This window comes from Mesocricetus auratus, unplaced genomic scaffold (assembly GCF_017639785.1).
Source record: "Mesocricetus auratus isolate SY011 unplaced genomic scaffold, BCM_Maur_2.0 Super-Scaffold_4256, whole genome shotgun sequence".
NCBI classification, from domain to species: Eukaryota; Metazoa; Chordata; class Mammalia; order Rodentia; family Cricetidae; genus Mesocricetus; species Mesocricetus auratus.
This window is the reverse complement of record NW_024429182.1, coordinates 33,671,127-33,959,484: the sequence shown is the minus strand read 5'-3', so window position 1 is coordinate 33,959,484 and position 288,358 is coordinate 33,671,127. Positions and strand designations below refer to the sequence as shown.

General features: G+C 43.1%; 1 protein-coding gene and 1 long non-coding RNA gene across 11 annotated transcripts; one reads left to right on the top strand and one right to left on the bottom strand.

Moving 5' to 3' along the window:
* The first annotated feature begins 98,655 nt into the window (after positions 1–98,655).
* On the top strand, positions 98,656–260,857 carry Smarca2 (SWI/SNF related, matrix associated, actin dependent regulator of chromatin, subfamily a, member 2). Of its 10 annotated transcripts, none has more exons than XM_040746062.1 (35): positions 98,701–98,795; positions 102,848–102,947; positions 113,121–113,386; positions 117,496–117,625; positions 122,588–123,022; positions 131,870–132,137; positions 138,593–138,719; positions 140,584–140,757; positions 142,222–142,395; positions 144,360–144,530; positions 155,076–155,129; positions 158,873–159,003; positions 159,238–159,295; positions 161,194–161,294; positions 162,408–162,555; positions 166,121–166,284; positions 167,754–167,820; positions 168,466–168,576; positions 171,956–172,198; positions 173,713–173,826; positions 181,568–181,675; positions 182,739–182,825; positions 185,503–185,549; positions 187,599–187,765; positions 193,868–194,031; positions 198,257–198,484; positions 203,325–203,402; positions 207,767–207,985; positions 236,324–236,541; positions 244,088–244,180; positions 253,372–253,477; positions 253,927–254,028; positions 256,332–256,464; positions 258,660–258,802; positions 259,870–260,857. In XM_040746062.1, exons 3-35 carry the CDS (start codon positions 113,162–113,164, stop codon positions 259,903–259,905), a joined length of 4,824 nt encoding a protein of 1,607 aa, XP_040601996.1. In that variant the 5' UTR covers positions 98,701–98,795; positions 102,848–102,947; positions 113,121–113,161; the 3' UTR covers positions 259,906–260,857. The 10 variants fall into 10 exon arrangements, with proteins under 10 accessions (XP_040602012.1, XP_040601983.1, XP_040602016.1 ...); XM_040746057.1 differs by lacking the exon at positions 98,701–98,795 and adding an exon at positions 100,734–101,079; XM_040746078.1 differs by lacking the exon at positions 102,848–102,947 and having other exon boundaries at positions 98,656–98,795; positions 244,088–244,141.
* On the bottom strand, positions 193,760–195,649 carry LOC121140488. Its single transcript, XR_005877345.1, has 2 exons — positions 194,832–195,649; positions 193,760–194,066 (listed from the first exon to the last, which is right to left on the bottom strand). It is a non-coding gene; the product is annotated as an uncharacterized LOC121140488 (long non-coding RNA).
* Positions 260,858–288,358: the final 27,501 nt, after the last annotated feature.

Here is a 288,358-nt window from a genome sequence, read left to right as displayed (position 1 = left end):
TCATGGGTGGCTGGTGCCCAAACACAGACTGGTGACTGCTGTGGCTACACGCAGAGATGTTACCAGAAGCAGAGAAAGAGGGAGAAATACCCAGAGGGCTCCCTTCCTCACATCCTCCAACCACTTGGCAAAGCCTACATCAATCAATCAATCAGTCAGTCAATCAATCAGTCAATTTTGAGGAAACCCAAGGAGCACACTTGGCAAGGGTCAGTGATCTGGAATGGCATACAAGGTGGGGTTGGCAAAGCTCAGAGAACATAGACAAGAATGGAAAATGACTGGGCCTGATTTCAGCCCTCCAAAGCTAGTTAAGACTCCTCTGAACAACGAATCCCTATCTAGATGAAGATGCCACTGTGTGCACTGCATAAGTACGCAGACTGTCTGCACACAGTAGTTTGTCCATGTGGCTTACATCAGCAGCCTGGCAGTGGTGTTTTTAACTAGAAATTGGTGTGTGGCTTGCTATCTGCAATGAAATGCAAGTGGCATGGATGCATGCTCTGTCTGCATCTAAGCCACACCATGGCTCTCCCTTCTTCTTGCTCCTTCATCTGTGAGATCTGTGATGCCTCACATTAGACAATGTGACTATGTGACTTATTGTGCAGCTGTGATATTGCATATGTGGTACTTTTTTTTTTTACTTACTCACAATGGAACCCATTATCGTAAATGTAGAGGTGCCTCACTGAAAAAGATGCCTAGCATTTGAAAGAAAAATAATGTGTATGTTATTTAACACAAACATGTTACTTAAAATAAGCTTATCATATGTTTCCCAACTTTTCAGATACCTGCTATTCATAGGGAATAGAATGATGACACTCAACTTTACACTGAATTCAAAACAATTAATACCTGAGAACAGAACCCTGTGTTCACCAATGAGCCCCCAGCTTTGAGATGAGTGCATTCTAATGGCACTTGTAGATTCCCAGAAGTGATCTTTAAAAAGAAAAGAAAATTCTCCAGCCATGCCACTCCCTCGCTTAAAACCCTCTGGCTAACTCTCTGCTGTATCTCAGCTCCCTGGCTTCCCAGAAGAAAAAAAAATAACAGACCAATGCCGAGCGTACAATCTAACCCCCATTTATCTGTCCAGCTCTATTTGTGCCCAGAAACCTGACTTCTTACTATTATCAGTAATTGCCTTTGCAGAATTTCCTGCTGCCCAAATGCCTTTTCCTACATGCCAAGAATGTCCTTTCAAACCCACTCTCCCATCTTCCTACTGGCAAAATCTTCCTCATCTTTCCAGTAAGTCCCAGCTCCCATGCCTCCTCCTCTGAGAAGCCCTCCTAAATGGGAACTGGCTGAACTGCTGTTTCAGAAGTCCCTCCCAGAAGTACTGCATCCCTCAGTCCCTCTGCCTGCACCTGACAATGGAACCTCTGCAGAAGCATTGTCTTTACTGTTACCTGCAACATATCTGTGATGGAGGCCAGCCTGTTCTAGCTTACTTTAAAATATCTGCTGGATAAATGAATGGATGAAAGGATGAATGAATGGATGAAGAGTTTCCTTCTGCCTTCCTTTGCTGCTCTGAAATCATGAGATTCTCTAACACTTGTGAAGTATTCCAGCTGTGCATGGAGGCACACACCTGTCATGATTGTGCTCTGGAGGCTGAGGCAGGGGAATAGTGGGTTTGAGGTCATAGGCTACATTGCAAATCCCTTTCAACAAAACCAAGGGATCCCTGATGCCTCCATGTCAAAATTCATTTTGATCACAAAACCTATTCTGATTACAGGCATGCTACTTTATATAGTTAACTTTGGTCTCTTTTAAGGAGAGTAATTTAATTTTAGAACTAGGAAGCATCAGAGTCCACCCCACTCCCTTCAAGTAAAAAAGATATGTGTTGAATAGAGCAGGTAGAATGTAGTTAGAAGACAATGGATCTAGAGGCTCTTACACTGACCCCCTATTTTGTTATTCTGTCATATTTAGTGGACCTAGAGAACCTGTACTTGCCCACTACTCCTTTGTTGTTATTTTTGAGATTGTATTTTAATAACATTTCTCCCTCCCTCTAAAACCTCCCATTTGTTCCTTCCCAGTCTCTTCCAAAGGCATGGCCTCCTCCTCCTCAACTGTTACAAAATGCATACATATATTTGTTTACACATATATATTCCTAAATATAACCTGCTAAGTCAATAGGCTATTTGTATGTATATTTTCAGGGCTAACCATTTGGCAGTGAACAACCAATTGGTGAGCTCTTCCCTGACAAGGGCCACCTCTCCCACTCGCAGCTTTACCCCATTGTCCGTAATTGGTTATGTAGGGTCGAGACCTTGTGGACTTGTCCTTACACAGTTTGGACTGTTCATTGATGGCCTCCTTGTTCAGCTCATGTTGGCTAGACTTGTAAGGTGTAGCTTCTGATGTTACTAGGAGACACAATCTCACAGCAAACTCCCTGCCTTCTTCTCCATCATCACTTGAACGTTTGATGTGGGAGTGTTTTGTTGGTGTATCCACTGGAACTGGGATACACAACTCTGCACATTGGTTGGTTGTGTTTTTTTCTGCAGTAGTCTCCATTTGTTGCAAAGAGAAGTTCCCTTGATGAGGAGTGAAGACTACACTTATCTTTGGGTATAAGGATGAATGTTTATAGATTGTTGTCAGGAATTATGCTGGTTTAGTGAATTAGCAGTTTTAGATTCTATATTAGTCATCATGATTTCACTAGTACTGGTAAGTTAGGTGGGTTTCCCACACCAGACATGGTATCCCTCTTGTAAGTAAGTCTTAAGTCCAGTTAAAGAGAAGTTGGTTACCACCAACATATGTTTGCCACTACTACACCCTTAGGATTATCATGCCATGCTGGTCATTGATGTGGGTCATAGGTGTCAAAGCTGGGTAGGACTGCTGGTTACCTCCCTCATTTGGAAGCTTGCATGGTGCCTTCTGGTACGATGAAATCTAGCCCTTGTGGAAAGGGGCATTCAGGCTAGTTCCAGCTCAGGGGCCTCTGGGCCCTATTTCTGAAGTGCATGATGTCTTCAACTACAGAGAATTATTTTCCATCTCTGCAGGAAGTTAACCAAGGGTAGTAGCAATATGTTCTTTGTCTTGGGAGTCTCTTAGGTATCCCTGACTGACAACTCAAAAGACAGCTTCTCATGTCTGGTATTGGAAATTTTGTTAGATGGTCTTTAACTCTTGGAGAGAGTACCATCAGCTTAGATGAGAAATATTCGCTAAAAAAATATATGTATGGCCGGGCGGTGGTGGTGCACGCCTTTAATCCCAGCACTCAGGAGGCAGAGGCAGGCGGATCTCTGTGAGTTCGAGGCCGGGCTGGACCGACAGCCTCCAAAACAATACAGAGAAACCCTGTCTCGTAAAACCAAAATATATACATAGTTGACATTTTGATTTACAAAATAGAGAGAGAGAGACAGAGAGAGACAGAGACAGAGAGATAGAAGAGGGAGGGAAGGAGGGAGGGAGGAAGGGAGGGAGGGAAGGAGTGGGGACAAGCTAACTGGGAATAGCATAGGTTTTTGAGACCTCAGAGCCTACCCCCAGTGACACACCTTTGTAGGGAGAGAACTTAGATGACTGTGCCGCTGACCACGCCCACTCTGGGCATGGCTAGAGGCTCATACAGATGTGGTAATAAATGGCTGTGCAGGAGAGATGCAAGCTGTCTTTTGGGCTTCCAGTCTGGTCTCAGAAAGCTGCTGACTCACCTGAGTTGCCAGTTTCTCTTATAAGTACAATAAATAGTTACATATACCCTCATCAAGGGTGCGGTTTATTTTGCAGTGACATTTGGTGTCAGAAGTGGGATTCCTATACACCTTCTCTAACAAGGCTACCCCTTTTACTATTTCCCAAATAGTTCTATCAACTGGGAACTGAATATTTCAAACATATGAGCCTATGGGGGTCATTCTCATTCACCATCCCAGACTAAAAGTCAAACAGCAAGGTTGCAGGTAGAAAACCTGTTCCTAGATAAATTTGAAGGCTTCATGACCTGGGGGCTTCCTGAAATATGGTCTTGCTTGCTCTTATTCTCAGAGAAAGCACGGTCTTTGATGCAGGATAGATTGTAAGATTCTCCTCGTCTGTGGCTCTAGTCAGAGTGTTGTGACAACCAAAAATGTCGCCACATTCCCAAACATCCTTTAGGGTAGGAGGAGGCCTCTTCCCTTAGAGACATATTAAGCCACTGATACTTGTCTGCCCACAAATGTTTATCAAGTGCCGTCCCTATGCCAGGCACTTCGCTGGCACATGAGATGTTTTGTGGGGAGGACTGACATTTAAAGTGGTGTTATGAAATGTGACAAAAGTTACCCCAGTCCAATGTGCAGTGAGTACAGAGAGGAAAAGGCACCTGCTGTCTAGAGTGTCCTGGCCAAGCTTGGTGACCTGTCACAAGAAGTGACTCCAAGGAGAAATCCAGCACTGCTGCTCAGGATGTCCATTTTGTCTCATCCCACATCTCCATCTTGTTCTCATTTAAGGCCTTGCTCAACCTCCATATAAGGGAAGTTGATCCCATGATGCCACACTGGTAAAGTGTATCAGTCTTCCCTAGTGCAGAGTTATCTCTTGAGAAAAAAAAACAACAATATGATGTTCTTTCACCGTGAGAAATGTAGCAGAGATTCACATTTGGTCTAATTTGTGTTCTGAGCTGAGGACTAGCCATGTCTGGAAATATCCAATGGCCTGGTGGGTAGGCTGTCTACCAGCATCTATTTTTAAGTTGGTTTCCCTGGATTCTCATCTGAGTCCTGTGGAGAGAAAGATTGTTTGCAGGGGCCAGGGAGCCTGTCATCACTGGGGCTCTGTGATGCAGAAGGACTCAAGCAGTGTGTACCTAGGTAAGAGGGTGAGGCCCCAAAACAAGCACTGAGGAAGAGGATCAGGGCAGGAAATATTCCTTCCCTGTCTGCCACCTTTTGCTTCCTGAACTGCTCTATCCCCTAAGGCACAGACAGGGACCTCACTTCTAGCAGTAAAGTGGGAGAGGCACTTTTTTGAATGGTTTTGAGGGCAGAAAACCATGTCCACACGGCCTGTAGCAAAGTAAAAGAGGCAAATATTTAGTAAACATAGGTGAGGTTACTCCTACTTTCTGAGATTTTTAGATTGGCTCATGGTATGGACCCCTGAAATATGATTTTTATTCCTGTTAATGCGATCTCATTTATTCCCACAAACTGGGAAAGCTTTGGTTTCTGTCATTCCCCACAATAAGAACTCGTGTCAGTATGGCATTAGTGGAGACTATGCTGTCTGAAGGCCAGCTCCCAGCATGCATTGCCTCACCCTCCCATCCCAAGGCTTGAGACTGGCTGTGACAGAAATGCATTAGCACAGAATCCCACTGCCATGGAAACCTGAGTTTGGGATGGCCTGCCTTTCAGTGGACAAAGACAGGAGAGAGCAGTCTCCCCAAAACCACTTTCTTTTTAGAAAAGCCCAGAGTTTACTGAATGTTCTGGAACCTGGAAATGTGACTATATTTGAGTCTTCATTTCTGCAAGGTTCATGAGCTCAGAGAAGGTGGCCCAGCCCCACCCATGCTACCAGCATGGTGTGGGAGTGGAATTTTCACTCCTGAGGCCTCACAGCTTTGAGGAATGAATGCTTCACAGGTGAGCTCTGGGGCTGCTGAAGTGATGGATAAACTTCCAGTTCCCCCCTAGCAACGTGCTTTTCCTATGACAGCCAGTGAGGTGATGATAGCATGTCCAGTCGCACATACACTTCGTACAATGTGACTTTGGTCTTGTACCCCTGAAGTGGTTGGTATATTATCTATCCCTTTGAGCCTGTGTGCACCTTTGTTATAGCTTTCCATATAAAGTGCAAAGTACAGAAGTGACACCAGGTGACTTCTAAGTCTGGAGTATCAAGCGTCACGCTGTTCTATCTTGGGGTCCCTGAACACAAGCTCTGAGAATCTTGTTCTGGTGTCCCCAGTCATGGAAAGGGAGGCTCCCAGCTCCAGGGCAGATGAGCCTTTAGACAGTAACTAGCCACTACCTGTCAGCCCTCTGAGTGGGGAGTCCTATGGGGCTTTCAGGTTTCTGCCCACAGGCCGCAGAGTCTGCCCAATGGTCTAGAAGTTCCATTGTGCTCCGTTGTCATTTTTTTCTCTATCTGAAGAAGGGTTAGTTGCTTTCCGAACCCTACTAGTTTCTACTTCAGAAATATGTAAGCAATTGTTTCATCATACCCCCCATACACACATAAACACACACACACACAACACATGCACACTCATGTACACATGCATGCATGCACATGCACACACATTTGATTCACTGATTTCGTTAATACATTCTGGCTTTTCTTAAAAGACAGCTGGAGAATTTTAGGATCATGCCATGACTTGGTGTCCATATTCTGGGTGAGTGGCTTTCTGAAGTATTAAAGCCCTAAAACAGACTTTTCTCTAAGCACACTGTAGCCTAGGAGTACAAAATGGTCCCCCCTGTGGCCTGATGGTTTAAGCTGCAGGGAGAAGAACAGGAGAGCTGGGAGTGCTGACTGGGCCTCCTAGGGTCCTCTTCCCCCCTCATTAACTGTGGTCCTGAGAAAGATGTGCCCTTGTCTTGGTCTCATTTAAAACAAAGGCCTCTTCTCCCTGATTCCCTCAATTTTAAGTTTGGGAAGCCAAGAAACCAGCACTGGCTGCTGCTACACTAATTTCACTTATTCTCACCTCATTTCAAAACCACGTTGTCTTTCCCACTGCATTCCCACCAGCCATTTTCTTCTGCAACCTGTAGGCTTCCTGCAGAGAGAGGACAATGGGCGAGTTAAGTGAGAGAGATGATTTACAAGGCTTTCTTCTTTTTTTCTCTAATTTACAAGGAAATCATCCTTGCACGGGAAGACAAGGCAAAGCCACACATCACCCAAGGATTCGGAGTGATGGAAAAGAAAATGGAAAAATGGGGTAGAGTTTATATTCGTAATACCAAATAGATCTGAGAGTCATTTCTCACTCTTTCCTCAGATATTAGTATAAATGCCCTTTTGTAACTGAAAAAAATTGCCTTTAGTTCAGACAATACTTTCTTTCTATTCTTTAGTAAAAATTAACTCGTCTATCTGTTTCAGCTAGGATTATGTTCTGCTACATAAAATAGAAAATCCAAAAGAAAAGAAAAGAAAAACCTCTGTTGAGAGGTTTAAAGCCACACCGGTCTGTTCTTTCATGTAAAAGACATCCGGAAATGAGCAGTCCGGGGCGGGGAGGGCAGCACTACAAAGCTGCCAGGAACCAGGACAGCTCACATCTTCTCTGCTTTACCATTCTTAGCACATAGCCTCCACCCTGGCGTAGGTTGCTGGGGCTCCAGCATCTTGTCTCGGGTCCTGGCAACCAGAAGAGGAAAGGGAACAGAAAACACACAGCATCCCGCTGAGGCGGCGCCCCTGAAGAATGCCCCTTGAAACCCTTCGCAAAGGTGCTGCTTACACCTGCCCGGCCAGTGTCTGGTCACCTAGCTGCCTAGGAAGCTAGACAAATTAGCGTCTGCTACGGTTTAGACATGGCCTGAGTGTATTCTTTAAAGATTCAGGTGTCGAAGGCTGATTTCCTGTGTTGTTGAGTTGAGGCCGGTGAACAATTGAAGACAGTGGTTCTCAATCTTCCTAATGCTGCAACCCCCAACCATGAAATTATTCCATAACTACTTCGTAACTGTAATTTTACTACTGTTATGAGTCCTAATGTAAATACCTGATTTGTGACTCCATTGGGGCTGCGACCTCAGGATGAGAATCGCTTATTTAAGAGATGGAGGCCTCATCCTCAGAGGAGATGAAAATTGGCCTCTCCAGAGAGTGGGTTACACTGGGATTAGTTCACAGGAGTAGGCTATCATCAAAGCGAGCATGGACACTACCCAGTCTTCTGTTTGTTGTCATGTGATCGTCTTCTCCTCCCGCTCCCTGGCATCTCTTACATGCGCTTCTGCCATGTGACGTCATCCGCTATGCTGTGACCCAGCAAGATGACTCTCACAGGAAACTGACCAGATAGGGCCTCCTGATCTTGGATTTTTACCCTCCACAGCTATAAGCCTAACAAATTTCTTTTCTTTATAAAGTTATCAGCCTCCAGTGTTTTGTTCCAGCAACACAAAATGGACAGAGCAACATCATAGTTCACAAAGGCCCATTCTCCTATGAGAGCTTAACTACATTACATAATCTAAGATCTACCTAGACTCTCATCTATTATTCTGAGTTCTATGAACAAATACAGCTCTTTACTTGAGATATTAACCCCTTGGGTAATTATTTACCAAATCACTTTTACTGTATCATTTGTAATCTTTAGTATAGGGCTGCAGGACATTGCCATATCCCAAAATGATGATGGTTCTAGTCCTCGTAGAAAAGAGGAGAATTTATGTTAGATATTCCCAATCTGTTTGTATTTTAAAAGCCCCTAGAAATGTCATGGGTTAAAGGCCTATTCCCCAGCTGATGTGTCTATGGCAGCTGGTGGAGCCTTAAGTGAGGTAAATGAGGAAGAATGCTTGCAGTGAAGAGCTCTGTTTTAGATGTGTTCCACAGGCCCAAAAGCAATGGAGCCAGCCTACTTCAATGGACACCTCTGAAACCCTGAGCCAGAACATATCATATCTTTCCTCTTTTTAAGTTATTTATCTGAGACATTTTGTCATGGTATGCAAAACTAACACAGTCTGGCATGTCATTGATACCTGATGGCTCATGCATAATATATGCCTATTTTGTACAAAGAATAAATTTTTTTGAAGTCTTTCCTCTACCCTGATTCCAAAACAAGATCTAACAAGAGTGTGGGACATGACAACCACCCTCAATGAACTTACAATTTTAGCAACCCACTCTGTCTGCTCATGGAACACGAGACAGTGGAAGAGAACCATATTTGGGCTTCAAATTAGTACAGATCTTAGAACTAGAGGGAGCTGAAAGGGGTCTTCTGAGAGCTGGGATCAATGTTTCATAGAGAAAGATAGAACATGTGATGGGTACTGGGAAATATGATATGCCAATTTAATAGATGAGTTTATACGACCACCCAGCAGGCATACAGGGTGCCCAAATAATTTGGTTAAGCATTATTCTGGGTGTGTCCACAGGGTTGTTGCTCTATGACACTAGCTCTACACTGGCTAGGGAAAGTTGACTTGCCTCCTGGGTGTTAGCATGCCCCACTAGAAGAGAAGAGGAAAGCAGCAGAGAGAGATGTGTTCAACTCTTGGATTGGACTTGAGCTAGGAACATGTTCGCTCTCCTCTCCTTCCAAGCTCACCTTTGGGTCTGGGGACATCCAATTCCCCATAACTGTGTAAATTTCTTTCCATAACTTCCTTTTCATGGCTATCACTTCTTTTCCTCTAGAAAAAGCTGACTAATACGGTAAGTATGAGAAAAATTTTGTCATATTGAGCATCTTCTAAACCCCTAGCCCAGTGACAAGCACAGGGATGGAGATGAGAGATGGATCTCCATTTCAAACCTAACATGGGCTACTAAGGGGAAGGAGAGGAAACAACCAAAAATGTCAGCCTGTAGCAGAGCAACCACAAAAGGATGCAACAGAGTTCTAGAGACACAAGGGGGAAATCATGACTCAGCTAGAGGCAAGGACAATTTCATAAGGTTTCTCAAAGGAGAGGCGGTGATAGTGGGGATATGTAGACAAGGCTTAAAGGAAGTATCTGGATATCACTCTTGTTTTTGTTGAAGAGACATTCATGTATTTTAAAGATGAGAATAAAGTACTAACATAAAAATTACTAGAGAAAGGGAGGATGGCAGGAGAAGAAACTTGATTCACATGGGACAAGTTCAGCCTGTGTTCAGAATGGGGATAGGACCCTGGGACAAAGAGCCCATCACTAACAGGGCCTTTCCAGGTCCCTCTCTCTATTCATCAATCCTAGATCCCAAGCATGGGAAAACAGGCTCCAAATATGAAAATTCAACTTCCTAAGGAACAAAGATGTGTGACCAGAGTCTCTGTGCCATGTTCTACAGGCATCTGATCTTGACCTTGAAGAAACTCTCCAGGCATCAGAGGCCAGTGGGAGATCCCACAAGAACCTACCTGGCCACCACTTCCTCCTCACTCTTCCCCACATCCACTGACCACTTGGTGTCCAACTCTTTCCACACCTCCCTCAGACATCTCACTGAAGTCTCACAGAGCCAGAGGTCATCTTTTCATGGACCCATGTGCTGAGTAAGACAATGCCTTCTAGGTCCCAAGACCCTGAGTATAACTACTTGAAAGCTTAATCTCCCAGATAGGGTACCAATGGATTCAGGTGTCTTGTGGATGCCTTGAAGTATAGACTTGGAGGATCCTCCTGACTGTTGGCCAATCACTCATAGCCGTTCTGTCAGAGAGCATAGAAAATAAGAAGGGCCACGAGGAGCAGATAAAAAAGGCCATGAGAAGCCTAAGTGTATTCAAAGGACACATTTCAGACTGAGTAGCTTTGATTTGTATGATTTATAATAAATGCAATAAGAGCACCATTTATCTCCAATTCTCCAGTAAGATTATTAACTTTTTCTTTCAAAGATAAACTTGATTGCATTACTTATTTATACTATGTACATTGCATTAGATGTGAAAAATGCATTGGGGTAAAAATATCATATACAGTTTTTTTAGTTAGTGACTTTTATCCACTGCTATTAAGAGCTTAGATTATTAGAAAGGAAGGGTCTTGACACACAGCTCACCTCAGATCTTAGTACTGTTTGTTTCCCATTGCATATTCTGCTGAACCTGACGGACATTCTAGAAACACCATTTCTGTCCACTTTCAATTCCTCATTTTTGTACCAGAGTTTGAGTTTTTGTGTTGGAATCTATGACATATCAGGAGAAACAGACATGGAATTGCATGTGTTTAAGTACAAGTATGGCTTTTGCAACCATCATTATAGCTTTCAAAAAATTAAAGAGGGATGATAAATAAATTGACTAGATGGTTATTAAGAGGTATTACTATGCTGAACACTTGATGGTATTATTACATTTAGTCTTGACAACAATCCTCTGAAATAGTTATTATTTTCTCCATTTTACAGATGAACAAATTGAGACTTAGATGAACTAAAGTGTCCATGAATAAACAAATATGCTAAAGGCTGACCCTATGGACTTGTTTGTAAAGATTCCCTCTTAACCATCACCCCAAATGGCCTCCATGTAGAACACTAATTCTGGGCCTTGGAAATTCACCTGGAGAGGAGGGACCTGTCCAAATCAAGACAAAGAAACTCATGTTAGGAAAATAGCCCACATTTCAAGAAAGCCAGAAACTTTCAATTGCATAGCCATGTCTTACACTGGTCCCCTTTTCTGACTGTCTTTCCTTTTGTTGTTATTACTGCTGTCGTTTTTGTTTGCTTTTTAAATTTTTGAAAACTTTATTTTTAATTAGCAGATAGTAATTGTACATATTATAAGCTCCTCTTCTAGCTATTTTTGTCTGACATCCGGAAAAGCATACAGATCTGCCCCCACCCCCATCCACACTAGGTCTTTGAAGAACACTGCCCTCTATTGGTGAGCTAGTAGGAGAGGCTCTGCTGCTCCATTTCATTGATGCTTTCTTATAGAAGTCTTTAAAGCGGGCTCACTAAATACAATGGCTTGTCCCTTTACCTTTTCCAATGGGCTATTCACTTGGCCTCTTAAAAGATAGCCCACGGGAAAATAAGGTTCAGAGACTTCAAGAATGGGTGCAATGCAGCAGTCATCAATAGTGTAGAGGGGAGCTGATTATGAGGTTCACCGAGGCTGTGTTATCCACAGTGTTGTCATGGTTCCCCTAAATCAATCTAATCGATATACTGAGTACTCCATGGCATGATTGAAACACAACCAGGCTTGGGCTTGGGAGTCTTTCAGGAATGTCCAGGGTTTTAGGTTAAGGAGACTGATAGTATGGGCTTCACTTTGGTTTTGTATGCCCGCCCAACTGTCCCATCCCAGTCTGTACTCTCTCTGGTCTTAACTTGGGTTTGTTGGTTTTGTGTGTATTGGGTCAGAAGAAGGAAGTAAGCATAGCCTCAAACAGTGTGCAACTTAACCTCACAGGGGGACTCTGGACTCAGAATCATTTATTTAGCACTTTCCTGGAACCCTTCACCCTGCTCTAGCTATGTCCTTTCCATTCAAACCATGCCAGAGCATCTGACACTGTGAAAGAAAGAAAGAAAAGAAAGAAAGAAAGAAAGGGAAAGAAAAGAAAAGGAAAGAGGAAAGGAAAGAAGAAAGGGAAGGGAAGAGAACAGAAGGGAACAGAAGAGAAGAGAAGTTCATCCAGCATCCAGCCTTGGACTCTCATTGGCTGCCTGAGAAGCAGTGACTCCTCTCTCAAGGCCCAGTACAACTGTTAACCTCTGTGACCTCTGTGGTGATCAATGTGACTGGGTCTGGGACCAATTAATAAATGTACCTTTGAGTGAATCTATAACTTTATTTCATACAAGGATCAATGGAAGTTGGAAGACCCTCCCCACAAGGTCTGAGGGAAGTCCTGCCATGTTTTGTCTGCCCACCATCGCTCCTTACAGGTGAAGTCCATTGACTTTGCTGCTTCTACTGAATCCTTTGCTGAGAGTGAAATGTAGATCCTTCAGCCTTCCAATGCAAACTGAAGAGCAGTAGCTCTCAAGGGATCCTCCAGGCCTTCGGCACCAGATTAAGGCTGTGGAAGTATCCAGCCTCATGGACTGAGCTCCAGTGTTCTCAGCCTCTCTGGCACACATACTGCCATTTTGGACTACTCATCTGGTATTGTGTAAGCCAATTTAGAAATCTGCTTTTAATATGTATTCTTTATATCTGTTTCTCTAAAGAACTCTAACTAATATAACTTTTCTGCAAATGTACCCCTAGCTTCTATCCACCAACAGTGTTTATTCAACTTCTTATGAATAATGGCTTAAACATATTGTAATTGCATAATTTTCTTCCCACTAGAATGATCAGCTTTGCAAGAACAGCAGCCACTCCATCCAGTTTAATACTTACCACCGAGCTGCATGTATTTAGGAAAAAGGCTCTACCCTAAGTGGGTGTTGTTACTGCTTTCAGCTAAGTGTGCTGAATGCCAACCATACAACAGGACATTTATCCACCCTATTAGTGTATAGTAACACTCAGTCATAACAATCCTGCCAGGTGGGTTTCATCAGCATCTTCATGCCCCAAATGGAGAAACTGGACTCAGGAGAAAGCACTTCCCTAGTTACAGAGGGTTAGGTAGGAAAAGCAAAGCCAAGACCCATGCCCTTGCTGACTTTGCTGCTGTGACCCTTGTTTGTTAGTTAAATTTGTATTAAAGGATGAACAAACAAACAGAGATGCTCACAGTTAGTTACTTTGAAGTCTTCAGGCAAATGAGGGAGATCAGGGCAACTCCACAGTAAGAAGGCCTGGATTTCAAATTCCATCAAATGCAAAGCTGTTCCTTACCTGCCTCTACTGAAGAACTGCCACACCATCCCACTTCCACTGCCTGTCACAGAGGTTTTGAAAGGAATGGTCTGCCTGCATCATGACCTCACCATAATCTGTGATGGCCTCTGTTCTTATCGGTCATCCGTTTGAAGACCATGGGTGAGATTTATAAAAGGCACAGTGAGATGTAGAACCTTTGGGTGGACTTCACTTTTTCCTGGTTATACTGAAGGTGGTAGTAAGGGGAATGAGAGATGAGCTCTGGCATTCTCAAGGAGGGGGACAAGTAGAAAACCCCAGGAAATTTCCTAAGGTTCTTAGTAAGCTGAGCTCCAAGAGAGGAGCCATTCTCTTATGTATTAATCATAGAATAGGAAAGCCTGGGCTAGCAGGGCATGCCTGTGTTCTGTGCTCTGTACTCTAGAAAAGTCAGCACACAGGAGGCTGAGGCAGAAGGATTGTGAGCTTAAAGCCAGCCTGGGCTATAGAACAACACCCTATCTCAAAAAGCCAAAATGGTATAGGGAGATGACAGATTGATTGATTGATTGATTGATATACACATAGATAGACAGATGATAAAATAAGTAAAAATCAAGAATGTATCTTTGAATTGAGCTGTGAGCCACTGCAAAGCAGAATGGACGGGTGTGACAGACTCTTTTTCACATCCATGAGATGATCTTACTGCAGTCTCTACCCTAGACAAGCAATACCCTGAGCCCCTCAAACACGCTTTTATCATCCGTGGCAGAAACAAAGGTGGGCCCTCCTCAAATATGCTCAACTCATGTGACCCACAGATTATGATGCTATATGTATTTATATTTAAAATAGAAATGTATATTTACATTATGCCTGAAATGGGGATAGAAGCGAAGGGCTGGAATGGATCAGGGCAAGGATAAATTCTCACACAAAAGTGGGAACTACTTGAAGAATAGGAGTCTTTCCAGTCTTCTCTGACCAAAAGGACATGACCTCAATGCTCTTGCCAATCCTCTCAGGCTCTTACTGGAGCTTAGGAGAATCACAGCATCGCATAGGGAAGTGGCAATACTGAAGGAAACAACTCTAGAAAGATGGTAACTGTGGTGCTTGGTGCATGCTCGTAATTTATAAATGTTTTACATCTATGACTTATTTTAATCCCATTGGAATGCTGCAAGGCCAGAACCATTGGCCCATTGAAAAGCTGAAGAAACTACAGTCCAGCAGTATTAAGTGACTTGCCCAAGTTCAAAAACATCATAATTGCCAGTGCGAGGACTAAAAAGTACATCTTGTATGGCCTTGGCTTTTCCTATTTTACCATGCTGCCTTAAAAAAAACATACAAAAGGCAAATGAGTGATTGATGTTGTTCTTCCTTGAGGACATGAAAGGAAAGTGCAAACAGCACAGTCATGTTCCATAAGAAAATCTTTTAATTACAACCCAAAGCGCAGCACTGCGGTGATAAGCTCATTGTGAGCTCACTTGAAGTCAAAGCTCTTCGCAGTGAGTTCACTGGCCACATTCGGGCTCTTTTTATACTAGCAAATAGACAACCCTAGGAAGGTATGCTTTATCCAGCTTAGACTAAAATGTTATACAGTGAGGCATCTTTAAGGATGCCAGCAGGAACCAGGGGAAAAAAAGGCAGAGTTTGCAACTTATTATGTCTGCAACTTCATTTGGGGACCTGCTATTATTAGTGCTCTGAAAATCAGGTACTTTCTTTTGAAGACTCTTTCAGGGAGTCTAGATAGGAATCCTAAAGGTTCTGAGTGAGCAGGCTAGCAGGGTTGCCTATAAGAAAGAGTTCATCTAACTTCATGGCTTCAGATGAATGTCATGTGTCTGCTGATATTGTGATTGGTGATGGGTCACATGGCATAAATAACAAGATAGCACATGTTACTGATTTCCCAAGGTGAGGTTTCTGTCATTGCTTTTAATGAGTGATTTGTCTTCATCACTCTTAATAATTGAAAATTGTTGATACATGTTTATATATTATATACATATCATATATATTTATACACTATATATGTATTATATCTGTACATACATTGTGTTATGGGACTGTAGAGATTGCTCAGCAGATGAGAGCACTTGTTGCTCTTAAGAATGAATTTGGTAAAAGGTGAAAGATTTGTACGGTCTGAAGAAAAACCACTGCCAGAAAGTCTAGGAAACAGAACCTTCATCCAGTGACTGATGAAAGCAGAGGCAGATACCTACAGACAAATACGAACTGAACTCCTGGAATCCAGTGTAAGAAAGAGAGAACTGATGAGCAAAGGAGTTAAGACTAGGCTGACCTGAACAAGGGGGAGCCTTTGGACCTCTGATTGATGGCTGTGTGAAAAGCATGGGACTGACCCAGACCCCCTGAAAGTGGGTGTCAGTGAGAAGGCCTAGGTCATCTATGGGGCCTCAGGTAGTATTTACTCCTGGCATACAAATAGACTTTGAGTGCCCATGCCACAATATGGGAGGCCTTCTCAGCTGGGATTCTTATGGGAGGGCCTAGGCCCTGCCCTGTATGAAATGACAGTCACTGGAGATCCACCATGGGGGGTTAGGCCTGCCTTACACCTCTGTGAACAAGAGATCCTATCTGAAAGAAAGTGAAATATAAGGACCAATACCCAAAGTATGTCTCATCTTTACGCATGGGCTATGGCATGTGTGGGTTCACATTCAACATATATGATCATGTACAAGTATGTACACACACAGGATATGTACACATACCAGTTACAAACACTGAACTGTAGTTGAGCAAGTGCTGCTCCAGATATATTCACAAGTGATGCTGATGTTCTGTGGTAGGTTATAAAGACAATGCTTGAAGGTCCTGAGTTCAAGATCTGCCAGTACTTAGAAGATGGAAGAATGTAGAAAATGTTCTTGGAGGAAAGCATACTGCCAGAAAAGCCAATAAAATGCCATGTTTTAACTAAAGTCACTGTTCCTTCTATGTCTCTCTTGACAATAACACATCCTATCTTGAATCAATTGCTCAGTAGAAAATGGGATAGCCAAATCCTGTACAATATTGGGACAAGAACAGTTCACCAAATTCATGGGTTCATCTATTTATTTCTTTAACATTCTCTCAGAATCTGCTGTTTTTTACTGTGTGTTTATCTTTCCAAGTTTTGAACAATGAATAGAAGTTAAGAAGAGAACAAAACAAACATTAATTGCCAAGGATTGATGGCCACTCTATTGCTTGTGCCTATCTGTAATCAATACTACTACTGCCTCTCTGTGGGAATGAAAATTTAGTCATCTGAAAAGTTTAGTTATTACTGTCCTCTGAGGACCCAAATAATAAGTGTACATAATAAATGCTGGAAAAAAATGAAGATGCGAAAAAAGTCATTTTCATTCAAATCCCAACACGTAGCTGAAGGAAGCTTAGCTTCCTGTTGTCATACTATGGAGAATGGAAGGTATCGAGACTTAGTATGACAAGATGAAAGGACAGGAGTCACAGTGTTAGTAAAGGCTATGCAAACTTGTCCCATAGGAAGTTTAGTGAATGAATCCTCCTGGGTGCTGAGTTCCCACTTAAGCGGCATGTTGACAGTTAATTCATTTGTTCTCTTCATTTGGATAACATAGGGAGCTGTAGAGAAGAGAGCTCCAGTGCCAGTCAGAGCCTTGTGCATCTGAAAGACAGAAGATGAACGGAAAGATAACATGGTTTACATGGACCAGAGCCATGTTACTATAGTCTCATGCCAGCTAAAGGGTATGCTAAACACCGAGCAAGAGTGGAGTGTTGCATAATCCCCTGGTAAAAATGGAACAAAGTTAAACTCTGCTGAAAAGAAGGGCATTGTAGCAGACGCTCTCCTGTGCTGGAGACCAGGAAAACCTGGGGAACCTGGGAAATCTGAGAAAAGAGCAAACACCAAGAGTCTTGGGGCAGTAGATAACAGGGTACCCCTGATACTCTTTTTAAGAAACAGCACATCTTTCTAGATCAGCCCTCTGCAAGAGAGATGATGGCAAATGCCAGCTGAAACTGCACCACGATTTCCTGTTCAGGGAGACTGGCAGCAATGGAGCACAGCAGTTTGAGTTTAGGACGCAGAGGTGACTCCTTGGCAACCACAACCTCAGAGAATAATGTAGGGATTTATAAGAAGCTGGGTGCTAACACTCATCATTTTCATAATTGCAACATTTTTCATCTCCCCCATTTTCATGGGCCAGAGATGGTGTGTGTAGGAAAACGATGCCCATATGCGTTTCTGTTTTAGCATGTGCAGGAAAGTGATGTCCATATGTGTTTCTGTTTACTCAAGTTTACAGCCACCATACAATTCTGATGAATCCTCCCTTTGCCATGATACTGAGGCAATAGTATTCTAATGCCATCTTTATTAGTGTTCGGCAGATCCCATACTACTGCATACAGAAATAGTGTAAATCACCCAACTAGAGTTTGAGGTCCATGAAATGCAAGGTTATGAATATTTCATTACTATGCATTTTATTTTTCTGTCTATTCTACATCTCCCAAAATGTTGTTTGTTTATTTATTGGCTCACTGTTGAGCAGGAATACATAATTCTTAATATCAGGTGTGGACTGGATCACCAACTCCAGTCCTGAGGCCTGGACTATATTGAATAATGATATAAATATGTCCCTCCCCTGTGACACAGACACATCTTTTCCCAATCCTTCAACCCACAAATCCCTGTGAGTAAAGGAAGTTTCACCTTTGTCATCTGAGTGTGTTTGCAAGACCACCAAATCAATTCCCAAACATTTCTCCCACAAACTAGGGCTATGTGTTTAAATGCCTTTCAACGCCTCATTGTATCCATATTTGGCTAAAGGAGGCAGTGAGACTTTTGCTGCGAATCTTGGCAATGAAAGACACACTGTGCAAGTGCAATTAGCTTCACTCCCTGAGCTGGTACAAATGATTTGTATGAATCAGCTGGTCCTGCAAAAGATGCAGCCATTATCACCTGCTTCTGAATTTCTCCTTTAACCACCAAATTCCTATTAGTAAACAGCCAGGGGGATTCAATCCCAGCAAAATCAGACTCGGAGTCCCTTGCTCGAGGTGCTAACTTCTCTCCAGCTACAGGGCATAGTAGATGTTAATACAACTCTTTGATACACCCTGCAAGATATATAAAATGTCATAATTATATCTGCAATTCAGCAATGAAACAATTTTCCCTCTTTCTTCACTGTCATCAGCATAATAGCAGCCTATGGGATTTGTATTTTCTGGCTGTGAGCCCTTTTATGGGCTGTGGAAAAAAAATACAAGCAGGTTAGTTTCACAGCTCTGAGAAGGCTTCGTGACAGAAATATTGCTTTTAATGTTATTGTCTCTTTCTGACTTGTCCCTCACTCTCTTCAGGTGGAGAGGATATGCTGAGACAGCACAGTGGACACTTTTTCTGACAAGCCCCCATGTTCCCTTTACTGGCTTCCACCGCCCATGTGGACAGGGAAATCATTAACCGGCTCTCGGGACCCAAATGTTATCTACAGATAAAAGGGAAATAGGGGCTTGTGGGGAAGGGTCTAGTCTAGGGGCGTGCAATCACTAGGAAGTAAGTCTCCCAGGTTTCTCATGGAAACACAAAAGGGCATGGGAAAGGTATATTTGGAGTGAATCTTCATACCCCATGCATTTTGCTAGCCAAGATAAATATCACAGCTCACATCTAACATTTGAAAAAATGGGGCCAAATAAAATGATGGATTAATAAGTCCAAGGACAGAACAGTAGAAGGAAAATATATTACAGAGAGTGATGCCTGTGTCAATCTGAACAAGGCAAGCAAAAAAAAAAAACTGGAATGGGCATGTGCGGGGGCAGTACTATAGCAACCTTAAATAAAAATCTCTCCTATGGCTATGCTACACATTAATTAAGGCTACCAAACCCCCTATGGTATTGTTGCTTCCAAAGCAGGTACCTTTAGAACATTTGAGAGACTTCCGGTTGTAACCTACCCTATGGGCATCGCGGATTGAACACCAGGCTAAATGGTCCCTCTGTAATTACTGGTAATAATATTCCATGCACATCCGTATCCCCCATCATCATCTGTGATGAGGCTAATCCAGTACTTTCTGCATGAACTGCTATAATACCCAAAGCAGCAGGATGGAATATTATCAAGCATGAGTTTACCAATGGAAAGCCTAATGTGACGGAGTTCATTTCCAGAAAATAGGCTGGGGATGGAATTTGTTAGAATCAGCTATACAGACAGACACCTGTAACGCTCTCCGGAGAGGCTCACTCAAGTGACCATTTCTCATACTGGCTTCATGCCAGTCACAGGGAGCAGTCACAACACGGTCCTGTAAAACTAAAGAAATATTGAGTCGAGAGGCAGATCTTTAATGAGGGGTGAGGTGATCTGGATTCTGTTGGCATCCCAGCCACAGGCACTAGCTTGACAGAATGGGGTGGGGGACACTATGCCATAAAAGGAAGGATATAGAAAGAAAACTCTCTAGGAATAAATACAGTTTAAAACCCTGTTAGCTACCCAGAGGTTCCCTAGAGACAAATCGTTTTGCTATTTTATTTCAAAATCAAGTGAACAGACCAATAGTATTGCAAGCAACAAATGATTATTCAACTATCCTATAAGAAGAAATGGGGAAACTCGATTGTAATGTTTTAAAAGGTCTTTTATAAAATTTGGTCTAAACCTTCATATGGTTAGAACCTCTTGAACGCTTAAGATCATCATGAAGAGATCATAATGGTACTCATGTCCAAGAAAAAAATGCAGAATATGAAAATTCAAATTTACAAACCAGATCAATTAATGGGTGATTATTCACACTGTAAAAGGATTTATCGCTTTACAAATGGATTCCCTGCAGGGTTCCATTTTAATAACTGAGCTCGCTCAGTGTTAGGAGTCACTGCCAATTAAAAGTCAATCAGAAGTGAAGATTAAATATCTCTGAAATTAAAATGTATGTTGACAGAAAATCATCCACAGACTTACAAAAATGCATCATATACAACTTTGTAGGTGCAGAATTTATTTCCCGGCTGTCATTGAGCAACTCCTATATGCTCAGCTAGTCCTAAGTACCTCTGCCAAGTTACCTCAAAAAGTGTAATTAATGGTTCTTGCCTGTCAGCATTCCGGTTGGGATGAGTCCCATGTAGAGGTCAGTCCCCTGTAGTGTCAGTCCCCAGTCCCTAAATGCTATGGGAGGTCCTGTGTCATTTTATCAAATACCAACATGCCTTGCACACATTGCTCAGAGTCCTCTATACCACCCCACCCCCACGCGGCCGAGAGCTGCTGTAACACTAAGAAAGGCTGATGACTTTGGGGTCATTAGTATTTTCCTTCAGATTAAGAGATCTGTTTCCTACAGGTGATGGGAAATTTGACACCAAAAGTCTCCAGTCCCCCAATGTGCACTCCGTGGATTTCTTTACTTACATGAATTTCCTTTTTAATTTACCTAGTATCTTTAACTTTTAAACTTAGCACGATAGTTAGTCTGCGTAACCAGCTAACACAGTAACAGGTTTCCTTGGGCATTTTCATGCATACTTTGCTTTTTCTTTCTTTCTTTTTTTTTGTTTTTTGTTTTGTTTTTGTTTGTTTTTCAAGACAGGGTTTCTCTGTATTGTTTTGTTTTGGAGTCTGTCTGGAACTTGCTCTGTAGACCAGGCTGACCTCGAACTCACAGTGATCTGCCTGCCTCTGCCTCCCGAGTGCTGGGATTAAAGGGGTGTGACACCAACGCCCAGCCACATACTTAGTTCTTGTTTAATATTTTAATGTGTATGTCTTGCTTGTATATATTTATGTGCACCATGTACATGCTTGAGGCCAGACGAGGCCAGGAGAGAGCATTAGATCTCCTAGAACTGGAGTTACATGCAGTTGTGAGCCACCAAGTGGGTGCTAGGAATTGAACCCAAGTCCTCTGCAAAAGTAGCAAGTTCTCTTAAATGCTGACTTCTCTCCAACCTCTCCAACCCCCATATTTTATTCTTATATGTTGCCCTCCCTATCACCCTGGGCCCTCCCTCCCTCAGGACCCCTTCCTCTCCCTGTAGCCTCCTCCCTTCCGCTTTCATGCCACGCATATTCTGTTCCTCTCTTGTTTTCATTTCTTTCTTTAATAGTTTTAACTTTTTCATACATGATCACTGCATCTACCTCACTCCTTTCTTCTCCAACTCCTCCCATGTACCCCCTCTAAAAGTCATGTTCTCATCTTCAATCATTACTGTTGTGTATGTATATGTGCGTGTATATATTCAGACATGTATATATAATCTACTGAGATTTTTTTTAGCTTTGCCTGTGTGTACATGTGTCCAGAACTGACCACTTGAGATTAGACAATCTATACCCTAACTCATCCCTGGAGGACACCGATTGTCCCTCTCTCAGCAGGCATTGACTGCCCTTACGTCTTCATCTGGAGATGAGACCATGTAGAATTTCCCCTGTCCACATTTGCCATGTCAACTGGTGTTGTCATTATGCTGGCCTTGTTCAGGCAACCATACTGCTAAGAGTTCATAGGTATAACTTGCCTGACATACATAGAAGACAGTAATTATCCTATAGCAAACGTCTGGGTCTTCCAGTTCTTGAAATCTTTCCACTGCCTCTTCCAAAATCTCCCCTGAGCCTAATGGGCACCATGTGGTGGCCTCGTCTCTGCATTTGGAGCAGTTGTAGATTTCTGTGATAGTGTCTATCTTTTGTAACAAGACACCGCTTTGATGAGGAGCGAGAGCTACTCTAGTGAGCCTGGCCCACAGCACAGGATGTACGGCCCAGACGGGCATGGAGGTTGGGTATCTTTATTGCTTTCTCTTCCCTTCTCCTCCCTTTAACATCCCCACTCCCGCCTTCATGGTCCCCATTGGAGTTTCATGACTGACACACACGCACCAATACACATACACACACATATAACAGGTAAGTTCTGAATGTGAGAGAAGACACGCAGCATTTTATTCATTTTCTTTAGAGAAATCAGAGCATTTGATGTTTATTTTTGAACTAAACTTTTCCTAAATTGATTTCTCTCTGTGTTTCCTTCACCTCTGTGTTTTTTCCCATCACGGGCCTTAAGCTTTTCCACGATCAGCTTCCCACCTATTCCCTGGAAGCTCTCCTTTGCCTTCGCTTCTTCCAACACTGTGGTTTCAGAAGAGTAAATGGTTCAGTGAAGACAGAGCTCAGTGATCCCATTGGTATTGTAGAAAAAGTCCTCTACTGGACGAGAAACGTCCTATACTACAGCCTTTTGGAACATCTATAGGAGGCTGAGACAATACAAGACGAATAAATGACAGGTTTTCTTAATTGCACTTGAGTTTTCTAGGGTTCAGCTAATATTACACAAAACCTGAACTGGCTGACCTACTCAGCCCATTTTCTCCAGGATCTTTCAGCAGTAGAGGAACATGAGAAGAAAAGAACATGAGACCTCCCTTTGGGAAGTCATCCACAGCTAAGGGATAGTTAAATGTGAAGAGCGCACAGCAGCTGAATATGTGGCAAACACATCACTGAGATTTATGGTTGTGTGGCCAAGTGACATGACAGGTGACCTGGACTATCCACGTTAGAGAGTTTTGAGGATCCACAGGTATTTGCCATGTTAGTACAGGCCTTAGACATGTATCAGTTCTGTATCTCTGTGATGGCTCCGACGAGGTCAGATGGTATAGTTGAGGCCGCTGGAAATGTGATAACCCCGAAGGATGGAACGGAAAGAGAATGTGACAGGTGCCAAAGTCATGTTGTAAGGTAAATGGAGGCACGTTTGAAAAGAATGACTCAAACTTCCTTTAAAATGCCTCTGGGACCAAAGATTACAAGAGAATATGCAACAGTCCTCAACTGCCATTGTATTAGTAGAATGCATTTGGGAACTCTAAAATGGGGCTTCATTTACTCACTGAATTTATACTGACGCCATTATTATTCAGTGGATTTGGTAGGTATTTTGGATACAGGATGTGCACAATGTAAACAGTGTGAGCATCAACCCTGTGCCATACAGTACACTAAGCACTCTAATAGTTGAGCATAAACAGGAGCCCAAACAAGGAGGAAAAAAGATTGTGTCTCCACAGGACCCCTCACAGGCAGAACAACTAACCCAGGCTCCACAGCAACATCTAAGAGGGACAAAAAGAAACAAAGGGATTAAGGAAATGAAAGGTGACTCAGCGTGAGTGTTAGTAGAGGGAACCCTGAAAGCTGACTTGCGCAGAGGAGGGAGGAACAGCACACACGGGAATAAATGAAGGTGTGGTGGGATGACAGGAAGTTAGGCTGGGAGAGAGGAAACGGTGGGCACAAATGAACAAGAACCTCTCATGAGTCACTCCATGGAATTAGCCTCCTTTCCTGGGAGTGTAGGAAACCATTAGGAGGTCTCTACACTGATGGAACGGCATCATCAGATCAGCACCTTAGAAGGCTCATTTTGGGTGCCTTTTAGAGAGTGCATTAGTCTGAAGAGGGCAAGCTGGGTGGGACACATCAAGCCCAGTTACACTAAATTGTCATACCAGGCAGGAAGACGGGTGGCGAAAGACAAAAAAACACCCAGTGATTTCCGACCTAAGCAAATGGAACCGCAATGGCACAAACCCCAGACACCCAAATATCTGGTGCGAGATGGGGGTAGAAGGATGATGGCCTATTTTGTCCTGCATGAATTTAGGGATCTGAGGTCTGCAGGCAGGTCTGTCAGGTGACTGCAGAAAAACGGACTGGTGGGGAGCGAGCATGGAAGTCAAGCAGGAGATGTGGACTGGGCTGGGGATGTAGGCACCCTTCCGTGGAAGGAAGCCCTGGGGAGCTAGAGAGGAGCCAGAGGCAAGGAGAAGGAGGTCAAGGCAGGATTTCTGGTGGAACTTCATGTGCAATGACACCATGGTATTTCAGGCAAATTATCACTCTGGTCTAATGAGCTAAAAGACCTCAGTGGTGAGGGCTGAAAAGATGTAAGTAGGGCTAGCAGACACTAGAGAAGCGATTCTAAGCTCTGCATTTGTGAAGTCCCAAGATGTCTTCAATTACAATAAGTGCTTGGTTGACTCTGGTGCCTTAGAAAATAATCTTATTGTTATTTTTTTCTATTTAAAAGATGATGACAATTCAGGTGTCTCAAAACAGATGCTGCTAGTAATTCCATCAGCCACCACATACTACACAAAGGGCTTTTCTGTCCTACATAGTCATTGAGAGCTTGAGGCTAAAATCTGATAGCATAAGGAAGAGGTGACAGTATATGCTGTAGGTAAATGAAAAATCTGGTGGAAGGTGAATATTTACCCCAAATATCTCCCAGTCTAATTCCCTAATTCCATAATTAGTCCTTCTTTCCTTGTTATTATGTATTCTGGAGTCAGACTCTTTTTTTTTTTTTTTTTTTTTTTTTTTTTGGTTTTTCAAGACAGCATTTCTCTGTGTAGCCCTATCCTAGAACTCACTTTTCAGACCAGGCTGGCCTGGAACTTACAGAGTGCCAGAATTAAAGGTGCATGCCACCACCACCAGGCTCAGATTCAGTTTCTTAAAGCCTATTTATTTTTACTTTATGTGTATTAGTGTGTATGTGCACCACATGAGTGCAGTTCCCACAGAGGCCAGAAGAGGGCATTGGATCTCCTGGAACTGTGGGTGTTGAAAACCAAAACTGCCTCCTCTTCAAGAGCAGTAAGCATTTTTGTATGTTTGTTTGTTTGTTTTTCAAGACAGGGTTTCTCTGTGAAACATCTTTGGTTGTCCTAGAACTCAAGGCTGGCGTAAAACTCACAGAGATATGCCTGCCTCTGCCTACCAAGTACTGACATTAAAGGTATGTGTCACCATCACCTACCTGGCCCTTGGTTACTTCTTGATGGCCTTAAGGGGACAGCCTATGCAATTTAGAAAATCAACTTACAGCTACTCCATCGTTGAGCACAGGCATCCTTCGCAGAACTTCCCAAATTCCAGATAGCTTCTTTAGTGCTCCAACTCTGCCCCAAGCATCAACTGTTAACTCACTGACAACATCCCAAATCACCTATATCTGTATAAACCAGCATGTTAAGGTTTACTTTATGTGGCTGCAGTTTGGGCTCATTGAGGTCTTGGTTTTTCTCATCTTTGAAATGGGGATAATTACATGTTTATTGCAGTATTTAGCTCATGGTTACAGCTTGATAAGTCCTAGCCAGCATCCTCATTATTATTGAAGTTTATGTCCAGCTTTTGTCTTCTCTATCTTAGTAACAAAAGGTTGGTCATTTAGTATCACTTTCTTACTTAAAAAATGTTATTATAATGTCTGCTTGTCTATCAAACCTACAGGTTCCACTAAGAAACAGTAAACAAAAGTAATCTGCATATGAGTGGGATTTATGGAAATGTTGGTTTGGGAATTTTTCTTTTTTTTTAATATATATTTATTATTATTTTAATTTTTTATTTTAATTTTAAATAGCTTGTTTTACATGTCAATCCCAGTTCCCTCTCCCTCCCCTCTTCCCGCACTCCCCTTCCCCCCCTCCCTCCCACCCTATTGCCAAATCCTTCCACATAGGGGATATCTAGAGTCTGTCATTTTACTCTTGGTAGGGTCAAGGCACTCCCCTAAGAGTCCAGGCTGAGAGAGCATCCCTCTTTGTGCTATAGGCACATGAAGACAGTTTGTATACCAGGGATAGACACTGATCCACAGCTCAGGGCCCCATAGGTTGCCCAGGCCTTCTCACTGACACTCACATTTGGGGGGTCCAGATCAGTCCCATGCTGGCCTCCCCACTGTCGGTCTGGGGTCCAAGAGCACTCCCCCTGTTCAGATCAGCTGTCTCTGCTGGTTTTGCCAACAATTGTGTGGCATGATGGCTGTGGCCACAGATGTCTGAATGAGACTGACACCTGACTTGAAATTGTATCACAAAGCCACCTTCAATAAGTGATACTTGGAAGTTATTCAAAGATTGCCTAACTTTCATGTCAAGTTAAATTCTTGAAAAATTACATATGTGAACCACAAACACTTAACTCCAGTAAAGTGTCTTTTTTCATTATTTAGTAATGCAAAACTGTTAGAGCTAAGGCTGAGTCTAAGGACGGCTACAAAACGTGTATTTTGCTCCAAGTAGAAAGCTGAAACTCCCATTGTTCTGTTCTGCACATACATCAAGGGATCTTCACACATCATGAAGAGTGCTTAGAGTAACCTCAGTTTCCCTTGTGTGTGCTTATGAGAGTACCTGAGATGCAGTTCATACTGTGTGCCTAAGATAAGAGTCAGGTGTCAGTCTCATTCAGACATCTGTGGCCACAGCCATCATGCCACACTCTTATCTAGGGTTACTACAGGGATTCCACGTAGTCGGAAGCTGGCAGCTCACCACCTGAGGAGGATGCAGATCAGTTGATGGCCAGCTACTCACTGTCTACCCTTCCAGCCTGGCATGTGTCCTGATCCTCTGCATACTCAAGGTTTCTCTTTAGAACCCACACAGCTCAGGGGCTGCCTCTGGCCTTGTTTGGGCTTTAGCTCCCATCCCCAGATACACTTGGAATCCCTAAAAGTGGAGGCATGATTTGCAAAACCCAGAGAACCTACACATCTGTTTGCTCAGAGTTCCTCCTCCTGCCATCCTGTCATTATCTGCTAGAAAATTCCAGGTGAGCCCCTATGCAGAAGGGACCAGTGCCTAGTCTAGAGAATGCTGCCAGGGTAGTTTTTCCCATATGGAGGTTTGTTCTTTGACTTTTATTTGAAATTTCTCTTGTTTATCTTTTCCTGTTACATGGGAAATGTATAATATCTACCTCTAAGTCTTTTTTATTGCAGTAGAAAGGTTTACAAATTAATATATCAACTGAGAAATCTTTTTGAGTCCTCCTGAAATCAACTTTGCAAAGAAAATGTGCTTTCTTAAAGAAAAAATAAAAATAAGAGTCCAATGAAGAAAGGATTTTAAAAATAATTCTAATGAGGTAAAATGTTACTATAATGGATCATTCTAATGTAACCCACAAGCGGTAGGTGCATATTTGTTTTCCAGGGCTATAGGCCTATTCCTGTAAAGGATATGGCCCATACCCTTCTAGGGTCTACAAGTATATGTCAGTGATTAAATACTTACCAACATACCTCTGGACCAATTTTACACAAATGTAAAGTCAAACTTTAAATTTGCTCAAATATGCAACTGTTTTAGGGCTGGGTAAAGGAAACTTTAAAAAAAGAAGTTGGGAAGCAATGCAGTATCACAAAGTTAGTTTATGTGTCATTCTATTCACTGCATTTGCTCATCAACAGCACAAATGCAGGAACACCCACCCATGTCTCACTTCTTCAGTTAAAAGGGCTTTCTGATGTCTTTCTAGAACATCTCTGAATGTGATTTCAGGAGAAAAGGAGATGGCCTCCAAAACACCAAAGCAAGAATTCTAGACTATTCACTTAATGACCAAATGTAAGCTTTTAGGAACAATTATGAATTCCATTTGAATTCCAATGTTTGACCATCTATCTCATCAGCAACACATATTCTTGAATACAAATGAGCAAGCACACTAACTTTTACTCTACATTTTTCATTCATGATGACCTCATTAACCACCAAACAAATTAATCCTAATTACAACCTTTTGAAACATTACTGCACTATGAAGTATGGAAGAGAATTACTGATTGAAATTCTCATTAATGTATTTTATCACTTAAGACATTGCCAAAATGGTGGTAGAATATTTCAAATACTTTCATAAAATAATGGTCAGGGTGATGGCATGTAGGGGGAAGTATGATGTAATCTCTCCTGGGAATATATGTATGCACTGGGGAATGTGTTCTTGCCAAAGTGGCAAGGTAGGCCTGTCACAGGTCAATTTGTGTGGTGCTGAGCAGATTCTGGGGTAGATATTATCCTAATAGGAAAGAGAACCAAACAAAAGTTGGATCAAGAACAGAGCCATGGGGGTGATTACTAATTCCTCATCTGCCACTTGGGTTAGCCCCCAAACTAGTTATCCAGCCAATGCCTGAGTCCTGAGGAAGTTTGTGTCATCTTTAAGTAGCAATAAGTATCACTGTTTAGGAAGGCCATTTTAGGAGTGCACAGCTCATGTACTGTTGCTCTGGGACCACACAGCATCATAAAAGTGAAGAAAAGCAGGTCCATCATGGCACAGTGGGATTCTGGACAGTTGTGGCATCTCGTGGCTACTTGGACACTCTTGGCCCAGGGGCTGTGAGGGTGCTTACATGCCGAGACAACTGCTGGCCCCATCAGAGGCTACCGTCTCACCAGTAAGGCAGTTAGCGGGTACATAATACCGTAAGAGAGGCAGAAATAGACATCACACAGGGTTTCAACATCAAACATGAGAACCTGTATCAGAAGAATGAACACAAAAATGATTCCTGACATTTCTGAATTAACAGCTGATAGATACTACCTGAGGGCTCTGGGAAACTTTGAGAAGTTGGAAGAACTGCCTGAGAAGTTTTTGTTACAAAAAAAGGCTTCTTTTTTGTACTGTACTGAAAGATTCCTATTGCTTGAGTAAAGCCAAAGAGCAGAGTGTCACCTCAGCTGCCTAACTTCTGATGTCCCAGAAGCCCAGACCGATACCCACGAGCTGTGCTGGTCATTCTTCCCCAAGGAGAAGGAAAGCCACTTCACAACAGCAGGAGCCTCAGAAGGATGCTAAAACACTCACCATTTTGCCCACTTCCAGAGTTGAGGTACCACCATTAAAATCTCTTTTGCTGTAAAATAATGAGTATTGTCTAGTGTACATTTAACGTCACTCTGGCTCTTTTAATGCTAAGTTTCATATGAGATACAAGCTGGAAACAGATGTGGGCACACTCTGTCTTCTCCCTGTGAGATGACGAGACTGTTGGGAAGACAGAGACAATGGAGTTCCTAGGCTACCCATCTCCAGAAAACAGTGAGGAGAAGAAAACAAAGAACTCTTGTCAACATCTATCAGGGTAGCATACAGTGCTATTGCTCAGCCATGGCTAAGTCACAGGGAAACATCTCTTTCAGGCTGATAGCCTCTTCCAAGCAATAAGCAAAACCCAGTCCTTTAACCCATCTGTGAATTGCACAAAAGTCACCACTCCACCCTGCCCTAATGTACTCCAAAAGTGTGACTTTGTGGAATGTATCCCAATACAAGTCAGGAATAAAACATGGAGGGTGAATTCATGGATATGAGGCTGAGTCATGGTTTGAACATAGCATCGAAAATATGAGGCTGAAGCAATAGCCTGAGGCGTTAGCCTTCGTGTCCAGTAAGACAGCATATGTGTAGTATTGCTGTGCAACTCCAGACAACTCCAAACAGTAATAAAAGGGCAAAAGGCTCAGAGAAGAATGAACAGAGCCACAAAGTGTCATGTCCTTGCCTGAAGTGATCACCATAGGCCTGAAGATCCCACAGTTAGTAAAGGTCATATCATGGAAAGACTAAAAGGTCCACTGTCATAGGGAGCTCAGGGACATAAACGAAGGGCAGCCTCACTCAGACCTTGACTCTACCTGTCTGCAGCAGTGACTTGGCAGAGGAACCTGGAGGAGGTACGGGCTTTCAGAGCGCTGACACCGACCTAGGAGACGCTGGTACATGGGATAGCAAATGGAGAGGCAGTGATGTCTAGTATGGAGATCACCCATGCCTGGGTATATAGGGGAGCTAGCAAGTGTGATCCTGTCAAGTCTGCGTTTGAATGGCTCACAAGACAGGGGCCTGTCGGCACGAGAGGAGGCACTTAACATCAAATCTTACAAGTGTTGAGAATACAGGATGCACCTGAGAGCAGCGTGCTGCTCCTCCTGCTGTCTCCTCCTTGGTGGAGTTCCCCACATCCATGTTTGTGTCACAGATTGAGGCAAGGGCAGGATGGCATTGTCACTGGGACCTGCCAGGACTGTCACTGAACTGGAAAATAATTGTCAAAAATAGCCTGGCTACTGAGTTCTTCTACAGGAGATCAACCATAGAAAGCTCATTTCCCACCGTTTTGCAGAAGTCCCTTGCAACTTGAACACCTCGGGGACTCCTAGAGAGACAGGTCTTCCGTGCCCTTCAAAGGTGCTGATGCTGTTCCTGGAGGATGTTCCCAGCAGAGGTGATCACTGTCCTCAGTAATGGGGATACAGTGGGATCCAAAGATGGGGTGCTTCTCAGACAGCTTGGACTGGAAGAATGCATTTATTTATGAGCATGTGTGAGCTACCGTTGGGGCCTCCAGAGATATGGGGGTGGGGGAAGGGGCACTCTGCAGAGGACTGAGATCCAGAATGTGTGTGCTGTGGCAAATACAAGTGATGATATCGTGTTACTTCTGAGGAAACAGATGTTTTCTCTGACAGCTGGGACAATAGGTAAAAGCTAAAATCATGTCCATAATCAGACATGGTGTGTAATATCTTAAAAGTGCTTAATTTTTTTTTGAGCTCACAGACTGCAATCTAAAATCATGCAGACTGCTTCAATAAAATCCCAGCACACCACTCCCATCATGCTTAGGCCTGACTAGCCATGTTTGGTGTCTGAATATACCTGTACCAAGTTGCTCTCACTTGTCACTTAGGGTCTTTGTGCTTGCTTTTCTGTTGTTTGGGGACTGGTCTCCCCAAAAGCTTCACAAAATTGCCTGGATCCTTCCTTGTTGTCACTCAGATCTCAACTTCAGTGCTCCTCCCTCCGAGAGCCTTTTGCTGACTCTCATATTTTTAGCTTATTGTGATATCCACAGACACCTTCATATTATGTAGTTGCATGCTTTTAATGACACTTATCATTAGCTCAGATTGCCCTGTTGGAATTCTTTTCAGCCACTTTCCCGCAACTTAGGGGCATCCAACAATATGTAAACACCAAAGAAAGCAGGGACTTTCTCAGTCTTATTCATGACTATGGTCCCTGACTATTACCATTGGGTGCACGGAAAATGTCCCTTGAGAAATGCTGAATCAATTGTAAAGTGACTGCCAATTTCTCTGCAATTGAGAAAATTATTTGCCATAGGTCAACATAAAAAAAAAAAAAGAAATCACCTCTCATCTTTGTTCCTTTTACTGGTAAATGGGACCAGAGACAACTTCTGCCTCAGAATATGTAATCTTGATTTGTTTACATGTGTTGACATGCCATTTAAAACCCATGTCTCCAGGATGCGTGTACAATGACTTCCTTCACAGGTCAATACTTTAACATTCATTTCGCTGAAATTTCAGCTGTCCGGACTGTCCTGAACTGCCCTTTTCTAACCCAGGGCTCTGAGGCCAGCAAGCATATCACAAATGGGAACCTGCAGCCTCTTGATGAATAGAAATAACCATTTCCTTATACTAGCAACATTGAAACCATCTGTATATTGTATGGAAACTCTGACTTCCATAATGGTACCTGTTCAAGAAATGTTCTGTAACCAGAAACTATTTTAGACAGAATTCAAGTTTCTCTTGTGTATTTCTTTCTACCATCCCCACAGGGACCCTGGCTGATGTTTTCCCACTTATTTTAGATGGTCAGTTTGACACAGAGTGAGCTTCTAAGACACACTGCTGAATCATCTCTATCGGAAAGTTTCAAGAATAGCATAGGTACCTGCACCCCCTGAGGTGTCACAACGCTTGAGTGCTGGCATATAAACTGACTCGCCTCTTGAGAACTGCTCCAAGGGCCTGGGTTACTCTTGGATCATAATTAGTCTTCCCAAACTGTCAGGTTTGCTCTTAACAAACAAAATTATCTCGAGGGGAGAAAAAGCTGTATTAATCAATCCTGAAGGGTTTCTATTTTTTCCCCATTAGGAATACAGCAGAGTGACTTTAATATTAAAAGGACAAAAGGCCAGTGACTTTGGAGGGATAGTTCCTGATGCATTTGGCACATTTAAAATCTCTGCTACTTTGCCTTTAAAAAAATATATATATATATATATAAACCCTCTCCCAGTTTCCAGCAGGGGGGTACTTCTGAAATTCATCTACTGCCTTTTTGCTGTATTGTCCAAAGATTGTTCCTAGTACCTTCTGACATGTGGCAGCTGTGTGTTAACAAGTCCAAGTGTACCATATGAAAGTAATCAAAGATGTTAACAACTTGTGTCTGCATCTCTGGAGGGATTTCCTGCACGTGAAACTGTTAGACCGTGCAAAGTCACAGGTAAATGACTTTGGTTTAGGTTTTTGGATTGGGGGCTTGGGTTTTGCTGTTTACTTGTGCTTAGCATGCTGCAGTGTTCTGTCCATATCTGTGAACTCATCACATGCTCACACTCATGGGTGTATGCTCACACTCATGGGTGTATGTTTCTACAGATGTGGCTATCTACAAAAGGCAAGATGCCATTTTTACAGAGCATGGGCTATATCAAACATTAATCCATGTACAGTGATTGCCCAGTCCCCAAAGGAGTAAACCTTTAAAAGTTCAGTGTTTGCCTATGATATAATGTACCCTGGGTAGAGTAGTAATGGCTAGCTCTGTAATATCCTAATGTAGGCAGTTATTGGGGAATGGTTCAAATACAGTATCTTATTGTTGTAAGATTGCACTGTACTTCAAGAAATAGTCTTGGATTCCCTCCAAATATGGAAGAAGGTAGTCAGGTTAAGGAATCTGCTCACTCAGCAAGTATGTCTTCCAGTAAATTAGGATTTTGAAAAGATAGTTTCTTTGTTTATCACGACAGCTAACAGGTAAGATGAAGAAAACACGCCTCCAAAGTACTTCCTGGGTTTGCTGAACACTGATAATGCTGTGCAGCCCTGAAAGGATAAACAATCACATGCACATTTTATTACCTCACTGGTTGCAAAATTATGGAAATCGTGGAAGCAAGGTGTCCAAGGATGAAGTTTAAAAAGAAAGACCCTGAATGCAACAGATGCTGTCATAAGTCACTCTAAGTTTGTAGGTTAGCTTAAGCAATCAATTTCTGTGTACTTTGTGATAATAGTTTGTTAAAAAAAATGTTAACTGAAATAGTTTTACTACGTAACCCTGAGTTTCAACGACATAGGCAGAGACAGAGGAAAGAGTTAATGCTCCGTTTCATCATGGCAGCTTCGTGTTTCTTGCTGGATGAGGTTTTCCTTCAAAACCTGCTTTAAGTCATGCATTGTCACTGGGCCCCCTGGTAAGCAGCATGGAACCCACATCTATCCCACATTCCACTTGTCCCCCATGACCACTGCTGAGAAAGCCTCAGCACGTCTGCTCTATGCAGAACTTTTACTCTTAATTAAAACAGTGACACCAAAAGCTTTTAATGACTCCTTAGATGCTATTAAAAGGTGCAGGGTAAACGTTAGATCAGGGCCCCATCTTTAGGGAATAGCTGAATGTTGGATGTCACATTTTCCATAATCCTTCAGCCATTGCTTTTCTCTGGCCTCCCATAGGACTTATCTGGGCACTGGGCCACATCTGCCCTTAACTCCTTACTGGAGGAAGCTCTCTGAAGTACCAGACTACTAGAAAGACATAGAATAGATGGGCAGATCTGCAAAAGCTTCTTTGAGAAGGAAGAGTTAAGGATTAGGATACTATGGAATCCTTGCGGTCTACCTCTCTTATTTCCTAGCCTTTACTTCGCCTGCTTTACTCAAGCAAAGAAAATTAGAAACAGTTTCTGAAAGCTTGCCATTTGGATCCACTGCTCTAATTTACTTTACAATTTCTCAGGGAGGGGGCGTATGTACAATGTGCAAGGTACTGGACTAGGCAGGAGGCTTACTCAGAAAGAAGAAATCTAGACTCTCTTATTCCAGGGTCTCACCACCCACTGGGAAGTCTGGGCAGGTAGAGGAAGGGATGTTTGATAACAGAAAGTTAAGCAGAGGCTGTGAAGTGAAAAATTGTGCCTGTGCTTGGAAGTCAAGACGTAGACTGAGTCAACTACAGCTGCATCTACCAGGAAATGGGTGAAAGAAAGGAAAATGGGCTAGAAATGGGGATGGGTGGGTGGAGGACTCTAAGCCAGACCAGAAACTCTGAATGATAGCTGAAGGGTTGACTGGCTTCCTTACTAACAGAGGCACACAGTGTGCTCCCTTTGACTTCCAACTACCGCTGAGTTGTTAAAAACTCAGGAATCATTTAGAAGACCATCAAGAACATTGCCAATGTCATCCAACTTTTTTTAAAATGAGAAACCAGTGGTTCTAAAGGCATCACTCCAGAGAAGGCAGAAATGGCATTTCTAACCTGTTTGTCCACTTCTAGAAGCAGTGTACACCGTCACGGTTGGTTGGTCTTAGCTGTCACAGAGCAGGAAGTGTTTGTCTCTAGTGTGTTCTCCCACCCCCCAAATCCTTTCTCCTAGGTATCCATGTATTCATTTTCTGTCACAGTCCCATGGACTGGGGCCAGGGAACTGCCCCCCAACCCTTACTTAACTACTAATTGCATAACTAATGTCTTTATAAAGGTAATTTGTGTGGTATTATAGAAAGTCTGTGTTAGAATTAGTACATGACTCTCTGGGTGCTATTCACAAGGGGCAGATTTTAATCTTGACCTTTCCTGGATAAGACTCCCACCCAGATGTTTATCTAGGAAATTTATGAGGATACAAATCATTTTATTGTTGTAGTTGGAGCTGAAATTGCAAATAGTCAAGGAAAAGGAAAACTTTGAACTGAATTTACATTAAGATGTGAATGGCCATTCATATAGAATAGTGTGTTGGTTAGGTTCCCAGCAGGAAATAGCTGGCACGCTCAAATTAGGATCCTTCCAGGAGAATTTAATAAAGGGACTATTTACAGAGTTGCGGAGAAGCCACAAGGGTTAGTGCAGCAACCTGGGTAATAAAAGCACAGCTGTTACCAGTCCCAAACCCAAGAGAGGAGTGGGGGGAGGTGACTGCTGCTGGAACCAAAACTGAGAGAAGTGCAAAGACAGTCACCACAACAGGGGCTGGGTCTTTGAGCCAAATGTACCACTGTCCCCAGGTAACCCAGCAGGGAAACATCCAGGAGTGTAAGAGCCTGCTTTGGTTCTTACCTTCCTCTCAGTCATGCTCAGGGCTGGACACTGCTGAACTAGGAAAGTATGGATAAGCAAGGGGGACCACTGGTAAAGTCTGTATGCATTAGCTGTCTTTCCATCCGAGATCCAGGTAGAAGTGAGTGCCAAGGAGATCTTAGTGGGCAGAACACATGCCTTGCACCAAGAAGGAGCTGAGAGAGAACAGAGCCCCCATGCTTGCAGTGGGAGTGGGTGATGATGAATGAAATTTAAGACAAACTTACCGTTCTACTTGTTTCACAAAATTGACCCTATTAGTAAACAGACAGACAGACAGACAGACCCCCCCACACACACCCCTCCTCTAAAAACTCAAGAGATCTCTACCTACACTCAAGCATATAGTGGTGACATTTGTGCTCTTCTAGACTGAATGGAGAATTTTTCAAATACCCTCCTTTTACAGACTATGGCATCTTTGCTCCTTGAGGGAAACTAGCCCATTGAAATCGAGATGTTGAAGAGTCCCAAAAGCACACAGTGAGCACCTGAGCAATACATGGAGGTCTTATCGCACTTGCTGGTTAGAGTGCGCCTGAAGGCCAGCAGACAGAGCAAAAGAATTCTTCTTCCTTTCCTCTGGCAGCCTTCAGGCCACAAGAACCAACCTCAGATGGAAGCTGCTATCCCCTGAGGAGCATGACACTTTTTTTCTCTTTCCCTTCCTTTCCTCAAACCAAAGCATTGGAGACCTTCATTCCTGGTTCTAACTTGAAGAATTGTTTCAAGTTTCTATTCTGTTCAGTTTTCAGTTTCCTTCAGGAGTAAGAATTCTGAGGCCTGAAGCAGCCACATGAGGAAAATTTTTCTTACTATCAACACAATTTTGAGGCATTAGTTAAAAAAAAAATCATCTCAGCAGTCTTTACTGTGTTCCACATTCCCCCTTCGGTCTACACCCTCCCTAAAAGGAGGAAAGGAGATAAATGGCACCTTAAATCTTGTTTACTCATACAAGCTGGGAGTGGGGGTGGTATGTTTGCTGGTTGTGACTGGGTGATGAATTCCTTGACTGGTTACGTGGCGTTCCTAGCATATCTTCATTCTTCATGACTATACCTAAATTTCCCTTTAATTCCTCAACTCTAACCTGTTTATCATGTAAAGATGCTGCACTCTGTGTCCAAATGTTGTGGCTTGAAACAGCGGTACGGTAACTGCCGAAGCTTCATGGAGTGTGTGATGTGCACCGCCCAGCTGGACTTGCCAGGTAGTATGATGCCCTCATGCAGTTGCATCTGGGTGCTGTCCCTTGCTCTGAAAATTTAGCAGGGACTGTTGACAAAGGTGCTGCCCGTGGCCTCTTGGCAACTTTTGTATTCCATAACGTGGCAGGTTGGTTCTGAGACAGAATGTCTCAGGGTGAGCCTTCCCAGAGGCCCAAGTGTGAGCAGCCAGCTTCCCATAGTTTATCAGAAGTCCCAGAGGCTGCTTATCCGGCAAACATGCCACACATCAGCTAGGTTAGAACGAGAAGAAATTAGACTCCCTACCCACTTCATATGAGGAGCAGTATATACCCACAGAGGGACAGAACTAGTAATATGCAAATCAACATGATTTTCTCATCCTCATTTGGCTTTTCCCACTGAAATCATGGCTATTATTTTGTGTTATGATCATGCACCAGCCTGATTAATACAGTGAAAAGGGCATTGAATTCAAAGTGAGGCTACACCGACCATCTCAACTAGGGACAAATCTATGTCAAAGCAGCAGCTTGGCTCTGAGGTGCCCACACATCAATGCCTGGCCTTTGGATTCTGGGAGTGCCCCCCATGCCTTCTAATCTTACCCATGAGGGGAAAGGTATTAAGAACCAAAAATACAGCTATTCACCTCCAGATTTGCATCTCCTGCCTCCTGACTGGTACGGGGAGAGAAGTGAGCTAGCCAATTTAAGAAGTCAAGAGTGAAGGAAAAAGTGGCCAGAAGAAACACTTCCCCTGAACCACCTGAGCTTGAAGCACACAGAGAGCTCCTTACTTCCAGCTGAAGGTTGGCCACTACCTCCCCACACAGGGTGTCATCTGTAGGGTGTAAACATCAAATTGCACCAGTCCGAACCTTGTCACCACCACTGTGGTCTTGAGGTAGTGACTATCAGACATTCACATCTGTGAAATGAGGAGAATTGGTTGTTCAGTGTGTTAGGGGATAACGTAAGAGTGAGGAATGTGAACTATGAAGCCCCAGGTACAGGTAAAGTATTTTCAAGAGAGCGGATGAACACAGGATTTAAAAATCTTTTCTGTAAGGAATACAAAACACTTTCATGTTTGCAAGACCCATGGTTTCTTGATGACACTACTCAAATCCACTATGGTGACACAAAAGAACCGTAGAAAATATCCATGAAATAGTTAGATCTGGTTCTCAGGCCATTGCCAACCCTTAGTCAAGGTTATGAGTTCACTTGGGGAAAGGAACAGAAGGAAAATTCAGGACAAGTAAACTTTTTCCCTTCCTCCTAGAGCAGTGGTTCTCAACCTGTGGGTCAAAACTCCTTTGTCAAACCTTTATCTCCAAAATATTTACATTATGATTCATAGCACTAGCAAAATTATAGTTGTAAAGTAGCAATGAAATAGGTTTATGGCTGGGGCTCACCACAACATGAGGAACTGTATTAAAGGGTCACAGCATTAGGAAGTTTGAGAACAACCATCCTGGAGGGAGGAAGGTGGCTCATGAAGCTGATAACACTTAGAAAGCGAACAAACAAAAGGTTCAGAAAGTAAACAAAGCTTCTGAAGTTTAGGAAGTCCCAGAAACTTAGCAGATTCGCAAGGCTCCTTCCCCGTGGTCGTATTAGTCTTATCAATTCCAGGCGCTCTGGGCAGAGGAGACTGTCTAGCCAGCTGCCTGTGAGTTGTGCAGGGGATTTCAGAGATGTAGCTTTCCTGGGTCATTACCACCCATGCTGGGGTGAGATTTTGAGTGATACAACCACACTGTAGTCACCCATAATCCTCTACGTAGTCACAGTAAAGTCACTAGTTCACTGAGAGGGATGTATGGGGAATTATTCCTTTGGTCTGTCATCAATACCTTATCTGAATTGATATCTGCTGTTCTACCGTCAAGCAACAAACAATAAATTTTTTCTTGTTTTTTTTCAAGAAAGGGTTTCTCTGTGTAGCTTTGGAGCCTGGCCTAGAACTCCATTTGTAGTCCAAGCTCCTGGTCTCCAGCTCACAGAGACCTGCCTGCCTCTGCCTCCCTAGTGCTGGGATTAACCATGGCCAGGCTTCACAGTAAACTCTTAATGATATCTTTTATTTATACTTATACTTCACTGTGGTTCACCTGAGTTCAGATAATGTGACTTTCAAATGGGAAGAAATTGAAACATTCTAGGCATAGCAGTACATGCCAATAATAACTAGTACTCAGAGGCTGGAGCCAGGAGTTCTTGAGTACCTAGGTGGCCAGGGCTACTTAGTTTTCAGAGCATCTCAAGACAACAAGGGCCAGGAGATAGCTCAGCTGCTAGAACTAGGTACTGCTCTTGCAGTACTGGTGGGGTAGTATGCAGCCACCTGGAACTCCAGTTCCAGGGGAGTCTTCTCTTCTGGACTCCACAGGCTCCTGCATGTGGGTGGTGAGCATGAATTTTCTTCATTCAGCTATGCACACATTTACATGATAAGTAAGTAGGTCAGAGAGAGAAAAGGAGAACTTGCTATTTGATACTAGGAGTTGACGGCAGACTGCCTGCTACAGACAGAATATTCTTAAGAAAATATGCCCTTGAAAATGGATGGAAAGAAAGTAAATGCTGGGACATCAAGTTTAGAGATACATTGTCTCAGATAAAGATAGAGCAATGTTCCATTTATTCCACTTGAAACTGAAAAAAAACAAACAGAAATCTCAATATGATTCTACTCGTGAACTTACTAGGTCTCCATAGCATTATTTACAACATGACATGTTTGAGGTGACCTTTGTTTTAGTGGTTGTGGTGGTGGTGGGAGGTAGGGAATGACATGCATGTGTGAAGATGTACATGTGTATCCATTGGAGGCCAGGGGATGATGTTTGGTGTCATCCACAGAAACATTGTCCATCACCTTTGAAACAGAATCTTTCACGAGCCTGGAACCCATCAGCTGGGCACTGGCTAAAGATAAAGAGCCCCAGGGATTTCACATCTCCACCTGCCCATCACCAGGATCACAGGCATGCCTGGCATTTGTATGTTAGTCTGGGGATCAAACTCTGATCTTCATGCTTATGAGGCCAGCACTTTACCAAGTGAGTTATCTTCCAGTCTGAGTTTTGATTTATATTTGGGGTTTTTGTTTGTTGTATTTGAAGCAGACCCTGAGTATCACAACAGAGTCCTAGAGTACAGAGGCAAGGAAAAGCATAAACATGTGAGCTCCAAATACTTAGAGAGGCAGGGCTGTCACTAGCCTTGGACCTTGGATGGTGGAGGACGTGGCTGTTATAGAGACTTTTAAAGCAGATGTCCACAAGGCCAGGGCCCCAGCTGGGCCTTTTGCAGAAACACAGAGTGTGCCTTGATGTAAACAGTGATGATTATAGCAGACTTGTGGAATGTGCCAAAGACTTCCTATGAAATGCTAATTGGAGTTTTTAAAAGGCCACCAGCTATTCAGTTCAATACAAACATAAAGAAAGAGGTTGAGGAAGAAATGTAAGTCACTGACAATTTCTCATGGTTCTCTGGAGTCTCTTTCAAATCACATTGCTTCAAAGTCCATTGCAGTGTGGAATTAGGGAGTTAGACTTGGGCACAACGAGTGAAGGAATGTGTAGTTAAACCTTGTCCATAAACGAATAAATGATTAAATATTACAGTTAACACTGGATACTTGACTGATGTTCATAGTGCCAACACTCTCTGCGTAGCTCTAGAAGGTGGGCACTTAAAGGCATGTACTTGTTCACTTCTCCATGAATGAGCTGGGCTAAAAGCGTCACATTGGTGATACTGGTAGACAGTTGGTACACTGTAGTTAATCTTGGCTTTAGGAGTGTAGGGGGCTGTGTCTGGTGATGGTTATTATTTTATAGGGAAGGAACTATGATATAAGTAACATCTTACTAAGAAATGGGTGGCTTGATTTTTAAGCCTGAATTCTTCAACCTCTTCCTTCCTTATCCAAGATTCTAATGAGATTTCTAAAAGCCTCAATTTCATCCCCTTGAGCATGGTAATAGCACCTCTCCTTCATACATCACCTGTAGGAAGAGCTCCCAGAGAAAAGGTAGGCAGGAAAAGCTTTGCAAATTGATGTAGAAAGAGAAGATGTTGTAAAGTGATGTCTGAGAGGACACTGAAATTGATGGTTAGGTGTTTTAAATGTGCTTTCATGGCTGGCTTAATAGGATCCAAGTATGAATTGTCTGAACATATGCATATCATCAATGTATCAATAGTACAGCAAGCCTAATATTCTATGTATCATTTCTTTTCCCAGTATCTCTCTGAAAACTGAAATGAACTCAGTGATCAAAATCAGTTTATACATAGTGACATCTTCCAAGGCCATGGCTACATCCTTCTTTCCTCGTTAACAGAATCAAAGTTTTATTCATATATATGTATTCATGCATATATGTATATATAAAACCTTCATCTTAAAGATGTATTTTGTGTGTAAGAGTGTTTTGCCTGCATGAATGTACATGTACTATGTACATGTCTGTTGTTCCTGGAGTTCAGCAAAGGGCTTCAGACCCCTAAAAACTGCCATTAGGGGTGTTTGTAAAGCATTATGTGACTGCTAGAGACCAAACCCCAGTATACTGCAAGAATAGCAAGTGCTTTTAACTACACAGCTATCTCTCCAGTACTCAGATCATCCTCTCTGTGCATTACTTCATTGATGAATATTGATTATTCAATCCAATCATAGTAATACCATTAACTTTGCTGATTAAGGGGTGGGTATGTATTCAACTAGAACTACTATACTGCAAGCAGAGTGGTAACAAACATTTACTGAACACTTGGTGCATATGCCAGGAACTTCCCCCAAGCATTTGGGTAGACTGATGTTTATCCTGGGACATGGGTTCACTGGCTTCCAAACACCATAGCTAAGGGCACTGAAATTTAGAGAGACTGAAATATTTGCTAAAGGAAGTAGGTAGAGTCAGAATACAAACCCAGACAGCACAGCCTCAGTGTCCACAAGTTCATCGCCACAATTTAATACTACACTTAAGGGGGGAAGCTCCTGGGGGTTTCTGAGAAAGGTCTTTTCACTGATTACAAAGATAGAGAGAGAGGATGGAGAAAAGGGAGGGAGGGGGAAAGAAAGAGAGAAAAGAAAAGAAAGGAGGGAGGGAAGAGGGAAAGAAAGAGAGAGGAAGGAAGGAAGGAAGGAAGGAAGGAAGGAAGGAAGGAAGGAAGGAATAGAGGGAGGGAGGGAGGAAGGAGGGAGGGAGGAAAGGAGGGAGGAAAGGAGGGAGGAAGTAACAAATTATAAGGCCTGTTTCCTTCTATGCCTCTGATGAGTATGTGTAATGACTAGAGTAATGGTAGTGAGTTCTAGACAATGAGGAGAGCTGAACTCATAGGCTGAGGATCGCAGGGTAAAAAGTCCCAAGTCCTTGATATAGTGCTAAAACACTGATTTTATGGATGGTTCATGGGTAAAGCACTTTACTGCCAACCCCAATGATCCTAGTTCAATACCCAGAACCTACATGGTGAAAGGAAAAAACAAACAAAACCAGACTCCCACACGTTGTTCATTCTTTGACCTCCATCAACACACACACACACACACACACACACACACCACACACACACACACACACACACACACACACACACACCAGCTCTCCCAACTTCCAGCCTACTGTTATGACTTCCTCTTATTCAGCTTCTTGAAACCCATGGTCAATCAATGTCCAAAACTAAATTTACTACTTTTCTCTAAAAATCAATTTCCCTTGGCCCTTCTGCCTTGTTTCCCACTCCTCCATCTCACCCCACCTCTGCATCTCTTACAACCATTCTCAGCTTATCCCTCAAACGTGACCACCTTTGTCCTTGCGCCATTTCTCCTGCCCAACCTCCCTCTCTCTGGCAAGCTCTTCAGATATCTGCCCCATATTCCCTGTGATCAGTAGTTGAGCCAAGCCGAGCACTGCGCCCCCTAGAGATGCTTCTTCATTCTCGACCTTTGTTGCTTAACTTGGAATAGTACCCCCAGATGCCCTTTCCATCTCTGGTGGGTACCTCTGTGCCTTATGCTTCACCTGTAGGAATCCACCCACCCTTACCTGAGTTGTGCATTCTTGACATGGCCAACTCAGTCATTAAAGCCCTTGCTTCCAGGCATGAGAACCTAGCATCCAATAAGAAATTGGGCATGTTAGTGCACACTTCTAATCCTAGTCTTGGAAATCTGTGACAGGAGGAACTCTGAAGCTATTGGCCAGCCTTTCTGAAGAAAGTGATCTCCATATATAGTGGAAAAAGCAAAAACAATATCTCAAATAGAGGCATGGAGTCCCATAAAATTTCTCAGTGGGCAAAGTTTCCTGCCACCAATCTGATTCCAACTCTTGGGACCCACATGGGAAAGGAAAGAGCTGACTCTCAAAGCTGTCCTCTGGCTTCACTCCATAGGCACATGTATACACACACACACACACACACACACACACACACACACGAAGAATAAATACATAAATACATGGTGGGAAAATGTAATTTAAATTATTTTTCAAAGGTGTAGAGTGACAAAGAAGACATTCATTATTGACCTCTGGGCCTTATGCATGTTACCTATCATACTATAGGATAATCAAACTATCATACACATGTATACATGCCCACCCAAACATGTACATATGTCATTCACATATATATGCAACTATTATAATTGATTAGAAAATATAACTGAGACAAAATAGCAGTTATGACACTCTGAGATATAATAGATAATTCCTAACAAATGAGTGTTTCCCCCCAAAGCCAAGATAATTCTAAATAAAGGAAGATAGATTTGTAGAAATAGGAAGCACTGAAATATATACACACATGTAATATACATATATACACAGAGACAAATGTGTGTGTATATATGTATACACACATATAGGAGAAGTACTTCCTATAAATTGTAAACATGTACTGAGAAGCATGGTAGCTATGATAAGCATAGACAGAGCAACATGAAGATTTTGGCATTGATGAGATCTAAGCATCTCCTCAAATACTTTTCAAACTTTATGAATGAAGTCCAGTCTACTTCAATACATTTTTTCCCTGAGATGTGATGTTTACTTAAGGCTTACACATAATCAAAAGGAACAACAAATATACATTTATTTTCAAATATCCATGTGATAAAAGTGGTTTGCATAAAAAATATGCCAAATACATTGCTAAAATAGGATAATCAAAGTAATGTGCCACTAATACAATTGCTCAGTCTTCACTTTTCTGTCTTTCTCAGCCCACTGTAATTCTTATCCTTTTTGTGTGATACTTGCTCAGACCACCCAATGGGGCAGTTACATCCCATATAATGTTTGCTCTTTGTTGAGTCCTTAATTGGCTATATACCATGTCCATCTTGCCACTGAGTTTACATTACCAGAATTTCATCATCTTTGCTTTAATGTGCCAATTCTATGTTAAAAATCAGCAGTGGTTTGGAAATCAGTATGGAGATTCCTCAAGAAAGCAGGAATCAGTCTACCACAAGATCAGCAATTCTACTCTTAGGCATATACCCAAAAGATGCACATCCATATAACAAGGACGTCTGTTCCACTATGTTCATAGCATTATTTGTAATAGCCAGAACCTGGAAGCAACCTAGATTCCCCTCAACTGAAGAGTGGATAGAGAAAAGTGGTACATTTACACAATGGAGTACTACTCAGTGGAAAAAAAAAACAATGGAATCTTGAAATTGGCAGGCAAATGGATGGCACTAGAAGAAACCATCCTGAGTGAGGTAACCCAGTAACAAAAAGACAAATATGGTATGTAATCACTCATATATGGATTTTAGACATGGAGCAGGGGTTTGCCAGCCTACAATCCACACCACCAGAGAGGTTGGGAAACAGTGAGGACCCTAAGAGAGACATGCATGGTACCCCGGAGAAGGGGATTGGGAGCATGGGGGAAGAGGAGAGGAAGCTGGGAGAAAGAGAGGGGGAGAAGAGGAGGGGAGAGGAGAAAATGAGGGAGCAGGAAGTTTGAGTCAGGGGAAGAATAGAGGAGAATAGGATGAGAGATATCATAATGGAGGAAGCCATTATAGGCTTGGGGAGAGATCTGGCAGATATTAGGGAGATTTCCAGAGATCTACAAGGATGACATCAACTGGCAACCTAAGTAATAGTGGAAAGGCTACCTTAAATGCCCTTCCCCTATAATGAGATTGATGACTATCTTGTATGCCATCTTAGAGCCTTCATCCAGTGGCTGATAGGAGCAAAGGCAGACACATCAAAACACTGAACTGAACTCCTGGAACCCAGTTGCAGAAAGGGAAGAGTGATGAGCAAAGGGGTCAGGACCAGGCTGCTGAAACCCACAGAAACAGCTGAACTGACAAAGGGGAGCTCATGGACCACAGAATGATGGCTGGGGGGCCAGCATGGGAGTGATCCTGATCCCCGGAATGTGGATGACAGTGAGGAGGCCTCCGCAATCTATGGAGCCCATGAGTCTTCATCCAGTAGCTAATTGAAGCAGAAACAGGCACTCATAGCTAAACACTGAGCCATACTCCTGGAATCCAGTTTCAGAGAGGGAGGAGGGATAAGCAAAAGAGCCAAGATGGTGCTGGAGAAACCAGCAGAAACAGTTGACCTGGCCTACTAAGAACACAGAGACCCTAGTGGTAAAGCTGGGGAACCAGCATTGGACCAAACCAAGCCCTCTGAATGTGGGAGCCAGCTAGGAGGCCAGGAGAGTTTATGGGACTTCTAACAGTGGAACCAGTGTTTATCCCTAGTGCACAAATGGACTTTGGGATTCCATTCCCTATGGAGGGCTACTATTGCAGCCCAGATACGGGAAGGAGGGCGTGGGACCCCTGCAAATGATATGATGGACTTTGATGATCCCACATAGAGGGCCTTACTACCCCTGGGGAGTGGGAGGGAGGTGGACTGGGGGGATCCGTGGGGAGCATGGGAGGGTGAGGAAATGAGGGGATTAATATGTAAATAAGAGTGCTTCTAAAATAAAGAAACTTTTTTAAAAAATCAGCACTGTCAGAAGACCTTAAGGATTTAATAATATAATGCCCCAAAGCAGTCAAAGTTAGGTCCTAGGCTGTAGCAACAGCAGTCTTGGAAGAAAGTCAGAGTTGATGTTGATTTAGTATGTCCCAGACGATTCAAATTAGAAGAGACACTGACTCAGAAGCTGTGCCTCATGTGGGCCTCCTACAATCTGTAAGTCTATTCAACTTGAGCAGTACAACCCCTCAGAATTTTGTAGGATGGAAATATCTCACAGCTCTCCTGAGGCAGTTGCACATAGTTTGATATCTTCCCTAGGAGAAAAAAATAAAATTATTCAAATATTGTTTCCTTGATAAGCAACAGTTAGTGACCAAAAGGCACAGCTAAAGAATGTAGTTTTGAGAAAAAGAAATGAAGGTTCAGGTGATGGGATAATCCTAGTGAGAAAGGGCTGGAGGCCACGTAAGTGGGGATGGTGGGGGGAAGATTTGATACCTCATTTACATCTCCCATAGCAGAAGAAATTTTAATTTCTCTTCCCAGCACTAATCTCCACTAAGACATCATTCTTAGCAACCTGTCTAATCTACATTTTCACCTGGGTCACTGTCTTCTGGGAAAGACTACTTCTTCCGTCCAAGTACACTATCCCTATAGGTGGAGGCCCCAATGCCAGGTCCTCCCTGGTAGCACATAGGGAGGCTGGCTGGGTCCCTGCTGCCTCTGTGGGGACTGGAACAGCACCAGGTCTATGGAGTGTGGCAACCAAGTGCATCCTCAACAAGTGTGCTTGAGCATAACCTCCTTTTCCAGGTCCTTCCACCCACCTGCAGCTGACCATGCCTTCTTAAGGAAGCACTTCTTTACCCGGGGAGTTCCTTACATTCCCTTGGATTGTGTCACCAGTGTCTCTGGGACCACGTCATGCTCACTCCATCACATTGAAAGCTGACACACTCTCACTGTCTCCTTTTGTTGGAGCTCTACCTTACATCCAAGTAACCTGTACAGGCTGCTGTTGTTCTGGGTATTTGCTGAATCTTTCATTCTCGAACCCAGCTCTTAAGAGTCCAAGCAACGGTCTGTGCTTCAAGACGTTCACACAGGAGTCTTTCCTTTTAGCCAACATGATTCACTTGTCTTTACTCTTCATGCCCTGCTAGAACTTACTACCTCAGTGTAAAATTCCCTTCCTCATCAGAGCTGCCCATCAAATCTCCAAGCTTTGCTTTGTCCTACTTCTCCAATGAAACATGATCCTTACCCATTTGAGTAAAACCTGATCTAATCCATCATCAGCTTGTCCTGGTAAGATGATGTCATTAGTCCTATCTACTTGTCTCTGATAACTGTCTTGTATGTAAGATTATTATTATTATTATTGTTATTATGCATGTGCACATGCACCCGTATAGAATCACAGAAAAACTTCCAAGGGTAGGTTCTCTTCTTCTACTTTTATGTGAGTTCCAGGGATAGTACCCAGGTCAATGGGCTTGCATGGCAGTCACCTTTACCTGCTGAGCATCTTGCCCACCCTCTGGTAATGTCTTGTTAGAGTGTTGTTCTTTCCATTGCAAAGAAACTTCACTGTGCAACCATGGATAAGTAGCTTAGCTTTCCTCAATCTGTCTCTTCATTTAACAGTAAGATGAGACCAAATGACCTGTGTTGTCCCTTGGAAGGTGACAAGAAAATACTTACTTTGCTGCATAATACCAAGCTGGAATTATCTCAATTCTTTTTTATCTTTTGTGGATGTTGCAGTGCTAAGAAATAGTCCCCCACTAAGTAACAAATGGATAAAAGATTTATTTTAAGTTGTAGAAGACTAACTGTCCCTATTGTCAGGTGTCAAAATATAAATTCAATTATTATCAAACTCTAAAATGTGTATGGTACTTCTGAAAAGGTATGAGGGCCTATATTTTACTAGCAGATGGTAATGTTTACTAGCTCTTTATTTTGGAAAAAGGTATATCACAATACAGAGATTGATTGACTCTTTTAAAAATGAACTATTATTTTATTAAAGATAGCCCATGAGTTTATGTTGCTTGCTATTACTAATTGCTGTATATGCCCCTTGAGGCATTAGACTTATATTTTAGTAGGACAGCTGGTGACTATGGCAAAGTGCTGCCACTTTTTATTCGCTAACACATAAAATATTTGCTATTAGATCTCATTCATGCCCTGATTTGAAGGGTGATTTGTTGTTTGAGACATGCACATATACACACATATACATATACACACATATACATACACACATACACATGCACACATACATGCACACATATGTGTGCATGTATACACATCTGGTAAACCATGAGCTGTGCTCTGGGTGACACAAGATGTGAACACAGGTCTATAGTTGTCTGCTGACAGATTTGTTGGGGGGTGTGCACGTGATACTACATTGATTTTTTTTCATTTCAGTGTCAACTTAAAGCGACTCTTACTATGACTGTGACTTTGTCTGTGCAGTGCCTTGCAGGCTGGTTGCTACAGACTTTCCCCAAACCATAGCAAAAAATGCTGAACAAACATCATAGGCTATGCAGGCCTTCAGACAAGTCTATGCCCCAAGCTAAGTTATCATGGATATGAGGATTGGACAGTCTGTCTTCCCAAAACACTGGGGACTCATGCCTCGCTCTTCTCGGTAGAGGTTGGGTGACCCTTTCCCATTCACCTGTGTTTATGTAGAAGACGTCAGATGTGGCTTCCCACTGGAGCTAATGGTGGTTACCCTCTGCTGAGTAAGATTTCCAGTCCCAGCCTACCCCAACTTCACATGCATTGATAGCCCTGATACTCTTGCTCTAGAACACAGAGGATCTCCTGTGTCACAAAACCACAGGTGCACCTATGATGACTGTGAGAGGTAGGTTAGCCCTGCATTGAGAGCCACCCAAACTCCACCTCTCTGCAAGCCTTGGATTGGGTTACACATGGTCTCAGGAAGTCACTGCTCAGTGATGGGTGAGACCATGACCACAGCTACCCTCCTATTGGCTAGTCTTCCTGCAGGACAAGTCAGGACAGGAGTTGTCCTTTCAATTGCAGCAAAGGCCCCTACTGTCGTAGAGAGAATCTCCCAGCCTCTGGGCCACCTGTGGTTTCCTTTTACAGATTCACTGTTCCATCTGATTTGGGCCTATACCACCCAAGAGCAATCTGCAGCAAGAAACTTAAAGACACCCCCCTCCTCATCTGCCAGACACAGGCCTCTGGATAGGGCATAATTTTTTCCCTTTAAAGTGGTTCACAAATCAAGGAAAGGACCACACCCTGTTTTTGCTTGCTTTTTTTGTACAGTTTTTTTTTTTGAGAACCTTACTGAAGGAGACCAGCAAACATAAGCATTTGACCTTGGTCCACAGGCCCTCAACCTTAATGACAGCAGTGACTTGGTTAGCATCCCTATGTTCTGTGGACCCTTTTTTATTAGGGCATAAATCTATCTTAAAACCAACCAGAATAATTTTGGGATGGACAAGAAAGACCTATCTGTTCTTAAAGATTCCTGGATCAAAACGCAGGCGGGCGGGGAGGTGGGATACTCATTTTGGTCCCTCTGCAGAGAAGGAGCAGATCATCCACTTGCTTGAGGGACACAATGACTTGGCAAACTTCTCTGTCCTCTCTTTCCAAGTGCTGGGCATAGGGGCAAGCTATACATGAGGAATGGGGCTGACTGGCACTCCATCACAGATGTTGAGTCTGCCCTCTCTCTCCCTTGCCTTCTGTCTGATCTGACACGTGGGACCAGTAGGGCACAGAGCTATGCCTGACCATTCCTTGGGCTGGACACTGTCGTCTGTCTGATAACCCAACAGGCTAGTAAATCCAACCAGGGCTGGCTGTCCTTTGCCCATGGTCTGTTCCAGCATATGGTGCATTCAGTGGTGGAAAGGAGTGGGGGGGGCAGAACTGTCTCACTCGACAGGGATTGTCTGATGCCCCCATCCACACATCACACATACTGTCACGCATTGATGAGCACAGGCTCAGCTTGGTTAGAATTCATGGATTTCATAAGGAAGATTAAAGCTGGAATTGAATCCTGCTGGTCCCAGGATGGCAGAGCTGGCTGGCAACATTTGGAGACATACTCCTTAATTGGCCTCATTATTTTTCACAGGAAAAAAATGGATGCAAAAAAGATTAAATAACTCCCTCCAAGGACTGGCGCAGTCAGTTAATATTAGAATGAGGGCTAGAACCCTTGCCCCTGACTTCCATCCTGGTGCCTTTTCCAGCTCAGGCTTTCTGCATGTTTGGTTTCATTTCACATGCCAAATGTGGACCCTTCCAACCTCTCCTGGTATTGGACTTAGCCTAAAGTGGCTCAGTGCTCACTTTGGGGAAGGGAGAACATGGAGTCTCCAAGTGGTTTGATCAAGTTTGCCAATATTTACACTCTAGGATAATCTATATAAACATCACAAGAAATGAAAATCCCCGCACCGTGAGTTAACTATAGGCTACATGGTCTTCCAAAAAGCTGGTGTTCTGTAATCACCCTGACAAAGTTAACAAAAAACAGAAAACTGAAGGTAACCACGGACTACGCTCGCTGCTATTGACCGTTTTAAGTGGGACTATTTTTAAAATACTGTATGCCTCATTAAGCTGTGTTCTGAAAATGAGAAATTTGCTTTAACTGCATTGTTTTGAATCGCTGAGAGAAGAATCCATCAACCACAAGGTGCCCTGCTGCTGAACTCAGCCAAAAAGCTGTTAATAACTCCAGCAGATGTTTCAGCTTTTTAGGCCAATAGACTCCCTCCCGCCTGCCCACCCCTTTCCAGAATCCTGTGCCAATATGACTGAACTCCAGTTCCCGTGGTTGCCCCATGGGTTGCTGCTGCAGCCGCCAGGCTAGTGTTACTAGGGCTGCCGGTGAATGATTCTTTAAATGACTCCTGGCAACAGAACCTCCGGCCTCTAAGGTCAGAGCATTATTGCTTTTACTATCAGAAGTTTAAATCTTCAGAGGGGCCGTGGAGGTGAGGCCAGAGTCCACGCTTCTGTGATGTTTTTTGGCCTTAGTAGCTAGTCATTTTGTCTCGCTTTCTGTGATCTCTCCCAATGCTAAAAGCCCATTTCTCAGACTCATCGGAGTGCTACCACGTCCAGGGTCATGAACACACTGGTGGCCCGGCAGGCCTAGGGAAGAGTTGGTGGATTAGGGGTCTTACAAAGTGGGCTCTGTGTGGCGCAGGTTTGTGTGTTTATTTGCTGATACCGTGTGCTGACGGTGCCCTGACCTCAGCAGCCCTGCAATATTAGATGTGTGTCTTAGAAAAGCAGCCGCGTCCCCGGGAGACAGGTAGAGTATGAGGGCGTAGAGGGTCGCTGCAGCTCCACCTAGGGATTCACAAGATGTGGATAATCCTAACACCTCCGCCTGAAATCAAACCTATGTTCTGAAGTTTTCCAAATGAGAAGAAATTAAAGAGTAGGGAATGAGGGGAAAACAGCCACCCTCCACCCCCTGCCTCTTACTTAAAGCAAAGGCTTTAAGATACCCCAGTGACAGCAGGGTGACCAAGAAAACCCAGGTACACCACCTATTTGTCTCCTAGTAGGCTGGGAACACATCTGAACTGCACATCTATACCTGTTGTCATGTAGGAGACTGCCTCTTAAAGGACGGAAGAACAGAGAGGCAGAATCAAGCTCATGAATATTTTAATTCCTTATTTTGATGCAACCCATAAGCCAGAACCTCTGAGGTTCTATGGACCTCCTTTGTCAGCTTCAACATTCACCAGTCATAGTCACTCCACCTAAAAATCTCCACTCTATGCTACACTGGCTGTAAAAGTAAGTATCCTTTCCCCAGCAGCTGACTACTATACTGTCTGCATACTCACACTGTATATATTTCCTATTCTTGCTTTGAGTGTAAGAGGATGACAGAGTCCCTACCCCTTAGGCTCAGTAGGGCGATAGATTCCGTCCTGACTTGATCGACATTCTCTTCCATACAGGGGCAGAGTGCCCATTAATGCTGATGGAATTTACACATATGTACAAAAGGGAAAATACAGTTGTCAATTCCTGTGTATTTTCCATTTTCGTAGATCAAGAGTGGTATTATACACTCGAGAGCCCCCATGGTATCTTTTAATTCTGGGACATGGGAAACTCAGATTAAAAATTGTGCCACTCTTGCTGAAATACATTTCCACTCGCAAATGAAAAAGGTATTTCTTTTTTGATCAGTGTGATTTCAAGAAGTCACTATCAGATAAAAATTCTTTAGTAAAAATAATCCACCAATGTTGTAATAATAAAATAGGCTTTCACCAAAAAAAAAGCAACAACAGAAACTCCCTACTGAATCAGTACAGAATACTTCTCATTATTAAAAATTCCATATTAAATTACACATATGCATCTCCAGGGGAGTGAGCGCACAAGATAAGGAGAGAGAATCGAAAATAATCATGGGTAAGTCGAGATTCCAGGCCTGCCAGCAGTGAACAGTGGGACTAGACATGAATAAACGATGTGGAGACAGAGGAGGCCCGTGTAAATCCACACCACATACTTCATTAGGGCTTGAACTCTGCCTGGAACCCTATGCTGGGAGTGATGATTCCCCAACTATTTTGTCCTTGATTATTTCCAGTCCAGGTAAACCAGACAACAAAGGAGAGATGCTGCCATACTATTTCCATGATGGATGTTCAAGACCAAAATAGCTTCACCATCTGATGTATTTCACAGTTTTAAGTTAAAACAGACATACTGGAATATGCTTGTACATCTGGCTCAGGTGCTTCATTTGCCATATGTTTGTGAAATAATCCAAGGAGATGTTACAATTGTATATTCCCCTTGGGACCTGAATCAAATGTGCCCACAAAGAGTTACCTAATTATTCATTCCTGCAACAACATCCTCACCTAATAATAAGGCGGTGCTTCAAATGAGACAATAGCGCTTTCAGTCTTGAGAGATGTCAGTGCCACTTATTGTTTCAAAAACAGAAAGTCTTTTGCATGTTGAAAATCAGGAAAAGATCCTTGGCCTTTAAAGCAAATAAAATCTCTGCAGGTGGCATGATTTTGGTATTCTTATGGGGACAACTTATGCAGTGCCCATCAAAATCTGATGTTTCCTGAAACCTATTGCATGACAGCCCACGGAACCACAGGAGAAATTAGTGATTCCAAATCTAACCTTCTAAGAAATCGGTGTTCTGACAATATTACATATTTTGGAGATAGTGACAGTGGGGGCATATATGGTATGTGCCTATATGGGTGGCTGTGCTCCTGCACATATGAAAACAGAGGAAGATATCGGGTACCCTACATTGTCACTCTCTGCCTTATTCCCTTGAGGCAAGGTCTCTCAATGAACCTGGACCTAGGCTGGCACCCAAAAACCCCAATGATCCTTCCTCCCATCTCCCAAACATTTGATGGGACAACATGCCTGCGACTATGCCCAGCTTCTTACATGGTGTTAAGATCCTAACTCAGGTTTTCATCCTTGGGCCCAAGTGGAGTCTTCTCTCCAGCCCCTAGGAAGAGCTTCATAACTGGCAAAAAGCAATCATATTGGTACCACACTTCATCCCTGGGATAACCTTGCCAAGCAGATAAGAGGGAGTGACATGATTAGCCTGGCCTGATATGTTCTGACTCTTTATGGCGCTTCTTAGTGAGAAGGTGATCATTTAAAAATGTTTAGGTACTTTTGGTCTTGACCAACTAGTACCACTTGCTGTAGAATACTGTTCTCACATAAAATGATGTTAGCATTCGGCCTTTTCCATCTTTTCTTGCAATTTGACTTCTTCTATCCTCTATTTTTTCATTCAAAATTTTATTTATCGTGTGTGTGTGTATGTGTGTGTGTGCATTTGCATGCTCATACCTTACATGTACATACATTTGAATCAGGGCATGTATGTAGAGATCATAGGACAACTTTCTGGAATCCATTCTCTCCTTCTTCCTTTAGGTGGTTTTTAAGGGATCCAACTCATGGCATTGGGCTTTTTTCAAGTGCTTTTCCACTACTGAACTGTCTTACTAACGCTAACTTCCATTTTTTTAATGTTTATCTTGATTTAGAATTAGTAACTTGGTGTTCTTTGGAGGGTTTAAAAGGGAAGTTAAATGAATGTAATAATTAAAATACAGGTTGAGCATTAAAATTCAAATTTTAATAAAACTCTATGCCAGGTCAAAATTCCAATGAATGAAGCAAGATCTAGGCTCAGATTCATCCATCATAAAATCAAGTTAATATTGTTGCAAAGATGAAGGTGTCAGCCAACACACCTCTAATAGTTTGCTAGTTGTATATTCACTGCAGTAACAAATGATTTGGGGATTGAAAGCCCACAGAGACTAGACTTCAAGAGTCCAAATAGGAAGATTATATTAGAGTCTCATTTTTCCCTATGATAAAAATCTTAGAGTCAAACAGGAGGCAGAGCCTTAGTTATGAATGTAAGAAGTTTACCCCAGATATCTGGTTTTAAAATGGGTGTCCATAACAAGTCACTTGCCTCCAAGGTGTTCCTGAAGCAATGGGGAACTGTTCATTATTTTTTATCTCTGCTTCCTGGTAAATCTTATCACTTCTCATAACTCTGTATATAATCTTAAAAGTCTATTCAGAGACCTCCCTTGGGAGGGAGAGTGAGCCACTAAGAAGTAATTGAATATTGGTCTCTTGTTGGGATGGTAGGAATTAAAGAGGAAGTTCACAGGATTAGAAGAGTGAAAAAACATTACATTGGAGACAAAACTCTGCAGGTCTTCCCCATCACTGCACATGGAGACTGAGTGAAAAGGAATGCCATCCCAGAGAGAGGCCTGGAATCTTTGACCTTGGCATCTGGTGGGGCTCAGATTAGTGTTTAAATTTATCTGATAGGAGCTAAGGGAACTGTTGGAAGAAATCCCAAAAGCCATCTCCACAAAGGGAAATGTCTTGGCAAAACAGGTTGTATGCTTCCTTACCTCATCCCTTTCCCAGCATCCACTAATTTGCTGCAAAAGCTGGACTCTCCTGGTCAAGGGCATTAAGCACAATCATCACCATGATATAGAACTCTTTATAAGCAAATGCATGTCCCAGTAGTGATTTGGAAAACACATTCTGACTGCAGCACAAATTGTGGTCAGGATATATCCCTAAGTGTGTCTCAAGGGTTATGCATATAATCAAGAAGACATTCCTGATTTTAATTTTAGCAGGATATGCTTTGTGATTCCCTGGATAAATTTTGTATTTATCCACACACATCTTCATTCACTCAATGTTTATTGAGTAGCTACTAGTCTACTCAAAGTTAAGGAAAGCAAGGAAGGGTGTCCTGTAAAGGTGTTTAAACAAGTGAAGGATCAGACGGACTTGCAAACAGACAAAACAATGAGATACACTAAGTTGAATGATGCACAAAGCTGAGTGACAGATTAGAACAATGCACCTAATCTGTACTAGAAATCCTCACAGAGGAAGAAGAAACATGACTGAATAGGTATGTCCTGGGAAGACAGAAGATTTTAAACTACATGCTATCAGTCATGGAATACTCTTGTGTCAGCTTTTCCTAGGGAGATATGAACAAGTATCTAGCCACCCAGGTAGAACAATACAGACCATGTAACAATTCTAACAAAGGCCAACTTGAAGAGCCAATAAGGTTATTGGCTTACTACAGGCATGGGCACTTATACATTTACAGGAGTAGGGATGATGCCCAGGCAGTTGCATCACAATAAAGTCCCTCTCATGAGAATCTCATGGAAGCTCCATCATGTAGTTCCCCCTTGAGTTAACTATTCACTTTCAGGCCATAGTAATGGATGGACTACAAGTAAAGATTTTATAAGCAACCCTTCATCCATCTACTAGGAACTATCAATAGATCCATTACTATTGCCATACATCAAGCTACCTCTGAATAGTACTGCATAGTTAGTTGCCATGGCTACCTGGACAAAATAGTATCTACTATAAGATGGTGGTGGAGTGCACATATTATATTGTATTCAGAGAGAAAAAGCCATACCTCAACCAGTAAGGAAGAAACATGATAGAGTTTTAGTATTTTAACACCAAGGCCAAGGAAAAGGAGATTAGAGATGGGAATCCCTGGAGACCAGGTAAAGATTACGGACTATACTACAGAAATTAAGGGAGTTTATGAGCTTAGTCATAGCCATTTCACTATGCAAGGAGACTAATAAATAGAGTGTGTTGTTTAGATAAGAGCTAGGAGTAAAAATCTCTCTAGCCTACAGCTTGGGGAAGGGAAAGAAGTCCCCCAGACTTTCATAATATAAATAGGAGAGAGAATAGGTTTTGTGGCACCCAGGCACAGATGAACAGCGTGCAGTCTCACTGCCACTTGACTTTTCACGGCCACGGGACATCTTCATAGAATGATTTAGAAAACTCTTAGAGATGAAAGAGATTCAGGATAGATTTAGATGTGAAGCATCGACAAGGACAACATTTCTCAAAGGTGAATAAGGTGAGGACACTAACTTCGGGGGAGAGCAGAGGAAAGAAACCAACAAGGCACATCCCGTGAATAAGCAGAGCGGGAGACAATGAAGAGATGGGCAGCACGGAAGCCAGTGTTCTAAGAGCAGAAGAGGAAGAAAACACAGGGCGTGGGGTTCGGAGGTGAAGAAGGCAAAGCAGCCTGTGCAATGAAATGGGGAGAACCAGGGTGGAGTGGATCAAATGGTGAATGGATGATGTGGAATCACAGATGGTAAGCTCATGTAGCATTTCCTAAAATAATGGTTATTAAATGAAAGAGAGAAGACTAAAATCAGCACAGGGTTTTCATCTGCTTGTTCTTTGCTTCCCTTAAAAAGGAACATCCTTGAGGATTAAGAATAACTAAAGGAATATTGCAGTTAAAAGAACGCTGATGAAGCAAATTCCCCGAGGATATCCATATGGTGGAAAAAATGTCCTTAGCCCCATGGGTGGAGTTGCTAGAGATGATTATAAGAGGAGAATAGAGCAGGTAATGATGGGCTTTGGGCAAATGAATGGTGAAATGAAAGAAGCCACTCCTGATTGCCACTAGTCCCTCAATTCAAATCAAGGTCATCCCGGAGACAGAAGATTGAGCACTCTGACAAGAAGGAAAGGCTTGGAGTAGTAGCTGAGGGACATGGGAAAGGCACGTGTAATAGGGCTGACGAGTAGCATTAAAGGCACAGCTGAGATTAGTTTCAATCCAGATTTATGGTCTCCAGTCTGCATGGTTGTGATTTTTCTTTTTCCCCCAGCGGAGCAGCGCTTGTGGAATGTTTACAGCTAAGGAGGGTCCACAGAGGATTGCTGAAGGGCATGAAGTCCATCCATCTCTTCAGATAGTTTAGATTACATCTCAAGATCAAGGTAAGCCATCCAAACTAAACGCCTGAGCCATTTTATTTTGATCTTTTTAACTGTTACTCACTTTTACTAAATTGTGTGTTGGCATTGGGCCTTGGTTTACACTGGGGAACCCACTAAGCAGCAAACAGCCCTGGATGTCTTAGTTCCTTTAGCATCTCAGAAGGGTGTTCAGAAAGACATACTCAACTCCCTGTACCATTTGTGTTCCTCTCATGAGGACCCCAAGAGCATTTCTCTTAGACCTAAATGCCAGGAGACAATTGGTTGCTCATAAGCAATACAAGCAAGTCCGTGTGTTTCCTTGGTACAGAGATAGAGATGGTAAACAGCACAGTCTCTAAGTCAGAATGTATCCATGCATCCATTATTAGCAACTTAACCTTAATGCTGTTAACTTCTCTGGGTTTCCATGTTTCTCATCTGTACAACAGCAAAACTCATAGTGTCTACTTCCTAGAGGATTCGACTTAGCTTTGAGTCAATATTTGCTTACATATTTTTAATTGTAGATAAATATTACAACACTATAATTGCAGGGTAGGGTAGACTATCAGCTCAAGAAAAGGCTAAACTTTAGCAATGGGATGTGGTCTGCAATGGGTGTCAGTTGGCCTCAGTTTACACAGAAACTCTACTCTGGGACTCTCTGTCTGTGTGTTGTTAAAAGATATCATCCTTATGAAATCTCTTGTTTTCAGAACATCAGCTTGGCCTTCAATGTCACAGAGAACTATAAGTTTATATTCCCTGCTTTTAATTAAATTAAGGATCTAGAAAAAAATCCCTAAATGCAAATAAAACTGCTTTATCTCCTGGCAGATGACAACTGAGCTTTGGTTTGGGGTTTGGAGTTCCTTCTTGTGTAACTGTTGCTGCTTCTGCTGCTGCATTGGTCTGTACGATCAGGTAGGGGAAGGGCAGCTTTTGTTTGGTTTAGTTTTAACTGGAGATGTGTGGACATTGGATGGCTTATCGCAGTTGTTGCTATCAAAAGGATAGCAAAGGCTTTAGGCCAATTCTTTTAAGGAAATGGAAAGACTTATTTTCCTAGGCCCTTCCCAACTTTCAAGACCAAAGTTGAAACCCAGAGGGCATTGTGTTGGTGAGCCACTCCCGTCCCACAGAACACCCCCGAGAAATCAGTGGCACACAGCATAGAAAGAGGCCAGCTACAATGGCCCGGCTTCAAAGGGGCTCATTTATTATATTGCTCAGTGTCCCACAGAGTTGCTCCAAGCTCATAACTGCCACTGATTTCAAAGAGAGCTCTGAACTCACACGTGCCCCACAAGGCATGGTGCGGGATGAGAAATAGGCTGAGTGGCTCTAAGCCATGTTCAGACATTTTTTAATGTTCATAAATGTCTTTGGCACCATCACTTTCACATAGAAACCCACTTACCTCCTGCCGCAAAGTGTGAAATAAAGCCATTTTCAAGCCTGGGTAGGAGATGGTCTGGAAATTGGGCTAAATCTTCAAACTGCATGAAGAGTGAGAATAGGAGTCACAAGCTCGGCTCTCACCAAACCATTTCCAAGGTCAGGTCATTATGACACTCTACCCTGTCAGACGCCATCAGTGACACCCTTAAAGGGTTAAGATAGTGAGCCAAGCCCACATCAGTAGCTTCCTCAGTGATCCTAGCGTTAAACTGACCCTTACTTCGAAGGCATCCGAAGGTAGGAAGGAACGCAGGGTCTCAACAGGAGTGCAATTAGGAACCGACTGTCAGGATCCTGGAAAACTGACATAGATGTACATTACCTGCCACTCTGCCTGCCTTGGGACATACTGGATGGAATGCTAGGAGGAGGCACAGTGGGGTCCTTCAGAAGTTTCTCCTGCCAGAAATTAGCTATTTTCCCTCCTGTTCCTGTGGTTCCTGAGGACAAAAGGTACATCAATCTGCAGGTCTGCAGAAGTTACTTTGTGTTCTGTGGATGTTTTAAAGGAGGTAATTCTGTCCCCATGTTCCATGAGCACATGTCTTTGGAAGGCTCCAGAAAAAAAATGTGTCCTGTTGGCTGCATTCACCCCTCAGCTAAACCTCTGTAGATCCCGGGCAGTGGATTACATTAGGTATCATCATTAATGAGAAATCCATCTCCCTAAGGAGAAGGAACTAACTGAGGTATTAGATGAGGCCTCTACTGGGATGAGACAGGTAGGTCCTCTTTTTCAGTCCCTCTCCACTTTGGGGAGGGTGGGGTGTTGTTTGTTTTATTGATTTTGAGATACAAATGTCTCACTGTGTAGCCCAGGTTATGCTCAGTTTTGCAGCTCTGAACTCACATGTGCTCCCTGAGCCTCCCAAGTGTTACTCACCATCTTTTCTATCTAAGGAAATGTTGCTAAGCATTTATCTGCTATAAACCTTCACTATGTATTCCCTCAAAAAAAAAAAAAACCACCCAGTCACTGAGCATCTTCTGTGCACACATGTCAAGGTTGGTGCACTGCAGAAGGATAGAAGATAAAGACCTCAGCTCATGAGATTGTGTCTAAGTGTATGAGACAGGTGATCACAAAGTAGGCCAAATGTCTGATGTAGTGACAGCATTAATGGAGGAAATGAGCAAGAGCGATGATGCGGAGTGACAAGGTCTGTGTGTGGTGGGAGAATCTGAGATTGGATGATATAGTGAGGTGGCATTTTGGGTGAAGAATCCTTGGGAGCTTTTCCTTCTTCTGTCATTGTTAGTCCACATCTTACTAGAAAGAAACTCCTAATCCTCCTTAAGTTCTTCTCAGAACTTCAAAGGCTACCTTGCCAATGAGCAGGCAGATCAACCATGAGCCACAAAGCCCGGGGGAAAGGAATTACAGCTGGTGTCATGTTGTCAGCACAGGGAGGGCCCAATAAACATTCTTGGCTTGCAGGTCAAATCCACAGTATCCTATCAGTATCAGATCTTACAAATATTTGTGACTAAAGTAACTTCCCTGTGCTTTTGTCACTCCCAGGGAGTTCTGAGTAGGTATTTCTGTTCAGAATGATGAAACATCAGAGGTAGTTTCTGGAACTCTATCAAGCTATAGCTGTTCTGAGCAGCATCCTTAACTTCATCATCATCAATGCAAATGCGTTTAATATCTGCCTTCTGTTTCTCGTGCCTTCCACTCCACCATCCACCTTGTTGTTACTGTCAGCATTCTATCATGGCTGCCTGTCTCCAAGAGAACGTACCCATTACTCTTCATGAGCACAGCACATTTCTCACCTTTCTCCTTGGCTTCTTTTCCTTAGCCTTCCTTTTCTTCTTGCCAGTGTCCGTATTATGTAAGATATACATTATTGACCCTGTTTTTTCAGACTTAAAAAATGGCTGTGGAGACAGGTACCATCTGAAGCACTGAAAAGTGAGGCAAAGGCATGCATACATCCGAAGTGTTACTTAGAAAAAACCTAAATAGGACATATAAATACTGCTATACCCAATGGCGTCACCTTCCTCCTATTGTACCCTTGCATTTCCAGGTCCTTGCTACATTAGAATAGTAGACTGGCAACTGGTATCTGATATGTAGTACTGGATAAAAATTTCAGGCTCCACCTCCTTTACTGACTCTGCATTTTAACAAGATCTCTCAAGAAGATATAGCATACACACAGAGAAGCATGAGAATCTCAGCTTTAAATACTTTGGTGATGTCAACAAAAATGTCCTTCTCTATTTTGCTGATTAAAAAGAAAATTGAGGCATTTTGGGTAATGGCCCAGTCAGTAGGTAAGAGGACCTGAGTTCGCAGCCAAGCACATATGGAAACGTGAGGTGTGACAGTACTGGGGAGGTAGAGACAGGAAGGTGGTTGGGACTCTGGCCAGTGAGTCTAGCTAAATCATAAAGTTCCAAATTCAGTGAGAGACCCCCATCCCAAAAATTATAGCACTATAGCTTCTTTTTTTTTTTTTTTTGGTTTTTTTTTCCGAGACAGGGTTTCTCTGTGGCTTTGGAGGCTGTCCTGGAACTCACTTTGTAGACCAGGCTGGCCTCAAACTCACAGAGATCCGCCTGCCTCTGCCTCCCGAGTGCTGGGATTAAAGGCGTGCGCCACCAATGCCCGGCTAGCACTATAGCTTCTACACTCATACTATTATACTCATGTGCACCCAAACAACGACTGCATTTCAGAGATATACAAGTGGTCAATAGACTGTCAGATTTGGAGTCAAAGGTCAATATTCTAACCACATGTGTACAATACATTCCTGTAATCTCAGTATAAGAGAAGCAGAGCCAAGAAGATTGTAGATTTGTGGCCAATTTGAGCTCTGCAGCGAACAAACAACAAAACAAAACCCAGTGTTCTCTCCATTTTACCATTACCCTGTGTGGATGCTCTTAGAAGGATATGAAACATACTTATTTTTAATTGTGTGAGCATATCTGTGTGTGGTATAGATGTGTGCCCATGTGTGTGCAGACATGCGTGGAAATCAGGTTGGTGTTCAGGGCATTCTTCCACTCTCCATCTTATTTTTTTGAAACAGGGTCTCTCACTGAACTTGAAGCTTGTTGGCCAGAGAGCCTACCTAATTATGGTAGTCCCTTTGATAATGTCATGTTTCTGGAAGAGATTGGAAAGTTTGCATCCTTAAGTGCCACGCCAGCAAAACAGTTGCGGCATATATTAAACTCTGAGTAATTACAATATTCTATCAAATTCGTTAGGAGCAGGAGAAAGGTTTTGGCATAAACTATCTTCAGATCCTCAGAGAGCAGCATAGGAGAGCATTTCTATGCAATGTTTACGAGACAGGGCCAGGTAGAGAAAGTACAACCTAGAGGTGACAGAGAGGTGCCACCATACTCAGCATTAACTTGGAAGTTAGGGATCCAAACTCATGTCTTCACTCTTGCTTAGCAAGTACTTTACCTCTGAGCCGTGCCCCTAACCCCCATACCTCGTTTTGGGTTTGATCTATTTGTGTTCACTCTCCTTCCCCCACCTCCCTCTCTCTCTTCAGTGGTAAAGATTGAACCCAGGGTCTTGCTCAACTCGCTGTTTCTTAAGGAGCATCTGTCGAGATCCCAACCTGATGTTATCCCTGATAGTGAGTAAGCAACTGGTAATCTCTTGCTCAATCACATGTCCCTTGTGCTGGATGTTTCTACTGCCTCTTGCCTGAGAGAGCAAAGGTTCCCTACATGAAACAAGTTTCATAGTTTGAATTTTCTCTATCCTTTCCCAATTGCTCACATGAACACATTAAACTGTATTAGTAATCCTGAAGTATCTGTTGACTTTTTGCTTTCCTAAGTAGGCTCTTCACTGCCTGGCTGCAAATGTGAAATGCAGTTCCAGCCTACCAATCAACCTTTGGTGCCAAGCTCAGTCTACCTCAGGTAGAGAGTTGCTCCTCACATCTCATTTGCAAGATGTTGACACTGAGTTCAAAGGTCATGTGTGCCTATGCAGGCCAGCCATCTGGATTCTGTCCTACCAAACTGGCATCTTCCTAGAAGTAAGCCTCACCTGAATTAGCATAGCCTGTGCTTCTATGTGTAGTGGGCACCTTCTTAGCTTATTTTGTAATCCCCGCTGATAATAAGGCAGGAATTTCTCACTCTAGTTTACAAAGGAGGAAGATGGTTGCCAAACCATCTTCTATTTTTCAGGGTAAGGTTACATACAGAGTACAATGAAAACAGAGGGGAACCAACTAGAAAGATACAAGTAAAGGCACAGGATCTCCCAGAGAAGATTCAAAATCTGCAAGGAGGGATCCTGGGGAATGTGTTTTGAGAAGTCCACGGAAACTAGGTATACACAGGCTACAATAGAAGCATATGATCCTAGCAGGGCCTTCTAAACCAGTGGATTTTTGATTCTTCATGTTTACCAAAGAAGCGGGGAAAGGTCACCTTATTCTTTAAGAAAGGAGAGAGATGAATAATTCCTCAAGCAGGCAGAGCTGAGAAAGGCATCTTCTAGGCTCCTCTCAGGGTTCCTTTCAATATACAAGCTCTAAGCCACAGCTTTCTCTACCCGGCCCTGTCTTGTAAACATTGCATAGAAATGCTCTCCTGCGCTGCTCTCTGAGAATCTGAAGATAGTTCATGCCAAAGCCTCTCTCCTGCTCCTAACGAATTTGATAGAATATTGTAATTACTCAGAGTTTAATATATGCCGCAACTGTTTTGCTGGCGTGGCACTTAAGGATGCAAACTTTCCCATCTCTTCCAGAAACATGACATTATCAAAGGGACTACCATAATTAGAAATAAAACTGTATGGCCCTCATTAACCAGAAAAGCAGTTTTTTAAACCCAGGGAGGCTCTACTTTTATTCCAAGAAAAGTAAAAATGATGGGGATGCCAGGGATGGCATTCACTTGGTAGAGTGCTTGGCTAGCATAAGGCACTGGCTTTGATCTACCCCTAAATTGGCCATGGGGGTGCATGACTGTAACCCCAGTATGCTGGAGGTAGAGGCAGAAGGATCAGAAGTATGAGGCAATCCTCAGTTACATAGGGATTTTTCCCATTGAAAATGGTGGGGTGGGGGTGAAGAGGTGGGAGATGTTGAGAAGATGGACTCACAACAGCCCAAAAAATATTTGGGGCTCACTGAAATTGACTAGGGTCAATAAGAAAAGACACAGGACACAGGCCAGAGGGATGACTCAACCAGCAAGCCGCTTGCTGCCATGCCTGATGCCAAGAGTTCAGTCCTGAGAACATACATAATGGCAGGAGAGAACCTACTCCCTCAGTTATCATCCAACTTCTCCACACCCATCATACATATGCACACCAAAATATAATCATACATAAATATAGAATAATTAAGGACAGGGGATAACAACTGCTTCTAACAGAAGAAATCCAAGCAGAGAAAAAGTTGAAGTAGCCCATTAAGCTCAACATTGTCTAATGCCTCACTATGAACTACATCTTAGCACCCAAGTTCATGCAGCTTTTGAATGCAGTGTGCAAATGCCAGCCCTATTAGCCAAGAACGTCATGGTACCTGGCTCTAAGGCTATTGTGTTCCTGCTTACGACATGTAACCAGAAGAATGCTTTTCGAAAGAAATAAGACCTAAAGTGCTAAATCCCTGGTGCCTGCAAGCAGCAGAAGCATGTGTAATAGCCAAGACAAGCTACTTCAGTGAGGGTTGCAGGATTCCCTTTGGTTTCCAGCTTCCATGTCTGTCTCTGTCCTTCTGGAATGTCTTCTCAGGGGCCTCACTATGGAATTAGTGCCGGGAAGAGTTGTGTGTATAAGCCCATGCCTTTTTAGACCTCTCAAAGAGAATTTGGTCACTCAAATCATGAATGAACATTAGTACATAAAGCTTAGAATCACAGCAGCTGACATTGCACAGGAGCCTAAAGTCAACCCATCGCTTTGAAAGGTTCTGTCTGAATATTTTTGTTGTGGAACTCAGAGGTTCACCATTGAGCACTTAGAAAGCATAACCAAGAGACAGCAAACTTAACACGTTCAAAACTTAATTTGTGAAGTAGTTACATGAGTTACTTTATAATTATTCAGGGAGCTGGGCTGGCCAAAGGGAAGTGGGCACTAATGAAAGTAGCATTATCCCATCAATAATTAAATGTTGATTGCACTCAGACATCCATTTTTTTCCCATTATGAAGGCCAAAGGAAGAGGTCAGTAAAAATTGTTGTTCTGTTCCTTGGGATTTTAGAAGTTCACCTTGTCAGAGCGGAGGGCTCCCTTTCTGTTGGGTCTCTCAAGGTTCCAAGAACAAACTGGTTGTTCAATGGATGGGAGGCATGTTAATAGAGGATCTTCTACACAGCTGAAGTCAAGGATTCAAGGAAATGACAACATGTGCTAAGATATCCCCAGAGGGGTAACAATGGAGAATCGTGGGGACCTGAAGGCCTGGGGAGGGTGGGGTAAGAATCTTCGAAAGCAACCACAGAGGAAAGTACCCCTGTTCCAAAGCAAAACCATGGACAAAGATGCAAGTCTGCTTCCAGACCCAGGTTCAGCCAGGAGAATGGATACCTCATGCTCACTATCTTCCCAGAGGCACCCAGTCTCCACTACTGCTAACTGGAAGAAAGAGGACCAAGTTGTAGTTAAAGAGGTTTAGACTCCTTCCAACATAGAGCAAGGCACAGAAGAGCAGAGCATGCAAAGGAACCCAGGGAAGATTTAAGCTCTCTGCTGTTCCTGTTGCCATGGCCACCTGGCTTAGCTTTCCCTCTCAGGCCTCCCTCCTTACTTATCCCATCCTAGGCTCTCACTCTCATCTACTATATTAGCAACTGGAAGGCGAGCTAGTTGCAAAGTAGCCTGCCACAGAGGGAATTTATAATCCCTCAGCTCTGCAGTACTTTCCATGAAAAAAAAAAGGCTAGTATATAATTTGTATAGTGTGTAAATTCTGGGCAAGTGATGATGGCACATGCCATTAATCCCAATACTTGAGAGGCAGAGGCAGGCAGATCTTTGTGAGTTCAAGGCCAGCCTGGTCTACAGAGTGAGTTCCAGGACAGCCAGAGCCATATGGAGAAACCCTGTCTCAAAAAAAATGGAGTGTACAAATTCTGATATATGTTATATATATTAGAATATATAACTTGTATATTATATAAATTTGACTTTTCTCTGATTTTAAAAATCAAAATTAGCAAGCAAAGCCAGCTAAGATATGTACAGATTTCATACACATTTAGAGACTATTTATATTTCACACATCCAATAAACTTTTTCTCTGTTTTCTAAGATTTCAGTTATTCTTGGTAAGCTTCAAACAGTGGTAATGTATGTCCTACTCTCTGGATAACCCAATATGCAGGAATTCTTTTTTTTTTGTGTGTGATTTTTTAAATTTAAATTAGAAACAAGCTTACTTCAAATGTCAATCCCAGCTCCCTCTTCCTCCCATCCCAGCCCCTCCCCAGGCCCCTCAGCCCCCCACCCAATCACCACTCTATTCCCCAGGAAGGTTGAGGCCCTCCATGGGGGATCTCTAGATCTAGAACAGAGTCCTTCATTTTGTTCGGGGCAGGTTCTAGGCCCACCCGCCCCCCTCATTGTGGGATGGGCACCCAAAGTCCATTTGTATGCCAGGGATAAATACTGATCTACTACCCAAGGCCCCATAGGTTGCCTAGGCCTCTGACACCCACTGACACTCACATTCAGGGGGTCTGGATCAGTCCCAAGCTGGCCTCCCAGCCATCAGTCTGGGGTCCAAGAGCTCCCCTTTGTTCAGGTCAGCTGTTTCTGTGGGTTAAACCAGCCTAGTCTTGACCCCTTTGCTCATCTCTCTTCCCTCTCTGTCATTGGATTCCAGGAGTTCAGTTCAGTGTTTAGCTGTGGGTATCTGCCTCTGCTTCCATCAGTCACTGGATGAAGGTTCTGTTTCCCAACTCTCTGGCAGTGGGATTGTAGGCTGGCACTCTCCTGATCCATATATGAGTGAGTACATACCATGTTTGTCTTTTTGTGACTGGGTTACCTCACTCAGGATGGCTTCTTCTAGTGCTACCATTTGCCTGCAAATTTCAAGATTCCTTTGTTTTTTTTTCCCCTGAATAGTACCTCATTGTGTATATGTACCACATTTTCTCTATCCACTCTTTAGTTGAGGGGCATCTAGGTTGCTTCCAGCTTCTAGCTATTACAAATAAAGCTGCTATGAACATAGTGGAACAGACATCCTTGTTGTATGGATGGGCATCTGTTAGGCATATGCCTAAGAGTGGAATTTCTGTATCTTGCGGTAGACTGATTCCCATTCCTGAGGAATCTCCATACTGATTTCCAAAGTGGGTGTACAAGTTGACACTCCCACCAGCAGTAGAGGAGTGTACCCCTTTCTCCACATCCTCTCCAGCATAAACTGTCATTGGTGTTTTTGATTTTAGCCATTCTGACAGGAGTAAGATGGTATCTCAGAGTTGTTTTGATTTGCATTTCCCTGATGGCTAAGGATATTGAGTACTTTCTTAAGTGTCTCCCAGCTATTTTAGACTCTTCTATTGAAAATTCTCTATTTAGTTCTGAACCCCACTTTTTAATTGGTTCCTCTGATGGTTTGGAGACTGCTCCTTGAGTTCTTTATAAATTTTGGAGATCAGCCTTCTGTCAGATGTGGGGTTAGTGAATATTTTTTCCCATTCTGTGGGCTGCCTTTTTGTCTTATTGACTGTGTCCTTTGCCTTACAGAAGCTTCTCAGTTTCAGGAGGTTCCATTTATTAATTGTTGATATCAGTGTCTGTGCTACTGTAGTTACAGTCAGGAAGCGGTCTCCTGTACCAATTTTTTCAAAGGTGCCTCCCACTTTTTCTTCTAAGAGGTTCAGTGTGGCTGGATTTATGTTGAGGTCTTTGATCCATTTGGACTTAAGTTTAGTGTTTGCAGGAATTCTTACAGCCCAGGAATTATGACCTTATAATTAGGGAAGTTGATAGTGGTGAATGTGGTTAAAATGTCATGTGCATGTATGAAAATGTCCTGTTGAGGATGGAAATGTGGCTCAGTGAATAAAATGTTTGCTGCATAAAAAGTATGCAGACCTGAGTTTGTATCCCCAGACCTTACGTAAAAGCCTGACAGTAAGGCACCCATCTGTGATCCTCCCACTTCTTCAATGAGATGAGAGACAAAGACAAAGGCCCTACATCCTGTGGTCAAGCTTTCCTGGCATACACAGTGACAAACAAGAAACCCTTACTCAAACAAGATGGAAGTCAGAACAGACATCAGAAGTTGTCCTCTGACCTTCACACGCATGCCATGGCATGTATGTGACCACAGATATATGTATGCACATCACAGAAGATATTCACAAATATACAATGATTTTAAAAAATAAAAAATGTCACAGTGGAACTTAATACTTATACAATTAGTGTATTCAAATGAAAACATTGAATTCACATACTCAACTGAGATTTTCTGAATAAAAGGTTTCTGAGCCAGATTTTCCAATTGTTTATGTCATTAAAGATAAGACAGTAGATGACAGTTCTGTCTAGCAACCTCACAGCACCTGCTGACACCATGAGAGCTAACCAGCAAGGAGGAGTCTCCCAGCCCAAGTTCATAGGTGGTTTATCTTTACTCTTGCACAGAATAGCATGTTTTTCTTCATGACATTCACCTCAGAGTGTGGGTAGTTGATAACTTGATTAATGTGTGTTGTCATCTGACAAGGAAGTTCCATGAGTAATGGATAGATAGCCTCCGTGCTTGTCCATCATTGAGTTCCTGACTGAGCCCAGAACTTGTCCCACAATAGGAGCTCTCTAAACATGCAGAAAAAACTGTTTCCCCAATATATCCTCCTAGAATCTTGCTCAGTTTCCTCCTTTGGAAGGCTGTGATGTCATTATCACACTATCACCCAAGATGACATGTTCCCCTAGCAGCTGTATGAATGTTCGGGAACATCCTAGCACTCTGCAATATTTGAGTTGTCAGCTTCTTGAGAACCACAGAGCCCAGAGAAAGCAGTAATATCTCAATCAATTTCACACCCGCTGTGTCTGACACATTGACAGAGACTAATATTCTATAAGATTTTCAGGTAAAATTCAAGTAAAAGTCATTTAACATGAAATTTGTAATTCATTGGCATTACATCAAGAACAGTGCACATTTATTAGTAACTACTTAGTCTAAGAACATTTTCATCACCTTCAAAGGAAATCCCATCCTTAATAAGCAGTCACTCCTACTCTTCTCTCATGCCAAATGATTTTCGCTGAGTATTTATGGATTTCTTTATGCTAGATGTTTTGTGTAAATGGAACCTTAAAATGAGCAGCCTTTGCAGACTTTGTTGACTCCTCATGGGAGCCCTCACCCATTGGCAGGAATGGGGGATGAGGGGAGGCAGGGGAGTGGGTGGAGGGGTGGGAGGGAAACTATGGTTGGAATGCAAAATGAAATTTAAAAAATAAATTAACTAAATAAAAAAAAAAAAGACGAGTGGCCCATGTGTCTTGCTTCTTTCCTTTATATAACATTTGCAAGATTTGTAAACATGATAGCACGAACTTGTACTCCTTTGTAAGGACCGAATACTTTATCATTGGATGGCTATATGTTACATTTGACTCATTCATTCACCTGTTGTTGGATATTTAAATTGCTCCCACTTTGAACTGCTATGAATATTGAATGTTCACATGCAAATTTCTGTTTGAGCATTTTCAATTCATTTCGGACTATACCTAGAAATAGAATTCTGGGTGACTCTATTCTTAGCTGAATAAGAAACTACCATCACACTGTTTTTCTCAGTGGTTGCACTATTTGTGTTTCCACCAATGATCTATGGGTTCTAATGTGGGGACACCAGACCTTGAGCAGAGACCCACTTCCCCTTAGGCCTGGGAGTAGGCAGCTGTAAGACAATGTTTACTAAAAACAATACAATGCCTGGGGCAATACGTTCCTGGAAAAGGCTTTCCTGGAAAAGGCCTGCCCATGGAAACCGCCCTGACCTCGACCTTGTCCAAAGACTAACCGCCTCTTCTGACACGCCCAGATCAGTTTTTGGTGTCAGAGCAGAACCAGCCAGGGTAGAGGAGAGAGCAGAAGCTTTTCTGGAGGGAGCCTTTCTTAGGAAGTTTTCTTGAACCTCTTTGGGGCCTGCTTAAAGTTTTCTTTACATCGTTGAACGAGTCTCTGTGTTGTCAATCCCCGACACCCTCTGCACGTTCTCGGACACAGGCCGCGCAGCTGACGCGACATTCTAATGTTTCTCTAAACCTTTGCCTACACTTGGAATTTTCTATTTTAAGAAATCTATTATTTTAGTCATACTAGAAAGTTTGAAGTCATATCTTACTGTGGCTTGACTTTGCCCTTTTGCATTTACTAGTGATGTTAAGTTTCTCTTCATGTAAGTGATGGTCATTTACATACCTCTCTAAAGAAATGTCTATTCATATGTTTTGCTTACTTTTAATTGGGTCATTCTTGCTATCTAGTTGTAAGGGGTCTTTGTATCTTCAGAGTGGTGGTTCACAAATATTTTCTCACAGTCTTTGGACTGGATTTTCATTTTCTTGATAAAGTCCATTGAAGCATAACAGTTTTAACTTTGATGAGGTTCAGCTTATTTATTACTGATGGGTTTTTAATTTTGAGTTCTAATATTTTATAATATTAAATATTATTGGGAGTCTGTTAGATGGAAAGAACTGCTAGGATATTAGGGAAAACTGTCTACTGTCGTTCAGATGACCCAGTCATCTCAAAGGACTCTACAGAAGACATTATTTTAGTTTCAGAGATGTCAAGGTGGAACTGAATTATATAGGAACTGAGAGATTTAGGACAGAAACCTTGAAATATACATTTCAAATAAAATTAGAGGACTTCTAATTAAAACAGTTAAATTAAAGGAAAACTGACAAACTATATGAAGCCTAATCACAGTGTGAGGAAACTTAACAATCGGAGAAATTTCAAGCCCACACCTGCACTATTGAATACAGTGGTGTTTGTGTAGACGATAAATAGAAGAAATGCTACTAACAATTGTAGAATGACTTTGGGCATGGATCTGGGTAGTGAGGAGGAAGGAGAAAAAGTTAGTGTCTAATTGAACTCTCATATGGTAAATTGCCCTATGCATGGTAAATATTCAGTAAAGAGTTTTGTTGACACCGAATAAAACTCCTGGAAGAACAAATGAGTACTCTGCATGGAGTAAATGCTTAGTAACTTGTGTATTAAGTAAAAGAGGAAACTTCTAAAAAGTAAATACATTTGATGTGAGCAAAATAAATGTACCTCCATTGAGAAATAGTATTTCAAAGTTGAATAGTGTTTGAGCAGAAGGGAGGACATTCCGTGGAGTTTCATCTCCAGAAAAAGAAAAAAGAGTGAGGTAGCAATTAAGTTCCCTACTTGCAAGTCTGCAGGCCCAGGCCCAATTTCAGGACTAGTACTGTAAGGGAAAGATCAGTTTTCAGATCCCAGGGACTCAGCCATTCAGCACACAGATGGAGGACCCCACCTTTCAGATGGTAACAGCTGTCTTGCTTTTGTTTCCTGTTGTGATGAAGTATCCCAACAGAAAGAGCTTGGGGAGAATGTGTTTGTTTTAGTTCACAGGTCCATGTGACAGATCATCATCTAGAAACCAAGACAGAAGGTATTTGAGGGAGCTGGGCACATCAGGTCTACAATCAGGAAGACCAAGGATCACATGTATTTTGGGGGCTCAGTTCCCTCTCCTTTTCATTCAGTCGGGGCTTCACCCATGAAATGGTGCCACCCACATTCAAGGTGGACCTTCCTACTTCAATTAAACAGATGAAGAAAATGCTATGGGCCAGCAAGATTTAGACAGTCCCTCACCAAGATTCCTTTCCCAAATAATTCTAGATTGTGTCACACTGACCCTTAAAACCAATCATAACAGCATAGTGTTTTACCTAATATGGACATTTAGGATACATTTACTCTTTCCTCTCCTATCAATGTCTCTCCAAATGGTCCATCTCCCTAATATGTATGGTATCTTTTGGGTGTGTAGATGTTCTCAAGGATATTGCACGTGCTAGTGTAAGTACACTTGCATAACTATACATGTGGGTGTGGGTATCAAAGGACAAAAGATATCTTCCTCAATCCCTTTCTACTATAATTTTTTGGAGACATGGTGTCTCACTGAACCTGGAACTCACTGATGGGCTAGACAAACTTATTAATAAGCTCCATGGATCCACTTGTTTTGTCTTCCCCAAGACTGGGATTAAGCCTTCTTTTTCTGTGGGTGTTTGGGGATCCAAACTCAGGTCCTCAAGCTTGAAAAGCAGGCACTTCATCTACTAAGCCATCTCCCAAGCCTCCTGTCTCCTTTTTTGTCTTCAAGAGAATGTTCTACCAATAGTAAACCAAGCTGAATTTTAGGTAGTAAGCATAAAAATATGGGAGTGACTGTTAACAAGAGTGCACACAGCCTAGGGTTTTATTGAGTTAACATAGAGTTCAAATTGGGGCCTCTTAACATGTTCTATGTCATAACTGTACTAACTATTTCACTATAAGGCAGATTTGTTGAACTCACTATATTTTACATTGAAGTTTTAAAATTACACAAGGAAGAACTGATGAAAAAGGAAGCCAGAAGATCATCAGGCTAATTGTAGTGCCTCTTTAGAAGTAGCCAATTGCCCTTTGGCTGCAGAAAGCTGTTTCTCAGACCTGGATGGTCAGGTAGAATAACTTTACCAAGGGAAAAAAGTAAATCATTACTAGAAAGCATACTAAAGAATTTAAGTGGATTTTGTAATCTCTAGTCTGGCCTTGGAAACAAAAACCTGTGCTTGTACTTTTGGACAAAAAAAATGATTTGGTGATAATCCATATGTCAGGAGATTGTGGAAAATGGAATTGAGTTGGTACATGGTAGAAATGAAATGCTCTTAGATTTTTGTTTAAGCATGTACAAAGCACTGACACAAACAGTAATGAGTGTTAGTACACCATTCCCATTAGGATGATGTGATGATTCGTTTTGTCACCTTGAAAGAAATCAAGGTCATATGTGGGAAACCTCAAGTGATTCTTGATTGTTAAATTGATGTAGAAGGGCACATCCTACTTTAGATGGTGCCATTCTAGGGCAGGTGGTCTTGGTTGTATAAAATGGCAAACTAAATAAGCCTTGGGGAACAAGTCAGTGAGCAGCATTCCTACAGGACTTCTGCTTCAGTTTTCACTCCAGGTTTGTTCCTGTCTTGAATTCTTGTCTTAATAATGGACTCAATAATGGAATAATGGACTTCCCTCAGTACTGGACTTCCCTCAATAATGGACTCTGATTCTCAAGAGTAAGCCAAGTTGATTTCATCAGTATTTTATCACAGCAATAGAAAAGCAAATTCGGACAAGTGAATTCTATTTTTAAAAGGAAGGGAAAAAGAAAAGGGAGAAGAGAGAAAGGAAGGAAACAGAAAAGAAAGAAAGAGAGAGGAAGAGAGAAAAGGGGGAAAGAAAGAGAGAGAGAAGGAAGGAAGGAGAGAAAGAAAGGAAAGAATAAATGAAAGAAAGACAGAAGGAAGGGAAAAGACAGGGAGGGAAGGAAGGAAGGAAGGAAGGAAGGAAGGAAGGAAGGAAGGAAGGGAGAAATAGAGAAAGAAAGGAGAAACAGTGGTGCTGGTGATAGTGTGGAGAATTTCGAAACAATAATGCTTGTTACTGTACTCCAACAGGGATTCTATCAGAAGTCGTTGCGCCTGCCAAGGGGGATGCAAAGTAGCCCTGCCATTGTGGAAAATATTATGGCGGCTCCTTGAACATTAGCAATAGAGGACTGGAGAGATGGTTCAGTGGGTAAAGGCCCTTTCCTCCGAGCTAACGACATGAGTCCCATCCCTGAGACCCACATGGTAGAAGGGGAGAACTAAAACCTGTGAATTGTTCTTCTACTTTCACATATACAACAGCTCCCTACACACACATACATACAAATCAATAAACGCAAAAATTAAAATTATAAAAGATTTAAAAATAAAGTTACTGTGCTATTTTCCCAGAGGCCTGAAAGTGAGAGAGCAGAAATCTGTACACACATGTCCTTCACAGCATTGTAACATGAATAATATAAACCTAGTGACAGATATTGGGGTTCAGGAAAGAGATCAGAGAAGCAAAGCAGCCAGCCACTCGCTCTTACCGCTACCTCAGACTAAAATGGGTGAGCCTGTCTCCAGGAATCCTCAGAGAACGATGCTCTCCATCAAACTTCAGATTGCAATCCTCTCAGTTCCTGTCTCCTCCCAACTTTTACTCCTCTCTCTACCCAGCCGTGTCACTCCTGTCTCCTCCTTCCTAGTGCTGGGATTAAAGGTGTGTGACACCAAGTGCTGAGATCACCTTTCCATGAGCTGTTTCTCTTTTTGACTGAATCGATTTTGTGTAGCTCACTGTGGCCTTGAACTCACAGAGATCCAGCTGCCTCTGTCTCCCGAGTTCTGGAATTGAAGGTGTGTATCACCATGGTCTGGCTATGTGGCTGTGGCTAGCTTTGTGTTTTGATCTCCAGTGGCTTTATTAAATCATAAACAATTTATCATCACACAACATTATCCATGGTAGCCAAAAAGTGGAAGTCTTCTTTGTAAACTGATGGATAAATGAATAAATAAGATGATGTGTTCAGGCAATACTATAGAATTCAGCTGTCAAAGGGAAGCTCATCTGCCCCATGCTATAACATGCAAGAAACATCAAGTCATCACACTAACAGCAACAAGCCAGTCACAAACACATACTGGGTGGTTCCATTTATATCTAGGACAGTCAAAGTCACTAAATAAGAAAACAGAAGGATGGTCCCCAGGATTCCGGGCAAGGGGTGGCAACAACAGGCAAATTATGGGGAGACTTTTCTTTTTTTATTTAAATTAGAAACAAGCTTGCTTCACATTTCAATCCCAGCTCCCTCTCCCTGCCCTCCTCCCCAGCCCCCTACCAACTCCCTCCAACCCCCCACCTAATCCCTACTCCGATGCTTCCCACGGAGGGTGAGACTCTCCATGGGGAAATCTCCAAAGTGTGTCATACCATCAGGGCAGAGCCTAAGCCCTCCCCAATGTGTCCAGGCTGAGACAGCATCCCTCCATGTGAAATGGGTTCCCAAAGTCCATTCGAATGCCAAGGAAAATACTGATCTACTACCCAAGGCCCCATAGGTTATCAAGGCCTCCTCATGACACCCAAATTTAGGGGGTCTGGAACAGTCCCATGCAGCCTCTCCGTCATCAGTCTGGAGTCCATGAGCTCCCCCTTGTTCAAGTCAGCTGTTTCTGTGGGTTTCACCAGTCCTGTCTTGACCCCTTTGCTTATCACTCCTCCCTTTCTGCAACTGGGTTCGAGGAGTTCAGTTCAGTGTTTAGCTGTGGGTGTCTGCTTCTGCTTCTATCAGTCACTGGATGAAGGCTCTAGGATGGCATATAAGGTAATCATCAATCTCATTATCGGGGAAGGGCATTTAAGGTAGTCTCTCCACTATTGCTTAGATTGCCAGTTGGTGTCATCCTTGTAGATCTCTGTAAATCTCACTAGTGCCAAATCTCTCCTCAAACCTATAATGACTCCCTCTATTATGGTATCTCTCATCCTGTTCTCCTCTTTTCTTCCCCTGTCTCAACCTTCCTGCTCCCCCATGTCTACCTCTCATGGAGAGACATTACTACGTTCTCTAACTGTAGAGAATTTGAGCAGACACTTTCATATGATAGCAGTCTTGGCTTCTCACCACCTCCCGCATTTTGTCAACAGTAAAGTTCATAATCTGACATTTCCCTGACATCTAAGGATGACAGTGAAGTATGGTATTCGGGAGAGAAGTAACAAATTATGTCATAGGAGCAGGAGGAAATGGACAACTCAGGACGTGGCTGAGAAGAGACTAAAAATCACTCAGGCAAAATGATGACCCATATATGAGTGGGAGAAGCGAAGATGGACTGGGAAAGGTGTAGGAGGAAGGCCGCACAGAACAGGTAAGGAAGAAAGGGCAACGTGTTCCGCAGAAAATGAGCAAGTCTTGGGTGCCCGGTGATGAATAGATCTGTCAGCTGGCCAAGTTTTGGCTTAAAGATCAAAAACGGCCATGTTTTTTACAGGTAGCAAATATTTATCACATAACTATTAGTTTGGATGCAGCAGCCAGTAAATGATATTCGTAAGCAGATATTTTATGCGTGGAGTCATGGAAATACCCATAGGAATCAAAAGGCAGAAAGTCATACTGCTCGCAGTAATATATATGGGGATTCTTTTTAATAAAAATTCTTATTTATTTTGTGTCAGGAAGAATATCAGGGAGTAAAATTATTTTGAAATAAGACTTGGTGGAATACAATTCATATTGCCTTTCAAAATGGGCACTGTGTTATCATACCCAAAGAAATTTCCACAGCTAGTTGAATTAGTACTTAAGCATTTCTTAAAATGGTTATTCAGGAAAAATTATTCATTTGGGATTATCCATATTTTTATAAACCCTTTTCTTTCCTGGTATGTGGCTTTAAGCCAGTCTTCTGATTCTTAGAATGCTCCAAAAAAAGATGAATTAAGGAAAAGGAAAGGAAATCAAGTAAGTCAATGGGGCTGCTTGGCAGTCGTGAACATAAAGCATGCGATTAAGAGGAGGCTGGCATGAGCTAAATTCAAGGCAACTGCTTTTTTGCAATATACTATTTCAATCCCCCATTTCCATAGAAGAGGGCATACTAAATGGTAAGCCCAAAATAGCTAATATTCATCAAACCAAGTGCATAGTATGCCAGAGTGAGTTCTAGGTGTTTCATATGCATTGATTGATTTCACCTTCATAAGGGCCCTGTTAGTGAGGTACCTGTAGAAGCCAACTGCTAGCTTTCCAGGAATTTTGTGAGCCTGGTAAAGTTTGAAATCAGTTATTCTAGGAATACTGACATCATAGGAATGAACATATGCTACAAGGCAGGCTTGCTTGCACACACCTTTGGTTCCAGCACTTGGGAGGAAGGGACAGGAACTTGAGGTCAGCCTGTTTTACCCAGTGAGTTCAAGGCCAGCCAAGGCTACACAGTGAGACCTCTCAAAACCAAACAAACAGAAACACTTACACTACAAGTCAGAGATTGTGAGGAAGAGAGATGCTTGTCAATTGTGTTCTAAGATTCCCGAGACAGTCACTCTTGCAGAACAGGAGAAAATAAAGCACAGAAGAGTTGAGTAACTTGACCATGGTCAAGCAAGCAGTCCTTTGCAGAGTAAAGTTGCATCCCAGGCAACAGCAGTTGGGAGCCCAAGCTTTGGGTATTCTTCATGCGTTGGGTTTCTGAGACATCAAAGTGCCCTGGCAAAGCCTGGGGTTGTATTTCAGGACCTTTTTCCTTTTAGGAGCTGAGAACTAAAACTATCACGTGACAGAGATCTTTTAGCTTTATAATGCTTCGCAATTTATCTCTGCTATGGTACGGTGAAATACAGTGTGTGAGGATGCATGATGAGCAGTGCTTCTTTACTTTCTCCATTCTCTTTTTCTTCTCCTCCTTCCTCCTCCCTTCTCTCTTCCTTGCTTTTCCCCTCCCTCCCTCTCTTCCTTCCTCCTTTTCTCCTTACTTCTATTGACTATGTCTGTACCAGTCAAGTAAACTATGTATAAATCTCTTGGGACTTTCAACTGCACTTTAGGAGACCTGTAGTGACTTTTCTCCCTGATCTTCTCATATAGCTTCCTGTTTGTCACAGAAGGGAGTACAGCTGTGTTGACAGTGGGACTCTCTGCCATTGTCTTCATTAAAAAGTATGTATTTGTGGGGACACCAAACCTTGAGCAGAGACCCACTTCCCCTTCGGCCTGGGAGTAGGCAGCTGTAAGACAATGTTTACTAAAAACAATACAATGCCCGGGGCAATACGTTCCTGGAAAAGGCCTGCCCACAGAAACCACCCTGACCTCGACCTTGTCCAAAGACTAACCGCCTCTTCTGACATGCCCAGATCAGTTTTTGGTGTCAGAGCAGAACCAGCCAGGGTAGAGGAGAGAACAGAAGCTTCTCTGGAGGGAGCCTTTCTTAGGAAGTTTTCTTGAACCTTTTTGGGGCCTGCTTAAAGTTTTCTTTACATCGTTGAACGAGTCTCTGTGTTGTCAATCCCCAACACCCTCCGCACGTTCTCGGACACAGGCTGCGCGGCTGACGAGACATGTATTGAGGATACCCTTTGTGCCGAGCTTTGAGGATGCCCTGAGGTACAAGATATAAAGGTTGTTAAATGAGTGCTTCCATCTGGAAATCATTAAAAAGACACCAGAGGGCCTGTGAGATGGCCCAATAGATAAAAGGTCTTGCTGCCAAGCCTGATGACCTGAGTTCAATCCCTGAAACCCATATAGTATAAGAGAACGAGAACTTTATCAGCAAATTGTTCTTTGGTTTCTACATGCGTGTGTGCACATGTGGGCATGTGCATGCCATCACAAGAGAACTAAACAAGTAAATGCAAATAAATAAATTATGCACATACATATGCTTACAATGTAGATAGATGTGTGTGTGTGTGAGAGAGAAAGAGAGAGAGAGAGAGAGAGAGAGAGAGAGAGAGAGAGAGAGAAGCCACAATGTGTAGAAGAAGTAGGCATTAGAGGCAGGTAGGCTGTTGTGAAGAAAAATACTGAGGAAATTGTCTGATTTTCTGTGGGAGTTATTAGTAATATAATATGTTTTGCATTAAAAAAAGTTTCTGAGCCAGGCGCACGCCTTTAGTCTCAGTACTAGGGAAGCAGAGGCATGTGGATCTCTGTGAGTTCGAGGTCAGCCTGGTCTACAGAGCGAGTTCCAGGACAGGCTTCAAAGCTACACAGAGAAATTCCATCTCAAAAAACAAATTTTCTGACATAAGAGAGGAGGTGGGAAAGAATGAACTCCTGCTTGAAAATGGCCTCTGGTGCTTAGTAAGAAATTCTGGACTTCATTTTCAGAGCATGAAGAATTACCCAGTGCATACATTGCCTGTGGAAGACAGAAGAGGGTGTTGGATCCCTTGGAACTCGAGGTAAAGACCGTTGTAAGCCATTAGGTAGGTGCTAGAACTGGAACATTGTGAACACATTGTGAAAGATGTGTAAGTCAGCTCTGAGAATGACTGAAGTCAGTTTAGAGTGCCAAGTGAACTGGATGGTACTTACTGGAAACAAAATGGTAACACAATAATCTGCTGTGAAGGCTTTCCACATGGAAAATCCACCTGGATTAGTCAGGACCACAAGCAAGATCCCATTACGATTGGAAACAGTGATCGCATTGGTATGTAACACATGTAGTGAGAAAAGTTGGAGAGAAAACAAATAATCATAGTAATGGGCGGGGCTGGTGGAATTACATGTGACATTTCCCACTAAACAGATTGTTTTGTAAAGTAGTCATAGATTGTCAGCACAAAAGTGCTGTGCAAATGAAAAAATGATTGACAGAAGATGAGATGCTTGACGGAGGCATCAATTTTAGATAAAATGTTGGATTGTGCTCTAGATATGATCAAATGATAGCAAACCACTTGAATATTCTGGCTCTGGAGCTATTGCCCATGCTGTGAGACATGGCATTTTAGAGAGGAGTAACGCTTTTACAGGATGTATTGTGATCCCTGGAATAGCTAAGGATTCTGAAAGGGTATACAAAGCAAGAAGGCCTCCATTCTGCGCCTGGAGAGATGACTCAGCAGTTAGGATCACCTGTTGCTCTTGCAGAGGACCCAGGTTCAAGTCCTAGCAGCTACCTAGTAGCTCACAGTGGTCTGTATCTCTAGTTCCAGTAATCCAGTACCCTCTTCTGTCCTCCACAGGCAATACACACATGTGCTACACAAACACATATGCAAGCAAAACACTCATCACAGAAAGTCAAAGCAAATCTTAACAAGAGAAGGTTTGAATCTTGAGGTTTTCTCCCAGAAGATAAACAAGAGGGGAATAGCTAGGTCTGTGAAAGAGACAATGTAATTTGTCTGAAAAAAAAAAAAAAAAGAAGTGTTATAACTCATTAAGAGAAAGGGCCAGTGCCAGTTAGTATTTATAAAGTAGTAGAATTCTGAGATATAGAAAAAAGTTAATGTGAGGAAAATTCCCTGTTTCTAACTTCTTAATGAGTTGGAAAAGTTAATTGGTTGATTTGTTGACTACATTCATTGACTGAGTGTTTTATCTGCATTAGCACTGTGATGTATGCCTGACACCTATCTGTTTATGTAAAACCATGATGTCTTGTTTTGGGTGCCATTAGAACATTGTCATCAATCTGTAGATGATTCCTGGCAGGAATCTTAAAGATCATTTAGCCCACCACCTTTTAAGTGAAGCTAAATAGCACCTGGGTGGTTTGACTTGAACAAAATCACTTGTCTTCCCTAGGAAGAACCATACCAGAAGAGGACAGAGACAGGCTGGCAGGAGGTGATGTGCCCAGATCCTCTGGTGATGGGAAGTTTATCTTGCTATCTTCGATTCCTGCCATCATCAGGGTCAAAGATTTCTTGGGATTGTCAAACTGATATGAAGTGGACTTGTCCATATTTACTCAAAATGTAAATTAACTAAATGTGCAAATGGTGATGCTTATATCATTTATTAATGTGATGTTTTTGCGTTTCCGAGTTTCTTCCTATTACATAATTAGTGGCATTGTATTATCTAAGATATACAGCAAAGCATTGTGTGTGGGGAGCAGGGTCAGAGAACAATGTTGATGCTGTTCCTCAGTACTGTTCACTTTCTGCTGATGTTGTTTGAAACACAGTCTCTCATTAGCTTGGAACTCATCAAGTTGCCTTGGCTAGTTGGCCAGCAAACTTCAAAGATCTACCTGTCCCTGCCCTGGCCCCAGAACTGGTATTGAAGTAAACACCACAAAGACCAGCTTTTTACATGGGCTCTAGGGACCAAACCCAGGTTCTCAAGCTTTCGAGGCAAATGCATTGTTGTTAAACTATCTCCCAAGCCCCATAGCAAAGCTTTTTAAATCCTGGAGTGTAACTATCACAAGAATGGAGGAGGGCATGGCAGACATTGTCCAGGAAAGAAGGGAAAGCTGTGACAATTTAGAAGAACACTGTTTGCAAATTTAAAGCCTGCAGAATGCAGTAAGATATAATAAAACTAAATAGAAGGTGTACAGATTGAGACAGTTTAAGACATGATCCCATGTAAAGAACCATAAATAATTACCAAAAATACCTGTAGAATCTACACAATTAAGTAAGGTCACAGGAAACAAGATTAATATACAAAAGTCAGTCCACTTTGTATATACTTGGAAAGAAGTGGAATTTGGTATTAAAATAATTGTATCATTTATGTTACTACTACAAAAATATGAATAATTATGTGTAAATCTAATAAAGTACAAAGATTTTAAGGGGAGTTATAAAACTCAGAAAGAAATTAAGAACTAAATAGAGAGACTATTCAAGACAGGAAGACTTCACATTTTCAAGACAGTAGTCCTTCCAACTTGATCTATAAATTCAATGTAATTCCCAGGAACATTAGTTTGTAGGTAGTGATGAGGAAACACTAAAAATTTATATGGAGATGCAAAAGACTTGAAATAGCCGATAAAAAATGAAAGAGAAACCTGAAGACTCCCTGCAAAGCTACAATAATGAAAACAGTGTAGTATTGGCAACACAAAATGCAGGCATAGAGATCAAAGGAACAGAAAAGAAAGGCAAGAATGAACTCACATAATCAACTGACCTTTGACAAAAGGAGCAAAGATAGTATCAATACATGGTCTTTTTTTTAAAATAAAAAGTGTTTTGGAGCTGGAAGGATGGTTCAGTGTACCATGAATTCTAATTGGCAGTAATAAAAAAAAGAAAGAAAAAAATGGGAGTCAGATATTGGGGTTAATGCTGAAAGATCAGAGAAGCAAAGAGGCCAGCCACTAGAGAGTTCTTACTTCTACTAATGCTCAGACTAATGTTCAGTTCTCAGACTGACTGCCTAGACTGCATCTGTCTCTATGAAACCTCAGACTGCATTGAACTCCTATCATCTCCCACCTTATGTTCCTCTCTAGTGCTGGAATTAAAGGCATGGGATCCCAAGTGCTACATAATCATTGCGTGAGTTCTGTTTCTCTTTTAGACTGGATCATTTTTGTGTAGCTCTTGGTGGCCTTGAACTCACAAAGATATGCCTGCCTCTGTCTCCTGAGTGCTGGGAGTAAAGATGTGTGACACTACTTCCTGGCCTCTATGCTTAACTGGTGTGGCTAGCTTTGAATTCTGATCTTCGGGCAAGCTTTATTTGTTAGATCATAGACAAAATATCACCAATTAAGTATTAGCTACATTCACAAAAAGAGTTGAGTTTGATGCCCAGCACCCATGGAAAAGGGTGGGAATGGTGGCAGATGCTTGTCACCTCAGCACTGGGGAGACACAGACTGTAGTAGCCAGCAAATCTAGTCACAAGCACCCAGCCCTCAGTAAGAAACTCTTCTGGAAAGAAACACAGCTGGCAGCTCCAGAAGAATATCTAAGATTGACCTCTGACCTTCACACATAGACACACACACACACACACACACACACACACACACACACACACAATACCTCCCTCCCTCACACACAGTGTTTTCAACAAATCATGCTGGGTTAATTGGATAGCAACATGGAAGAAGGAAAAAAGAACAGAAGAATGAAGGCAGGGAGGGAGGCTGACAGGGAGGGATCTAAATACAAAACATTCACTCTCTGCAAAAATTAACTCAAAAATGTGTAACAGACCTAAACGTAAACACAAAACCATAAAATCCCTATAAGACAACATGACCTTTTAGAGACAACATGAAAGGCACAACCCATGAAAGAAGCAATTGGTGAGCTAGATTGCATTTAAATTAGAAATGTCTCTTTTAGAAGGGAACAGCGTCAAGAGAAGGAAAAGATAGTCACAAACTGCAAGGCACACTTGATGAGGAGCTAGCATTTTAGCTGGAGAGTTCACTCAGTTAGGCTCAGTTAGACTGGAGTTCGGTCACCGCAACCCACATGAGGGAAGGAGAGAACCAACTCCCACAAGATGTCCACTGACCTCTGCATAGGGTGTGACACGCACACAAGGAAGGAAAGGAGGGAGGGAGGGAGGGAGGGAGGGAGAGAGAGAGGGAGAGAGGAAGGGAAGAAGCTAGCTTTTTAAAAAGAGCCATTATTCAACTAGCCAGGCATGCTTGATACATGCCTGTGTCCCACTATTCAGGAGGCACAGGCAGGAGAATCAGTACAAGTTCAACTTGGTCTCTATAGAGAGCTCTGTGCCATCCAGAGCAACATAGTGAGGCTCTGCCTTATGACATCAGAAAAAAAAGGACTATTACTCAAAGTATGTCAAGAGTTCAAATGTCAACAATAAGGAAAACCTGTAGTCAGGCATGGTGGCTCTTGCTTGTAATCCCAGAAGCAGACTGGGCAAAAGTTCTGAATGAAAATCAGTGTGGCCTACATGGTAAGTTTCAGGCCAGTCAGGCTTACAGAATGATATTCTGTCTCAAAAAAAAATCAATCAAATAAAAAATAATAACCCAGATCCGTCTGTTGTTCATTGCTATAATGAAATAGCCAAGACAGGATAAATTATAAAGAAAAGTTTATTTAGCTCCCAGATAGCATGGCCTTGGTATCCGCTCAGTTCTGATGAGTGTCCTCTTGGCTATCTCACATCTTGGAAGATGGCAGTGGTAGGAACATTCATGGAGAAAAGAAATCACATTGCCAAATGAGAAGCAAGAAGCTTCAGGGGACAGGCTCGGGTATTTACAATACACTGTCAGGACTGGAAGAGATCAGTATTCCCCTCTAAGGCCAGTATCTTCTGTGACCTAAGGAACTCACCAGACCCACCTTTAAAAGAGCTCACAACTCCTGACAGTGCTGATAGCCAGACCTCCACTCCTGCAGCTGTGTGGGGTGGAACACGTTCAAGCTGTAGCATACCTCATTTAAACATGAGCACTTACTCAAATGACATAAAACCCCTGCTCACATAAGAACCTGAATACAGAAGTTGATAATCGTCTTTCATAATTGCCCGAACTTGGAAGAAACTATGCTGACCTTTGATACATAAACCATGATACATCTGGACTGTTTGGTGCTGAAAAAGGAGCTTACCAAGGCATGAGAAACAAAGAGGAGATCTGTTCTTATATTACTAAGTAAAAGAAGAAAATCTTGAAATGTCACATAGTATATGGTTCTATTGTGTGATATTCCAGGATCAGCAAACTATGAAGACAGAAAAAGTCAAGGAAGGGTTGGCAGTAGTGGGAGTCAGGAGAAGGATGAACTGGCAGAATATAACAGATTGTTAGGACAGTGAAAATACTTGTTCTAATACTGTATTGGTACATCTATGCCATTGCCCATATAAAATAAACCCACAAGAGTGAACCCCAGTAAATTCTAAAGACAGGATTGTATGAAGTATCAAAGCAGGTATACCAAAGCTAACAAATTCATAACTTAGATAAAGAATTATAGTGATTTAGATGGATTCTTAGATGGAAACATTTTCTAGATATTTTTATCTCATATTTGAAAGTGTCTGAATACTATCTTCATTCTATTCTTGGCCATGCCCAACAACCACAAATCCATCATGAATCCACTAAACTCTTGTCCCTGGAAGTGTTTACCTGCAAATAATAGTCTAAATTCTCACCAGTGCAGAGGATAGTGGTGGCACTTTTTTTTTGTTTGTTTGTTTGTTTGTTTTCGAGACAGGGTTTCTCTGTGGCTTTGGAGGCTGTCCTGGAACTCGCTCGGTAGACCAGGCTGGTCTCGAACTCACAGTGATCCGCCTGCCTCTGCCTCCCGAGTGCTGGGATTAAAGGCGTGCGCCACCAACGCCCGGCAGTGGTGGCATTTTATAGTCTACCATTAGTATAATATATGACATAATGCTTGCACTAAAGTATAATGAAGGGAGCTGGAGAGATAGCTCACTTGGTAAAGTATTTAGCATACAAGCATGAAAACACGAATTTGATCTTAGCACCCTCACATTATATAAAGTCAGGTAAGGTGGCATTCACTTATAATTAAATTATAGCTTTGAGGGAGCAACATTGACCTCTATGTTGCCAAGCTCCTTGTCTGTGAACAAACAAACTCAAACATACCATACACTAGAAGAGTTAAGTTTGATTTTAATATTTTATTGTCAGACATTGCTATTAATTTACATTCCATATGTCAAACAATGAGAGTAAATACTTGCAAACTTCTATTGTATATAGATTGATACAATATAATACATAAACTCCTAATCACAAGATCCACATTTTAATAATATGTTTTGATAGTAAATCTCAATATCCAGCATAATGAGATGCAGAATTACCTATGAAATGAGCCCCTGGGCATGCCTGTGGGAGATGACCTTGATTAGGTTAATTCATGTGGAAGAGCCTAGTCTACCATGAGTGGCACCATTCTCTGGGCTAGGATCCTAGACTATATATATAAAAAAGAAAGTAACCTGAGCACAAGCATTCATCACTCTCTGCTTTCTTAGTACAGAAGCACTGTGATGAGCAGCCTTCTGTTCTGCCACCATGCCTTCCCTGCCTGCTGCTGTGTTTTCCTGCCATGATGGACTGTTTCTCTCTGGACCTGTGAGCATAAAATAAACTCTCCCTTAAATTGCTTTGGTCAAAGTATTTTATTATAGCAATGAGAAAGTAACTAAGACACCTATCCTAAAAGCAAAATATTTAGCTGAAAGTAAAAAGTCCTTGAAATGTGTGTCCTTTGGTATTTTTTCACTCATTGTGAACATTGTGAATTATGAGGTGTTATGGTGACATGTATTGAGGCCAAAGTTAAAGGAAGGAAGGGAGGAAGAAGGAAGGAAGGAAGGAAGGAAGGAAGGAAGGAAGGAAGGAAGGAAGATAGACAGACAACAGAAAATACTAATTTCAGAGGGCCATAGAGCATTGCACTTAGGAAGGGCAAGTGCTGTTTTAGGAAACTGCTCATAGTTACTACATCTCTCAGAGGCAAGCCTCATTTCCCAGCTCAGCTCTGTAAAGCCAGTGGAGGCTGGCCATCTTGGGCTGTGCTCCCAGGTTCCTGCATCAACTGCAGTCAGTCCTTGTCAAGCTGGCTTGTTAGAGTCACAGGCCAGAGATAGGACTACAGGAGGGCAGGAAGAAGGCAGAAGACAGGAGGAACCACTTGCTCACACTCACACAAGGAGTGTGTGTGTGTGTGTGTGTGTGTGTGTGTGTGTGTGTGTATCATTGAAGCTGAGAACAGAATAATAGTTATTAAAGGTTGGAGAATTAGATGGTAGGGAAAGGCTGGTCAAGGCATGAAGTTTCAGTTTGATAAGAAAGTAAGTAAGTTCTGGTGTGAAGTACAGTGACTAAAGATAATTCTAAGGATAATAATAAGGATCTTTGAATGTTTTTACTACAAAGAATGACAACTTGAGGAGATGTGTTTATCCTTATTTAAACATTGCACACTATATATATACATATATATATATATCAAAACAGTACATGGTATTCTTAAATATATAAAAGTTTACATCAAGTAAAAATTTAAGGAAAAGAGATGTTATTTCCTCCTTTGCCCCTGCCATTCTGGAAACAGTCATGTCTCCAACATCATTCTGAGGATCACTACGGTTTCACATTCTCCCAGAGGAGTACTGATGGCTGTCACTGAGCTAAAGAACATTATTCTGGGAACTAAGTTTTTCCCTTCCTTCCTTCCTTCCCTCTTTTCTTCCTCCCTTCCTTCTCTTCCTCCCTCCTTCCTTCCTTCCTTTTTTCTTCCTTTCTTCCATTCTCTCTTTCTTTCTTCTCTGTCCCCTTTCCACTTTCTTTCAAAGAACAATGTGGTATGAGTAGAAATGTGGTATACTGATGGAGACCGAGCAAACCAAGATTGTATATAACCTTGGTGGTAGCTATGGGTAATCCATTCAACCATGTGTCCTAGTATATTGTGCTTATTTAATTCATGAAACTAGAAGTCCTAAAGCTTACATATATTTTTAAAGCCACTGACTGCTGTAAGAAGTTATAATGTTATTATTCAAAGTAAGATTCTAACATATGCTCTGTGATAGCCTGGATATTCACAATAATAGGTTGTTTGGAAGCATAAATAATCATTTATCAGATCATTAAATTATATGTTGTTATAAGGAGAAATGTTCCCCGTAGGCTCAGGTATTTGAATACTTGCTCTCGATGGAGGAAAATCATTTGGCAGAGGTTATAGAACAGTAATGGGGCCTTGCTGGGTGAAATAAGTCACTAAGAGAGGGCCTTGAGAGACTGTAGCTTCACACGACTTATTTGCTCTCTCTGCTCTGTTCTTCTGGTTAAAGATGTGATCATTGTTTTCTGTGGCCACCTGCTGCTACATCTCCCCTGTACTATGGACTTTCCCTCTGGAACCACAAGCTCAAATAAACAAAATATTGAGGTGGGAGGGAATTATCTCAGCAATAGAGCCCTTGCCTAACAAATGCAAGACCCTGGGTTCAGTCCTCAGCTCTGGAAAAAAAAAGACAAAAAAAAAATGAGGTTACAAATAAGAAAATGTCCCTGGCATGGGATATATTTTAAGCATAATTTAATAAAATATTGACAGTATATAAATATTGACTTCTTTAGCTTTAGACATATCTTGAAACTGAGTTCTGAATATGATATTCTTTTATCAGAGGGTCCCATTTCTCCATATATTCATGGAAAGTCTTTTACCCCAAAGTCCTAAATAATCTTTGTAATCATAAAACTTCAACACGAATCACAATGTTTCTAGTGGGATAAATAACTGGATATGGACATGTCCACACAAACTGTTATCTTTTTTTTAAGTTCAACACTTACTGAAGTCAGTATCTGTTCAGCTAAGTTTTTCTGAAAGGGAGATAGAAGTTTCCAACCCAGTGCAGAATCCAGATGCTTTTAAACCTATTCCAAACATCTTATACTTGTTTTCTGCTCATCACTCTTTGGTTAAAAACAGTACTGAAAGCTAAAATGAAGCCATATTGCTGTGGAATGTGCTTTTGTGAGGAGTGGAGGAAGCCCTGAGCGAGTGAAGTCCTTATTTAATGTGTGTTGTTGCCATGACTATGGCCAAGGCAAGGACCCTACCTGTGGGATAACCGCAAAGTCTTCTTTTGGTTCCAGGTCTCCCTATTGATTGTGTTGATAGTGTGTACAGAAAAAAAAACCACAATATCTTCTTCCCCGTGGATGTTTATGATCTGACGACTGCCACGCACAGAGACTGCTCTTTGGAGAGTAGCTAAACCTGCCTCCTTGACCCAGCTGTATACCATAAACACTGACTCCTTGTTTATCTGCCAGTGATAACCCCACTTCCTTCTTCAGCTGTATGCAGCAGCCCTGCCTCTCTGTTCGGTTGTATATAATGAACATGCTAAGCTTCTACAATGCTGTGGTTTCTCCATCAGAGAACCCAATCCAGCCAACCCTAGCTTTACGCATCTCTCTCTTTTCTTCATTCCCATGTTGCCCCAGTCAAGTCTGTCCCTGGAGTAATATTGGACAAAACAGTATTTTAGCCCTGCCTGGAAACAGACAAACTCCACCTGGCCCCCAAGACATTCAAAACAGTTTACTCATCTCATAGTCTTTATGCAGTTGTCTATTGTTGGAGAAGTCCTGTGTATATGTTAATAAATTACTGCTGGCCAATAGGAATCTAGATAGGTGGGGCTATGAGTCCAGGAGGATTCTGGGAAGGAGAAACACAAGAGAGTTCGAGATGTAACGCCATTGGGGTAGGAAGCCCGGATACCTCTCCGGTAAGAGACATACTTAGATTAACAATTATGGGGTAATTACTTAAAGCAGAGCTAGCCAGTAAGAAACAAGCAAAGGCCAACAGCTTTATAATTAATACAGCGTCTTGTGTGTTTATTTGGGGACTACAAAGCGGCAGAGCCCAGGCAACTGGCGGGAGAAAAACCAAAGCGGCTAGCAAGGAAAAAGCTTCTCTTAGCTTCTCTTAACAAAATGGTGATCAGGAGTGGGATGATGAATTTCCACGTAGAATGATAAAAGCTTTAAAGGAATTTTAGGAACGGAGAGAAGCACAGATTTTTGGTAGCAGCATTTTTCTCAGGTGTGCTCTGTTTTGCTAGCAACAAGCCGAGATTCACGTGGCTCGCTTACTGGAGTCTTCCTGACTCGGCATAAAAAAAAAAAAAACAGCAACAAAAAGAAAACAGCAAGGTTGTTTTAAGAGACTCTGCTAATGATTAAAAGGTGTGTACGTACAGCTGGAAGTGGCAGCTTTTGCTGGATGTCAGCATGGACTGAGGCGGTAAGCTGGAGTCACACTTACGCCCGCCATCTTAAAACGGCAGTTTAAAACAGCCGCGGTTTTACAGATAAGACACGTGGCCAGAAAAACATAAAGATTCACAGTAAAGTCAGACTTGGGTAAAGAAAAACCTCTAAAGGTTTACAGTGTGTTTTAAAATGTACGTGAGATTGAGAGAGAAAATGAAACGACAAAGTGGTAAATAAATACAAAAGCTGGCTGTGGTGGCGCATGCCGGTAGGAATTGCTCCAGAGGCAGAGGCAGGCAGGTTTCCAAAGAGAAACCCTGTCTCAGAGAAAAATAAATAAAAGTGAAAGAAATAAAGTAATAATAGATAAATAAATAAGCCACATAAAGATGGAAAATACACAGAGAGTCTGGATACTGTACACTATTGTGTTTTTCAGTTTTTTGATTGCTAAGGAAGGAACAGCTACTAAAGTACACTTGATTATAAATGTTGCTGAATTAATCCAACTTCTATCTTTTGAAAATGCCTTGACTTCAAAATTTAAGTATAAGGATATGTTACTCGGAAAAGGAGTTTTTGCTTATGTTTCTACAGAAAATGAAAAGCTGAGGATTCCTTCCAGGCTTCTGTGGTTCGACGAACCAAGACCCCCGGAAGCAATGGACAAGGTGTTCCAAAAATTGAGACAGTTAAGATGATGCAGCTTTACAGACCCCGAAAATATGGACTTATACAGGTTTCTGAGTTTTGTCATGATCCCATGGTAAAAAGAGCGCCCCCTTCCAGCAGGAAGCAGTTTGGAATGAGCGACGTCCTAATTCCCATCTTGTTTATAAATCTTTGTTTTCATTTAAATGGGATTGTTTATAATTGGTTAATGATCACAACCAATGTCCTTTTAATGGTAAAAAGGGGAATTATGGTATAGGTATTGTTTTTCATTTATTGATACAAATTCAAGGTCAATTTTGTGATATGTATATTTCTCCTCTTGATTAAGTATTGTGCTTATACTGATCTTTTAAAACGTAATGCATAATTGAATACAGACTATAGATAGTTACTTATAATAGTCAGAATTTATAGTTAGGTAAGTTATGTTTTCTAGATATATAGAGATGTATTTGAGACAGATAGATAGTCTTCAAACCTTTCAAACACCTTCAGAAAATGGCATTTAAAATGGTTTAGGGTTTTTCTTGACAATGAGAAATGTCTACTCCTGGCAGCACCAATTATGTCTGAGAGGAAGATGGGCATCGAAGAAACTTGTTATGGAGTTTGCTTTCAACATGGCAAGATTAGCCATTTGGGCAAGAAACTGCTCTTGCCTAGACTGTTTGACTGTTGTTGTATAATCTGGACATGCAGGACCCACAGGAAAGTGACTGTTGAACTCAGTCTTACAGGGTTCCTGCTTCATGGAAGAGTCTAAGAGACTTTCTGCAGGACACAGAAAAATGACTGACAGACTGCTGATGCAGATGGACAGTTTTGAAATTTCCTGCCTTGCTGAGAAGTGTTCCAGACACATTGTGGCCTATGGGCTGAAGATGGATGCCCCAACATTACAGAGGAACTTCGGGTGACTGTCCAGGCAGTAAGATGTCTCTGTCATTTCTAGTGTTTATATATTATCCTTCTGTGGTCTTTGATGGAGTTGAAGACAGATAGTTATAATTATAGTTTTCCTTAGTGATGATAAAAGATAAGCTACACATAGGACTTTGGACTCACAAGGATGGGATGGATGATATTTTCTTTAGATCTTGCTAAATGTTAATAGACAAAATGTTGTAATTGTGTTCTTACTTGATAACTGTTCTGTTATATATAATTTGACTATGTTAAAGTTAAGACCTTTCTTTTTGTTTAAACAGAAAAGAGGAGATGTTGGGGAAGTCCTGTGTATATGTTAATAAATTACTGCTGGCCAATAGGAATCTAGATAGGTGGGGCTATGAGTCCAGGAGGATTCTGGGAAGGAGAAACACAAGAGAGTTCGAGATGTAACGCCATTGGGGTAGGAAGCCCGGATACCTCTCCGGTAAGAGACATACTTAGATTAACAATTATGGGGTAATTACTTAAAGCAGAGCTAGCCAGTAAGAAACAAGCAAAGGCCAACAGCTTCATAATTAATACAGCGTCTTGTGTGTTTATTTGGGGACTACAAAGCGGCAGAGCCCAGGCAACTGGCGGGAGAAAAACCAAAGCGGCTAGCAAGGAAAAAGCTTCTCTTAGCTTCTCTTAACAGTCTATGGTAATTTTAGTAATTATATATGTGTTTATATATTGCTAGCTTATTTTTGAGTTGGATGCATAAAATATGCACAGTTTCTTTAAGTCATGGGGAGGATTGATTTCTTATCAGAAAATCTTCATGGATCATTTAGGCTGCTAATGCTTCTTAGAAATTCTTACCATCTTTTGAGGGAAGAGCTCCTTGAGAGCGTAACGAAGCATAGAGATTCATTGAAGAAAATGCATATTGAGCTTCCTAAAGTATACACATATGCATATATAATAGTGTTTTACAGTGAGGTGGCCTACATAATCTATGGGGCCTTGGGTAGTATTTATCCCTGGCATACAAATGGACTTTGGCTGCCCATCTCACAATGAGGGATGCTCTTTTGGTTTGGACTATTGGGGGGAGGGCCTAGGCCCTGCCCTGGATGAAATGACAGACTCTGGAGATCCTCTATGGGGAGCCTCACCCTCCCTAGGGATCTGAGTGGAGACAGGGTGGGGGGCTGGGGACCTGGTGGGGGGGGGAGGGAGGGATTGACATGAGAAGCAAGCTTATTTCTAATTTAAATTAAAAACAACTAGAGTTTTAATGGAATTAACCTACACTGGGAGAAGAATACCCCAACCAGACACCATATGCTAGCAAATAAAACCCTATTTCTTGAAATGAGTTGCCCCTTTTCGGGTCTATGGGCATTACAAGCTCCAGAACATGACAATAAAAGCCTATTGCTGAAGATACCATATACTTGAATCATATAACATGGAAAAATCAAGCTGGCACAGACCTGGAAGCTTCAACTCTACTAGCTAGATTTCATAGTGCTGGAAGGTGCTATACACATTACCAGAGAAGGAAAATAGTCATAAATTTCATCCAGCACTGAACTCTAGAGGGCATAATAATGACTGGCTTGACAAGCTGTGCCCACTGTTGGTGCAACTGTAGCACACGTGTGAATAACCAACCAGTTTCTAATTGAATTAAGGTCCCCTCCATGAATAGAACTTTTGCCTGGGACTGTTAATGCTACCACGAATCTGTGGCTAGGTAAGTCATATATCCTAGGGGAAGATATAATACCATTATTCTGCTAAATGGACAAAGTAGGCTTATTTCTATACTCATAAAACATTTCATCTCTCAACCCTCATCAGAGAAACTTCTTAGAGTAGACAGCAACTAACACAAAGACCCTTAACTGGTCCACATGCAAAGACTCAGGAGACAGTGGAGTGTGCTGGCAATTAATGTCCCTATCACACCTCTCCCCCCAAGGCTCCAGAATCTGTGTGGAAGAAGGAACAAAATATTGTAAAAATCATAGGTGGTTTATCACTTCAAGGAAACAGTATTTTCAGACAACAATGAAACAGTTGGACATACATTGATTGTGCTAGATTACACCAGACCCTTGTAAGCTCAAGCCAGACCAATCCCAGTATGGAGGGGATGGGGGAAGATGGGTACCAAATATCACCACCAGTTGAGGAGCTAGTAGCATTTGATTTGATAGCTGCTACAAGAGTCAGGGTTTTAGATGATGCCATCCCTAGTAGGTTAAACACACTCCAGGGCAGGCCCCACTACCAAGAGAAGTTGGGCAGCACAAAATGGCCTCCTTGGGAAAGCAAAAAGGAGAGGAGCAGAACTCATAGTAGAGGGATTAAGACGGAGAGGGTGGGCATGGGAGGAGTTGGGAGAGGGAACAGATATTGTCAAAATACATTGTAAGATAGTCTCGTAGTATTAATTCAATATTATTAAAATCAGAATCCATGTTAACATGATCACATAATTTGGAACAGTAAATGCTGAGAAAATGGTTTATATTATATCCCCATCAGTGTTTCAGCATGGATCAAGAATCTTTTACTGATGACAAATAATTGCACAGATTTTACATGCGAACACACATTGCTTGAGTCTGAAGAGCTGCCAAGGTGAGGTCAAAACTCTGACTTCATCTTTTAGTCATCTCCAAGCTGTTTGATCACATTTGCTTCGAACCTAAAAAGAAAGTAAGATATGCATATTTCCTTATTAATCTCCATGTTCAGTATTAGTGATATATCAAGCATAATATGAAGCACAAAGCAGAAATGATGAAGGCATGAGGTGAAGATGAGAGAAAATGTTAATTATCTTGCTAATTATGATTACATCATATTATCAGTAATGAATGCCTCAACACAAACTGAATGCTTAAGTCAGAATTCATCATGAGTGATAGTTAATATCAATCTATATCTCAAGCAGTCTTGGGTAATTGTGGATATTTTTGACCTATTTCTTGTGAGATCTAATTAGACCCTCACTGTTTTTTTTCTTAACATGGCTGGAAAGAATTCTTAGGGGCTAAAGTAGCAATTTGGAGCCTGATTTTCACCTGTGCGTGCCTTATTGCCATCTCAATCTTTGATTTCTTTTCAGAAATCTTTCTACGTCAGTTGATTCATAAATAAGAGGACTGATTGGCTAAAATTAGAGACAGTAATGTCATCTGTGAATCCATTTAAGGTAGAACCTACTAACCTGAGGTACTGTCAATGCCAAAGAAGGAACTTAAGGGTGCCAGCATCACTCCTGCCTGTATCATCCTTTTTGGTTGTTATGCATGGCTTAAGACTAGTTTGTTTTGGAAGCACCTACAGACTCAACAGTTAGTGATGAAAATAAGTATTTATAATACCCCCCTTTTTGGAGTGTAGTGGAAGAAATATTTTAAGGCCATGAAGCAAAAACAGTTTCTAGTAGTCTTCTCATATTACCATGGATTGCCTTGCTTTCTCCACTTCGGAGAGCACTGTTTAAGTACTTTACTTATCCCCTCTCAGCATAGGCAACTAGAAAATGGGGTTGGTGTCACATTTCTCATCTGGTTAAAGGGATGAAAGGACACATGTGAAGATCTTGGCCCAACTTCTGGTATGTGATGTAAAGGAGAAATAAACAAAAGTTGCTGTCAGTACTGACTGATTCTATTTGTGCCCACAGCTGCCATGTCTGCGCCACCATTCCTTTCGGATTGGTTTAAACATAAATAAAACTTGTCAATACTCTTTATACAAGGTATAGCTTCTTCTCATTTTTGAAGCTCCCAAACAAAAATACAATAAAACCCCAACATTTTCAAGTCTTTCCAGCTTGAAAAATATCGTAAAGATTGTGAACATTGCGTAATTTAGTTCATTATTATGACAATTGCTTGTGGCAAAGACCTGCTGAATTCTATATGTTGGACAAATTTATTATCTATTTCTCATCCTTTCATTCAACAAAGTGGTGGGGTTTGTTTTTTTGTTTATTAGTTTTATTTTTTTAAAAATACACTGTGCGAAGCATCTAGCTAATTGCTGGAGTTTCCACGATGAATTGAACTTATTCTATACCCTCTAGGCACTAGTGGAGGATACCAAAGAAATAATTGCATCAAAGTGATAAGTGCTCTAATGGAGGTACACATCGGTTGCTATGGAAGCAGAGTAGGTACCTGCAGTTTTTCTGTCTACAAAGGCACAAGGACCACTAGAAAGATGTTGGGTCACAGGTGAGTTTTAGAGGATCTGAAGTTAAGACACAAATATCGGAGAGGAAAATATGAACAGTAGAGCTCCATAGGAACTGGCAGGTAGACCAGATCTCCCACAGGACAGCATTTTAGGAAAGACCACAAGGAGGGTAGAGACCTGTCCCTTAGGACCTTGAATGCTATGCTAAGAAGTTTCATGTTTATCTCAAGATGGATTGGGAATATATATGACTTTTAAAGTAGAGAGTTATATGCTCACCAAGAAAATTAGGGTGGCATTTTGGAGAAATGATTATGGAGAGGCCGGATTTTTCTTATAGATTGTTTATTGGGGTGAGGGAGAAGAGTGGGTGTTTCTGTAATCAATTTTCTTGCTAATTCTAAACTCTTCACTAAATGTCAGCTGCTTTAATTTGTCAAAGTTCAGTTTATATTACTCCAGATGAAATACTCACTCCCTAAATGGCCTTACCTGCTCTGGCCTGAAGCTATGTAACATTTCAGTATACAGTAATACTCTGTTGGGACTAGAAGTTTCCAAATTTTGTGCATGCAGTTTTTCTTCTTGAGGCTGTTGCAACCAGATACCAGTGTTTAAACCCAGTATCTACTCTATGGAGACAATCTCATCTGCCAAAGCAGACTTACATAACAAGTAGATGTGGCCAAGCAGACATGAAAAAGCAACTTCCACCCCTTGATACTAGGCTAGAAAGAGAAAAGCAACTTCAGAGAACACATTATGACTCATCAAAGTCCCCAAAGAAAAGCTTCCTGGGAATATAGCATCCTGTGCAGCATCCCTGAGTCCTCTCAGCCTCTCAGCATAGCTGCTTTCCTATGATTTTCTACAAAACAAAGGCGTCTCTCATTTTCTTCCTTAGCATCACCAATTGTTACATTTTCCTTTACCTCAGAGATGAAGTCCATGCTATATACTATCCACTCTCTTTTTCATATGGAGCAAATGCTGCCGCCTTTTCATTTCTCACGAGTTTAAGAATTCTTTGATAAAATTCTTACTTGAGGCAGTGCAAGCTACAAACAAGACAATTCTTCAGAGGAGAGACCCCAAGGGAGAAGGTGAGGCATCCTTAGGTCAATGTGGGGGGAAAGAGAGCCAAGTATCTATATTTAATCTGCACTCACAACCACAGATTGTGTTCTTTTATTCCTGTAGTTGTGGATATAATGTACGGGTAGCAACCCCTCCAAGTACGGCATCAAAATTTTATGTAAGCTGGAGAACACACACATATAACAAAGGGAAGTCTTTCTCCTTACTTTCTGACGAAATGCCAGGAGGAATGGCTGCTGGCTTTAGTGTCAAAAAAATGATAGCTGATCTTACTAAGGTTTGTCATGGCAAGTGGAGGTAAGATTTTATTCACAAGGTAGAGCCATGCTGGGAATGATTTGGTACACCTGGGTCAGGAGGCTGTGAATGCCAGGACACTTTGGGCTAGCTAGCCCCTACAAAACACACACACACACACACACACACACACACACACACACACACACACACACACACACACACACGCACACACACGACAGAGAGAAAGAGAGGCAGGCAGGCAGACAGACAGACAAAGTTAGATATATATATATATATATATGCATATACATATATATACACAGAGGCAAATGGAAAATGGGTAGGAAGAAATACATACACACACATATAGTGTGACATCATCAAATTCTTAAAATATTTTTCAAGATAGTGTTGCTGTCCTGGAACTCACTCTGTAGACCAGTCTGGCCTGGAACTCACAGAGATCTGCCTGATTCTGCCTCTGCTGGAATTAAAGGGACCATAACCACCTGGCCTTCAAGTTGTTAACCTTGGACTGTGAAGGTGGCATGTGAAGGAAACAAATTGGACCCATAAAGTTTAAAACCTACCGTTGTTAATGGGTAAAGATAAGAATTGTCATTAGGTTAAAGCCTAATTCAGCTAGGTTTCTGACTGTATTTCTGTACTACTGAAACATTAGACAGTTAGAAATTAGTATTTAGATTACATATTTACTATACTATTAATTGTGTTTAGTGTTTCATGGTCTATATTTCCAGTTTCTATTATACTGGTCTATCCTCAGAAGAGAAACAATTTCTTATAACCTTCCAGGCACACTATATTCTAGTCCCTTAGTGTTTTTTGTTTGTTGTTTGTTTTTCTTTGCTTAGAAGTTCACTTTGGGATACACAAAAAAACAAGGAAGACAAATATAACAAGCAAGTAATAGCATTTTGGAAAACTATAAAACTATAGGGTGTGTGATCATTTGCTCTCCTTGCTAGGCGAAAGTGGAGACTTGGTAGTGTTTCCTCTCAGGCCTGGACCATCGATATAAACCCTTCTTGAAACACAATGAGCACATACCGAATCTGACATTTGTTCCCATTGTTCCTTGTCATCAACACACCCAGTACTGAAGCTTGAGCATCCTTAGAATGGCACTTTCAGACCCTGTTGCCCACACAGTCAATTCTGTAAAATTATAAACCGTCCTAAAATGGGACTTTACTCTAGGGCGGGAGGGTCCTCAACCTAACAGTCACAGTGCACATTGAACAATTAATTTAAGCCATTTCATTGCAAAATAAGGGATAAACCATACTTTTCATAACGTGACCACATAGGAGCAGTTTTAATTTTAAGAGTCAAGCACCTACATTAATCTGAGTCTAATATAATATGCCCCTGATTTAAAATCTCCTAACATTCTTTCACACTTCATAAAACTAAAAATAAAACTGCCTCACCAAAGAGTGACCTAGGGTCCAGCTGACGTACTGTATTTCAAGGGAAACTGAAGCACTTGCTCTCGAAACCGCTACGTGCAGGCAAATTGCAGTTCGTAGCCTTAATTGGTCTTAAATGTGGGGTGGAAGAGAGAGGAGACTCTGGTCTGTAGAGAATAAGATTTATTTCCCTTTCTAAATCAAAAGCAGAATCCATGGTTCAGCTGCCCCCTGACTCTTCCGCCCCACTCCCAGGGGGTTGTACCCCCATATTTTTGTGTATATTTTGCTCGAAGATGACAGGTGAGGGGAGGTGACAGTGCTTAGTGTTTTTCAGAAGTAAACAGAGGGGTTAGGCGGGTTTATTTGTTTACTAGGCGTCCAGCCTCTCAGCTGTTTCTCGTTGCTGGCATTTGGAAGCTTGTAGTCCTTTACGGATGAGACAGATTTGGCAGACTCGTTCTTTGTGCCGCCTCCCTTTTCACTGGGGGTTGGGGATGGCTAAGAAGAACGCAGATTTATGACAGCCTTGAGGGAAGGGGGTCGAAAAAGTTTCAGCTGGTATGATAATGCCCATTTCCCGTCCCCCCACCATGGTTAACACTGTGCCACAAACAGCTTTGGTGCCACTCGGAGCCCTGCCCCCGCCGTCCCCTCCCTTTCTCTCTGCAGGCTCGAGCTGGCGGCGCAGGCACACTTAAATTCCAGCACGGTATCCACATTCCCCCGAACTACTACGGTCTATTACTACGACTGTCCTCCCCTTCGCTTCGGGGGCTTCCCCAGCCTCCCCCGAGGAGCTCGGAAGACTACAGCCAGTTAAGAGACACGCGGCGCCCTAGTCCAGTAGGGCTTGCGGGCTGGCTGCGTGTCCTGCGCAGTTTCTCTGCTCCAGGCACAAACACAGCGGAGAGCCGGCGCCTCGCAGACACACACGGATCCACGCATACAGTAGAGCTGTCTGGATCCACATTCTTGCACACCGCCCCCTGCTCCCCCCCGCGCGCCCGGAGTCGCTGAGCAGGGCGAGTGACAGGAGCGTCCCGCCAACCCGCGCCGGGCCGGGCAGGGAGGAGCGGCGCGCGGGGCCAACTGCGGCGCGTCTTCCGGCGCCCGTGGAGGCGGCGAGGGTGGGACGCGGGGCGGAGCCGGAGTTTAGGAAGAGGAGGGGACGGCTGTCATCAATGAAGTCATATTCATAATCTAGTCCTCGCTCCCTCTGTTTCTGTACTCTGGGTGACTCAGAGAGGGAAGATTCAGCCAGCACATTGCTCGCGAGCAAGGTAAATATAACTTACAACTCCTTTCTCTTCTCTCCCCGGCTCCGGCCTCCCGGCTGCATTCGCAGCCGAACCCCTCCTGCACCGCGCCGCCTTCGCCGCGGATTATGCATCCTTATCCTAATCATTATTTATTGTACATGCTCGAAGACCAAAACAAACAGGCGGGCCAACCGCTACAACAACAAAAAAGCCCGCCTCTTCCTCGCGGGCCTCAGGTGGAATGCTCTAAAGACAGCTCCCGGGCGGCGATAGAAGAAACCAGAAAGTTTCCACCGAACCTCGCCATTCTAATAATAACAGCAGTAATAATTACTACTTCAAGGGGGCAAGGGGAAGAAATCCCAACAAGCCATAGCCTTGACCCGGGGCGGGCTGACAGCGATGTGCTGCCAACTCAGGGTTGCAAAACACTCTCGGCCAGGTTGCATCCCCCATCCCCTTAAAAAGAAGGGGAGGGGGTGGCGGTAAGAGAAGGAGAGAGTCTGGGGGAACCGGAGCGGGGAAGCTGGAAGGAAACGTGACAGTTCACCCCGAGCCATCCTCTCCATTAGAGTTGGAAGGAAACGAGAAAGGAGGGCGAAGAGCCCGGGCTGGCGGCAGGGCGCCAACCAACACGGCTGCTACTCGTCTCCCAGAGACTTGTTTAAAGGGCTCCGGGCAGCGGGGACGCGAGCAGACCGTGGCGGCGGGAGTAGTCCGGACTGGCATACAGAGCAGGCGGCGGCCGAGTCGGTGCCTGCGGGCTCGGAGGTGTCACCTCCACTCCTCCGGTCCCCTCCGGCCGGCAGGGAAGGGGATGTCGACTGGTGACAGGCCTTCAGGCGAAGGGGTTGCTGCGGGAGCTGTGGCTGTGGCGCCGCGGACCTCCTTCTCTGGTACCTGAAGGCAGCGCGGGTTGGGGTATTGAAGTTCAGGGTGTCCAACCAGGGTCCCACTGCCGGGGGTGAAAGGAAGCCCCAAGGAAAGAAGTCCGAGGTGCCCGCAGGGCTGTTAGCCTGGCCCCCCCCCCCCCCACCTCGGGTTTGTTTTCTTTTGCTTGGTGTCTTTCCTTGGCTTGCGCCGAGGAAGCCGCGGCTGCGGGGCGCCTGGGATGGTCTGGGTGTCAGGGGCGCACAGGGGCCCGGGAGAGCCGCGGCGGCTGAGGGCTAGGGAGGCCATGATCCGGATAATCCTCTCTGCCTGACTGTCACAACAGGACCCGCGCACACTCGGGTAGCGGCCGTGGCATTCGCCGGGGAAGGGAAAGGGCTGCAGTAGGGAGGGAATGGGGGGGGGGCGAAGGAGGGAGGCGGGGAGAGCCGGTGGGAGCCTCCTCCCAGCTATGACACTCACCCCTTCCTTCTCGCTGCCTGCTTTGAGTTTGCTTTATTCCCATCCCAACCTAGTTCACCCCTTCCCTTGCCTCCCCCCCAAAGCCGGGATGCCTCCGCTCCGGTTAGCGTTGCAAAACAGGGCCACGCCATCTGCAAAGGTGTCGCGATGCACTTCCCCAAATCACCGGTCCAGCGCGCCAGCCCCTGGGCGCCCTGCAGCTACCAAACGCACACCATCACAGTTCCCTCGGGTGCCCCGCACCAGGCCGCGCAGCCTGGACACAGTGACACCGCGCCGGGCGGGGCGCAGCGGTGCAGACTCCAGGAGACACCCCGCGCTCCGGTCCGGGCGCTCACGCCGGTTTCCGGTACCCGGAGGAGATCGCCGGGTGCGGGTGTCTGCGTTCGCCCCCGCTGCCTGGATTACATTATTATTTTTATCCGGGTTGCTGTTCGCTGCGGATGGTGGTGAGCGCGGGGTTGACGGGGCGGCCTGGGGGAGGGGGGCGGAGGGAAGTTGGACACCAATCAACCCGGAAAAAAAAAAAGTTTGGCAGGGCCACAAGTCGGGTGGAGGGGCAGGAGGGGGCGGCGGATTAGCGCGAGTGTGCAGTGCGCTAGGGACCAGTGCGTGGAGAGCTGTGCGAGCTGCGCCTCCGGCCCGAGCTCTCCCGGGAGCCGGACGCAGACCCGGCGGGGTCTGGCGGCCAGAGGGCGGGAGGCGGTGGCGGTGCGTGCGGCGGCGGCGAGGGGGAGTGCGTGGCGCGCGCGAGCGAGCGGCGGAGAATCAGGAAGTCACCGTGGCGAAGCGCACAGACATGTTTGATCGCCGTGACATGACGCGCGCGAGGGAGGAAGAGGAGGCGGCGGGGGCAGGGCCGCGGGCACCGGCCTAAGCAGTGGTGTGCACTCCGCTCCTCCCTGCCCCAGGCGCCACCCGCCTGAGCCCGGGGCCATTCCGAGTCGCCCAGGTAAGGAGCCTGCTCCTCTGGCCGCCGCCACCGCCCGCCGAGCTTTCTAGGTCTTTCTCTGCTGGGGCCCCCTCCGATCTCTGGCTCGCCTTCCTTGCAAAGTCAGGCAGGCAATCGATCGCAGGGAAAACTTTCCAGCGGGAGGCACCGCGCAGGGGAGAAGGAGGCCTCGCGGGTGGCTGGTGTTGTCAGTCCTTTCTGCTCCAGGTCCGGAGAGAGTCTCGGATCCCTGTAGCTGTTGCACGTTCAAACTTCGGGGCCTAAACATGCCTCCAACTCTCCAAGGATTCACTCCATTAAGAAAAGAAATATCCCAAGCGGTCCACTCTCTCTCGTGGGGCATTGGGGTGTTTAAAGCGAAGGAAGAAGGTGTAGGAGTGGAGAGAGCGGGGGTGTCGTGCAGAATCATTCCTCATTCAGTGTCTGCACCGGGTGTTATGTAATTTTAGTAGCACATGGGTGCGAAGCCCACACTGGGCTTGTCCCTCCTTTGTTTATATAACTTTTGGGGAGTTTTGCCAGGCTGTGTTCTTTTTTCCCCCTACCCCCCCCCCCCCCGTGCAGTGGAGGGAGGTTGGTGCTTTTGAAAAAGCAGAGTGACCCGAGTTAGCAATGCTTTGGAGAGGTGTCATCATTGTGTCCTTTCTAGTCAACATGTTGGCACGTATTCATTTGTATGTATAACAATGGAGCATAAGGAAAGACTTTAAGGACCCACGTTTGTTTATTGCTCATCGTGGTAATGTTAAAGGTTTCAGTTAATTTTCAAACTATTTTTTTTTTTTTTGGTTGTATGTCTTGCTTGTGGGAACACCTACTTTGGTTTGAGAGGTGGTTGGGTTTGGTTGCACAAAAGTTCTAGCCAAACTACCCAAGACTCAGAAAACAGTGAGAACTCCTCTAATTAACATAAAAGCCACTTTTGATGTTACACGTGCACATAGTTACAAATTCCCGTTCCAGTGTTTTCGGCAACATTTCCCTGCAGTATTGAGGCCCTACCTGAAGTTGTTACTCACTAGGGACTTGTCAGGCCTCTGGACTGCTTCTAAGCACAGCTGGTGAAGGGTTAGGAGGTGTGGCTGGGTTGATGCTTAGGTGGCATTATTATGCAAATAGAGACACACTTTGTCTTTTCAGAATCGAATTGCCCTTTTATTCCTCTAGGCTTGCTGATTTGCTTTTAAAACACTGCCTTTGGATAGTAGAGGAGGGGGACCCAAAAGTGTGGGTGGGGGACCAGGGACCAAGGACAAGAGAGGGTAATTGGGTTAAGGTACAACTATAAAGATGTATGAAAATGCCATAATGAAACTCATTATTTTGTACAGTTAATATACATTAAGAAAATTTTTAAGGAAAAAAACACTTCAGAATATAAAAAAAAACCAAAAGGACAATGCTCCCTTTCACCTCAGATGTTTACTACTGAAAAAAAGGGAGATTTAGATACACCTTATGTTTATAAGGTGATTATTAAAGTAGGTTGAGGGGGTAAATAATCCACAGGTGGAGGTCCATCAGTTTGTTTGGGCCTTTGAAAAGAGTGGCCACATTGGTAGAGAATGCTTTTAAATGAGTTAGGATTTGGGGTGTCAGAACCTTTGGCAGGGAGGGAAGTGGGGGGCTCATGCAGCCTTACTCCCAGGACTTACTTGTATCACTCGGAGCCCAGTTTTGGCTCTGGTTGCTGTGGTGTCTCACAGAAAACATTCACCACACAGCCTGTTCCAAGCCCTCTGAGATCTTTCCTTTTGTTCTTTTGTAGAGTGGTTTGTTTGAGCATTTCTCATCAAGTTTCTTGAAAAGTTCTCTGGCCAACACCTGAGGCTTAGAATTGACCGCAGTAAAAGTGTGCTTCTTGTCTGGTTAGTGCTTGAGTTCTTTCTTGTAAGTATTCCTGACACAGTATACCTAGAAAGTAACCCCCTTGCAGGTAATTATTTAAAGCTCTATTTCTTTGATTAAGTTTAAAATAAACCATTCTGCAGGCAGGGGGTGTTGCCGGTGGGGGGGTAAAAGCACAACTTTCTCTTCTAGAAAGCGGCTGTGATACTCTGAAGTACTCTTAATATTTTGATGTCTCTTTGTAAAGGCTCATTGTGTTTTGGAGGAGGACCGTAAACAGAGAAGTTTCATAAATTATGAAAGTGGCGCTGTCCTCCAGCGTTTCCAGTTTTCTCCCTCCCTTAGTTTTCCTTTGTAAACAAGGCCTTTGTCAAACTCTCCTAGGTCAGCAGCTTTTTGCTACTCTAGAGAAATAATAAATCACTATTTATGACATTTTGACATGCTGCCACGAGGACGCCTGACTTATCTCAGGCACCATGCTCAGGACCATTTCCCTGTCTCAGCATTGTGAAGGCACGCCAGCCAGCCTGAACCACCAGAAGTTTTGATTCATACTGTTTCTACTTAAGATGTTGTAGGATGTGGATAGTGTGTCCCTTTGCACCCGTGACCTCCTGTGGTAATTTCTAATGAGAAAATGCCCTTCGTGAAAAACCATATTTGGAGATTATTTCTAATTTTTTCCTGTCATCTATGAGAAGAAGAATTTTGTATGCGTGGAACTTTTAATATCTAGCCAGTTGATAAGATGATGAGTCACTATATAGTAGTTGGGTATAGACAATTCAGATGTTAGTAATTCATTTGGTATAGTGTTTAGGAAGTTATAGGTGTTGTTTGTTTGTTTACTTCTCTATGCAGAAAATTGTCAACACTACATCCTGCCAGAGTTTATGGAAGAGCATATTTGTTTGCCTTTAATATGCTTATTATGAAAGGGCATATTTATCACCAAGTTAAATGGGATCTTGCAGCTAGGGTTTGAAAGACTTTATATCTGTGTTACTGTATTATTATAACTATAATTTGTCCACATTAATTTAACCCTTTCCTTGAAAGTGTTCAGGGTCTAGCAGCACTTTCAAGTACTAAAGTTTTTTGACTGTAGTTTAAATACCTGAATAATTAGACCTCAGCAAGCCGTATAATGGATCTGATGAAGTCCAGTAGCTAAATGGTGACTTTTTTGAACACTGACTAGAAACACCTCATTCATTCTCTCACATGATCATCTAGAATGATACTGGATAGTGATACAGATTTTGACTGTTGTTGTTTTTTTAATTTGTCGATCTTCCTGCTCTGATATCCCAACTGCTGGAATTACAGATGTGTAGAACACACCCTGTGCTAAGAATAGAACCCAGGGGTTTGTGCATGCTGAGCAAATACTCTACCAACTGAGCAGCAGCCCTAGATCACAATTTATTTCTGGACTTCTGGGAAACTTGGTGTGAATTGTGGTATTTTACCAGTTCTATGAGGCTGGTGGGACATTCTGACAGGTATACTCAGGCTATAATTCTGGGCGATTTAAAGCATCTAAGAATACTGCATTTTTATGCGGTAAGCATCAGTCTTCTACCAGTATATGATCTACATTTGTGCAAACACTACTGTACTAGAAACTCTTTTAAAAAATGTTATTCAATCTAAGTGTGGTCCTGGAGTTTGTAACTGATAAATGGAATCCTCAGAAGTTCAGGCTGAAATAGAACACAATTTAAAAGCCATTAAGGTGTAATTATAATTCCCTCTTTTTAAAAACTGGATTTGACATTTGGGAGTTAAAATTATGTAAAAAAAATAAAGAAGAAAGGAAGGAAGGGAGGAAGGGAGGGAGGAAGAGCCAAGAAGAGAGGCAGTGTGTTGGCACCCAGGTTGCCTGAGAGGGATTCTCTGTGACTTTGCATTCCAGTTGTGCTTTTCTTGTTTGGGATGCTAGTACATTCCTTTCCTGTTGGACGTGGTACTGCAGTTTCTGCTATCCCACTGGGAGATGAGCCATCCCTATGGAAATTATTGTCTGGGAGGAAAGCCTCCTCTGCCCCCAGGCTTTTTAACAACTGGACACATAATAGCTTGGCAAATATTTGCAGCTATGCAGCTATTCTGTGGTTTGCTGTTCTGTTCTGAAATGCCATTAAGCAAAGTCCAAAATTCTATTTAAAAAAAAAATCAGTGGTGAGTAAGAAGTGATGTGTTTCCAGAATGTACCTGAGTGTCTAAGCACAGGAAAAACAAGTGACCTGCTGAGTCCTGTGACAGAGGGAGATCACGACCAGCTCTCTGGACTTCCTAGATAAGATAGGACAGATAAAATCTAGGAGAGGAGTTAGGGTGCTGGAAGAGCAAAGCAGAGATGGGAGTGGTGGTACAGGTCATCTGGGATCAAAAGAAAACCCTAGGTCACAGGGACTCAGTTTGAACAAGCCTTGGGAAGACAACTGTACCTGTTTGGACTGGTTTGCCTGGACCAAGAGGTCCCAGTAGGAGAGAGTTCTTACAAGATAAAGTTGGAAGTTGTAGAAAGCCATGACATATAGACTAGAGCATGAATCTTTTACCCAGTATGTGTTGGAGGTTTGTCTCTCAGAATTAAATGTCTCTATATTATGTGTTTTGTGTGTATACGTTTTGTCTGCATGTATGTCTGTGTACTGTGTGCATGCCTGGTGCTCAGAGAGGTTGCAAACAGTCATCAGTCACCTATGTGGCTCTTCCACAGGAAGAGCAGCCAGTGCTCTTAACCACTGGGCCACCTCTCCAGCCTCTATCAGAAAGTTGGAGCCAAGGGTACCGATTCATGAGTACAGCAGTATTTTAGCCTCATCTCGTAACATGTATATTCAAGTTCATGATGAGAATTGAAGATCTTATAAGGATCCTGACAATAATGAACCTTTGCCTGCGATAAGCTAACAAGGTGTCTGAATACCCTATATTTTACTTAGTGTCTCTGGAAACTAAATGTGCTGCTGACTTTCCAGTGTGCCTCTGTGGTAGGAAAGGAGCTTGAAATTCAAAGAGGTTCAGTGGACCTGTTGATGACTGTCAGTTTCATCAATGGCTACTGTTGATTTTTACTGCCATGGATTTGAAGGGATAGTTGTTGAATTCTGATTGTGACTTTGTCAATCAAGGAATGATGTTGGGAGTATTAAAGATCAACTGGCCTAGGGGTGTCCTTTAGTGGTAGAGGGATTGCCTAATTTATACATGTTAGGCTCATTTTCTTGGTTCAATTCCCACTGCCATCGTATGTATAACACTGGTTCACTCCGAATATAAGTCTAAATCTTGAGTTTGTTCCTAAGGAAAAGTGTGCCTGCCAACCAGATTTTAAGGCATGCATTTCATACTTAAAGAAATTATTTAGTGGATAGATGACATTTCCATTGATGGTTGTCAGCACCCTAAAATGAAGTTGCTGTGGGGGAAAGGCCTATGCATGTCTGGGAAGGGCAGTTATGTACACAACATGTACAAGTAGTTTGTTACACTTCAGGATGCCCACTTTGAAGCTAGCTTTTGACGGTTTGATTTGCTGGTTTCTTTTATGGCCAACAGCCTAGCAGTGTGAGCTCACATGGATTTCAGAAATGAGTTAACCTTTGCTTGTCCCTATTCCTTGAGTCCCAGATTAGAGAGGTATGTTGCTTCTGTAGTGAAGGGACCTCTTACAATTTGTATTTTCTGATAAATACTCTTCATAAGACATTTTTTCCTGTGTGGGAATGTCATTGGTCCTCACTAGAATGATATAAAATGCATCACAGGTGGGCGACTCCTGGAGGGTGGTAACTCAGGTATCCAGGGAGGTGATAAGGTGGAGCCAGGCCCAAGCAGTGCTGGAGCCCTCAGGAGAGTGTGTGTGTGTGTGTGTGTGTGTTTGTGTGTGTGTGTGTGTGTGTGTACACACTAATTAGTGCTGCAGTGTTTGTTATTGTCTTCCCTGTGCACCCAGCTTCCTCCCAGCCTTTGCCAGGTCTGACTCTGGGCAAGGGCATTCCCAAGGCAGTTTATTTAAAGGCAGGGCAGCAGCTACGGCATGTCCTAAATTTGTTTCCCTGATTGAAAGATGAAAGAAAGTTCACAGAAGCCCAGTGAACAGAAAAGTTCTCATCCAAGCACTTCTTAAACCATATATGACTTTGAAATGAATGGCAAGTCAACATGAATAACCATGAGAACGTGTTTTCAATGCTTTTCTAGGGTTCGGGTAGAACAACTTTCGTTAGCTTTAGGCACAGTATGATTTTTATCACCATCACAAATTATATTGGGAACTGTTTACAGTTGTCCTTCTCAGGCCAAGCAGCAGTATGGCCTTCATGATGTTTAACTCTGAGGCAGGCAAGCTTGGCTTCTGAACAAGAGGGTCTTCCTGCACTTATTTCCTATGTCTTCACTATTGTCCTGCTCACTGACCACCTATCAACATTAATGGTGTGTGCTCTCTCCAGTTGTAGGCAAGTGGCTTCCTCTTGTGAAGGAGTTCAGTTCCTCTGTAGAGAAGATATGTAGGAAAAAGGCAAGCGGTCCTTCTGACCAGAGACTTCTGACTCAGCAGACAGACACAAAAGGACTCCTATCTGGACTTATCTCCCAAGCCTTATCGCTCTCCTGTAACAGCCAGAATGCTGGCAAAGGCTAAGTTATTCTTAGGCTTTGGACTAAGTTCTTATTTATGATGGTCCACCTTTAGCCTGGTCCTCCAAGTCTTCCTATGAAGTGAGCTGTGGGAAAGTTTGGCTGGAGTCCTGGGCTGTCTCCAAGCTTTTCTAGGAGCTCTGGTGAAGGGCAGTTTAGGGGGGTATTGTCCAAGTTAGTGAGCACTCCCCAACTCTTCTTGTTTCTAGAAAGTTTTCTGTTTTTATATCTCCAGTAACCCATCTCTGAGTCCTTTACTCCTTTCTGAGTGTCATCCCTCCTTCCTGCCCTATTACCTTGGAGACATTTAGCTGTGCCCATACTCCTTTTGGAAGATCATCTATCTTTTTCTCTTGGTGCCATTTGTGCATAAGTTTCCTATTAGGGATGTGTGTGTGTGTGTGTGTGTGTGTGTGTGTCCCTGTTCTACTGAGACACTCAGTAGAATTGAGAATATATACATAAAAAACAGATGCTTTGGTGTTGGATTAAGCATCAGGATCCTTTTGGGCAATGATGTTTCCACATCAGGATCTCTTTAGGGCTTGGCTTCTCTTTACTTCATTCCTTGATAAATAAATATATTGTCCCAGCCAAATCATGGCCATTGCAAAACACCTGTGCCATTGTTTCCATCTTTGTTCTTTGTCTCCCATTTTCTAACTCTGCCTGGCCCAGCAGTGGAACACATTACAGAGGTACCAGGCTCAAGTCAAGGCATGCTATCCCTAAATCAGTATGGTCAAGACTGGTGATTGGCCAGCTGAGCTTCTCCTGGTTGTGTCCTTAGGAATACCCATCCCTTTCTTTTGTCTCCAAAGCAGTAAAGAGAAGACGGAAATGATGGTTGTGGTGGTGGGCATGGGAGTTCAGGTGATCCATCTTTGTTCGGCTCCCTGGGATTTGGACCCAAATGGGGCAGCCATCGAATGAAGAGATGAGAAACACATTCATAGAGTAAGCTGGGATGAAGTGGGCTGGGCTCTCTTCCAGAGAAAAACCAAGGCACCCAGGACAGCAAGCATGTTTATTATATAGAATTGCACAGAGAGGCAATTGAATCTCCCTGGACAATGAGGTGGGGTCATTGCATACAGATAAACAAGGAGGCAGGGTTTAGGGTATACAGCTGGGTCAAGGAGACAGGTTCAGTTAATCTCAGAAGAAGCAGTCTCTGTGGGGAAGTAGTCTGTAGTCTTAAGGCTAGAAGCATCAGGGACTGGGACAGGGGTGGGCGGGATGGGGGAGCTAAGGTGACCATTTCTGCACACTGTCAGGGTTTGCACTAGATCACAACCCCTGTCCTCCCCCCCCCTCCCCAAAGGCTTTGGCATCCCTTTGAGCCTGAGACTATTAGCATGACCATGCCTATGTGAACAACACACATTCACTCAGGACTCCACTTGTTTGCGATCTCTCAATCTGCAGGAAAGTAGAGGGCTCAGCTAGCCTTGATTGGGTGGCCAAAGGCCTGCCCTGGTAGATGTCCTGCTTGGCTGGTGCACTGAGAGTCAAAGGATAAAGCGCTCTGTAAGAAGTTCTGCTCCTGGGACCCATGTGACTTTGGACAAGCCAGGTTCTTCTTTCCTGGCTTCGGGCCTTCACCTTTTCAATGGGCGCCTGACACCCGGCCTCCTTAATTCAAGGGATTAGCATGGTTATGAAGCACTTTGGGTCTGTTTAAATCCTACCTACCCATATGGAGGTCCTCGGAGTTTCCTGGATTGCAATTAGACAGAAGTGTTGGTTGCCCTAGTTGGAGTGGTGACCCTTAAAATTCTGTGAGGTTGAACTCCTTTTGCTATGCAGATGGGGGTACCCAGCCTTTCAACAGGAGAGGGGGAAGGGAGAAGGAGGCTTGGGCTGGTGGTTGTGGGATTTGGAGTTGTGGGAAGCGCAGCCATGGCCTTTTAAAAGCACACACTCCCCAGTTGTAAAGGCAAGAATGTCTGGGTGAAGAAGACAGGGTGTACTGCTGAAGAACCCTTGCCAAGAACACAGTGGCCTGGCCCTCAGGGAGTCCTAGTCTGAGGCAGAGGGTAACATGGCAGGGAGGGGAGGGGGCTGCATTGCCTGTGTATGGGCTGCAGCTGTACTTTCCCCCAGGCGTATTTCCTTCTGTGTGATAGCCACATCATTGTGGAATAGGTTGTTCCCTTATGAGACGATGCAAAACTCTGTTCCCAACAGAAAATGAAAATAGATTGTCAGTTTCATCACTTGGTCAAACTGTCACCTAGACTGAACTTTGCTCCTCTCCCACTGTGCTCCTGTGACCTCCCCCTTATCTCCACCATCTAGTGCTCCAGGAAGGATGAAGGGACAAAGATTTGAATGGACACAATGAGAAAGATGGGTTGACCAACCTAGACTTGAAGCTCTCATTGCTCACTCAGTGATAATTTGCTCTCTGCCTTGAGATTTGTACCTCTGTAATTTGTAGCCCTGTCTTTATAATATTATACAATTGTGCCATTGTGCATTTGAACTAAAGAATAAAGTTGCCACCAGAGATGTAGAAGAATAAGTCTAGGACTCCTGGCCTTAACTTTGTGAGGTCTCTTCCTGTCGGTACTTGAGTGATGGACAGTCTTGGTTTGGGGCACAGGATCAGATGAGGACTTTGAGTTCCTCTGGATGATGGTCGATAGATGGAAGGGTTATTTGAGATATTCCCATCCTAAGCCTAGAGAGAGCCAGGGGACCCCAGGGGGAAAGTACCTTTCCAGTGCTCCAGGGTAGCAGACTTAAGACAGAACTCAGATCTCTGGATTCTTGGTTGAGGTGGAGGCCAGCTATTATCACCTTAGAGTTCTGAGAGTCTAGATCTTTATCATTCCCTGGTCACATGACCCAGGGTTAAACTATGCTGCTTCTTGCAGACCTGTACTCATTGCATCCGTGAGTCTAGAAAATCCCTTATTATGTAGTTTCCATGTAACATATTCCTATATTAACATTCCATTTATGTGCTCCAAAGCATCCCATTTCCCTCTAAATATATTTTTCCTCATAAGAAGTTTTAGTTTCTGTAAAAAAAAAAAAAGAGAGAGAGAGAAATATTTGTTTGGATTTGTATGTATTTACATCTCAGAGATTCCAGATGAAAGTAGTAATACATGAACAATGCAGTCATAGATTTATATATGTGTGTATGTGTGTGTGTGTGATGTAAAACATAATAAGCAGTAGGAATATCAGGCTAACATATATATATATATGTGTGTGTGTGTATATATATGTAATATAAAACATAATAAACAGTAGGAATATCAGGCCGACTTGAGTGTTTGTGTCTTCATTGTTCAAACTTGTGCTATATTACCAAAATACCTATTGAAGCCGATTTCACAACAAACCATAACAGGAACTAAGTAATTTCCTTTAATTCACTAAAAAATGAAGGGGTGTATCAGTTTGTTGATATACATGGCAGAGCACTATAACTTGCCGGTGAATTGACGTCAGCTTCCTAAGTTTAAAACGCTGATCCAATATGTTTGTGTTTATGTGAGAGGTAGGTGGAAGGCAGACACAAAAGTTATTTCCACCTGCTTTGTTAATCACAAAAAAACAAATAACATTTGGTTCTTAGGGTACTTAAGGTTATAATTCATCCCAGACCCTTCTGCGTTTGAGGAAGCACTTGTATTAAGTTCTCATCTTAACCTCAGTTTGTTCCCCAGAGTGGCCTATGTTTCCTCCTGATCCTTAAAATTTTTTCTTTATTTGCACACCTCAAACACTGGTTACATTTTAGTTTTTATTTCCAAAATAAAGTGAATCTATGTGCCCTTGAAATTTTGCCTGCTGTTTATTCACCGAGTTTTTGTCTGTCTGTTTTGTGACACGGTCTCACTCTATAGCCCAGGCTGGCCTAGATTTCCTAGCGATCCAATCCCAGTATCCCACGTGCTGGTATTGCAGGTGTGCCCGACTATTACCAGGTGTTTTCTGAGCCCATAATGCGTGCAGATTGAAGGTGCCAGGGACACAGGATTGAAGAGCAAGTCTCTGCCTTCATGCGCCTTGCTCTCTAGAGAGTCGGTAAGGGAACAGGAATGCAGCTGATGGGGCTCTTTGTACTTTCTTCACATCCTCTCCACGGTGAAGGAGCTCTGTTCTGGATAACTAGGCTGCTAGTCTAATTGCGCCTGTGCCATTACGTGGTATGTAAGGGAGTCATTTCGGGGGGTGCCATTCTGTGTTTTGTGAGGCCATTTTTTGCTGACAACAAAAATCTTTTTCCCATGTACATGTCTGCCTATGGCATAGTTCCTAAACATGGAAGAAGTGTTATCATGGTGGCATTCAGCTGGGTTGCTAGGATCGTTGATCCTCTACAGGAATTTGGAAAATATCTTATTTACTCATTTTGGCTGTTAGTTATCCAAGGTGTGGTGACTCAGTCACTCATTTCATAATGGGGAATGCCAGGATGCCTTGGAGTTTGGGTGACAGAGTAGTGTTCAGTTAAGCCTGGAGAAAGAAAACGTTCATCCCTAAACACAGACAGCTACTCTCTGGCATCTTTGGCCAGAGGCCTAGCACAAATTATGAACCATATTAGTCCAAGTGGTTTTAGTTCTGTTACTTGTCTGGGAGGAGAGTAAGTCGTCTTCGTCCATTTTTGATTACTTCCAGTTGGGTAGATGTGGTGGGCAGACAAGGCATACAGACTGTGGTAGTTTTGGATTTTGTTGTCATTTTTTTGTTTTTGCATGTACTGTCTCATCTGACTCCAAGAAGTATCAAGATAAGAACTTACCTTAGTAATTGTGTCTGAGCATATTTGAACCTACACTTGTGTGATCCCTGTAGCTTCTTTCTTCTTTTTCTTTTCTATTTTTGTTTTTTCACCACAGGGTTTCTCTGTATAGCCCTGCCTATCCTGGAACATGGCTCTGTAGACCAGGCTGGCCTCAAACTCACAGAGACCATTCTGTCTTTCTTTCCCTCCCAGGCACTGGGGCTAAAGGTGTGCCACTCACAGCTGGCTACCTTTCTTCTTTTTCTATAATCGGGACTTCTCTTTTTATTATAATTGATGGCTTTGTGTTTCTCCCCCCCTTTAGCCATATAGAATTATTTGTGAAGTTTATATTGCCTATTTGCTTATGAAAATTTGTTAAGAATTTTCTATTCCAGTGGTTTGGGGAGGGGAGGCAGTGGCTTCTAAGGTGTCTAAGCCAGTCTATAATGGAGAGGGTCTGCTGTGTTTAGTCATATATTTCAGACTTGTTTAGATTCTGCTTATGTGTTAAATCTCAGTTGCTCCAGTGTGTCTCTCTGTATCCTGGATGATTTATGTTTCTGGGGAATCACTTAGAGTATGTGTTTTTTTAAAAACAAGTGGTCTTCATAAAGACTGGGGCCCAGGGATATATATCACATTCATTCAAACATCTGGAAGAGACAGGGTAGTTCTGTTTGATGTTAGTTATAGAAATGGCACCATCAAATTCGAACAACTGTTTTATTTGGATCTTAACATCATGTTTAAAACATTCCTTTCTTTTCTTTTTCCTCCTCTCCAGCTTAGTGTTACTCTGCTGACTGGCAGAGCCAGAAGAAGTAGATGTCCACACCCACAGACCCAGCTGCAATGCCCCATCCTGGGCCCTCCCCAGGGCCTGGACCCTCTCCTGGACCAATTCTGGGGCCTAGTCCAGGACCAGGACCATCCCCAGGTTCAGTCCACAGCATGATGGGGCCCAGTCCTGGACCCCCCAGTGTCTCACATCCTATGCCAACAATGGGCTCTGCAGACTTCCCACAGGAAGGCATGCACCAGATGCATAAGGTAAGATTTTGTGCACTCTCACCCACTTGACTGGTCTTCCCAGGCATGGCTTGGTAGTGCCCTGATGACTCTTTCTCCTGTTGTTAACATGAGGCCCGGGCATTGGTGGTGCACGCCTTTAATCACAGCACTTGGGAGGCAGAGGCAGGCAGATCTCTGTGAGTTCGAGACCAGCCTGGTCTATAAGAGCTAGTTCCAGGACAGCCTCTAGAGCCACAGAGAAACCCTGTCTCGAAAAACAAAACAAAACAAAACAAACAAAAAAAGAGGTTCTAGCTAGAAATCTATGTTAATTTGCATGTTTTTTAAAACTACTGTAATCCCAGTACTTGAGAGATTGAAGCCATAGGATCATGTTTTCTGAGGCCAACCAGGACTACGTAAGGAGATTCTGTCTTAATAAGCAAAAACAACCATTTTCCAAACTAATGTAAAGCACACTGCCATTGCTGTACTCTCACTGTTACAGATAGACAAGTAAAAAAGATGTTGTCTATGTAAGATACAAAGGAAAGTCTACCATATGATGTGAGCAAGTTTGGGCATTAGTGGGCTAAAGGTATTTTGACTTAGTGAATAAGTATTTAATTAATGAGACCTCCCCATCTCTCATATAATTTAATCATCCATAAATCAATATATTGAAAATTATTCTTCCTTAAAAATGTTGAAATTTATTTGATGGCATTAAATCTTTAAGAGTGAAAGGTAAAAGTCTTTTTTTTTCCCCCTAAAGATATTTCAGCCCCTGGAGAAATGGATCAGCAGTTAAGATTACTTGCTGTTCTTACAGTCAGTACACACACACACACACACACACACACACACACACACACACACACACACACATTAAATAAGAAATAAGTAAGAAACTATATTTTCAAAAGATACTATTAAAATTAAATAGTTTCTGGGTAATTCTTCCTTTATTGGTTTGTTGAGATTTGTAGATAGCTCAGGTTGGCTCCAAAATCTCAGTAGTCCTAGTCAGTCTCCAGTGTGGTGAGTGAGCTGCGTTGGGGAATCTTGGGAATTCTCTGTCCCTGTGAAGCAGCCTTACTCTCATTCAGAAGAGCTATCTGTTCATTTCTACAATAGTTTCTAGTGATCCTCTCTTTATGAGATATTTGCTGTGAGGATGATCACATTGTTACCATTTGGCTTTTATAGGAGATATCAAAGACAACCTTTTGGAGAAAGTAAGTTCCTCTTTGACTATTTGCTTTGACGGTTAACAAATCAAAGAAAACCAATAAGGGCATCATATGTTACCTGAAGGTCTTGCCTCATGAGACAAGTGCAGGCTTTACACCCCTGTAGATGGTATCACATGTGTGCCTGCCCTTTGTATGTGCAGCATACACAGGTTCTCTGGAGAAACAGAACCAATGGCTTATAAGAGATTTCTCCTTAGGAATTGGCCTCTGGAGAGGTCACACAGTTTTTAGTCAGCAGGCTGGAGACCCAGAGGGGCCACTGGGAATCAGGAAGGTCAATCCTGTGGACTCTGGTAGAAAGTCAGGAGACCAACTCCTAGCCTCGGTCAAGACCAACAGACCTGCTTCCACCTGCACACGCTGTTGTCTTCAGGCTCTGAGTGAATCCGGAATGACAACTGTTGCCTAGGCCAGTATGCTTTCTTCGGTTTACGTTCACACGCTGACCTCATCTGGAAGCCCCTTGAAGACACACCCAGATACAGTGCTTACCAAGTATCTGGATACCAGTGGTCTAGTTGAGGTGGCACATACCATTAACCATCCCAGTAGACAAGTACTAGAAGACACTTAATTAAAACAAAAGCATCTTCAGGGAAACAAGTGGGTCTTCCCCACTTTGTAGGACTTCAGGTCATTTTCCAGGTAGGGCATTGGACCCCAAAGGGACGGTTTCCAAATCAGAAAAGTAGTATGTGCTTATTGTGAAAAGTGGAACAGTACCAAGAGAAAAGAGCTAATTACCTAAGGAAACAGGTGTACATGCATCCCATACCTTACTTTGTCCAAATTCAGTAAAAGTACAGTACCAGCATGGACAGGTATGGGTTTTTTCCCTAATCACAGAACCATCCTGTTTCGATTTATTACTCAAAACATCCTCTTTTTATTAAGGACGTTTTTCTGCAGGATCCCAAGTTTGTGTGCCCCTTTTTCTTGTTTGTTTGTGATAGAATCCCATGTACCTCATGATGGTCTTGACATAACTATGTAACCCAGAATGGTGTGGACTCCTGTTCTCCTTCATCCCTGGCCTGTTGGCATTACAAGTCTGTGTCACCATGCCTGGCTGCCCTCCTTAAAAAAAAAAAAGTCCATGTTTTCTTGTGAAACATTTAAGAACTAAAGCCTCTTATTTTCCGTGGCATATTCTGGGGGTGACATCTTGATGTACTGATGTCATCACATCATCTCATGTTAACTTTGAGATGTAATCCAGATATGCTCTGCCTTTGTAGACTCTGTCCCTGTCTTAAGGAACCTTGGGATGACCTGAAGATGAAGGCCTCACCTTTCAAATGAAGGAAACATGTGGAGGATATGTTTAGTTAACCTTTGTGATTGAAGCATTTAAAAATTAAATGTGTGGGTGAAGATCATCATCTCTTCTGTCCTATGGCCTTTATCCCACGACCTGTACTCTTTCTCATATTCTCTACACTCCTGGGTACTCTGTGTGTGTGTGTGTGTGTGTGTGTGTGTGTGTGTGTTTGTCTTGCCTGTGAGCTCTGCAATTTTTCCTTCTGAGTCTTGCAGTTTTGCCATTCTGCTCTGCCTCCCTTGCCGCTCCTCAGATAGCTCTCTGTGTGTGGACCTGGGTGAACCCGTGGAGCTCACACCTGCTGGCCAGATGCCTTCACTTTCTTCCTTCTTTTTCAGGAGGTTGTGTTCCTTGTCTTCCTCCTCCATCTCCCTCTGAGCTTCAGCTTTTCGCTTTTCAACATCACTGAAAATAAGTAAACAAGTGGTCTAAATACATCTGCTGCATGGCTTTGATTTCCTCTCTATTATCACTACTTAACAGACTCAGTGACACTCTTTATACCAGATTCTTCCCATTTTTCTTCTGAGCATCCTCTTTATGGTAAAATTTCCCTCTTTTCAAGTGCATGCTTTTGACTCTGCAGAAATTAACTTTCTTTTCTCCAAAACTGCAAACACTCATACTTTCTTGCTTGAAGTCATTTGGTTTTTATAAACTCTTGGAAATGTTCCTTTCAGGCTGTTTTGAAAATTGCTATTACAGTTTGGGGAAGAATAGACCTTTCCTTTTCCAAACACATGCTCCATTGCCTGATTCTGGATTGGATTAACATCAGTTCAATAGCTATTTATTGTATGCCTATCATGTTCTGGGCCTCAGGTCTAATGTCCAGCCCCTGTGTTTGGTGTTTATTTTCAGCTTGTGCCTTTAGCCTCTTCTGTTTCCCTCCCTCTACAGCATATCTTCCTCTCTCTCTCTCTCTCTCTCTCTCTCTCTCTCTCTCTCTCTCTCTCTCTCTCTCTCTCTCTCTCTCTCTCTCCCTCCCTCCCTCTCCCCCCTCTCTCTCTGCTTTCACTTACTCCCTCCTGGTTCAGTACTCACCCCCCTTTTTTTCTCTGCCCTGTATGTTCTTCTCCTTCCCAACTGCCATGGAACCTTCTGGTTCAACTTTTTAACTTTCCTTAGTTCATTCATCCAGTGAAGAAAAATTTCCAGGAAAATAGGTCACCTCAGACATTTAACATAGCCTTCATTTGGACTCCAGAATAAGTTCAACATGTAAGGGGTTTCAAGGCTATTTACAGAGGTATGAGAGAGTAATATTTGTCTATCCTAGGAACGGTACTTTATTTCTTTTTAATTGGCAAGTTAAAAACAGATTGTAACATTGACCAAAGAATGAAATTCAACAGTTTTTAAAGCCTTGTTTTTTGTTAGAGATCATTTTGCTGATCCTATTGGTATAATCTTTCTTACTATTGTTTTTACTTATGAGGTATATAAATATAGGACTATGGGATAGATAGTAAATGGTTGTGTCATATCTTTAAACACTGGAGATATCGCTTGGTAGTCTTTTTAGAAATACCTTAAAGAGGTGTCTAATGGATGCCCTTTACATGTTTCAGCCCATGGACGGGATACATGACAAGGGGATTATAGACGATGCCCACTGTGGATCCATGAAGGGCACCAGCATGCGCCCACCACACCCAGGAATGGGCCCTCCACAGAGCCCAATGGATCAGCACAGCCAAGGTTTGTGTCCTCTGCACATTGGATTTTGTCTTCATACCATACTGTTTCAGTCTTTCCAGGTGGTAGTTTAATTACAGCTTTAACCTATGTGTCTAAAGATGGTAAATCCAGTTAGCTTTCTTTCTCTGGAGAAATCTGCCACCATGTTCACCCAACAAAAAAATTATCATTCATCTGGGTAATTTTATTTCCAAAGTTGTACTTATTTTATCAACCCAGTTCATCCAAGTATGCTATAGGGAGCTTCATGTCAGTTATTGAGAATCTTTATTGTGATCTTGTAGGGTAAATGATGTCACTACCAACTCATAATTGGGGAAGCTAAAGCTCAGGGAATTTCCTTATTTCTCTGAGTATGCATAGCCAGTATTGATAAGGACAAAAAGGAATCTAGATCTCTCTGTCAACAACAGCATAGATGGAAAAGTAAGATGAATCAAACCCCTGTGTCCCCTGAGTTGACACTTACACACTAGGTCAAAGGTGATGTTTGCTGTCAGCAAAACCATCTGCCAACCCTGTTCAGTGACTGTGTAAGTCTCCTAAGCTTTCTGTAGCAAATAACCGTGAACCTCGTGGCCCAAAACAAATCTATCCTCTTGTAGATCTAGGGGCTAAAAGTTCATGGCTGAGGTGCGTAAGGCCTCGGAGATAAATCCTCTCCTGGTCCTGCTGATTACCAATGAACCTTGGCATCCACAGACTTATACACAAAACACTCCAGTCTCCACCTTTGTCACCATAAGACATTTCCAGTGTTTGACTCTGTATCCAGCCTTTTCTCTTTGATATTTGGGTCAAGATGGACCTGAATCTAGTATAAATTCATCTTAATTTGGTGACATCCACATTGACACTTTTTCCAGATAAGGTAGCATTCTCAGGTACAGAGGGTAGGATGTCAGTGTGTATTTCTTTGTGGGCAGCATCACACATATTTCAACCCCTGACCTTAGCTAATCGATATGTGAATTTCTTTTCTCCTTCATATCATTCATGTCATGTCTCCTTCCTTCTCCATTGAAGGGATATTAAAATACTTCCAAGTCATTAAAATATACCATAGGCTAATTTCAGCATCATCACTTGGTCAATTTTACACACAAAAGCCATGCATTAATCTAGTGCCAGTTGGCACTGGTATGTGTGTTTTCTTCCGGGATACCTGTGGTTTATATCTCATACATATTTGCTTGTAATTAAGAGTTTAAGTTTTCCTCCATTTACAATTAGACTTGGCTGTGAGGATTCAGAAAAACATGTTCACAGTTATTTTCTTTCTGAAATATAAATAAGTGGTCATGGAGGCCAACATTAGAGTGTCCCTCTGCTATTACCTGCAGTCTTGACCATCCCAGGGCACACAAACGCAGTTATCATGGATGACTCATGAAGTATCGACCTTGTAGAAAAATAGTCTGAAGGACTGAGGCCTTTTACAGGACAGGAAGAAGTTTGTTCCATGAATGCTGAGAATGAATTGTGATGATGCCCCTAGGTTCATGATTTAAATTCTAAGGGGCCATATGTGAGACCTCTGTTTTAATCCCTGGAAGGTATAGATGAATTCCATGCAATAACTCCTACATCCAGATGCTTCAGCTTTTTCTGCTGTTGGTGTTGTCCTACATCTAGACGTGAAAGCTCCTGAACAAACAAATGAAGACACCTGAATGCCACAATTGAGAACAGTTTCACATGTATTTTCCCCTAAACATTCTCTGGTAGCATGACTCCTTTTCTCACCTTAACAATATCTTATTTACCTCTGGATTTCCAGTGCTTGGCAGGAGAGCCAGTAAACACTCAGTATACTGTTCCATGAGATACAGAAACAAAGCATACACTCGACAAGTAACACTTTTAAATGGAGATCAATTTTTATGTGAGTTACATCAGTTATTGGGAGGACCTTCAGTCAGGGGAGTCAGAACTAGCATGTAATAATATTCCATAAAACAGTAAAGTCTACTGTTGACTGGGAAGTAAATCACTTAAAGGTGTGTGTGTGTGTTTAAATAAAGCAGTATTGGTATAAAGCGTTTCGATTCTAAGTAATGATGTGAAAAGAATTTTGACTTGGTAGTAGTGTGCATCTTAAAAAATCCCATTGGGGAAACTTTTTTCTAAACCCACAGGTATAGAGAGGTACAGCATTGATCAGAAGGCTGCCAACTTTAACCAGCCCAGGACATACTAAGTGACTTTAGAGTGTTGCTTGGAAGGCAAAACTGTTTCCCTCAGTAAATGCTTAGTTGTCTACCTGATGGTCCCTGTGATCACATTGTTTATTTTTAGTGCAGTAGATTGAGAAGGCCTTTATAGGTGTGTGTGTATACACATATGTACATATATGTATATATATATATAGTACATATAAAGTTGGTATTTTAAAATTTGAGATTAATAGAAGAGAGCTTATTGCTTATCTCTAAGACAAGGTGAAACTGGAGGTATAGTAATGCTTGAAGACTAGTGAAGGAAAACTGCCATTATTTTGTGACACTTTTGGATGACTAAATCAAATAAAACTTCCAAAAAGAATGACATTGGCATCCGTAGTGTCCTCTTCACATGAATGTCTCTTCACTCCGAGGCACTTTCTTCCCTCTGTTTTCTCAACAAAGGATAATTACAAAATATGTTCTGCCAATGCATCGTTTAGATTCTGTTCTTCCTCAAGTTTATGGGATGCTGCTTGTGTATAAAAAAAAAAATCCCTCTCTGTAGCAGAGCCACTATCAAATTTTTAATGTCACAGTAACAGAACGATTCTATTCACATCTTCTGTAAATTCTGGAAAATAATTTCTTTCCATCCCTGTTCTTGTTACAAATAGCAACATGTTGGAATATTCCTTCTTGTCTAACAGGCTGGCTTCAGAGAGATTTCTGTGATTCACTTACATAGACAACTAACCAGAACCCCAGTCCTGGTGTTGTATGCTCCCTCCTGAAGTAGGGATTTGGGTATGGAGACCTAGCAGTCTGGTAGGAATTCCCTACATGGCAATCCAGTTCTTAGCGATCAATAGAAGAACACTAGTTCCTATTGGGAGATCATGTTAAATTTGATCACTCTCCAAATGGCAAAACCACAGATAAAAGTAACTATCATTCATTTTCTCTGGGATTCAGAAGGGGGCTGGTGTGTGAGGGTCACCCACCTGTGGACCTTCGTGGCTGTGTAGCTGTTTTATTCAGACCGGACCTGGGTTCAAGCACATGGCCTTTATCTTGGAGCCAGGCCTGTGGTGATCTTTATGATAACTGTAAAATGCACACATTCATCAAAGGATGAAGTCTTTTCATGTATGTCTGTCCTGTTCTGCCTGGGGACTCCTTTTACTTTATTAAAATTGGTACTTTGTTTCAACTCGAGGCAGCTGTTTGATAACAGTAGCCCCTTGGTTTCTTTCTCCATCTTGAATCTCCTTCCCACAACACCCAGTCATATGTCATGGGTATTGTTAGACTCAGCTACTCACACCACCTTCTTAAATAACCCCACTGAAATGGATGTGTGTTTTCATTTTTCTTCCTTAAGAAAAGTATTCTTCATTTCCTCAGTTTGGTATTTTAAAACCCAAACTGGTGGCTTCCATTTATATGTGATATCCTACGTGTTACGCCTGGAGATTTTTGAAACTTAAAATGCTTGACTTATTTTGACATAATAAAATGTAGATTAGATTACTGAGTGTGTGCATTAGAGCCAGACAGGCTTGGTTTAAACCTTAGCTGTGAGCATTTACTTGTGTGACATTGAGTAACTTGCTCTCTGAGCCTTTGCGGCCTTACCTTAGAATATGAGGTAACAGTATTTGCCTTCAGAGGGACGTGCTGAAGACTGATGTAGCAGTCTAAGCTCTTCTTTATTTGCTTTGGGTCTTATGCCATTTCTGTGCCTACGCCTGCCTGATGTCCATTGGCTGGTATCGTCATCTTGATTCTCCTCTGCCTGGTGACACCTGCCTTACCTATAGTGGAATAGTCCTCTGAACACGCATGGCCCCCAGAGCATTAGTGATAACTAGTGATTTAACCAGTGTCTGATACTGTAGGAGTTTAAATACCCTGGCTTCTTCACTCCTTCCCTGAAATAATTGTAGGTAGTTTATTTATCTTGTGTCCCAAAGCTTCGGCAGTGGATTAATCTTCAAGGCCTGCTGCAACAGCTGGCTTGGTAATGCATTTTTTATTGGCTACCTTCCCTCCCATATATCACCTCTCCATACTCCTCGAAGTGTCCCTGCACCTCCCATATAAATTACCTGCATTCAGTCCTTGGCTCAGACTGTTTTTGGACAAAACTCAGTTGAGATGCTGTATACAGTCATGGCACAGTAACTGCAGCGCTAGACCCTTGGTAATTGCCTGTTAGTCACAGCTTGCATGATAATCAAGCAAATAATATTTGATTTCTTCATAAGACACTGTTTATTCTGCACGGAGGCACTTTAGACCTCTTCATGTTTTGTTGAGGAGCTTGGAGCTACCTCTGATGTAGATACTGCCCTTCATCATCGTACCTGCAGGTGTACAATCACCAAGAACAGTTTGCCTTCTAGGGTACAAGTGGCTATTGATCATCTGAAATGTGGCTAGAGAAACCAAGATGTTCTGTGAGCATGGAATGCTGGATTTCAAAGGCCTATTATGAAAAAAGAATACAAAATCGCTCTTTTTGAAGTGTTAATCTTGTGGGTGTTAAATAAACTGTTATGAAATTACCATTACCTGTTTCTTTGACCTTTTCAATGTGCTTACAAGATAATTTTAAATTACAGATAAGCTATACTATATAGATTAAACTTCTAAGCTATGTGCAGTTGTTAACTTATCCATACCTTAAATTTCTATCATGTAGCATTGCACTAGTAAACTATTAAGAGTATTCAAGACTACCTCTGTCTCTCTCAGGGTCATCTGCTGCAGCCTGTGATCTTGTGTTTTATTTTAGGTTATATGTCACCACATCCGTCTCCTTTGGGAGCCCCAGAGCACGTCTCCAGCCCTATATCTGGAGGAGGCCCAACCCCACCCCAGATGCCACCGAGCCAGCCAGGGCCACTCATCCCAGGAGATCTGCAGGCCATGAACCAGCCTAACAGAGGTCCTTCGCCTTTCAGTCCTGTCCAGCTGCATCAGCTTCGAGCTCAGATTTTAGCTTACAAAATGTTGGCCAGGGGCCAGCCCCTCCCTGAAACACTGCAGCTTGCAGTCCAGGGGAAAAGGACCTTGCCTGGCATGCAGCAGCAACAGCAGCAGCAGCAACAGCAACAGCAGCCTCAGCAGCAACAGCAGCAGCCCCAGCAGCCTCAGCAGCAGGTGCAGCCACAGCAGCAACAGCAGCAGCAGCAGCAGCCAGCCCTTGTTAACTACAACAGACCATCTGGTAGGTTAATACACAACCAAATGAGTATCACTGCAGTCCAGCTCGGATAAGCAGCCTCTAGCACACAGATGCACTAGGTTGGTAGAAGACTAGGGTTGACCGAACCATTTTCTAGACCTCTTCCTGTTCCGCTGAGATTGGCTGACATTCTTGGTTCCTGATAAATAATCCTAGAGCAGCATTTCTTAATCAGGGACCCGCCTGCAAGCTGGGAATCTAGGGAGAAAGCACAAAAACACTTTCTCCCATGATCTTGCATTCTCTTTTAAGAGTTACAAGGTTGCCTTGAACTTGAAACCCATCAGTGTACTCCAGGTTAGGAACCTCTGTTTCCTCTGCATCCATCTGTAGAACTCCCCCACTCAAATTGGCCTCCAACTGAGTCTTTCCATATTTGTTGATTTATTTATTTCTTACCCTTTTTGTTGGGAAAAAAACCATTTGTGCATTTGATGAGACCTGTTGCAAAAAAAATTATCAAATAAAGAAGCAGAAACATGGGACATTTCTTTAAAGGAGCAAGAATCCAGGTCAGGAATGGGGAACCCATAAGAGCCCCCCCCCCCCCAGTTGCTATGGCTGAGCTTCGAAGATGACTTGAGTTTTCTAACAGAGCCACCAGGAGATGGGGTCATGTATCTAATTCTCACCATTCAGAAAGAAGTTGCTTCCCAATTTCTCAGAGGACACAAAGCCGTTTCTGGCATGAGAATATAGAGTAGATCTCCCAGGTGTGATTATCCTTCAAATTACAATCATTCCTTGTGCCTGAAGCAGATTGCTTCTAGGACCCCAGCAGATACCAAGATCTGTTACGTTCAAGTCCCTCATAGGAAATGCACGGCAGCATTTGCATTTAAGCTATGCATATCCTTTGGTGTGCTTCATCATCTGCAGCTTATTTATGAGAAATCTTGACTATAACATGAATGCCATCTGAATGGTTGACACACTGTATTGTTTAGGGAATAAATGTGTCAGTACAGATACATTTTTTCCCCTAGTGTTTTCTTTCTGTGATTAGTTGAATTCACAGAATTGGGACTAATAGATATGGAAACCTGACCATCATTGTATCTTCATTATTATTATTGTAAAAGGCTTTGCATGAGGGAAGAATTAGTAACATTTATTCATGGCAAGGTAACAGATCCACATGACCTGTTTCTTAGACTCTCTGGGGGTAGGAATGAGAAGCTCTGATTACACAGCAGGTGAGGATGATGTAGTCCCTTGCGTGGCCTTTTCGAGACATGACCTTTTCTGGTTGATAGAACTTGGAGATACAAGGGGCTTTAGACTGTTCCTCTATGAAGGTTGCATCAAGATAGCTTTCTATAAAGGGGCTTACCCCACAATCCTGATGGACCACGAGTCCTTTCCCAGAATCTACTTAAAGGTAGAAGGGCAAAACTGATGCCATAAAGTTGTCCCTTGACCTGAACATACATGCTGTTGCATACATGACCCCCTTCTCTAGCCAAGCAATCAATTAATTAAATCTTTTGAAAGAACTGGATAAATAACTATGGTTTAGCTCTGAGCGCTTTGAATTATGGGGAGTGTAATGCTCCCGTGACACTGATGCCATCTCTCATGAATGGCTTTCAGTAATTTGGGCAAACTGACAGGCTAATCGCTATGAGAACAGTGAATTTGGGCTATTTGTCCTAGGTTTAGGAACTCAGGTGAGGAACTGATTGGTATCTTTTGTTTTGTCTTATTGTGTCCTAAATGTTCTAATTTTTGAGTTTGTGTTTCTTTTCTGATAGATTTAGTTTGAAGCAGAGATATAAGGAAGATGAACTCTTGTTGTAGTTGCAGATGTAGCATTAGCATTAAGAATGAGTCTCTTGGCTGAGGGCAATGGGAAAGAGTGCTTGCTGTGCAAGCAGGAAAACCAGAGTTCAAGTCCCTAGAACCCCTGTAAAGATCAGCTGTGGTTGTGTGCTCCTGTAATCTGGGTACTGTAGATGAGGGATTGATAGGGAGACAGGAAGATTGTCAGCTGCCACCCGAGCTCTGTATTTAGTTGGAGATCTCAGGGGAATGAGACAGAGAATGATAGAAGGACATGCATTCCTCTACATGCCCTGACACACACATGGTTAAATATTTCACATATACACACAAAAAATAAATAATTTTAACGTGTGTTTTAAGCCAGCTGTGCCATATATGTATGTGATCCCAGCACTTGGGAGGTAGATGTAGGAGGGTCAAAAGGCCTCTGTCATCCTCAGTTATATGGTGAGTTTGAATTCCAGCTTGGGATGCATGAGACCCTATCAGAAAACAAAAACCAAAAACAAAACCAGCAGAAATTTGTGTTTCATAGTTCTGAAGACTGGAACCTCCAGCCTTAGGATGTCAGCAGATTTAGCATGTGGAGGGTCCCTGCTTTCTGGGTCTTAGGTGGCACCTGTGCTGTACCATCCCACTGTGTACAGGGTGAGAGAGCATTCTGTGGCCTCTCACACAGTGCTGGTCTCATTCATGAGAGCTTTGTCTCGTGGCTTAATTTCTTCCACCTCCTAATACCATCTATTTGAGGATTTGGATTCCAGCATAGGAATTTTGGGGAGACACAAGCATTTGGCATATAGCAATGTGTTTGTTTTTTGTTGTTGTTTGTGTTTGTGTGTATATGTATTTGTGTTATTTTTAAGACATGTTCTTCCTTTGAAGCCCTGGCTGGCCTTGGTATCTTTAGAAGTCTTTCTTTCTCTGTCTGAGCTCTGGGGTTACAGGCATACACCAGCACTATCATTTTAGTAGTTGAGTTTTTAAAGAAAAAATATTTTTTCATACCCAGATTTCTGTGTGACTAGCAGAGAGTCTTTTGATAAATGGAGGATAATATGGGACCAAACCCTATGACTGGAAAGGGCTCCTCAAACTCCATGCAGGGAAACAGTTTGAACCCTCAGTAGACTTTTAAACTGTAAAACCAAAGCTCTATGGAATTTGACAAAAAAGAAGGAAAACCTTTGTGTGTATATAGCTTAGTCTCACCGAAAACCTGCTTGCTTACCCATGCTCTGAAGCATCCTGGGCTCATACTATCTCTGCTGCATGGAGGGCATCTAGGTCCAGATCCTAGCAGTTGTGACTTGCAAGCTCATGTTCTTGACTACTTCTCCCAAAGGGTGACTTCTTGACCCCAGTTCTCAAGCCCAGAGAAAGTATCTGCAAAGTGTGGGTGTCTCACCTTTTTACTGTTGTGCACGAAGAGTAAAGATTGCAGTGATCTTACTCTGAGCACACTCTTAACAGAATTGGTCATCTTTGTTTCCCACATCTTAGTGCATGAGTGGTTTTAGCCACTGCGTTTTTAACGCAGAGGCCAGCTGCTTACAGCAAGATAGTTGGCAGCTGGGCAGAGAGGAGGGAACAAAGTGACGTTCCCAAGAGGTAACATTATGGGATTTTGTCATATGAACATAATCCATGGTACTTGAAGCCTGTCTTTGGGGTATCACCTGCCATGTCATAGGCCTCCAAAGGCATTAGTAGCTTTTTCAATGACCTCCACTCAGCAGGATAGCATTCCACAGAAGGTTGGATGCTGAATTCTTCATCTGAGAAGCCTTTCCATCCAAGGGTCTAATAATGTAGATGAATGAAGTAGTGAAAAAAATTTTTTTGAGACAGGGTTTCTCTGTATTGTTTTGGAGGCTGTCCTGGAACTTGCTCTGTAGACCAGGCTGGCCTCGAACTCACAGAGATCTGCCTGCCTCTGCCTCCTGAGTGCTGCGATTAAAGGCATGTGCCACCAATGCCGGGCTTGAAGTAGTGAAATTTAAAGGGTGAAGTTTATATTATATGAGTGTATCCATATAACAATACTTCATGTCTACTGAATTTAACTGTGCATATATTTTGGACAATTTCCAGAGGAGGAGTACTTTCTTAATTATCTACCCCTTCTTCCCTGTCTGTCTTGTCACATCCTTATCAACAAAGAGACTTGATGTTATTACCCACTGCTCATGTCTTTTGGTTTTCCAGCTGTCATGCTTAGTGAGAGGTGGAAATGTTTGGTAGATGTTATGTTGTTTTCTGGCCAAGTGGGCAAGGAGGCCATGGATGAAAGGGGAAGAAGGACTCTCTTCCCTGTAGACTGACACATCCCTGTCGCTATTGGGAGTGTCCATTCTGCAAAACTCACGCAGAAAACTGATATAGGCCAGACAAACCTTATTGGATGAAGGCATTTGTGCTTACTGGCATTTACGATAAGCCTAAATAATACAAGGATTTTAAGTCAATATTAAATTTGACTGATGTTTTATACCCCTCCCCTGTTTAAAAAAAGTACATTTTCTCATAAACACCCTGTTAATCTTTCAGGAAGAAAAGGCATTTTAGTACATGCACTCCTCAGGAGGTTCTTAAGTTTCCACCCCATTTCCTCGTGTATTGAATTCAAGAAGAGAATGTGTGACAGTGCTGGGTTGGTCTTCCCCAAATCTACCTCAGAGCAAAACTCACAGGAAGTGACATTGTTCCTTAGCAGGATGCCCTGACACCAAGCAAGTGTGCTGGAGAAGGCTCCCACCATGGGGAGGGAGGGGGGTGCGGCTGGCCACTTCTTAAGCAGAGCCTTGTCCTTGTTCTTGTGGGCAGTACTCCAGACCCAGGCACATTTCTCTTTTCGTTTCGATTCTCCTTTCCTTTTAGGGATTAAAGCAGAATAAAAAGGAGAACTGAGAAAGTTGTGGTTTGGAGAAGTGAGGGAACAATCTTATGGTGGTAAAAGAAGAAAGTGCCTCCCCATCTTGAATGCTTGCCCCTCCACCCCCCTTGGCATCTGAAACTTTTTGATATGCTCCATTTAAATATTCTTTCCTTCATTTATTTTTTCCCCCAACCTGTAGAAATCACTCACATACCTATTTAGTGCAGAGCGGTGATTTGCATAATTATCCCATGTGCTGAGTGGCCTCTGAAGGCATAGAGATGCTGTGCAGGTGAGCCGTAGGTATTCCAGTGAGTGGGTTGCCCTATTACTTCATATCAGGTGTGATGGGTTGGGACCCACCCCCAGCACTGTTGGGACCACATTTGGAGAGCCAGGCAATACAGCCACCATTTTGATTCCTTAAGACAAGGGCTGAGGTAGAAGGCATTTTGAATACTGACCATAAGCCTAAATTGTTCATACTGGAAAGAGGGGAAGTGATAAGCTAAAAACTAATTTGTGTTCAGTTTGAAGGTGTGGCAAAAGGCCTTAGGTAGCCAACCACAGGTTGTCTGGTGCACAGTAGGTGGTTTTTGTGGCCGGAGTCCTGTGCTGTCTGTAAATCTCCTGTACAACAGACACGGAACCTACTAGAGAGGGCTCACATCCTGAGGAAGCTACACTGAGTTCCCTGGTCTCTGTCAATGAGAGTATTTATACAGTCAGTCAGGGAGAGGAGAAAGCAGACCCACACAGTAGACAGATTTCTGTTTAGCTAGGAAATGGTTTGCTTGTAAGTGGCTCTGATAGCAGCTGGGCAGGGTGCACGTGACAACTCCACTGCCCTCAAGAGCATCTGGGCTGAGTTGTAGGAAACGGCAGAAATGTTTTGAAATGTGGCCCACAAAAGAATGCTCTGCAAGTTGCCGGCTAATATGGTACCCAAATTCTGGAAGTGTTTTCTTATGTCATGGGGTCCTCTGTTGTGTGGCGCACAGTAATTAAGTTAGACTTTTCTTTTCCTGGCCTTGATCAGTAAGGATGAAAGTTGAACATACAGTCAGGCAATCTCACTGAATCCTCGTGACCACTGCATGAGAGGTTATTATTATTGTTCCCATTCTGCAGATGAGGAAGCAGACATAGGGCTTGGTGACTTGGTCAGCTTCACATGGCCAGTGGGTGATAGAGCTAAGACAGTATTTTTTATTTTTGGTAACCGGTATTTTTAGGGTTATTTTATGTGTAGGAGTGTTTGGCCTGTGTGTATTGCATGTTAATTATATACATGCCTGGTGCCTGAAGAGGTCAGAAGAGGCATCAGATCCTTTGTAACTGGAGTTACAGAGAGTTGTGAGATGCCATGTGTGTACTGGGAATCAAACCTGTGTCCTCTGCAGGAGCAAGTGCTGTCTAGCTCCTCCTAGTGCTCTTAAGTTAGACATTGGGATACACAAGTCCTGGTTGGGTGTCTCTTTCTCAATATTAAAGATTACATTGTCATTATATGTAGTAATTGCATAAGGCTGGCCAGGTATACACCAGACCTATCTTGGAGATATACAGACTAAAATGGCCTGGTGTTATCAACCTTTCTTGAATTAAATACAGTTTTAAAAACTGTGGCTTAAATGTACTTCCAGGTCACTTAGATTTCTGCATTTTGCCTCTGAATTTCCAGGTAGTCATGCTATGGAAGGGGCTTGGGCTTGGTGGCGGTGGTGAGGATTGGAACGTGTGAGTGTTGGCTGTTGCTGTACCCTTTGGATATTTCAATTTATTTGAACTTAGAGAAGAGGGAAAAGACTTTGACAGTGGACTTTAAAGTAGTTATCGTGATACTATTTTACTAATAAAAACCAAATTCTCTTCTCATGAAAAAAATTGTATTGTGAGAATCTAAAAGTAGTAAACTTATCATTAGTATACCTAGACCCTGGAATTTTAATAGATTTAATTCTACTCGCACAATGGATAAGAGCTCTTGCCACCAAGTCCGAAGACCGGTTTGATTCTCAGAACAGACTTGGTGGAAGGAGGGGACTGACTCCGCAAGTTGTCTTCTAACCTCCACATGTGCACTGTTGGATGCATGTCGCCCCTCCATAAATAATTACAACTAAAAGGTAAAGAGCCATGTCAGAGATCTAAATCTTTCATCATTTGACTAGTCATATATAAAACAATGCAATGGAAAAACATCCCTTAATTTAGGGACCTCTAAGGAAAGGTATTCCAACCCCTGTCCCCCACCCTACAAAGCTCATTCTAGTACTTAACAACCCTGGGCTTTGAAGTTTAGAAATAAGTTTCTTAAATATGGATGAAAAAAAGTTCTAAATGAAACACGTAATGAAGATGTATGCATTTTGTAAAAGATCTTCCACTCAGAAAACAAAGCCTCAAGAATTTAGTTTAAAAAAAAAAAAAAACACTTTATAGGATGGTATACCCTGAACATAAAATAAAGAGCCATACATTTCACCCCAGAACTGCTTTTTAATCTACCCCCCAGAAGACCAAGACTGCAAATTAGCATAAGAAAAAAACGTAGAGCTTTTTATTGTTTGGGAAATTTTACCTAATTGTTGGTGGTGAAGGAAAACAATTTATACCAGCTGTTGGGATAGAGGTACCTGAACCCCCCCCCCCCCCCACACTCAGGCATACAAACACACACACTAACACTTCCCTGAGAAGTTTGTACTAATTCTTCACATTCCTTATGTCACAATGTTTGCTTATGGCTTTCTCTGGATGGTGATTTAAGTCCTTTTCTAAATGGCATTTGTCAGAAACTGAAGAAATGCATTCCATTTACCATAATGCATGCCTTTGTATGGTTAATTGTTGTGCCTCTCTGAAGTTTTAGACTGATTTTTGTGTTTAATGGTGTATTTTTTTTTTCGTTAGGAAGGATATAGAAAATACTTGGATGAATGCCTGTTTGTAGTTTTAGCATCTGCTGAGAGTCTTCACTTTTATTATTTATTTATTTATTTATTTTTAAATTCGCTAACTCATCCGGTAGCTTCAGCAATCTTATTTAATTGCAAGGAAATTGAGAAATTACCTGGAGAAGAGTTGTAGCTTTTCTTATTTTAGATCTGTATCTAGCAGGTAATTGAAATTCCTAAAGCTTAATGCAGAAAAATAGCTGAAACTGAATTCAATAATACCTAAAGATTTGTTTTGTTTTTTTGGGACAAGCTCTACTGTAGCCCAGGTTGACCACCAACTTCTGGTTCTCCTGCCTCTGCCTCTCAAGTTCTGGAATTACATGTCTGTGCCACTACACTAAGCTTCCAAGATAGGTTAAAAATTGCATGCCATTGTCTTATAATACAAGGGGGGAAAAGGCCTTCTTTAATATTTGCTAATTTTAATTAGGAGGAATGACCATATATTATCCCAAATGTTGAATAGTTTTAGAAATACTTTGATACTCTGTAATTTAATTCAGATTTAGTTCCTGGGATTCATTATCAGTAAGCCTGAAGTAAGCTTTCAGAGCCACTAAGGGAAAGTGTGAGTCTTTCAGTTCCCAGTAGACCAGTGAGCACTGTAACCCTAGCCGGCACTGGATCCCATAATCAGCACCAGTTCCTATAACCAGCACTGGATCCTGTAGCCAGCACTAGATCTTGGATCCTGTAACCAGCACTGGATCCCATGTCCAGCACCCGCAGTTGGAACAAAGGCCTGCCTTGCAGGGATTTACTAGCAGTTTTGCAAAGTGAGACTTTCGGTCCATACCCATCGCATCTGATTATTGTAGAACTCTCTTTCTTTTCTGAAGTTTGTATCCACCTGTAATTCTTTAAAAACAAACAGCAACAACAAATCACTGCAGAATGTGGCATTAGGAACCAGCTTGTCATTTCCTTGATTTATTACAACTAGGAGTCATTTTTTGGATGTTTTTGACAATATTCATTAGTGCATGCCCTTTCCCTGTGGGGTACACGCTAGATTGCTTTTTCTCTTTCACCCCTGCCCCTCATCCCTTTTCCTCCTTTGTACCCTCCATTAGTCAGCTCTCTGGTGTTTAAGACATTGGTAGGTTCCATTCCTAGGCAGTGGGTGAGGGATGGAGGAGCTGGGCATGGTCAGCAGGTGTCCTTCCTCGGTCATGTCCTGCCCATGCCCCTCTTGTCTCACAGGCCCTGGGCAGGAGCTGCTGCTGAGTGGTCAGAACACCCCACAGAAGCTGTCAGCACCGGCACCCAGCGGCCGGCCATCGCCAGCACCCCCAGCCGCTGCCCAACCCACCGCCGTAGCTGTGCCTGGGCCCTCGGTGCAGGTACAGCAGCCTGCCCCAGGGCAACCGTCTCCGGTCCTGCAGCTGCAACAGAAGCAGAGCCGCATCAGCCCCATCCAGAAACCGCAAGGTCTCGACCCCGTGGAGATCCTGCAGGAGCGCGAGTACAGGTACTGCTGGTGATCAAGCCATGTAATCACCAGGGCCAGGGGCTGACTGACGTGCTCCATGGGGCAGTGTCCTAGTAGTACTGGACACCAGGAGGGCTGAAGAGAGACCAGAGAGGACTCATGCTGTGACAGTGACTTCAGGACAATTGTAAAGAAAGTTCACATGTTGGTTGGGTGGGTCCTTACGAGATGCTGACTAGGAGAAACTGTGACTTCTCTCCCATTCAATCAGAAACCTTTATCCTTCCCATCTACTTGCCAGGTGCTGGGAATTCAGAGATCAAAAGTCCAGTCTAGAGTTCCTTAATTTCAGGATGGACTATCTCAGGCTTGAATTATGAAATAGGTTGTCCTTGATTGTCAGTGTGTTCTTGAACAACTGATGACCAAGATAGTCATGTTAAGTATATTGTCTGGGTCCATCCCTCAGAATACTGGCCCAGCTCATGGTATTAAAAAGTGTACTGTATAGATTGGTATAATGTGTTCTGTGTTTTAATTCACTCATGTTTTAGCCCAGAGGTTGGTCCAGCTTTAGGAAGTCCTAGGTTTCTGTCTTCAAATGGGATCCTTGGTTAAACGTCTAATTCAGACACTTGTCACCTGATTTGACACAGTTGTGTCTAAATTAGGGATTGGCAAACTTTTCCTGTAAAAGGACCAGATGGAAAACATCTAATGTTTTGCAGGGCCATATGCCTTAGACACAGATAGTCAGCTCTGCCCTTTTTGTGGGAAAACACCCATAGACTGTGGTGTCTTGGCTTTGTTCCAATAAAACTTTATTTAGAAAAGCAACTGTAGACAAGATTTGGCCCACAGCCTTTATATAACAGACCACTCAAGCAAATGGCTAACAACCATGGAAAACTGAGTCCAGTAAGTATTAAGCTGAAACAAACCTAAGATTTTGGGTTCTGCAGTCTGCCTGGAAGCACACTCGTCAGAAACATCTCTCTTGTTTCGTCAGGTTACATTACTTTTCTGTGACTTAACATGTCAAAAATACTGTAGTATTTTTCATAGAGTCAGAAAAGGTAATATATTTTAGAAGCTTTCAGTAATATTGGTGTCAATTGTTTTCCTAGAATTACTTGGATTAAAAGAAAATTAGATGTTAAAAATTATAGAACATTAACCAGTAAGCAGTGTTTGTGTTCTCTTTAAGGGCACTATCTTTATCTTTATTAAATGGAATATAGCCTGGTATGAAATTAAATAAAATATAACTGGTTTGGAGAGTTCTTTTGGAGACATCCCAGGAACTAGGTATTAGATATGGGTCTCCTTTTGGAGTGAGACTATGAGTTTATTTTCTCACTTCTCTTACTTGTCATCATTGGGAGCAATTCTGTTGTCATTCCCAGCTTGTCATCTGCACCTGAGTATCAGGGCCAGGCAGGGTAAATGCTTGTATATCATAAATTCAAACATAATGACACCCAGAGCAGGAAAGCTCCTCAGGTGCCGTATCTTCTTATGTTGTTGAGTAAAGAAAGTCATAGATAATTGTTAGGGGATGGTCAGTTATAAGAAAGATCAGAGTTATGTGGATACCCAGAAATTCTACCTTACCTGAAATCTGCCATGCTTTTGCCCTGCCCAGAAGTTGCAAAGATGCTGGGAGATTTGTTGACTTATAACATGTACCCTCAGAAGACATTCTCTGTACCTAGACATTTTTTGTAACACCTGACTTTTCTCTTACTCATTCTTTGTGTGTGTGTGTGTGTGTGTGTGTGTGTGTGTGTGCATGCTTGTGCATATGTATGCATGTAAACTGCCTTGTGGACTCCTAATTTTTTTGTCATTATTGCCAGAATTTAAATTACAGGGCTTTCCTATAATCTCATTTTAGAGCCATTTGTAGAAGTGTGAGTTTAATGGATTATCTTCCAAGGTATTAAGTAGCGCTTTTTTTTTTTTAGCCCATTTCAATGTATTAAAATGTTTGTAACCTATATCAGCTTCCTATAATAAATTTTATTATAATTATTCACTATTTGTTTATTTATTTATTTATTTATTTATTTATTTATTTATTTATTTATTTATTTATGGCGCATCTGTGCCAACTTCACAAATATGATCCTGTGAGAGTTGGTTCTTTTCCTTCCCACTATGTGTTTTCTGGATATTAAGCTCACGGTCAAGTGCCTTTCCGCCTCTGAGCTATCATCTCACCTACCCCATTCTCCTGTGTTAGTAAAAATTATAGCTACCAGCTTCTTTTAAACTGTAGTACATGGTGCTGTGTGCCTAGGATCTCAGCACATGGAACGCTCTGGCAGGGGAATCATGAGAGCAAGGTCAGCCTAGAGTATGTAGTGAAACCCTATCTCTAAGTAAGTAAATAAATAAATCAAACAATTAAAAATCATGTGCATTTCAGAATGTGGTCGAATTTTTCATGTTGCTATTATTTGATAGACACATCCACTTTTGTAAAACTGGAGCTGCAAGGTATTGGGATTGCCAAAAGCCTGGTGGGACCTTTGGCCTGAGTGTCCCCATGGTCATCTGGGGAGGAATGAGCTTGTACTGGCAGCATAACAGGGACATGCCTTATCTTGTTTAGTCATGGAACGATGACTGACTTTATAAAGACATTGTTCAACCGCAGAGATTAAGGTTATCATCAAAGGGGTTACATTAAGTCTCTCACACACTTATACCAGACAGGTATTAGATTCTTTTCTCTCCTGCCCAGTGAGATGGGCTTACCTACTCCTTGCTATGGACTAGCTCAGCAGACTTCCCCGGGTCACTAGACTCTACCTGGTTAGTGTTCCTTTGTCACCTGGGCAAAGATTTAAGTAAGGTCCTGACAGATCTCTTTTGGGATTTCATAGGCTTTGACAGAACAAAATATGCAACATAAATCTTGTAACATGTTCATTTCTTTGACTGTGGTCCTTATCTACAAAAATGGAAAGAAATTATTAGGGTGACATATTTCTTTAAGCCAGTTGACTGCTCTTCCTGATTTGTCATAAACTCATAATTTTAACACATCAACCTTTTTTGGGGGAGGAGGGGTTGTAGCTTAAGTGAGTCTGCCTGTGTACTCGCTGGCCTCAGATCTTCAGCCCTGGGATTCACCTCCTTTTAGACTGGGTGCTCTCCTTTTTTTTTTTTTTTAATGGAAATGTAGTCTTTCTCTGGTGTCAGTTTTGCATGCTGCACTCATCCCTCACCCCCGATCCCCCATCTTTGGGTATCAGTTCTTGACTCTTCTATTCCCAACATCATTTCCTTCCATGTTCAATCAAAGAGCACTTGAGGGGCTTACATACTGACAGAGAAACTAGTCCCATGTAAACAAATTCTTGCGTGGAAGGTGCATTTCACACTTAGAAGGGTTTATTTGAGAAAGGCATCTTTGGATTATATCAGACCTCTGGTCTCAAACCAGAATTGAGTGTGAAAATGGGTTTAAGCAACATGTATGTATAGTTTACCTGTATGTGTGTGTGTGTGAGTGTGTGTTTCCTTGTCTTGCCCTTGTCGCCATCACAACCCTAGAAATTCCTTCTCAAAAATTACCGATAGCCACTCTGCCAGAAGAGTCACCAAAGTTATACATGCTCCCTTTCTCTCTTTCCCTGCTCTTTTAAGTGTCACTCAGCTCCTTGAAGGAACAAAATGTACCAGTGTCATTTTCTGTTCAAATAACTCTCCTACAGGAATCATAAACTTCTCCCCTGGACCTGAACAAATATCTGTTGCCTTTAATGGAACTCTTTGCCTTGCCAGAACAGTAACCTCTCTTGATTTACTCTTCAGTCTGTATGAAAAACTAGAGTGACCTAATTCTGCTTCAATTTTCTGTGCTTGTGAGGACACTAAATGAGTCTCCTGCAGTCAGGCAGGATTAGATCTTGCTGCTGTTTGGGAAGTTTAGGATTCTGACTCTCTTTATCGGACTTCCTGCTGAATCCCATTGATGGGAAGATGAAATTGTCTAGAGAGGAACATTATTTAAAATGAAGATTTCTATTAAGCACAAAAACAACAGAGATAGAGTTTTCTGTTAACCCTCTCCCAATCCTCCTGCCCCCACCCCATAACTTTGTCACCCACCCTGTGTACCACATCAAGTACATATCATTTCCCCATAAAATCTCCTCCTTCTCTTTCCTTGACTTATACTTTGTACTTCCTGCCTCTCTTCCATTAAAAAAAGAGGTTCTTCTGTGTTGGGAACTCTTGGGATGCACTAATAAATCACTTCTGTTTGGAGTCATGACAGGGAGAAGTGCAGCCTTGGCTCCTTCCTGCTGCAGTGGCCCAGGTACCCAAACTCCATTACCACCAGCCCCTCTCCTGGCCCCTCACTTCTTACCTCCAACTTCCCACCCAGGTCAGTGTGGGTTAGTCCCAGCACTGTCAACCCAGATGTTCTATAGTCATTTTTTTCATCCTAGAACCTGTCTTTTGGAAGGTGGAATCAGAAGCCACCATTCCTAGAGTTTAGTACCCGACTCTCTGCGTCACACTGAACCAAAATACACAGAGGGAGTTTAGATTCTAGGATATCCAAATAAGAAAAGGACACATGGTGCCTAGAACCAAGGATGTAACGTAATGAAATTGTGGGTGACACCATCTTCCACCACTGTAATAGCTAAGTCCCTTTAGTGTGATCTTGATAAGATTACAAAACAAAGTGGTTTTAAAGGTAAAATCTTCTTTCAGTTTCACATTTTTTCTCTAGCATGCATATGTGTGTGTTTCTTTTTCTTTTTCTTTTCTCTTTATACATTCCATTCTTCTTTTGCCTATTTGGACGTTTGGAACTACATAGATAGATGAAAGAAAACCAGTTGGATAATAATCTGTATAAAGTAGGTTTTGATTTTGGATTCCTCCATTTCTAGCTCTGTGGTGTTGTCTTAGTTGGGGTATCTATTGCTGCGATGAAACACTATGTCCAAAGTGAAAGTTGGGGAAGAAAGGGTTTATTTGGCTTATATACTTCAGTCTGGCTGCTCATGCCTGAAGAAAGTCAGGACAGGAACTCACACAGGGCAGCATCCTGGAGGCAGGAACTAAGAACTAGGGAAGAGGCCATGGAGGGGTGTTGCTTACTGGCTTGCTTCCCCGGCCTGCTTAGCTACTTTCTTATAGAACCCAGGACCACCTGCCCAGGGATGTCACTACCCACCATGAGCTGAGCCCTCCCAATTGATCACTAAATGAGACAATGCCTTACAGCTGGATCTCATGGAGGCATTTCCTCAACTTAGGCTCCTTCCTCTCTGATGACTCTAGCTTGTGTCCAGTTGACACACAAAACCAGCCAGTACAGATGTCCACATGTTTCTTCAGTTTTCTCATTAGTAAGACAGGGACATTCCAGCATGTACTTATGTGTGCCTCTGTGTGTGTGTGTGTGTGTGTGTGTGTGTGTGTGTGTGTGTGTGTGTGTGTGTATTTAGAATCTTTAGATGCATTTAGTGAAGTGAGTATTTACTGGGTTAACTCATTACTAACCTGTCATTTCTTTCTTTTCGATTCTATTCTCAAACCAGTTTATATGTGTCAGAGCCATAGCACCCAGGGGCTAGAGGGAGATGTCTTTTATTCTCTAGTCTGCCTGCATTAGGAGGAAGTACTTACAATTATATTTTTGATGGTGTCTAAAATGAGACCCCCCCAGCATCCTTTTCAGGAAATGCTATTCACTGCTGCCCCTGATTTTTGCAGATGCCCAGTTTGCTGTCTTTTGTCAAACAAGTGCTGCACACAGGAAGTGGATGTGGTTGGCAGGGCTCTCTCAGAATGTCTGTAACTGGCGTGTTCTTGCGGTCTCTGCTCCTAAAGCTGCACTTGCCTCTCTGCTTTAGCTACTATAGTCACTGTCACCTCAGAACAGAAGGCAGAACTGTGGTTGCAGATTCGCATGCCACGGCAGGCTGGGAGTTGGGCAGCTGGCCAGACTGTCTCTGTGTTCTCTCTGTGTTAAGAGTAAGCAAGGACTCCTAATCACTTCCTGTCCCCTCGATGTAGCATGAAGTTCCTTTCCAGGCCTTAGAGAGAAGCTACATAGAAGTTCAGTGTTGAGAGTATGAAGTATCTGTCTTCAGGAATTCAAAGGTAGTTTTTTTGTGGTTAACATTAGAAAATCCTGTTGGGGCCCCAGTAAGATTGCTGAGCAGGTAAAGACATCTATTGCCTTGACAGCCAGAATGTACATGAGAAAGTGACATTCACAAGTTGCCCTCTTATGTCCATACATGCACTACGGCATGCACATCCCCTGCCTCCCATAAGTAAATAAAGGCAAACTTAAAAAAAAAAGAAGGGAAGAAAACCTAATTGGATGTCAGAAATTGAGTGTCATCGTGTGGAATATGTGTACCCAAACCTGAAGCTGTTGTTGATCATTGAAGACTAAATCATGGTGTAGATCTCTGCCCGCTCCCATCCACCTCTCCCTTCTTTCCTTCTAGACTGCAGGCTCGCATAGCTCATAGGATACAGGAGCTGGAAAGTCTGCCTGGCTCCTTGCCACCAGATTTACGAACCAAAGCAACTGTGGAACTGAAAGCACTTCGGTTACTCAATTTCCAACGTCAGGTAATGCCTTTTCCCCAGTGACTCCGTGATGTAGGAAATCAATGTAATTGTTCCTAAAGTGTGATCTGTGAGCTTCCTCAAGTCTGCTCGATATTGTTAGGAAGCTAGGAACTTAGTAAAATAGCATGTCTTTAGACTGACAGCTCATAGTTGAAAGTAATGAGTATGAACTACTTATTATTCTTTCTCCCTATGTGTATATCAGAAACATTTTCCCTCCTGTACTATAGTGTACAAAATCAGTTATTGCATTTTGGTACTGTGGATGAAAACCATGACAACAGATTGTGGAGAGCTGTAACTTGCCTTCATGGCTCCAAGGAAAACCAAGGTAAATTCCTGGTAAACCCAAATGTGCAAAGCAAGCCATGGCCCTAGAAACAGAAGATACAATAGTCTCTTTCCTAATCACTAGCCCATGTTTGTAGAAACACACACACACACACACACACACACACACACACACACACACACACACACCAGTGTCATGTACCTTACTCAATTATTCATCAAAACCTATCTTGGGGGCACTTGGTCGCATCAGACTCATTCACACATTGACTAATTAGTGAGATACTGTCTCTTAGAACTCATTATTGAGATCTGTATAATGATCCATTTTCTGATTTCTAAATTGCTAGGCATGTAGTGGAATGAAGAACTAATTTTCCCTTGACCGAGTTTTGTCAAAGTGGACTGGTTCCCCATGCACAGATTGTCTGTCTAAACCAAAGGGGACAAGGAGCACCTTCTGTCAGTCAGATGGGTCGTACTAAAGTGTGGGGCATGCAGAATGAATTTTTAACAAGTATGCATAGGCTGGAAGTGTTCAATTTTGTCTGTTGGACAATCTGACTGAAATCACAAGGCTGCCGTCAATGAACTTGAGGACACATTTGACTTACTGGGTGGCATGTGACAGGAAAGACATCTGGTATCTGGATGCTGCTTGTTTAGAGGTTCCAGAGAACAGATTCCAGGTTAAATTTAAAGCAAGAAGAAATAGAATGGTTCCATTACAGCTTGATTAGAGGAAACGTCATCATAGAAATGAACAAAGTGTTTGACACAGACTTGTCAGATGCATGTTAGAGGCATGTGTTGTCTAGTATGAGATGTGATTCCCTGTCCTGGAGTCCTGCTGCTCCCGGATTTTTGTTTGATGTTACTGTAAAATCTGTTTTCTATGAAGTTTCCTGGGTAGATGGGATGGATGCCAATTTCAGGTTCAACTGAATGATTATTGTAATGTGGACCCCCAAGTTCCCACCTACTGCCATATGATATGTAATATGTTTATATTGATTATGACGAGAATCTAAAACAAGTCCATGCCATAAAATAAGGTTTAAATACTAAAGAAACTCATCGGAGAGGGAGGAAACCTGGAATGGTATGTTCCATCATTTATCTGAAGTTATGAATTTACATTGCTGGAGTTACTGCTTCCTGTTACTTGGAACATGAATAGACAGTAACCTTTGTGTTCTTCTTGTAGATCAGCAGGAGAATGATACTATGACAGTTAAAAAAGTTTAAAAGGCTTATTGACTAAGTAACATCATTACTATAATTAAGTGAAATGAATAACTTTGTTTCAAACCCAGCATCCTCATTTCTTTTCCACTGTTACAGTACCAAAATTGTTTTTGATGTGAATTATGAGTAAAGAAGATTTATACTGTCTTTAAAATTACCATGGAAACTTGCCACAATTGCAGCCCTTGCATTTAGTGATAGCCAACTGCAATTGGATTGAGAAAAGCACATTCATTGAGCCACCTTTCTGTTCCATTGAGTTGAGTTCGGGCCCCAGGACCTGGCTTCTGTTGCGGGGATTCGCTAACTGCCCTTCTCCTGCCAGCTGAGACAGGAGGTGGTGGCCTGCATGCGGAGGGATACCACCCTGGAGACGGCCCTCAACTCCAAAGCATACAAGCGGAGCAAGCGCCAGACCCTGCGAGAGGCACGCATGACGGAGAAACTGGAGAAGCAGCAGAAGATAGAACAGGAGAGGAAACGGCGCCAGAAGCACCAGGTCCTTAGACCTTTGCGTACCCTTCCTGGTCAGAGGTGGCCCGTGGGGTCAGTGGTCAGGGTCAGGACGGAGGAGGTGGGGGTCATAGGACAGAAACGTAATGTGGAATTTCTATAGTACAGAGCCATCGTTTTAGAGATAGGAGAATGCCCTGCTTTGCTTTGAGTTGCTGTGATAAACACTGACCTAACAACTTGGGTTTCAGAAAAGGATTTATTTGACTTGCAGGTTACAGGCCATCATTAAGGGAAGCCAAGGTAGGAACTCAAGGCAGGAACTGAGGCAGACATCACAGAGGAACACTGCTCACCAGCCCTCTCCCTCCCTGTGTATATGGTTATGTGCCTTGTGCATGCCCGATACCCACAGAGGCCAGAAGGCTGCTCTGGATTCCCCTGCAACTGGAGTTACAGATGGTTTTGAGCAACAGCATGGGTGCCAGGAATCGAACCTGTACCTTCTATAAAATGAACAAGGACCCTTTATTGCTGAGACATCGCTCCAACCCGTAGCAGGAAGTTATTTTTCTATAGTATTCTGGCCTCTTTGAAGGGCCGGCCCAGTTGGAAGACTCACGCAGGCAGATCTTCAAAAGCTTTCCTTTCTAGAGGGTTGGAAATATTGATGTAAGGTTTGATTTTGTCTCATGATTGTCTTATTGTGCTTAATCTAGTGCCTTAGTTTCCGTTTGCAAAAAAAAAAAAATGACAGAAAGAAAGAAAGAAGGAAGGAAGGGAGGAAGGAAGGAAGGAAGAGGAAAAGGGTGGGGAGGAAGGGGGAATTGGGGTTGGTATGTAAAATAAAAAATAATTTTTTAAATTAAAAAAGAAAAAAATTAAAGATTTGAGTGTAAGTAGGGTACATATTTCCCCTCCTTCTAAAAAGTGAATTAGGATTACATTTGGCGATTTCAGCTTTGTATAAACGTATTTTGCATCACGGTTCTAAATTTAAGTTGGAACAGAAGAAATGTGGTTTTCGCTGGAAATACCCAGCACCCTCTGGCTTATTTCAGGGTGATGGAGCAATGTGCTGTAGATCTTTTCATTGATGCTTTATAGGTCAGCCTTTGTCCTTTGCTTGTTCCATTTCAGATGACCATACCCTTGAGGTGAAGGCAGTATCTCTTCCCTAGGCTTACCACATACAGATGAAGGAAGTCTTTCTTCCCACTCGTCCAGGGCCCAGTTAGTCTTTGCTTTTCTTTTGGATGTCCACACCTGGGAGTGAGTGAAGGCAGCCACTCTTTCCTAGGCTTACAATCACACTAGCCCATAGCCCATAGCCCATAGCCCATAGCCCATAGCCCATAGCCTGTACTACAGAGGCTCCAGGGAGGCCCCCATCATCAACAGATTTCAGACTTGGAGTGAAGTCAATGTGTGCCACAGCATCTTCCGTTGAGCTGACACTTTACTGGGGAGTGTACCCAAAGCATCACTTTCCCTCCTGTGTGTCCTTTAGGAATACCTGAACAGTATTTTGCAACATGCGAAAGATTTTAAGGAATATCACCGGTCTGTGGCTGGGAAGATCCAGAAGCTGTCCAAAGCAGTGGCGACTTGGCACGCTAACACTGAAAGGGAGCAAAAGAAGGAGACGGAGCGGATAGAGAAGGAGAGAATGCGGAGACTGATGGTAAGGGCCATGCGAGACTGGGAAGGTGCTCTGCTTGCACCTGTCTGCATTGAGAATGTGACACGAGGCATCAATAGAACGCACACACGCACACGCACACGCACACGCACACGCACACGCACACACACACACACACACACACACACACACACACACACCACACACGTGCCTGCACTTCTGGAGGGTAGAGTAAGAACTTTCTGTCTTTTCTACACAGTGTACCTAATAATCCAGGGTTTCACTTGAGGAGTCATACTAGTTTTGTGCCCTAGGGTACCATCATCATCCACCTATATAGCTTCTCAAAGAGAGGCAAGTGCTGTGTTGCACAGGAGTTTGGCAGTCATATCAGGAGGAATGGCAAATGCGGCCCTTTAAATACACAATATTTTTGAGATGAACAGCTAAGATTTTTTTTTGGAATAAATAGCTTACAAGGGTATTATCTTTGAACCCAAGATTCATATTCATTCTCTCCCATCCCCTGCTTGGCATTCATAACTTTACTAATTATATAAATGTACTGAGTCATACTCAAATGTAATAACTCACTTTTAAGTTAATTCGAAAGGTGTTTGTGGAAGCTCGGTTGTCTCCAAAGTTGGTTTGCATCTTTACTTCTGCAGTTAGGTTTGAATTGATTTACAGATACAGACAGGTTTAGATCATTGGCCTGAGGGTTGGATGTTACTGACCATTTGTATCTGCACTTGGACAAAGCACACCATGAAATTTAGAAAAGTAACAAAACTGTGCAGGTGATAAGAGACCCAAAGCTGTGTGTGGGACAGAATTGCTGAGTGGGTCAGAATAAGCCTCACCTCATACATTCAGTCCCACAGGTCCTCATGACACTGTCTTCCATACTACGGTCCCAGTTGGTGTTTTATTTTTATTAATCTGGGGCCGGAGGGTCCTGACGATAAACACCATTTAAATTCTAAATCTCTAAAATCTCACTGCCTTCTGCCCCTAATCCCATTTCCGGGATTGAGAATGTTGCCAGAAGTCTTTGCCCTAGTTAGGGAGACCATTGTGTAGTAAGCAGACCAATCAACAGACAAATCTGCCTGATTCAACTGAAGGAAAACTGTATCAGAACTCCAGCAACGGATTGGTTTGACACTAATGATTAAGCATTTGCAAATCATTAATTTTTGCAATTAAATGATGGGATATACAGATAATAGAGAAACTGAAGGGGTTTTTTTTTTTATCACTCTTTCTTCAAGTGAGATCAACCATAGCCAAAAGCAATTAGAGTTATAATAGCATTGGAGTTCATGCTCATTCACGGGGCAGACAGCAGACTGAGTGATGAAGCTGCCTTCACTCCGGCATGTGCTGGAGTGACACCCTACTGCTGAGTCCCCGAGCTCTTCTGGGATACAGCCGCCTCTTAGAGATTGTATGGTGTTCTCCTTTTATTCAGGTGCCATAGAAAAACATTGTAGAGTGCTCTTTCAATTGGGACATCTAAAAGACATTTCTCTCTAAATGGCTCAGAGGACATCAAGAGTTTTCTTCTGCTTGATCTCATCGTGTTGCCTAATGGGAGGTAGAGGTGGAAATTATGGGGTTTGTTTTATTACTCAGTAGAACCTAGTGGAGCTAAATGGCTTGTCTCCAGTCACCTAAGCTTGTAACTTAGTGTACCAGATTTTGCATTAATTTTGAGCAGTTCAAGAAGCACAGAACATGAAAGAGCTGACCTATAGTGCTTGATCATATCCCACGCCCAGTGGGACTTTGTGCGATAATTTTGCTGCTGACTTTAGAGTCATGGGCCCAAGGTGTTGCAGGTCTCTAAATTTCCCAAGTCGCAGACTCCACCGGTAGCTTATGCAGCCTAGCTGATCCTGTTGGCCCCAGGCGCCACCAGATTCAGGCTGTGAACAGTAGTGAAGTGGACCTGTGAGTGTTCCTGTGGTCAATGCTGTCATCCTTCTCTCCTTCCTGAACAGGCTGAAGACGAGGAGGGCTACAGGAAACTCATCGACCAAAAGAAAGACAGACGCTTAGCATACCTTTTGCAGCAGACTGATGAGTATGTGGCCAATCTGACCAACCTGGTTTGGGAGCACAAGCAGGCCCAAGCTGCCAAAGAGAAGAAGAAGAGGAGGAGGAGGAGAAAGGTGAGCTCTTCCTCCAGATAGGTTTAGTCTGTGATACATGCCTATGGCTGGTCTTAGATGAGTATTGCTCTCTAATAAGAATCGCTTCTGCCATGGGAGGTTTAGATTACTGTTTTGCAGCAGTCACATAGATTAGTATGGTGTAAACGTAGATGATCTATTAGAGACAAGGGTATTAAAATATAGATTGCAGTGGAGTTGTTCATAGTCTGTATTCCTACTGTTTAATACAGTGTAACATTTCAAATCAAGTATACACAGTCATTAGGAGAAAAAAATCTAGACACAAATGAGCATTGTATAGTTTTAATGACAGTGTGGCAGGGACTTCTAAGTTGGGAGAATTGAGAATTGAGTATAAAATTAAGAAGAAAATGTAGAGACAGTAGCAAGCCAAAGGAAGTCTTTGGGATGCCCTGGACACACACATTTCAGTCTGTTTGGACAGATGAAAACGATGGCAATTTTAATTCAGTTCTCCTATCCTGGTGTCACAGTACGATAAGGATATTGATGTCAGTTTGACGAGTTATAAAGAAAAGGACAATCTTTTGTTAAATAGCCTAATTGTTATAAGAGGTGAAGGACAAAATTTAGTACTCTGTTCTGTAGATATACGCCTCAATTCAGTAAGTTGCAGAGTGTGGACCAGAAAAATCTAGATCTTCTTGGATGTTGAAGTGTCCCATCAGCATCCTACAGATAGTGGGCTCAGCATCCTAAAATGAAAATACATCCTCTGTACTGAAAATGTGCAGGCACTTCCCTGGCACTGTGTTCCGGACAGCCTTACATGGCATTTTGGTAACATAAGTAGTCACAAGATGATTAAAGTATGCAGAAGGATGCAGGTAAGTGACATGGGAACACTGTGACATTTACCCAAGAAACGTGGGCATCTTCAGATTTTGGTCTCCACAGACTTTGGTCCCTGGGAACCATTGCCTGGTGGATACGGAGGCACAAACAGCTGGCTTTTGTTTCCGTAATAACTTCTGATTAGGCCAGGTACACACACCAACAGAAAATGTTCATTAGAGCTGTGAAAATGGAGAGTTGGTAGCATTTAATCATTTACTTTCTACGCTGAATAATTGAACAGAATGTTTTTCAAAAATATAATTAATTTCATGGCTCCTGAATTCTCATGCCTGTTTTGTAATTAAGAAGGAGGAATAGATGATCGGGAAGGCACCTTCTTGTACCTGGTTCTCTTTGTCCACGATAGCTCACCTTATTGAGAAGATGGGGGAGGGATCACTCCCCACTTGGATTTAGACATTGTATCTCTAAGGAGTACCTAATTTTCTTGTCAGGGTAGCCTTACAGACATCACAGAATTTTTCAGAGCCAGTGAAAGGGCACAGAGGCAAACAGATACAATGCTGGAATATTCTGTAAGCCGACCCCATTCAAGGACAGTTCCAGTTTTTCCTGTTCTGCAGGGGTTGTCTCTGTTAGTGTTTGTAGCATTAAAGTTCTTTATATTTCCTTGTGATTAAGAGCAAATGGTCCAGATTTGAGCTTCTAGTTTATAATTAATAGATTCCTGCTGTGGAATTAGATAGTCACATCACCACAGGCAAAGAAAGAAATGATTGAGTGTTGACGATTGTGCCTATAGTTTTACATTGTTTTGTGCCGAGCTGGGGGATCTGTTGCGGTTTTCCTCACGGCTCTGCTTATTCTGTCAGATCTATATAGATCAGCAGGTGTGCTCCTTCCAGATAGTCCTTCTGTTTTATGCTTTCATTTCCCAGCACTCAGATAGGAACCTAGGGAGTGTGCTAGAGAAAAAAGAAGTGATACAGCCATTAATTAAGCATGTACCCCAAGTTAATATCTTTACCTGGGATGATATTGAAAACTGCAAGTCAGATTGGAGGTAAGGCCCGATTACCTAGCAAAGAAATAACAGACACCGAGGCAACAGCTGTCCACTGAGAGCTCTCAGCCCCTCCTGATGATTGTTCCTCTTGATCAGTGTGAAGAATGTTTATTTCCAGCCACCTTCTTGTAGGCTTCCAAGATGGTCTGAACCTGTATGTCCTTTGCTTTTAGCAGGACTAAGGAGGAGGCAGGGCTCTCTTACCTTCCTGGACTCTCTCTCCAGGGAAAGTGAGATGAGGAAGGGGAGGGGAAGGATGCAAAGAAACTGACTCTTCCTAGTCCTTCCTGGACTCCGTTTCCTACGCTGAAAGCTTTAAGACTACTCAGAGTAAAGCAGACACTTGCAGATGTTTCTTTATTGGGCAGCAAAGGAAGGGGATGCTTTTAAAAGCTGATTACCTGACCCTTAGTGCTATCTGTAGTTTTCCCCTGACAGAGTGAAGGACTGGGAGTCACCTGTTCCAACTTCTCTGTGGGGAGGGAACATCCATGTGTAGCTATGGCCTGTGGCCAACCCTCACTCAGCATCTCCCCATTGTCAGCTGCAGGCTTTTGCCCCTCACCCCCCCCCCCGCAATGTCTGTCTCCCTACTGTAAGCTGCAGACTGTGCCCCCCAGCATTTCCCCACTGGAAGGTGCAGACTCTGCCCCATGGAGTCTCCCCAAAGCTTTAGATAATATGCTGTCCCTATTTATAATCTTGACAATTAAACAAGGCATCAGTGCACTTTTTATTTCGAGAAAACCTGCATTACTCAGTGAAATAATAGCCCAGAGCTAGTTGCCGTAAAGATTCAGGCAACTAAGATACTGAGACTGAAGAGGAGTATGGCTGGCCTTGAAGTCTGATTGGATAAGGATTGCTTTGTACTTTCAGTGTTAAACTAGTATATAGTTGGGTTTTTCTTTTTCCTTTCTGTTTAATCACCCAGCATAAGCGAGAACCTTTCCTTTTCTTGGAGAATTTGTAGTTCAGTGTTGCTCATGAATAATAGGCCTGGCTCCCTGTAACATGTCTTGACCTTGTTAATTCAATTCTCTTTCCCACTTGGGGCCTGTCTATGCACTGTATGTTTATAAATTACTTAGAATCTTCTCATTCTCAGCCTTGTCTTTCTTTAGTGGCCTTGAAATGGAAGAGAAGAGAAGTCAATGCTATGTCTGTACTTGACGGTCAGAGGAGAAATACGCTTTAAATGTGGAGCTAGTGTATTATGTGAAAGCAGGCTCTGCGTTTTGGAGGGAACACTGCTGTGAGCCTTCAGCACGGCCTTGAGGGCTCTGCTTGACCAGTGTTGGAATAGCTACAGGTGGCTCCAAGGAAGAAAAAGAAAATGAAAGGGTGGTAAAGCCACCACGCTTATCCAAACAGGGTTGCACATGGGACCACCCTCCACATCATGCTAGCATACAGCCTTTAAAATTCAGAGCTGCATAAGAAGATATTTGCATAGTAGTTTGCTTTTAGTCCCTTGTAGGGTATATCATTAAAAGGTGTATTATGGAGTGCTCTGTCTATTACACACCAAAAGTGTTGGTTCTAGGGTTCTAATTTGGTTTCTGCTGCTGTGACAAACACCTTGACCAAAAGCAGTGTAGGGGAGGGGAGGGTTATTTCAGCTGACACATCCAGGTGACACTCCACCACTGAGGGAAAACAAAGCAGAGATTCAAAGCAAGAACCTGGAGGTACAGACTGGAGGAACACTGCTCACTGGCTCACTTATGCTCAGCTAGCTTCCTTATACAGACAGCTCTGTCCCACCTGTTTAGGGATGGTACCGCCTATCATGGCTGGTCATTCCCACATCAATCAAGAAAAGTCTCTCACAGATGTGGCCACAGACTGAACTGGACAGTCCCTCAGTCGAGACTCCCTTTTCCCAGCTGACTCTAAGTAGACAATAAAAGCTAAGCAGAGCTGGGCGGTGGTGGCACACGCCTTTAATCCCAACACTCGGGAGGCAGAGGCAAGCGGATCTCTGTGAGTTTGAGGCCAGGCTGGACCGACAGCCTCCAAAACAATACAGAGAAACCCTGTCTCGTAAAAACAAAACAACAACAACAAAAAACAAAAAACAAAAAAAAAAGCTAAGCAGGACAAGGGGATGTAAATACTTTTTATCTCCCAGCTCTGTTGTGAAGCTTACATAGCAACTTTATCTAAAGCATTTGGCACACTTGCTGGAACACAGTAATGCACACAGCAAATATTGGTTGCTACATCAAACAATTTTATGACAAATGGATGGAATGATGTTGAAATACACTTGGTTTTTCCATATGTTTGCTTCTTTTCCTGGTCTGGGCAGGTGGTGCATCGGGTTAAGGCATTTGTCTCCAAGCCTGACTACTGACCTAATACACCATGGAAGGACAGAACCGATTACTGCATTGTCCTCCGGCCTGCATGTGTGCTCTGTGGCACATGGACACACACACACACACACACACACACACACACACACACACACACACACACGATTTTTTAATATAATAAATGAAAAATTAAAAACCATTATTTTTTTTTACCTGCATTTAGACTGCATACTTTGTGATGTTGGATAAATAAACTACTCATTTATTTTTCTGTTCATATGTTTTTAAATGACAAGGTCATTTGTAGCCAGGCTGACCTTGAACCTGTTACATAACCAGAGATGTCCTTGACCTCTAACTCCTAAGTGCTAGGATTGCTGGCAGGGACCAGCATGGCCAGCTAATTCTTTCTAATTGAGGATCAGTTGTATATAAGTAGAGGATGTCTTCTAGGACAGTGACAGATACTTTGGCTATTGGGGCCTGTAGAAAGGGCGTGAGGATTTATTATTTTGACAGACTCTGATTGCTACAAGGCTCACCAGCAGCTCCTTTGAAGAGAATTTTCTGACTTGCATGGCTTCTACTTTGGAGTGCTTTCTGGTGATAACAAAGTATTTCTCATAGAGCTTTAGGCACAATTTTTGCATAAGCCATGTCTGGGAGCTCTTGCCAGAAGTACCCCACTGACTACTTAGTTCAGTTGTCTTGGTGCAGCTTCTTGAACTATTTGACGCCTAGCAAAAATTAAATACAGAGTTCTCCCTTCAGCCTCTTCCATGAGGTGTGTACCAGTGGAAATAACATCCTTGTTACATGTTTTTGATGTGTCTTGAGAACCCATGATATTAATGGACAAGAGCTTTTGCCTGTGGACACCACTGCCAGGTTGTTGGCAGAGATTTCCATCCCTCCAGTCAGCTCTGTCCTGCCAGCTGGCTCCCCAAATAACCACACAGAGACTTATTACTAATTATAAATGCTTGGTTGGTAGCTTAGGCTTGTTCCTAACTAGCTCTTACAACTTTAATTAACCCATATTTCTTATCTAAGTTCCATCTTGTGGCTCATGGCTTGTTATCTCATTTTCTGCAGGTCCTACTTTCTCTGCAGCTGGCTGGCAACTCCTGAGTCTCTACCTTTCTTCTTCCCAGTGTCCTCTATTCTGGCTCCTGCCCAGCTACAGGCCAGGCAGCTCTTTATTAACCAATGAGAGTAATACACATTTGCAGTGTACAGAGATTGTTCCCTGTTGTTCTCCTATCATCCTTCTCTTCCTTGTGCCCGCCCACTCCTTGCAGAGCCTCCTTTCTGTTTTTATGTGATGTATGCTCCTTTGCACTCTGTATCCTGTCCTGAATGCTTTTGGGTCTCTTCTCTTGGTCTGTAAGTTTCATAACCTAGACCCACTCTCATACCCTGTATTTATATTATCTTCTTTTTTTTTTTAATGTTAGAAGGTAGGATCCCAACATGAGCGAAAACATGCCAAATTTCATCTTTCTGCATGTCTTCAATATTATCAATTTTAAAGTCCCTTTATTCATCCTTCTCTATCCGATACCCAGCTCCCGCCCACTTTTATAAGTACAGCTCAAGGCTCTTATATATTGAAGGGGAGAACTTCTTGACATGGTACTTTATTCAAAACAGCAGTTGGAAATGTGATTTTTTTTTTTCAGGGCAAGTGTGTTTCGAGACAGGGTTTCTCTGTATAGCCTTGACTGTCCTGGAACTCACTCTGTAGACCAGGTTGACCTTGAACTCAAAGAGATCCACCTGCCTCTGCCTCTAAGTGCTGGGATTAAAGGTATTCACCACCACTGCCTGGTGGAAATGTGATATTTAACCTTCTTAGCTACTAAACACAACCATCAAAGCCTGCTGGTATGATTGTCAGTGAAAGAACGTTGAGATGTTCCCTGCACATTCAAGTTACTCCCAGCTTCTTTCGACTAGTTTATCTCTACTGTTTTCCCAAAGATCCTCTGGTTGATTGCAGCTTTTCCTTCCAAGGCTCCATAGGTGGACAAAAGCTGCTTAGTCAGTGCCGCATGTGTGGGTGTGAGGACCGTATGGCGAGCAGCGAGCACACTGCCAACTCGATAAGATTCATTTGATCAGTTCAGTGTCAAAAATGGGTGAAACCAGTTTGAATCAAAGCCCTGTTTAACTGGCTTGACCAGTTACCGGAGTCAAATGTTCAAATTGGCTTTCTCTGTACGACACGACCCAGGCAATGTGCAAATGCCTGCTAATTTGATATTCCTGGGCATTTTTTATTGCCGGAGCACCTGTCGCGGTGCACAGAGGCCCACTTAAGTGACAGTAAAAATAAACCAAGTGGTTCCTGAAAGCTTCATTTCCAGAAAAGCAGAATGAGCCCTTAAGGTGCCCTCACACTTGACGTTGCTCCAGCATGCTATGGCAATGCCTGCTGGGGGGAGAAAATGGGTTCTTTCATAATGCAGGCTGTGAAATATTTGACAGAGTACTGTTTCCTTACAAAATGAGGCTGTTTGCAGCCTCCGTGTTGTAATCTAAACAGGGTGCCCCACTGAAGCTGATGAGGATTTTCCTATTTCCGGATGCCCTTCCTCCAGTAGCCCTACTGTGCATGCCTCCCCCATGAAAGTGCACCCTCTGCTTTCTTTGTGGATATTCGAAAGTGGAGAATGGAAATTGACATTGACTTTTGAACTTGTGAACCCAAATCCGCTTGAATTTTAGTAATTTTTACTAATGAGTAATCTTTAGTTAGGAGTAATTTGTATCACACATATCCTCTGACAGGAGGAGGTTTATGCTTCTGTCCCCACATAAGCATAATTAGTTCACAATATTTTATTAGATAAGAAGAAGCCGGTACAGGGTTTCTTCGGTCTTGATTAATGAAAGGACAGCAGTGTTTTAGTTTGGTTTGTTTGGTGGGGGAAGGATGTTTCGACACAGGATTTCTCTGTGTAGCCTTAGCTGTCCTAGAACTCACTCTGTCAATCAGGCTGCTCTCAAACTCCCTGAGATCTGCCTGCCTCAGCCTCCGCCAGCTGTCCCTGCTGGAATTAAAGGTGTGTGCCACCCACTGGACTAGTTAGGTTTCTTGCTTAAATCAGTGGGGTGAAGTGTAGGCACCAGCCAGCAGGGTTAGAGCATGTGTCTGTGATCCATGACACCGACCACTGCATGAGAAAATTTCTCAGGTAGTGGAAATACTGTCACTTGTGCCCACATTGGCACCAAGCTGTCTCACCTGGGCCCAGAGACTGTCCAAAGTCAGCTCCAACAGAAGCACTAGTCACAGTCTCTCGGGTACTTAGTGAAAAGGGCAAGGGATTTTGGTTTTGTTGTCTGTGTGAACGTTAAGACATGAGTTTGGTTTGAGGACATGGATTCCTGAAAGTGTACCAACTAGACATTAAAAGCCCACCCAGAACATGATGGGAGGGCCTGGCGTTTCTCTCTGTAGAGTAGACTGCCACCTGGCTTCCATGTCTCAAAATCATGTGGCAGGATTGGGTCTAAGGACAGGGTGGGAGTGAGAGAGGTGACACAGGACCCTAGTTCAGTGGTGAATCCGTGTGTGTGTGTGTGTGTGTGTGTGTGTGTGTGTGTGTGTGTGTGTGTGTTCCTAACTATTTTATGACTTGCAAAATATTTTGGATCCTAATTGCAATGATGCTAGCAATAATAATAATAATACAGCAACAATAATAAACAACAATACTATGAATTATTCATCGAATAGATCCTAAGCGAAGCACATTGCTCACAGTGGTGATTGGTTCACATTTTGTTTGCTAAACGCTCATTTAGTGATTTCTAAGTGCTAGGCACCCTGTAGGCATGACTTCTCCTTGAACAAACAGATGCTCCAGACCTTGTAGCCTGAGGAGGCAGTTTTCAGACACTGCCATAGCCAGTGTTAATTATAGGCATAGCAACAGCTCCTAACCTACCATTCACGATCCTATACTATGGAAGTGTTTTTGTTACGGACCCCGTGAGTTCTGGAATGAGCAGGATGAAACAGTGGTCCAGTCCTACAGCAAAAGCTATGGCAAAGAGAAATTTATTTGCTCTAGGTTACATAGCTAAGGTCAGAGATGTGATTGACATGCTACTCATTCCATTCCAGAACCCAGGGTGGATGGACTTCTAATAGTGCTTTGCTTCTTGATTAAGAATAGATAGTTTGGGGAACTTTAAGCAATGAAAGACTCTGATTATGAGGCAGTTTTTAGATAACGCTCTGGCTAGCTCATAGTATATTCATAAGAGAATATGCTGTGGAATAGTTTTGATTCTATTCATTTCTGGTGCTTCAAGCTTTTCAATGTGCTATTTATTGAAATGGTGATCCAGTTCCACTTGCTAGCTATTTCAAATTGGCTTTTTCATTGTCTCGTTTGATTTTCTTTGTTGGCCAAATTTGTAGCTTATTTCTGGTTTGTATGGAAAGAATGGTGGGATTAATTGACTTTCTCTCATTAATTAAAACCATCTCTGGAGTATAGTGCTTGAGAGTTCCAAAAATGGAACCTTTAGTGGCGGGTAGCAGGCTGGTTTCTCTTCTGAACACAAGGTTTCTGCCATTGTTGGAGTGCCTCGCTAGGCTAGCTGGGGAGCCCAGACATGTGATTCCTGGTGTCAGTTCTCTGAGCCTGCACATACTTCTTCCTCTAGTCCGCACAATGGAAAAGACAAGTCTTGGGCAAGTCTAGTGTGGGAGTCTTTCTTTTCCTAATCTTTGGTAGTAACTCTGTTGTTTATGCTTTATCGCCATCCCCTGCTGTCTGTCTGTCTGTCTCTGTTCTCTGTCTCTCTCTGTCAGGGTGTCTGTGTGTGTGTGTGTGTGTGTGTGTGTGAGAGAGAGACAGAGACAGACAGAGACAGAGACAGACAGAGACAGAGACAGACAGAGACAGAGACAGACAGAGACAGAGACAGAGACAGACAGAGACAGACAGAGACAGAGACAGAGACAGAGAGACAGAGAAGGAGGGAGGGAGGGAGAGACAGAGAGACAGAGCGAGAAGGACACAGACAGAGAGTGTATCTGGTAAAAAAATATAAATTACATTGAAAAGAATTTTAAAAAGTCATACATTTATGAGACTTCTTCAGTGTGGAAAAACATCTTCAGTAAAGTTGTTTTGTTAAGAGACTAATTATTAGGCCAGGTGTTGGTGGTGCAAGCCTTTAATCCCAGCACTCAGGAAGCAGAGGCACGCGGATTTCTGTGAGCCAGCCTGCTCTACAGAGCGAGTTCCAGGGCAGGCTCAAAAGAAATACAGAGAAACCCTACCCTGTCTTGAAAAACCTAAAAAAGAGAGAGACTAATTATTTTCATAGAAGATAAAGGTATTAATGGAATGAGTGTCTTAAGTAATCTAGGAGAGTTAATTTTGATTTCATATTATCCTATGTATTTCTCAATTAACCAAAAGAGTTATAGAATAGAAAGCTTGTTTTCCTAAGTATGCTGTGCTAAGTATCCTTAGTAAAATACATGACTGTAGATTTTCTCTCCCATATTTCATTACATAGAATTAGTAATTATTTTAAAATAGAGAATCTGTATATAAAATATTTTACCTGTCCAGTGTTGTAATGGAAGACATTTTTGACCATTTTGTGTATATCACATGAGACTTGGGTCTGTGTGTAATGTGACATCATCCTAATTTCTCATTTCCTTGTCTTTGAGGTTAATGGACTAAGGCACTGGAATATTTAAACAATGGGAGATGATGGAATTTTTCATGAAAACACAGAACATGCACATCGATTTCCCCACATTCACACTGGAAATACTATATATTATGAAAGCCAATTAGGTAGACTGGAAACCACCCAGGGAACTCACAGAATTTTGTTTTCTTTTGCATTTTTATGACTGAGGAGCAGTTCTGAGCTTATTGTTGATGGACATTTTTAGAATGCTGCTCCTCATTGCTCATGAAAACTTGCTTAGGGAATAGGAAAGTCGAACTAATTATGTCAGGATTTGTCTTCAGTGCCAAACACGAGAAAATGTTTCTGATTCTGCCTTCTGTTTTGATGGTGCCATGTCTTAGGCTCTGGATCTCTAAAGATATTATCAACAGATTTCTAGTGGGCCGGCCTTGAATCACATCTGGCTCTAAATGACTTTACAAGTTGCTAATACAGTACCTGTTTTTTCTCAGCAAAGAGAAACAAAAACAAAAGACATTTGCATTTGTGCTTTTTGAGAGGATGGAACGTGGCAATGAAATGGTTACATCTGGGAGTTGCTGTAAATTGCTGTCCTGTATTCTTGATGTGTACATAACACTTGACATTGTTGTTTTGCAGAAGGCTGAGGAGAATGCAGAGGGAGGGGAATCTGCCCTGGGACCAGATGGAGAGGTAAGGGGAGTGGTACCCATTGGCTCTTATATCCTGCTAAGTTAGTCAGACACCATTCTTTGTGTACTCTGAATACTTTGTGTATTCATTTTTATATAAAAAGTTATATTCTGCCTATTTGTCCTTTTGAATGTGTGTGGTGGGGGTGGCTGGGGATGCCCATAGAAGCCAGAGGAAGGTGTCTGTTCCCTGGATCTGGAGTTACAGAAACTTGGGTCTTTTGCAAGAGCAGCAAGTGCTTTGAACTGCTGGACCATCTCCTCAGTCCCTTACTTATCCTCTAAAAGCAAAAACAGTATACTCGTGGCTGCGGAGATGGCATGGTGGGTAGAGCTCTTGCTGAGCAAGTGTGAGGACAAGTTAGAATCCATGGAACCCATGTAAAGCTGCATGTGGTAGCCTGTGTCCGTAGCCACAGTGTTTCTCCAGTGAGATGGGAGTCAAAGGCAGGGGAACCCTGGAGGCTTGAGGATCAGCTAGCCCAAAACTCTTAGCGGCAAACAACATGAGGCCTTTTCTCAAGCAAGGAGACAGAAGAGATCTGACACCCAAGAGTGTCATTTGTCCTCCACACATAGGTCTGCACTCATACACATAAATAAGCACATGCTTGTACACACACATACACACACACACACACACACACACACACGGAGAAACAGAGAGATTAAAAGCATCTTCCTTCAAACCACGGGCCATTAACATGGTAGAAAGTTAGAATAACACTGTCTCAAGATTCCTGATCAACTGATAGTTTCTTGTATACCATTTTATATACAAATAAACATGTATCATGACTGTGTAGAAGGTGTAAGAGGCTAAAGTGATTTGGTGATTGCATTTAGCAAGTAAAAACTACATAATCATAAAATACAGTCCAATCTCTAGTTTATTACTAATTTGAAATCATAAATATACACAAGCCAAACAGTTCACATACTCTGGATTTTTCTTGGGTATTTCTGTAGGCTTATAATATAGATAGTATGTGGAGCCACCCAGGCATTGTCCTTAATTGTATAGCCTAGAATTTCTGATATTCTCCTGAGCTCTGAAGTGTCTGTCAAGTAATACAATGAAGAGGTACTAGCCCAGAGGGTTTGTTTTAAACAACCTTCACTCGTGGACACTGAGAAGGCTGCTTAGAGCATCGGGTGATGGGGGGATTGTCCATTTCATTCTGGGATCACTGGGCACATGGGTTCCATGTGAGTTCCTATGGCCAGATGCAGGAAGAAAGATTAAACTACTGATATGCAGAAACCTCTTAAAACTGAGTGTTGACCTAGCCACTCTAAACCATCACAGGGAAGGAAGAGACTGGGGTAAATGTTACTGTGTGAGAAACTCTCCACAGTATGTTACCAGGGTGGCTGCTGTCTCACAGCACTTAGAAGCAACAACGGCTTACAGGACCCCAGCCTTCTCTGAAAAGGCTGCATGTCATCTGCAGTTTCCAGGCACCCAGGGTGACTGAACACCTTGTCCTCTCAGCTCTTAATCTTGTGTGGAGATTAACTTCTGATCTTGGACCTGTGACATAAGTCTTTTTTTTGATCCTTAATTTTTAACATGCGTGAGTTCCGTTGGCTGAAGTTTGCAAAGTGGGCATCTTGCTCAGTTTGTTCTAAAATAATGCTCTTCCTTCTCTTCTGGGCTCATTCTGTGCTTTTGCCCGGGTTCTAATTCCACAGTGATTTCCAATTTTCTCCGAGGTGCGGCATTAGCGATACGGCACACTGTTTTATAATAGCCCACGATAACAAGATATGGTTTTTCCCAGGGAAATAGTAGCAAATGCTGGATTGCCCTTTTTTCTCTCAAGTGTATAGATGACCTTTTACATTAATGAGGAAGAATCGTGTTGCCATGCAAAGCACTGCTACCCAGAACGATTGCTTTAGCCAATGTGGGAGCGAAGAAAGCTGACAGGCCAGGGCAAGCCTTTTCTTTTAAAGTTATCTTTGTGAATAGTCACTTGTATTTGTTCTGATTCTGATGGTGCTTTGTTGAGGGACTAGGAGGAAACAACTACTGGGGTTTGGGTTTCTTTGGGGGTATTTTTCTCTAAGATACAGAAAGTAACATCAACTCACTGCTTTTCCTTATCAGTTTTTTGCTTAACTAGAATAAATTATATGACAATCTTAATTGCACCAATAGTGTTGCATGTATCTATTTGACCGCAAAGCTAATTAAGGGTAATTTAGGGAAAATTCCCTAAATAGTCCATTTCACTACTACTCTTCAGGAAATAGATAGAAGAATTCACGCACAAATGAAGCGTTTCCAAATGTGTTACCCAGGGCCCTGCTCCTAGAAGTCGGTCATCCTACAATTAGTAGCATCCATTTGCATAGGGTTGCTCTATTTCCAGCCCCTTTAAGACAGTCTGTTCCCTGGGGCATGTTTTCTATAACCTCTGCAGTTTCATATAACTTAATTTTCTGAGCAAGCCATTTTATTTTGCAGAGTCTAATAATGGACTTCATCTTCCTCTTTGTCAGTTCTTCAGATTTCAGATAGGCAGGGTTTGTTTTTTTCTCATTTGTTTATCATACATACAATTCCAGTGGTTGACTTAGACCCCATTCTGGGGGCTTGGTTTCAGATAAAGAACATTGTTGTGTAGTAGATGACACGGGCTACCCTTCGTTGTTCTATCCAAAACCACAGCCTACAGCAGTTGTTCCCTGGGGAGTGGTAGGTGAAGGATTGGGCAACTATTAGCTCTAAATGACCCGAATCAGCTTTGCTTGCCTGAAATAAGAATGGAATTTGTTCCAGGGCAAGTATCCCTTGGCCTAAATGCTTGCCGCTAGAAGTGTCTCAGGTAATGGGTTTTGGGCTTGGACCTTGGGATACTTAGATATACATGAGATATCTTGGGGATAGAACCTAGGTCTAAGCATATGCTGCATTTATGTTTCATATGTATCCTATTTTTTCTTTTCATGTAGGCCTTAATGCATAGTCTGAAGGTGACTTTATCTATTACTTTAGTGTGCTTGTATTTTGACTAACTGGATGGCCCTTCCCATGATGGCAGTTATAGAATTTTCCACTTATGACATCATGTCTGCGCTCAGGAAGTTTTAAATTTTGCATTTTGGGGTTAGGAGTGTTCAGTATATAACAGGATAAGGGCTACCTGGAGAATCTATCTTAATGCTCTAGTCTAACTTTATATTACCCTGGTCTAGTAAAGACAAGGCTGCTGCTTGGAGCTTGGCACAGCCAATGTCCCTTCACTGCCCCCTTGGCCTTCTGTCAGTATTCCTGCACCCCAGTTTCCTTGAATTTCTATATCTTCTAACTCAGAGTCTTGATAAGTACAGCCAATTAGAAAAGCCGGGGCTTTGTACCTGTGCCTTGGGTACCAGAGAGGCCAGATTTTTGTTGAATATCCAACTCACACGTTAGACAAGTGTACTTTTTAGCCACAGCCAAAGCCCAGGATTTTTTTGAGACAGGGTCTCAGTGGGTAGCCTTTAACTTATGACCCTTCTACCTCAGCTTCCAGGGTGCTAGTATCACAGGCACGCCATTATGTCTACCTCTTCAGGGTCTTCAGTGAGTGGTGGTCTCTCCCTGCCCACCAAGACACGTTAGGTCCTGAAATGATGAAACACAGAGAGACATTTCAGATACGGGACAACCAAAAGCCTGAGAAATATACATCACAGACCTGAGAGAGCCTCCTAACATTCCTGACTGACTTGACTTCTTTTTGCTCTTTCTAGCCCATAGATGAAAGCAGCCAGATGAGTGACCTGCCTGTCAAAGTGACACATACAGAAACTGGCAAGGTCCTCTTTGGACCGGAAGCACCCAAAGCAAGTCAGCTGGATGCCTGGCTGGAGATGAACCCTGGGTATGATGTAGAAACAGATACGGGGATTCTTGGGGTTTCTTTGACAAAGGGTGTTATGGCATTCCTTATAAAATTCCTAAACATCCCAAACAAAGCCCGTGTAGCCTTTGCTGAGAGATGGTGAAGTTTTGTATCTTCATTGGTCATTTGTAAGTAGGGTGTTGGAGTTAAGTCACGAATGCCTGTGTTTATAACTCAAAGATCAGCCCCCTCCTCTCCTCTGCTTGTCTCTAGTTATGAAGTTGCCCCCAGATCTGACAGCGAAGAGAGTGACTCTGATTACGAGGAAGAGGTATGTGGGTATCTATCTCTCTTTGGGGTTCACTGGCCTGAAACCTAACGGACGAAAAAGTGTCTCCTCGCGAATGTGGGCTCAGCCCCCAAAGCCTCCGGCCCCTACGTCCTGAGTTTGTTTTCAGGTCATGACTGGGCCTAAGCATCTGGATAGGCTCTGATGGTGTGTGCCTAGTGACCATAGTGATCGCTTGAGGGTCCCTGGCTGGTGAGACATCTTAACAAATCCTAAATTCATTTGGAACCAAGGAGAGCAGTTATTGTCAGACTAGAGGTGGTACAAAGGTTTTGGGGGGAAAATTTTGAAGATGGATTGCTTTGGGAAAGGCAGTTCCTTATCCCAAGTGGTCTGAACTTGGCAAAGAACTTCTGAAGTCTTCCAAACCTTGGATCTCATTGGAAGCTATGAACCTGGGGCCTGAAATGGAAAAGGCAAGATAGGCAAGCATAAAGACTTTCATGTCCATCTGGACTTCTCTTTGACATGACTCTTAATTTTGAATCCTTGGATATACTGGATACTCAAAAGGAAATGTATTTTTCTGTTTCTTGGGAGGAATACTTAGCATGTTTAGAATGAAATGAAAATTTTGGATACTTTAGCTTGAGATTAAGAAATAGTAAGGGTATTTGCTGACATGACTGATTAGTACAAATAAAAAGATCAAGTGATTTTATATCCTTTGCTTGAATCTGGCTGGCACAATCATTAAGTCTGGTTTGGCCCAGCATTCAGAAGACTCATGAAGCATGCCACAGATGGATGCCAGGCAGCTGCTGACACAGCCTTACCTAATAACAAGGGTTTTAAGGCAATGGTCATTTTCCTTCTGTAGTTTGGATCTTTGCTTTCTAAATTAATAGACTATGAACATTTACTGCTTTTGGAAAACAATAAAAATTTCATTTGGAAAAACATAACCATTAAAAAGCAAATACTTTTGTGGCATGATAATATCTCCTAGCTACTCTCCTTCTCTCTCTCTTACTCTTGCTTGCTTGAGTGAACGGGTCCATAAATGATCTGTTAGAAGGTTTTCCTTTTTGAGGAAGAGCCTGGAAGTATAAAGATAAGATACAGTGGACAGTTTGGGTAGCCACTGCTGCCCAGATGTTGACAGCTGCAGACACCACCTGACAGCTGGGAAGGGATGCACTCTGACCAAGTGACAGGAGCCCCAGGCCATCAGCCAGTGGATGACTTGTAGCACTTCATTTCTAGGAGTGATCTGATGTCATTGGCTTGATGTCACCATTGATACTTGTCATGTGTGTACATTTTCCAGTCATTTGCTAGGAAACACGTGTTTACCTTTAAACTGGCTTTGAATGTCAGGTTAGTAGTGGCATAATGAATATTTAGTGATGTTTCCAACAGAAAGGGAGGTGACCACATCCTTTGCCAAGGGAATGATGCTTTTGTCTGAACACTCAGGGATGATGTGTAATGCGAAGCAGCCTCAGAAAGCGGCGTGCTTAGCCAATCAGATCCTCTGCAGTCACGGGCACCACAGAATCCTGCATCATCACCAGAAAGGGCATCCTTGGGAGGATGCTAACTAAGTCTTTGATATCTGCCTTTGGGGAGAGGAATATAGAACTATAAAACAGCAGATGTGATTTGTATATCTGCTTCAGTTGACCAAATAGTTCCATGTCTTTCTGGTATGATTTTAACACACTTTTCTTGGGAGTGTGGGTCCTGGGGGTCCCTGGAGTATCACCTATTCTCTCTCATTTGGTTTAAACAGTTGTTAAATTTACTTCCTCCCTTAATTGGATTTACTTGCTTCCTTTGTGAAGTGAAATACTATTTAATCTCTTTATAAAAAGCAGAAATCATGGAAATGTTCTTGTTAAAATATAGGCCTTGCTGTATCTCTGTTCTTCCTCCAGGATGAAGAAGAAGAGTCCAGTAGGCAGGAAACGGAGGAGAAGATACTGCTGGATCCTAACAGTGAAGAAGTTTCCGAAAAGGATGCCAAGCAGATCATTGAGTATGTGGCCCTCAGAGATTTTATTACAAACACTGTGTTGAAGGTTCATGTGGTGTGAGTTTTCTCTTTGCAAGTCCTGTTTAAAGACAGCAACAGACTTCATACTCACTTCTCACAGTCACTTCTGAGCTCAGGATCCCTCTGCTCAAGGGCTTTGTGCTGCTCACCTTCCTCTCTCCCTCCTCTCCCCCCACTCCCCCTCCTCTCCCCCCACTCTCCCTCCTTTCCCTCCCTCCTTTCCCTCCCTCCTTTCCCTCCCTCCTTTCCCTCCCTCCCTCCCTCCCTCCCTCCCTCCCTCCCTCCCTCCCTCCCTCCCTCCCTCCCTCCCTCCCTCCCTCCTTCCCTCGACTCCAGCATCCTATCTCCTGCTCAGATTCTTTTCTTGACTTCATGCCTGTCATTTGTACTTCTGTTCCAGATTAGACTAAGGAAACCTCTGATAACAATCCACACACCTCATTGCTTGTGAGACTATTAATGTAGGATCATTGTTCTGAAATAGCAGACAAAAGAGGACATTCAAATGAGACTTTTCAACAGGAAGAAACGGACGTTCTGATACGTTTTTCCCTTCCCAGGTTGGATGCCACACTTGAGGGGCCTTTTCTTGCCACTGTACCCCTGGTTTTTCAGTGACACTTTTAAGAATGGGCAGTGGCTCTTCCATGTGCATTGGGTAAAAGACCCGCATGAGGCATCGTGGAAGAAAGAACCCCTTTATCCTCTCCTTCCCCTCCAATATCCTCTTCAGTCTCTCCCACTTGTCCTCCAAGCTTTCCTAGTGTCCTATGGAAGGGATTTATCCTTGCATCCAAAGGACACTCAGGATGGCTTCATTGGCAAAAGGTCGATCTCCAGCTGTGCAGGTTGGTTTCTGAAGGTCAACGCCCCTTTTTGGAACCCTCAAAGTAAACTCTGTGAGGTGCAAGTTCTTCACATGTATGATGTGGAGCTGATATGATGATGACCCTGCTCAGTTTCTGTGAACTTTACAAAGCATGATTTTAACCGCGGGTAATACCCGCAGCAGCACTTTTAGACTCTCAAGTCTTTTCTTGTGACAGAACTCACAGAGTCAATAGCTCCATGGACTTTCTACTTTGTCTCCTTCAGGACTGCGAAACAGGATGTGGACGATGAGTACAGCATGCAGTACAGTGCCAGAGGGTCACAGTCCTACTACACAGTGGCCCATGCCATCTCTGAGAGGGTAGAGAAACAATCCGCCCTCCTCATTAATGGGACCCTAAAGCATTACCAGGTAACCGGCGTGTTTGCCGCCCCAGAGCAAACCTTGGTCGGACATTCATGTCATCCCCAAGTGTGCATACGGCTAAGGAGCCATTGTCAACTTAGGAGGAGGTTCTAAAGACAGGAAGACATTCTGGGTTGAGTACCCTGCCATTTGGAAGGTGCCTCCTCCCACCTCCAGCCCGACCCTTCACAGGGCTTCCTTCAGAGCATTGTGCTCAACATTGCAGCTACGCCGGGTTTGTATTTGTCACCCTGGTATGGATTTTGAAAGAAATGCTGGCTTAACGTTTGGACCAGTTTCACTGTGGTTCTTTGCAAAAAGAGAAAAAAAGCAGCTTGATTCCATTAGGCAGGGAACCTGAAGTAAATGCAGTATTATCTCAGCTTTAGTTGTGGTGATAGTGGGGTTGTAACAAGGGGTTTGGAGTGTAATCTCCTGCGCGTATACCTCTTTCTTAACAATTAAGTTGTTGACCCCCGTGCTTTGGGTTAAAAAAACAAGCTGTAAATGTGCCAGGTGCTTCCTTTGACCTGTTCAATTCCAGGGCATCTCTTGTCTTCTGGCCTTAATCTGGTTACCTGGAGTGTGTTCCTTGAAGCATTTGTTCCATGAGTTACTTCCTCAAAACTTAAAAACTAAAATAAAATAGTAACTTTTATATTATAGCTTACTAATATAAAAAATGTCATCTAGAATGCATTTACAGAAGTACCTATGCACAGTCATCTCAAAGTTCTTGAGGTCAGCCACTGCCTCCCATCATTACTTGGGCCCTGTCTGGACTGCTGGCAGCACTGGAAAAATGACAAGCAATGCCTGGGTAGCATTTCTAAAACCATTTTCATCTCTTGGATTGTCTTGGGAAAGTCTTAGGATTTCCCTGGAGCTCCTGAAACATAGTTTGAAAATCACTACCCTGTAAGGTCACGCCCCCTTTATGAGGTCAGGATATTCTTTTTAATCTCATTTGACCTACTTGATGTCAGTGGGCTCTTTGCTGTATTTAGTATGGCAGATCCATTTCTGAACTATTTATAAAAAAAACTTTTACTACTTTACATATTTGTGTGTGTGTGTGTGTGTGTGTGTGTGTGTGTGTGTGTGTGTGTGTGTATGCATGTATCTGTCTGTCACATCCTGCCATGGAGGTCAGAGGGCAACCTGCAGCAGTTGCTTCTCTCCTTTTACCATGTGGGTTCCAGGAACTGAATTCAGTCTTGGCAGGAAGCACCCAGATGGCCCTCATAAATAAATGTAAATGCCACACTGGTTTCCTCCTGCCATTCTGCACCTCTGTTAGTACTCTTCATCACTCCCTTTTCAAATCTAGCTCCTCCTACTTCCAGATGTGAATTCCTGAGCTTACCCCACCCCGTCGCTGGTCTCTGGACTCTGTCCACTCCTCAGGATGAAGTGCACCCTTCTTTCCTCCTGGGCTGTTGACAGCAAAGCTCCTTTCCTGCATTCTGACCACCCCTGCCTGCTTTATGATTTCTGTTTCCCACAATAAGTTAATAGGTGGTCACAGGCAAGCTTCCTGTGCCTCCTTGACAAGTTTCACCTTGGCAGGCAGAGCTAGCTCCAGCCTCCCTGCTGCCTTCCTGAGAACCCTGCTCTGATTCATCTCCTTCCCACATTCCACAGCCCAGGAAAGCACAAGTCTCTTTCCACATGTTTTGTGAGATTCTAAGCTCCTACCCTGCCTCTGGTTTTGCTTCTCTTTTATCTGGGATCTCCCTCTCCCTTCCTCCTCCTTCTACCCCTCTCTCGTTCCCCCTCTCCTCTATCAATCTATCCATCTCTTTCCCTTCTCATCTCCTTCCCTCTCCTCTCCCTTCCTCCCTCCTGCCCCCTCCTTTCCCCCCTCTCTCCCCCTTCTCCCACTGCCTCTCCCCCTCCCTTCCCCCTTTCCCTGTCTTCTCCCCTCCCTTTCCCCTCCTCCATCCCTCCCTCTCTCCTCCCCTTCTCTTCCCCTTCTCTCTCCCAACCCCCTCTCTTCCCCCCAATGTTTCTGGCATTTAACTGACTTCCCCAAAGCTGGTGGTCAGATAGCAAACAGTTCTCTTCCCTACCACTGTGGTTTTCATCCAGTCCCCTTTACCTCTCTCTCTTTTAACCTGACTTTTAGATCTAGCCTGCAGAATCATAGTTACACAATGACATCTTTATACACACATTGCTCTTCTGTTTTGTTTTTAAGACAGGTTCTCAAACAGCCCAGGTTTGACAGAACTTACTGCATAGTCAAGGATAATCTTCTGAACTCCTGATTCTCCTGCCTCTGCTCCCAAGTGCTGGGCCGGGCCTTGGCCATCACCTGGCCTCCTACCTTGTTGTGGTTGAATCTCTTCTCTCACTTGGCCTTTTGTCCCCTTCCTCTCCCTGTTAACCCATTCTCTCTCTGGGCTTTTCTGTTTCTCTCCTTATCTCTTTGTGTTGCTGCCCTGCACACACTTTTAAGATGACGTAGGTCTTGTACAAGACCCTGTTTGCCTTAGGAAAGTCTTCAGATGGCCACAGCAGATGGCCTCAGGAAAACTGCCACCAGTACAAGTTTACACCCCTCCACCATACCGGGCTACTTGATGCATGAGAGAGTTCACTGCTCCCTCCCTGACACAAGCTTCTGAAGGGACTGTGAGTTTACCTTGGCGTCCATCTGCTGTAGCTCTTTGTGTGATCCTGTGTGAAGAAGAGTTGTTTCATGAACATTTGAAGTGCAAGGTCACAATATTTTCTCAGCATAACTTAATTAGCAAGTTAACTTGACTATACTGTGTGTATGTGTATGTGTATATGCACATATGTATGCATGTTACATATAATTGATGCTATCCTTTAAACCCAGCATTGCATCACTCTTCTTTTGTGCTTAAATGAGAATCTAAAGTTGGGACTTGCGCGCATTGCTTCCACGATTAGAAAATGTGTTGTCCGTCTTCCAGGCAGCTAGCTTCCAGAGAGCCATCTTCCCAAAGTGCCCACAGTGCAAAGTTTCTGTGTGCTGCCTAGGGCCTTTCTTTGCCAAGAAGAGAAATGTCCTTCTGGAAGCCAGCTGAGTGGCCTTGGCTTCCTGGTCACAGGCTTCCTGCTGCAGGGATGGTACCCTGGGGCAGGCTGTTCGTGATCCAGAAAGTAGTTTCTGATGATCAGTGGTCTATGCGCCAGCTCAGCCTTCTGGTTTGTCTTTAATCCTCAAATTGGCTTTTTGTTCTTGGAGTGGTTGGAATAGATTTTGGTTGGGGTTTTCTTCATTTATAGTAATTCTAGAATGTCATGTACTGTGAAATGTTAAGTATGGATGAGCAACAAAACTGCTTCAAATCCCACCAGCGCTCTCTAGCCCATCCTTTCTAAATCTGATTAACACTGAGCACCTGCCAAGCAGCAGGGGCGATCACAGGCTCATCTTTTAAATTCCTTTCGTGTTGATGCCTCCCCCACTTTGCTACTGTGGGAAACTCAGCATACAGCACCAAGAAGTTAAGAAGTCACAGCCTCACTTGAGTTGTATTAGTATTAATTACCTGTGCAGATCTTGGATAATTGAAACAATTACTCTTCATTTCAGCTCCAGGGCCTGGAATGGATGGTTTCCCTGTATAATAACAATCTGAATGGAATCTTAGCTGATGAAATGGGGCTAGGCAAGACCATCCAGACCATTGCACTCATCACGTATCTGATGGAGCACAAGAGACTCAATGGCCCCTATCTCATCATTGTTCCCCTCTCGTAAGTACAGTCATTTATCCCACAGCCATCGTGCTGTATGTTGGAGATTGCCCTTGTTTACCACTTCAGACAGAGGAGTAGCATGGTGTTGGAAGACCAGGAATACACAATCTGAATGTTGGTTTTAATTTTCCACCTCAGCCCACCCACCCCACTGCAGCCCTTTGACTGGCTAGTAAAGTATGTAGTCATTCTTATTGGCCATTAACATTTTACACCCTATAGAGCAGTCTCAACCTTCCTTGTGCTAAGACCGTTTAATACAGTTCCTCATGCTGTGATGACCCCCCCCATCATAAAGTTATTTCATTGCCTCTTTGGAACTGTAATTTTGCAACTGTTAGGAATGGTAGTATAGATATCTGATATGCTGGATATCTGATTATGTGACCCCCCCACCGAAGGGGTCACGACCCACAGGTTGAGAACCTCTGCATAGACTGCGTTCAAGTAAGTAACTTTTTAAATGGAAAGGTGAGAGCATTTTTAGAACTATTTTCCTTGTGGTACTCACATTTACACACACACACACACACACACACACACACACACACACACACAGGCACACCTCCCATACACAATAGCTTTGTGCATCTTCCTTATTGTATCTTTGAAATCACTGCTGTGGCCTCTGCATTAAAGTAACTTTGTGTGTACGCTTGGCGTTCCAATGGCTTGCTGCTCTGGAAGGGCTGTCTTTGCTGTTTCTAGCACAGCCCCAGTTACTCACCCACTGGTGGCTTCCCCTGGTCTTTACCCAACACCTTTTGAGCCACCCTCCCTGGGACTGCAGTGCTTTTATGTATATGTATACACGTCAGGTTGGCACTGTAGTCACTGAGATCTTGTCACAGATTGCAGTCCTGAGACAACTCAGACCTGCAGGAAGAACAAGGCTATTGGTTTTGTATTTCCTTCCATTCTTTTTTCAAAACAAGGCTCTGACTTATCTGCCTCTGTAATATTTACATGCCCTTTGCTTTGGATCTATATTTGCATGGTCTGACTTGGATATTTTGGTTACACTTTTGGGGTTTTAAAAAAATCATTCAGTATCTCTTGCTTCCTTTTGATAGACCTATTTACTGCTTTCTTGTGGTTTTGTCATTTCTCTTCCCCATATGAATTTACACGGAGCTTACGTGGATAGTTGTTAACAAATCCAGATTATCAGTGATGGCTGGTTTTCAGAAGCATAGGAAAACTCTGGTATTTTGTACCATGTAATTCTACAGTTTTGAATTGTTTCTTATGAGGTTTTTGTTTTGAAGTGCAGAATTGACACACTTTGTGGCAGTTTGTTTCCAACTTACCTCCTGTCTCCACATCTTTAACATAAATATGTATGTGGGGTATTTTATATTCTTTAGCCCATTTTAAGGCAAGGGCTAAAAATAAGTAAAAGTTTTCTATTAGCTGAATTTATATAAATGTGTATGTTTAGTATGTTTTTTGTCATTATTTTGTAGGACTCTGTCTAACTGGACATATGAATTTGACAAATGGGCTCCTTCTGTGGTGAAAATTTCTTACAAGGTTTGGAGCTTTACATTTATATAAATGTGGAAAAGCAAAAAAAAAATGGCCCTATTTTCTTCATTGCATATGCACATCTGTGAACTGTATTTGGTTGTAAAGTTTTGTCATGTACATCATGTACTAAACAGTGAGAGTTAATCATCCCAAGAAGATTACTGTAATAAACCATAATTACTTTCAGATAGTGAAATGCAGAAGAAAATTGTTAATTATCATATTGCGAGGTTTCTGATGAGAGTAATACAAATGACAAATATCGCACTTTCTGTGTGCTACTGACTGCCTCACTGTGGGCTGCTACTGTGCCGAATGTTCCTGTAAAGTCAGGCAATTACCGGGGCGCTGGGGCTCCCCACAGAAAGGGAGCTTTTCAGCCAAGCAGCGGGTTCCCACTGCAAGCTTGCAGCAATTTCCTTCTCTCTTCTCCTTGCTCAGCCTTAAGTGGGAAGCCTTCCTGAAAGGATCTGGAAAGGGTCAAGATATGTGTGGTTTAGCTACCACTTTCTTCATGGATAATAGAGCAGTATATGGTAATACATTTATGTGCATGTCACCTGTCTAGGTTCCATTAAGCCCTGAACAGTGAGAAATAGCACCTATGTACTTCCAGTGGGTAATCGATGTATTTTTCTTTCCATTCAGGGTACCCCTGCCATGCGACGCTCCCTTGTTCCCCAGCTACGGAGTGGCAAATTCAATGTCCTCCTGACTACTTATGAATACATTATAAAAGACAAGCACATTCTTGCAAAGGTATGATTTTTTTTTAAAAAATTCTTTTATCTCTAATTGTGGATCATCTTACCAGACTGTAAAGTATCCCTCAATTATACTCAATAGTATAATTTGATCATTGATGGCTGGTTTCTTCATTTTTTTTTTTTGCTTGAAATTTTGGTCATGGGATTTAATACTTTATATAACACTGTAAGAGAGAGGGAGAGAGACAGACAGAGAAACAGAGAGAGAGAGATGGAGGAGGGAAGGGAGGGAGAGAGGGAGGAGTTTGATTGATTGATTTATCCTGGGCTCCTCCCTGCCCATTTGTAGTGAGTTCACGTTCTTTCTTTTTTAATTTCCTTTTTTTAAAATTTTATGTGTGTGAGTGTTTTACCCAAAAGACACATGTGTGCAGTGCCGGTGGAGGCCAAAAGGGGGCATTGGGTTACCTGGGATTGGATTTACAGAAGGCTGTGAGGCTCTGTGTGAATGCTGGGACTAGGAATGGGTCCCCTAAAACAGCAGCCATCTCTACAGCCCCAGTTCCACATCTATTAAGAAAATTCACCTGGGCTCCTTCTGCGATTTTTCTCTCCAGCGGCCCTGAATGTGTTTGGGAAGAAATAATTGTTTTTGTTGCCCTGGGTTATTGTCAGCACACCTTCATTCCTCTTGTGCCGAAGGCAGGCAGGCAAGTAGGCACCCCTGCAGATGGTGTCCTCTTGTGCCTCTCTCTCCGAAGGCAGGCAGGCAGGCACCCCTGCAGATGGTGTCCTCCATCTGAGCGTTTATCCAAGCTGAAGCCGGTGTGCTTTATCTGTTTTCAGTCTTTTCCTGGTAAAATAACGGACAATTATTGTTTAAATTACTCGGGGCTGTTCCTGGGGCTTTTTATTTGGCGTTGAGAAAGAGTTGCGTCTGTGACCTACCTGGCTCCTCATTTGTATGTCTCAAGTTGTCCTTTAGCCACAAATGGGAAGGTTTTCTTGCATTTATCTCATGTTGTCTCCTAATATGATCGTGCAGAAGGATGACCATACCATCTTTCCAGGAACAAATCACGAAAACTTAATCACCCGCCCCAACCCCGTGGTAATTTCCTTTACCCTGTGGTGTTTGGAAACCTCTAATCTGAAACTAAGTTATGGTCAGAATTGAGCAGAAACCCTATTTCTGGGGTATGTTCCATCTCTGCATTAAACCTTTGTTCTGGGAACTTCGTGGTATCATAGGAAATAACATAAAGGAAATAACATAAAGGAAACTCATGCCCAGGGGAGGTTTAATAATTGAGATGACACTGACAGCAATGCCATCTTCCAGTTCCTCATGCTCCGAGATGAATTTGGCAGTGTCAAAAAATGACGTGTCTCTAGATATTATTGTGGGAATGTGTTTGTGCCTTTGAGATAAAAAAAAATCATCTAGTATCTTGTGCATGTGTATTTCAAAAGTCATTGGAGATGCCTGGTAACCAGAAGCTGTGATTTTATTTGTTACTGGAGAAAGGGCTTTCCAGAAAGGGGTAGTGCTTTTTCTAAACAGAAGACCTAATTAGTACATACTCAGTGGCAGAATCAAAGGTCTCTGGTTCCTTCTGCTTCGTAAGACCAACTGAGGAAAAAGTCGATTTAGAATATCTACTCAGATGCATTTTTATCTGTGGACCTCTTTTCACTGCTGTTGGCTATAGAACTTTGGTCATTCTTACACACTTGGCAGTGGTAGAGATACAGGGCATGGGATGCTCATAATTTCTTTTATCTGGATATCCCAGCTTGGCCAGTGGTTTTCTTTCTTTTCTCTGACTTTACTGGTCCTCATCACTGGTCCTTCTAATGAGGAGGTTGGAATTATGCCATACAAGCTTGTCTCCTCCCTCTGACTCTCGCCCCAGAACCAGAAACATCTGAGCAGCAGACTTTTTTCTCTTAAACCAGTCCGCCTTGGTGTAGGTCAGAGGTTTTCCATCTGTGGTTCATAACCCCTTTCACAGGGAACGACCCTTTCACAGCGGTTACCTAGGACCATCGGAAATATCAGATGTTTACATTACGATTCATAGCAGCAGCAAAATTACAGTTAAAAGGTAGCAACGAAAATCATTTTATGGTCGGGGTCACCACAACATGAGGTTTCATACAGTCATTAAAGGGTCACAGCATTAGGAAGGTTGAAAACCACTGGTGTAGGCAAAGGGTAGGCATAGTGGTAGTATCCTCCTAGTTCTCCCTTTGAGCAGTAAACTTGAAGAGGCTGAGACGTGTAGGGTGTGAGAGAGGAAAGGACCGTTAGTTAGCCTTTGGGAATATTATGCCACGCTCACTCTTGCCTTTTTAAGTATTAGTTGTGTTGAGGAGTTGGCTTTGTTTAGTTCGCAGTTTGGCCCAGGTGGAGGATGGTAGTTTTGCACTGCATTTCTGCCAGTGAACCTTTGATCATTTTGAGTAGAAGAGGGTTCCTAAACCTGGCAGGTGAGGGACATGCATGATGTGAGGGGACCTGTTAATTTGATTTTTCTTTTAAGAAACTGAATGTGTGGATTTCTGTGTGTAATATTCCAGCTTTCCAGTGTTAGCAACCCAACACTGAGCCATCCCTAGAGGTAGCAGAACACTGGTCCATTAGGAAAGAAGGCAGGTAGGCAAGAGGGCCTAGGAGATAGTGCCCTTGTTGCTGCTGGTTGGTGCAGCTACAGGCAATGAAACAGGAACCACAACACTCAACAAAACCCATGGGAAGTTTATTGGCAAAGGGATCGAAGGGAGGGGTAGGTGTTGGCCGACTGGGAGCAGATATAGAAAAAGAGAGAACAGGTGGGAGGCTCTTGCTTAAGAGGGAAAACTTGACATGCGTAGAGTCCTTATGCAACCACATAACGTACGACAGAGCCATGCAATACATGGCCCTTTGAGCTGTCTAAGTATCTGCCTGAATGCCTGTGTGCGTGCCCTGCCAGTTGTTGGGGGACCGGGTCAGCATAATGCCAGAATGTCAACACCCGCATCTTCCAGAAACCAGTCATTAATGCCTGCTGCAAGAGGCTGCAAGTTCATGCTGTACGCAGAGGTATCATGATCACAAAAGTCTGGAAGATCTGTCATGACACAGTAACAAGAAGACAGTTGGGTGGAAAGAGGCCAGGCCTAACGTTAGGAGTGCCCATTGCACTCTGGGCCTGATTTCTGAAGGTGAATTGGGAATCACTTGTTCTGGGAGGAGCACTGTTGTTTTAACATTCTGCAAGGCATGGGCAAGGCTCCATTGGTTGGGATTCCTTTCTCTTAAGGAGTACCATTCTGTATTCGCGTGTCAAATTGGATTCTTTGTTTCTCTACACACATACCCCTCCATGTGGAAGCCACTGTATTTCTGTTTACCTGTAACAGTGGGTTTTCCTCTTGTGTTGCAGATTCGGTGGAAATACATGATCGTGGATGAAGGCCACCGAATGAAGAATCACCACTGCAAGCTGACTCAGGTCTTGAACACACACTACGTCGCCCCCAGAAGGATCCTTTTGACTGGGACCCCGCTACAGAATAAGCTCCCTGAACTCTGGGCCCTTCTCAACTTCCTTCTCCCTACAATCTTCAAGAGTTGCAGCACATTCGAGCAGTGGTTTAATGCTCCGTTTGCCATGACTGGCGAAAGGGTACTGGTCAAATTGTGTGTGTGTGTGTGTGTGTGTGTGTGTGTGTGTGTGTGTGTGTAGAGAGAGAGAGAGAGAGAGAGAGAGAGAGAGAGAGAGAGAGAGAGAGAGAGGAGAAATAGTCTGTATATGTGTGAGTCTCTGTGTGTGTGTTTGTGTATATTTTCCACTGTGTGGTAGTAAAATGAGAGCAGAGGGCATGAAACTTGGGATATAAGAGCCACAGAAACCTTACAAGGTGGTTTACTGTGTTTTTTGGTCAGTGGATGGGATCTGGTCTCGTTTGGGATTACGTTTTCTCCTCTGAATCAAGATTCAAATGGGGCATCCCAGCCTCTTTGCCCTCTGCCAGCTTTTCCCTGACTGATGGAGTGTTCAAGCACAGCATGCCACAGGGAGGGTGAGAATGGAGATGTTGGCATGATCATTGTAACCAGACCAACTCAACCAATCCAATACGAATCCAGAAATCTTCCTTTGTTGTAAACGCAGGACTCCCCTTTGACATACTTCTGCATAGAGTTTGAGTGTAACATATTAATTTTCCACACGCTTTTTTCAGGTTTTAGTGTAAGCCTCCATTTTTATCTGTACATAAATACTCCTTAAATCCTGGAGTAGCTATTTTCAGATGTTGTCATCATCTCCTTCTTCTCCTTCTCCTTCTTCTCCTTCTCCTTCTTCTCCTTCTCCTTCTTCTCCTCCTCCTCTTCCTCCTCCTCCTTCTTCCTTTAACCATCTTCTCTTTGAGCCCATGAAAGGCAAGCTTGGGCTTTTGTAAGAAAAAAAAATCCCTGGAAGAGACAGATGCCCTTTTGATTACCATTTTCTTGACTATAGGAATGAAAAGCCATTAAAATACTTTAAAGAAACCATGTTTGAACTCTCAGCCCTTTCGTCTTGAGGTACCTTGTAGGTAGGTACATTTGCTCCTCATTAACTCACTTGTCCACTTAGAGAAAGCAGTGCCAATTAATTCTGCCCCCTAAAGGCTAACAGAGGAAGGTGAACAAAGATTTGGGCCAGGAAAGGGAAAGGAGCGATGATGGAGGTGCCAGGAGCCCTTCCAGCTTAAAGAGCACTCGCTCTTGTTCTTCCTGTTTTCATTTTTAAGCACCCATCCTTTTGTATATTTCTGCACTGGACAAACTAAAGTCAAGGGCTTCCACTGAAGTAGGAGCACACAAACTGTTGCCCCCCTTTCCCATTCTGTCAGTCTTAAGTTAGTCCTTATTGTTGTCCATAGTCTGTGTTTGGGGCTGTTCATACTACTAATGTGAAACTTGGTTCCAGGGCCCATTCCCACAGAACTAGACTCTAAGGCGAAGACACCTATTTGGAGGTCTTTTTATTCCCATGGGGTAGGCAGGTGGGAAGAGGTTTTGGAGGTGTAGACAGCTCACAAAAGCCTGGCTTTATAGCATGTGAAATCTCAGTAGGCATTGAAACACATAGTGTGCCTGACAGTTTCTCTGTGTGAAACTTGCTTCGTGAACTCATCGAAGACTGTTTTGTAGGTGGACTTGAATGAAGAGGAAACTATCTTGATCATCAGGCGTCTGCACAAGGTGTTGAGACCCTTTTTACTGAGGAGGCTGAAGAAAGAGGTTGAATCTCAGCTTCCAGAAAAGGTCAGTTGCAATTTTTTCCCACCTGTGCATTCATTTTCAGCACTTGCCTCTGAGGTTTCTGTAAAGCAACAGGCCTAGAGTTCAGGTGCAAAGCATCTGGAAAATATCCCCCGAGGACTCTCTGTGTTTGATAGAGCTGGGTGGGGCGGGGTCACAACATTTTCAGTCTGGTTTCCATAACTTTGGAGTGGGTTTAATAGAATAATCAAATTCATAGAGTCTTATTACATTTTTGTTGTTTTGTTTAAGTTACTGAGCTTGTGTAGTAGCACCTAGAGGAACTTCAGAATTTTCCTGCTTTCAGGCAAATAACGATTGGCATTTGGTACTTGTGTCATCACTGAAGGGAAGTTGAAGGGATAAATAGGCATCTGACAGATTTCCTGAACGTTCATTCGGTGTTCACTATTTGCGATGTTATTGTTTTGATGGAGAAAGAGAGTTGCTTTATATGGCAGACTGGGATGTGCATTTGTGTGGTGTAACTAAGTTCCTATAGACTTGACTTACCTTGGAACTTCTAGGCAAGTAGTTTTCACATTGCTCTTTCAAAATAGTTTTTAGTTCTGTTGAGTTTCTTTGGGCCTGGGTTGGTATTGGACTTGGATTTCAATTACTGTATCACTGGTCCTATTCTGGTACCATCTACATCTGAAGTTCCAGCCTCTAAAAGGTGGCTTGCTTGGGGTTTGATACTGGTTTGGGATTTTGTTGTTGTTGTTGTTTGTTTGCTTGTTTTTGAATGACATCTTTTATTTGCATTTCTCTTGATGGGTTAAATCTAAGCTGTCCTGTTATTTTTATGGTTGTGGATTTTGGGGGGTAAAAGTGATGGACAGATTGGTACATCCTGTCTTTTGTAAAGCAGGAGTTGGCAGATGGCTTGGCAGAGTTGATCACTTTGCTATGAGGTAATTTTATACCTTAACTCTTATTCGTTAATAGTCACAAAAAATGAAAATAAAAATCTTATGCTGTGCTTATCCTAGTAAAAGTCTAAGCATGTATTTTTATTTTGTTAGTGAATACATCTAGGGGATCAAGTGCTGTTATTATTCCCTTCTCCTTCCTGTGGTCTTGACTTCTTGGTAATAACAATGGTCTGAGTGTGGTACTGTCTGTGGATGTCTTTCTGGGTATCCAGGTCTTTAAAGGCAACCACTTTCCCTTGTCCTGGAGGCAGCTTGATGGAGGTGAAACTGTTGACTCTTCCCATCGGTGAATGTGGGACCCCCTGCATTCTCCATTGCTTATGATGTGAGTGTTGGCAAGTCATTTAGACCAGGATAGCCTATTGGTCTCATTAGTGAGCATGAAAATATGGAACATCTGCCTCACAGGACTACTGTGAGTTCTAAGTGCTAGCACATGAGCACAAACCTGGTACAGTTTCTGCTGTCCTAGTGTTTTGATTTTGTTTTGTCCTTGAGTGTCTGTTCTGCTCCAGGTTTCTGTTGTTGATGGAAGCTCTACTCTCTTGTCCATCTGAAGTTTTTCCTCACCATTCTCTGTCTTTACTGTGTTTTCTGTGACCTGCTTTCATCTTTACCTGTAAACCACCTAGAGCATGTACATGACTGTTGTTGACCCAATTCAGTTGCTATCCACTCTCTCCTTTCATTACATTGTTAGTACTTTTTTTAAAGCTGGGGAAAGTTGGAACGTTAACTGTCATGCTTGGGAATGAGGAGTTTTTCTACTACCTCTGGCTTTCACTACAGCAGAGTGTGTATGTCTTACATGGCCTGAGCTGAAAAAAAGCTAAATCCATCTATAGTATTTTTTTTTTTTTTTTGGTTTTACGAGACAGGGTTTCTCTGCATTGTTTTGGAGGCTGTCGGTCCAGCCTGGCCTCGAACTCACAGAGGTCCGCCTGCCTCTGCCTCCCGAGTGCTGGGATTAAAGGCGTGCGCCACTACTGCCCGGCTCATCTATAGTATTTTATTCTCAAATGTTTTCATGAAGAAGGGTCAGGTCAGGAAAGTGCATTTTTACCCTAATTTTAGTTTAAAGCTAGTAAAATTTCTGTATAGAAGTATATTCCTTTTAGTTCACAGCTCTGTGGTCTAAGCAAATGTCTATTTCACCGTATTCAGAACCAAACTACACAACTGTTCCCTCACCTAACCTGCTTTCTTTTGCATAGCTATGCCAGTACTGTTTTGTAGCCAGATTACAGTATTCCCATGCCCTATGCTTAGCCTCATGTGTCCCCTGAGCTGTTCTCCGTCCCTAAAGAATGCCAGTTGAGTCAAAGCAGAGTGAGTCGTTGCTTGCAGCTGGGTTCTTCCAGACTGTGCAATGTGTCTGAAAGTCATCCAAGTTGGTGTGCTTACCCACAGTGGGTTGTTTAAGGTGTGTGTGTGAGTGGGTGGGTGTGAATGCCCCTACTTGAGTTTATATGTACCTCATGATACAGGTACTTATGAAGACCAGAAGAACAGTCCAGATTTTCTTGAACTGGTGTTTGTGGGTTGCTGCCCAGTGTGGGTGCTGGGAATAAACCTGTGCCCTCTATGGGAGCAGCAAATGTTCTAACTGCCGAGCCATCTCTGCAGCCCCTGACGATCTGAGTAGAACTGCTTACACATCTGTATTCACAGGCTTTTGTGTGACACAGTTTTGTCTCACTTGAGTAAACACCCAGAAGCATGATTACTGGGTTACTTGGTTAATGAGTGGTTTGTAATGGTCTTATAAAACCATGTGTTCTCTGTACCTTTCTGAACTGCTTGGTAGTCCCACCATGAGGAAGCATTCCAGTTCTTTCTCATGCTCATCAGTGCTCGGCGTTGCCAGATGTATTTTTATTGTCATTATTGTTGGTTTTACTATTTCAGTAGGCATGAAGTTGTATCTTTAATTCCATTTCTTTGATATTAAGCGGTGTTGAATTGAGTATCTTTACATATACACTTGAGTGACACTAAAAGCATCTCAGCTGCAGAGGAAAGTCAGCTCTCACAATGGGCTAACAGAACACCTCATGAGCAGGGGATACACTGTGTCCCCTGCCTATGGCAAAGTCCCCTTCTCATATTCAGGAAAGAGTGCCAGTTCAAAGAAAAGGGATTATATACGGCGACTTAAACTAAATGACAGTGTAATTCTTCTGTTGAGCTCCCATTGAGGTTGTCTGTGCTGATTCCTTTTCTTTGTGAATTCATAGTCTTAAGAACTAGTGATGCAGTTGGCTGTGTGTACAGTGGCATCCTGGGTGTGTGTGCATGCTTGCATACACGTGTGCATGGCCAGTGTCTGAGGTTAAAAAGAACTTGGACCAGCTAGTATCAATCCTATTTTATTAATACATAATTTGTGTAGAGTATAGAAAAAAGCTTTGTGTAGATAGAAAACTTGTGTATTCATTATATACAAGCTGGGAATGCTTCATAGGATTGGTCATTACCATCCTTCCTCTCTCATGTCATGGATTCCAGGACCTGAGACCTTCATTAGCTTAATTGTTTGCCGAAAACTCTCAGTTTGCCACATGGGACTATGTCACACACTGGCCCAGGTTCATTGTTCTAATGGTCTGTCTTTTTGGAATGAAAATTTTGAATGAGGAGCGATCCACAGGCAGGACTTCTGAGGAAAGCTCTGGGTCTACTGAACTGAATGGGGGCGGGAATTAAACAGGTGTTGGGGGACTCTTAGACAACATAATCAGTAGATTCACCTACTCCTGGGAACTGATTGGACCCTTTACTGACACACAATTCTTGAAGTCAGTGTCTCAGTCGTCCTTAGAACTTCAATTATCGTAGTCCCAATAGCTGTCAGACTCTCTCTTGGCAAGGGACATCCCTTTTCAGAAGTTACCAGCTTCACTTTTTGAACCTGTGTGCTTAGAGGAACAATCACAGACTGCTTTACTTGAGTGCCATTGCATCTGGGGAGAGTGAGCTTAGACCAAACCCAGTTGAAATGGTCACCACTATTGAGGTTCTTCAGTTTGTCCATTTTTTTCTGTCTGTAGTTATCAGTTGGTTCCTCTACACAGTTCCTTGCACTCAGAATAATAGACTGTTTTACCCTGGAAATGGAAAGTGTGATGTGATCGGTCGACATGAGATATGTTCATACCGAGTACTGGTGTGGCAGTGGGAGGCAGCCCCACCCAACCAGCAGAGTGAATGACTCTGCCTTTCAGCTACTTTAAGGAAGGGGTCGCCAGTGCCCATATATGGGAGTAGTAGCAGGGTATACAGAGGGTGCTCAGTTATAACCCACTGGAGTGTAGAATGATGTTAGGGCGGCCATGCATATTTATGCTTCTCTTGGAATAAAAACTTGCAGCTCTGTAGATCTGTAGTATGCACGGTGACACTGATACCAGGCAGTATGTATGTCTGCCACAAGGTTAGTCCTGGACTTGGGTGGTCATAGGGGAGGTCATAGATGACTAGAACATCTCAATGTCTGGTCATTCTTCTTGCCAGTGGGTTCAGGCTCAGAAGCTTGTTGTGATGGCTTCTGGGTCTCCATTTCTGTGATCCAATTTTTTTGCTTCAAAGTGTTGGGGATTGTAAATCAGGACCTCACACATGCTAGGCACCTGCTATAACACAACGCTGGTCTGGTTTTTAACTGGGCTAGTATCTTTGGCCCCTAGAGGATTGACGAGAATCTTCCAAGGAGTAGAGGTGGAAATGTGGAACGCTGTGAGAACAGAACAGGGAGAAGAAAGCCGTGATGCCTCGTCTGTACTCCTCGTGAGGTTCTCATTAGCTGCTCATAGGGTGATCAGGTTGGAACTGATAAAAAACATTAGCTATCATCATACCGGCATCATTACATAAGAATGCAAAACATCTAACTTTGTCCCACTGTCCTATGGGCCTCAACTCTTATGTTGAGATGTTAGTAGTAGTACATATGTATAATAATTCTTAACCAAATCTGCAGCCATATATTGCAAAGCCGAGTTTTGTCATCAGACAAGGTCCAGGACCATTTTCTTTGGGGACATGGAGGAGGAAATTGTTTGTGATTGAAATGGCTCTTGGAGGAACTTTTCAAAAATTACATTTATTTATTTGGTACACAAGTGTATACACTCATGTACTTATGACATGATGGAACTGTGTCCACACATGTCATGGTGCCTGTGGATATCAAAATATAACTTTCAGGAGTTGGTTCTCTCCTTGTACTATGCGGATCTCAGGGACTGCCTTCAAATCATCAGGCTTGGAGGCAAGCGCCTTTCCCCACTATGCCATCTCATTGGCCCTGGGGGGAAGATCTTGGGTACAATAGAATTTAGAAAGGATCCCTAACATTAAGAACACCTAGCCTTAGAGAAAAGAACAGTAGCAAATAAAATCAGCTATAATTGGCAAGATGATACTCCAGGAGTGAAGGTAGAACGTGTGTGTGTGTGTGTGTATGTGTGTGTGTGTGTGTGTGTGTGTGTGTGTGTGTGTGTGTGTGTGTGTGTGTGTGATATCTTGCTTGTACAAATAAAGCCTACCTGATGGTCAGAGAATGGAGCTTGCCACTGGCTAACCATAGGGGTCTGGACATCTGCATAGATAGACAGGAAGTAAGCTAGCTGGGCAGAAACAGGATATAAGCAGGGAGAAACAGGAACTAGCTCTCTTGTCTGCTGAGTCGATAAGGAAGTAAGGTGTGGCAGTGGCTTGTTCCTTCTTCTCTCTGATCTCAGTATTTTCTTCTGTATCCGACTCCAGGTTTTTATTACTTAGACCAGTTAAGAACTTCATTTACACATGTGGAGCTTGTAACAACAGATTTGGTCCTTGGATCTCACTAGCTTCTCCTACCCTCTTGATGTAAGGGAGGAGGCCTTGGGTGTCTTCTTTCCTGTGTAGCTAGGTAGTCCTCTAGAGCAGTGGTTGTCAAACTGTGGGCCACAACCCCTTTGGGAGTCTCATATCAGATATACTGCTTACTTATCCATTAACATAGCAGAATTACAATCATGAAGCAGTAACGAAATAATTTTATGGTTGGGGTGAAAATCACCCCAGCATGAAGAGCTGTATTAAAGGGTCTCAGCATTAGGGAAGTTGAGAACCACTGCTCTAGAGGTCTTATCTCTGTTTGGATGCTTGGCATCCTGTCTCCATGGTATCAGCAGGCTGCTTCCCTCTGCCTGAGTGGCAGCTGATAGGTAGAACTGTCCTTGACTCTGGGTCTTCCATCTCCTGGAACACTTTTAAGAAACACCATCTGTGTCCTCTTTACTCGGGAAAGTGTGAATGAGGCAGCAGAGAGGTGACACCAGACAAATGTGAACACCAGACCACACCTATGAACCAATCTCATTGCTCATGCTCAGTGTGAGTCTGAAAGAGCAGATATATTTTAAGCTTGAAGCGTCACCTCCTGGATAGTTGGGGTTTTTTTTGTCTATGAGACGAGCTGACTAAAAGTGACCACCCCATGCAGAGTGTATAGGGATTAATTGAGAAAAGGTGCAGCAAACACTTGACATAGACCTCAATATTGATGCCATCATTGTTAGACCGCTTAAAGTCTGAACTTAACAGTTTTTTCTTCCCCACAATCAAAATTTTGTTGCGAGTTGAGAGCTCTTGAAAAGATAGGATAGTGGTAATTCCTTCACAGTGAATGTGTGGAGGAAAAGATCCCACTATTCCATTAAATATGTGTAGTTTATGTCAGTTATACCTCAGGAAAACTACACAGCATAAGAAAATGCTTAAAGAAAAGGAGAATAAAGAGAAGACGTGATCAGATAGGCAAAGGACAAAGTTAAGTGTGTACTTACTTGTTACATTTAAAGATTTGTGTTTCCGCTCTTACCTAGAAAGTTATTAACTGGCTTGATGGGTTACCCCATTTAGCTAACTCTAACTTTCATGCAAAAAAGCAAGCCTTCCTTCCTATAGTTACCTCATGTAAAGAAACAGCCAGTTGTGCCTCCCAGACCTCGGGCTCCTTTTTAACTTACAGCTGAATGAATTTTCAGTCCCTCTTCACCTGTGACCTTGTCTCGCTGGCCCTCCCAGCTGAAGACAGCCTGATCATGTGTACGTAGTTGATTAGACGCCAGGTAGTTGGCTGGCTTCCTTTAATCATGTTCTTCGGTATCCAGGTAGTCATCTGGCATTTGCTTTGACACGTGTGCATTTGTATTCCTGCGACTAAGGGAGAACGGCAAAATAAATACGTCTTGTCTGCACTTGGAGGATGCTAAAGACTTGCAAGTGTGATAGACCGTGGGCGTGTAAATCCTTTTAAGTTGTGTTTTGTTTTATCACAACTGGACACACAGGAGACCCTGTCCCGCTTTAGACAGCCGTGAGATTGTGCAAGTTGTGTCCTGTTGTGAGTTAATTGTTCTTAAGCTCTTCTCTTCACAAAGGAGTATCCTATCATTTCCCCAGAATCGAGTAATGACAGTCAACCTAGGTCTGTTATAGATCTTACTGTGCAGGGGTGGCAGGTAGCCATCTAAAGATGTTTTACAAAGAAAATCGTAGGATCTGGGGACAGTCACTTGTTTTCTCTTCAGCTCATATGGAAGTTACAGGACCAAGAAGCAGTAGTAATATTAAAATAACCATAATGAACATTTTTATATAGCACAGTTGGCAAGCCACTCCCTGTCTCAAATATGAGATCAAGAAATTCTAGGAATCGGGACCTTACATTTTTTACGTGCAGCCTTATAAAGGTCTTTACATTGTCATGGCAATTTGACCTTGGAGACTCTGATCTGCAATATATCCTTCTCTGTCCTCAGGTTGAATATGTGATCAAGTGTGACATGTCAGCTCTGCAGAAGATTCTGTATCGTCATATGCAGGCAAAGGGGATCCTCCTCACAGATGGTTCTGAGAAAGATAAGAAGGTATGTGGCAAAGGCTGGGAGACTCCAGTGCTACACAATGTCTTCTCGTCTTCTCGTGGCTATGGCTTTAAGCATTTCCAGGAAGCCTTCCTGGAACACTGGCCTATTTCTGGAAACCACTGGGTCTTTGGGATGGCAGCAGTAGCTGCCAGTGCCATCATTACCCTGTTAACTACATTGGGGTGGGATAAAAGAGGGTCTGTGCCCTGCTAGTGTTTCTGTTATCAAAGACTTAACTGCTCATGATAGCTCAGCAGAAAACCCAAGGTGCCCAGTTTTGGGTGGTATTTTAAGATGTTTTAAAGTCCAGTTTCTCTCCTTAGCATCCTTTGTGTAATCTATGAGTCTTACTCTGTCCTGCCAGCCAGTTCCCAAATAATGACGCAGAGACTTATTAATTCTGAGCGCTTGGCCTTTTGTCTAGGCTTGTTTTCAACTACTTCTTACAACTTAAATTAGCCCATGGTTTTGTTAATCTACATTTTATCACATGACTTTTACCTCTAACCCATTCTGTGTGTCCAACTCATTCTGCATCTGGCTCGTGTCTCCCCTGTGCCTAGATTCATCTCAAGTTTCCTCTTTGCCCAGAAGTCCTGCCTGTCTCTCCTGCTTAGCTATTGGCCATTTAGCACTCTATTAAACCAATCAGAAGGCACATTAGCCAGAGACACATCTTTACAGGGCAAACAAATGCACTGCAACTCCTATGGACAGACCTAACACAAAGCCATTGACTTGAATTAATTTTGTAAGATTTACTTTTCTGTAGGATAAATTAATCACAGGGGCAATACTATGTCTGATCCAGAGATATTTAAATAACATCCTGAACTCTGGGTTCAAGGTGTGTAGGTACTAAGATGAGGTAGGTAGGGCACTGTGTTCTTTCTATAAGCTATCTAGTCAGTCTGTCAGTCCTTTCCTCCACCCCCCCCTTCTTCACTGCTGGACTTGTACCCAGACCGTTCATAAGCTGGGCACAGGCTCCACCAGTGAGCTATACCCTTGGTTTTGAAGCCTAGTTTCTAATTCCATTCTTTTCATTGTACATTTTGCTCAGGGGAAAGGAGGTGCTAAAACGCTTATGAACACTATCATGCAGCTGAGGAAGATCTGCAACCACCCATATATGTTTCAGCACATTGAGGTGAGTCTGCATCTTGTATTTAGTTAGAAAGGCAAATCCCCAAGTATGTGTACTGCATATGTGGGGATGTCCAGTGGACATGGTCCTGGCTTTTATGGCAGAATTAATAGACCTGTTTCCTGGGTGTGGTTTCACTTTGGCATTGCTTTTCTGAGCAGCTGAAATTTTATAACTAAGAGTTTAAAGTAGTGAGGCAGTGTTGGGAGCGTCGACTCATTATGTGGATTTGGGTAAATGCTGTGAATTACCTTGTTACTGTTGGAGTTCTGAAATTGAAGATAATGACAGATGCAGCCAGCTTCCTCTGAGGGGTGCTGAGAAAAATACTTAAATAATGTGTTTATAGATATTGAAGAGAAAGATGTTCTTGAAATATTATCCTTATGAGAGATGCTGGCTTTAGCCTATGGAATAGATTGATTTTTATTTATTTTTTCCTGCCTGGAAAAGTTTCCATTATGATGATGCAGTTTGTTACTTCGCTCTGATGCTAAGGTCTCTAGAACACTATTTTTAGATCATAGGACATTTTCTTCTCTGTTTGCTCCTTGTGAATGAGATTCCTTCATTGACAAATTTCAATCTAGTGGAGCAGTTGGCTTGAGCAGAAGTTTGAAGAAGCCACCTTCACCATCTGCAGAACCACATGGGCCTAAGACAGTTAGCACCACAAGGGCCACTGCTTACTACAAACTGAACAGTAGAAATGGCTGAGAGGAGAAGCACTGTAGGACTGTGCTTTAAATAATTGACAGAACCTTCCAGAAAATTAAAGCTGAATTACAGGACAAAATGAGTTGAAATATTCTTAGCTTTGAGTATTCCTTCCCAAATGGCCCAATATGAAGGAAGGGGAATTTCTTTGGGTATCTGGAGCTCCGAGAAGAAGAGTGGTGTGGGGAGGTTCTGGGCAGGTGCTCTCCAGTGCTGCTTGTTTGCACTCTAAATGGCTGTCTGTGGGTAGACAGACACACAGCATGGCTGCTTGTTTATACAACAGCTTCGAGACTGCTCCTAAAAACCAGAGCCAGCACTACTGTGAAGAGACACTATGACCACAGCAACTCTTATAAAGGAATATGAAACATTTAATTGGAATGGATCGCTTACAGTTTCAGAAGTTCAGTCCATTATCATCATGATGGGAACATGGCAGCATGAAGACTGTGCTGGCTACATCTTGACTAGAAATTAGCAAGAAGTCAACTGTCACACTGAGGGAAGCTTGAGTTTAAAAAAGAAACCTCAAAGCCCACCCCAACCATGACACACTTCCTCCAACAAGGCCACACCTCCCAATAGTGCTACTCCCTTTGGGGGCCATTTTCTTTCAAACCACCACATTCCACTCCCTGGCCCCCAAGCTATATCTTAATGCAAAAAAATAAAAAATAAAAATGCATTCAGTCTAACTTCGAAAGTCCCCATAGTCTGTAACAGTCGCAAACTTGTTTTGAAGTCCAAAGTCTCTTCTGAGATGCATGGCAATTCCTTTATTGTAATCCCCCTGTAAAAATCAAAAAACAGATCACATGCTTCCGATATATAATATACATTGCCATGCCAAAATGCTGGGAAGGGAGCATAGTGAGGGAATACTGGACCAAAGCAAGACCGAAAAACCAGCTGGGCGAACTCCAAACTCTGCATCTCCATGTGTGATGGCAAGAAGCTCTTCAGATCTCCAACTCTTTTCCAACTTTGTTGGCAGCAACGCACTTCTTTCTCTTGGGCTGGTTCCACGCCCTCTTAGCAGGTGTTCCACAGCTCTTCAACACCACGGCTTCACACAGTGGCCTCTCTACTAGGCCTCCATTCCCTGACACATGCCTGGCCACAGAAGCATCCCTTTGGCATGGAGGCAATTTCCATAGCCTATTTCTTCTGTCCTTAGCTCTAAAGCCAGAACCACGCAGCTGAAGCTGCCAAGTTCTGCTGTTTTCTGGGGTTGGAACGTGTCCACCTTGTTGAATTACATCTTCCCCAGCTTTCTGTTTTCCACCTTTGCTGCCAGGTTATGAGGGCCAATTACATTGAAACTACCACAGACTCTGGCTAGTATGGGCTCAAGATGCTGTGCATGTTTGCCAATTTTCTGTTTTGTGTTCCAGATAATTCCACAACCCCCAGTTTTGAGACTGGAGAAACCTTCAAACCTGAGAAATGAAAGTTGTGTTTTATTTTGAGCAGAGGTCTCTCTGTGTGGCCTACAGTGGTCTAAAACGCCCAGCCTATGTGTGGAACTGTATTAAAGTGTTTCAGTGTTAGGAAGGTTGAGAACCACTGGTCTAGTATGGCTAGGGTTTTATTTGTAAAGAGAAAAAGGGAGGCCAGAGAGGGAGTCCGTGAGTGTTATACAATGGCTATTATTTCTATTGCTTACTGTTACTGTGTTATGTTTATGCTTACATGATAGTTGTGACGGGCTTGTATTAAATTGTGCCTTTATCTTGGACTGTGAGCTTGTGGGTGGATCCCCAGAAAGAGCTCCAGGTTCAGCTCCTAGCCAACGCATGCTCAGGCGCTCTCTGATGGGACATAGAGGGACCTTAGAGACCTGAGTCTCTGATTTGCTCTCGGGGATCGTTTGATTTGCTTTGACTGAACTTGAGACATACTAGAGAAACCAAGAAGTTAACGGTTGCATATTGAAGTCACGCTCTTCTCTCTTTTCAAGGAATCCTTTGCTGAACACCTGGGCTATTCAAATGGGGTCATCAATGGGTAAATCCTCTTTTTTTTCTCCTTTCAACATGCAATGCCTTACCTAACCTCTTTCTGCAGCTTCCAGCCTCCTTAGCCCTCCTTGCTCCCCTGAAGAGGGACAGAAGTTGCTAGGCAAAATGAGAGCAGCATTCCCTTGTAGTTGACTAGCATCAGTTTTAGCTTGCGCTAAGCAAGTGTCTACTCAAAGGACATAGATCTCATTTAAGAGACTTACCGCTGCTTTCACATTCTGAAAACATTGTTTCAGTCTCTGAGTGCAGTGACCACTAACCTAAAGTGTGACTTGGGCTTGAAGAGAATTTTTCCCCTACTAATTTCCTGTGGATGTTTAGCATTCACATGCGTGAAAGAAAATGCCTCATCTGCCACAAGTAGATCATCAATTTTAAGTCAATTTTTGGAGTCTGATCTAAGAAGGATTTTTGTTGTTGTTGTTAGCATGGACATAGGACAGAGCCACACCTTGCAGCAGAGAAACAATGAAGCACACCCTACACAAAATGTGTTGTGTTATCCCAGGAGAAATGAATTATTAGAATGTACGTGTCCTTGTTGAATCCCAGGTCAGGCAGGGTCAGCAGGAACTGGGTTCCACCGGCGTGAGAGCCAGTTAGTGCTTCTCTGTCCTTGCTTCAATTGTCCTCTGGGTCTTGAGGCCGCTCCTGCTTCCGCCAGCATGGCCAGGGTTACAGGGGAACATGGCTATCAAAGGACAGACTCAGAGTAAGTGATGGGCAGACAGGGAGATAAGTGTGAAAATGGATCCAATAGGAACCAAATGTACCATGGCATAAATTCTGCCACCTAGTGTTACATTTTCAGTATTGTTGCCTGGATGTACACGGGGGACTGCTTCAAACAGTTTCAACCCGCAGAGTAAATTTCAGTATTACACAACACAGTCCTGTTGACTTAGCAACAAAAGGAAGGTCCTGCTTCAGCCTTCCTCCTCACCATAGCATCGTCTCTCTTCTCCCATCTCTTTTTGCCTTGCACGCCTGCAGTAAGCCAGGACCTTAGCCCAGTCCTCCATACAGGTGCCCATGGCAACCCTGTGAAGCAGGTTACTCAAGGTCATACTCCTGTTGACAACAGTCATTGCCCATTGCATTGAAAACCAGAGGAGTCTGCAGAGGACTCGCCAGTACCTGCTCCATTCCCACCTCCCAGACCTGTCCTCAAGTCCCCCTGTCCTCGCCTCACTCATGCCATAAGCTACACTCACCGTTGCTTGGTCCCAGTGTGTGAGGCACACCAGGCTCCTGCACTCCCTGGGGTCTATGCACATGCGCACTCCTTCCCCTGCAGTCTCCTCTCTATGTGCGTGCCCTCACTTCTCTCTTAGATGTCTTTTCACTCATTATTTCAGGGTTTAGCGAAAGTGTTCTCTCTCCAGGGAGGTCACTGACCTCACGCACTCCAATTGGCAAGCTGTATCGGTAGAGTCAGATAGGAAATATTTTCACCTTTGTGGACCATAAAGTCTGCCATACCTGTTGACATGGTTAGTGTGGCATGGAATCAGACAGAGATGAATGAGCGTGGTTGTGCTTTGGTAAGACTTCATTTCCAGAAGGACTTGCCAGGGCTTAGCACACACTGACTCTTGTTATCACTTGCTGCTTGTCTTTATAGTCCTGACCCCAATATATGGTGACACAGTTCATCACTACATGCCTGCCCACACAGTGTTGGTACCCAGCGGTACTCAATAAGTATTTAAATGAACCATAACTGCTTTAAATTAACTTGATGGCACACCAGGAAGAATCTTAGAGCTATGGAAACTTCCCTTTTCTTTCTGACCCATGTCACGTATGTACCATGCACGTCATACCCTTCATGGGTTTCGTATGGATGGCCTTTTTCCCTCTAAAGGCGTGCATGATTTGGAGCTGATATCTGTGTGTTCACTCACCCTTCTGTCCACAATTGCTTATTGAATGTTTGCGGTGTGCAAAGCTCTATCTGCAAAGCTAGGCACTTGTGGATCTCTCAAGAAGACAGCAGTAATACTGCCTTCTTGTTTTGCGTTTTTGGGTTCAGGGCTGAGCTGTATCGGGCCTCGGGGAAGTTTGAGCTACTTGACCGTATTCTGCCCAAACTGAGAGCGACTAACCACCGCGTGCTGCTTTTCTGCCAGATGACATCTCTCATGACCATCATGGAGGATTACTTTGCTTTTCGGAACTTCCTTTACCTGCGCCTTGATGGTAAGTGCGGGAGGCGTCAGACTCAAACCACGGTCTTGAAAACCAAGGGGCCATGGGCCCTAAGCTATGGTCTCAGCTAAAAAGGAGGGCTAACCCCACGAAGTGGGCCTGAGGGCTGGTTGTGAGTCTGCTAGATGCAAAGTTTATGTCTTCTGAGGCCCTTCACATCATGACATGATTGGCACACTAGATTATCTCGTGTGCACACACACACCAACACAGAGTCAGAATCCTGTCTAAGTACCACAAGCGGAAGAGCTTAATTCCTTAGTCCCCACTGTATGAGCCATGAAGTACGCTGACAAATCTTTGACATATGTTAAGGGATACACTATATGTCTCCTCTATTCAGTAACAGTGTAATGGTTCATTTATGAGTTTGCCATTGAGGCCTCTGTCTCTAATAGGCCATAGGTACAAGCCACATTATTAAGAGATAAAACTTCATTGCTACCTGGATTTTGCAAACTGTCCTTGTTAGGGTTTCCGTTGCTGTGACAAATCACCATGACCAAAAGCAACTTGGAAAGGAAAGGGTCTACTTCATCGTATAGCTCCCAGGTCACACATGGAGGAACGTTCCTCAAAGGCTTGCTTGGTTTGCTTTCTTACGCATCTCAGGATCGCTTACTCAGGTTGGCTCTGCCCACAGTGAGCCGGGCCCCTCCCACATGACTCTTCATCAATCAAGAAAATGCCTCTCAGGCTTACCACAGGCCAGTCTGGAGGGGGCGTTTTCTCAGTTGAGGTTCCCTCTTCCCAAATACCTCTAGCTTGTGTCAAGTCAACATAAACTAACAAGCACACAAGCTATTTAAAGCAGTTACCTAAATTCAAGTGTGAAATTTGACTGGTCCTAGTGGTGTACACCTTTGATACCAGCTCTCAGGAGACAGAGACAGATGGGTCTCTGTGAGTTCAAGGCCTACCTGTTCAACATAGTGATTTCTAGACCAGCCAGGCCTACATAGTGAAACCCTATCTCCAAAAGAAGAAGGGGAAACAATGGATGAAATATAAATATCACATTAATAAGCAAATTTTTAGGGATATTCCCTAAATTACATGGTTAAATTGGATACTGACCAGAAAGGGCAATTTCAAAGTCCAGCAATTGATAATGTGTAGTCTAGGTGGCGCATGCCTTTCATCCCAGCACTCGGGAGGCAGAAACAAGTGGATCTCTGTAAGTTCAAGGCCACCCTGGGTTACAAAGAGAGTACCAGAAAGGCTAGAGCTGTTACACAGAGAAACCCTGTCTTGAAATAAAACAAAACAAAAAACAAGCCAAACAAGTGGTATGTAGGTAGTAGAGCAGGACTGTGTGCAGGGTGCCCATGACTCTGGTTGTAGAATAGAGCGGGGATGTGCGCAGGATGCCCGTGACTCTGGGTACAGAGTAGAGCAGGATTGTGTGCAGGGTGCCCATGACTCTGGGTACAGAGTAGAGTGGGGTTGTGTGCAGGGTGCCCGTGACTCTGGTTGTAGAATAGAGCCGGGTTGTGGGCAGGATGCCCATGACTCTGGGTACAGAGTAGAGCGGGGTTGTGTGCAGGGTGCCCGTGACTCTGGTTGTAAAATAGAGCAGGGTTGTGTGCAGGATACCTGTGACTCTGGGTACAGAGAGCTCAGCCTCCTAATAACCATTTTTATCTGATGAAGTGTAATGTCATTGTTAAGCAAGTAGGAAATAAAAATTTATATTCCATTAGAAGGTTTTGGGCTATTTTTTTCTGATGTACCCCCTCCCCCATACATGATTAATTGGAAATAAATCAAGCACACTTGGCAAATGTTTTCTAACTTGAGTTTTTAGGTTCATTCTCTGTATGGCCTACCTCTTGGAGTCTTACTAAGTTAACTTAAACTTTTTAGTCTTATTTAAAGTTAGTTGTCCCATCAGACGCTGGATGATCTAAAGTCCCTTTACCTTTCATCTCCAAAGTTGCCATGAAGTCAACATGAACGTGTGTCTCTAGATACGCTTCTCATCTGGTCTCTATCTCTCTTTCATCAAATCTGAGTGGATTTCTTTTTCCACTTGGAGTGGAGCCCTCTCTCCCACTGTGGGTGCCTCCTATAATTGCTCAGGTAAAGCAGACAGGTTTAACCTCCCACCGCTCCCCCAGCTGTAAGTTGCTGGCTACCCTGAGGTGTCTGCCTAACAATGTTGCTACTTCCTTTTGAACCTCCATGTGAGGACTGTACCCTGGAAAGGTTTGATTCTATAAAACTGAAGAAGGGCCAGAAAGATGCCCCAACAATTATAAGCGCTTGCTGGATTGAGTTCCCGGCTCCCATACGGCAGTTTACAACCAACTGTAACTCTATTGCCAAGGATTTCAGTGCCCTCTTCTGGCCTCCATTAGCCACACACACACACACACACACACACACACACACACACACACACACACACACACACACACACACACACACAGGCAAAGTGCACAATACAACATTTAACAGCAACAAAAACATCTTTTTAAAGAAAACTTGTAAGTAGTGATTTCCAGTCTCTGTTTGCTTGCCTCTTCAACGATTTGGTGGTGGTTCTTATTGTTATGTATAATAATAACCTTAACGGTTAACATAAGGTGGCATGCAGGACAAAAGGGGAAACACTTCATGGGCATTGTTAATTTTCTCAACAAGTGTCTTTTGTGCCTTTCAGTACAATCTCTGTTTAGAAGAATCAAACACAAAGCTGAGCTGTGAAACCAGCTTCTAACTTGGATTATCTAGTTCCAAAAATGCTTGGTTTGAGCACATCCAGGGAAGCGCCACCACCTTTGAAGGACAGTTAGCTTCTCCGTCAGCAACATCCTAAGAATTCTGAACTTGGCCCCACAGCTGGGAGTGAGGGAAACGTGGCACCTAGGCAGCTTGCTTTCTGTTTTCAGGAGAGATGAACTTGAGCAAAAGGGTCACACAGGGGCCATGGTGCCTAGACAGGCTTTCCCCACTCCAGACAGCAATCCCTCACTGTGGAAGTGGAGAGCGTTGTACACATGGCTATGTTACTATTTATCCTTCTACCTGCTCCCCACACCGCCCTATCATCCAGGTCATAAAAGGTCTTTAGATTTTCATTACCGAATTTGACATCTCAACTTTGGCTTCAGGAGGAAAAATCTCTTGCTAAAAGCTAAGCAAATATTTTTCTTCAAAGACTGTGCTTGCACAGATCGATTTAGCTACTGTCCTATTGTTTAGTTGTCACAGGAAATGATTTTTCTTTTCTTTTGTGAGTGCAAATGGTGAAGTTTCATCCGGAAGACAGAGCTTCCTAAGACAGCCAAAACACAGTGAGAAATTAGCAGTCACGGCGGTATGGCAACGTGTTCCATGTGTTCCTTCCAGCAAATTCTGTAGTTGTCAACACAGCTGCCCCTTGCTATTAATTGTGTTCCTGTAATGGGTCATGTCCCATACACCTTGAAATAGGTGCTGGGGCCAAGCACTTTAAATCCCAAGCGCCTGCAGTGGGCGAGGAGCGCTTGCCTTTGGATGAACCCTTGCAGGGCAGTTTGAGACTCCCCTAGCATTACTGAAGAGGTTGCCGGTGAGCAGCAGTGACCTTGTGCTGTTGTCTACGGATGGAGGTGACAAGCCAGGAATTCTGAGTCTCCTCATAGGAAGTACTGTGGCTCTACATGGAAAGAGATTGAATGTTTTTTTTTTTTTTATAGTATGTCAAATCTCCAGCTTTTTTTTTTTTTGTTTGTTTGTTTATTTTTTGCAGTTTAAGCACTTGGGAGACACATACTTGGGTCTGTTTGCCTGAGCTCTCTGGTGGAGAGCACAAGGACTGCTTTGACTAAAGCATTTTGACACTGTTATTTTTCGGTGCTCTGTTTTACAGTCGAGGTTATTTCATCCTAGGTAGGCATGTTTCCCAGCTGGTTCTATTCATATCTTAAGACTTAATCTTTACCAGATCATTTTTCAGTGATTAAAAATGTTGAAGGTTGTAACCTCAGAGTATCCAAGTGCCAGTTTCTGTTCCTGGCTACTACGGAACCGATGCCATTATTTCTCCTTTCCCCAGTTTAGAAGTATTTTTGTTTGTTTGGCGTTTCTTTTAATTTAAGGCAGAGGACAAACATGTGGGTGATGATTTCTTGGGTGTAATCTAATGCTGTAACTGGCATTACTTACATGCAAGTGTATTTCAAAACAGAAAACATACATGGAACAAGCTTACAAATTATGCCCTTCTCAAAATGAACCCTGTGTAGGAGATTAAGTATAGGGTTAGGGAGTTCTTTGGGACTTGTCATAGGTTAGAAATAGAGTGCTTATCTACCATGTGCAAGGTCCTAGGTTCAATCCTCCCATCCCTAATAAATGGGTTGGTGTAGTTTTCATAAAGAATTCTCCATTTATGGAGGGAAAAGAGCTCTAGTTTAGAGTTTCAACCCCTCCCCCATTCCTTTGTGTTAAATGTTTGCTCCCCAGAATGTCTTTACTGGGATGTGGTTGAGCCTATAAGGGTAGGGCCTACTGGGAAGTTTCTGGGTCCATGGGGACACGCCTTTCAAAGAGATGATGGGTCCCAGTCCCTCCCGTAGGCTTTTTTGCGTCCTAGTCACTACTAGGTAGCCAGCTTTGCTATACACACACTTTGGTCATGATGCTGCTTTGTTAAGGGACAGTTAATAATAACCAGGGACCTCTGAAACTGTAGATGGGCATCAAAGATTTTCTTTCTGTGTAGAAGACTGTAACTGGAAAGGCAGTGTATGGAAAGTCTTCAAGGCAAAACTGTCTTCCCTTCATTAGCGTCGTGGACAAATAGTTTGTTCTAATCTCAGCAAGCAAGTTGTGAAAAAAGGAAAAAAAAAAGATTTGCAAATTTTAGACCCTATTCAATAAACCATCCCTCCCCCAAGTCTAGATTCCTGCAGTTTTCCCTTGGAAGATCTGAGTAGTTCACCAAACCAAAAAAAAAAAAAAAAAAAAAAAAAAAAGTCTAATTTAGAAAGTAAGACTAGTCTGAAGAACATTGCTTTGTTACAGGAGGAAAGCACCCCCCCATCCCCACTTGCTGTATTTGGGGGACTGATTCCCCCACCCCCCCAGAATGCTCATTATTTCTACAAAATGTGGAAACCAGATCCTCCGTGTTTGGGAACTTGGCCCTAGTGAGTAACTTGATTCCTTTGGCTGGCGTCAGTTACATGTTTTAATCCTCTGACATAAATCGTGGTATATTTTCATCCTAAAAAAAGAACAACTCGGAGGGGCAACATTTATCCAGTGGCCAGCCAGGGAGTATCATGTAACATGCTTAGCTTTCCCCATCAGCCTGTTCAGAACCCAGCACCACCACTTCCCTAGTGAAATACATTCAGGTGGGATACTGGTGAAGTTTTATACTGTCCCTTCCATGGTGCATTTTATGAAGAGGCTGGATAAATATGTTCCAGATGGAGAGAGTGGAGCCCAGGTGTGCCCACAAATGAGCACCACACTCGGGGACTGGTGATCTCTGCTGAAGCCTGTACTCTTCAACACTCCCTACTATGGCCACCTTGGTATCTAACAGTCTGCTCCGTTAAGTTGGTGTTTGTTTAGCATATTTTTTTGCAGTGCTGGGGATCTTTTTTTTAATATTATTTTTTTATATTTCCAATCCCCATTCTCCCTCCCTCCTCTCCTCCCGCCCCCCCCCACTTTCCCCCACCCAGCCCACCTCCCATCTGCTCCTAGGAGAGGGTAACCCCTAGTTTTAGCATTTTTTAACCCAAAGAGCAGCGAGTTGGCTTCAGAAGCACAGAGGTTCACTTTTAGAGATTGTGGCTTCAAGTCTTCAGAAGGGAAACAGTCTCTTTACTTGGATGATTTTACCATCCTGTCCTTAGTACCAACCCAAATGCTCAAGCAGTAGACAGCAAATTCCCTTCCTTTCTTCTTCTTCTTTTCCTAATTGCAGAATGTTTCAAGTTCCTTCCAAAACTACAGAAACCCCAACAATTACCTCACCAGTGCTTAAGAGGACCATGGATGTATTTCTCAAGGAAGCAGGCATTTTTGTCTAGATCTCTCCCTGTTCCGGACAGGAGTTAATTGGCAAATTTATTTTTCTTATCCCCTCAGGCACCACCAAGTCTGAAGATCGGGCGGCTTTGCTGAAGAAATTCAATGAACCAGGGTCCCAGTATTTCATTTTCTTGCTGAGCACACGAGCTGGGGGCCTGGGTTTAAATCTTCAGGCCGCGGACACGGTGGTCATCTTTGACAGCGACTGGAATCCTCATCAGGTGTGCATATCTACTTGGGCGCCAAGGCTTTCCCTCTGGAGAGGAAGGGAAAGATTATCAGTTTCATCACTCACATTTATAGGACAGAGCACATTTCTAAATGACCGGGCAATTTCTCCAAAGGAGAAATAGCCCAGCCAATTATTATGGCTGTTTTCTTATCTCCCTTGGAGCGTAGCTATTTCCATGTTATACCCAAGCCTGCCAAGAGCCCAAGAGTGGGCTGGAAAACTCACTTTCTTCTGTCTTAATCCCATCTCTTGGGATTGCCATTGAGCAAATTGCATCTGGTGAAGGATAAATCAAAAATGTTCCAGGGGCTGAGAGTAGAGCTCAGAGTTTTCATGAGACTCTGCCTTCAACCTCCAGCACCAGCCCCCAGTGAGCACTCTTTCTGCACTGGCATCCTGGTGTCTCTGGCTTCACACAGTTTTCACAATCACCCTGAAAGGACGTGGATGTTACTGTCTACATTTTTGCCATTAAGGAGACTGAATCCCACGTGAGTTAGATAACTTCTTCAAGGATAGTTCGTATAAGATAGTTAACCTATTTTGTATGTCATTTAAAATCAAAGGAAAAGAATATTCTATCGAGAGTATTTGTTGGCCAGTAAGTTGGCTAGATCTTCTATGCCACAGGTTTCCTAAAAACCCTAGGACATGGGGCATTTGCCTGTAGGATACTGGGTAGATTAATGCCAACAGGGTTTCATTCATGGTGTAACCACCCCCGGATTCCAACTGCTGAAAGGGGGGACTGCATTTCTGACATGTGAACAAGAACCATGTCCATCTCACCCGGGCTCCTCAGCAACTGGCCATCTTCAGCTATACATTCCCATCGCTGCATGGTGATTGGGAAGGTCCAGTGGTAGGGACTTCCAGAAAGTGCCTCTGGCTGGAAGCCAGTGCAGGGGTACATGAAAATTCAAAGACAGCTCTTAAAGAAGCACAGACCTGCCTCCTGCTGGCTGCTGCCCCACCCTCAAGTGTTTCATTCAATGAGCCTGGGTACTTGTGCATGGAACTTGATCCCAGTCATTCTCTGAGGACGAGAAGATTGAAACAGAACTAAGGGTGGGAGCCGCCAGCAGAGTCTGCTTGCTTCAAGTTCAGAAACACTTTTGATGTGTTTGTTTCAGTATCCCTGGTTGCATTCTGCAGTTCAGGCAGGGTTCCTGTCATGGTGACGGCTCTGTTATTTTCTTCCTGCTTCTTTGCCTTCACTGTCTGACCTAGCTGGAAGTAAAGGGAAAATGCATAAATTTGGAATTACCAATGAAATCCTGCACTTGGGTTTGGGCTTCCATTTTTCACTGGAAGTTCCATGGCTGTATAACAAAACGATCATAAAGGCTCCAGGAGGCCCTCTTCTTAGCTGGACTCTTGAATTGAGGTACCATGTCTAGGTGTGCTATTGACCACTTTTAAAGGAAAACACTTAATTGGGGTCACTTACAGTTCAGAGGTTCATTCCATTATCATCATGGAGGGAAGCATGGAGGGGAGCATGGCAGAAGCTAAGAGTTCTACATCCGGATCTGAAGGCAGTAGGGAAAGCAAGCCACACTGGGCCTGACTTGAGCTTCTGAAATATCAGGACCAGGCCCCAGTGACACACTTCCTCCAACAAGGTCATACCTCCTAATAGCGTCACTCCCTATGGGGCCTCTGCCCCAAACAAATGAACAAACAACAATAGAAACTCAAAGTAAAATAAAAATGTATGGAGAAATCTCAGCTATATTAGCCCACCTAATAATAATAACCCACTTAGTTCTTGCTTATGCCATGGAGCCCCCTTTTTTTTTCTTTTTCTTTTCTTTTTTTTTTTTTTTTTTTTTTTTTTTTTGCCTAGGAACTCACATTCTCTAAACCTCCATCCTAGAAATTAGAAACGGCATCTGTGGCTGCTTTCCACATAGACAGGTGATGTGGCCACACAAACACAAACCCAAAGTGCTGGCTCAGCCACCAAAACTGTTCAAGAAGTTCCCAAGGACTCTTGGACTTTCCACCCTGTCTCTGTTGTCCTTGTCATTTGCTGACACCTGCGTTTTAGTGTTGCGGTTTTATGGGCCTCTTTTACACGAAGGGCAGAATATTACCTCTTCTGGGTAAGCCTGGTCTAAGATTACCCCTTCAGGGCAAGCCTGGTCTGCTACGAGCTGAAAGAGGAGACTAGTTTTCATGTCTGGAGCAGAAATACGAAGCTGGCGGTTGGTGAAGGGACTAGTCCCTTTAGAGAGAACAGTTTCTGCTTCTAGCTCTGAGAGCCCAGGTCTCTACTAGGATCCCTGTGACAGAGATGACTGGCTCACCTTAGTTCTAATGGAAAGTTGATGACACAGCCAGCCTGTTATTGGCTGCCGCTAAAGTGTACTAGTGAAGATGTGTTGGAAGTGATGATTGGTTCAAGCCCTCCACAGGGAAGCATTTTAATTACCTATTTTACACTGTCCTCTTTAGACAAATAATCTGATGATCTAATCCCCACTGTGCTCATGGTTCAGTGCAAGATATTTACATGAATATGTTCACATAGCTTCTGAGGACAAACTTCTGCCTAATTAATTGCCCAGTTTCAAAGGTCCATGCACCATGAACAAATCTCCTGGGCACACTGTCGTCCACTGTCCCCTTGTGTTGCACAGATGGCAGGAACCTGGGCTGATTATAGCTGAATGTCAGCCATGTTCCAAGGGTAATGCTGGGAATGCAAGAAACAGTACATAGACCTTTGTCCTAAAAACATGCCCAGAATAATGGCATGTTTGTAAACAACTGATTAATAACAGACCTGGTCCCTTGCCTCGACCATGTGATTAAAGGGTCCATTTATTTGGGTGCTGTAGTTAGGTTGATGGCTTCAGAAGTTTACAAAAGTTTGTACTTTAAGATTTTATTAAAACCTTTTTCATATTATAAGATAATGTTTAAAGTAGAGGAAAGTTAAAATATGTCTAAAAATGCAAACTATTAAAAACAAAGCCTCTAGTGGGCAGTGTGAACATTGTTGGCACACCGGTGTTTGATGCTCTCACCTATTTTGTGGCACAGGTGGGTGTGCACACATGGGGCCAAATATACACACTCATTCACAACTTCTAGTCCCCACTTACAGCTGTGTGTCACTGAGTCTTGTGGTAATTTGTGTCTCTGCTGGTGCATACTACAATCTGCAGTTATCTGGAACTGTTGATTGTTTGCTTCTTCATTTGAAAAAATACAGGAATAGGTATTAGTAAAAAAGAAAAAAACTTGCCGGGCGATGGTGGCGCATGCCAAAATCCCAGCACTCGGGAGGCAGAGGCAGGCGGATCTTCGTGAGTTCGAGGCCGGGCTGGACTGATAGCCTTCGAAACAATACAGAGAAACCCTGTCTCATAAAAACCAAAAAAAAAAAAAAAAAAAAAAAAAAAAGAAAGAAAAAAACTTGCCCATTCCTATTTATAAGTATTTTTTTGTGCCCATGGTAGTTTCTTCGGGATAAACTTGCAAAAAGGAATTCTGAGACAGAACCATACCCAATATTTACATCTTGGCATCTGTGCCAATTTCCCCCCACTTCCTTCTCCTCCAGTTCTCCACTTTATTATCCTACTAGCAATCGCTTGCATTTCCAGATATACTAGGATGTGCTTGTAAGATGAAATACTGACCCTTTGATAGGGCTAGGTCTGGGAATTGGGTAGCCAGTCAGTCACTATCTGTATGATGTATTTATGAATGTATATAGGTGTATATGTATAATAAAATGTATATGTAATACATGAAAATACAATTCAGTGAAGTAATAGTGCATTTCACACATTGCAGTGAAGAGTCTGTGTGTCTTCCTGCTTGAAAATTTTTTTGTAGGTCATAATGTAGATCTCAACTCTGGCATCAGTCGGTACTGGTTTCAGTGAAGGACTAATTGTCATGGCAAAGCTACAGGTAGATAAACTGTTCCTAGAGCTAGGTTTCAAATGCTGAGATATTATTTCACATGATTAATTTAAGGCCAGACGGCCTCAATAGGAAATGACCTTGAACTTTTCCAAAGACAGTAGCGTGTGTGTTGGGTTTTGTTTGTTTGTTTGTTTTGTTTACATGTAAGCAAAACCTAGCCTTTGTAAAGGCTGGTTATGGAACCTGCCCATATCTCCCTCTTAGGTAGCCTTGTTTTCTGGGTTAATCCAGGTACCTGGATCCTCATAGCATATTGTTCTCAAAAACAGGATCTGCAGGCCCAAGACCGAGCTCACCGCATTGGCCAGCAAAACGAGGTCCGGGTGCTGAGGCTCTGCACCGTCAACAGTGTGGAGGAAAAGATTCTCGCAGCTGCAAAGTACAAGCTGAATGTGGATCAGAAGGTTATCCAGGCCGGCATGTTTGATCAGAAGTCATCCAGCCACGAGCGGAGAGCATTCCTGCAGGCCATATTGGAACATGAAGAGGAGAACGAGGTATTACAGAGAGCCGAGTTTCTGAAATCTAACAGTGACCTTTTGTCTCAAAAAGATTAAAAATAACATCTTTGTTCCTTTGTTTTCTGGGCTGGTGTTAATTAAAATGACTAAATTAGCTGCTATCTTCTACCCCAAACACAGAAAACCTCTGAAAGTTATTCATAGGATTGTCTTAAGAAGTCCTCTTTGGGGTTGGGTAAGCCAAGTATATTTTGTTGTATTGTGAGTGCTGACTCCTATGGACAGCCTGTGGAACTGCAAGAATTATACTTAGAACTCCGATTGCAGTCTAGGTCCTACCTTGGTTTTTCTTCCTCTGATACTCCAAAGCCCCTGACTCTGTTGCTTTTTAAGCAGGGAAGGGACTACGTCAGCACACTTATAGTATGGTCCTTCACAACGTCTTTGGATCATGAGCTTGGAAAGCTTGACCTTAGCCTCCACAAAAAGGGTCTTTTAAGAACTGAGCCAGGGGGAGAAAAATAACCTGAGTCCTAAAGTCTGTATTTACAAAAATTGCCAAAGTTGTGCAAATGATGTTTAGATTGTATGTCTTTTATCGAGTCATTTAGCTCTTTTAGATAACCAGTTTCAGTCATTTTATGCTAAATATAGCTAAGTATAGCTCTTGTGCTAGAATACTTGGCTTGCTTGTGTGAGGCCCTGGGGCCACTCTGTATGTACACGAACACACAGAGATGCAAATTATCAGCCTAAAATGAACCTGAAGTACATCTAAGAACATATCTTATCGTGAAGCTGTCCAGGGATGAACACATTTGCTTTTGTGTACCCGTGCTCAAAAGTTAGAGCGTAAGTTTATTTTACATACTTACACAGAATACTATTCTCATTGCATATATGCAGTGTGGTTTTGTATTTTTGAAGTCCTCTATAAATTAAACATTACATTTTTTAAAGGTATTTTTTGTTTTCTTTTTTCTTTTCATTAAAAATAGATTTTTAAATGTATTCTAATTATGGCCCCTCCTCCAACTCCCCCTAGATCATCCCCAGCTGCCCACCCACCCAAATCCACATTGATTCTTGCTCTCTTTCTCTCTTATTTGTGAGTGGTTGTCAGGTAGAGACAGCTTCTGGGTTAGTGATGTGGGGCTTGGTCCACTTCCTCTCTCAGAACTGGAATCCCCTCAGGCCCAGACCCCTACAGGCCCTGTTCATGCTGCTGTGTTCTCTGTGAGTTCACCACATGTGCCATTCCTGCCTTGTTTCCACAGAGTCCTCCTTTCCCTCTGCCTCTCAGTCTTTCTGGCTCCTCTTCTACAGGGTTCCCTGAACCTTGAGGGAAGGGAATTGATGGAGATATCCCGTTTAGGACCCAGTCTTTCAAGATCTCTCACCCTCTGCACATTGTTTGTGGGTCTCTGTATTTATTTCTGTCTATGTAGCAGTGTCTGAGCAAGACACTGGTCTATAAGTGTATATAGTAGGATGTCATTGGAGTTGTTCTGTTGCTCTATTCTTTTAGTAGAACAGTAAGTAGTACTTGCTTTTCCCCTAAGGTCCCTGGCTTGTTTGTCTCAGATTCTTGACCACCCAATGAGATGGGGATAGGTCCCATCTCATGGAGTGGGCCTTAAATTCAGTCAGATGATGGTTGGTTAGTCCCACAGGCTTTGTGACATCTTGCATACATGTCACCATTGTGGATGGAAGGATTTATAGCTGGGTTGGTGTTTACCTTCTGCTTTAGTATAGCGTGCAGAGTACCTTCCAGGATTCTGAACACTTATCAGTAAAGGAGAAGGCTCTAATAGGTGTCCTCAGCTTGACTTCTCCATGTTCAATGAATTGTGTAGGTATTGTCTTCAGTAATAGGGCTTTACCATCAGTTTGTAGTCTTGGAAATATTCTGGGTGTTTGGAGGTTCCCATGGGTCCCCTTTGGCCAACACCTCAATTAGATGTAACCCATTCTCAGAACTGGAGTCTTCATTTGGTAACTAGAGATGTCCACATAGGGATTCCTTCTCCCCCTGTTACTTAGCGATTCCATTTAGATCACCTTCATATATGTATACACCTTAGAGTTTCCATATAATCCCTCAAATGGCCCTTAGTTTCAGCTGTTCCTCCCTAAATTCCCTCCCTAACCCCTTTTCTCTGTCCATATCTATCTGATCCTGGTATCTGCCCCCATTGATCCATAACTATTTTATTTCTCCTTCCTAGGAAGATACATCCCTTCCCACTAGTCCCTTGCTTCTATACCTACCATCTATGGTTGTATGGATTATGGCATGCCTATCAAAGTCTTAAAAGCTATCATCCACATAGAAGGGAATACATGTTTGTCTTTTGGGGTCTGGGTTGCTTCACTGAGGATGATTTTTTTCCTAACTCTATCCATTTACCTGGTTCCCTGGCCAATCAGCAGGTTTCTAGGAAGAGACTGCCTTGGTTGTTGGCTGATGAGGCAAAGATTTAAAATCTTTCTTATATAGTCTTCATTTCTGAAATGAGCCTACATATGAAGTAGATACTGATATGTAAAAAAAAACTAAAATGAATCTTTTTGCAAAGTGAAGAGTGTTTTGCTATTGTGCCTCCTAACTTATCTTATACATAGATGTAGATGATGAGTTGCCTGTTGAATTTCACGAAATGATGAGAAATAAAATGGTTCATATGCACTCAAACATCCTCACACATCAAAGCCTTTTTGAATCTCAAATAAGTCACTAGGTCTAGCTTTTTTAAGTTGAAGATTTGATACAGACTTAGGAGTCAGATTGTCAGGTGCCTTTTTCTTTTGTTTATACATTTGGTCATTTCCTAAAACACTATGAGCTAGTGAGATATGGCTCAGCAGGTAAAGGTGTTTGCCGCCAAGCTTGCCAAACTGAGCTTGGGCCTCAAGACCCACATATTGAAAGGAGACAACTGACTCCCACAAGTTGTCTTTTGATGTCCTCACATACACCATAGCACATGGATTCCCATAATTAATAAATACTGAGTAAATAATATGATAAATATTAGATATATCTCAAATAATAATAATATGATAAAACTGTTTAACCCACTATGTTAAATGACATATACAGTGACAAAGCATGATGTGGGGAGAGCAGGTTCTCATTCTTGGGTACTTTTTGTTGGTTGGTTGGTTGATTGGTTGGTTGGTTGGTTTTGGTTTTTTGAGACAGGCTTTCTCTGTGTAGCTTTGGAACCTATCCTGGCACTCGCTCTGTAGCCCAGGCTGACCTCAAACTCTCTTGTGTACTTTTTTAAAAACCTTGTTAAAATGTTACCTGACCAGGTGAGATGGTGGTGATGAAGCCTGCAGTTTTCCAGACTCCCTAAACCACCAGGAGAGCCTGATCTCACTCAGGCCTGCAGATCATCATGTAGGGCCTACAGGGGAGTTCCTTGCCAACTGTTCCTCACTGTTAGCAGTCTACTGGGACTCCATGTCCCTTCCTAACTATGACTGTGTCAGGCAACTGTTACCAGGCTCTGGTGGTTCATGCCCTGATGTGAAGTCAACTGGGGACCTTTGCAGACTGCAGTATATGACTTCTGTCCCAACAGTCCAGGGCAGCACAGGGTGCCATGATCACAGCTGGCATAAAGTATGAGTACAAAGAGCATAGCAAGAGTTCTTATAAACTTCCCAGACAATTTGTGCTCTAGGAACAGGTGTCCTGGAAATTTCTAGGAGAATCTGCATCTTGCCTGGGGACACCTATGGCCTCATTGGGGTCGAGGGGGAGCAAGACACAGGTGCCTCTAGGGACAGTGAAGGCAAATGAAAACCTCCGTTCCCAGTCAGGTACATGATCTTGTAAGGGCTGAGCCCCCTCTCTAATTAGTCTGCCTGCTTCCTCATCATGTGAAATGTAATATTTAGACAAATTAACTTAAATCAACTTGGGGGTGAATTAAATGAGAAGGGTTTTCAATAGTCATTATTGTCTTGAATCATATAGTTTATTGAATTGAATTCATTTATTAAGTCCCCACATTGTGCAAGGTGTCTTGGCAGCTGACATCATCTAACTTAGGCTGCTGGAATTCTTTTAAAACCGGGGAAGCCAGGGCATAGTGTTAGTTCCTAAAATCTTGAGAACTGTTGGTTTCTGAGAAATTAACAAATAATGTGCCTTTGTTTAACTGACTATAAAAATTTAGAAACTTTTATGCATTATATAATCGCTTTTTGTACTTCATTAGGTTGCTTTAATTGGGTAGAGTTTTGTGGTATTTTTGTGTTGATAGCTTTTAATTGTGTCTTAACTGTAGTTTTAACCACCAACAATAATAGCACCTACTAAAAACCATTGATTCAACATATCTCTAAGGTTCTATATTTCATACCTATGTATATTTTTCCCTTGTCCTGGTATTTAGTGACCAAAACTCATTGTTTTGGATAACCTTTGAAAATGAAAACATCCACATTTGCAGTGTCATCAGTGGAATTAGGAATTAACGTTAAGTAGTTGTTCGCTGTGGATTTCTGTAGTTAAGGCTGGCATCCTCCTGTGAAGTAGATGTCACGCCTATGTTGCCAATGAGGTCATGGAGGCGGGGAGACATTTAGTAGCTGACTTTAAAAGTTGCAGAAAGATCCACACCCAGGAGAGCTGGTGTTTTCTTAGAGAGCAGATTTCCCTCCCTAGACAGATTTCCTGCCCAGAAGAGTTTGAAAAGCCCACAACATACGAATGGCAGGTACTAAACTGAGAGGCCCTTCCCTTTCCTTCCCTTTCTGTCTAGAAAAACAGGACCGAATACCTCCCTTAACACACACACACACACACACTCCAGTCTCTATTCTTAAAGCCTGTTCAATCATTCTGTTTTTAACCCAGGAAGAAGATGAAGTACCAGACGACGAGACCCTGAACCAGATGATTGCTCGCCGGGAAGAAGAGTTTGATCTTTTTATGGTAATGTTGCAGTAATCATGGGAAACAATTGCCTTCCTCTTTTCCCTCTTTTCTAGAGCCCAGGATGCCTGCAGCGTGCATCCCGGGTAGAATCTTGGTGCTGAAGCCTATGCTTTGAGTCAGAGTCTGCATGCAAACTGGCTGGATTTAGCCTGCAGACATATTGTGTTTGGCCGACATAGCAGTTCTTAAGATTTTGCATTTGTTGCCAGCATGAAAAGAATCCTGATTTCTGGCTTCCTTTGGAAAATGAGATGGGGCAGTGTTAGGCCTACAGCTCTGTATGGAAGCAGTTGGCCAGAGCTGAGTCACAGAGTCACCCTCTGGACAGGCTATATGGTCCACAGTTCCCAGAGACTCACTTCTAATCCCAGCCAAGCAGCAGACTGGACAACACCCTGTTCTCAGAGCGTTCGGCTTGCAACTGTACCCTAGTCAGCTTCTTCCCAATAGGAGCAACAACCCTTAAAACTGTCCCAGGGAATATACATAAGCAAGTTCAACCTTGGAGGTATGTGCATAGGAAGATACCGCCATGGTTCAGAGAGCAAAACCTGCTTCCCGTTAAGCAACCTTGGTATTTCAGAATCTATTGTCCATGACTTTCACCTTGAAGTTCTGTGATATATATCATCAATTTGATTTACATGCCGCAGCGGTTGGGGAACAAGCCCCATCTGTGGGGGGAGGCTGCTCAACGGCTGCAGAATGGTGGGTCCTGTCTTCTTCAGGCTCTTACACTCTGTCTTGATGGCCTGATCGGTCCTGGGCACACAGTCGTTACATAATAGATCATTGACTGAGTGGTGAATTTTGCCGTTTCAGGCTCTGTTGGGATGGCCGGATAGATCCAGATGGTAAAGTGTAAGGTTCCCTCCAATACTTGCCGTCATTCTGATCTCCATCTCCGGCATGCAGCCTGATTGTGGAGGGATGGAATGAGGGTGCCCCATAGCTGAGGTGTAGGAACACTGGAGAACCCTGATCAGAGGCACCAGTTGGAAAGCCCTGAGGTCTCGGATACTGCAGCCTTCTTGAGTAAGACACAATGAGGAAGGGTGTGTTAGAGATTCTGTTACTGGTGCTGGGGCTATAAGGTGGAGATATGAGACCCATTTAGCCAGAAATCACAAGTTTTGAAGAGAAGCTAGGAATCCACACTGTTAGACTCAACCTCAGCATTAAAGCGTGCAACTAAATCCAGGACTTTTACTAATATTATTCTGTAGCATTGCAGGCCAAAGACAACAGAACTAAGCCAAATATGACCCAATGGGTTTGCAATCTCTGCCTTTTTAGCTCAGGAGGGCTGGAGAACAGAGCTATGGCTGAGTAGATTCTTGTGTCATTTTTTGTGGGGGTTTTTATTTGTTTGTTTGTTTGTTTGGATGACTTTTGTCTAGAGAACACAGATTGTGCCCACACATAATGACTCCCAATAAAAGACCATTAACTCACAGAAAAATGCAGGCAGCCACGGCAATAACTTCTGGCTGAGGAAGTGGATTTCTTCTCTGTGCAGGTGAAGCCGTTTTAGAGAGACAGGGCAGATGCATGGGGTTCTGCTGCCACTGTTCACATTTACAGATTAAACTTTAAAATGGAGAGGTCAGGGTACCCATCAGGAATGACCATCTATCTTAGAAGAACATACTAAGATGTACGTGACTGGGGAACCCTGAGGCAGAGACTTCCCTGGCAGTGACCCAGCACTGCCGTGGCCTCAGATACTCCCAAATTAGATTTGGCTCAGAGATAGACAGTCCCTAGTGGTGCTGAGATCAGGGAGAAAAAGTGCCTTTCCTTCCTTCTCTGAGGCTGGACTTTTGCAGAAACTGAAAACCTCAGATGAAAATGCCCAGTGTGGCCAAGGCTGGGTCTTCCTTTGACTAGAGAATGAGTACGTGTCCCAGGAAGAACAGGCTTGTAACAGGCCACACTGGATAAGGGACGGATGTTCTTTAGTAGACGCCTTAGCTTTGTGAGCTCTCACACCTGTTTCTTTAGTGTTAGCATCTATTTGGGGGAGGGGAGCCACACAGGTTTTTGTTTGGTTCAATTTTGAAACTTTAGCTCTCTGGCTACCTTTGGCCACTTTGCTGTTCGTGAGCACCTCCACCAGGGGGCAGGAAATAGGATCTGAGTCCACGCCAGCTTCTCTGATGAAAGAGTTTAGTGAGAAACAAGAATGCAATGTGAGCTAACCCAGTCTGTCTCTGGATCTCAGATATGTCTTTATGTCTTTATCTGTTTTTAAGAATTATTTCTGGGCCTCACATTCATATAGACTTATTTTAATGTGTAAATACTATAAACAAATAGTGTCTTTAAAATAACAGTCTTTTAAACAGTGGTATTGCTTCCTCCTTATAAAACCAAGACATCAAATAACTCACCTTTTATACTGATAACCTGTGAGTTTTACCTAAAAATTTTATGATATAGAAACATGCTTCCAACATGTATCTTGAGCCAATATGTAAACCAGAGGCTTTTCGAGGCCATATTTACCACAAAGGCTAAAATAATTGTCAATGTTAAAGTTTATAATAATGCCTTAAGGCAAATATATCCAGATTAGTAGTTCAATCAAAAGTTAGTCTTTTTATCCAATACTGATTTAAAATGCTATAGAGGCATTGTGGGAGTAGAATCTCTAGAGAGAGAAAAACAGTCATTAGGATTTGCACCTTATCATATTTAATTGAATCTACCTTTCTTTCTTAAAAAAAAAGTCACATACATGACTTATTTTTACTAAAATAAAAAAAGATGACTTACTCTCCAGTTGTCAACCTACTGTGGTCATTTTACAAACTCTAGTCTAGAAATCGGGAATGGTCTAGCTAGAACTTTAAGTGGCAACGTTTTGTCACAGGGCAGGGAGATTTTGTTCTTACTAGTTACCTGATAGCTTTTAGGAGGTTGCCTCATACAACCTCTGTCTAGGTCCTGCCTTAAAGAAAGCCTCCTCTGGCTCGATGCCAAGCTTCCATGGCTAGATCTGTTCCTGAGCCAGGCATTAGATGGCTAGATTAAGTCTAGCATCACAAGCTAAGTATAGTGATAGAGAACAAGGTAGCCATATTTATCCACCAATGGGATGCCTCCATGCCCCAAGCTTACCCCGTCCTGCAGACAGATTGATTTCCAGAAATGTTGAGGCATAGCTTAAAGAGTTTTGACCCTTAATTTTTAAGTCACATTTTGGTTCAAGTAGCAAATATTTCTTTCACATTCTATCAATTTCAGCTTTTAAGGGAAAAAATGTTTTATTGACTCCTTGTTTCTGTATGGTAGAACCAGAGGAAGAAGGAGCAGGTAAATAATGAACAATTGATGACTTGTTTCATTGTGGGGATGGTCTTTATCTATGTATAGAGACGGAAAGTGGTTTCTTTTACACATACCCGATTGTTTTGGTGGGGGTGGAGGGGTGTCATTTACTTAGCATAAGACGGAATTTCTAAGGAGACAGGGAGAGGTGGAGGCACAGGCTTCCAAAGGCCACAAGGGAAAGCCATTTCACATGTATCTTGGCCAGTTGAGAAGAGACTGACTTGGAGGTGACATCTGTTGTATTGTAATATTTTCCTAAGAATGAATGTATAAAAAGTGAAGAATTGAGGAATATGTTCCTTTCCCCCCCACCCCCACTGTTGATGCATTGGTGACAGCTGACCAGAATAAACAGCTACATCACCTCCACATGTAACAGTGGGTGGTACCCAGGTCCCTAATACCTTCTCCCTGTTCCATTAAGATCTCAAAACCCTCTTGCTCAAGGTTTATAACTTTAATAGACTTTCTATTTGTACATGCTCCAAGAATTCACTTGTTTTGGGGAAGCAATGAATTATACAGGCAAGGCTTGCACTTCATTTTTATTCCCCATGTATTTATTTTGAGTGTCATAGCACATGTGTGGAGGTCAAAGGAATTGATTCTTTCCTTCCATCGTGTAGATCTCAGAGACCGAACTCGTATTGTCAGGCTTGGCCGCAAGCACCTTCACTCACTGAGGCAGGGCTCACAGTTCTAAAATGCGTTCTCCTCTTGGGTTTTCCCACTGTTACTTGAGGTGGACTTTTGCACACACACAGGCTACGAAGATGAATCCTTAAATAGTGTAGTCTCTATAATGCAAAAGTAAATTCAAATGGTGGGCATAGAGGAAGGAAGAGATTGTGCATGTTGAAATTGTTCATATAGACAGTGTGCTTTAAGAATGAGCTAGAGCAAGTGGACTGAAATAAGAGGTACGGAAAGGGATCCACCTGCAATGGAAGACAACTTCTGAAGATTTCCAGTTCTGTCCCACACAGCCCTCTTCCCTCTGCTGACACTGTTATCCCTGTCCCCAGCGCATGGACATGGACCGGCGGAGGGAGGATGCCAGGAATCCAAAGCGCAAGCCTCGCCTGATGGAGGAAGATGAGCTGCCCTCCTGGATTATTAAGGATGATGCTGAGGTGGAAAGGCTTACCTGTGAAGAAGAGGAGGAGAAAATATTTGGTAGGGGTTCACGCCAGCGCCGGGATGTGGACTACAGCGACGCCCTCACCGAGAAGCAGTGGCTCAGGGTAGGTGTGGCTTTTTAAACTCACTCGATGGCTGGAGTGTTTTCTATGACTTGGCTGCTATTCTTTGCTGTGGTCGAGTTGCTGGTGGCAAGGCCTAGGCCCCTGAACATTGAAGGTCATCTTAGTGGTGCTGTGGTCATTCTGTGTTTCCAGACCATGCTTAGGGAAAAAAAAAATAGAGTGAAGCTTTTTTTTTTTTTTTTGGCTAGAGGAGAATTGGCCATAAGAAGTAAGGATTGGATTATTAGGGCTGTGAGACACATTAATGTTTTATGGTCAATTGTCTGGCCATGCCTCACTTTCTCAAAATGGATGAGGGGGCCTTAGAGATCTTTTTAATTGTTCCCCTTTATTTCATGGTCTTTAATCATGGATTTAATTCTTTGTGGCCTGCACACAGAGTTCAGGGGCGGCATTGTTTTCTCGCTGTGTGATTTCATTGTTATAGCACATTTAGATATGGAAGGTCCTTTGTAGTATTTGGTTTTGATGAAGAAATTGAAGGCCAGAGAGTGTGGGTGACAATTGGAGTAGAAATATAAACTCAGTGGCTACCTGATACGTATGCATGTCTGGCATGGCATGCAGGCCTAGCATGACTTATCTGTTTTAAACACCAGTGATACCTAGACTAGAATCAATGATGGTTGGAGTAAAATATGTTATTCTAAGGTGTGTCTCTTCAGAAAGTGGTAATTTCTCATTTTGACTAGGGACTAAAATCACACAATGTTCCTTTGGGACCCCCAAAATATCAGCATGCTCATAGCAGCCATGTGTGGGAATGTCACAGCCAGTGGGTTCTTTCTTTCAAGGGTTTAGCTTCCATTTTCCTTTTTTTTAATGTAGGTTAGAAACAGTCATGTTTCACATGTCGGTTTCCCATTCTTTTGAGCTGAACAGCCTGGGACATGCCTTCCAGACAGGGCCAGCAAGCAAGTGCTGGAAATAGTGTGTGCATTTGGGTAAAAATCAAACTGAACAGAAGCCAGTATTGGGAATCATCCATTTTCTCAAAGGGAGTATAATTCCCAGGCTTTGTGAGCCAAGGATTTCAAGGCTTGGGTCATGAGTGGGTAAAGAGGAACTGGGAAGGGTTGTGAGATTGGATATCTAAGGCAGATGGTCTTGGTATCACTTGAGAGATGATTCTCTCAGGGTGATGTGTCATGACAGAGATGTGACCTGAATTTCAAAAAGGTGGTGTCTGTGGGACTCTGCAATGTGAATCTAAGAAGGGATCACTCATATTTATGGTTGAACAATTGCAGATGAAATATAACTTGTGTGTGGGCCCAGTCAAGGATTAGGATAGCCTCAGAATACAGCTCTGTGAATTCCCTTTGTTTGGCTGATAAGGTTGAAGTTGTATAATTAAGAGTCATTCTATGATGTAAGCTTTTGTTTAATATTCATTTCTGAGCTTGGGAATAATCAGATTTCTTTTCTCTTTATTTAAGCAATATATTAATTACCTGGAGTGTTATTACAGGAGATGAAAGAATCATAATTTAGGCCCATGTTTTCAAATTGATTTTTTGATAGGAGTAATCTCCAGATGTGATAGGCAAAATAACCCTGTTTATTGGTCAAGATTAGCCGAACTTATCTTTTGTTTTATAATCAGAGTGAGTTAATATTAAAAAGAGTGACAGCATGAATCTTGGGAAGCCTTCGTGTTAGGATAGCGCCTTGTCATTTACTCTATCCCTCAATACCCCCACGTGTAAAGTGACTTAGTGAATGCTTGTGGAAATGAACTATAGTCTTAGAACAGTGAAAGTCACTGCTTTCCCAGCAGTGCTTGAAAAGCATCTGTAGAGTGTGCGGCAGTCTCCTGTTTTATCCACCATAGGCACATTTCAGAACCGGAAACGAGTCTGTTCTAAAGAGCTGATTCCTCTGTGGAAGCTGATATTTATGACTTTGATCCCTAAGGTGCCTGGCAGTGTATCAGGTCATCCAAGAGGGCTGGGGCTGTTCTCCCTATAGCTTTAGTGGAATGTACCTTATTGACAGTCTTTTTGGAAAATGTATTTCATATTCTGTATGGTCTACTTGCTATTAAATAAAGACACCTGACCCCTTGACCTAAATCCCTGGAAAAAATATGGACATTTGTTGTCCTTTGATGTTACGGACTCAGGAGCAATCCTCTTTAATATAAGTCTAGTAAGTATTTGCTGTTATCAAATGAAATTGAGGGGCTCTTAGGGGCTTGGATAAATAGAGATGCTCTGTGCTGCTGGCAATTGGCATGTTGGGTACTCCCAGCCAGTGTAGCCTTGAGAGGGGCACTGGCAAGTACTGCAGAGTAAGCTATGCTCCAGCAAGGCTGAAACCATTTCCTTTCCTGGCAACACTGTATAAAGCTTACTTGGCTAAGGCCTGGAAGATGTACAGAATCCCAGAGTCAGAAGGCGGCTGAATGGAGCTGTGACAATCCATGCTCAGCCCACATTCCCTCCCTCGTGCTCATGCCAAAACACTGTCTCCCAAAGGTAGCAAAACATCTTGTTGTCTTCAGTGCCCCTGAAGTTCAAGGTCAGCCTTGATAATTGGTTCTTCCTACCTTTGGACAGAAATCTCTTTCCCTCTAGTTCCTCCCTGGCCTTGATTCTGTGCCCTGGAAAGGACAGAACAATATGTTTTCTGTCTTCACATCACAGCCGCGTGGGTAAAATGTTAGAGGACTCAGGTTTAGTCTGGCACCAGCTTCCCAGCCCTCCTCTTTTGAACTTTCCTCATCCTTTGAGGCTCAGTTCATTGGTCGTTTCAGAAGGTAAATACTAATTGCACATCCCAGCGAGCTTTCACTTCCTTTGTTTGTTCTCCATCCCAGCTCCATCCCAGCCTCCCAGCATCCCCCGGCACTGTCTGGTTTCCTGGCTGGTTGGTAAGCTGGGTCTGGAGCTGTACCTTGTTAGAATTTAGCACTTGCCTGTGCAGCTATTAAATACTACTGGTTGCCACACTGAAACAGACTATACAGTAGAGTGTAGATACGGGTTCTAGGCCCAAAACGGAAGTCAGGGTTATTTCTCAGCTTTAAAAAGCCCAAGGTGATGGACAGTTCCTGGGTGAGAGCCCTTGTTCCCCATGGCATTCTTCAGGTAGCCTATACTCCCAGTTTTCTTTACTCCCAGGCCCGGATGCTGCTTCAGCTCTAAATAAACATGTGGACGCTATATTAATTATAAGACTGTTGGCCAATAGCTAGGACTTCTTATTGGTTAGCTCTATCTTAATTATTAAACTATAGCTACTAATCTATATATTTTCACGTGGTCTTATCTTACCAGAGAATACCCAGGCCTGTTAGTCCTTTGGCAGCCTACATGGCGTCTCTTTCAGGCACCTCTCTGCCTACCTTTCAGAGAATTCTTCTTGCCTCCTGGTCCTGCCTGTCTTCCTGCCTCTATTGCCTATTGGCCACCAGTGTTTTATCATCAACCAATAAAAGACACATGTATACAGAAGGACATCCCCCATCAGTAGCCAGACGGTAGAGCCCCTGCCAGCTTGGACAGCCTCCATCCACATGAGCAGTAAGAGATGGGGAAACAGCATAATGCACAGGTATAGGAACCCATGGTTGTATCTCAACTGTTCCACACACCTCCACTTACATCCTGATGTGCGAGCCTCCTTTATGTGGCCACCCTAGAGGACAGAGAAACATTTGGGGCTGTGAGCCCAGGAGAGCAAGCGAAGTTTTCATGAATACCTAGCAGCCTCCACCTCGGCATACGTGGGATAAATGTAAATGATACTGCTGCTTTCCTGACAAGCATAGCTTCATCGCAAACAGGTTTTATTCTATAATTGGAATATGCCAAAAATTCCCACAGAATCCTGGAGAGAGTCTGTTTAGTTGGAAGATTAAAAAAAGGTTTTTTCTTGATTCATAATGTTTTAAATGAGGAGAATCACAATTTCAAACACAGCTTGTTTTTTTTAATAAAGTATTTTAAGTTGATTTAAAATCCATTTCCATTGAAACTTAAATGCTTTCAGTGGTAGGCAGTTTCCCAGTCTTAGATTAACTTCATCTTTGGTAGTGGTCAGTATAATGTCCCCTTACCCAAAGGACCACCCGGGGGCATTCATCATATCGTCTTTCCCAAGAATGTGTCTGGGTAAGTGTAGAAGCTGTTGGTTAAGAATGATCTTGGTGGCATGCATCTTGGTTGTTTCTACCAATGAGTCTCTGTGAGAGTTGGTGCAAGGCTGATGGCTGCTGTTATCCTGGGAGGTCTTGATGTACACCTGGTCCCTTTTTATACTCTTGGAGACTTTGATGACCAGTACTCCTGATGTTTGGGGTCCTCTTCCACCAGCTCTAGCCAGAAGCTGTTCTGTATTCTGATCATTACCCTTCTGGTTTTTGTTTTGTTTTGTTTTGTTTTGTGTGTTTTGTGTGTTTTGTTTTTCAAGACAGAATTTCTCTGTGTTGCTTTGGAGCCTATCCTGGCACTCACTCTGTAGACCAGGCTACCCTCAAACTCACTGAGTTTGCCTTTGCCTCCCAAGTGCACCACCAACGCCTGTGCATGCCTCTGGTTCCTGTAGTTTCAAAGGATTCTTAGCTCTTTTGTGTCTTGGCTGCTTCTTGAACAGTGTGTTGGAATATGTGGGACACATCGAAACTGGTTCCTTCCTTAACAGTTGCCAAGTTGCCTCCAAGGGACTTCTAGCCTCCAATTTCTAGGATCTGATGGTTGGGCAGACCCAGGAGCTTTTTAAAACAAATGGTATAGAATGGCTGACATTTACAGATAAGTGTATGACCATATGAAAGATATAGTAAGAGACTGTCCTAAAAGATGCTGAAGGCCAAGCCTCATTAGCTTCCTGGTGAACGTAACTCTGACCATGCCTTCCTACCTCCAACACCTAGAGGGATTTTATTATCTTCTGGAGACATCTATTTATGTGTGTTTGTACTTGTGTGAGTGTATGTGTACACATGTGTGTGGATATATATCCATATGTACACGTGGATACATCCCATGGCAGTCCGGAAGCAGAGAGCTCCAGCACAGCAAAGAGATGGGATAGCCTTGAAACTTGAGCCTCTGGCAGCCTATGTTAGCCACCGAGGCTCTATGTCTCAAAGTTTCCAAATCCTATCAACTGTGGACCAAGGGTTCAAACACATGTCCCCACATAGGGGAAATTTACAATCAGGCAGTATCAGTCTTAGCTAAAGTAAAAAAGCAATGCTGCTTTAGAGGCATGTCTTTGAAAAGGCCAGCAGCTGGCACTAGCTATTTCTCAGCCCTTGGATGGCCTGCCTCATTTGATGGCCAAGAGCTTCTTGTTCCTGGAGAAGCCTGGTTGACATTAGTGTCTGCTGATGGACTCCTACTGCTGGTTCGCAAAGCGAAGGCATTGTTTGTCCCTGTGCACTGACCTTATCCTCATCGTTATTTAAGACAATGGATCTTATTCTTGTCCAGGGAATGGTTCATCTAGAATGTATGGAAAGACATATTAATGTGACTTAAAAATATTCTAACAGTATTTGGTAACTTCTTTTGGGTATACCCAAGGTGTTAGCAGTGCTGCATTAGATAATAAACTTGCATGTGTCTATTTGCATTCATGATATAATTGAAGTCTTGCTAACTTCTTGAAAAAAATAAAACAACAACAACAAAAAACATGGATCCTATGTGTGATTGCAGGCATTCCATTTACTCTATTGGCAGAGACTGAGGCAGTGGGTAGACCAGGACTTTTCATTTAACTTCAGCCCAGTGTGTTCTACCTGAGAGGTTTCCAGCTTATAATGCAGACATCGTTCTTGAGGACAGGGACTTTGTCCGGTTGGGTACGGCAAACCTAAAGGGTGAGCTAACAGTGGTTTCTGGAAGGCCTTGCTCTGCTCTTCCTGTCCCTTTGGTCTTTCTGCCAACTTTAGAACACTTCCCTTCTTTAAAACGCTTAGTGATAACCTGGAATTTCTTTAATTGCCGAGTTGAGTGATTTTTGCCCCGCAGCACTTGGAGATAATTGGAATGCAATGTAGATTATGTGCTGTGTGTAATATGTAATTACAGCTGGGTGGAGACAACAAATTTGGAGAGCATACCTTTGTCACACAGTGGATCTGATTAATGTCTTGAAAATATGGTTTTGAAAAGTCTCACTTTTACCTGATGCCAAAATGCACCCCCTTTCCAGACTCTCCCCCTTCATTTCCCCACCTGCCCTGGCACAAGGGAATCATCCAGGAATCGACAAGCATGACCCCAGCTAAGACTCCTAGTGATAACAGATATGTAGCCTGATTCTCCTGTGCTTAGCCCAATTGTTATCAGAGAGGCTTCATCCAGCAACTGATGGAACAGATGCAGACCCACAGCCAGACATTAGGCAGAGTTTGGGGAATCATACAGAAGAGGGAGAAAAAAGGTTATAGGAGCCAGAGTGGTCAAGGACACCACAAAAAAAAAAAAACCCACAGAATCAGCTAACCTGGCCTCATAGGGGCTCACAGATACTGAACCGACAACCAGGGACCCTGCTTGGGATTGACCTAGACACTCTGCATATACAACTTGGTCCTCTTGTGGAACTCCTAACAGTGGGAACAGGGGTTGTCTTTGACTCTTTCACTGACTTTTGGGACCTCATACTGTGGACGCCCTGCCCAGTCTTAATACATGGAGAGGTGCTTAGTCTTAGCGCAACTTGATATGCCATGCTTTGTTGATACTCATGAGAGACCTGCCCTTTCCTAAACAGAAACAGAGTAGGAGTGGATTGGAGTATGGGAACAGATGGTGGGGGGAGGGCGGGGGGGGGGGGACAGGACTGGGAGGAGAGGAGGGAGGGGGAAAATGTCCCACTCAACAGGTTGGAGGTTTAGCTCAGTGGCAGATCTCTTGCCCAACAAGTGCTAGGCCCTGGGTTTGGTCCTCAACTGGGGGATAAGGTGGGGTATGTGGCGGGAGGTGGGGGCATGAGTGGGGAGGAACACAAAAATTTGATGGGAAATCTACAAAGAATCAATAAAAAGTTAAATTGGAGGGGGGACGCCAAAGAAAAGTCCCACTTAACTTGCTAGGTATCTCTGTGCATTCCTCGCCTGTGGAGTATTTTTACACAGTGTGCCTGAGGTTTCCTTCCCAGCACTGAAGGAAAACGCCTTCATCTTGTAATGATGCCCTGAGCAGTTAGACCCCAGTGAGTACTTTGAAATGTGATGGGGTGAGGCCAGTCCGTATCGCAGGTATTATCAGAAGGCAGAAAGTTTCAAAAGGAACCTCTGAGAGCAAAGAAGGCACATCTATATCTTTCCTCTTTGCTGACAAATATGGGATCAGATGAGAGTATGGATTTCTTACGATGTTTATACCCAGATGGAGTCCCCAAGATCACATCTGCTGTCCATGAAGAGTACTTTGAGAGTTTTCTTTCCCCAAGGCCTGATATAAATGAAAGAAAAGGAAGGACTCTTGAGATAGGTAACAGTGGGGAGTAACCAGTAAATCAGGTGTGAACCTCTCCATGGAATTTATTTTTGACATTTTAAAAGCCGTGTGATGTTGGCATGCACATACAGACAGGATAGATCCCTGTACTTGGCCATTCCAACACAAGGTGCTGAACTCAAGAAGGGAGAAGGTGGATGGATCCCTGATGATTTCAATCATAAAATGCTTCCCCCAAAAATACATACACAAAGCAGGGTGGGTGGTGAAGCGTGCCTTCTATCCCAGCACTCCAGAGGCAGAGGCCAGCAGAACCCTGAGTTCAAGGCCAATCTGATGTACAGAGCAAGTTCCAGGACAGCCAGGGCTACAGCGAGAAAGCCTGTCTTGAAAAACATACACAAGAAAAAGCTAAGAGGTTGGGGGTTTTGAATTACATATTTGTAATTATGCTGAAATACATCAGAAATAATAAGATCTCCCAGGTATGAAGAAGTAGGCTATGGGCTCTCCTCTCTGGAAGAGTTTGAAGCAAGATAACATCTCTGTTTGGGCTGGATGAAGTGTGATCAGTCCCAAATCAGAGACAGGCTGGGATCTCTCAGCTATATTTTGGCTGAGAACATCTGTGATTCTGGGAAATGTAATTTTTCTCTAAAAATATTTTATTTTACACCAGTAAGATATCTTGGATACTTTACCTAAATCATAACATATATAACACTTTTTATATTTCCCTACTTTTTGTTTGTTATTTTAAATCTCCTCTGTTTTGTTTGTAAGATGCAAGACTTAAAAGATTTGACCCTTTATTTTTTTAATGGCATTTAAGTTTTAAAATTAGGTCATCCGATTTTACTGGGGCAGAATTTTCTAGCAAGCTGCATTTCCGTTTTTATACACAAGGGAGAGCTAAGGCCCTAGAAAATAGATTTTGGCTTCACCACATTCCAGGTTCTGCTTTAGGATGGAAGTCCTGAACTAATTAATGGTGCTAAAGAACAAGAATTGGTTGGGGGAAATATTTGACAGCAGTAAAGGAATTTTAATAACTTCCAACCGCTTTTATTTTATATCCACTGGCCAGATTGCTCTAACCAGCCATTCAACCCCAGTATGTTCCCTTTTGTTAGGAAACAGAAGGAATAGTCCTCAAGGGCCGCCTGAAATAAAGAGTAAAGGTTGCGAGACAGGAGAAACTGTGCTGAATAGTTGACTTTTTCTTTTTCAAGATGTTAATGTCTAGAATTTCTTGTCTTGAATTGTTAGAAATCAGGATTTGGCTCCCAAATCAAACTCAGTCATCAGAAATAACGGTGGAAAATTGCCCTGGCCCTACTGATACAAAGGAGACCCTTTAAGTTCATACTCTCTTGAGATGGAGAAAAAAATGTCATTTATTCCTGTAGAGAAAGAAAAAACTGGAAGTGTGTCCTTTTTTTGTTCAAATTAAGATTTAGTGTTGGTGGGACATTTATTTATTTATTTAAAATCAATAAGGTGAGATTACTGAAGTCTTTTCCTATGAGACAGGCACATGTCTGAGTTTGAGGCCAGCCTCATCTATATAGCAAGTTCCAGAACAGTCAAGGCAGCATAGTAAGTCTCTCTCTCTCAAACAAAACAAACACATAAAACCCCATACAACCCAAACAAACCAATAAATAGCCTCCATCCTTGGTAAGGGTTGGGGCTAGCACTCTCAAGGGAGAGTAAATCAGGGTAGGGTGACTCCATTTTCCGTGTCTAAGTATCTGGATGGGTTGAGAAGAGTGTCACTTAATGCCACTTTCTCTGGGGAGCTGAGAATATGAGCCGTGAGATCTTCCAGGGGTTCAGTTCCTCCTCGTGACCCTTTGGACCTCTAGGAACCTTCTCTGATTTTTTTATAACATAGTCTGTGAGGAGGCCATGTGTGTTTGAATATGTGTTACACAGAACCAGGATCCTAAAATAGGAGAGTTAGCTTCTAAGAAAAATATTTAAATGTCTCAGAGAAAGCCCTAACAGGCAATAGAAGAAAGCAGTTCTGTTGTGTGTCCTGAAGACAAAGTTGAGGGTGACAGAAAGGCAAGGGATTCCTCACTGATGGGATGAAACGGAATGGCAATGGCATGTCTGCTCTCTGAAGGTGTGACAGCATCTGGCTCTGTGCTTATCCAACTCAAGCCAGCAAACCTACATTCCCCCAGCAGGTCACTGGCTCAATCTAGTTTTCTCCCAACTGCTTGCCAACCTAGACTCCCTCAGCCAGTGATGGTCTTTACTAATGTTTTCTCCCTAGCCCACGCTTACAGAAAGCGTATGGGGGCTAGCAGCCGTAGAGTGTGGGCCCTGACCTGATCTTTGACAGGCCTTTCCCAAGCGTGAGGATGGCAAGAAAAAAGTTGCCTGCTGGCAGGAAACGGCAGAAGAGCCAGAACCCTGCCTGTGTTGCAGACAGTTCTCAGACTTCAAACACACAGAACCGTGAAAAGTGAAAAGTACGTGTGTGTGGTTTGTGAGGAAGGAAGGGAGGGAGGGAGGGAGGGAGGGAGGGAGGGAGGGAGGGAGGGAGGAAGGAAGGAAGGAAGGAAGGAAGGAAGGAAGGAAGGAAGGAAGGAAGGAAAGTAGGTAGGTAGGTAGGTAGGTAGGTAGGTAGGTAGGTAGGTAGGTTCAATACTGAGACAGTGACTGAGTGTAGGCACCTGCTTAAGATTGTAGAAGCTGAGCCGGGTGGTGGTGGCGCACACCTTTAATCCCAGCACTCTGGAGGCAAAGGCAGGCAGATCTCTGTGAGTTCGAGGCCGGGCTGGACTGATAGCCTCCAAAACAATAGAGAAACCCTGTCTCGTAAAAAAAAAAAAAAAAAAGATTGTGGAAGCTGAAACTCCTGTAAGGTGCCTGCTCTCTACTAGGGCATAGGACAGTCAGTGATGTGGCTTAGTCCAAATCTGACACTCTAAGCCCCAGGGTAGGAACATTGCTGCTTTAAGGCCTGGACTCCAGAGGCCTGAGAATTGGAAAACTGGACAGAATATGAATTACATGGCTGGAAAAGAGAGTCCTCATTTTCTCTTGCCTCCTTGTCTTCCCTGGCCCTCAGGGCAGAGAGAGAGTCACATTGGTGGCTTTACTGATTGAAAACCTCATTTCTTGTTTTCAGAAACACCCTGATAAACACTGTCCTGGATAGTTATCAGCAACCACATGAGCATCCCTCTGCGCTGTCATACCAGCACATTAGTGTCACCCCTCCCTGCTACTTTGTTACTGCAACTCAAACCAAGGTGTGGCTCATCTGCAGCTTCATTGTCTAAAGGAAACCTCCAAAGTCGCAGGAAGCCGTGTTGATTTGCTGTTTGTTGTGATTTTTTAAAATAATGATCCCCTCCTCCTTTGTCACCTGTGAGCACATGAACAGGAACTGTATAAAAGCTGATTCCATTTAATGATCACATATCGAACGTTGAGCTATAGATGTATTTGGATGTGGGCAGTGTATTAAGCTGTTAGCCTGCACACATTCACAGCTGGCCAAATTTATTAATGCAATTAAGAGCCGGACTTGAGAGGCGCTCTTAGCGATGACATTGCGAGTTAGCCACCTGCAAGGGTTGGTAAAGAGTGGATCTCCAAGCATACATACAGCAAGTTAGAATTTAGTAGAGACGAAAAGATGGGTTTGTAACTGTTCAGGAAATGAGCCGGCTTTAAACAACATATATTGTGCATAATGCTACCATGTCAGTTTCAGCCCTCTGGGAATGGTATCTTAGTATCCCACCTTCCGACTGGTAGATGAGGAGGGAGCTACTGTCTCTGCGGTCTGGATTTGTCTTCCTGCTGCTGTCGGGAAACTCCTGCTTTCTAACAGCAACAGCTGGTTGGGTGTTACCTGTCTGCTCTGTGTGGCCTTGAGGGAAGGAGAAATGCAGCCCACACATTCCCTGACAAAAGAAACAGGGGTTTGAGTGCAAAGTAATGAAGGTTGGGACATGTGACATGTTCAGATTCCTGGCATGTTCGAGGGCGAGTCTCTCTTTGTTCAAGTTGCCCAGGGGATTCAGAAGAAGCCTTTTGGAAAGAACGTGTACTCTAATCACCTTGATCACCCTGCCTTCATTCCCTGCACCCCACTGTGGCTAGCCATTGGGGAGTGGAACCCAAATACTTGCATGTGGTCCATAAAGCCATGACTTTCTACTCCCTCACTCTTTTTTCTTTTTCTTTTTTTGTTTTTGTTTTTTTGTTTTTTTGGGGTTTTTTTGTTTTTACGAGACAGGGTTTCTCTGTATTGTTTTTTTGGAGGCTATCGGTCCAGCCCGGCCTCGAACTCACAGAGATCCGCCTGCCTCTGCCTCCCGAGTGCTGGGATTAAAGGCGTGCGCCACCACCGCCCGGCTACTCCCTCACTCTTAAGCAGCTGGCCCACAGGACTGCCCTGGCCCTCCACATCCTGGATGAGCTCCGCAAAGACCCTTCCTGCACACCCCCCAATGGTGTTTGTTACTATCTCATGGGATACATTGTTTTCATGACACTGACACTGCCTAACAGATACTTTACTGAACTCCTGGGACAACCTGGTGCATCCCAGAAAATGGAGCAGCACCCCCCTTATTGCAAGCAGTTAATAAGTGTGCAAATAAATGGACATGGTGCAGGCAGCAGGGAGAACTCTAGGAGAGGAAGTTTGGCTGCAGCCCTTATTCTTTTGGCAAAGCCAGTAGAATGATGTGGTTTTGTTGTTGTTGTTGTTTTGTTTTCTGCTAATGCAAGTCAAGGTAGGTAGGCATTGCTAGCATCTCTCCAATGGGATCCTAGTGATCCATGCCTTCATAAAGATTTCCTGCCCAAAAGAATCCTAACGGTGTGTTGCTTGGAACCGGAAGTTTCCTTGCCCTTTTCAAAACAGTGAAGGCTCTAGCATCCTTCCAGAAAGCATGGATGGGAATTATTTCAAAAACATGAGAGAGTACAAGCATTGCTTCCACCTAGCCTACTTCCCAGAAATCCTGCTAGGCTCTCCACCGCTGCCTTCTGACTTGAACTCCTTCTCCGCAAAATTCGGATTAATCTCAGCTACCTTAAAATTAGAAACACTGAGTGGTAAAGGAACTGGATGCTCCTCTTTTCTTTTTGTGCAGGTGTCAGGAGTGAGTGGATTTAAAAGGTAGCACCGTGGTACTTTCTATGTGGCTGCCGCCCTCCTTCCCGTTAGAGAGAGGACTGTCAGAATCAAGGAAATCTATGGACAGGACCACGACACCTTGCTTTTGTACTGCTGTTCCTGTTAAAATGTAATATCGGAGGTCACCATGCTGCTCATAGCCCATCACAGAAATCACATTCCTAACGTGTGTGCTGATGGTTCTTTTAAAAATTATCCTGCATTTGAACCTTGTAGAATCGTTTTACAAAGATGTTTTAAGAATTAAAGCCATGCCGGGCATTGGTGGCGCATGCCTTTAATCCCAGCACTCGGGAGGCAGAGGCAGGCGGATCTCGTGAGTTCGAGGCCAGCCTGGTCTACAGAGCGAGTTCCAGGACAGCCTCCAAAACAATACAGAGAAACCCCGTCTTGAAAAAAACCAAAAAAAAAAAAAAAGCATTGAAGCCATGGGGATTGCCAAGGACTCTTCCTCTATGCCACTGTGGCTTCTGATGGCATAGTGAGAGAATGTGGGTCAGACAGCTGTGTTACCACCTAGTGACTCAGTTTCTCTTGTCTGCACTGTGGAGTCATGAAATGGGAGTAGGGGTAGACAGAGCCCCTCCATCCTACCTAGTCACTCTTCAGCATTGCCTTTGGTGACCACAGGAGGGTTGATTCCGACTGGCCTGGGCTATCTCCAATTCTGTAAGACGCAGTTCTCAGAGATAAGGGCTCAGAGATGTTTCTTTGTTGTTCTTCTTCTCGACTGTCTAGAGTTGACAAGGCTGCTCTGTTGTGACTGTGGACTTAATAACTGATCCCTGTGTAAACTTCAGGGACATCCTGGTCTTGAAATGCATGGCATTTGAAGAACTGAGACCAGTCAGTCCTGTGTTGCAATGGGCCATGATAGGTAAGGTGCCAATGTGGTAGAACGCGGTAAAGGGGCAGTTGCTGCCACAGCACAGCTCCTCACAGGGACTTGGAACTTCATCAGTTCTGTACAAACCAAGAACTGGGACTCTCTAGCCTACCTAGCTGCCTTTTGATCCCTTGCCAGCCACTGCCTAGGAGACTATATATATCAGACGTTCAAGATGTTAAATAGATCCTATTGTATTCATCAAAAACATCAAGTTTTGCATTCACTTACAAAAAGAATCAGTGCCTTAGTGTCATGGTATAGACAAACATGTCGTTCATGGATTCCACATCCTCAGAATCAAGCAATCACAGATGAAAATGCTTTTCTTAAAAAAATGTATCTGTATTGAACATAGATGTTTGTCATTATTCCCTATGATCATTTACATAGTATTTGTATCATATTAGAGAATGTAAGTGAGTAATTTGACCCTAGAGGTGATTTTAGGCTCTGAGAGAGTATGCCTAGGTTATGTACGAATACGGTGTTGTTTATGTAAGAGACTTGAGCATGACCCCATCAATAAAAACAAAACAAACAAGAGTAAAATACAGAGGAGTGGAAGAAAGACAATAGAATTTCACTGACCTTTGTGTATATTGGAAAAATCCCATTGAAAAGCCATTTGGGTGGCATTGCGTCCTGGGTGGTTCTCAATCTCTGGTGAGGCTCCACACTTGGCAATAGCCCTGGTCAGCTCCACCTGGGATGCCCATCAAACCTCAGCCTGTTGGTGGCATTTACCAGGAGAAAGCCTGTTTTACAGGCACTCGGTGCCAACAGAGTATTTAGTGCCACTGAAGGATTGTAACGGCATGCCGTCCTAAGTTGGAAAATGACTTTTCTTTCTGCCTATCAATAGGCTTCAGTGTCTCAAAGGATGTTTGTCTTCCCTTCAAAATGCCTTTTGCCTCTCTTGTGTTTTACAGTTGGTGAGTTTGTTCTAGTCTGTTTCTAATTGTTAAAAAGTGGGCAAAATATATCCTCTTCTCCCCAAGACAAAATTCTTAACTAAAACTTATTCCCATAGTTTTTTTTTAACTTTTGTTGTAGTCTTATTTGTTTGTTGAAATGGGGTCTCTCTATGTAGTCTTGGCTGTCTAGGAGCTCCTTATGTAGACCAAGCTGTTCTTCTGCCTCCAGAGTGCTGGGATTAAAGGTGTTGTGTGCATTTTTTTAAATGCTCAATCGCTGAGCCGCACCCCTAACCCACAGGCCTGCTTTTGAGACAAACCAGGTTTGTTCTCTGGGTTCTTTTCCTTCCTGTCTTTCTCTGTGTCAAACAGTGCCAGACTAGATGCTGTAAATCCATGTCACTGTTTAGTCACCAAAAGACTTGGAATCGCTATAATTTCTCCCATTTTACAGATGAGGACCCACATCTCACAAGCCTAGAAAGGGTTTGGGTTTTCCCATCCTCTTCATGACAGGTTTATCTGCTGAGTTAATGTTCAATGTTGAATCTGCTGCCTTTTTAATTTTGATAATGCAAAACATCTAAGTTTTGTAAGAGAGCAGTGATTCCCACCACTGTTGATGACCACCTGGCCAATGTGTTCTGCCCTCCTGTTGGAAAAGCAGAGCTTGAAGCAGATGGGAAATACGTGGTTGTGAAAACCTTGGGGGGATCAGCCTAGAACATAGAGAGAGCCTCCTGGGTGAGTGTGAGACTTCTCCGACTGTTAGCTCAGTCGTGACTACAGAAAGTCTCCTTTGTGGGTTTCTCTCTGCTAAGCAGCAAGACTCTGGGCTTTTTATACCTGGAGGTCAGTGTCTCTGCTGTGGTTTTGTTTCATTTCTGGGAAGCTCAGCCCTTCCCTGCCCTCCACTGTGCCTTGTTCAGTCATGATACAGACACTACTCTGCCTTTGAACCAAGGGCTTTATTACTTCTCAGCTCAGAGATAGCAGCATTGCCTTTGGTCTGGATTTTCTTTTTATGCCGTTCAACTCTTAAGGCTAAAGCAGGGCAGAATATTGTATGGGTACCTGTTAAAATAACCAGAATAAAGCAGGATAGGAGGCAGCAGGGTAAACTAAAACCATGGGTATAACAAATCTGTTGGGAAATATTGTTTACACTGTGAAGATGTGTCTCTGCCGAAGCTGCCTTCTGATTGGTTTACTAAAGAGCTAAATGGCCAGTAGCTAGGTAGGACAGAAAAGGCGACTTCCAGGCAGAGAAAGAAACTGAGGAGGAATTTAGTTGCATGATTTCGCTAGCAGACTCAGAACAAGTCAGATGCTCTATACTAAGAAGAAGGAAGCAAGCCACATAACAGAACATAGATTTTAAAATATGGGTTAATTAAGTTATCAGAGCTAGTTGGGGAAAAGTCTAAGCTAAGGCCAACCTTTCATAATTAATAAGAAGTCCCCACATCATTATTTGTGGACTGGCAGTCCAAAGATAGTCGGACAAGAAAGCTTGCTATACGGGTCTTTCTTTGGATTACCAGCTACTGAATAATGATGTGGAGACTTCTTACTAAGTATGAAAGCTTGGCCTTAGCTTAGGCTTGCCCCCTACTAGCTTGTAACACTTAAATTAACCAGTTTATATTAATCTACGTTCTGCCATGTGGCTCGTTATCTCTCCTCAATACCTAATATGCCTGACTTTCTCCGCCTCTTGCTGGAAAATCCCCACGTCTTAGATTCTTCACAGAGTTCTTCTCTCTGCCTGGAAGTCCCAACTGTCCTCTCCTGCCTAGCTATTGGCCATTAAGCCAGCTCTTTATTAAACCAATCAGAAGGTGCCATAGGCAGGTGAGATTAAACAGACACATCTTTCCAGTGAAAAAAAAGATTATCCCACAATGTCTGGGTCCTCTTTTGTCCAGACCATCTGGCTTGTTTTAGTTCTTCATGCATTGTGAGGTCTTTGAATTAATCATTGAAGCCTGGTGTTAAAATGTCTTTCCTTGGAAAGTCCTTGTTGCAAGAAAGAAAAGGAGTAAATAGTTACTTTATTTCAGCAAGATAGTGACCTGTTTGCAACGTCTGTGCATTTATTAAGATGAGGGAAGTGAGAATGACCCACTCACTCGAAACAGAGGTCCTCTTCCAAGGCAAAGATGCCACAGAGAAACAGTCTGTGCGTCATTTCAGAAGTAACCTATAGGATGGTTGATAGGATGCTCTCCTGGATGAGTCAGAAAGATACACAGAGACAAATACTTGCTTGACTGATGGGAAAGTGATAAAATAATTCATTTTGGGTGCTGGGTAGGATGTAGAAATCAGTGGGTAGCTCCAAAAAGAAATACAGGTGACACAGATTTTGGGCAAACTAGATCTCCTCAGGAGATTTATTCTATCTATCTATCTATCTATCTATCTATCTATCTATCTATCTATCTATCTATCTGTCTATCTATCCATCCATCCAAAGAATTGGGAGACATACCCTCCAATAGTTGTTAGAGTTAGTGGTTGCTTAAAAGACACTCACATATTGAAGATTATGGATGTATTTCTAAGCTACTCGGGAGCCTCCTATACAGGAGCAGCCAGATTGACAGCCTTCCCCGTAGGTTGATGTATATAGTTTGTACTCCACTATGTATATAGTTTGTACTCCACCAGGGCCCTTCTTTGTGTACTTCTTTGACAGCAAACTCTCCAAGGGTCAGTAAGAGCCTCCCTGAGGACCGATGAAGGATGACATGATCTTTAAGACACTGGCCACATATGCCTGAACATTTACAGTCCATGGGGGGAGAGAGCCAGAGAAAAGTGTATAGAAATGGGGGGAGAGAGCCAGAGAAAAAGTGGGAGAATTTGCACATAAGGGTAGAAAACTATGGTTAGATAAAGAGGGAAACACAAGACTGGCAGGCAGTACAGGAAGGGAAGTTGTGAAGGGACAGTGGGGAGGGGGAGCAAATTAAGAAAAGGCCAGAGCAGACAGGTATGGGACTCGGAAATGTTTGGGAAAAAATATCTGTGGCTTCCTGAGTACACCGTGTCTTTAGAAAGTGGGCTCATTAGTGTGGTAATGGTGATAGCTCAGCATTGTATGTGAGAAGATGGAAACCTTGTGTTTCTGGCTTAGCATTTGAAATAGCTACAGAAAATATGCTGCATACATATTTGCTGTATGCATTATGTGCACAGGTACAGGGGGTTAGGACAGGCATCTCAGGTGAGAGGGGGAATCTCAAAGTTGGGAGTGAATGCAGCTGCTGTGGGAAGACATTGGATTTTGAGTTCCTGTTGCTTGGAGAATATTCACGTTGCTGGCATCTTACTACAGACTCCGGTAACAGATCACCTCGAGCTGTGTTTGCTGTAAACGATAGCAATCTATTTCTCATAGCTCTGCAGGCTGAAAGAACCTTCTGAAAGTCCCACAAGATGCTGTGTGGTGGGTTCTGCCTCGTGTTCATAGACATCCTCTTATGGTTGAAGGGACCAGAGAGCCCACTGGAGTCTCTGCCTACATGAACTAATAACCTCCCAGTTTTTACACAGGCTGGTGCTATTGGCTTGAGGGATAGGATTTCAACACAGGACTTCTGAGGGTGCAAGCCACGGAGGGAATGATGACACATGACACTGGGTAATATCACCTCTTTGGCTTGGAGACACATGAACTTAGACTTGCTAAGCTGAGCAAAGAAGAATGGAAGAAGTAGGGCAGAAGAAGGTGAAAATTTAGGACCTCGAAAATGGAATATGTCCCATACCTTTTTAGAAGGCGGGGGGGGGGGGGGCTTGGGAATGTAGCTCAGTGGTAAGGGACTTAGTGTGAGACTCTAAATTTAATCCTTAGGGGTTCAGCAGACATGGTATCCAGGTGTTAAGTCTTATGATAGCATTATAAAAAGACAAAAAGGGCAAACTAGCAAAGGGCAGGGTAATGTGACTCCTTTATTCCTAAAGGAACAAAAGGATCTTCATGCCTGCTCAGTCAGAGCCAGTGGTTACTGGTCAGAGCAAGCACCTGGCCAGGAAGGCGAGTAAAGAAAAATGACTTAGACTCCATCCTGTTGCCGTGTTCTGAGGGAGGCTGAGGTTCCCTTCTGGTCTCCTGACTAGAATACTCTGCAGTCTTTCCTGAAGAAATAATAGCCATAATGTGTGTTGCTTAGGATTTCCAGCTTGGCTGTTTTTAGGGAAAGTGAGAAACTAACAAAGCATACTGAGTACAGATGCTTCCCAAATTCCAAGTCAAGCCTCGTCTGATCTAATGCCCACATTGCTTTGAAAGAAATACACCTCTTTTGGACTCTTTGAGTGTGTGCTCACCCTTCTAGGAATAAGAATCTTATAATTTTTTATTCACTACTGTTATGTGTGTGTATGATGTAAGGGGGAATGCAGGTGTGCCCTGACATGTGTGCAGAGGTCAGACAACAAGTTTGTAGAGTTAGTTCTCTCCTATTTTCACGTGGGATCCTGAGTAGACCTTAGGTCATCAGACTTTGAGGCAAACAGTTTTACCGTCTTGCCATCCCAGGAACCTTATTGCTTTCCACAAATGCATCTCATTAATTTATGTGACACCAAAAGAAATTCTGAGGTTCAGGTATCAGCGCATTCGGGGAGACTCTAGCAAGATGATCTCTGCTGGGACGGGCTCCTCAGAGGTCAATGCTGCAGGCCCTTGTCTTCGGAATTACTGATGGGCAGGTGTGCACCTTCTAAAAGCTCTACATGCCCCATTTCTAAATGTGTTTTAGGGGCCATTTTCTTTATACATGTGTCACGACCACTAGAGTCAGTCCCTGCGCTTGTCTGTCTTTGTCAGTCTCTTGAGTATGCTTTAGCAGACTTTCTTTGGGCGTCTCATCTGCTAACTCATTCTTCCCATCTTGACGTCAGCTATAGATTCAGAACAAACCTACCAGCCCTGCTATGGGTTGGAGTACCAACAGGAGGTCATGCAAGGCTCCTCAAGGGTTGTGTGTGTCTTAGCAAGACCTAGTCATATTTAATTTAAACTCTTATTTCTTTGTACTGCAGAATTATAGACTAATTTTCAACTTCACTAGAGAGCAAGTTTGTTTGCAATGTATGTATGGCTCTCCAGGACCCAAAATTTATGGCTTTATTAAGAAAGTCATACTTTTATATTATCTCAGTTAATGAGTAGTTGATTGTCTCAATGTACTGAGTAGGAAGTATGGGACCTCATAGTTTTCCTTGCCCTGGTGCCCCAGTAATATATGAACAGGTGTGTGTGTGTGTGTGTGTGTGTGTGTGTGTGTGTGTGTGTGTGTGTGTGTGTGTGTGTGTGCGCGCGCGCGCGCGCGCGCTTATCTAGTCACAGCCTAAATAAATGCATGTCTTGTATGTAAGGAATTCCAGTTCCCCTGGGACCAGCTCGTCTCTGTGCTCTAAACCAGTATCCTCTATTTATTCATGTTTCCAACTCAAGACATCTCTGGCCTAGGTGCCACCTCATTCAGCTTCTCCTCCCATGGATATATTCTTTAACACCTGTAGCAATCCAGTCTCTTTCACGTACATTATTGAGAAACCCCCAGGATACCCTGAAAACAAGAGATCTTTTAGGCGAGACAAGTACAGGGAGAAGCTGCCCAACTTCGGACATGGCTGCCCAGGCAGCAGGTGTAGAGTATGGAACAGTTTCCCTTAAAGAATGGCCTGGAAGACAAAGACCTTCATCATTTACTCAAAAGGATGTGCACACACACACGTGTGACTTCCTTTCCGCCAGTAGGTGTACATTTCCATCACTGTGCTACAGTTAAGCACTAATTCCCAACAGTACATTTCAGTTGCCATATTGCATGAGTTAGCTATGACAATATAACACAGCCTATAATTTAAACAGCCATAGGAATTTCTCACAGCTCTGGGGACAGACCATGTCACATCACGATGTGACATCTTTGGTTTCTTCTGAGCCCCTCTCTGTCTTGGAGATGCCCATCTGTTTTTCACATGACTGTCCCATGCATACCTGTGTACAACAGTCATATAGGATCAGAGCCCACTTACACGACCTCATTTTACTCATTTTATTTTAATTACCCCTCCAAAGGCCCTATCTTCAAAAGCAGTCATATTCTGCAGTATTGGGGATTAGGATCCCACTGGATGGATTTTAGACCATAACACCATGGGTGTAGCAGTTATGAATTGTTGTGTATAAAGTACAGATGTTGTGCCGGGCGGTGGTGGCACATGTCTTTAATCCCAGCACTTGGGAGGCAGAGGCAGGTGGAGCTCTGTGAGTTCTACCGAGTGAGTTCCAGGACAGGCTCCAAAACAATACAGAGAAACCCTGTCTTGAAAAAGCAAGAGTACAGATGTTGCTAACCTTTCAGGTGTAATTCATGGAGGTGAATAGGAGTTGAGCCTCTGCTTCGGTGATGAGGTTCATTCCTCCTTTCAACGCCTGCAGCTGGTTTGTCAGTGTCTAAATGGCCATTGGCACATGGCAAGGCATGCAAGTATTTAGCCTCCTTGTCTCCCAGTCATAAACGCGTGTGATATTTTATCACTGTAGATCATCAACAGAGAGGTTTCGATACTAATGGTGGAAGTGAGGAGAAATAAGGAATGACTCAGAGAGTGAAAGTGGTTGTGTTAGGAGATTGGAAAGGGCCACTGCAGAGTGAAGTGAAGCTCACGGGAGTCCTGGGCCAGTGTGGACGTACCACTCACCTCATTGCTGTAAAATTACAGTAAAGACATCTGAATGATATTTTTTTTCCATTTAAGTGGCACTCGGAACAGGAGGCTACTTATGCCTGAAATTGAGCGTGCTACTTTAGATTGAAGACCACAGTGATGATAATTCCTGGAAATTTTGGTATTTGGGCAAAAGTAGAGAAGTTGGTTGATTTACAGAAGGAAAACTGTAATGACATAAAGGTTAAGGGACTGAATATGGTCAAAACACACTGAATAAATTCCTCAAAGAACTACTACAAATCTAAAAATAAAAATATAAAGAGCCTCAATGGCCCAGCCCTGTGTATCTTAAGATTTATTGGGGTTGAGGCTGGGGATTTCCTTTCTCAGAGAGCCTCAAACTACTGCACTTTGATGTTGTTTTATGAGTGTGTTCTCCTCTCTCCTTATCGTGCCATACGTGAGCATCCTTTGCATCTGATGCAAGTAGAACAAATGCCGCATTCTTAACATGGGGCTCATTACTTCAATGCTTTCCATCTACAATGGGCAAGGGCAGAGACCAGAGAATTTGTCATGTGGTGGTGGCATGTGACCCTGGATCAAGGCTCAGGACCAGCCCAGCCCAGAGAAGCCTGAGAGAGATGGTTTGGCTCGAGCCTTGCATTCATGAAGGAGTCTTGGTGTACCTTGCCCATGTAATCTCCAAGTGTGGTTACAATCTTAATCATTGCAGTTTTCCTGTTGGTGTTCATATTGTTAACATTACCCCCAGTAAGAAATGACTTTGTGCCAAAAACCCACTGTTCCCTCTTGGCATTTCCTTGAAGGAGAAATGACCTAGGCCTTCCTGGAGAGTTCAAGGGAAAAATGGGTAGAGAGAGGTCTCTGCAATGTGTGCCTTGGTGGTGGCTGGACAGGTGGTCATGGGATACAAAAGTTCAACTGCATTTCTTGTTGGCCAAGGATCTCTCAGGGTGACAATTTTCTTATATTCTTCTGCCATATAAGTTGGAGTGCTGCATGTGCCTGGCTATAATTCAGAATCTCAATGGTCTTATGTATTTGGTAGGGTCCTGGGGACCAGGTGTTTTGGAAAGTTCTATCTACCAAAAGTTATTCCTGAGTAGAGTGTTGAGCTTCAACCTGCTCAAGAGTGGGGCTGGATAAAGGGGTGTTTGAAATGGGCCATGGTGTGTAGCACAGGGTGGCCTTGAACTTGTGATCAGTTTCTCAGATTCTAAGATTACAAGTGTGTATCACCATACTGTGCCTGTGAAGAGCTTCTTAGTGGATTTCATGACTTAAAGTACTTTGCCTCTCCATATACTGATTTTTCTGTTTTAAATGCCACCCAAAAATGATGTACTTATATATGTCAGCTCTCTTTGTCACCTCACACCCACCCTAGCTCTTTAAATGCCCCCTAATTCTACTAAAGCCAAGGAAACACCTTGTTTTGTTTTCTCTAATAGTGACCCGAGGTTGTTGAGCAGAAACTAGAAAACTCAACTATACCAGAAATTCAGTAAGCCAAGGCTGCTTGCTTCCCATGTAGGTCTAGGGTCAGCACTGAACATTTAAACTCAGTTCAGGGAGAACTGCAAGTTCAGTTGAGTTTCAAGCCTGAAGTAAGTGAAAGGTTGCATTCTTTTAATCCCAGCACTCTGGAGCCTGGGGCAGGAGGATTGCTAGTTCAAGACCAGCATGGGCTACATGTCCATCTTTATCTTCAAATGGGGGTCTGCCTATTGAGTGAATGTGTCATCAGTCCATTGTACCATCTTGTGGGTAGGAATGCTATTTTGTGAGCTCCTTGGGCTTCAGATTAACCCATCTCTTGACTATGTTAGGCATTTTTTTTAGCAAACAGACCATTTGAGACCAGGTATGCTCTCTGTGTGGGTATTTTCTTACACCAGTAGGCATTTCCTCAATAACAATGGATGGGGAGGGATAAGTAGGTTTTCTTGAGAGAGTTTATAGTCATTGGGCAGGACAAGACTGAACGTGCCACCTGTTGGAATCCTGAGAGATTTGAGTTCCAATGGAATGCTGCCAAAATGTTCCAGTAGTATGCTCTTTGTGCAGAGGCTGTGGTTACATGTGTGAACCTGCAGTGGTTGGGATGCTTTCCCTCAATATGTAGAGGATGCAGCTTTTTTATGACCACTTCTTTTAGTAGAAACACATATAGAATGTTTGATTCACATCATTTTAAGTGCACACATCAGTAAAATGAAGAACATTCAAAATCTTCTGCAGCTGTTAACACCAGGGCTCCTTTATGGTCCTCGACCCTGCAGCCCAGGTGACCACTGAGCGCTACTGTCCTGGGAGTGGCTCCTTACAGTATTTGTCACTTCATGTCTGGAGGATTTCCCTGGAGGGTATTTGGTTTTATGTATACTTTTCTCAAGTCTTAAACCTTAGACGTTGGTCTAAGTCCTGGGTCTGGAGTTCTGCCACCCGCTCTTACCACCATGTAGCGGAAAGGCACAGCAGCACTTTTGTTAGTAAATGGAACCCTAAATTCTCTTTAAATTCTGCATCTTGGTTGTTAGCATAACTCTTCAGGTTTGGGGACTGTGTCAGTGTTCTTAGTGCTCAGGGTCTTGGGGCTGAGGGAGCCTAACTTAGCCATTCAGGATTTTATCCTCAGCTTTGGAGATGAGTTGTCCCCAGAAAACACGGCTGTGTAGTTTTTCATAGGTTTTCTTCGCATCTTTTCTTTAATGCAGAGCCTGGGCTCTCTAGCTCTCTGTCTCCCTCTTGTCCTTCACCCTCTCCCTCTCCCTCTCCCTCTCCCTCTCCCTCTCCCTCTCCCTCTCCCTCTCCCTCTCCCTCTCTCTCCTAGAGTCCTTAAAGGAAGAGCCTCCCCCACCACCACCCAGAGTAAAAAAAGAAATCCCTATCAGGAAGGGGTACAACAAATATCAGACTTAGTGTCAGAACACTCTTTTTGTTTCGTTTTTGTTTATTTCCATTTACCATCTATAGTTTAATAATCTCTGGACTTGCTGCTGCTTTATATGCATCTAGAGATGGTTTGGGTCATGGTGAGGGGGCCCTGCCACTCTGCCTGGTGCATTTGGAGAGGCAAGGGTGGGAACAATGGGCAGAGCAGAGTGCCTTTTTGTTCACATGCCCCTGTTTACCTATTCACAATCGCAGCCGCTTTGCTGTGATGGGAGGGGGGTCACGTGTAACTCCACCTCATCCTCCCTCCCCCCTCCCGGGTTGGGGGGGAGCTGAGAAGGAGCATAATGCCTGCCTTCTAGACCTTCCGTCATTCAGCGGAAGATGTAGTTGGCGTGTGTCGGGATGACAGAGGGCCGCGATGGAAGCTAGCACGTGTGGCTGATTACCGGGGCTGCCATGTGCAAGCCTCCTGTGTCTGCTCCAGAGCAGCGGCTGTTCCTGCATGGCCGCCTCCCGCCCGTCCTCGTCAGAACCGCTGCTTCTTAAGAATCATTGGAGAGCAAGCCTGTCCCTCCCTTGCTTGTGCATGCACATCCTGTTTCGTGAAAACGTATTTTTCTTTTGAGCAAAATTGAAAGAAAGAAAGGAGAGCGAGAGAGGAAGGGGGTGGGGGAAGAAGGTTGCCATCCAGTGGAGGAAGGAGTAATTTCCAGCTTCATTCAGGGGAAAAAAAAAGAAACGAGCTTACACACACACACACACACACACACTCACACACACACTCACACACACACACACACACACGCAGGCTAAAGTATGGTTAACTCTTTTAACTTGGCTGGGCCCTTTTAGCACCATATGGAGTTCTTTGTGACATCCGGAGCCAAATGAGTGCAGTGTGCCTTTAAGGAAAGAGGTACCTCACCAAACTTCCCCGTAGTTGTGCCTCACCATTTAGGTAGGGAAGGAAAGCGTTAATTTCTTATTTGTACACTTTTTTTCCCCCGACTTCCTTCCTATTCACTTCATTAAATCTAGAGGCAGTTCAGCATGGGAGCCGTCTGTATGTTGAATTAGGGCTCGCACTCTTGCGCAACACGTCACCAGTCGGAAACTGGGGGTTTGCTCCTGAGATTTATTTCATTATTGTGCTGGTAAAAGGTTTGGAAGGGAATTCTTTCTGGGGGTGATACTTTTAGCATTGTGTAGCAAGTTTTTTGTTTTTGTTTTTGTTTGGTTTCTTTTCTTCTTTTTTTTTTTGTACCCACCCCCTGCCCAGCTAAGTTGTCCGTTGAGCTAGCGTAAATAATATTTTTTAAGTCAGAGAAGCCCCCGTAATTTCCCTTACATGCAGGAGAAATCTTAAGTCTAACTCTTGAAGTACGAAAAGCATTGGGAAATATGGAGGGAATTGATTTCCATTAGAAAAAGCCCCTTAGAAACCACAGAACCTGAAACCCTGCATATAGATGTGTTCCGGGTCTTTGGGGAGGAGGGAAGATTTTTGTAGCTCTCTGCATTCCTGCATAAAAGCCTTAATTTAAGGGGAATAATGGTCAGTACTTTGTGTGATCTCCTGTAACCCCAGAACCTAAATTTAATAAGAATCTGCAGTATTAGCAGTCGTAATAAAAATTTGTTTGACTAGTTCTGTTTGCAATTTAATTTGTTTTCCCTTTCTTAGGTACTCAAAGACATAGGAATTTAAAACTCCAAATATCACAAGCTTAAGCTTTGTTCCCCTTTTTCCAGAATTAAGGGAGGGGGGTTGGTTGGCTAGAGCAGAAATACTCTTTTCACAAACTTCCCCCTCCTCACGGATCCCACTGAAAAGAAAAACAATGAAAAATTTTGCAGTATGAAAACCGAAAGTGAAGTGTCACAGTTATTCGGGATTTTTCTTTACAGAGAAAAATAACACTGTATTAAAATACAGGAACCTGAGAACATGCACAATGCTTTTACTTACATGCATCTAGTGGGGGGAGAATGTTTTTTCTCCTGTGTTAGAAATCGTTTTAGACTGCTCCAAAGCCATGCAGCATATCTTTTCTGAAAAAAAAAAAAAAAAGACGACTAAGATGAAGCATAAAATACAACAAAAAGCATATCTTGCTTTAATCTCTTAAAATACATTTGAATATTCATTTGTTTTCTTATTGGCTTAATTGTTAAAATGCAAGCAAGAATCAGAAACCACCTGAGCTAAAAATCTCTAATTCTGCCGCCTGGAATAATAAGGGGGGAACAATATGATAAGTAGTTGTCAATATTAAAACAGGCTGGAGGAGGAAGGCTTGGGGCCTGGTCGTAGGTAGAATGAAACAGCAGATTTGAGTATCCACAATCCTTTCAGTATTAAATTTTCAGTAAAATAAAATTACTTGTATATGAAAACATAGCCTTTCCCAGCTCTCTTTTTTTTCCTGATCAGCTGATGAAGAGACTAGCAGCTCGCTGCTTTGCTGGCTTGTTAATTTTATCCCCACTAACTGTGATTTCCGATAGCCGGCCTGCTGATAGTGGTAAGGTAAATATCCTTTTTCGTTGCCGTCTTGAAGATTCAGTAGAAACTACATCCCAGGCATGTGTAGGTGTGTAACACATCAAAAGCCGGTGTTCTCCGTATTTCTGTGTGCAACGGGGTGCTGGAGGAGAGCAGTACCATTAACTGTTGACAGGCTTGCATGCTGTATTTATGATTAGCATGTTCAGCCTCCAGGAGACGGGGGACAATTTCTTTCTCTTCTCTTTGCTTAGCTGTAGTGTGTTGAGCTGTATAGTGGGTGTCCTGCTTTTAGGCAAATGAATATTAATGAAATAATGGGAAGCTTTTTTTTTTTCCTTTCTCCTTTTTCTTCATAACTCATCAGGTCTCGCCTCCTTCATAGTGGTTATCTGAACACTGTAGGATGGTGACAGAAATTGTCTTTTGATTATTAAGGCCTGGGCTCAGGTTGTCCCTTAGGATTCTGTCTGTGTGCATGTTGCTTCTGTGGATTAGCACATTGGAGAGTGCATTGGAAACATTTTTTTTTAAATCCCACTGGCGTTTTTAACATGCCAGGTTGTTTTGTGTTCTGTACCAGGTTTTCTTCACAAAACCTTTCTTTTTCAGGAGGCATTGTACATAAGTGAAAGAAATTACGTCTGAGCTGTAATCACTCTTTATATTGATTGTTATACTCACATGATCATAAATATTAGCCATGTTTGGTGCTGTGGAGAAATGAAGGTAATTGCCTTATGATTAGAGCTCTTTCAGCTAGCAGAGGATTGATTAGCATTTATACAGTGGAGGCAGGATAGAGAGGCCGGAGGAACAAATAGCAGCAGCAGTTATTTATGTGAGAAAGCAATCTCAAAATGTCATTTTAAGATTTTTTTTAAAGAAAATTTCTTTTCCATGGTCAGATTTTCTTTTGTCTGTTTTTTCCTTTTTTTTTTTTCTTTTTGTTCCCTTAATTTTTCTTATAAGTTTCGAGACTTACCAGGAAAAAAAAAAGAAAAGTTTGAACTTGTGGGTCCTGTCACGTGGATCTCTTAGCCTTTTCTGAACAGGTCCCCTTCACACCTGGCTGTTTTTATAGCTATTTTATTATCTTTCTGTATTAGTGCTGCTGGCTCTGGCTTAAAGCAAGCGTTTGCAGGTAATTGGGGAAAAAAGTGTTTTTGCTGTTTGTGAGTGTGTGTTCTCTCTGGGTGCTTTCATTGCGTCTACCAAGGAATGTGGCTTCCCACTTCCCTCCTGCTTCCTGGTTTACTCATTTCTGCGTTAGACCTAAAATCTGGACGGAATTGTTGATTTCTGTTGTGAATCATGAATCAATTGATGTAAAACCTTTAAAGGTCGGGGCTCTTGTGACTGCATAAATACCTTCTTTGGGGGATTATTTTGTTTTCTTCACTCGTCCCTGGTTTTTGCTTATTGTTACTGTCCTTACCAATAATGGCACCTTTAGAATATTTTGCTTATATTGAGATAAATTTCCTGTGGATTCAGTCATTTTCAAGCACTTGAATATATATATATAGATGGCTTTAATATCTGCCACGCTAATAATTAGGCCTTACAATATAGACTTAGATTAAAGATGTATTTTATCCAACGTGGTAGTGACTTTTTCTTCTTTTTTCTTCATTGATGACTGTTAACGTTTAGTTTTACTTTGTTGGTTTCATTTTATTCTTATTATTCAAGATATGTATATCTGTGCCCTTATTATGAAGGTATAGGTATGTTTGTTTTGGTTATTATTTTCCTTACTTGAATTGTTTTCCTCCTTGGTTCCTGGTTTACAGGCCATCGAAGACGGCAATTTGGAAGAAATGGAAGAGGAAGTACGGCTCAAAAAGAGAAAAAGACGAAGAAACGTGGATAAGGATCCCGTGAAGGAGGATGTGGAGAAGGCGAAGAAAAGGAGAGGCCGCCCTCCAGCTGAGAAACTGTCACCCAATCCCCCTAAACTAACGAAGCAGATGAATGCCATCATCGATACTGTGATAAACTACAAAGACAGGTGAGTGTGTGGCTCCTTACCTTCTACCAAGCCCATGAGTGGTAAGAACAGAAGATGTGCACTTGGGTTATTGGGCTCTTTCTAACTTGCATTTTATGGCTGGGTCCTGGAAGGTATGAGTTGCCTTGCACCTTGCCAATGGCCACTGATGGGATTTTTGAATGATGTTTCCCTGTGGTATTGTTTAAGATGGTGGGGAATGAGATTAGACGACTTGTTAAAGAACTCTAAGCTGGAAAAGGAGTGTTCGGGAGCTCTGCTGAGGGAGGCATTGGGATGATGGGCTGGGAAAAAAAATTTCAAAGTTGACTCCACAGGGGAAAAAAATTGCAGAAGTATTTAAGGTAAATCTTTTATGTTAATAAAGGCTCTATTTCCAGAGAGAGAGAGAGAGAGAGAGAGAGAGAGAGAGAGAGAGAGAGAGAGAGAGAGAGAGAGAGAGAGAGAGAGAGAGAGGACCTCTGAAAACCTGTTGTACTTCTCGTCTTCTAATGCTATAGTTTTTGAGCATTTCTGTGAGCCATTGTCTCTCTTGTATTACCGCTGTGTGCATTGAGAGGGGTAGTTCAGCAAATTCACTCATTCTCCATGGACTTTTTAGGTATGCCCAATAAGAAGGGGGTGCTGGACACAGGCAAGACCACTTTAAACAATGAATTTAGCTATTTGGAAATGGAGGCAAAGACACTTCCGTACGTCAGTCAACCCTAAACTAGCTAACTAGTTAGGCCCCATTGGAGTTAGTTGATTTTGGTTACTTGCTCTGATTTTCCTTCGAAGCAATGGTATGTTCGTTCCTCTGAAAGCTGACTCTGGTTTCCACCAGAAGCAGTCATTTCTGCTCTCTCAATAGTGTGATGGGAGAAGTCTGCTGTGAGAGACCATAAGTTTCCACCAGGAAAACCTGTTGTTCTTTTCACCTGCTGAGTGGCCCACCAACTGCTACATTGTGCTTTGGGTTTTTCCTCGTTTTTTCCTCGTAGCTTTGATATATAGCATGGCAGGCAGGAAGAAGTGGCCAGAAAGATTAAGTAGCATGAGAAGTAGAAGACTTTCCAGCAGGAGTTTTGCTCTTAAGCCTTCCTGACCCATGTGGCATTTTCCAGCAGTGATGGGGACAGGAGGAGAAAGGTCCATTAAAGAACCAGAATTTCTTGTCCCTCTCAACCCATCAAGTCTCGTAGCTCCTGTACTTCTAGTTTCACTATTTTCTTTCTGGAAAGAGGGTACATCCTTTTACCTATTCTAAAGTGGCCACAAAGGGCAGCCCCCATCATCTTGGTTTGAATTAACTGCTCATTGACAATCCAGGAGGGAAACTTGACCCCAGGTCCACTCTTGACCTGGAGTAAACACAATTTTTTTTTGGTCCAAATCGAGAATTAGTAACCTTTAAGTTTCTGTTCACCCCCAGTTTATACCTCATGTCAACTTCTGCTGTGAGGAAATTGCAACAAAGTAGGGAGTGTCGCTCCACAGACCTCACTTTTTTTGCCATGCTGTCAGGAGAGTATAACATCTGTTTCTCCCACCAGATGTGCTTGGGCCTTTGACAGGCCTTTGATGATCACATTGTTGCTGATTCAGCCTGGGTCTGCTGGATCACTGAGAGGGGCTGAGGAAGTCTGTGGAGGTTTAAATGCTGGGCTTTTGAGTAGTGGCTGTTGATTCCCTGGGCTTTAAGCATCTACTGGGTCATCACCTAGTGGGGCTCATGTATCCAGTAGATTGTTTTGTTTGGCTCCATGTTGTTGGGGAGGCAAATTTATGAAGCTTCTGCTTCTTGACATTCCTCACCCCCTTTGGAAAAACTTAAAAATCTGACAGCATTCTGCCCTGCTTTCAGGGTACTCAGAAGAAGAGAAGAAATGGCTGTTCTCTTCACCTGGTGGTCACAGCTGGTCTCAGCTGTCGCCATCCCTACCACCAATATGGAGTCTTACGTTGCCTGTTGATAACAGGCTTTGCATAGTTCATTTACATTGCCTGCTAGCTGCATTTGTGACATCCTGGTATACATGACCACAACAGACTCCCCCAGAGCCCATTCCTAAATACAGACCTATGTGAACAGAACTCATTTTTTTTTCTGGGAAAAACAGAGCCCAGGGCTCACAGCACATGCTCCTTGAGCCTCAGTTGCCTCCATTTAAATCTTGACTCTGCTGTCACTTAGCTGGGGGACACTTTAGCTCCCCTGATCCCCAGTTTCCCGGGGCACACAGTAGAACAAAATTCCTCCTCCCCCAGCCTGTAGCATTTATTATTGTCCTGGGTGGTTAATATAACCCCAGATTCCTTGAATAGTTTAGCGATTAATAGTCAAACTTTCAGACTGTGTACAGTTCATCAGGCAGGTGAAGGGACCTCTGAGCACTGTGAAAAAAGTGTCCTTGCTGATAGCGGTTTCCATGGTTTTAGTTCCAGAAACGGAAAATGCAGTTTCACTGGAACTGACTATCAAACATGTCTTTAGCCGTACTGTAGGCAAAGGGTATCTAAATGTTTAGGCATGTGGATAGTCTGTGGTCCTTTCTCTTTTCCTGGCTCGATTTATTTATTTGCTTATTTAGTTCTTCCAAAGTGCCAACCTAAGATTCATTTCGTTGGCTCCTGCATTTGTAGGTGCTTTCTGGAGATCATGGGCTACATTTCCCACCACTGCATGTCCCATGTATATTTCATGTTGGCTAGCCTCTAGAAAAAGCAATCAATGCTATTTATATTTTGTATTTCTCTTACCAAACTTGGTTCTCAAGTAGGAGGTGCTCAAATTAGGAGGGCCCTAATTAGATACAGTGTAGTATTTTTGGTTCCTTTTAGAAAAAATGCTACTGGAAAAAATGTAATCCTTGTTGTGTTGGGGTTTCTCTAGCATTAGAGTCAGTTACTAATACAGTAACTCAGCCCACCTCAAGGAGAAATGCCACCTGTACTAAACTCCGGCTAATGCCCCCCCATTCAGTGTTAAGGTTCTACTTAAGAAATACAGAAGAAGAATTAATTAGGTCTCAAGAGCAGTTGTTTAAAAGTCCTTGTATGATTCTGGGACTGACGTGGCTTGTTATTTCTGTAAAGACTTAAGATAATTTAGTTGTCTATTTATTGCTTTGTATTCTAAAGCACGACTGTTTAAAAATGTGACCCCGAAGAGCCATCAGCTTTGTGTGATTCACAAATGGACGACTGTTGGGTAGCGCAAGGCTGTGGCTAATAGTTCCTATCGTGTTATTTCTCCCAAATAGAAAACGTTTATCTCAAGTCATACTGAAGGTTTTGTTTTGACTTGGTGAGCATACTTTGTCTTCTGCTTGTTTTGAAACCCTCTAACTCCCATCTCACCTCCTATGATACTTAACTGTTTCTTCGGAAAGAATTCCTCCTCCGTTGCACCTGTACATTTAAAATGGCCAAGAGATGCCATGGAGAATAGGTGGAGCTCTTCCAAGTCTCAGGAAACAGCCTCCAGTTAGCGGGATGATGGGTTGATTCCTAGGGACAGCCTTGGAGTTCTGGGCTTTGACTCTGCCTGGTCTAGTCTCCAATGACTCAGATGCAGCAGCACTGGTGACAGAAAGTCCTCCAGCCTGCATATACAGATCCCCATGGGACACAGTTGGGGGGGGGGTTCTTGATGCTTCCTGTAGGACTGCCTTAGATACAGTGCTCCTTTTCCATGTTAAAATCCTGCCCGCTGAGTTTTATTTATTTATTCTACAAACTCTTCAGAGATAATCCCTGTCTCCTTTCAAGAGTTGTCCTTTTAAAATGATTATAAATTGGCCTACCCAGCCCAGGTTCCTATCCTTCAGGTGGAAACACCCCCCCCCTTTACTTCCTGAGTGACACTTAGACCCCTCCTTAGACATGTTTGAGACATGCACCCAAGAGTTCCTCCTGTACTCTGAGAGGATGGGGTAGCTTGCTTGCTTATTCTGGATACCAGAGTCTGTACACATGGCTCCAGAGTGACTTTGTCTTTTTCAGCATCCTTGACATAGAGCCAGCTGATGTGGACAGGCAACACACACACCATACATGTCTTTTCTCTAAAACTGCTAAGTTTAGCCCTGAGCTAAGTAAAGGTTACTATTCAACCGTTATATACTGAGTTTCCTAGCTCAGTGAGCTTTATCTTAAAGTGTTTGTTCTCGTCATTAGTGTGTTACTATTTTTTATTCTTCAAACAAGTATTTCCTTGTCTTACTGAGGTTTTTGTTTGTTTGTTTGTTTGTTTTTGGCCTAACATGTGACATAAACTATTGCTGAAATGTTTGTAAAGGAACCAGGACAGGGCTCTGTGACATGCCCTTGCCAGCAGTGCAGGTTGATATGAATATATTGACCAGTAGTCTTTGAAGCTGGTCAAGTGTCATTGAACTCACGTAGCTAAACTTTCATGTCACCCACATTCATCTGTCCCTTCTCAAGGTTATCAAGAAAGACTAAAACCAAATACACCATGTTGGTGGCCTTTCCCATCTATCAACCTAGAAACCCTGCTGAAAAGTGAAATGAGGTTAGCCTGCCTGCCATGGCTTTTTCAAAGACACCCCCTGCTAGTACTTAGTGATGTTATTTATCTTTGCTAAGTAGCCCCCTGGCCTCTGAGCAATTCAGTCTAGATTTTCAAGGGTCAACATGAAGCCTTACAGTCTCAGGTTTCATTTCTCATTTCAAAACAGGGATACTTGCTGCTCTCCAACCTCAGCCTCCATTCCCACTGTCTGTGATTTCCTACATATTGTTAGCGGAAGCAATCTGCACTCTTTCAGGATGTAATTAGTTTGCAGCTGGTCACTTGAACTCTTTTGAAGCACCTTGATATGCTCTTAAAAAAAAAAGAGAGAGAATCAACTCTTCTATCAGGAGCTTCTGCTGTTTTTATTACACCTTTCTTTTCAAATCTGTGTTCTCATCCCCCAAGAATTTGGGAACAGTGGTGTATGGTGTGTACACGTGTTAACCAGCACGATGAGGCTGAGGCACAAGGATATCCACTTTGAGACCAGGCTGGGCAATATAATGAGACCCAGAAACAAAACTAACAATAATGATGACAGAAGGGCAAACCAAAAATATTCTAAGAATCTAGAAGAAGAATATACATTTACACATTGATTCTTTTTTTTTTAACCTTTCTTATTCACTATATACATGATTTGAAGATGAATGGCTTGAAGGTGCATTCCATGAGACCTGCCGTCTGCATAGGGCGTGGACCTTATGGTCTAACTCAGAAGGCGACATGAAGCAGTGGGAAGGGTGGGAGGGAGTTCTGCTTGGCTAGTCTGATCTGAGGCTAGAGTGCTACCACACAGTGCAGGAGGCAAGGCAGGAATGGCAGCTATGTATCTCCTTCTTCCTTGGACATGCATTTCCCCCACCTTTCCAGTTTTAATAAGCCCTTAGTGATCTTATTGATCTACGGTACAGGCCTCCACTTGGTCTGAATTTAGTACTTTTGCATCGGGGAAATCATCTACCCATCCTGGAAATGTTCCCCGGGCTGTTTTTAGTTCCATCGATGGACTGCTCAGTCTAGCCACAGGGTCCTTACCCCAGGCCCCCCTCTGGCCTCCTCTGCTCTGCCCCATGCAGGGAAGACCATGTTTGCTGCTGATGCAGAACAGGGAAGGTGGGGAAGGCAGGGTCAGGAGAGCCTCACTATACCGGAGTGCACTGAGGTTTGGTTTTGCTTTTTGAGGAAAACAGTCATCACAATGACAATTTTCTGAAAAAAGCAAACCAATGAAAAACCAGGCAGTATTTCTTGATATCATCATAACACTTTTGAAAGGATATGGCATGTTCTGAACCAAGTCTTTGTTTAATCACTACATAGACTAGAAAGTATTTTGTAGCATCCCTTATTTAAAGTTGGCTCCCATCACCATTTGTGAAGGCCCACATTTAACCAGCCTGTTTTCCATGGGCCTTGTTTGGACCTGTTGCTTCCTTTCAAACTTTTCTCTCCCAGGGGTGTGCCCGGGTCTTCTATCCAGGGACTGCTCACACCGTGGATCTCACCACAGCTCACACTACAGTGTTACTGCCTTTTGAAACAGACTTACACATCTGCAAACCCAGATCTTGGGCACAGTTTAGCATCCACTGTGGATCATGCTTTTATTTTTTTTTCCCAAGCCAGTCAGCTTCCTGACCTATAACACAATGACTGGAATTTGTTCTGTTAGAATCTCCTTTGTTTAGTACCTGGGCCCTCTGTTAGATTGCAGCCTCTGTTGGTATCCGATCACAGAACTGTGTCTGACTTTCTCTGAATTTTTTTTACAATATATTTTACAAAATTCCCAGATGGTACTCGTCTTTCCTAGGTTCCTCTCCCACTGCTGCTGTCCCAAATATGAAACAATAGACGTCTCCCCCTCCGTACTTCACTTCTAACACCCAGATACAAAGTTCTCTCCCGACACAGAGTCTCCAAGGCAAGCGTCCTCCTGCCTCTTCATATACGGTCTCCATGAGACCCTGGACCCCCTAGCCTGAAACAGCTGCCTCTTGTGTGGGAGGCCAGTTTCTTGTGTCTACTGTCTTGCCTTCTTCCTGAGGCCTGTAGCTAATCGTGTCTTCCTGTTCTGTAAGAGCGTCTAGACTTTTGGCCTTGGGAAAGTAGGTTTCCATGTTCTGAACCTAGCAACCTAGCAACCTTACAGTTCTGTTTTCTATCATGGCCTTTTCTGTTCTCACTTGGGCTTTAGGTATTCTGGTTACTGCTGTGTATTTCGGGTTTTGCATGCACTTTCATACCCCACTGTGTGGTATATTCTGACCCTGCCCAGTTGCCTACTGCTGTGGGTGAAGCAAGCAGTGTCCGTGCTGCAGTGGGATAGTGTGGGTTTGCCACAGGAGACAGCTGGTTTGATCTAGAGACTAATCTGATGGGATGGAGGACTTCCCACAGTGTCATCCACCTGATTACCCTTCCTCTGCCACCACACAGAAGATCACCTATGTATCAGTGCCCAAAATTCTCAGATAACCCTCAGATAGTGGCTCAACTTCATTCACAGTCAAGAGCATTGTCCAGTGATCGGTTGAAAACAAGAGATCAGGAAAGGAGTATCTAGGTTGTGACCAGAATCCTGGCTGTTTCATGGAATCCGTTCATGTGGTGGGTGCTGTGACAAAACCACCTTATCTAGTTCATAGTCAGGAGTTGTCTTGGTAAGTATAATCCTTATTGTACAAATGAGAAGCCAAACAAGACTAACACACCCTGAACATGGCTTCTCTTTCTCCACTGCTTTTGGAACTACAAATGGGACACCACATGTGGATGGAAATGGAATAGGGCAATAGGGAGACGCAGAAAGGGCCCTAGGATGCTAGAAAGCTATGCTCCAACCCCCATCACTTTGGAGAAATATGTATCATTGGAGAACGATACCTTGTGTGATCTGCTCAACCAGGCTGACTCCCAGTGAAATTAAGTGCTCCAGGTCACCCAGCCTGAGAGGAAGGAGCTGGGCTGGGAGGAGGACCCAGGTCTTCTGACTCTAGTGTTCTTTTTACTCTGCCACAGGTGTAACGTGGAGAAGGTGCCCTGTAATTCTCAGTTGGAAATAGAAGGAAACAGGTCAGGACCTGCCTTGTATCCCCATGTCTCTAAACACAGGTATCCTTTGGTACAGAAGGCAAGTCGATGCATAGACTTGGTCTTTGGAAACAATTGATCTAGTCACCACTCCCCTGCCCCCAGTCACCTCTCCTTGGAACGGGGTTGCAGGCACACATACTCTTAAATACCTGCCATGCTTTTGAGGTTGCTGTGTGGTGTGCTCACCTCCAAGAGCCCACCTGCACATGCATGTCTTACTAAGGTGGCAGGAATCATCTGGAAGCCTGCCCATCCTGCAGCACCTCAGAGGTGGGTCTCTGCCTCCTCTGTCCCCTTTGGCCCCTCATCCTGGCGTGTGTCCGATGGACCTTGTAACTCTGGGCTGCCTAGGTGTGGCAGCTTAACTCCCAAGCACTCAAGGAGACCTGATGTGTGTGGCATGAAGTTGAGTGCATGTTCATACCGCTGTGCATCCTGGACTTGATGGCAGTTGGCATGGGGGTTGGAGGGGAAGGTGCTTCTTGCATTTACTCCTGAGTGTGTGCTGGGCTGGATTTCAGAGTGTGACCTTTGAGCCTCCCGTCACGGTGAGTCCTAAGCTTCCTTGGCCAGACTGTCTAACTTTCATGTGCCTCTGCATCAGCTGGCTGGAGCTCAGAAGTGCTCTTTTCCTAGTTTTCGATGGTGTTGCTGATGGGAGACGTGGCACACAGTTAAGACTTATGGGTACATTTAGTGTGATTTTTTTCCTCTCTTCCAATCAAGCTGTCTTATTCAGATTATCACTGTAGTGCTTTGCCTCCTGCCTTACAGTTTTGTCAGATGACCCAGTGATGTTGTCTGCACCCTAACCCCCACCCAATCAATGCAGGATCTAACCTAGGGCCAAGAGGAAGAGACCTGTGGTTGTAGCCTGTATTTCAGAAGGGACAGGTCCTGATCTGTGGCCTTTTAAAATAAGTACTAAAACACATGTCTAGAGAGATGAATGTGGGACCCGGTTGGTTCTCAGCAAGCAGTGTCTAGTCCTAGAAAGCACTGATGCCACAGCACCCGGCGAGCACTGCCAGTTATGCTCTGTTCTAGCCTCAGGAGAAAGGAAGGACTCAGGAGGCCTTGAACCCACACTGCGTCCATAAGATTGGGCTTTTTTCATAATAAGGTGACTTGAGTGTAAGGACAAAGTGGGGGGTTAATTGTCTGAGTTCCTTTTCCCTTTGCTCCTCCATCAGAGCAGTCACGTGACCATGAAAAAGTGGATTAATGACTTTAAAGGCTACTGCTAACCACTGATGTCATGCCTGGGCTTTCTGAGGGTAGCGCATATAACCTTATGCAGTTAGGACCTAGATAAATCCATTTTCACCAACTCCACATCTAAGTGGCCATTTCCAGAGGTTAGAAGAGGCTCAGCTGGCTTGCTTCCGTGGGGGGGTCTTTGGAGTTGGTGTACTCCCATACTGTCCATTGTGCTTCCTTGTCCCTTAAGGCTAAGCTGATTGTGTGGCATTTGGAATTGTGTTGTGATACATTAACCCTTCTTTAGATCAGTTGCTCAAAAATCCTTTCCGTTCAAAAGCCCAAGGTTTTCCGTGTTGGTCTTTGTGTAAGTATTGAAAATGGGGGAGGGGGAAGAGAAGGAGAAGTAAAATAGATTGCCTTACAGCACTGCTAGAAGAATCTATGCCAACAAGTAGTACGGACTCCTGGTGTGAGTGGGCTGGAGGGGCGGTGAGGGTAGGAACGCATCCCCTCCGTTTGGCTTGTGGGTAGCACCAGGATAGGGCTGGAGTGAGCTTGAGGGGTTTCAGTGTGCAAACCAAAGTACTCAGTAGTGAGGGCACGAGCAGCTATGGAAGGAGGTGTGGGTAGGTAAGCAGACTGCTTCTAGAGACCACGTGTCCCTATGCAGCTAGACTTCCCTGTGGAAAGAAAGAGCAGCGGGCCCTGTGGGAAGCAGCTGGGCCGGCCTGGAAAGCTGTGTGTGAACTCCAAAGCAAAGAACTTGAGTGTGGTCTTGAAGAGCTCCAAGGCAGCGCCCGAGTCCTGGCAGTTGACTGGCGGGTGTCCCATGTTGAGGACGCTCGGGCTCTTGCCAAGAGGGTGCAGTGTTCAGTGTGTGCTGTGTGCTGTGGGCGGTGGGATGGATGCTGTCCACAGAAGGACCTGGCTATGCTGTAACACAAAGGAGAGCCAAGAGAGGGTTATAGGCCATGTCGCATGTTCATGCTAGGGTAGCAGTTTGATAACGTGATGAAATGTGGCGTGAATGTGGCATGTTGGGGGGGGTGTTGAGTTAGAGTGAGGTACAGGGGTGTTTCTAGGTGAAGGGGGAGACACCATTCTGATAAGGGGTGGTACTGGGGAGGATGATGGCAGAATACACACTCAGAACGTCTGATAGACTTCAGCAGACTGGCTCTGAGTTCTGCTTCCTGCGTAGTAAGTTCTGTGCCATTTATAGGAATGTAGGTGACAGGAAAATGGGCATACACGTGGCAGCATGTATACACACTTCTGTGTGTGTGTGTGTGTGTGAGTGTGTGTGTGTGTTAACCCAGCCCCACAGACTCCACAACAGGACACTTAAGTCCTCTCTGTGGCTGTTAACAGCCCTTAATGTCATGATTATATCATTAGTATTGACTGATCTTTCAGAACCAGCCAACAAATTCTTTTAGACAAAACCTATTTTTAGCAGCCTTGGCATTAGGCGTTCTGCATTTCTTTAAATGGAGGAGGAAGGCTGCTAGAATGGCTGTCGTGCCCAGACATCTTTGCTTTTAGAGGCTTCAGTTGGATTCCAGAAGAATTACCATGAAACAGCACCACAATTGCTAGGTGGATGCATTTAGACAAAATTCAAGTTCTAGGTGCTGAAAAGTTCCTCATACCCTGCCAGCTCCTTTGGTCCTCACACAGTGCTGCCAGTTTGTCCTGTGGACTGGCTAGTGAGGTCATAGCTTGGTGTTTAGTCTGAGAAAATGTCTCCTAGAGCAGGACTTCCAACTCTCGTCTCCTAGGTCTCTTAGAGATACACAGTCCAGCTACAGAACTGGGGTGGGAGGTATTGCTGTGACCTGTGACGTCACCAGTCTAATTTTCTTTAGCCCAGTGTTTCCCAAACTCATTTGTTCAGTGACTTCTCTTTCCAGGAATCACTGTTAATGGCCCTATAAGTTGGTGTGGTCTGGCGTACTCTGAGCACTGCTGAGTTAGAGCATTGATACTTCATTTAGAAGATGTGCAAGTAAATGTGGGGTTCTGGTGTCTTACCTCACCCTCGTCACAAATACCACTGATGCAAGTGTTGCTGGGACAGACTGCTGTGACTCCTAGTGATGTGATTCTTAAAGGTACCCACATACAGAAGGTGGGTGAACAAAGACAGTCCATTTGCTTCCTGAGGCATAGAAGTTTCCTGGTTGTGCTTTGATTTGTTATTAGTAAATGTGGTACAAGCTAGGGTCATCTGAGAAGAGGGAACCTTGATTGAGGAAATGCCTCCATAAAATAGGCTAGTAAGCAGGCCTTTGATCCCAGCACTTGGGAGGCAGAGGCAGGCGGATCCCTGTGAGTTGAGGCTAGCCTGGTCTACAGAGAGAGTGCCAGGAGAGGCTGCAAAGCTACACAGAGAAATCCGGTCTCAAAAAAAAAAAATGGCTTGTCAGAAAGCCTGTGGGACATTTTCTTGATTGATGTGGGCATGTCCAGCTTGCTGTCAGTGGTGCCACCCCTGGCCAGGTGGTCCTGAGTTGTATAAGAAAGCAGGCTGAGCTGGGCAGTGGCGGCATACTCCTCTAATCCCAGCACTCAGGAGACAGAGACAGACAGACCTCTAAGTTTGAGGCCAGCCTGGTCTACAGAGTGAGTTCTAGGACAGCCAGGACACAGAGAAACCCGGACTCAAAAAACAAACAAAACGAAACATGGTCTCTGTTTCAGTAACTGCTCTTAGTGATGGACAGCAACCTTAGAGGTGTATGTAAGATGAAATAAGCCCTTTGCTTCCCAACTTGCGTTTGGCCATGGTGTTCTAGCACAGCAACAGAAAGCAAAAGAAAACAGAAGGCCTCCCCTAGCTTCCAACATTCCTCTGGCCCTACAGGCCCTTTCTTCCTTGAAGGCTCCAGGCCAGTACCTACATGAATGACCCCTCAGGAAGTGAAGGAACCCCCCCACACACACACTGGAAATAGCAGAATGTGTCCTTTTATAGAGATGATGCTGTCTTCAAATTTGATTCCATGAACATCTTCATTAAGAAATGGATTGATAATGAAGATAGCAGATATTGAATCGGTTTTATATGCATGAACCCTTTTGTGTTCATTGGGCGGATCTATCTCATTCCAAAGTTTACCAAAATGGCTACAGCAGGAAATGGCCCTCAGAGACCTGCTACGATCCACACATTTAAACCAAGTAGCATCTGAGCCTTGGGCTCCTCAGATAGAGAAGCACTAGATTTTGTTTGTTTCTAGAAGGTTTGTGTCAAAAATCAACCAATTCAACCAAAAGTTTTAAAGCATGTTTACCATACAGAAGCAAAGACATTGTACAGATCAAAGGGCAGAATACTGAGAAGGTAAGAGTCAGTCATCCTTATATTTTGAAAGGATGGCATCTCAGATTTCCTGTGAAAGTAACAGGAACTGACAGGCTAGGGAGGTGGCAGGCCAGACAGAGGGAGGTGAGAATTCATACCTTTTCTTGGTATTATGAAATGTCAAGTGAGAAAAAAATGTGTAGGAAACTAGATGGCCTCTGTCAGTTTTCTAAAAGTCAAGTGATAGGTGGTAAATCTACTAGAAATGTCTCAAGATAACTGTCAAGAAAATACAAGAGCCAGACATGGTTGTCCATGCCTGTAATTCTAGTACCCAGGAGGCTGATGCAGGAGGATTGAAAGCTGAGGGCCATCAAAAATATAAAGTAAGGAAAGAAAATACTTGCAAGTGTATGTCCTTTTCCAAGTGTCTCTGGCTGTGGTAGATACTGTTAGTGCAATCGATTCTTATGGTTGCAGTATCTCAGGTAAAGTTGTCATGTAATTATTCTGTTTATTCATACTTTTTATTGGTCAAATTTAAAGGATAGAAATCAAAGCTGCCCGTGTAACAATGTCATTTTGTTAGGGGCAATAAAATGTGATTCTTGACCTCCAGCACACTTTTGGACAAGGTATCGCAAGCAAAGCGTTGAGTCACTTTGTGGGTGACCTGCTTCAGAGTTGCATTGGATCATAAATCTTGTTGCAGAGTATGTTTCTCTGAATACAATCTTGTCCCATATCTTCTCTGAGCTCTTTCTTCTATGCTTATTTTGAAACTTTTAGGACAGACTGCACTGAGAAGTTTATAGCCTCTGGGTGTTTTCTTGGTTTGTTTTAATTCCATAACCAATACCTTTCCCCCATTCTTTTAATCCACACAACTTTAGACTCCTTAGCATCTCATCACTGGCCTTTCTGTGATGGTTAAATATCCTGGGCTGTTTGACTTAAATTATTTTAAGTTATCCTACCATGCCCATCTTAAGCATCTTTTTTTTTTCATCTTGAGCATCTTAATCTTTTTTGCATTTACCTATGCTCATGTTGATTTACAATTATTTTGTGTGTACATGCTGTGGCACCAATGTGGAAGCCAGAGGACATCTCGTGGGAATTGACTCTCTCCTTCTACTGTTTGGGCCTGGATGTACATCACTTGGCTTGGTGGTATGTGCGGGTACTGCCGAGCCATCTCTGTCACCCCTCAACGTCTTTATCTTTGTTTCGGTCCCAAGGAGGCAATAATAACTAGAACAGCGCCAGGGTACCACTGTTCCTGGACTGGGTAAAGTCAGGTGGCAATGCTGAGCGAGGGCCTGGCTTCCTCACCAACACAGCCCCCTTCCTGATAGCTGAGGAAGGTGGTGAAGATATCTGTATTCTCCCTTGATGTATAGGGCAGTTTTAACAACTCCCCACCCAGCTACTAGAAACAAAAGAACATCCCATACTGATTGTATGGCACCAGAGCCTGGGAGATCAGAGCCAGGGGTCAATCATGGGGTCAGTGAGAGTGAGACCCAGACAGGAGAGCTCACTAGTGACTGTGGCGGGCATGCTCATGGCTCCTGATTAATACCTGGCTGGAATTCTGGGGTCCCTTAAATCAGGGAACAACTGTGATCCTGAGGAAGTTTATCAGTAGTGTATATGAAGCTTCCCCAGCAAGCTGGGGAGAAAGCAACATTTCTCACCTCCTGCCATGATGTCATTCTAGTTCCTAGGTTTTCTTCCCAAATTACTTCCTATGTAGGATACCCTCAGAACTGCAGTAATTTCCCAGTGCCATCCCTCTAATGCCAAGTGGGTGATCTGAATCATAACTTCATTCTTCAGGTCACATGAGAGCCCCAGCTGCCCAAGCCTAGATCTCCCGTTCCTGGGCTGCCACCACAGCCATTGCCCTGGAAGGGATGACGAGGGAAGACTGAACTATAAAACATGTTGGCATCCTGTGGGAAGGAGAGAAGATTCTGAGAAGGGAGGTTCAGAAAGTTAAATGCAAGTAATATTAAGGTGACAGGCCCCCACTTTTACGGAGAATGAGCCTTGATTGTGGGAGGGTTATAAAGTATTTGAAGGGGGATGGATTTCAACCAGAATTAGCAATACCTGTAATCCTAGGCAGAAGGACTGCCATGGGTGTGGGTGTCCTTGGGCTGTCTTACCACCTCTAGCACCAGATATAAGAAACCAGTCACTGGAGATAGGGTGGGAGGCTGGTGGGAGGTGCGGGAGGAGGGGAGGGAGAGGGAACTGGGATTGACATGTGAAGCAGGCTCTTTTCTAAAAAAAAATGTAATTAAAAAAAAGGGAAGAAACCAGTCACACACATAAGAATGACCCAAAGAAAAAGAGACTGTTCTGCTGGATAGAGAAGCTGTTAGTGAAACATCTGGGGCACGCACCCACACCCTGGAGGGCTGGGTCACAAGAAAGGTGTGCATAGGAAGGTGGAAGCCTCTTGGTGGCTGGACGACAACTTCCTTGTCCCCATCGTCCTTGTGCTTCATTCTCTATTTTGGACAGGGGTACAGAAAAAGCAGGAAGGGGTGTCTAGTCCAACGGGGCTCTACTTTTTAAGTAAAATAAGATACATTTGTTCTCGTTTTATAGTTCCGACACCAACTCTGGGGGCATTCAGTTCTCTTATGAACATGGCTGACTCTGGACTTCTCTCCCTAGTGGACCTAGGGCCTGCAGGTCTGACAGGACAAAGAAGGCAGGCGCAGGTGACCTTTGTGACTTTGCGCTCTCAGAGTTCTAGTGTATTCTTGGGTCTAGTCCATGGTGTTTAATTCTTACTTCCCAGGTGCACAGGTGAAACCAGGAGTCTGTCCATCACCAGCGTGCAGAGCACAGATGTGCTTGTAACCTGTCAATAGAAAAATGACACCATCTGTTGGGGATGTAGAAAATGACACTGAAGATGTCACTGAGGGTCAGTTTTATTAAAGCCAGGACTACAGAAAGGTCTGGTGTGTGGACTGATGCCAGGTTTTGAAAAATGTTTATTTTAAAGAAAACACTCATAAAATTAGTGTGTGTGTGTGTGTGTGAGAGAGAGAGAGAGAGAGAGAGAGAGAGAGAGAGAGAGAGAGAGAGAGAGAGAGAGAGAGAGAGAGAGAGAGAGAGAGACGGGGCAGGGCTTCTTTTTGGTGCCATGCAGATATTCTTTTTAAAACAGGTAAAATATGGGTTATGAGTTTATACATTCCAAAACAGTAGAAAAATACAGGCCTGTGTTGGAATTGATTGTACACAAGAAAGTATGCTATAGCCTGCTGGGGGATGGAGGGGTAAGAGAACACCTTGGTTCTCACCACAGTAATCTAAGAATCTAATTTCCTAGCCTTCACTAGTCGTGTTTTTAAACCCTTTGTGTTTGTTCCCGATGCTGTATTCATGAGGCCCCTCTATGCATAAACAATAAAACAAAATAGTGACCCTCTATGGCCGAAAAACTTGCCCATCCTTTGACTGAGTATTGGCGGTTAATTTATGCAGGCCCCTTTGCACTTCAGCTTTTCCCCCACTGGTTGCTAGGCAACCACTTGAGTTACTGCGCATGCCTCTTTTATGATAACTGTCATTATGATTATTTTTTAATTATACAACTGGGACTGTGGATTAAAACAGCATATTGCCTCTCACGCCTTGCCACTGCCTCTGAGCGTTCCCAAACACTGCTGCAGTCACCTTCCAAAATTTGCATGCCAGGGGTTTATGATTATCTTTTGATGTTTCTGGCGTCACAAAGGAACTGGAGATGCCATCAAAAGGGCAGCGAGATTTTTGTGGAAAATGACTAGACCATCTATCATAAGCTGTTATTGATTTAGAGAGGCCAAAGCAGGCATTGGGGTCTTGAACCTCAGTTATCCTTCTTTGTGGCTTTAACTGTGCCTGCTCCCAGCCTTAAGTGACATGAAAACCGTCTCGCTCTGCAGCCTGCTCTTCCGAGTGACAGAACGCTAAAGCATTTCTCTCCTGAACCTGCTTTCAATAAACCCACCATGCTTTGGGGGAGGGCACAGCACAGACTCTCGAAACACACAGCGTGCACATTAGCAATTGTTCTTTCTTTTTGCCTGAATTGCCCAATTGCTCCACACACATAAGTGCATTTAGGGGACGTGAAGGGGCTCCTCGGGCCGAGGATAATAGAAGGGACTCATGGCATGTAGAACACTGTAAAAGGAATGAGACAGAGAGGACTGGGGGGGAGCATCCAGCAGCTTTGCATTTGCATGGCTCTGTATATCTTAACATATTTTCTAAATATACAGTGAATTTGAAGACAAAGGAACGTGGGAGCCATGTCTATGTTGCTTTCGTTTTACCAACTCTGATTCATTTAAAATGGAACTTGGGGCTCAATAAGTTATTTTAAATATTTCTGTCATGACAAAAAGAGATTACCTCCTGGCAGGGGAGTCCACAGACTCCTTGCCACACCGAGCGCGCGCGCGTGTGTATGTGTGTGTGTGTGTCACAGAAATGGGCACCTAACTGAGCGTTCATGTGATTTGAAGCTGACCCAAGGGGCAGTGGTGGGCGTTTCCTCCATGTACAGAGCCCCCGCGCCTGTATCCGGGGGACCTCCTTTGCTTTGTGGACAGTCTCTGAAATGACCCTTTCCCCGAGGGGGGCTTTATCGGTTTTGTTTCTGTTTGTCTCCCCCATCCTGCAGTTCAGGGCGACAGCTCAGTGAAGTCTTCATCCAGTTACCTTCCAGGAAAGAATTACCAGAATACTATGAATTAATTAGGAAGCCAGTGGATTTCAAAAAGATAAAGGTAGATACTCTGTTCCCTGTTGTTCTTCGAGTAAACAAAGGAGATGCATGGATGCTCTGGAGTGACTCTAGGTGGAGCTGGGGTAGTGGCCTCCTGGTTGCTAACCACTGACCTGCACTTGCTTGCCCCAGGAGAGGTGGGGATGGGCTGGCCTTGATCCTTCCCACGCATGCTGTTTGATCACTGAAAACTCGGATTATATACATTGCATGTTGCTGAGAACCTTCCTCTCCCTCCATCGCCACTCATTTTCCATTCTGTCTGTGCACCTTCCTCCCTGTCCCTAGGAATACTGCTGGGAGGGTGGTATCGGTTAATGGCACCCCTTGGGGTCCTGCAGTCAACTCAATAAGGCTGAGTGCTATGATGACAAAGGGAAATCTGGGCCTTCTTAAACAAGTAAGGACAGTTACATATTCCTCTTCTGTTTTGTTCAAAATTCCCATCAGGAAAGAATTCGTAATCACAAGTACCGGAGCCTGGGTGACCTGGAGAAAGATGTCATGCTTCTCTGTCACAATGCGCAGACATTCAACTTGGAGGGGTCCCAGGTATGTGTCAAGTTGTCTGAGAAGTGTCTAACCTTAACCATGCTGAGGTTCTCGGAGGTGGAGCATTTAATTTCTACTTTTTGAACCATTGCCTCCACCTCGGCAGAACACCAAAACCCGAAAGGCCTTGTTCTCTGCTGTCAGTGGGAATAAAGGGAGGTTTTTGTAGGATAGCTGGGTGGGCTTCTTCTCACACTTCCTTCAAGGCTCATCTTCTCATTAGAGGAGGAATTCCAGCAAGCCACTGAAGGTAATGCTTAGAAGGCTGGGTACCACCTCTGTGCTTACAGAGACTGTATGCGGTGATAGTTAGCTTCATTTTTCTAACTCTAACTTTACACAAGGAGTTCAAAGTACAATGATTTAAAACAGAACAGGGGGTGCCTCTAATTGTTACTTTTAAAAAAATTCTTTAAGTTCCCTTCTCCACAGTCAGGAAGTCATTGTAAGTAACAGTGAATTTATGAGCATAAGGAGGAGGACATTTTTGCTTTAATTACAACTCAATTCCACTTATGTTTGGTGGGAACTGATTTTTTTTTTCCTATATCTCTTTCTGGCCTGATGCTCCTATATCCAGTAAAAGAGAAGGAACGGGGCAGGTCAAGTCACATAGAGATCCTGTAACATGTTGTTTAGCAGCCACTTTCCCAGCGGGGATTGACAGTGATGCCTCTACGCATCCCTCCACCTTGGCCTCTCGCCTTTGTCCTTTGCAAGCTGGTTTCCCCCTAGCCAGCCCATCCTCACCTGAAATTGCCAGCTCAGATCTCCGGCAGGTTTTCTTTCTCAGAGTCCCATTCCACAGTGTCATCCTTCGTGTTCTCTGCTTGTTGTCACCACTTGCCTCGGGCTGACCTGCCACTTCCTTGACGATGTGGGTCATCTGGACAGCAAAAGAATTTAATCCCAGAGGGCAAAGGCCCATTCCTTTATTCATTGCTTTTGAATGGTGGTCAAAAGACAACATAAACTTTGCCACCTTAACAATGTTTTTTTGAAACAGGGTTTGTCCTGTGTAACTATGGAGCCTGTCCTGGAACTCCCATCTGTAGATCAGGCAGGCCTCAGATTCACAGAGATCCACCTACCTCTGCCTCCCAAGTGCTGGGATTAAAGGCATGTGCCACCACTACCTGGCACCTTAACTATTTTTTAAGGGTGCAGTTCAGTAGTGTTAAGGCTGCTCTCATGGCTATTTAGCAGGTCTCTGGTAGTATTTCATCTCTTAGAAATGACGACGCCCTACACCTTTAACAGTTCTCCCCTACCTCAGTTCCTATAACCACCCTTCTAACTTGTGTGAGTTTGATGTAAGCTGGATCGATCTGTGTCCATCTTTTGGTGATTGGCTTCCTAGGGGTCTTCTGTGTCATTACAGGTGACAGGAGGTCCTTCCTCCAAAAGGCCGAGTTCTAGTCACTGCACCTGCAATGTTTTCTTTAGTCACTGATCTGTCTACGAATCTTTGAGTTCCCTCTGAGCTCTTGGCTATGGTGCATCTCCAGAACATGGACGCATGGAGGAGATTTCTTTCCTCAAGATTCTGCTTCTACTTATTTTGAGTGTATATCCAGAAGTGCTAGTGGTTCTATCTTAATTTCTTGAGGGAAAGGAATGTGTTTAGGTAGACTTCCTGTTTCTCTCAATGGCGATTCCTCACTGCATGGGATGGCGCATGGGACAGTGCACACGCTGCACACAGTATGTTAGGTGATTTTTGGCTGCATTGAAGCTCAGGGACAGGGAACAGTCTTGTAAAGGGTTCCTTTGCCACATCATTTAAGAGAGCCACTTAAATAAGTGTGACTTAACATACTGATTTTGTTGTCAAAGATACTGCCTACTGCACCCAAAGGTCCAAGTTTGGCTCAGTGTGTTTGGTCTTCCTTTGAGTATCTTTGTACCTATATTCAGATTTACTGTTTTGCCTTGGGGGGGTTGGCCTCAGTGTTTAAAGCATTTGCCACCCAAGTATGAGGACCAGTTTAGATTTCCAGAATGTGGGTGGGTTTAGGGGCTAACCTATAATTCTAGCAGATAGAGATCCTGCCTCAATGACTAATCTGAAGAGGGACTGAGGAAGATTCCTGATGTCCACATGCATGACCACACACATACGAACACACACACACACACACACTGTATACATGAGGGAGAAAGCAATAGTGGCATCGTGTGTGCGTGCTTGCACGGATGCGTGCATGTGTGCGGTGCGTGTGTGTTGTCTAAGGAGGTGCATACAACAAATGCGAGTCTTGGGCCTCGGCATATGGTTAACAGTTGATGCTTTAACCGTTTAGATCTATGAAGACTCCATTGTCCTACAGTCAGTATTTAAGAGTGCTCGGCAGAAAATCGCCAAAGAAGAAGAGAGTGAGGAAGAAAGCAATGAAGAGGAGGAGGAAGATGAGGAGGAGGAGTCCGAGTCAGAGGGTAAGGCCCTGCAGCTGGCCCCTCCCACCTATTGGGCTGTTTCCACAGGTACTAAAGGCCACGCACTTGTCCTGTCTCGCCGTTTTCTCAGCTGCTAAAACTGAGCACAGCAGCCACAGAGCTCAGGACTGCCAAGGTTCATTGAGAATACTCTGCCCTTGTTGCCTTTGGATGTGGGAATAACCCTGGTGTGCATGCTACCTGTCACTCCTTAGCACTGAAGCCTGACAGCTACAGGACTTGAGGGTCATAGACTGCTAGTCCCATCACCTATGTATTTAAGAAGTTCCCACAGGGTGCCTGCCGCTTGGCCCAGGACACATTTAGACAGTCATTGATGTTTGAAAATAATTGTCAAACTGATCTTAGCCTGCCCATCACTTTTGGTCTGCATAAAGACATGCTTTCAAAACCATCATTTGGGTATTACTAATTACTTGCTTAGTGTAGGTGACTTGGAAGGTGAAAATGAATGCTACAACTTATAGTATTTTGAGAAGTGTGTTCCAGTTTTATGATATTTTGTAGCATATATTTCCATGTTTTAACAGATCTAAAACATTAAATAATGTATCAAAATGTCTTAATTTTATTGTCCCAATTAGGCTTTTTTCCTTACATTCTTCCCAAGAGACTGAAAGTCTCATCTCACATAGTCTTTCTGCAGTGATCAAATCCCCACCCCCACTGTAATATGTACAGCCAGTCTTGAGATCCACAAACACAGGCTTATGTGGTAGATCCACCTTCTCATGACCTCACCCTCAAATGCTTGGGAGTTGTAGCTATGGGTTACCTCTTCTAGAAGTTCCTTCAGAGCTGTAGCATTCTGTACTCTTCTGAATAAGAGCGGAAATGGCTGCAGTCTTCTTGAACGTGCATTTGACAGCATTAGAATGTGCTATGTGGCTGCCACCCCTGTACCCCCAACAAAGTCTTCCAACATGGCTTGGCAGTGGCTTTGTTTGTTGTAGTGCCCATCACTGGGGGACTGGTTAAGTCCATCATAGAATAAATCATGCATGGGAACATTTCAGATGTCGAAAAGAATTAAGCTACATGTGTGAGATAACACATATTGCTATCTCCTATGTGTAAGTAAAGAGCAAGGTATGGGCAATGGGTGTGTCCGAAGAGCCATGTCATAACTAAATAAAACTTCAAATGTGTCTGTGTGTGCATGAACACACGCACACCTATACATACTTGAATTCTTGATATGATAGTCTGTAGAATTTATTTATGGGTATAAACTATGCTTTTTTTTTTCTGGAGATAATCACTAGAGAGCTATGAAACCTGGTAAAGGAAGAATGTTTGCAGGGTCCTCCCTGCAGGTAGAGCTGGGGGTGGGAGGTCCAGCCGGTCTCTTCCTGGGGGCTGAGCAGGATGGTGAGTGTCGACTCAGACCCTTCCCACATTAGTTACCAGGGAGAAAAAACACACACTGAGTCGGGAGTCTGTCAAAGCAGGATCTCGTTTTATTCCAACAGACAGGAACTTATATAGGGCTGAGGTAGGGGATGGGAAACATAGGATAGGGTAAGGTGACCTGAAGAGTAAGGGCCAATAGTATTCCACCAAGCAGGCAGGTAGCTAGGCAGGGGGCAATCTTGCATCAGGTCTGGCTGAGTCACCCCTACGTGGAGTGACAGTTTAGAGATAGGTCGCCTAACTCTAGCCAGGCTCAGGAACTTGCACTGGGCCTCACATGCGAGCCCTAAAATTAAGTCAGGTTCAAGAGCTTACATTGGGCCTCGCATCCTAGCCTTTCTTAGACCCAACACATGTTGTCATTTTTGATTTCCATTTTGTTCTCGTTCTATATTTTAAAAATGCTACTCAAACTACTAGAATTCTTAAATAGAACAACTTGTACAGTGGAATCATCCTGTTTTACCCTTTGTAAATTTTGTTAATAGTTAATGTAAATATTTTCTATTTGGTCACTGTCCTGTTGAGCCATCAGGAGCCAGGAAAAGGATCCATCCCCTATTCTGAAGTCTTTCTCCCGGTGACTGCATCACTTACATTCCAAATAGAACCATGCTTGCACTCGGAACAGGGATTAACTAGACTGGGTGAACTGGCATGCCGGTGAGGCTCCCCCGGAAGTTAGGCTCGTTATCTCTAGGTGGGATAATAATTTTACTGATTTTAAACCCTCACTGTAATCTCTTTTGTTCCTACTCTAGCAAAATCCGTGAAGGTGAAAATCAAGCTCAATAAAAAAGAAGAGAAAGGCCGGGACACAGGGAAAGGCAAGAAAAGGCCAAACCGAGGCAAAGCCAAACCTGTTGTGAGCGATTTTGACAGCGACGAGGAACAGGATGAGAACGTGAGTGCGCATGCCAGGTCGCCAGCTCCCAGGCTGTCTTGGGGCCCACAAGCCTCCTCACTTAGACGGAGAGGATGTAGTCACACTGAGGATGGGAACAGAGCTGTGAGTCTGAGGCTGTGTGTGTCACTGAGCGGGGAAAGCTCCTCCATCGGTTTCCATTCCCCCTTTCCAATCTTCTCGTGCACGTACGTGCAAATACAGTTTTCTTCATGGCTGGTTAATATTTCATATCTCTCTCACCCAGCTTGCTGTGAGTATATAGCAGATCAGATGAAATAATGGTTAGAGGGAGGAAAAGGGAAAAGGCATTGTGATGTCAGAGTTTTCGGCTGCACTGCCCTGAGATTAAATATCTGGAGGCTTTATTTTATCAGGAAAATTTTAAGGAGCATTTCCTCAAACCAGGCACCTTGCTATCTGGAGAATAATTAATGATTGTATTAGCATCGTCACATGGGTGGGACTTGGGTCCTGGGTACTCTGCTGGTCCCTAGGGAGTGAACGGTTGGAGCTGAGTTCAGAATTCGGGAGCTTCTTAAATCTAGCACTCAGTCTAGCGCTGTTGTCCCTGTTGGTCTGGGAGAACAACAGTCAGAAACTTGGCCAGTCCCCTCCATTAACTCTCTGCTTCCCTGCCAGCCAGCCCCTAACAGTTTTCATTCAGGAAAGACAGTTTTCCATCTTAGCAGACACGTGAATTTAATTTCTTCCTTCAACACTTTGCTACTCTGGCCTGACTGGAAAGTTCTAGAATCAGGTTTACTATATTTTGGTTACATGTAAAACACCACGTTTTTTGAGGTGGCTTACCAGTGAGCAGACATTCAATGCATGCTCTTTTTCTTGTTATGGGACAGTTTTTCCAAAGCTCAGATAAAAATAGAAATGATTAGCCATAAACCTCAGAAACCCAAGAAGCGGACTGCAAGCATGGCTGGCAGGCCTCCCTGGGGGATGGTTGGTCCAGCACGCCCCTTCTCGGCCTAGAGTGCCCCGGCCTCACAGGGTCTGTCTCCCACTGCAGGAGATATGGTGCCTTCACTCTCTTCCTGTTTCCCTTTTAGGAACAGTCAGAGGCAAGTGGCCCTGACGATGAGTGAGCAGCGTGGGCTTGAGCGACCATGGCGGAGCTGAACACTTTCTCCCCCTTTCTCCCTTCTCCCCAGTGAGTTAATTTGCCCTTTGGGCGCTGGGTTATTTCTCCGTCCTCATTGTCATCTAGAGCTAGCTTTAGGATAGTGCCAGACAAACATATGATATCATGGTGTAAAAAAAAACAAAACAAAACATACGTCTACACACACACACACACACACACACACACACACACACACACACACGAATATTTGTAACATATTGTGACCAAATGGGCCTCAAAGATTCAAAGATTAAAAACAACAAAAGCTTTTGATGGAAAAGATGTGGGTGGATAGTATATTTCTACAGGTGGGTCAAATTTGGGAGCAGTTGGATGTGCTTGCTTCCATCATCTGTCCTGATGAGAAGATTTTTATCTTCTACAGCGCTGATGACAGGGAGAAGCCATTAAAAGCCACTGGTTATTTTATTTTTCATCAGGCAATTTTCAAGATTTTCATTTGTTCAGTATTGTTTTCTTGTTTGTTTTTTTTTTTACACTGTGGTACATATAAGCAACTTTACTAGGTGACAAATGTACAGTAGTTAGATATCACCTACATATACATTTTCCACTTTATGCTCATGATCTGAAGAACAAAAAAAAGCTTTTTGACTTGTATAAGATTTATGTCTGCTGTAAACATTGCGGAATTTTTTTTCTTTTGGCTCTTGTTTTATTGACAACACTATTGACTATTACAGTGTCTAGAGTGTCCCGATGGCTTCTTTTGTCCACCTGAGCTCCTGTGTTACCAATGGGTATGGTCTCCTTCTCCCTAAAGTGTACTTAATCTTTGCTTTCTTTGCACAATGTCTTTGGTTGCAAGTCATAAGCCTGAGGCAAATAAAATTCCAGTAATTTCCAAGGATGTGGTGTTGGTACTTTCCTAATAAACTGGTAACTTACCTTGATACTGTCGCTTTTTCTTTTATGAGTCCCAGGGCACTGAAACCGTTGGGCTTGACATGGCAGCTTCCCGCAGAGAGAAGAGGAGGTTATTGTTACACAGATCACATGGGCAGAGGGGACCTCTCCAGAAATGATCTAGGTATACTGTTAAAGGCCAAGGAGACCATTGTCTTCCTAACTAAAAGAGAGGCTGCTGCTGGTCAAGCCACACTGACCCTTGTCAGCTTTGTCTCGTGGTGTAAATTTCATTCATTAGTCAGAAAATCTATAAAGGTAACATTTTTATGTGGAGACTGGTTCAGTGAATGCCCATATACTGTATACCATTCCCACTGAGATTTAGCAATATTTTGCACTCTGCACCCTGTTTTAATAAGCTGTGAGGATGTAAGTAACAGTGTTACATACATAGCACAAATCTAAGAACAGGAGACCATAGTCCCACTGTAATAGGGATTAATGTCTGTTTCCTAATAGTTAACGGACTAGTAGCCATCCTATTTCCCAGATGTCATAAATTTATTTTTTCAATCATATGTCTTTGTAAAGTCCTCAAAAAAAAAATCCCAGAGATTGGCGAGTCCTTTCCCTGGGAACTGCTGGCAGGGACAAATGGGAGTTCCCTGTACTGCTAACAAGCGGGTGAACATTTTTTCTAAGGAGCGGGTGAGGGTGGCTGAGGTTATGCTTGGTGGGATGCCCAATGCTGTATCAGGGCACCGTCTTACGAAACTTCATCTCCTTGTCAGCTCTGGTTTGATTTTTCGGTTACCCTGAGCATCCCACAAGATTGTATTTCTTTTCTTGGTGTGCTTGTAGGATTTACAGAGCCTTCAAAGAAGCAGCCATATTAAGTTTCCTTTCTGAGACGATTTAGTATCAGTGCAGAGAAAACAGCGCCTCTCCCCTCTGCTCTCATGTCTGTATTTTCTGTGCTTGTCTTGGCTTTGGAGGTCCTGCTGGTTAAGCTCTCCAAACCATTGTCTTTTTGGTTCAAACCTTCTCTGTGCTCCACTCCCACTGCTGCTGCATTTGCTGAACTGGTCTCCCCCAAACCATCATGCTCACCCTGCCCAGTACATGAAGCATCCCTCTGTCCACCGTGTCCATCTGTACTTACTACCCACCTGCCAGTCATCACAGGGCATCCCTCTGTCCATCGTGTCCATCTGTACTTACTACCCACCCGCCAGCCATCACAGGGCATCCCTCTGTCCACCGTGTCCATCTGTACTTACTACCCACCGGCCAGCCATCACAGGGCATCCCTCTGTCCACCGTGTCCTTGTGGTGCTTCTGTGCTTATGCAGCTAACAAGATCAAGAGTACCCTAACTCCACATCGTTCACCACTTTAGCTTCTGTTGTAGGCACTGTGTCATCTCATGGTTACACTAAAAGGGTGACTATAATATCGTATTTTTAAGAGGAACCTTGTATTAATATAATTTTTTGAGTTACCTTTCCATTACTACCGCCAATGCTCGACATACTAAACTCACAATGAGAAAGGGATGCCGGCTCACACTTACTGAGCTTCCAGTCTCCACAGTCAGTTCACCCTACTGTTGTGGCTGCACATTCACAGTGAAGCCAGCGCCTCTAAGAGAGAGAGTGGAACTGAGGTCCTACAGTCTCCTTCAGAATCAGGCCACCAGTGACCTCAAGACCTCATGCTAGGCCCCAGCTGCTCAGACTGTGACTTCCTCCCAAAAGCACCTCCTGGGGAAATGCAAGCCTTTAAGCCAGGAGCCTTTGACAGCACTGTGCTTTGGGGGAAACTGTGTCATATGATGTTCTTGCTATGTGAGTATTATAGATTATGTTTATGAAAATAAGTGGAAACAACATTGTGAGGTTCTTCTCTGAGATCACTGTTGTATGTGGAAAATCACTACACTGTGTGTGGTTAATTTTAAAGCTGCTTTTTCTTTTCTTTTTTCTTTCTTTTTTTTTTTTGTTATGAAAACTAGATCATAACCCTGACTTAGAATCACATGTGTGGATTGTTCCTAGCTTTGCCCCAGACATACTTGAGTTTCAGTATACTCTGCAAAATGTGGAGTGAACTGTCTGTAAGTCTAACCTGATAGTTCACATACAGCTTTGTTATTAAAGGTTTATACTATTTAGGAAAAAAATAACTTATAAATGTCATAAAAGAATAGCAAAAAGATTAACAGAACTAAGAGGTAGTTTGTAAAGCAGTGGTTCTCAACATTCCTAACGCTGTGACCCTTTAATACCCCCAGCCATAAAATTGTTTCATTGCTACTTCATAACTGTAATTTTGCTACTGTTATGATTCGTAATGTAAATATCTGACATGTAGGATATCTGATATGGGACCCCCAAAGGGGTTGCAACCGCTCTTGTAAAGGCTCCTCAAGCATTCCTGGTTTCAGAATTAATATTTTACATAGTAGTTCCCACAACCTCATAATCAGCATCACCTGGGGACATGAACTCAGGCTCACCCGAGACCCGCTCAAGCAGAATCTCCTGGTGCACCCCAGAATCCAGCACACATTTCCTGGCACAAATCTAAATCTGTCAGATTGCAGGCGAATTTCTGTTAATTCACTCCCGGGGAGCAGTGTGCAGCCACGTTCGCCTTGATTGCTACTGCTGTTGCTGGTGTGAACACCCAGCGTGTTATCATTGTAGAGAAAGTCAGGGTACGGGAGAGCAAATGAAAAGACGAAGGATTTGCTGTCTCACCCAGCTTTCCCGTTGTGTGTGTGACAGGCAACAGTCTCCATGTGTGTCTGCATTCAGCCTCATTCTGACTGACATGGTCTAATACTTGGGGGAAAGTATCTCCAGTTTGCTTAACAGAAAGGTACCAACACTCTCTGCTTATGGATACAGCCTTTTTTCCCCCAGGAGAATTTCATATGAACAGTCAATCTTGCTACACAGATACCTTGGAGGGAAGAACCAAGCTGTTTCTTTGAAGTTTGCTAGAGCAGCATCAAGATAAAGTATGGGTTTTTATTTGTTTGACTATACAGTCTTGTGGTGGGTGAGGCTCAGCATTGGGGAGGTAAAGGCAGAAGACTCACCACCACAAGCTGTGGCCATGTTGTGAGGCAAGTTCACCCAAACAAAGCCCCTAGCAACATAGTGTTTTAAACCTGAAGAAAACTGTTACCCCAAAGTGAAGAAACATTTGGAAGGCTAAACAGAAGGAGCCAGCCTGAGCTATGTAGTGAGGACCCCCCCATCTCAAAAAGGGAGAGAGGGAAGAATAAAGTATACTAATTATATTAATAGCTTCTCAGATTTTTTTCTTTATCTTTGATTTTCTGTAGTTTCACATAAGAAGCAAGGGATTTTCTTTTTCTTTCTTTCTTTCTTTCTTTTTTTTTTAACAAGACAGGGCCTCTCTGTATTATTTTGAAGGCTGTAGGTCCAGCCTGGCCTCGATCTCACAGAGATCCGCCTGCCTTTGCCTCCCGAGTGCTGGGATTAAAGGCGTGTACCACCACCGCCCGGCTCTCTTTTCTTTTTTTTTTTTTAAGATTTATTTGTTATGAATACAGTGTCCTGCCTCCATGTATGTCTGCACACCAGAAGAGGGCACCAGATCTCATTATGGATGGTTGTGAGCCACCATGTGGTTGCTGGGAATTGAACTCAGGAACCTTGGAAGAGCAATCAGTGTTCTGAACCTCTGAGCCATTCTTATCATGAGTGGGACCATCTTTTTCCTTCAGGGAAAAGGAAAATATAAGGCAGAGACTGAGCTGTATGAAGAAAGACTCCCAAGCTGTCTTGGTTCCAGTCCCCACTGAATACCCATGACATTTTTACAGTACATCAAAAAATAAATCTTAAGATTCATATGAAGTCACAAAAAGTATCAAAACAAAAAAATTGGAGGCAGTACTTCCTAGCTTCAAAATACACTAAAAAAGCTATAATAAAATAGCACAGTACTGGCATAAAAACAACACATATTCTATCACACTGAAAAGAAAGTCTTTAAAAAACAAAAAAACTCCATACTTATTGTCAACAGATATGTGACAAAGGTGACAAAAACTTGCAGTGGGAGAAAGTCTCTTTAATAAAAACTGTTGGCACTCTTAGGCATATACCCAAAGAATGAATCCCACACCCTATGACATTTTTACTGGATTTTTCACAGTGGCAAGAAATGAAGCCAACCTACATATCTATCAGCTGAAGAATAGATAAGGAAAATGTGGCACATATATACAATGGGATTTCATTCATCTATACAGAGAAACAATGACATTTGCAGGAAAATGCATGAATCTGGAAAACATTTAGTGAGGTAACCCAGGCTCAAAGCGGATGTTCCCTCTCATACACAGATCTCAGCCTCTGTTAAATATGTGTACCCAAGAAGGATAAGAGAGGGGTAAAGGTTAAAAAAAAGCTAGAAGACAGGGACTAAGGGAGGGCAGAGAAGACAAGAGAACAAAGTGGAAGGAGGAGCACTAGGGGAAAGGACATAGGAGGGAAAGACGAGGCAGGGAAGGGAGAGCCCGGAGAATCAGGACAAATGAAGCATGTATGAAAATCCTACATGGAAACTTATTACTTGTAAGCTAATTTAAAATTTATAACTAAGAGAGAAATAAATGGTGCTCTCCACATGCAAAACAACAGAATAGGCCCCTTTCACATACACAAAGATCAATTCAAAATAGATTAAACTTAATTGTAAGTACTGGAACTATGAGCTACTTACTGGAAGACGACAAAGAGTTCATGACCTTGAAACGGACAAAGAGCAAATCTGATGCTCACACTATGGTAACAAAAGCGAAGGAGACAAATGGGGACTTTCATTGCAAACTGGGAGGATTCTGCAGAGGGAGCCTAGGGACAGAATTGTGTTCGTAAAACATGTGTCTAAAAGGGATTATGATCCAAAATATATAATATACTCAGTTGCATGCCCCTCCCCATCTGATATGCACAGACATCTCTCAGAAGTTGAGAAAACTGCCGGGCGTTGGTGGCGCACGCCTTTAATCCCAGCACTCGGGAGGCAGAGGCAGGCGGATCTCTGTGAGTTCGAGACCAGCCTGGTCTACAGAGCGAGTGCCAGGACAGCCTCCAAAACTACACAGAGAAACCCTGTCTCGAAAAAAAAAACAAAAAAAACAAAAACAAAAACAAAAAAACAAACAAAAAAAAAAGTTGAGAAAACTGCCAACCAGCCTGGGAAGAGGTATCCAACATCACTTATGTAATAGAGAAAGATATAAAACCTCGGTAAGCTCCTATCTCTCACCAGTTAGGAAAACTGTTCTAAAGACTGCTCAAGCTCTGTCAGAAACGGAGAAAGGGACGCATACAATATTGCCAGGAGCTCAAGTTAGTACAGCCATTATGGAAAACAGTGTAAGGGTCTTCCAAAAGTTCAAATCATTACTGTATGTATGTATATATATGTATGCATGTGTGCATGTATGTATGTTTTCATGTGTATATGTTTGTATGTAACCAAAAGAAATAAAACCAATTTGCAGAAGAGACACCCACACTGCTTATGAACATCCAGACCTAAATCTACCTGTATGCTCAAGATGAATGGATAAAGAACATATTACGTGGTCCACCTGTTCTGTATCTATACACTAGGAATACTACAGAGCCATACAGCATAGCAGCATTCAGCTTGGTGGGCATTACATTCACTGAAGTGTGTGATCTTGCATGTGGAATCTAAAGAATCCGGTAAAGAATGAAGTAGTAGTTACCAGAAGCAGAGGGTAAAGGAGGGAGGGGATGGGGCGTGGGGAGAGGAGAGATAAGGTGGGGGGTGGAGAGATGAGGTTGAGGGAGAGATGGGGCTGAGGATTGAATTCCACTATGAGGACTAAGTTCTGTCAATTCTGTCACACAGTCAAGCTAGTTAACAGTGAAGAGTAGATGGCTAAAACAGACTGGAAATGTTCTCATCTCAAACAAACAAACAAAATAAGATGTGACCATGCTATCCTAGTTCCTCAGTTTACAAGGCAGAAGCATATCAAAACATCACATTTACCCATAAATATTGAGGATTGTCATGTGCCAGTTCAAAAAAAAAGTTCAAAGAACCCAGAGAAGCAGGCTTCAAGGAGGATGAAATAGTTAGCTTATCATATTTCTAATTAACCTACCAATACAAGTGCAGAAGAGAAACATCGGCACACCTGATGGTCACAGCAAATGGAATACGGGTAAAAACGGGACAAGGTCTGGAAGGAGCATGTTGGGAAGGCCTTGCTATAAGGGCTGGCTCTTCCCTTGTAGTGGTATGGCTCTGTCCCAAAGCAGACCTGCCCACAAGGCTGTAGCTACATACTGTCATCTCTGGGGTAACTACTAAAAATGTTTTTAGAAGTATTAGGGACATAGACATAGTGGGGTGGCGGAGTGCTTGTGTACGGACCTTGGAGTGGATAGTCTGGATACTAAAATCAAAGCATAACTGGTATGCTAAGGAATGAAAAACATTTAACATGTAAGAGGCAGGAAGTGTGGAAGACAATAAAGAAAAGACAAGGCTATAAAATAGGAATATTAATTAATTATTAATTCAGCTATGGCAGCCCTCACTTTGAATGGCAATGGTCTGGACATACCAAATGAAACGGCAGAGACTAACAGAGTGGACCAAGAAACAAAGCCACGTACAAGAAACTTGTTCTAAACATGAAAATACTCAAAAGGAGAGGATGACTTCCTAACTGGCATTGATTTAGTATCAGAGAAAAACCATCAGAATTAAGAGGGTTACTACTTATTAAGAAAAAGGGAAATTTATAATGTAAATTCAAATTTTATTTCTTCCTACCTGCTGTTGGTCATGTACCTTTCTCCCAGATTTACTAGTTTACAAACATGCAACAAATTTGCTCATTATAGCAGGAAGGTTTTAGAGTCATATACAATAGTGTGAACACTTCTATAATCAGGGTATTAAAGCTGGACATGGTGACATGCGCCTGTAATTTCAGGGGAGGCATGAAAATCGGGTGTTCAAGACCTATCTCTGCTACTTAGTTTGAGGCCCGCTTGGACTGCATGAAGTCCTGTCTCAAAAAGAAAAGCAACAGAAGCTGTTGAGAGCATTTTCCTCACCCACAAAGGCTTTCTTGGGGTCATTTGTCATCAGCCCCTCCTGACTGTCAGCCTCAGGCAACTACTCACCTACTTTTTCTCACCCTAGTTTTGCCTCTTCTGGTTTCACATACAAAGAGAATCACAATGTTGCTGTGGAATAATCCTCTTGTACACGTAAAGATTTGTCACTCAAATTGGTTTAATAAAATGCTAATTGGCCAGGAGTCAGGCAGGAAGTTTAGGTGAGGCAACCAAACTAAGGATGATGGGAAGGAGAAGGGTGGAGTCAGGAGTCTCCAGCCAAATGCAGAGGGAGCAGGAGGTGAAGGTGTCCTGCTAATAAAGGTACCGCCATGTGACAGAGTGTAAATAAGGAATATGAGTTAACTTAAAATGTAAGAGTTAGCTAGCAACAAGCCTGAGCTGTCAGCCGAGCATTTATAAGTAATATTAAGCCTCTGAGTGGCTATTTGGGAACTGGTGGATAGAAGAGAAATGTTCGATTACACATTGTGAAGTCTTTTGTGTTTTTTTTTTCCTATCAATGTTTTTGAGATTCATGTTGCACTATTTTTTGTGCCTTTTTATTGCTGAGTAGTGTTTCATAGTGAATAATCCACAGCCTGTACAATCTAGGTCTCCCAGAAAGGCAAGAGCTGGAAATAGCAGGGGCCAACTGTGTAGTTTCTTAAGTCCCTGGGGCTGGCAGAAGTCTGCGCAGGCTTCTCTCTTCCCTCGGCCTTCTCGGGAAACTTTCTCACAGCAGCAGCTCTTTGGGAAGCTGATCCTTGAAGAAGACACCAGCTCATTTGTGATGAGGTTCAAACTTTGTTGTTTGCTGTGGTTTAGTAGAAATACCACTATTTGTCCCTTTCATGGGCTTAAAATGTGCAGTGTTTGCAATTGAATGTGATGAGGGAGATGTCCTCTTAGAGAAGGAAGCTCGTGACAATAATAGTTCACATTTAAAGACATCTAGAGATTTCTTAACTTATAAATGCATGTTTTTGTTTGGGTTTTGGGGGATGTTAAATTGGAGAAATAGAACTCCAAGACAGTGTGGTACCCAGTACTACACAGATTCAAGAATGGGCTCCCTATGCACATAAATGCCATCTATAGAAAATTTTATCCACAATAAATGTCATAAGACACGATACTTGAAAACAGTGTCGGAAAGGGACAGCACGGTCCTCAAAGGCTCACCGTGCTCAGGGTGTCCAGTTTCCTGACACTTTGCATCAGTTGGCATTTGAATCAGTCTGGGTGGCTCTCCACATTTTCTAGGAACATGTACAGGAGTCAAAGTCCTTAATAAACCGTTAGGATAAGGAGAGATTCCTTAGAGTCAGGCAGCATCTTCCTCTGCTTCCAAATGCTCTGCCAACTTTTCAAAGTGTTTTTGCAGTTTGTGTCTCCTTTGATGGTCTTTCTTTAAGCCACACATTGAAGGCTTCTTACACTATGTCCTATGTTCAATGTTGAGCAAAGACCAACTCCCAGCACTCATGCATGTGTTCTCTGAAGTTAGGAGGACCTCCTTTATGCACACAACACTATTCTTTTCCTTATCCTGGATCAAGAAACCTTCTCAATGGATGATCTGACATGGCAGCCACCCAGTTTAAGACTCCTGCTATGTACCTTGTCACCCAGTTTAAGACTCCTGCTATGTACCTTGTCACCCAGTTTAAGACTCCTGCTATGTACCTTGTCACCCAGTTGGAGCTATGCTCTTGGTTTGCATAAGGCAGAGGAAGGGTTAAACGCAGTATCTATTTTGGGTTCAGCAGTAGATGAAAATTTCAGCTTGGTTTTACTTCAAAGTTGTCTCCCTTCTGTAGATTTCCAAACCAGCAAGCAAGCCGTGTAAACAATGTACGCTTGATACGGACAGTGGTGTCCACAGTTATATGGTCCAGAGTGAGAGGCACACTGGGTCAGGGCAAGGAAAGTGGTAATAACAAGATACCCCATGCTTACATGTTTATGCAAATGCATTCAATACATACTAAACCCTCCGTTTTCCTTACATCTTTAAAAGAGATAATGTTCTTCAATCTATGATGCCATAATTTCAAATGGCGATCAAATAGTAACTTGGTTACTAATAATGGTGCTGTTGAGTCCATCAAATACTTTTTCTTCAAGTCTATTACATATATAGTAGCACACACATTCTAGAGCAAAATACCATCAGCCAATGAAGAGTACACGATTCTTTCCACTTGGTGACTATTCCATTGCATTGCTGGAAGTTGCTAAATCTGTTCTTTATGTAGGGATATTCTGATTGCTTCTAGCCTGTGTCTATTATTGCTGGTAACAAAAGGTGGTATGAATAGGATGACAGCCAAGTGCTATAGGTATAGAGAGGGGCTGGGAGGCTTTGGGGTTGGGAAAGAGGAATTTGAATGTTAAATGGAGGATATGAAGCATGGTTTAAAGCTGAAGAAAGATCCAAGGCAAGTGAAAATGTTGTTAGCATCTTAGTCTGGTTGAACCATAAAAAACCTTTTCCAAATGCCACTGGCAAAATGGCATGAGCATACTCAAGTTTCAAGTAATCAGTGAGAAATGTCTGCCAGGAAGCAAGTATCGACTGCATCAGAGTTACCTGAAGGGCTTGTGAAATCAGATCCCTAAGCTCCATCCATCATAGAGGTTTTGCTGTTTAAGGCATTGGGCCAGGCCTTAGAATTCCTGTCTCTGAAATGTCAGCAGTGACCTTTCACTGGCCTCTTGGCCACACCTTGAGAACTACTACTACTGATTAGAGATGGCAAACTAATCTTTTAGTGACATTTGGCCAGCATAATATTTTATTGCATTCCACATTGTCACAAACATTTAGAAATGGAGATTACTCCTAAAAATCCAGACTCGACACTTCTGTTGGAAAACTGGGGCTGTATCTGCCTGGGAGTACACAGCAGAAGTTAAAAATTTTCTGTTTTCTGTCTCTTGATTAGACTAAGAGAGCCACTTATTTATCTATAACATGGCACTCTCATCGAAACTCAGCTGCCATTCTATGCCCTGGGCCTCCTGCACCTCTCTTGGTAGCTGCATCAAGTTCTCTCTTGCTCTAGGCTCTGAATATGCATTGTTATCATCTGGAATATTCTTTTCATTGCTACTACTGCAACCTGGCTTTCATTTGTCCCTCTGCCTTCAGCGAAGATGCCACTCTCTCCCATGATCTTGGTCTACTGTCCCTGTGAAGGAGGGTAAATATTTCTCTGTATGCTCCCAGTGGCCCAGAGCTTCTCCATCAAAGCTATCGCATCCCACTGTATTATCTCCTGGCCAAATGAGTGGATGAAGACATAACATATCTAGAGTGTAATAAATAATATTATCCAATTTTTGCCTTTCCTCCCCTCTAGGTGACTGCAATGGAATCTTAGATTTTATTCTTAATTTTAGAAGCAACAATAATAAAAATGTAAATTTTAACTAAACTTCCCTTAAAACTGCCATTTAGAAGAGAAATAAATTTAAACCCCTTAATTATTTAAAATACCCCACTAGCTTGTGCTGAAACTCAAGCTTTATTACACTTGGCTTAAAAATACCATGGCATTATCCAGATACACATTCCTGGAGATCATCTGTGACTATCATTTTATTTGTTGAATCAAATAGACAGCTGTGTCCCCACAAACGCTATTCTAGAAAATGTCAGAATCTGATACGAGAAGTTTTAAGGTGTGTGAGAAGGAACAGTGAGATTCCCATGTTCACATTGACATGGACCTCACAGTAGTCACTCAGGAGTTTATTAACCTAAGTGAAGATACAGACCAGGTGAGTGCAATGTGAGACAGGAGGACACACCTGTCCACATGACAGGCGAGGATGCCACACAAGAATTCAGAGAAAACATGAATCCTTTCCAGCAGACCTGGATGGCATCTGATCTGGTCATACAACAAAATTTAAAATATGAGTGCTCATCCAAAGCCACAGAGAAACCCTGTCTCGAAACCCCCCCCCAAAAAAATGAGTGCTCTACAAGTGATTAAAAATTCTTTTCAAGTACATTAAAAAAGATATCACGTCAATCCTTGTGTGAAATGGGAAATGTCTGAGAAAATAACCCAGCTGAAGAAAATTGAGCGCTGCATGAAGTCCCTGAGCAGAATGTGGGAGACAGTTTTTGTCAGGGGCTGGGCCATGACCTTCAGAGGTGTCTTAGTTTTTCTAGACCTGGCTTTCCTCATCTGTAAGCTGAACTGATAACAAATGATCTCCGAGTCCTTTCTGGTATTATCATTCAAATGAGTATCTGTATTCTAATTTTTATACTGATTAGACGTCTGTGGTTCATGCAATTAGTTTTGCTATGTGCTTCACAATAAATTGAGGCTTTGGAGTTCTTCATTATGCACAGAGGTAGTCGTGTCTTATTGCTTAGGAGACAAATGAAGTGTCAACCTGATTCTGAGGGAAATGATTAGAGATTATGTGTCTAGAGGGGAAGAGTAAATCTTATTCAAAAGTGAAATAATAACTTCAGAAGGTCTTGGAAAGACTTTGAAATATTCTTTGGAGTCAGATAATTAAAGAAAGATGATTGCATGAGTAAGTTCCCAAATGCAGTGGAAAGAGTTGATACACGTGTCATTAAATAAATGGCATTTCATTAGTCCTTAACAGGCAAGGGTTGGGGGAAGGAGAACATGCCGATAAATTTTGTCAAATGCATTAGATCCTAAGAAATGGCATTTCATATAATTTCAGAGAAAGCCGTTGGTAATGAACATGGCCATAATTTGCATACTTGCTTGTTTATTTCACACCTACTCAGCACCAGTGAGGATATTTGCATGTTAACCATGCACCAACAAATGGAATGAAACAGGCCAGGAGTGAGTAGGAGGAATAGGAGGTATCCTCCCACAGGAACACCCCTACACAACTCCACTTATCAATGGTATATTGGCAGTGAGAGTAGATAGTGCGCAGTGACATTCATGGGCAAAGACAGAAAGAATCATGACCTGGACCAAAAACAGTTCTCCAAGCAGCAAGCCTACAGCTTTAAGAAGCCCCAAAGTAATCTGGTATATGTAATAGTCAGTTGTTTCACTGGAATTTGAGAACAAAAGAAGGAGTTCTAAAGAGTAGTAAGATATAGTCTTTTGGTTCCTGGAATGTTAAGAAGTCAAAGGTCCAGAGCAAACCCTGGGATTGAGCTCCTGCTCCTGTAGCCTCAGGCAATGGGTTATCGGTTTCCCAACAGATTTAGCATTCTCAGCAATTCCAGCTAAAAGCATAAGGCCTGTCTTAGTCACTGTTCTGCTGCTGTGGAGACACCGTGATCATGGCAACTCTTATAAATGAAAGCATTTAATTGGTGCTTCTTTATAGTTTCATTCATTATCATCACGGCAGGAAACATGGCGGCACAGAGGCAGAGCTGGTGCTGCACAGGCAGGCATGGTGCTGAAGAAGTAGCTAAGATCCACAGGCAGCAAGAAGAGAAAGTGACACTGGGCCTGGCTTGACTTTAGAAAACTCAAAGCCCAACCCCCCCCCCCCCCCCAGTGACACTTCCTCCAACAAGGCCACACCTGCTCCAACAAGGCCACACTTCCTAGTGCTTCTCAAGTACTGCCATTCCCTGACGATGACTAAGCATTCAAATACTTATGGCAGCTATTCAGTCCTCCACAAGGCCTCTGAAGCAAGAAAAGCCAGGGATATGGATTGGGGGTTGGGGAGTAGGATGCTATAAGTCATGAGTACATTGAAGCTGAATATTGGTGATTTCATCTACATAGAAAAAAAAAGAAAGAAGCTAGGCCTTGTAAAAGAGGCAGATCATGTCAGCTACTCAACAAACTTAGGCAGGAGGATGCCCCCAGTGCATTGCTGGCTTGGGCAACTTAGTAAGTCCTAGTCTCAAAGGAAAAAACATTCTAGTGGTACAGTTCAGTAATAGAGTACTTTCCTATAATCCCAGCTCTTGAGAGGCAGAGGCAGACAGATTTTGCGAGTTCAAGGTTAGCCTAGTTTACATAGTGAGATACTGTCTCAGAAAGAAAGAAATTCAAACAGGTGAAAAATAGCAGCAGAAAAGGAGTCACCCCACATCCACATCACCATAGCTAAAGACAGACTCACATCCATGGTCCTGCCTTCTTACATTAGGGCAAGGAGTTAACTTCACTTAGGACTGAGAGCACTGTGATGCATTTGGAATCACATAACTCTGGGCCGAGTCATGTGACGAAGTGGGTAAATGAAATCACATACAGGAAGCTCCTGGCACGCAGATGACACTCTGTGAGTGTTAACTTTCTCCTCTTATAGCCTCACCCCAATCTAGAAGTGGTAAACCTTACAATCAATACTTCTTTTTTCTTTTGAGGGAGGGTCTCACCATGTGATTATGTAGCCCTCGTTGGCCTAGAATTGGCTATGTAGGCCAGGCTGGTCTCAAACCCACAGAGATCTACCTGCCTCTGCCTCCTGAGGGTCGGGATGAAAAGCATGAGCTATCATGCCAAGCAGTATTTTTCCTTTTCATCAAAATGTTATATAATGATCTTCCATGACAGTGTGTACAAAGGTGGAAAGAACAGTTTGTGCATACTAGATTCTCATACTTAAGTTTCTACTCTTGACCTTCAGGAAAAGCAGCAAGCTAGAGTCACATTTGTTTAAATAGGCAAGAGGCCACCAGCCTGAGGCTGTCTGTGTATTTGAAGTTCTATGTAATAATCTGCAACCTAACTCAGTAAATAAACAAACCTAAACCTAACTTAATAGTGGTGTGTATGTGTGTGTGTGTGTGTGTGTGTGTGTGTGTGTGTGTGTGTGTGTGTTAAACAGCCTGATTTCAACTAATCACAAACAGTTGAACATTAGCTAATCACAGGCAACCAACCGATCAAACCATACCCATATTAGGCAGAAGTACAGTTGCAGCCAATCAGGCCATTCCTGTCTTATACTTCTATTTGTGGCCTCTGAAAGTCCACAGCTCCACTGCCAGGCAGAGTTCTCTGAGTAGCTCCTGGGTTGTGTTTTCTCTACAAGTTTAAAAATTACCTCCTTGAGATATGCAAGCACATAAAATAAGATAGCCTGTGCCTTTCAGACAGTGATGTCTTATTTTTAAGGCCTTTTACCTACCTTTTTCGAGACAGGGTTTCTGTGTAGCTTTGGAGCCTGTCCTGGAACTCACTCTGTAGGCCATTTGACTAAAGCTTGATAGCATTCTCCTCAATGTGGCTTATGTGGATGCCACATGTATGAGTCATTCTGTATTTGGATAAACTCTGTTTTTTGTGATGTGTCTCAAGTTTCATGTAGGGTATAAATATGAATAGGAAACATAACTGTCCCCAAACCAGAGATATGCTTGAAAATCATTATAGGCAATATGGTAAAGGAAGTAAATTAAATATTACTAACTCAATGTCATTTTGGCTCAATTCAAGACATATTTACCAATGAAGCAATTTTAATAGAAGAAGGTGCTTCTATTAAAGACAACTCTATACAGCTGGGCACTCGTGGTGCATGGTCTTAAATCCCAGCATTTGGGAGGCAGAGGCAGGTGGATCTCTGTGAGTTCAAGGCCAGATGGGTCTACAGAGCTAGTTCCAGGATAGCCAGGGCTACATAAAAAAAGTCAACACTTTGCAAATGACCTTAATCACTTTAGAATTAGCAAATACTTATAGGAACACATGTTCTTGTTAGTAAATATTATGATTTCAATATTTGTTATATAGATTTTTATATAAATGTTAAACACATCCCTCTCAATTTGGACCTGCCCTTACCACCACCCCGGCCAACCCATATTGGAACAGTGAACATCTTTCTTGAGAGTCAGTTTGATTAACATATGAGCTCAGTTGAGATAAATCTCATTCTTCTTTGTAACTAAATTCATGAGAAACATGTTTAGGCATTACTGTGTTCAGATAAATGCCAGAACAGCAAGAAAAAAACAATAAAGCAAACAGTGTTAGAGAAGAGAAATGAGCAGATAGAAGCTCTTGAAAAGATCTAGTCAGGAAGTGGTGTTTTGTGCTTTTAATCCCAGAACTCTGTAGGTAGCAGCAGGCAGATCTCTGTGAGGTTGAGGTCAGCCTGGTCTACAGAGTGAGTTCCAGGACATCAAAGATTGTTACACAGAGAAACCCTATCTCAAAAAACCAAAAAGGAAAAAGAAAAGGGCAAAGAATGAGAAAAGAGATTTTGGAGACACTCATGAGTTCTTAATCTTCTTTTTTTTTAAATTTATTTATTATGAATACAACACCCTGCCTCCATGTACACATCAGAAGAGGGCACTAGATCTCATTACAGATGGCTGTGAGCCACCATGTGGTTGCTGGGAATTGAACTCATGACCTCTGGAAGAGCAGTTAGTGCTCTTAACTTCTGAGCCATGTCTCCAGCCGGAGTTCTTAATCTTCTAATCCACATTCCCATATAACGTGGAGAAATTAACAAACTTAGAATTGTGATCTAAAATAACACTTACTTATGAGTGTGACAGGTACTTCCCCGAGAACACAGGGACCATCCTCATATCGCCAAGTGACTGGCAGAGACAGTGGTCCTGGAGATGCTCAGGCAGAGGAAGAACTTCATGCTTAGAGGGAGGGCAGGCCTTCAAGACTTGGGTTGTCAAATTTAAAGGGCTCATCTAGGCAATGTTCCAGTACTTACAGATAAAAAACTGAGGACCTATCAGCATGTTGGAACTTTTTCCTTTTTCACTGATGACCAAGGTAGCATTCCATCTTACCACAGATGTCTTAACTTTGTTATCTACCTGCATATACTTAATACTGGCCCTTAAGATGAGAGCAGAGGATTGAAGCTGGTTGGGTAGTTTAGAGACAGGGATCTGGATTCTTGTCCTTGGCCAGAAATGTCCTTGGTTCTGTTCTGGACAGTATCCAGAAGTGACAAAAAAGAGCTCATTGGTTTTTTTTTTTTCTCCTTTTACACACCTTAAATAAACCCTGCTTCCTGGAAGCTGTATATGGAGACATGACCCAAACTGAGAGGCACATGGACATCTTGCATTTAGGCTGACAAGACTTATTAGCACAGGTCTTCATGCCTCATCCCATTTTCTACCACAAGTCCTATCAAAGGTCCTAGGTCAAGAAGCTCAGTGGTGAGTAATTATTGGGACCCAATTCTGTCATGTAGGAGCTCTGTCTTTTTTCTCTTGAGCTCCTACTCACATTCCCTCCTTTCTAAACTCACCCTTACATTGTCTATAAAATTTATTCTCCAAGTTCAAAAGACAGAGGACCCAGATGCCACAGATCTGGGGTGGCTTTAGTGGCTGTTGATTTGCCTGGAGTCTAAGCTTGCTGAGCTTTTCAATTTGAGGTTATGAAGCCTCTCATGTATAATAACCCCCACTCCACTTTGCTCTGTTTTATTTAGGTGGCCATCTCTTGGAGTCTCCCATTACTTTCCATATAGTCTTAGTGGATTTTCCTAGAGATAAACCCGAGATGATGATTTCAGTTCCGTTGGATTCAGAAGATAGTCCCAAGAAGCATTAGAAATTGAATCAAGGAAGGAAGGAAAACCAGTGTGATGTGGGATGGTTATGGCTCCAGTTGCTGGAGAATCATCTCACTGGGAACCTGTAGAGATGATAGAGAAGGAGTTGTCCCACCAAGTTGGTGATGCACCAACCCCTAGCTTCCAGTGCCAGAGAAGCTCCTAAGCAAGGACTGTAAGCTTTCTATATATCTGTCCAATGTAGACTTCATATGACAGGGACAGCACCCAGATGGGTCTCTGTCATGAAGCCCTTAGCATATACATATCAGTAAATGCTGAGGTGTCCCAGGCAGGCCACCAAGAGCCTCTGCTGTACCCACTGATGTCCCTCAGCTTAGGCTGTAGAGAGTCCCTGTTGGTAGCCAAGCAGCCTCTTACTAGAGAAACTTCACAGAAAAGATTTTAGCAGCAGAGTTTAGATTCATGGTAGTTCTTTGCAGGGCTAAACCTCCGTCCCATAATCATTATTTTTCATTTATTCTAACTGGCCTCCTCATTCCCAAACACCTACTATCTGAATTAGTATCATTTTATTGCCTTACCAAAAGTTGATTCTACATAGTAAAAATTTCAATAAAAAGTTATATGAAGGGATCTGAAAGAGGACTTAAATCTAATGGACATGACAGCTTCCTTCTCTGGAAAAGTCCCCTTTTGTTAATCATTTATAGGCTAGTGACAATGTATCATGAATTAGGAGAGCAACCCAGGCCATCCATCTCCTGAGTGTATAATTAATGGCAAGGCAACACTGGGTAGAAATGACTAGACATTCAACAAACAAAGTCTCTTTGTGTTTACAATAAAAAAAAAATAGCCAGGGGGACTGAAGTCAATGAGAAAAAGTTTGTTTTCCTCCATTGAAGAATGGAACTGACTAAAAGGACCAGAGAACTGTTGATGTATATACTCTACAGCCAACACTACTAGGTACAGCATGTGAAGTCAACAATTAAATCAAGAGGCAGATGTTACAAGTTACAGGATAACAACAAATTCAAAATTATGTCGCAATTCTAAAGGCTAAGAACTAACCCGTCATAGTAGAGAGAGCTGAAGTTCATCTCCACCGACCTTGGGTTATTCTTTCTATTGTAGCCAGGAACAGGATCTGAGACACTCTACAGTGCTGTGACCCCGGAAGAAATATACCCCCACCCCACCTTCCCTCGGTCAAGAGATTCTTCACATAATAGTCTCTCTTTCAAAGTTCAATTAGTTAGGGCTGCCTTCTCCAGGTTTTCAATTTAGTAACCCTTGTTTATGCTGCCTGGTACTCTGTCCTAGAAATTGGCCTACACTTTGAAACTGAGAACAAAATGACGCATTTGTTGACTGCATGAATGATGAGAGATGCAAGGCTTCTAATCTGGAGGAAAATGGAAAATAAATCTAAACAGGAGCCTTTCGTAGCATTTATATTAGCCTTCCCATTTACTTAGATAGAATTCCCAGACATCCGGGAACTAAGAAGTGTGGTGGCGTACAGTAAGGTATGCTGGGTGACGTGTGTGGCAGATGCTCCTAGGTGGGTAGTTTGTGACTAAACCTTGCCTCTAATTACAGGGGTAATGTCAGGTGTCTCCTTTCTTCTCTGTGATGGGAACTCTTTGGATCCTGCCAGCTTCATTATGCCAAGGATATAGAGATCATTGAATCCACTCCCCCTCAGCATTCTAGAAGAGTCAGGTATGGATTAAAGCAATGGTCAAGATGTTGAAACCCTAGTGTATAAAAGTCTGGCTGAGCTCAGAACTACTGTGCCAACGTTCCTCAGCCCATGCTGCTGTTCTGTTAAATCACCAGCTGCTGGAAGCATCCCCGGACAACTCAGAATGGGGGAACCTGCGAGGATTCTGGAGGCAGAAGCTTAGTGCCGCTTTGTGTGTCCAATCCCAAACCTGGTAATCTCTGGTCACGTGCTGGGGAAGAAAGCACCCTAACCGAGTTGGTACTCTGATGGTTTTCTAACCGGCCTGAGGTAGATGTGGGAGAGAAACAACCTTTTCAAATTTCAGGCATGCTATTTTTCTTCCCGGAAGCTGTTTGGGGTTCACCTCTGGGGGCCTTGCTGACTTTGGAAGGAGAATGGAAGGGGCTGGGCACATTGTGTGAGGCCTTTCAGTCTTACAAGGCAAAAACGCTTAGCTCACAGTATGAACCTGGCAAGAATAACTGTACTCTGATAGCACAATAGAAAATTCTGTCTGTGGGCAGAGCTGCGAGTCTGAAATACACTTCCATGGCCACATTTTTAAAAAAACGGAAAGTTTTAGAGCAATTTTGGCTCGCTGCTAAATTGAAAGGAAGGCTCAGAGACACTGAGATGTGCCTGCTGCCTCCACACCTGAATTGCCTCCTTGTCAACACCTCCCAGAGGGTACATCCCTTCCAAATGACTAGCCTACATTCCATCTCATTATTACCCAAACCCACAGTTTGCATTCAGGTTCATTGTGGGTGGTGCACAGCTTAAGGTTCTAACCAGTATATAACCACCTGCACCCACTGTCACAGGAACATGCCGAACAACTTCACAGCCCTCTGCTGACTTGGTATTCCTGTCACAGCCACACTTAAGTCCTTCCCTCAATGTCCAGTGAGTGACAGGTTATAGCCTTTTCAGACTAGCTTCTTTTCCTTAGTAGTATGCATTTGGCTTCCTCCGTGTCTGACCGTGGCTCAGTTGTTCCTTTTGGCACTGAGTCATATTCCATTGTCTATGGCATAGTTTTTCTATTTCCTTACAGAAGATCATCTTGGTTAGCTCCTTCAAAGTTTGGAAGTTAAAAAGAAAGCTGCTGCAAATATCCCTCCCTTTCTCCTTCCCTTCTACTTTCTTTCTTATAGTCCAGGCTGGCTCAAACTTAATGTGCTGATTTTTTATTTTTATTTTGTTTTGTTTGTCAACTTGACACAAAGCAGACTCCTCTGGCAAGAGGGAACCTTGTTTGAGAAAACACCTCCATCAGACTGGCCTGTAAGCAAGACACATGGGGGCATGTTCCTGATTTGTGTGAAAGTGCTCATCTCATGGCTTGATAGCAATGCCACCCTGGGCAGCTGGTCCTAGGTCACATAAGAAAGGTAGCTGAGCATGCCATGAAGAACAAGCCAGCTTCTCCTCCATGGTCTCTGCTTCAGTTTCAACCATTGGGTTCCTGCCCTGACTTCCCTCAGAGATGGGATCTGGCATGGGAATATAAGCTAAATCAAGCTAAGATGCTCTGTCATGTTTGGCAAGGGTCGCCATGCCTGGCTGACGTGTTTGCAGCATCCCTGGTGAGGAGCCAGCAGCACTCTTGCTGGATTGGAGGGTGTCTGTTTGCAAGGTCTTCCTAGCAGTCATACCACTTCACTTTTCCCCCAGCAAGGGAGGAGGCTTCCTGCTGCCTCACCACTCCCCAGCTGTCGGTGACAGGGCTCCAGACTGGGTCAAGGCAGTAGCAGCTCTGTTTCAATTTACATTTCTCTGGTCCTAGCAGGTAGACAGCATCTCTCTTATGCGCCATCTGTGCACTGTCTTTGATGAATCTCTGTTGAGTCTTTGATCCATTTTTAAACTAGATTGCTTTCTTACTGTTGTGATGTAAGACTTTTCTGTGTGTTGTAGGCAGAAGTCCTTGTCAGACATGTCTTTGCAATATTTTCTCTGTCAGGGACATCTCATTCATTCGACAGTGTCTTTTACAGGGCAGATACTTTCCTTTTTAACCAAAACCACTTTATTGTTATTTCTTTTGGGAATTGTGCCTTGGTTATATCTAGAAAATTACTAGGAGACCCAAAGTTACCTAGGTTTGTTCAGATGTTATCTTTGGGGACAAGTTTGTATTTTACACTCCACTCTATAAGCCACCTCCTTACATTTGTGAAGGAAGAGGGATCTTTTTTCTAGGGTCTTCTGGTGTGTGTGTGTTATAGTATGTGGTGTGTATATTTGTGTGCGATATACAGCTCTGTGTGTCTTTGTGTGTTTGTGTGTGGTGTTAAGTGTTATGTCTGTGTGGTTGTATGTGCTTGTATGTATATGGCATATTTGTGTGTGCTGTATTGTTCCTTTTGTGTTTGTGTATGTTGTATGTGTTTTGCCTACATATGATGTGTGTGTGGTTGCATGAATATGGGTATGTTTTATATGTGGTGTGTCTGTGTACTCTTTGCTATGTTTCTGTATGTTGTATCTATGTGTGTGATGATGTGTGTGTTTATGTATAAAATGTGGTGGATAGTGTGTATGTTGTCGGAGGTGTATTTGTATTTTGTTTGTTGTGTATATTTATGTATTATGCCTATGTATGTAATGTGTATTTGTATGATTGCACACATGTGGTATGTGCTTATGTGCTTGCGTGTGGTATGTCTGTGCTCTCTCTCTCTCTCTCTCTCTCTCTCTCTCTCTCTCTCTCTCTCTCTCTCTCTGACATGGGCTACACTCCATGTGGTATATCTCTGTGTGATGTATCTGTGCACTGTTTGTTGCTTGTGCTTGTGTGTTTTGTCTGAGTGAATAGTGTGTGGTGTTGTGGGTCAGCTGTGTAGTTGTCCCAGTGTCTTTGTTAGGACGATTCTGCATTGTCTGAGTGAATACTGTGTGGTGTTGTGGGTCAGCTGTGTAGTTGTCCCAGTGTCTTTGTTAGGACGATTCTGCATTGTACTGCTTTTGCTTCTTTGCAGCAGATCGTATCTATGTGATGCATTTCCGACCTTTCTGCTTGGCTCCATCAATCGATTTGTCTCTACTTCCCTGGTACCACACTACCTTTGTTACTTCAGCTACTCACCGTCTTGACAGTAGATAGCATCTGTTTTCTAACTTTGTTCTCCTGTCTTGGCTCCCCTGAGTCTTTTTTCTTTCTGTATAAAATTATAGAATTCATTGTTTATAACCACCCAAGAATTTGCTTGTTCTTTACTGGGAATACAAGTGGAGAACTGACCCTTAATTAACATCAGATCTTATCTATGAACATTGGGTTCTCTTCTCTCCATTTGTTTTGATCTTTCATACTTGGAGTTTTGAATTTTCTGCATGTTGACTATGTACACATATTGTTAGATTTACTCCTGGATATTACACTTTCAGGAATATCAATGCAAACAGTATTTTCTCTTACTCTCAAATGCTGCTTGTTTATTTTTACTATTTGATTTTTCTTTTCTCGAAGAACTTTAAAAAACTGCACTATTTCTTGTTAGATAGGTTTATCAGCAAAAAACTCTTCATTTTTGCTCATTTGAGAAAGTTACTTTTTTGTAGGTTAATTTAACAGGTCTATTAGCCTATTTGCTTTGTTTGTTTGTTTGCGTGTTTTATAATGAAATACCCAAGACTGACTCCAAATAAAAGAGTTTCACTTAGCTCACAGTTCTTGAGCTTTGTAGGGCATGGCTGTAACATTGCCTTGGCTCTGGTAAGGATCTCATGGTCTATGGTATCACAGTCAAGAGTGCTCATTAGAGAGAGTGACCATGGAAGCAGGAGGGGTGGGGGTGGGGTGACAGGATGGGGGAGGGGTTGGGGGTGGCTAGGCCTATTCTTTCCAGCCCTTTTACAAGGGTAAAACTCAGGAGTTTCTTGAGAACAATTTCCATCATTAAAAGGCAACGTCTCCAGTGACTTATGGACATCCCACCTCAACCCATCATCTCTAGCACACAAACCCATGGAAGCCCATAGCAAACCACGTGTAAGTCATAGCAACTTGTTCAGATTCTAAGGTGGTACCCTGCCCCTCCTTGCTTACAAGGTATTTGAAGAGAAGCTGGCTGTAGCTTCTCTCTGTTCCTCTACAGGATCTCTTTGTCTTCTGGCTTCTTTCAAGGTTTTAAAATGTTAATACGTACCTTTTGAAGCTAATATGCCTGCGGGGAAGGATCTAGTGTCTGTGGTTAATTTGCAGGAATTCTCTGTTGCTGTGGCTTCATCTCCCGCTTCTGTCCTCTTCCTCTTTTTCCTTCTGATATTCCCAATTGTGAAACTTCTCTTGTAATTGTTTCACAGTTCTTATACATTCTAGGTATTCTCACAGTCATTTGCCCTCAGTTTTCAGCTTTGCCAGTGTCCATTGACTTATCCTTACAATGCAAGTCTTCAGCCACGCCCTGTCCATCAAAAACATTCTTAGTCTCTGTTAGTACTTTTTTATTTCTAGCATTTCCTCTTGGTTTGTAGTTTCCATCTGTTTACATATCCATCTGTTCCCACCCACCATCTCCTTTCCCCATTAAATTCCTTCCCATATTAAACACAGTTGTTTTCACTCCTCAGCCTGACAATCCCAACATCACCACTTCCTAATTCTGATGCTCTCTCTCATAAAACTTTTTTCTTTTGCTTATTAATATGCTTTGTAATTTTTTTCTGACAGACATGTGCGATGTATTAAACAAGGTGGACCCTGGCCAACAGGCCATTAGAGATGTGGTGGCAGAGTGTGGGAATGAGACCGTCTTGTAGCATTGCTGGTCCTATGAGCAGGCCTGCTTTTTAATGGAACTTGTACTTCCTGTGAACTTCAGCAGTGTGTTCCAGCCTCCCTTCTCTCTGCAGATGAGATGAGGTTGCTGTTATTGGCTGGAATTGGGTGTTTTCTTTCCCTCTCGGGTCTGATAAGTTCTAACATGTCATCATTAGTTTACACTTTAGAAAACTCCTTTGAATTTTGATCCTGGCCTTAAGAATCATCAATTAATTGCTGTAGGATATTTCAAAATGTTTTTCTTCATTATTCATTAGGGGTTTTTTTTTCCTGATAATGTGAGTGAACATCTAGACACAAAACTCACAAAACTGGTGTGTTTCTTATGATGGGGTGCCCCTGGAGTTTTTAAAACTTTGTCTGCCCTGAGCCTTTGATGCTTGGGGATTCTCTTTTAGGGGTTTTCTTATCTCAGCACTGGTTAAAGTCTCTGTTCACTGGCTCTAGGATTCTCTGATCCCCACCATCACCATGCACACTCCTTTTGGCTTTTCTTTCCAATTCTAAAGGTAACCGTTCTCTCCATGGCCTCATATCTATGTCAGACATAAGACGGGATATTAGTTATTTGTTTGTTCAACTTTGTAGTTTTGTTTAGGACAGAGTGGTACCTTATAAGTCCCTCACATGCCAGATGAGAAACTAGAAATCCCTTTCCTTGTTGGCACTCTTCTCTGAAGTGCTCAGAGGCTTGGACCCTGGTTGGAAGAGGTATAAGGATGGATCCACTGTTGAAAGGAAGTGGGATGGCCTCTGTGATTGGCAGTCTGCCAAGCGCTAGTAAGAGAGATGCTTAATAGTCAATCCTGTGATGAGATCTGGGACACAGTACATCCTGTATCTAATTTCAAGTTTTTCTTTATACTTGTGATCTCAAAGTCTCCACTAAATTTTCTTAAACATTGTAATTTATTATTCTCAGAATGAGCCATTACTCAGGCCTGGGAAAGGGAGGCTGTGTATGGCTACATAGCTGTGGACTACTTATACTCTGGCAGTGACCACTGTCCCCACATACCAGAGCAGGGCAGCACCTGTTAAGCCCACAGTTGTGAACTTGTAGCATCAGTCCTGAAAGGGAGCCAAGGCTTGGAGATGACAGGTGACCAGGATATATCATACAAGTAGAAGGAATTATAGGAAAGTTCCAGAAACACTTTGTATAGGAAATCAGGGGTGAGATGAGGTTTCAGATTCATGCCAATTGGCATGAAAAGGGAAGCAATACCCGCAAGTGCTGTAGAAATTGGGGACATCTAGGTTACACTGGCTATACCATTTATCCTTTCTCATCACCACTGTCCCTTCTCCATACCCCCACAGGCTGGTAGCCCCACTCTCATCTTCCCCCCTTTGCAAGCACATTACTTTCCCCATGAAAACCCAAATAAAATTCACTCTACATACTCCTCTCTTTCCAAGAATCCCATTAATTATAGTGTTTTGCTTATGATAGAAATGTGGGAGCTAAGGGCACCCCACAGAAAAGAAATAAAACACAGTTCACTCAGAAACCTCGTATTCTTCTACCTGTTGATCTGTTTGATAGAAACATGTAGAATGAAAGTAATTCCCTAAAGGAACTGGGATGAGCTGATAAATGTAGGAACTATGTTCCCAGATTCAAAGCGTCGTGTGGGTTGGGAGTTAGTCTTGACTGACAACCTAGCTGGAGGGAGAACTCTGCATCGACAAATGTTTAATCCCTTGATGGATTTGTAGTATTCTGGCATTACTGGCATGGGGGAGGGGGTGAGGGGCTGCAGTAGAAGCGGGTCATTGGGCTGTGTCCTTGAAAGTGATATCTTGCCCTGGCTTCTCCTTGTGTTTTCTTTTTCTGCTTCCTAGCCACTGAAAGACTCTTCTTCTTTGTCACTATCTCTCCTTGAATACTAGCTGACACCTCTGAAACCAGGAGCCAACATAAATAATCCCTCCCCTGATGTCGTTTCCCTAAGGCATTTGGTGACATCAACAAGAAAAACAATTGACACACAAAGGAACTACAGCAGCATAGGCCAGGGACACTCATCAATTTCAGCAACTACATGTGGTGCACATTTGTTGCATGTCACCTCCAGGTTATCCTTGCCAGGGATCACTGGAGGTCTTTCTTGGTGGCTGTCATTCCTCTCTTTTGTGGTCCTGCATTAGTTCCTAATGATGCCATCATTTACTTCTTGAGTTTCTCCCCTTGAAATCACCTTACCGTCTCAGCTACCAATACCCTAATCTATACTCCACCAGCCTCTTACTAGTTCTCCCCATTCCTATTTACACCTTAAATTCCCCACCCCGATTTATCTCCCAGACAGAGTGAGAAAGATCATTTTGAAAGCAAGGTTGGTCACTGCATTTTCTGCTAAAAGTATTGCAGTGGCTAACACCATGATTCCCAGGGCCAACTTCAAAACTCTTAGGATGGACATGTGTGTGATTTATGCCCTGCCCGCTTCTACTGCCTTTCTTACCTACTGTGTCTCTTAGCTGCCAAGGTCCTATTGATCCACACTTGTGCCATGTCCCCTCCTGACACATGATACTCTTCATGGTTCCTCTCCACGCAGAACTTCCTCCTTGAGATGCCAGCGTGACCTTACCCATGTATTATTTACTCTTCTAATACTGCGACAAAAATGCTAGGTCCATAAGCAACTGAGAGGAGAAGGGGTGTATCTTTGCTTATGGTCCAGAGGAGATACAGTCTATTGTGCCAGGAAGGCTTGAGAACTGAAGGGAGAGGCCAACCAGGAAGCAGATACAGATCACATCTCATCTACACACAAGAAACAGAACAGGAGGTTTCTTCCCAAGCACATCCCCTTTTAACACTGTGTTATATATTTATGTGGAAGTGAACAAATATGCCTGGCACTGAGGCCACAGGAGTGAAGGAGACAAATGCTCACTCCTAACACACACACACACACACACACACACACACACACACACACACACACACACACACCACGCACACAGTCTATGCTCAACCACCCACACATACACATGATTTAATTTTCTGTAAAATGCCTTGAAACCTATCACAAGAGATATTCCAGAGCTCTTCCTCCCAGGACACTCAGCTTCAAAGAAGTTTCCTGGCTGACCAAAACATCTGTCCTGGACTGTAAAAGGGCCTCCTTTCACCCCTCCCCCACTTCCTCTCCACCTGTGGACATGTAATTATGGGAGAGGCCATTCTTATGTCTTCATTCCACAAGGTTCAGCACATCCGGCTAGTGAGACAACAGTTTTTTTTTTTTTGCATGGGACTCAGAAGTTACAGGTTCAAGCCCTGATGCTTTCACCTCCTAGTGCCCATGGGAAACTCACTACCTGTCTGGTACTAAGTTTTCACATGTGTCCTGTGAAGAGGCTGCAGTGACAGAAGCTCTATGTTTCTTTTTAGCTCTAATAGTCTGTAATTTTTATGATGGAAGGCACCAACGCCTAAGAGTAGACGGCTCAGCTCATCTTTCTGCAGATGGCTCAAGTCCTAGGGATGATTTAACTCCTCCAAGGGAGGTTAACAACTCCGAAGCTCTGTTGGGCTCTTCATTAAACTGGTCAGTTCTGTCTGAGCCCACCCATCCTCTTCCATGAGACACCCTGCAAACAGCGGCAGTGGGAGGCAGACAAACCATTCTCTAGGAGCTCTGACGTGGACGATTGATAGTATCGTTATGAGAATGCTGCCAAGTGTGGGAATTTTCCCTTTGCAAACATCTTCCTTTGAAAACAACATGACCTGATTTTCAGAGAAGAAAGTGATAAAGTCCATGTTTTTTTGCCAAGGCAATGACTTTGTGATGACTAAAGCCACAGGGAAAACTCAAACAAGAGCCGCTCATCCTTATCTGACTGGACCAAACAAGCTCAAGGCCCACAGAAAATAATTTTCTCTCTAGAGATGAAACTGGGCAGTCAGCATCGTGAACTGGGGACCAGTAGATCCTGGAGGCCCTCTGCTTCATACATAGATCATCAGACCCAAGCATCCTCATCCCTATTCTGAGACATACCAATCTTTCTGATTCTGCTCCACCTTCCAAGATACGGAACGACTTCCTAGGAGCAGGAATGCCTTGGTCTTCACTCTCCTCATTTCCCCAAACACCAAGGACTTACCCCCAAAATTTGGGGACTAGGAATATGAGCATCTCTGGACCATTTTTAACACTAATCTCTAAAGCATCATCCAATTTCATTCTACACCATGTGTTCAAATTATGTATTATCAACCACATGTTACAGGTGAAAACAACCTAAGGCTCTTCTCTGTTAGCAAAGGATTAAGGGAGAACAGGATTAGGTTTCAATCATATCTCAGCATTTCAAGTCTCATCTTGTCAGTTACACCAAGAGCTAC

Bases quoted from the DNA above. Each gene is read 5' to 3' on its own strand.
- Smarca2 (XM_040746049.1), top strand. From the start codon at position 113,162: ATGTCCACACCCACAGACCCAGCTGCAATGCCCCATCCTGGGCCCTCC. The intron at 161,295-162,407 runs GTATGTGGCCCT...TGTCTCCTTCAG, and splicing joins GATGCCAAGCAGATCATTGA to GACTGCGAAACAGGATGTGG. The intron at 203,403-207,766 runs GTAATGTTGCAG...CCCTGTCCCCAG, and splicing joins AAGAGTTTGATCTTTTTATG to CGCATGGACATGGACCGGCG.